Genomic DNA, 276191 nt, shown 5'->3' with positions numbered 1-276191 from the left:
AACTGCGGCCTAACACAGTTAAGAAATTGAATTGAAAAAGTTTAGTGCGGGGCCCTGTAATTGAATATTTTTTGAGAAACTTCTAGCTTCTTGTGGTAAACTCAGGCTTTTCTTTTTCGAGCGACAAAAGAGAGAAGAAAATATAGTGATTGTGAAAATAATATCAAATTCAGATTTCAACGGATTTACATGTTTCATGACGTCTACATACCGAAAATGTGACTTTTCGACACCCGTCCTTCCGGTCCGTCCGTTCGGCACACTTTTATATGCACTCGCCTAGAGGCCATACCGTTCAACTTATCTACACCAAATTTTAAACTTAGGGTTTACTTAGTATTCTTACAGGAGCTTTTCCATTTTTTCCTACCACCTAAAATAAGTGTGGTTTACAAACAGCCGAAAATCGAAAAACGCTATTTTCTCAAAAATGGTTTTAACAATTTTGTTTATTTTTCATTAATCAATATTTAATTAACAACCCTATATTGCAGTATCAGATATTTCTCTTAGAAAAATTTACGAGGGGTAGTTTATTCTTGGAGGTGACTTTTTCTCGACGATTTTCTCAGAAAAGACCCTGGCGAATTTTGTACACACTTCATAAATAAATATTTGACCTTACAACATGGTATAAGTCAATTGACCTGAAAAATATATGAGTAGTAGTTTATTCCTGGACTTGAATTTATTCCCAGTGAGTTTCTCAAACACGACCAGTTGGCAACCCTGTATCTCGACAACGAAGCTGAATTCGAAAACTGCAAGAGGACCATTTGTCTCCTTTTGATGTCACGAATCACCTCCCGAAGTTTGTGGACATCTTACAGGTTCACCCTTAATGAAGCTTCTTTTCGAAAAGTTAACTATTAACTTTAGGCATTGTTTATCTTTTTTTAAATCACAAATGTCGTTATTAATTTTAAGGCAGAGAACTACTTCTGAGAGAATAGATCTTGAAAAATAATTTTAAAACTTAGACTTTTGTTTTCGAGACATTCCAGACAAGACGAGACATTTTACAAGCTATCTCGTGTCCAAAACATTTGCCTCGTATTATCTTGGATGTCACAAAGCGCGTCTTGTCTCTTTCTCGAGACATGTCTTATCTCGTGCGCATTCGTTAACACTTGGGAAGGATTATCTTTCTACTCAAAGCATTGTTTTTATAATGGTTGCATATTTATGATAATTGCTGTCCACATAAATTACAGTCCTTTCAGTTGAATTAATTTTTATTATTATTATTATTATTGAAATTGCAATATCTAGTTTAACGTTGGACGATTATGCACCTACGCTAAGGGAGAATGATGATGAATGAAATGGTGAAATGAAGAAAGTGGGAGGAAAATGGAAAATCTCAAGAAAACACATACCCATGCACACGGTATTTGTCCACCTCAAATTTCACTTGGCACGAAGTGGAATCGAGCCACGGACCCCCTGCACCAAAGTCCCTGCAATGCTTTATTATGATTATTATTATTATTATTATTATTATTATTATTAATAATAATAATAATAATTGAAGCGAGCTTAACGAGTTTCAACCGTACGACTCAACCAACGTTTGGGTGCCTGTTCGTTCGTCTGCTCCTCTCATAAAAGACATTTCATTTTAATGTAACTAGTAAGTGCCTTCTTTTAGCTCTGCGAAGTAACTATTGCTTGGAATATGAATCTGCAAAACAGAAGAGGTAAAATTAACCAAATGGTGCAAGTTTCCACTTATATATACAAAACAATTTTGCAATATCAACTACGTGAATCTTGTCCCATAAAGAAGCCGAAACCCCTACACCGAAGAGCCCTCCGAGATTTGATCATTGTCCACACGGACTGAAATTGTCATTTGAAGCCAAGACTTTAATATGAAGCCAATAATTTCTTTAAAATAGACGGAAAATTCGGAAGTTATAAGCATTTTCATATTTTTGCCTTTTCCCATAAGGGAGCCGTAGCCCCCTATACTGAAGACCCCCCCGGAGATTTGATCATTGTCCACTCGGACTGAGTTTGTCATTTGGAACCAACACTTTAATACGAAGCAAAATATTTCTTTAAAATAGACGAAAACTTCGAAAGTTATAAACATGTTAATAATTTTGCCTTTTCTCATAAGGGGGCCGTATTAGCCTACACTGAAGAGCCCCACGAGATTTGATCATTGACCACTTGGACTGAAATTCTCATTTGAAACCAAAACTTTAATATGAATCCAAAAATTAAACTTTTACATCAATTTAAACTGACTGGGTTCCAGTTCCCCCCACTATTGTTTAGTTTAGTTAACTGGTAATTTGTGACAGCTTCACATCATCAAAAGAATGTTTCACTTCCCCTCCCCTCCCCCAGGAGTTCGTGCTGGATCCACCACTGGAATCAATAGACAATCTTCCTATTCTTTTTGTCATCCTTGATTGTGTAGGGGCTCCCTCGTACAAATAAAGAAGCGGTAATATTACAATCAAGGGGCGCTATATATTAGGTATTTTTTTAGTTACCTACCCCTAACCGCACAGGGCCATCTTTCGTAGAATAAAAAATATTACGTGATATTCCAATCATGAAAGGGGAGAGGATGCTGTAAATATATTTCTTATTCATTTTGTCTGTCCTGCATATCAAAGATTACTTTCTGTTGGAAGGCTACTGAAATGAGAGGGGCAAAATAAAAAGTCGTACCCCCTCCTACATGGTTGCTCAAATAAGTACTAAAGAAAGCATTTTAAACTAAGATATTTCAGATTTAAACTAGGAAACTAAGATATCCTACATTATGTAAGGATGGCATATTCAGGATTATTATTATTATTATTATTATTATTATTATTATTATTATTATTATTTTTTTGAATGTTTTTGGAGCACCGAAATTTTGTGAGACGAACAATGATATGTAGAGGTTTAAGATGGGTGGTCATAGAGGAGGAAAAACCAGGATTTTTCTCTCTCTGACTCTCTAACGTAAAGATTATGTGCTGAAGGTAAGAAGCATCATCATTCTACAATAGGTTGCTTTTACGTAGAATATCAATTACTTGAGTTCTCCTCCTTCGGTCTACTTACCTTATGTAGTAAATTCAAAACAATTTCAATTCAATACAAATACATTGTAAAACTTTTCCGTAATTAAATATCTAGGGAAAATTAAACATTTAATAGGGAAATTTGTTATCAAAATATCCAAACACGTAGATAGAAGACTATCTAGTGAGAAATATTGTGAAACTTTATAAAATTCTCCAAATTAGAATTAACATTTACTGGGAAACATTCGTTATGCGCCAGCGAGCATATGGTGAGCAGTGAGCACAGGGGAAATAATTACGAAACTGTTTGCAAACAAAATTAGGGACGCTAATGCAAGTGCGACAACAGCATTTTTTCTTTTTTTGGTATCGTCATGAGTTTTACACATACGTTACAATTTGATTCTTTCCCAAATAAAAAATAAAAAATAACCGTAGTGTAGTGATAAAAATGATAACGGCACTTCCACGGGATCGAACCCGCTACCTTCAGCATACAGACTCGTTGCTTTAACTAACTGAGCTATTTGTTTTTTTACGTGAACTGAGCCTGTTCCGGTAAAGACGATATTTCATTACGATCGTCCTACCAATTCGTCCTTTTCCATAGATAATTTCCACTATTTGCTCTATCTTTATGTTAATACTTAGCATATATTCATATATTTGGAGTTTGCAGATAATGCATATAATAAGACATACTAGAAATATTCGTTAAAAGTTTAGTTTGTAGATTTAATCCACGTTTCTCTCAATGACATAGATGTCGCTGCTTCGTGTTAAAATGCAGAATTCCCTCGTGTTCTTGAAAATTTCCCACTTTAGCAGAGTTGGTAATTCTCGAGATTTCTGTCGATTTAATGTTTTTTGCTTCTAATTTCTTTATTTTAAGCTAATATCTAACACAAATATTAAAAACTGGTTTGTTATTAACCTGTCCTGCTGGGGAAACCTTCCGAAATTTCGAACATATAAAGAAAACGGAGATATTTTCAAAAAACTTCAAAATAAAGAGACGCGTCATTTATTTTGCTCATGGTAGTACTTCAGTTACCTACAGTTTTAAGTACTTGCTACACCTAATTGATATTTGCAACTATGGACCACAAATGTAGCATTTATATACCTGGCTCAGTTTCGCACTCTAACAGTCATTTGTTTTTATGTCGTCACTTGGAACATATATATGTTGTAACGACATCTTGTATTTTCAGTGTAATGTTAAATATCTTTCCTTATATTTCCGGCCAATGTATGATTTTAAAATGTGCACTTACCAGTTTTAAGAAGAAGAAGAAAATACAAAAAAGAGAATCAAAAATTGATTCTAATAGGATGATTTGTGATGAGTTTTTGTCTTCACGTTATGATAACAATGTTTTTGTAAAATAAACGATATAATTCAAGAACCATCATAAAGGGGATATACGCATAATCATGAAGGTGTGTATTTATTTCAATAAGTGTATGCCACAATAAAGGTCAGGAAGGTTAAATGCAACTTAAACTGTTTTAAGTGACTTCATCAATATAATCTAGATATAATTATGACTGAGGACCTGTGTATAACGAGTTACGTTATATAAAATTTTGGTGGTTCCGCCCAGGATTGAAGACGTCATATAAAATTTTGGTGGTTTGGCGCCAGGAACCTTTAGGTGATTCGTTGAAGTAAAGTAGGCAATCTCCTAAATAATAAATTTCAACAGTACAGATTGACTATAAGGCTGCGAGGTGATTTCACTAAAGAGATAACAAGATGGAGTTTACCGTGTTGAGAAGTGGCACAAAAATTCCAAGGAATGTTAAAATGAGTCCCTCTGGTATGGGAAATACATGTGAAACAGATGGCAACAAGGAAATGAGCTTTTCTGACCTGGCCGATCTCATTAAACAACAGATAGAACAATTAAAGCAAGATTTTGGTGACCGAATGGAACAACGAATGAGCCAACTTGACAGTAAATTGATCAACAGATGGGACAATTAAAGCAGGATTTTCGTGAACAAATGACACAACTCAATAGTAAAATTGACCAGACAAACCTACGAATTGAACAAAGTGACCTTAAAATGGAACAAATTCTAAGTAGGTTCATCAAAGTTCAAAATTCTACAGAAGTTGCGAATCCAAGTAAGGAATTATAGGAAAATTTGTCAAATACTGAAGAAATTTCATCACAGGTTAACATGTGTGCTCCAAATGAACCTCCCATAGAAACAACAGAAACTGCAGATCCTGAGTTTGCATTGGTGAAATTTGCCGAGTGTTCGCAAAAACATACTGCTGTATTGGTTGGATCAGATTATCCTAACTTTTCTCTTCATTCGAATGTTTTTGATTGTCTTATTGATGCTGCGTGTAATGAAGATTTTGATATGTATCAATGTGCGAAAAGTTATGGTCATCTTTGTCTAGTGAATGCTATTGGTTGCTTGTATTCCCAGTATATTCAACATGATATTAATTCTGGCGATGAATTAATTGTAATGAAACCGTTTAATGATATGTACACGACATTGATTCATGTAGCAGGAAGAAAATTGATCCCAGTATTCGTGAAATTCAGAAAGAGAATGTGTGTTCCCACCAATGCTTGTAATGATTGGTCGATTGAGTTAGAGCTATTGAAATGTTCATTCAACGAAAAAACCAAAATGATAGTAGTGAACAATCCGATGGTGCTTTTACCGAACGTAATGCAGTGTATTAACTTCAATCATCTTGATATGATATTGCAAAATTTTAAAAATCCATCAATGGTGCAATACAGTATTAACCTGAACCAAACTAACTTTAATCGAAATCAAATTCGAAAGGTTCATGTGAGATTAAAGTGTGATACCAATGTGAAAAGTAATGTTGAATTCATGTGTACCGGTAATGTAACCGAACCTAATTACAGAAGAAGCAGAGACCATGGTAGGACAGACTGCCGAGGATATCGTGTAAAGGACAAGTACACATCCGTTAGGAGATACATTTCGTCCAGTAAAACGAATGAGAACTGAACCTAATTTTGGCGGTAAGATAACCGAATCTAACCTTATTAGTAACAGTAATAGTAATCGTGTAAACGAACCTAATCTTATTAGCAACAATAATAGTAATCGTACACTTAAGAAACATGTACTCATTAAATCTAATTTCATTCGAATTGGATTTCGTAGAAATTTCATAGATGGTACAAATTCTCAAAATAAGAAACAAAGAACTGTAAATGTAAATAACATGCAAAATTGTATTCCGATTTATGACTTTCAATGCAACTTAAACGAGTTCATTGGTCATGTAACATAAGCTAATGTTGTGGCGTCCGAAAGAATATATTCAATTGATTTTTGTTTTATTCCACTATAAATACCGTTATGATATTATTTATTTGCATTTCATTTGAATTCTATGATCATTCCTTCGTACATTTATGATCTTGATAAGAACTTCTTTTGTTCAAACTGTAACTTTAATTTTTATTATGATGTTAATCATCATGTTTTATCGTGAATACCATTGATATTCTTTTTGAAAATATATGTATTTGATCCTTTTTCGTTCAAAGAACAACCATATAAATATCATAAATACATCTTTTTCAAAACCTTCTTCATTATGCCCAAGTAAATGATTATTAACTTGTAACAACCTTTTAATGGACCCGAAAGGGACTTAAAGTTAAATAACTTGTAAGTCAAATTTCGAACGTGCCTTATCGTCTATGAAATGTGTACTCGTAGATAAATGAAGTAAATGATAAAATTTAAAATAAATATGATAATAATAGTTATAAAATTAAATATTATATATATATATATATATATATATAAGTGTGTTTGTGTTGTAATTTTCATATATACGAGGTGCATTCGAAAACTCGAGTGATTAATATGTATTACCTAACTATCCAGGATTCTTTTCTTTTAATTGTAAACCCAATAAAAGAAAGTCCCATAGTTTGGGCGACATGATGTAACGACAACTTGTGTTTCGATATCTTGTATTTTCAGTGTAATTTTAAGTATTTTTTCTTATATTTCCGGGCAATGTATGATTTTGAAATATGCACTGACCAGTTTGAAGAAGAAGAAGAAAATACAATAAAAAGAGAATCAAAAATTGATTCTAATAGGATGATTTGTGATGAGTTTTTGTCTTTACGTTGTCATAACGTTTTTATAAAATAAACAATATAATTCAGGAACCATCATAAATGGGATAAACGCATAATCATGAAGATGTGTATTTCTTTCAATAAGTATATGCCACAATAAAGGTCAGGAAGGTTAAACGCAACTTAAACTGTTTTAAGTGATTTCATCAATATAATCTAGATATAATTATGACTGAGGACCTGTGTATAACGAGTTACGTTATACTGTCATGTTCTAGGTACGTCCTTTAGGTGCATACTGTTTCAGATACTCTAACAGCACAAGATGTGTTAGGGGTGCGCCAATTAGGTGTTCTAAATTTATCTCCCACATTTGATGCATTTGTTGTTTCTTTTTCTAAGCGACTGTGTACTAGAAGCAACAAACGCATCAACTTTATTAGATGGCGACTGTCGCCGATCATTTGAAAGTGAATATGGAAGAACCATGATATAAAGTAAAGAGACTCTCGTCATTTTGTTATAAAATTACATGGCGAGCAGATTTTATCTGCTCCCAAACGGTTATCGTCGAATATACGCAGTTAAAGGAGCACCCTGATTCGCCAAATTCAAAAAACCTCAACGATTTATCCCTCTACAAACGAGGTTCTCTTTATCGACTCCGTGGCCAAGTAGGTGATTTTCTGTGACTGGTTGTTGCCGGGAGTAGACTTTGACAGTTAAGTTCCGGGAACAGTGATTTTTTTTTTTTTTTACTTTTCTTCGACTTTTATTCTACATATTACTTATAACTTAACAGGATTTTCAAGTTTTGGTAGTGTTTTGTGGCTATAGTGTTAGTGGTACTATGTAAGAATAGTGTAAAATTTGGTTTTGACAAAACCACACGCACGATACGCTCTAGCCCGGCTGAATTACATGCATGGTTATGTGCACATTTTCCCAACATATTTGAGGATACCCAAGCTTTACAGCTCCATAACGAAGAGTATTGCATGTTTGTTCAATTCAAAAATAGTGATAGTTACGAAAAGTTTATGTCTAAGGCTTCAGACAAATTACCTTTTACCCATTTTGATCAATCTGTCAGTGATGTGTATATTATGGACGCACAAGTTATTCTCACGAGAGTTAAAATTACGGACTTGCCATTCAATTTTCCTAATGAACAAGTGTCTAAGGTATTATGTAATTATAGTGAAATTAAAAGTGTTGAGTATGAAGTCTGGAAACTATGTTCCCTACACGCCTTTATAATGGTAACAGGATTTTTTTCGATGACGTTGAAAAAGCATATCCCTACTCGATTACATTTTGACACTATTAAAGGCAATGTCTCCTATCCAGGACAGTTACAAACTTGCCACGTTTGTGGATCACTCAATCACCTAATTTCAACGTGTAAACAGCGGCGACGTCCTGCCCGGTCCATGCAGCTGGAAGGGGTCATTCCTGTAATGACAGATCTGCGTCAAGTTACAAAAACTACACGTCATGGACCCAAACGACCTGTGCCCTTGACATCCTCTGTTAGTGCTATAAATTCTGACGTTACGTCCCAACAAGTGTCAACACCGCTGCCTACTTCAGAAACTGATTTCCCTCAATTGACATCAATTAACTCATCAGCTTCCACATTAACAGCTAAGCAACCCTCAGTTCCCACTGATTCGGATGACGGGGTGCCACGCTCCCCTGAGCCCCCACCCCAGGTACACCACCCTCATCTTTCGCTTCATATGCTACAGTAGTACTTCAGGATCCAGCGACAGGTCTTCCTTCTGCTAAGCATGGCATGACCCAGGATTTAGTGCCTCGTCCAGCTGTACCTCTGCCCGCTGAGGTCTTTAGTGATGATACAAACTGTTTTTCGCTTATATTATCAGTAAGACACGTGAAAAAACGTAAACCGAATATACGAGAAAGTGTGAGTGACCTCCAAAGGCTGACCTTGTGCAATAGCAACTATGGTAGGACTTCACTGGTTTCTTTGCTTCGTCTCGTCATCACCAGCTGTATGCTGTTCTGGTGTTTTGCTTCCTGCTTGTGTTACTTGCGTTATGTGGGAAAGCTATGTCAATTTGGATATTTCCTGCTTGTGTATAGCAACGATATTAATCTATTTTCGAGAAGTTCGTGGTTTTGTGTTTACAATCCAGTGCTTATTTTTTTCTGTGGGGTCAACAATATGTATGGTGTTTTGCAGATTTATTCAGTGTATGTATTGCTCTGCGGACGAGGTACACTTGCAGGTATGTCTTCTGGATATTTTATGGCCTTGTAAAGGTACACATTCATCTTGTGGGTACAATGCTTGTGTTTTACCTAATGAACGCTAGGGTCAACTCCCGTTCGTATTTAACTTCAAACATTAATTCTATAAGCAGCATACCGAATAAACAGCTATTAGCGCACTTCATAGCGCTTCACGATCCTGATATTTATTGTTTGCAGGAGGTAAAGGATCCCGACTTATCCTTTGTGTCTAATTATACTGCCATTGTCAATATTGCGCCCCCATCATTGGGCACTGCTTTACTCGTGAAACGAGGCCTCCACGCCACGCATATCCACCTAACCTCGTCAGGGCGGGCCATTCGATGTGTTATTGACGGTATATGTATTTTGTTTGTCTACGAGCTCTCAGGGACAAATCAGCGTATGGCCCGCGAACGTTTTTATCACGAAGAAGTTGTTGACATGCTACCTACTACACGATATCCGATTTTGTTTCATAGAGACATGAATTCTCACATGTTACCTCAAGATACGAGCGGTGAATATCATCCATCTCCAGCTTTTCATCGTTTTATTACACATTTGGGCATAAAAGACATTTGGCTTCATTTACATAAGAATCATACTTTTACTTTCAAATCAGCCCAAGTGGGCTCACGCTTGGACCGATGCTATCTCCCGGCAAGCCTCCTGAGCAGAGTATTTGATATACAGCAACATGCGGCTTGCTTTACGGACCATACAGGTATTAAGCTGGTATTACGCTTTCCGACGTCACTTCCCAAATTGTACGGTCGTAGTTATTGGAAATTAAACAATCAACTTTTAACCATCGATCACGTCCGTTCTTTATTTCATGCTAGTTGGACACGATGGCTACGAGGTCGTAAGATCTATCGTAATATTAACATGTGGTGGTGTCGCTACATGAAACCCCAAATTTAAACTTTCTTTCAAGGCACGAGGAAATCACATCGTCAAAACTATCGCGAGATGCACGAATTCTTATACAGTGCCCTATGCGAACTGTGGAACTAACCAAGTAGTGTTTCCAATATGGCGGCGATCATGCGTGTTAAGCACCAATTGAAACAGGTGCCACATACCCAGTCTCTGAGCGTTCACATCGACGACGGGACGGCAGATAGACTTGTTTCTGAACCTTTGTCATTGTGCATCATTATGTTAAACGCCTCAATCGCCAACAACATCAGTTTCTCCCGTGTCCACCTAGGATGGGCAACAGCTCACTATTAAAGAAGCCTTGTATGAGCATTTTCAGTAATATTACACGTCATTGTATGCAGTACCTCCCCCTTTCCCTCCCAAGATCCCATCGTGGCTATCCGAAAAAGACCGCACTTCTTTACTTACGCCCATCACTATTTCCGAAATAGAGACAACCATCTCCCAAGTTAAACGGAGTATATCTCCGGCCAGCGATGGGATCGGGTACCTCTTTTACTCAACCTTTTTTACATTAGTCGGCAGTAGAAGAAAATGGATCGATCTGGGAGAGTATTGGCCAGCATTGGCCAACTCAGGAGCCCCTGGGAAATTGAGCACCTTACACCGTGAACCCACGGTCTTTTACGACCTCCATTTTCGGGGTGAATTTGTTCCCTTTTATGAGCACTTTTTAGGGGGTGTACTCGTTCTCCTTTATGAGCACTTTTAGGGGTGAACTCATTCCCTTTTATGAGCATATTTTCCAACCCCTATTTTAACATAGCAGATAACACGAACACATATAAGAGCATAAGACTACGTAACATAGCAAGGGTGTACTCGTTTTCTTTTATGAGCACTTTTTAGGGGGTGTACTCGTTCTCTTTTATGAGCACTTTTTCAACCCCTATTTTAACATAACAGAAATGACATAAGAATATTTGAACATTTTACCACAGCAGAGAATACATGGAGACTACGAACACATAGCAGAGCATAAGAATACGAACACATAGCAGGGATGTATTCATTCCCTTTTATGATCATTTTTAGGGGTGTACTCGTTCTCTTTTAAGACCACTTTTTCCAACCCCTATATGAACATAGCAGAAATTACACTGAGACTATGAACACACAGCAGAGCAGATAATACATAGCAAAGCTAGTAAAAGAGTATGGCTCATTTTTCAACCCCTATTTTAACATAGCAGAGAATACATAATATTCATTCCCTTTTACATCCCTTATTTTACCATAGCAGAGAATACATGGAGACTACGAGCACATAGTATAGCAGATAATCTTTTATGAGTACACCACCCATATTTTAACATAGCAGAAATAGCAGGCAATGAGCAAAGATTACAATCGAACACCCACGGTCTACAGATAGTCATTTTAAGGGTGAATTTGTTCCCTTTTATGGGCACCTTTTAGGGGTGTACTCATTCTCTTTTATGACCACTTTTTCCAACCCTATTTTAACATAGCAGAAATTACATAAGATTCATTCCCTTTTTTGAACCCCTATTTTAACAGACAATGAATACTTATGTAACATAGCAAAGGGGGTGTGAACATACAACTGTATTCATTTTTACCCCTATTTGAACATAGCAGATAATACATAAGACTACGTACTTTTTCCAACCCCTATTTTACCATAACAGAAATCACAGAGAGACTACGAAACATAGCGAAGTCCACCTCTATTTAAACATAGTCCATTTTAGTGGTGGACTTATTCTCTTTTATGAGCATATATTCCAACCCTTATTTTAACATAGTAAAGAATACATAGCAGTTGGCCTATCCACGGACATAGCAGATTACATAGCAAAGAATTCTTTTTACCTGGGTCTTATAGTTTATGACAATTTTAACCGATTTGGATGAAACTCGGCATATGGGGATTTCGGACATGCTGATTACGAATACCATTTCTATTTTTACCTGGGTCTTATAGTTTATGTGGGATACGCCTTCCTATGACACTTAAAACCCAATCACTCGTAAACGAAGCAACATATTGAGATGGTGTTTTCACATTTAGCAATTGGTCACCAGCAACTACATGTTCCAAAAATAATGACCATCGAGGTCAAAGGTCAAAATACTTAAAACCTAATAACTCGAAAACGGAGCCACATTTAGTAATTGGTCATTAGGTACTACATGTCTCAAAATTAGTGGCCATCGAGGTCAAAGGTCAAAATACTTAAAACCCAATAACTCAAAAACGGAGCCAAATATTGAAGTGGTGTTTCCACATTTAGTAATTGGTCATCAACCACTGCAAGTTCCAAAATAATGACCATCGAGGTCAAAGGTCAAAGTACTTAAAACCTAATAACTCGAAAATGGATCCACATATTGAGGTGCTGTTTCCACATTTAGCAAGAGGTCATCAACTAGTACAAGTTCCAAAATAATGACCATCGAAGTCAAAGGTCAAAATACTTAAAACCTAATAACTCGAAAACGGAGCCAAATATTGAGGTGCTGTTTCCAAATCTAGTAATTGATCATCAACTACTACAAGTTTCAAAAATAATGGTCATCGAGGTCAAAGGTCAATCTCGTAAATGAAACCACATATTGAGATAACGTTTCCTCATTTAGTAAATTTGTGTGCTCTATTCAATTTTGTACAAAGCAGAAAAAAGTGAAGAAGGAATAAATTTGAGTGGCTTATTTACTTTTGTATTAATGAGAAAGAAATCAAAGGAACACAATTTTAACTAGCGCAGAATTTCTGTACCTTTTTGGGCTATTCAAATGGATTAACAAGAAAGAAAGCAAAGATATGCCATATTAACTAGCTGAGAATTATATGTCATCTTGTATTATTTAAGCAAAACAAAAGGCTAAATTTGAGAAAGCGAACATGGACCATTTTACTCAAATTTGGATGGAGTATTTATCTTTGTATGAACCAGAAAAAAATGAAGAAGGTCCGCTTTTTAACTAGTTCAATATTTCTATACAATTTTGTACTACCCAAATAAACGAAAATTTATTTTTCTACCAATCACAAGAAAATCAAAGAAGGGTCATTTTATACGTTTTTGTGCTATTCAAATAATAGAGGGAACAAATTTCAGTGATCTATTTTATTTTTGTACCAATCAGAAGAAAAGCAAAGATATGCCATTTTAGCTATTTAAACAAACGAAAAGATAAATTTGAATGACCTATTCAATTTTGTACCAACGAGAAATGCCATTTTTATCTAGCTCACAATTTTATATCATTTTGTACTAATCAAATAAACAAAAAAACGAAGAAGGATCATTTTAACTAACTCAGACTTTTATACCATTTTGTACTACTCCAATAAACGAAGGAATATCAACCAGAAAAAAAGAAGTGAAGATTAGGTGGATTATTTTCTTTTGTACCAACTAGAAAAGAGCTACTTTAACTAGCTCAGAATTTATGTAACTTTTGAACTACTGAAATGTTCTATTTTTGTATCAATCAGAAAAAAACGAAAAAAGACCATTTTAACAAGCTGAGAATTTATATACATTTTGTACTAATCAAATATACGAAAGAATAAATTTAATGAGAAATGTCATTTTAACTGGCTCAGAATTTTACTACTCAAATAAACAATGGAGTATTTAGTTTTGTACCACCGAGAAAAAAAAGAAATTGCACCATTTTGGAGTATTCAAATAAACAAAGGACTTATAATTTGTGTCAACACAAAATCAATTAAACGAAGTAATGCATTTGAGTGAGCTATTTAATTTGAAAAACCGAAGTAGGATCATCTTAACTAGCTGAGTATTTTATACCATTTTGTATTATTTCAACAAACAAAGGAGTAAATTTATATTAACCAGAAAAAGCAAAAAAGGACCATTTTAACTAGCTGCGAATTTTATATCATTTTAAACTAGTCTAATAAACGAAGGCATAAATATGAGTGATCTATTCAGTTTTGTACTAAGCAGAAAAGTTTGCACTAAAAAAAACGAAGAAGGTAAAATTTAAATAGCTCAGTATTTATGTATATTTTGTACTATTAAAATAAACAAAGGAATAAAATTGAATGTTCTAATAGATTTTATACTAATCAGAAAAAAACGGAGAAGGGCCATTTTATTTAATTTTGTAGTACTCAAATATACAAAGGTATAAATCTATGTGACCCATTCAGTTTTGTACTAAGCAGAAAATTTGTTGGCTTTTTTTACAAAGACCATTTTATCTTTTGTATTACTCAAATAAAGAAACCTATTCAGATTTGCCGGCTTCTTTAATTTTGTATTAACACTTAAAAAGCGAATAAATTTCTATGTTCTACTTTTTGCGCTAATCAGAACCATTTTATATCAATTTTTTTTGTGCTCTACAAATAAGCGAAGGAAAAGCAAAGAGAGACCATTTTTAACTAGCTTAGAATTTATGTGCCTTGTATTGGATTCATTCATTAGTATAGTAGTTAAAGATAATTGCTTCCAATCTCGTAATACCCTGTAAACGCTTGTCTGAACAATGAAAAAAATTAATTAGATAGTTACCAAAAATTTGGCAAATAACTTTGTTGTAAATTTTAATGGAAAAATTACCTGTATTCCATCTAAGACAATTTACACCCACGGAATTATTGTTGTTACCAATATTGTTAATAGGCTTGTCCTTCCATTCAGAAATTAAAATACCTGCCAAATCGTGTGTAATTTTCTGTTTTTAGATGTTCTAAAATTTTTCTATTGGTACATCTGCTAGTTCCATACTAGTACTTCTTACTTATATTTCCCAAATACTTTTGCACAATTCGTTGTACACCTCTTCCCCATTTAATTTAGCCTTAAATCTGAGAAATTAGATCGTATAAATGTGTTAAAAGAACTACAAGCTTCCTTCTTAACTCTTTGTCCTTCGCAACATAATCCCCAAGTACATTGTCGCAGAATGGTGGTGTAATTGGTTCGCCACTAGCAAATTGTTATCGGGTAAGTTTTATCTTTACCTAATAACTCTCTCAGAGATCATTATTGCTGGTAGACTAGAATACACCTTTAAAACTCTTGTGCAATGTAACCTATTTAAAAAGTTTTAATGTTCTTGTAAAACCTACTCTCATTCGAAAAATAAACTGCTATTATTATTTTATAAGTACAGTTCAATACCGCTATTAATTGGAAATTCTTACACAATGTATCGTTCTTGTAAAACCTACTATTAATCGGGGAATTATTGTTATCGAAGTATAATGTAATACCACCTAAATTCTCTTAAGTCTGCTCCAAATAAGCATAAGGAGAAAGTAGTGTTTACTGGTGTTTAATATAGCCCTTTTATGTCACTTTTTTGTCATAATGGAATATTCTGTATGTATAGCTTTATTGTGAGAAAAACAATTTGTTATTATTTTTCACCAAGTTTCCAAATACTGCGAGGTCCAACAGATAGGTATCAGGATATACCGCAAAAAGGCCAGTTTTACCACATCGTGTAAAGCAACCAAGTAAATCTGCAATCTGGATACTTTGCCTGAACTCTTACCCATGATTCCAAAACTGTAGTAACTCATCCAAAGTGTCCTGTGTTCCCCCACAACGAAAGAAAGTTGTCACAGTATAACTATTACCCTTAGTTTTCATGGCAAAAAGGTAGCTGATTGGAAAAGAGAACTGTGTGCAGTTAAACGAGTAACCAACGACAAATCTTAATATCTACCTGCGATAAATGCTTAACAAATTCTACCATATACCATTTGTTATAGCGACTATTAAACAAATATCTATCCATCAAATAATTGTCTCCCACATCGTTATAGTGGGCATTGTGCTCAGCAAAACATGGCTGTATACCATTATTCAACCGAAAATATCTAACTGTAGACCTAGAATAAGCGGGGCGACCATTACGTTGTACCACAGGGAAATGAAAAACTTCGGCCATTGTAAAACACATAAGAAAGCAACATAATACCAAACAGTAATGCACACAACCAAGTATGTGTTAAAGTTTTTAGTCGTTAATACAAAAGTAAAGAAGCCAACAAATTTCTGCTTGGTACAAAACTAAATATTCTATCCCAATTTATACCTTCATTTATTTGAATGTTTTTTCTAGATGGTATCAAATCGTACAAAATCGTATAAAATACTCAGTTTGTTACAATGGTACAAAACTAAATTCTTTCACTTTTCCCAGCTGGTACAAAAGAAAATATTCCATCCAAATTTTATTAATTCTTCACTCCTTTTTTGCCCGGTACAAAACTAAACTCCTTCGTTTATTTGAGTAGTGAATTTCCCTACAAAAGTTTATTAAAATGGCATATCCTGTTCGTACATATGCCACTCAAATTCATTTATTCTTCCCTTTGACCTGCAAAATAATGATAATAATGATTTAAAATTTAATTATCCATTTTTTCACACACTCTCTCTTTATTTCTACTTAATTAAAAAACTATAGTTTCTACTACTACTGTATTTACCCTATTCGTTTTCTTTTATACCCCATATGGAACTGTCTTAAATTTATCTATTCGTTTCCTTTTACTAGCTGTAACCTGATAAATTCTAAGATGTGGATAAAGTTAACAGATGCTTATTGGGGTAATTTCCAAGTAAAGTTGCTGGCTAAAACAGAAGATAGAAAGAATCGAATTTCTATCCAACAGAAGTGTTATTTAAAGCAGGGAAATACAAATATTAATCTTGCTGCTCTTGGTCTAAAATGCAAGAATTGGAAGAGCTAAAAATACAACAAATGCATGCCGAAGACCGTAGAAGAAAGAATTTGTTTTCTAATTTCTGGAGTGAGGCTAAGAACCTTGTTTGTTGTATAAAAGGTGATCATAAGAGTATGTTTTTAAAGTTATACTCCAAAATGAATTTTGTTTACTAAAGCATAACAGGTTTACTGCAAACGATAAATCGACGTCCTACTAGTGGGTTTCTAATTGTTGGCCAGAATACGAGTTTAAAATAATGCTTGGTTCTCTTAAGTCTGCTCTAATCCGTATGTATTCGAAAATGAATTATTTAGGCTATTAAGTCGTAATAATGCCATACTGTTTTATTTTTTTAATCTATGTACTAATTGATCTACTCGCAGCAGAATTAGTTAAAATGAACCTCCTTCTGATTGATACACAAATAGACCACTTAAATTTGTTCCTCCGTTACAAAAGGCACATAAATTCTAAGCTAGTTAAAGATGGTCTCTTTGCTTTTCCGTCGTTTATTTGTAGAGCACAAAAAAATTGATATAAAATGGTTCTGATTAGCGCAAAAAGTAGAACATAGAAATTTATTCTCTTTTTAAGTGTTAATACAAAATTAAAGAAGCCGGCAAATCTGAATAGGTTTCTTTATTTGAGTAATACAAAAGATAAAATGGTCTTTGTAAAAAAGCCAACAAATTTTCTGCTTAGTACAAAACTGAATGGGTCACATAGATTTATACCTTTGTATATTTGAGTACTACAAAATTAAATAAAATGGCCCTTCTCCGTTTTTTTTCTGATTAGTATAAAAAGCAGAACATTCAATTTTATTCCTTTGTTTATTTTAATAGTACAAAATATACATAAATACTGAGCTATTTAAATTTTACCTTCTTCGTTTTTTTAGTGCAAACTTTTTCTGCTTAGTACAAAACTGAATAGATCACTCATATTTATGCCTTCGTTTATTAGACTAGTTTAAAATGATATAAAATTCGCAGCTAGTTAAAATGGTCCTTTTCTGCTTTTTCTGGTTAATATAAATATATTCCTTTGTTTGTTGAAATAATACAAAATGGTATAAAATACTCAGCTAGTTAAGATGATTCTACTTCGGATTTTCAAATTAAATAGCTCACTCAAATGCATTACTTCGTTTAATTGATTTTGTGTTGACACAAATTATAAGTCCTTTGTTTATTTGAATACTTCAAAATGGTGCAATTTCTTTTTTTCTCGGTGGTACAAAACTAAATACTCCATTGTTTATTTGAGTAGTAAAATTCTGAGCCAGTTAAATTGACATTTCTCATTAAATTTATTCTTTCGTATATTTGGTTAGTACAAAATGTATATAAATTCTCAGCTTGTTAAAATGATCTTTTTCGCTTTTTTCTGATTGATACAAAAATAGAACATTTCAGTAGTTCAAAAGTTACATAAATTCTGAGCTAGTTAAAGTAGCTCTTTTCTAGTTGGTACAAAAGAAAATAATCCACCTAATCTTCACTTCTTTTTTTTTTCTGGTTGGTATTTCTTCGTTTATTGGAGTAGTACAAAATGGTATAAAAGTCTGAGTTAGTTAAAATGATCCTTCTTCGTTTTTTGTTTATTTGATTAGTACAAAATGATATAAAATTGTGAGCTAGATAAAAATGGCATTTCTCGTTGGTACAAAATTGAATAGGTCATTCAAATTTATCTTTTCGTTTGTTTAAATAGCTAAAATGGCATATCTTTGCTTTTCTTCTGATTGGTACAAAAATAAAATAGATCACTGAAATTTGTTCCCTCTATTATTTGAATAGCACAAAAACGTATAAAATGACCCTTCTTTGATTTTCTTGTAATTGGTACAAAAATAAATTTTCGTTTATTTGGGTAGTACAAAATTGTATAGAAATATTGAACTAGTTAAAAAGCGGACCTTCTTCATTTTTTTCTGGTTCATACAAAGATAAATACTCCATCCAAATTTGAGTAAAATGGTCCATGTTCGCTTTCTCAAATTTAGCCTTTTGTTTTGCTAAAATAATACAAGATGACATATAATTCTCAGCTAGTTAATATGGCATATCTTTGCTTTCTTTCTTGTTAATCCATTTGAATAGCCCAAAAAGGTACAGAAATTCTGCGCTAGTTAAAATTGTGTCCCTTTGATTTCTTTCTCATTAATACAAAAGTAAATAAGCCACTCAAATTTATTCCTTCTTCACTTTTTTCTGCTTTGTACAAAATTGAATAGAGCACACAAATTTACTAAATGAGGAAACGTTATCTCAATATGTGGTTTCATTACGAGATTGACCTTTGACCTCGATGACCATTATTTTTGAAACTTGTAGTAGTTGATGATCAATTACTAGATTTGGAAACAGCACCTCAATATTTGACTCCGTTTTCGAGTTATTAGGTTTTTAAGTATTTTGACCTTTGACCTCGATGTCATTATTTTGGAACTTGTACTAGTTGATGACCTCTTGCTAAATGTGGAAACAGCACCTCAATATGTGGATCCATTTTCGAGTTATTAGGTTTTAAGTACTTTGACCTTTGACCTCGATGGTCATTATTTTGGACCTTGCAGTGGTTGATGACCAATTACTAAATGTGGAAACACCACTTCAATGTTTGGCTCCGTTTTTGAGTTATTGGGTTTTAAGTATTTTGACCTTTGACCTCGATGGCCACTAATTTTGAGACATGTAGTACCTAATGACCAATTACTAAATGTGGCTCCGTTTTCGAGTTATTAGGTTTTAAGTATTTTGACCTTTGACCTCGATGATCATTATTTTTGGAACATGTAGTTGCTGGTGACCAATTGCTAAATGTGAAAACACCACCTCAATATGTTGCTTCGTTTACGAGTGATTGGGTTTTAAGTGTCATAGGAAGGCGTATCCCACATAAACTATAAGACTCAGGTAAAAATAGAAATGGTATTCGTAATCAGCATGTCCGAAATCCCCATATGCCGAGTTTCATCCAAATCGGTTAAAATTGTCATAAACTATAAGACCCAGGTAAAAAGAATTCTTTGCTATGTAATCTGCTATGTCCGTGGATAGGCCAATTGCTATGTATTCTTTACTATGTTAAAATAAGGGTTGGAATATATGCTCATAAAAGAGAATAAGTCCACCACTAAAATGGACTATGTTTAAATAGAGGTGGACTTCGCTATGTTTCGTAGTCTCTCTGTGATTTCTGTTATGGTAAAATAGGGGTTGGAAAAAGTACGTAGTCTTATGTATTATCTGCTATGTTCAAATAGGGGTAAAAACGAATACAGTTGTATGTTCACACCCCCTTTGCTATGTTACATAGGTATTCATTGTCTGTTAAAATAGGGGTTCAAAAAAGGGAATGAATCTTATGTAATTTCTGCTATGTTAAAATAGGGTTGGAAAAAGTGGTCATAAAAGAGAATGAGTACACCCCTAAAAGGTGCTCATAAAAGGGAACAAATTCACCCTTAAAATGACTATCTGTAGACCGTGGGTGTTCGATTGTAATCTTTGCTCATTGCCTGCTATTTCTACTATGTTAAAATAGGGGTGGTGTACTCATAAAAGATTATCTGCTATACTATGTGCTCGTAGTCTCCATGTATTCTCTGCTATGGTAAAATAAGGGATGTAAAAGGGAATGAATATTATGTATTCTCTGCTATGTTAAAATAGGGGTTGAAAAATGAGCCATACTCTTTTACTAGCTTTGCTATGTATTATCTGCTCTGCTGTGTGTTCATAGTCTCAGTGTAATTTCTGCTATGTTCATATAGGGGTTGGAAAAAGTGGTCTTAAAAGAGAACGAGTACACCCCTAAAAATGATCATAAAAGGGAATGAATACATCCCTGCTATGTGTTCGTATTCTTATGCTCTGCTATGTGTTCGTAGTCTCCATGTATTCTCTGCTGTGGTAAAATGTTCAAATATTCTTATGTCATTTCTGTTATGTTAAAATAGGGGTTGAAAAAGTGCTCATAAAAGAGAACGAGTACACCCCCTAAAAGTGCTCATAAAAGAAAACGAGTACACCCTTGCTATGTTACGTAGTCTTATGCTCTTATATGTGTTCGTGTTATCTGCTATGTTAAAATAGGGGTTGGAAAATATGCTCATAAAAGGGAATGAGTTCACCCCTAAAAATATGCTCATAAAAGGGAACGAGTACACCCCCTAAAAAAGTGCTCATAAAAGGGAACAAATTCACCCCGAAAATGGAGGTCGTAAAAGACCGTGGGTTCACGGTGTAATGTGCTCAATTTCCCAGGGGCTCCTGAGTTGGCCAATGCTGGCCAATACTGGCCGAGATCGATCCATTTTCTACTACTGTCGGTCCAATGCTCTCTGAATTATTTAATTTTCTGTTGCAAGATGGACCGATCTATCAACATGCAGGCGTTATCATTCTACTACCCAAAGGCAGCAATGCGACAAGCGTGGCGGACTATCGCCCGACCACACTTCTAAACACAGATTAGAAACTTTTTACTAAGCATTTAGCCACTCGTATTAAGCAAGTTATCCTTACGTACATCTGCCCCGCTCAAACGGCGTTACAGCCCTCCCACAATATACATACCGCACTTGCGACCATTCGCGACTTCCTTAGCTTATGCCCAATTTCAATCTCTGCCCGTAGGAGTTCTTGCATGCGATTTTCAAAAAGCCTTTGACACTCTGAACCAATCTTATTTGTTTGAAGTCTTACAACAGTATCACTTCCCTCCTAAGATACTTACTGTTCTGCACCAGCTTAATCACAATGCTACTTCCCAGTTACAACTTAATGGCCATCTTCTTCCCGTTTTTGGGATTCATAAAGGTGTCAGACAAGGTTGCGCTCTCTCGGGAATATTGTTTTGCTTTGCACTAGATCCTGTCCTTCATCACTTCCAGCACCCCCCTACTTCGGCTCTTCACAGTTTCCATTAATTAACAGCCATTTCGTATATGGATGGTTTAACGTTCCTCTGTGCTACCACTGCTCAACTTGTCTCAGCGTTACGAAAAGTTGAAAGCTTTTCCCTAGCGAGTGGTTTGCAACTTAACATACACAAAACAACTGTTTTGACGGTCAATAACTTTCAGAACTTGCTTCACAGGGACGTAATAGCCTCTCTGACTTGCACGACAGAATAAGTCATTTTAGGTGTCCGATTTCAAGTCATATGCCGCACGTCTTACGACCATATTTGGCAGCCATTAATTCAGGTGCTGCGTATGAACTTAGCAATGTGCCGCTCAAGAACTTTTACTCTAGCTCAACGCATTCACTATCTGAATATTTATATTAGTTCCAAACTCAGGTTCCTAGCGCTTCTTTTTCCACTGCCCAACAAACATGCGCGCCTAATTGATTCATTATTTGGTTGTTTCATCTGGAAAGGCTACATGATCCGCGTGCAACGACGCGTTTTATATCTTCCAACTGCACGTGGCGGTTTAAATCTAATCAGTGTGCGTCACAAATGACGAGCTCTTTACATGCTCACCGCCCTACATCATCTAGAACATGCCTCGTCCCACACTGCGCAATGGTTCAAATGCTGGGTAGATCGCCTTTGGCCAGGGAACAATCCTGCCCACGTTCGTTTTCCTGAATCGTTTCCAACGTACATTTTACAGTTCATCCTGATCTGGTCGATGGTTCCGAGTGAAAATCCTTCCACGTTTTGGACTCCTAAATCTCTCTATATCACGTTGCAATCTGAATTGATAAATGTCACCCCACTATATCAAGTCAGAGAATCGCACCACAATTGGTCTGCTATTTGGCGTACCATTCAAGCGCCGTATCTTACATCCCCAATGCAAGAAGCCTGGTATCGTTTAGTATAACTTGACTGTCACAAAAGCCAGACTGTTACAGATTGGTAGGAGTACGTCCGACATATGTGACTTCTGTCCGCAGGTGGACACTTTAGAACACCAATATACACGATGCACAGCTACGCGACCTGCGTGGCAAACCCTGTGTTCCTTTCTTGGGCTGATTTGTCGCTGTTCAGGGAGATACTTTACCTTTGATCTCCTTCTATTTCCGGAATTTCAGAGGTTCCCGCCTACCAAACAACGAGTAGTTACCTGGCTCATCTGCTCTACTGTTTCATTTATTGACAACTACCGACCCTTCTGTGACCGACATCTATACCTGACTTACTTGAACCGAGTTCGGAAAAAAACAGTTTACTCACCTAGACACGCAAAGATTGTTAGCTCGATTTCTCCAGGTGACTCTCGATGTTTACTCTAAACTATAATGTTGTTCGTAATGTATATTCTCCTATCACATATATTTTAGATGTTCATATTAATCTTTAGATTTAAGCCTATCCATATAAATATGTCTCTATACATGTCTCTCATGCAACTGTAGCACAGAATGTATTCTATATTGCTCTAAATAAATATAATTAAAAAAAGTAGGAAGAGCACACGGCTACTAATCCAAAGGTTGATGGTTCGCGCCCACCCTGGGGTATATATTTTTTACTTGTTTAAAGTGTTTTTTTTTTTTTTTAAGACTCAAACACATTACGTATATAGGCGATTTAATATATTTTGGGGGAGTAATTTTCTGGTTCATTGAAGCTTACGGCATGGGGAAACAAACGTAGAACATACTAAACACGTTCCCCAGGTATATATCAGGCATGTGCCTAGGGGCAGACATAGATTGTGACTATCACTTGCCATTCATGTGATTTCTCTCTCAGAGTTACATAAGGGACATACTAGACACATTCTCATGTACCTGGGGGAACATGATAGGCATATGCCTGCTATGTAATTGTGCTGTTAGGGGTGACATTCTTAGAACCCCTTTAGTCACTGATTGGTCGCCATTAGGCTATTCAATTACCGGTAATCATTAGATTACCAATAAAATTAGCCATGACTCGTTAAATGCTGTTTATGTGGTTAGATCCTCATTTCAGGTCAAAATATTAACTGTGCAACATTTCATGGTACGGGGCATCTGATCTTCACAACAAGCAATATTTATATAAATTGTACTATCCCATTTTAGGGGTGCATACATAAATTTTATTTATTTTTGCATTCCATTCAGCACGAGATTGATCTCTACTGCCTTGAAATACAGGGTGTGGACATATACCATAGAAACTACAGACAAAAAGCATCATCCAACATGTGCTAGGTGGTCACTGAAATCAAGAATTGTATCTAATCAAGTCAGGAGAGAATTAAACTTGTGAGCCGTAGCGAAGATGTATCCGTAGCAAACGGGCACGTTAGAGACTGTGCGTACGCAGGTAAACGATTAAAGTATAAAACACAATCAACCTGTGCTAGATGACTAGTGAAAGCAAGAAGTGTATCTGAATCAGGGTTAATTAACTTCTAGAATATTAACAGGGATGTCAAACGTTAATTTTTACATATAATTTTTGTTGATTTTGTGCTTTTGTGAAATAATATTTCTTCCCTAAATTTTACAAATATATGCGCCGCCGAAGTGGGACAGCACACGAGTAATTGAGGGGGGTGAGCGTAACAGTGGTCTAACCCACATTTTTAAAAATGGAGAAAAATCAAGTTAAACACATGTGGGTTTTGGTACAATATATATATGTACAATGTATGACACATTCAACCACTTATGGTACATTGTACAAAAAGCACGTGTTTAACTTGATTTTTCTCCATTTTTTAAAAAAAATGTAGGTTAGACCACTGTTGCCCTCACCTCCTCAATTGTCAGTTGCGCTGGCAAAGAGGGTAAATATCATAGATTTTTTATTGATAATTGTTCTGTCTTCGTAGAATAGCATTAAACTGAAGTTGTAATTTTACTATAATTAATTAGAAATGTAATTAATATTTCCGTTTGTGGTTTATCTTTATAAATGTATTATAAAACTTCTTATAGAGTGAGCCTATAGGATTATCTTTATCGATTTTTTTTAAGGAATGAGGGAAAATTTTGAAAGCACGAGGGAATTTTTACTTAACTTGGTTGGCATCACTGTTCACACTGTAAAAGCAAAGCAGGAGGCAAGAAAGATTGCAATGAAGTGGAATCAAGAGGAGGAGAATGCCTCAATTTTGAGATGCACTGGTAGTATGGAAGACATTTTTGTGTTATGAGTGTTGTCAATGTGCAGCTAGAGTAATTTATTTTTAACTTTAAGATTTAAAAATGTCTGGCATGGAAGTTCTTGTGCCAAACAAGAGTGTAGCGGGAATCGAAGACCATAATGGCGCAGAATCAGTTGACAAATTGGAGTGTCACGTACGCTCACTTGGTGGCGCAGGTGTAAACACATGTTCAGTGAATGTCGAGAACAGTGATGTGGATGTGAATGTTGACAAGTCGGAAAACCAGCCTGAGAAAAAGAAGAAGTTACGTCGTGCTAAATCAAAGAAACAAAAATACAGACCCTATTTTAAGTTATCATGGCAGGAAAGAAGAAAGAGAGATGATCGTGAAACAATACGAGCAAATAGAGTGCGAGCAGAAATGTTTGCCCATGGTCAACCAGTAGCACCATATAATACAACTCAGTTTCTTATGGAAGATAATAACGATGTGCAAGATCTGGACGTTCAGTTGAAGTCAGTGTCAACCAGTGAACCAATTCCTGTATTTCAAAAACCATCCAGAGCCCGCGATTCGAGTTTCAGTCTTGACTCTGATGAAGATTTCTTTTATTCATCTCCGGAGGATGAAGAAGAATTTTTAACTAAGGAATTTTCAAATACATATGAAGATTTGCATGCTGAACGACTTAGTGGCATGACAAAAGCAGAATTAATTCAAGAGTATTTACAGCTAGAGGAAAAAGTCGATAAGTTAGAGACTAACTTAAAGGAGGCAGATGCGCAGGCTAGAGAACGTGCAGATGAGTCGGATGAAGAAATAGGAAAAGGTGAAATGCATATGGACCCAGAAACTGCGGAAAAAATTCGCATTTTCCAGCAGGAGATAAACAATTTAATAGAAGAAAATGATCATTTAAGAGAAGAAGGTGAACGTTTACAGGACGTGCACAAGTCAGATTCATCATCGTTTGATTCTGATAGTGACAGTACTTCGACAGTATCGTGTAGTTCTAATTGTAACTGTGAAACATCTTGCAGTGGAAGTGATAGTGGCAGTGAGGAGCACAGTGATTCAGATACTAACAATTCGAGTGTGGCAGTAGCTGAAATAGTGAGCAGTACAACTGATATTGTTAATCACGGTGGGAGTAACCAAAGTGCGGAAGTAGAACAAATGCCTGACAGTGTTGATTCAGTGTCTCAGGATAATTTAAGTGTCAAAGATGATAGTGCTGTGATGACTTTATCGAGTAATGATTGTGTTACGGCAAGTTCGAGCGAAATGAAGGAATTAGAGTCAAGTAATGACTAAAAATTCTCGTTTGTATTGCAATGCTGCCCGTAAATCGTGTAAATAATAGTGTTTTAAAATGCTCCTTGTATTCAAGGCTATTTTATATTCCCTTGCCCAGTGTCCAATGTGTCTTTACTCAAAAAATACTGTACAAGACATTTACTTCCGAGTTATATGTTCTATTTGCAACATTCGTCTGGTGTTTAATCGTTGTGTTTAAATGACTCGTAATCCACGTCATTACTAATAGTTTAGGTGTATTACAGTTACGTTAATGCATTGTTTGTTGTGCATTACTTTGGTGAGTGTTAAGTTCCGAAGATGGTCATACAGCGATTTCTTTGGTCAGGTATCTTGAATTAATTTCGAGTATCATTCCGCGAAATTTGGCGTTAAAATTTACCCATGAAACTAATTTCCAACAACATTAAACCAACGTAACTGAATCTTAACTCTGTCAAAACCGTAACATAAGTTTGATTGTAAATATGTAAACTTATCACAGCAAAAGATATATTTAAGAGTCGCATTTAAGTAAAACTATCAAAATTGAAGGGAGAAAATACTTGTATGTGCCATATCTTGGTATATGTTGATTATTAAGTTATTTTTCTGTTTTAACACCAGTTACTTTTAATAAATCAGTGGATTAAAAGAAAAAAAATATATCACTGTCACCATATTACAATTAGTACCTACCAACACATGTGTGTGTACGTAAAAACCGAAGAACAAGTTTGAGCGTACGTTAATATATTCTATATTCGCCACATGGTTAATCAATTTTGGAATTTGTACCGCTTACCAATAATGTATATTATACTGGTACATATTTGGGATGTGATGCATACTTCGTTGTAACGCTGTAGAATCATGATCTAATTTAATTTTTAGGCAGTACATAACATTGTTTAGAGTCTATGCTGCATAACATATATTCCCAAATACTAAGATACCTTACGGTCGCCAGCAGAGGATGTTCTCGTGTTATTTTGTTGGAACGAATCTTCAACAACTTCGTTTGATGTGAAGGAGTCGAAATTTGCTGTAAGTTTTGAAAACATTCCAAATCAGTATATTCCTTTCTAAGCTATTAATAAAATAGCATATACACAAAAGTATATATTTTTGTTTGCGATTATATTCTTTATTGTTATTATTGTTCAATATGTAGATTCATATTAATATAATTAGATCGTAAAGTGAAAACTGCAGGCTTGCGTCTGGTTTTGCTGCTGTAATTTTTGCAATATTCTCAGTTGTTCTCAGTGTTTTTCAAATTTGAGGGTCCAATTGAGTTAAACAAGTTTTTAGTCAAAATAAATGAGACAGAACAAACCTAAAAACACTATGCATAAGCTAGAAAATTACTTACATAAAACTCAGAATTTTAGCTTATATCCCTAACTTCCAGTCGTTTTCCTTACAATAATTCAATCCTCTGTGAAATCACCTTCAAGTACAGGCGTGATGCTAACCGGAGTCTATTTTCTGATTACATTATTATATTACTCCAAAACTGTAAATGGAAAAATCGGCAGTGAGTATCCGCGGTACGTTCCTGTCAATCCTATTCACTAGTGTGTTTTTGTGTGAACAGACCTGTTGCCTTCTGTACTATTTCTTGTGTCCACCGCTGTTAGTTCTTTAGAACTGTTTACGGGCTTGGGAAATTGTGGAATAAGTGTCACCCTTTATGCACTCAGAGCGTTAAAATTGCCAATTGAGTCAATGCCATTTTTTATATTTGAAACCACCTTTGTATAATATTCACACTTGAGCTCTTACTTCTTCGTTTCTAGAATCAACCAGTATCTCTAGTTGATCGACACTATTGTTTTTAACTTTGATTTATTTTAATTTATTAGTTGCACTAGTTGTAGTTCCTTTCCCCTTTTGTTCCAGAACACGGAAGCCATAGTTTGGGAAATCGTTTTCTGGAAGAATAGGGAGTGCATAGAGAGTGACATTTATTGTGCAATTTTGCAAGACCGTAAACAGTTCTAAAGAACTAACGGCGGTGGAGATTAAAGATAATATTTGTTCACACAAAAACAGAAGTGGTGAATAGAATTGCCAGAAGCGTACCGCGGAAGACTCGGTGTTAATTTTTCTATTTACAGGTTTTGGTGTGGTATAATAATGTAACCAAAAAAATACATTCTGGCTATCATCACACCTGTGTCCCTGGCTTACACACGAACGGAAGTTAGGGATACAAGGCAAGATTTTGAGTATTAACTTGTATGCCCGAGAGCACAGTATAGTAACTATCGGATTATGCAGATTTTACTTATTTTCACAAAAGCTTAAGTTTCACTTGGAAACTTCATATTTGAAATGAGTTTTTTTTTTTTTTTTTTTTTTTTTTTTTTTTTTTTTTTTTTTTTTTAAATAACAGGAATACAACATAAATTGTGAGTTCAAAGAATCAAGGAAACTATTTGAATTGAATCCCAAACCATGTACAAAACTCGTAACCATGTTGCAATATTAAAAATACTTTCCTCAAGTATGCTTGATGACGAATTATGTTTCTGTGATCTTCTGTTTCCATAAACGGAACTGTAGTTAATATTTAAACCAGGCGGAATCAAGTTTTGACTGCAGTTGTGTTTCTTTTTTGCAGCAGTAATAGTTAAATTTATTTCAGATTATTAGTGCTTGATATTTTTGAATTATGAGTTACATTGTTAGCAAGTTTGAATGTTATACAATTTAACATGTAAGTAGTAACATGCATGTGGAGATTTTTTTTTGCTTCTACAAAACTTCGAAAGCCTTTATAAAACAAGGCAGTTTCGTAGAGTAACCGGTCATTTTAGAAAATACTGAAAATAGAAAATTAGTAAGTCGAGGAGTAGAGTGTTCCCACGCTCTACTTCCATGTTAAATAGGTCAGATAATATGGATGCACATGTTATCCTGGGAAATTTGGAGCACATGTTACTAAAACTTTAGCTTATTACTGCTCCTTCCCTTTGAAAAGATCATATTATTATTACAGAGTAAATCTGTTTGGTGGTTAATCTACATTTTTCTGTGTAAAGTTTCAAGCTTGAAGAACAAATCATAGTTTGTTCAGTGATTCCAGTATATAGGGCTTTGAACGAATCAGTTGACCGTTGTATGTTATTTTGAAGTAACAAATGGATTTTTCATTTATTGTTGTTTATGTGTTAATACTGATTGGAGATTATGTTGATGCTTCCGTAAATTGAAGTGTTTTCTAATATGTAAAGATAGTACCGCCAACTCTTTCATTCGTCATGATAGTATAGGTAGAGTGGTTCAGTTCAAAAGTAACCCGGTACCACAAACCATTTTGGATTATGTACACTCATGTCCAAAATGATTGTCGCATATCTATAACTTTCTTCATGTAAGAATATAATTTGATAATGATTTTGCAGAGCACTTTTAATACTGATACTATGTGTACAATCGGGAAATGTATATTTGTGGTAAATTTCATAGGAAATGAATTATAAATACGAAAATTAAAGTGAGTAAAACAAAATGTTGCTAAAGGGACAAGAAAGTTTTATTGCTCTTTTGACATGAAATTTGCCACATACATGTCTTTGCCGATTATAAATATATTAACATTATAAGAAATACCGGGCGAATTCGTTATTAAATTATATTCCTACAATAACATATTTATAGACATGCGACAACAATTTTGGACATGAGTGTACATCTGCTACTCCACTATTCATTTCGATTGAAGTCTGGGGTGGCTGAACGTAATTCACAGGATTCTGGAAACGCAAAATTTGTGATAATTCAATACATGATTTAGCTCACAATGTACATTATTATATTATCAAAACTTCAAATTTTGAAGTATCATGTTTCGAGAAAGATATCAGAGAAATTTTAATATTCTGTAGTTACTGTGCGTGGTGTGATTTATTTTACATTTCTTGGAAAAACGTCTATATTAAAACAACTTATTGCAAAGAATTGTTTCGTAAGTGTCTCCTTTTTCATTTTCATTCTTACCCAATATGAAAGCAGTTTCAGGTTGTTAATAAGCCATAGGATAGGTTCACTCAGAACATTTATAATCTTCAGTCATTTTTTTTAACCTTTCAGGACAGTTACTATATTAACCGTTTTAAATAAATCAAATTTTAATTTAACGTTGTGTTATTTATTTTATCGCAGCGATCATATCACTAGCTTAACAGCAAATTCTTCAGGAGTCTTCTCCTGAAGTTTCCTTAAAGCTACTGTTAAGGCAGTGTAAGCACGACGTTAAAAGTATTCAATACAGGTTAATTAATCTGTCAAGATGATGATAAAATATTAGTTGTATACACGATTATCTATAAATAAGAATACAAATTTCATGTGCCTAGAGTATGGTCCTTTGTATTTAAATCCTAATTATTTCCATGCCTATTTCAGCATTCTGGCACCTTCTATTAAAAAGATATGCGCTAGGTATGTGGAATTTATTTTCTTATTTATATCTTTTGTTAGGTAATCCAGTATTTTCAGCAGTATCTTATAATAATAATAATAATCATCATCATCATTATAGAAGTTCAACACTAAACTAAATGTTTGTGAAAACCATTTCAGCGATAAATTCTCTATATCATCAGTGTGTTTATATTATTATGATTATTTCCGTTTTACCTATGTTGCTCCAAAAAAAAAAAAAAAAAAAAAATACACTTTTGACAAATCACCTTTTTTGTAGAAATATTGGTTATGAATTGATAAATCTATTTCCTGACATTTGCTTGTATTTTACATCTTATGTTGTCTTTTCATTTGTAGCACGTAGAGATGAAGTAAATAATCGTCGACATATAATTCACCTGTGAAAAAAAAAATCATTCCGTGCACTTACAAGTAGACCTCACCACTTCGCCGTTGCGTTAGCGAAAGAGAACAACTACTGTCCTAGAGTAGGATTGAATATAAGATATTGACAAAAGTTTAAGCTGCTAATGAGCACTAGAAATATGGGTAAACGAAATAGAAATATGAATGTGGGAAAGCCATCTATAATATAATTTGATAGTTGCAAGACCGATATTTTTTCGAAATAGATGGAGGAACAATAGTTATGACTTAAACTATGTAAATCGAGTTAGGAGGGATGTTTTTATGGCATTCCAGATCATGGCCGCCATATTGGATCGACGTCAATTTTTTTTTCAAATGGGAAGAGGGCCATGTGAGGTATCAAACAACAATGATTTTTTCCGCCCAATCTCATACACTAATTAGTTTGTCCATATCTAGAACGGTTTACGACTTATAGGTTGTTTGTAGCAGATAACATAACTACAGTGGCAATCAACATAGCTCCAGAGACAGCATTCTTACAGAACAAAATTACGGCATTGCAAGAAATGAAAGTCCTCAGCATTCATAAAGTGGTTCTGACCTCGACACTTCGTGTGTTCGTTTGTAGATTCAAACTGAAACTATAAGCAGTTGGGGCAGCACGATGAAGAGAATAGCAATATTGGTTGCCAATGGCATTCCTGGTCGTAGCAGCTACGGTATAAGGTAGAAGCTTACGTGCATCGTATACCATTCTACAGCGACAAACTCTTTGTAAGGAGACAAGTGCAGGAAATATATTATTCTCATTGTGAGTTCTACCCGTGAACTTGGAAGTGTTTGAGAAATAGCTATTTCGTTTATTGCATTAAGCCTGTAATTCTGTGAGGTGCGTGCGTGTGTGTGTGTTAGGGAGAGTGTGTGCAGGCAACAATTCTAGACTAAAAAACGACACCCATGGCGTTAAATAAGGCAAACATTGCTATGTACCTCCTGCAACAGTTACAGACATTACGGTTCAAGCACAATGCAACAAATATATCAGAACAGGAAAGAGTAATCGCAGATGACATAATTAGATTCCTAGCGGATGAAGAATTGGAATTCGAAATGGAATACACTCTGGATATTCTAGAGGAGGCACATCATGAGATAAACAATCAAGAAGCTAGTGTGGAAGCGGAATGATATGTGAATTGCTATTGGTCGAATACAGGGAGCAGGAATTCACTTATGCTGGATACCTGAGAATTATTTAATAATGAAGAGGTGCGAAGTACAATAGCTCCACCTGGGAAATCAGTGGAAGTGAGACAAATTGCAAAAGGTGCCACCGGCATATTTCAACTTTTTTTTTTTTTTTTTTTTAAGGCAATACAAAACATTGGCGTAGTATATGTGATTATGCAATAAAGGACGAACATTTCCATTCAAAACTGCGTGACAGAGATACTATTGTCACTCTGCATTCCGTTGTGTACAATCAATTTCAGTCTCCTCGCTTCACAGGAATGATTCAATAAGTATTTTGTAAATCAGTATATATTGATGAGCCGATCGAATGGTTCGAGGTGCCGAAGAAGCACGCTTTCAATATTTCCGGCATTAACTTTTGTGATATTTGGGACGCTTCATTTTTTATTAGGTGCTCATGGTACTTTGCAAAATTCTGTTTTGACCATTTTATGAATGCTGAGGACTTGCATTTCTTGAATTGCCGTAATTTTGTCCAGTAAGAATGCTATCTCTGGAGCTATATTCATTGTCACTATAGTTATCTGCTACGAAACAACGAATTTTTCAACATTGAAAGAACTGTAAGTTGTAAACCGTTCTAGATATGGGCAAACTAATTAGTGTATGAGATTGGGTGGAAAAAATCATTATTGTTTGATACCTCACATGACTCTATTTCCATTTGAAAAAGTTGACGTCGATTCAAGATGGCGGCCATGATCTAGAATGCCATAAAAACATCCGTCCTAACTCGATTTACATAGTTGAAGTCATACCTATTGTTCCTCCATCTATTTCGAAAAAATATCGGTCTTGCAACTATCAAATTATATTGTAGATGGCTTTCCCACATTCATGTTTCTATTTCGTTTTCCCATATTTCTAGTGCTCATTAGCAGCTAAAATTTTTATCAATATCTTATATTCAACCCTACTCTAGGACAGTAGTTGTTTTCTTTTGCTAACGCAACGGCGAAGTGGTGAGGTCTACTTGTTAGTCTTCAGTGGCTTATATATAATTGTTACTATCGCGTGTGAACTAATAACATTATAGATGTTGGTTATTGTATGTGCAGATGAATAATCTGCTGACGTTTAATTACTTCAGTTGTAGGTAAGAAATGGAAAGTCAAGTTATAAAGCAAGGGAATCTTAGGAAAATTCTTATCAGCTCACAACGATTATTTGTACAGGAAAGATTTGCCAAAACTGTTGTTCGTTTTTTGAATACATAAATAACTAACTAACAAAAAAAAAAAAAAAAAAAAAAAAAAAAGAAAAGAAAACACTGACGATCGTGGGAATTCAACACTGAAACTGTTTACAACTGTTTTTTCACTCGAACGATCTAGGTGAGTATAGGCCTTATATTATTATTAGGGAACTGTATTTTATATACCGAGTGTATCAAAAGCCCGGGGCCTTAGACCAACTCAATTAAGATTAGGGGCCGCTGTGGCTCAGTGATAGAGCGTTCACCTCTGGTGCATGGGGTCCCTGGTTCGATCCCAGCTTGCGCCAAGTGAACTTCGTGGTGGACAAGCACCGTGTGCGTGGATTTCCTCCCACTTCCTTCATTCCACTATTTCATTAATTTCACATCATCACCGTTTCCTTGAGCCTAACCGGCATAAGCGTGGAACGTAAAACTCAAAGATTTCATTTCTTTCCAATTAAGAGTAAAGGTATAGTTTTAGGATAAAGTGGAATTTTTCCAGTCTTACCACTCATTTGAGATGCACTGGGAAGGCACAGTATGTTAGATGAAAAACCATGTTTTCAGTTCAGAAAGCTGTTGAACAAAATGTAAAGGCATGCAAAGATGACTTAAGAAACGTAACAGTGTTATGTAAGAGAGTTTAAAACACCTCGAATTTGTTTCCTACCAATGCTATACTGTTGATATGGTAAGGGTTCAGAGGAGCAGCTTGCTGAACTGGCAACGTTACTTGTTTGTTTAACGTAGGGCGCCTCACCAGTGTGAAGACCAAATAACTGATGCGATTGGGAAAATGTCACCATTTTAGAATGAAAACTCTATTTCCAACAGCTTTACATTTTTCATATCTTTACTCATTACAAAGTTGGCGTATAATCGTGGACTTCCGACGTACCTGGATACAATAGTAATAATTAGAGCCCGGATTTCCATGTAGAATCAAACTCCGAGAAATGCATCAAATATGCACGAAAGATATATATATATATATATATATATATATATATATATATATATATGCATTAACAATTTTAACATATGCACTGAAATATACACTAAGAGAATAAAAATGTCAATTTCTTATAAAAATATCTCATCTTAATCACCTCTCTTGCTTGAATTAGATCCTGTATTGTGTTAGGTTTTCTTCTATAAACCCTCTGCGTTTATCAGTGAGAAACGTTTTGTAGATCGTAAAGTTCTTTATTTCTACATCAAGAGAAATCACTGATGCATGCGAAAAACACCGGACGTCTTTCTGTTTAGGTCATCTTCCAATTCCATGTTTTCACCAATAAGTACATTTGCAATGTCAGTGATTGTTGTGTACCCGGGATTTGTGCTTAATACTCGGTAAAGTTTATCTGACGCTATTTTCGCAACAGCCTGAGTTTCACTGGACAAAGTCTGCGATAATTCACCTAACAAGGAGAGTGAATGTTGCAATACATTGTTACGGGATTCATATGCGTCTCAAACGAAAAGTCCATAGGAAAGAAAAAAAAAAACGCTTTCCATACGTTTCTGTATGTTACTATAAACATGCATTTTGCATATAAATCCGGGTTGTAGTAATATTAATCAAATACAAATACAATATTTATTTATTTATAGTAATAGTAATAATAAAATTCCTAAGTATTATTTTATTTAGTACTATTTTGTTAATTGCCTATAATTTCAGATGCGATTCGAACATTATCCTTCTTGGGCAGGCACGGGAGAGGTTATTGCGACTAGTTGTACTCCCGAATTTTTAATAAGGAAATTAAGGTGTCATTTACTGAAGTAGTACAATGTATAAATTATAGTAGATTTCAGTTAGGAATCAAAACTTGCAAGGATCTTTTCTGCACAAAGGTGTTTCATGCACATGAAGAATTATGAAAGAATATCAGACAAATCAATTTATACACGGTAGCCAGAAACACCTGACGGTTTTGAAAATAAAATAGCACTCCAGAGGGATTTTTTTTTTTAACCAATAAAATCTTATGGAGAATTAATATATATATCGCTGTTTCTTACAATGATATAATAGACTAATCGCTGAGGAAAGCAGACCGATTTTATTTTAAAACTAATAAAATTGTTTATTAGTTTAATTATAGTTATAACAGGCAAAAGTAGCATAATGGAGAATATTACGGTATTTCTTGAAAATAACAGTTCGTAAGTGTCCACCATGCAGTCAAAAACGTACCAATAATGTGTTTGGAGGAAATGACACATCATATTGTCACTTTTACGCTATACATACGACGCTCGATCGGTTCACATGGTTAGAAACGAGAGTTATGTTTGTTTACATGCTCAGACAAGTGGAAATGTGTCTCATGTGACATAGGTTACCTTATACACGACGTCATATTCAACTTACGAAATCGTCACAAAATCAAAGTTACTTTGTTTTGTGTCATTCTGTAAGCTTATGGACAACTTCGTTCTTGTAAAGATTTTTTTTTTTTTTTTTTCAGACGGGACAAGACACAGTAACTTCAGTTTTACAACGAATTCTTGGAGCTTTTTTTGTAAGTTGAACATCACATTGTGTACAGATTACAGATGTCACATGAGGTATATTTCTACTATCTGGGCATATAAACAAACAGAAGTGTCGTTTCTGAGATGCAAATACGTATGCGAATTGATGGAGCAGCGTAAAAAGTAACAGTGTGTCCACCATTTCTTTCAAGCACGTTATCGGTCCGTATTTGTTTGATGGATGGTGGATACTTGTAATGTTACTTACACTAAATGCAGTTTACAAGAAATAGCGATACGTATTAATTCTCCAAGAAAGAAGAATACATCGTTGTGTAGGAGGAGATATTTACATTTTCCCCTGAAGTGCTGTTTTATTTTTCAAAATTTTCGGATGTTTCTGTCTTCCTCTCTACAATCTGAAATATGTATTATCTTTATTCATAAGAGAGAGAGAGAAAAAAAAAACTTGAAAAGAAGAGAAAGAGAGAGAGAATCACCCGGAAAGTTCTGTATTCTCGTTGAGATAAAAAGTAATATCAAACGAACTCGTACTTTTAGTTATAATAATTTGCAGTATGTAAAGAACGCATTATTACTGCATCAACACTGTAGTATTATGTTTTCAATCAAATTTTATACCTGATAATTCGCTTTCCTTTCTGCCGATGGGAAAGCATTTAGCAAGATGATTAGGAAATTTGTGTATCACCTCCTACATAAAGGCTTTTCGCTTTTTTTCTTTTCAAAATGATGAACTATTGATTCTTATGGTTCTAATACTAGTGTCATACCGGAATATTGAAAGTACACGATAAGGTATAAATATCCACCTCCTTAGGTTAGGCCTATCCCATTTATTTATTCTAGCCTTATGTAATTCTTCAAAATTTCCTAATTAAAATTAACACAATATGAGTCAGTTCATAAGTATCTCTAGTCCTTTGAATTTGTTGGTATAAATATTGCAATGTTCTGTCTATGGCTTTAAAGAGGTAAGTACGTAATGGATATTCTTGTGTATAAAAATTTCACATTGCTAGCTGTTTGTTAATGTTGCTAGTTTCTTATCTTGTGTATTTCATCTTAAAGACATTGAGCGAATTTCATATTTGGCAGCGAAAAAATGTAATTTTTTTCCCTTGTAAAACTGAACATTTCTCTGTATTTTTCAAAATCTACAAGTGGTATTCAATAAGATACCTACATGAGTAGATTGGATGTATCTGGCAATGAGACTTTTATTACCCTCTATTTTTCGCCGGCATAACACATATTTATTTATTACCCTCTATTTATTTTTATTTATTTATTTTTTTGGCAGTATTTTGTCTGCTCAGTTGCTTGAAGGTCTTCATCAGCGGAGAAGAATTTACACGGGAATTTTTCAAATTTCGACACGGTCTGACGAAAACAGTAAGCTCCTTGGTCGCAACCTGCGACTAGTGTTAAGTAACTTCAGTAGGGACTGGGTCCGCTTCCTATTGAGTGTATGCTTCGGTTACAGACCTGAATAGTGTTTCGTATCTCGCTGTGAACAATAGGTCGCATCTCGTGTAGCGTCGACGTTAAATTCCAATCAACGAAACCATGGTGGTTTTTCTTTACAGTATCTGCAGTGACTTAGTGCTGTTAGCTTAGTATTAACTCTAATGTGGTGTGGTTATGGCGATGACTTTTAAGACATACATATAAAGATATTAGTAGTAATCTAGGGTTACTACGCTAACATTACAGTTACGTGGGGGTGTGGGAATAATAGCAAGGTATTATTGTTGGGAAAGGTATCGACCATAAGTATCGGTATACGTAATGTTTGTTTAATTACCACGAGACACAAGAAGGCAGTGTGAAGATCGTGTTGTGGACAAGTGGTTAAGTCACTGTGTTCCCCTAAGGATGAATGGCTGAGGAAGAAGAATTAAAAGGAACATTACTAGGTGAGTAATTTGATGATATTACAAGTATTTTTTCGCTTGATTAGTATAATTAATATTAGTAATTCATTTACCATCAAATTGTTTAGCATGAATTTCATAAGCAGAATATATGTGTGACAGACCAACCGTTCTACACCAAAGGTGGGTCGAGAGCTCCTTGTGCATATTTCCATTGCCTCAACCCTTGTTTGAAGTCTGAATCATAATGATAGACTTATGTTTCTTCACCTGTAATTAGTTTTGCGGGTGAGTGGAAGTTTGGCTTTGCTCTAAACAATCGAAAGCTGGGTGCTGACATTATGGCAAAAATAATCTTGTGATCTCAGCATTCGGGGCACACATCGGGAAATCATGGCCGTCATTAAGTGTTCAGGTTAATCAGTGAAATTGTGCCAATTGAAATGCATTTTCATACAGCGAACTTCCGAGAATATATTCTGTAGGTTATTGGCCATATTCTAGTATTGATGGTTCTGATGGGCAGCCCGGAAGAGGGTAATCTTAAACGGCTTTCTTGATTTATATATATATATATATATATATTACTTGGCCAAAATTTTACTTCCTATGTTTCAGTATCACTTCCGTGTACTGCAAGTATTCTTCCATAAATTTACTTTGCTTGTCTTCGTGGGAAATTTAGTAACTGACGAAGGTTTCGTATAAACCTTGCCGAAGTTGCACTAAATAATAGTTTATGTAAGTACTAGAGCGTTGTTCAGGAGGAGGATCCCCCAAAATTACCAATTTCTTTACAGTTGGAAAATTAAAATGGCTAGTTCGCAATATTACTTGGAAGAATGCTGTTAAGTTGAATTGACTGACTTGGCGTAAATTTTGTATAGTTTCCTATCCTGAAGCTGCTTTGCTCCTTGTAAATTGGTCACATTTCACTTTTGTTCATTTGATACTCCTAAAACGTTTTGAGAAAGTGACAGGGTGAACACACACAAATTGCGAAGCATTTTTTTTTTTTTTTTTTTTTTTAATGTAATTGGCGTTTCAAGCGTATGATTTTGCAAGTACTATGTCTGTGGAAAACTTTAATAACGTACAGCAGAAAATGTCAGAAATTGTTCGTGATCGGATTCCTTATATAACATGCTAAGAACATCGCACAAATACTGCAATAGAGCACAGCTGTAATGTAAGCATAAATCTAAAAGATTTCTTCGACAAACAGGAAACACTATGTGTTCTTCTCATCCAGTAAAAAAAAAACAAGCTTCTCCGGGAGAAAATTGAAGAGGTGGAGGATGCTACTCAATTCAGGAATGTCTCAAGACTCGATGGACAGAAAAAACTGAATCCGTAAAAGCTATTAGTATATCGCTTGAGCTTATTTTTAACGGCTTGGAAGAGATTTCTAATTAAGATAAAATTTGATTCAGGAACTGGATCACAAGCGTATTGTCTTCACAAGACAATCAAGACGTTTGACTTCATTTTTAGCTTTTCTTCATGAAGAATATTATGTACAAGTTAAAAATACGAAGTTTCATAAACAGTGCACACTAATGTTTTCTGACACACACGTTACGTTTATTGTTTGGAGAGGGTCTCTTTACAGGCTTTCAATATAATCTCCCTGCGTGGCAGTGACGGAATCCCAACGTCCGGGTAGCTTCTGTATTCCATCAAGGACGTCATCTTTGTGAAGCTGTCGGATGGTTCGAATAACAACTGTAGAAAGTTATTCCAGACATGGAAACCGACTTTTACGCATACGTTGTTTCAACTTTAGGAACAGGTCGTAGTCTGATGGGCTCATGTCCGGACTGTAGGGAGCATGGGAACATTTCCCAACCATATTTGCGAAGCTTTGTACGCAGCTTCTGTTCAACAGTCAAGAAATGGTGGACCCATCGGGCAGAAATTTTTTTCTTTTCTGTAAATCACTTGTCGGAATTCGGTATACTGATGCAGATGGAATCTCTGTGACGTCAGAAAGTTCCTTGTCACACGGCGATCTTGTCCAAGTGTATCTGTCACAAGTTGCACACTTCTATCATCGGTTGATGATTTCGGCTTTCCTGGTCTTGCATAATCCTTTATGCTCACATGACCACTATAGTAGAAACGACTAGCCCAACGAGAAACTGTACTACGGTCCACTGTTGTCTCACCACAAACTTCACGTAAGGTACTGTGAATTTCTGTGGGGTTTTTGTCACGTAAAGTTTCAGTCTTTATGTACAACATCTGATCTTCAATAGACAAGTTTCCCGAGACACCTGCTATCTCCATTTCCAATACTTGTCAGCCACACTGTGTTCACTAGAGAGCGCATAAGCATACGTCTTGCTGCTTCAAAACCTCAGCTTCAACTGACGAAACGTTTACTTCGATTTCATCATCTACTCCAAAGTGTTGCCATAGTGTGCATTATTTATGAAATGACCCTCGTATTAACTGAAACTTTGGAGACCGCCGATCTAAATGTAATTGATTGTAATAAAGTGATAGAATACAATTAACATTCCAGATGTGATCAGTAATTATTCCACAAGCACTATCGTAATTGCTAAATGGTATATCGAAGTAGAAAATGATGATACCCAATTACATAGACGAAGGATTCTGCTCAAGAGGTTAATAAACGTGCTCACACTTACTAACATGAAGTTAAAGCAATTTTTCAGAAAGGAGTTAAAAACTGTACTATATTTCTGTGCTGTAGGCTTCGAGAAAATGTCACTGCAATAAAAGCTACTATCTTATCTCTACACTCAGTTTTTAAGTTCCCTTTGAGAAAGTAAGTTCTGACTGTTCAAGCACCGAAAGAGGTAGCTAACTACAGTAAAACCTGACAACTTGGCCTGGTTCGTCTTGAACCTGCATTTTCCCATAAGACATTCGTTACTTATTTCTCTGTAACTTGGCTACTTGTCTATCTTGGAAGTTGGCCGCATTGAAGCAATGTTTATTCTATGATGATAATAATAAATTTACCTGCGTATCTTGGCCACGCAAAATACATTTTGTTATTTTTCTTAACTCTTTCGTATTTCCATATGAGAGCCAAATATTCTGTATTTGTTACTGGAAACAAAGAAGCATAGATTCCCATGATTTGTTCTTGAAGGTCAATGGCCAGAACACTACCCTGGCCTTTGACAAAGGGGTGGTGAAGGAAGATGTGAATAAGAAAAAGCACGTATAGGAATTCAGGAAATAGTTGTACGTATTTGTTTACCCTGACTGTTTTGGTAAAACCATTAGCTATATCGGCTCCTTTCATCAGTGGGTAGCTTTAGTAATTCCGGAAAATTCTCAAGGTTAAAGCTAACCATCTCAATTGTCATCTATTGGCACCTGACAGCTTGTATGCATTCCCTTAAGATTTTCTCAAAAATCTTTCGTTCCAAGGGAAACACTTTTAGCTCATTAACGAAAGGTAGTTAACTACGAAATTAGAATGTGCATATGTGCAAAAAAAAAAAAAAAAAAAGTGTAGAATGAATCACCATGAGTGAATTTGTTAATAACTGATTTCTACTTTTCAAAAGTTATCTACAGAAAATATTTGTCACTGCCGAAAAAAATATATATATAAATTATTCAATTTATAATTTTGCTTTTCTTGTTTTCAATCTGAATAACTCAATGTGCTAAAATATCAATTTCAATAAACTGCGTACATATGTTTCGATTTTATGGTTGTTTGCGTTATTGTGTTTTCAATCCGAATAATTCAGTGTACCAGACTAGTTTTCAGGAAGAGAAAGGTACACTCATGTCCAAAATTATTGTCGCATGTCTATAAATATGTTGTAGAAATATAATTTGATAACTAATTCGCCCGGTATTTCTTGTAATGTTAGTATTATATAATCGGCAAAGACATGTATGTCGCAAATTTCATGTCAAAAAAGCAGTAAATAAGAATAATAAACAGGGTGTCTACTGGTTATGAAAGTCATGAAAAAGTCATATATTTTGCTTAGTGGTCATGAAAGCCATGAAAAAGTCCTTTATTTACCCAACTGGTCATGAAGATCTGAAATCTCAGAGTATATTTTTATACTTCGTACTTTTATAGCTCATACTGCATGTACTGAAACAGTTGTATCAGGTCAGTAATTGTGAGAATATCCCCCCACCAGTTAGTGCTGGCTAACTGGTACTTTACTGTCTTCGTAGCTGCTCCCCATTTCATCTTCTAGTCTCTGTAATATAGTAACAACTTTTTACTGTCCAACTTTCTGATCTGCTATTTCTTTACTTCTAAGAAATGTAAATTGTGTATTTTTGGGCCTTTAGACTTATGCAAATAATATTATTCGTTTGAGTTTGCAGATTTTAAATTTGATGATCTATTTTTTAAAAACGAATTTCTTTTATAATTTGTTTTGTCTTTGGGCAGTTCTCTGAGTGCTTAATTTCAGACAAATTTCTGCTAGATGAATAATTATACTCACAATTAAAACTTCAAATACAGTATAGAGTGATTCACTGGTAAGAGCAGGCCCGTATTTAGGTAAGTGCTATTCTGTGCTCGAGCACAAGGCGGCAGAATTTTAGATTCTTTCTTTAAGATTCACAATAAGTGAAATTTAAGACTAGCAACCCGCATAGTTCCGATGCACCACTGATGGTAAGGGTTTATTTATTTATTCATTCATTTATTTCTTATTTTAAATGGCGGAGTTAAGGCATAACCTTTTCTTCCACTCAACCATTTACACTTTTCTTTTACAGTCGGAACTCATTTTTTTTATGACGAGAATAAAAATGATATACAGTTAGGTATGTTAAAGAGTTACCGACATACAGAACAATACAGAAAATAAAACATGAAAAATGAAAATGAAACTTATTACATATAAAATAAACACTAAAACAAACAAAAGACAATGCGAAAAACATGTTAAACTATACAAGAAGAAACAAAGATATCAATCTTGATTATATATAACATAAAATACATTCCTATGATTCACTATCTATAGATAAAATGATGCACCTACTTACGTGATTGTGTATAATGTATATATTCATACACATGTATCAGAAGGGAATAGAAAACAAAACAAGAAGAAATGGAAAGGGAGAAAAAAAACAAACGAACGACTGCATGGTAACGCCAGGAATAGTTTCGTATGTAACAATTTTTATTTTTTTTATTTATTTTATTTTATTTTATTTTATTTTATTTTTTTTTTTAACTTACTGAAGACCTTCATTAGAAAGATATTCTTTAAGCCGACGTTTAAAAGTCAATACTGAACCAGAGTTTCTGATACTTTCAGGGGTGTCATTCCAAGCTTTGGTGGCAAATAGTGTGAAGGATTTGGAAAAGAAATTAGATTTATTATTACTAATGGTAAATTTTTATCGCCATGGTCATGAAAATTTGAACAAAAAGGTCATGAAAAGTTATGAAAAAGTCATGAATTTACTTTCTGGTATTCCAGTAGACACCCTGATAAAACTAAAATAAAATTTTCTTGTTCATTTAGCAACATTTTGTTTTACTCATTGTAATTTTCGTATTTATAATTCTTTTCCTATGAAATTTACCACATATACATTTCCCGATTATAAGCATAGTATTAAAAGTACCCTGCAAAATCTTTATCATATTATATTCTTACAAGAAAACAGTTAGAGATATGCGACAAAGCTAGAGATATGCGACAATTATTTTGGACATGAGTGTACATATATTAAATATACTGTAGTGATTTTTTCTAGTACTGGTATTGTTATGATTACTCTATATACATTATTTCCATTGTGCATGCATCCTGAGTGGATAATAATAATATTGCGTTGAGATGAGGAATTACACTCGGAAGTAGAATAATGAATGTTGATATTTGTATCTCAGGCGGGAAATGGAATGGGATGAATACGAAAGTAGGGTTGATAAAAGTGCGACTAAGGTTTTCGAAGCACTTGGCAAGTTCTTATTAAGACAGCAATTTCAAATTTCATCTCCCTCTCCCCCCCCCCCCCCTTCTCCCAAATCTTGTAGTGTGGTTTGCCGATGTGTATATGCACCGACATGAGCGAAGATATTTCTAGGTTTAGATACTTAGTAGATAGTAAACTAGAGAGTGTACTGCATTTTAGATATGATTGTGTGGTGTAGATTATATGTTTTGTCTTGATAATGTTTCATACTCCGGTCGATATAAAGTTTTATAATAAAGTCAGGATCCAATTGAATGCGAAATTATTAAAGTTCTTTTGAGATTTAAGTTAAAATATAGTCATTGACAAGAGTTACCACAGGTTTGTGAGAACCTTTTTCGTCCATTTCTTTGTGACCAACATATAGTTCCCAGTCAGAAGGAGATCTTAATGTTTCCTCAGTTAGTGTTATTTAGCCCCTCACATTCTAATTGAACTTCTGTTAATTTAGAGTAATCAAGTTGATTCCCTTTTTTAGTTCTAAATGTCATATTTTGCATATTGTTATTTACCATATAAAATTCTATATGATAAGAATGAAATACTGTATAGTATGGGACTGAACGACATTTAAAAAGAATCGTAACATTGAGACCACTATACGTTTAAATACAATACTTAAAATATGTATCAGAGATACCCAAATGTGCCCAAGCTCATACTCAATATTTAGACGCAAGTTCGAGTGAGGTTTCCCAGGGTTATAGTATTAGCCCCAAGTCGAATGAAAAGGTTACTTTATGTGAGGGAAGACAGTACAGAAACAGTATGAAATATTTACCACTCAAAACAACTCCTTTCTTTTTGAATCTGGTATATTATCTTTAGCTGTTGGTGTGTGACATAGTACGTAATCAAGATGCCTACATCAAAGCAATTTTCACCCAATATGTATATACTGTATTTATCCTTCCCCGCTGGTCTAGTGACTAGCATGTGCACGAAGTCCCGGGCTCAATTCCGAATGAGAGGATTGAACACACTATCGTGGTTCGGATTCCACCTTAAACTGTAGTTCCACGTTTCATATAGCCTTGGTGCTGAAAAGGGACGCTAAATTTTAATAAGTAAACAAATAAGCATATGTTGGATTTGTTTTAATTTCTATTTCATGTACATATATGGATGATAGATTGGTTGCCTTCTGAGACCATATACAATATCATTTCTTAACATGACCCAAGACTTTGTTAATGAAAAGTTAAATTAGAAATTTTAGTTAAATTTTTAAAAATTCCTGGCCATTATACTGAATGGTATGAATATTTAACAGAGAGGTCTACATTTACGAGTTTAAGTAAAATTCATGAAATATGGATATGTCTGATACACCCTTCTACGAGAGTCTGCTGAAGAGTTCGTAGCACAACCCAGGAGTGCAGGTAGGATTATGAAATTGTACCGTTTTAAAGAACATGTCTGTATGTACACTCCGCAGCAAAAAACCTGCAACATGAGCATGTAAGTTTAATGTGAAACTACGCCTAACAGCGCAGGGAATCAACATAACGTCTAAGTGGCACGAATCACACCAGGAGAAACCTCGGCGTCCTTCCCTCCACACTTATTTTGGAGCAAGACTTCGTCATTTCACAGTAAACTTAAATACTCATATTGCAGTTTTTTTTTTTCTGCGGACTGTACAAATACAAATCTTCATATTATTAACGAAATTCTTATAGAGATCAGAACTGTCATTAAATTTTTGTTCCATCAAGGAAAGTCACCAAAATAGGTATGAGGGATAAGAGTGTATTGGTATACAAGCTTTTCCCTCATATCTATTCCGTCTATCAATACAAAACTTGGTACACACATTTCTTATCACCTATACTATTGTTCGATATACATTTGATTGTGTGCTTTTACTCGAAGCCACTCTAGAGGGGTTCTAAGTTGAGGAAGGGATTTCTGGAGGGAATTTTCCCAACATTCTCCCAATTTTCCCTGTTCAAGTATATTATGGCTCCCAATATATAGCACCTCTGGAAGGTTTGTTTCATGCTGAAGAGAATGAACTATAAATCATGACTTTCTAATGCAATAGCTATTTCACTGCGTCTACGATTTTGTTTATAGTAACAGGGTTAATGGGCCCCAGGGACCTACACCGTTGTCCATGGCACCTAATTTATTGTGCATGAATATACAGTTCACACGAAAAGTATTGACGCGACACAAGTGAAAGCTAGAACCACAAATAAAAAGACGCCGAACACACCACAAAATAAAAGTTAGAATATTTAGTGGATAGTCAGTATTTTCTCTTCTTGCATGCTTTCAGTCGTTCTGGAGTACTCAAAACGAGATTTTAGAGGGTAACAACTGGCAAATTGTCCCAAACCTCCCTAATGGCAGCTTTCAGCAGAGACAATGTAAAGATGTCCATACCCTATAAATGTCTCTCCATGATAGATCATAGGTTTTCTCTGGGGTTTAAGTCTGGACATTGCCCTGGCCAATCTTCAAAAAATGGGACACAAGCATCTTTAAGCCAATATAACACTTTTGGCTGTATGACAAGGAGTTCCATCTTGTATAAAAGAGACACTCTACTTTGTGCAAAGGACGATTCCAATACATTGTTTAATATATCAAAATAGACAAACTAATTCGTTTTCTGGTTTCTAGGGAGAATAACTAACTCTCCTATGCCACCATAACTAAAGGAATCCCAGACCATGATACTGGCAGGGTGTTTTACATATGAACAGATATACTGAAGAAGAGTGGATCACCACAAGGTAGACGGTACATTAGCTGGCAACCAGTGCCACTTAAAAAAAAAAAAAAAAAAAAAAAGCTTCAATTAGTCCATAACACTTTTTTTCCAGTCTCAAACAGCCCAAGTACTTTTATATATATATATATATATATATATATATATATATATATATATATATATATATATATATATATATACAGAAAGCCAATCTTTCCTTACGATGATTCTCTGTAAGAAGGGGTTTCCGGCGAGCTCTGTAACTTGATAGCGCTAAGTCGTCATGAATTTTCTCCTGCACCGTCCGAAGGGACGCATTACCAAGCAATGCAGGAGTTTTCTTTTAATTCTGTAGCTGTTAAAAAGGGTTGCTTCTGCAGCTGTCTTTTCATGATCTTTAGCGTTCTTTGAGACACTTTCCTAGCCCTACCAGACTTTGGTCTTAGACGGGCGATTTTGACTTCTCTTTCGTCCTTAAAGCGTTTCACCAAACGTTGTACTGTTCTCAGCTTCAGACCCGTTTGCCTAGAGATATCTTTGGATTTTTTTTTTCTTTTTTAACTAGCTATAAATAGGGCAATCACCGCCTCAGTTTCACCAGGTTTCAGCACGTAGTAAGGCGTCTTATGACAAAGAAATGAGATCACAACACACGAAGAGCAGCAACAAAATTACACGAAATATCAAGAGCACGTGCAGACGCCGAGTAATTCTGTCGACCCACCAGACCAATTTGAAACTTGTTACTCCACGGAAAGAAACCCAACACGTGGGTGTTTCCTGCACGCGAGCGGCAATACTTTACGCGGTGTCATTAAGGAGATACGTGGAAGGTATTTAAAAGCGCGAAAAATATTGACGCTAAGCCTTAGGCGTCAATACTTTCCGCACGAACTGTATCTTTGTTATGTTTATCGAATGGACTGGATTTGATTCGGATGTCCGGATGACACGTTCATGTCCGTTCCTTGTTAGTACCTTCCGGAGATTTAATTTGTCTTGCAGGGTGCGGCTTGCATTTGTCTGGGATCTGTGTGACCATTACACGTTATGGACGAAGGATGGTTACTTCTTAACAATCATAGATGAGAAAATTCTGTTGGTATATATGATTTATACTACTCGTTCAGACACATAATGGTGAATTAACTAACCAACTGCGTCGCTTCGTGCAGGACATGCTTTGTGTCTGAACGGGTGCGTAACGCCAGTTATACAAATACTTGCTAATAGAACGTAAGGAACATATTGTAATATATTACATTTAGTTTCTCTCTAATCAACTCTAAATCATTTACATATCCGCCGATGGTACTATCATGTACGAAATTACGTCAACATTGGACCATTTTTTCCAGGGGCTTAAATTTGTTAGTGTAATAATAATTCTCACAGTTTATATGTTTCCAACATGACTTTTTCGTCAGTGTTATTTTTACAAGCTTTGTTCTTAGTGAAACCACAGTTCTTAATAGCTATTTTGTGTTTATATGGTATTTACAGTAATTTAATGCTTTCTTGATACAATATTCGCAATGCAGTGTTTGTTAAATAACTATAAGAAACATCGTAATTAAATATACATTCTTGGCTCCTTGCAATTCAGTTATAGATTAACAAAATGTTGCCACTATATTTTTTTTAAGTACTTCCAACAACACCGACAACCCTTCCGACGCGACGGTAGAAAATGTCAATGCTATTGTTAATGAAAGTATAAAAGCTACAGGTAATGTAGAGCGAGACCGGTATTTAGTAGTCAAACATGTAGCTTCTGTAAAGTTTATTAAACCTAAATTGTATACGGTCATTACAAATGGTGTTTTATTCGTAACTTCAAGTCCTCCAGTTTGTAGGGTTCTTATTGGTCAGGAAAGTCAGGGAAAATGGTGCAGGTCAGGGAAGATCAGGGAAAAAAGACTGGAAAGTCAGGGAAATTTTATAAAATACATTTTTTTCTAACATTAATTGTATCAAACCTTGGTATCAAAAGTTGTGCAGCCTGGTGGGGTTGCAGCCAGTAAGTCAAATGTAAATGCTGTACAGTCTGCTGATATTGCAGCCAATCAGTCTGTTGCGAAGATCACAGAATCATCACCGTCTACAAGTGTCCCAAGAACAGGAAGATATGTAAAAGATTTTGCTATGAAAGAAGATGTGACAAGAGCAGAGATACTGTGGTGTCTTCATGTAGTGTCAAAGAGCTTGTCATACAATTCTTATTCAAGTATTTCATCACTGTTTAAATTAATGTTCTCAGACAGTAATATTGCAAGCAGTATGTCAGTGTCAAGTGATGAAATTTCGTATTATACTGTATGTTGTTTGGTTTGACATCTTGATTAGAAAGGCAGTTGCTTAATCGGTTGAAAGTTTGTAATAAATACGTCATTTGCTTCGATGAAGCTGTCAACAAGATAGTTCACAGGATACAAATGGATTTCCTTGTTAGGTTTTGGGACAGTGAAAAAAAATCAGCTTGTTTGTAGTGATTTGGGCAGTGTATTTATAAGACGGTGTACTGCAGAAAAAAATCTTGAATGTTTCCTGAGGAAAATCAGTGCTTTGCAGCTAAAAAAAAAAAAAAAAAAAATGTTTTACAGGTGTCTATGGATGGGCCCAATATTAATTTGAACTTTTTTCAAGAACTACTGGAGAACTTCCTGCCACTAGATACAACTAGTGACAGAGAACTTCTCTACATAGGTACATGTGGGCTTCATGTTGTAGATTGTTCCCTGAGAAATGAGTTAAATGCAGTCAAATGGAATATGTATACAGTGTTACATTTGTATTTCTTGTTTGTTGACTCTCCTGCTCCGCGCCCAGCATTTACTCATATAATAGGTAGTAGAACATTTCCTTTAAAGTTCTGTGCTGTAAGGTAGTTAGAGAATTCCCCTTGTTTGGGAAGGACACTAATTCTTTGGGATAACGTTGTTCTTTCCCTGGAAAGGTCTACATCCCTGAACAGCAAACCAGCCAGAAGTCTCAAGGGAAGCAGCAAAAGATTAGTTTTTAAAAAGTAAATTTGCTTTCCTGAAAACATTGTGCGAAGAATGTCAGTTTCCTGTGCCATTTCCAAACGTCGAAACCAATAGTGATAAGTAAATATATGTGAATATGAGAAGTTAGAATTCCAGCTACAGTGTTGACATTTAATTGTTGCAATGGTGAATAAGTTGAAAGAAAGATCACCCTTAGTTAAAAACTAGTGAAAAGCATGTCTTCTCTAAATCCATCCACCATTCTAAACGCACTATTAGTAGGTGAAAAGCAATTTTTTGACCTACTTCAGATCTTGTACGCATCAATTCAGATTAGTAACACAGTTGCAGAGAATGCAAAGAAACAATATTCTCTGCTTTGTAGCCAAAGCAAGACAGTTCTCAAGGAAAGTTTTAAAAGCTGTGATACATTCGTTCCGGGGGAATGAATTCCTGCTGTAGAATTGACTCTTTTTACAGCAGTTTTTTGTGTGGTAATGCCATGTTCAAGGATCTGTGGGATGTAATTAAGCTTTGCCTAATACTTTCCCATGGTAATGCCAGCGTTGAAAGCGGTTTCTCCGTAAACAAAAGCATTCTAATCGAAAACATAATCTTGAGAAAACAATTATTAAACAACACCAAGTACACGATGATATCATGAAAACTAGTGGTGTTCAAGCAGTGAGAATCAGTACAAAAATGCTGAAATACGTGAGATTCTCATCAGAGGTACAGTCAATATCTACAACAGAAAAATTAAACACTGACGAGAAGAGGAAAAAAGAGAAGCAGCAGCTTCTCCAAAAAGGAAAGAAATTCGAGAATGAGAAAAGGCGTATAATAGTAGAAGCAGACGTAAAGCAAAGGGAGCTTACAGCTCAAATTGATGACATTGAAAACGAAATAAGCAATATTGCACAAGCACAGATCATAATTGAAACAGAATGTGGATATTTTAGTGTAGTCGTGTCACTTTATTAAACAATATATAATATATCTCATATGTAGTATGTTTCAGTGTCGGATGTTCGTAGGCAATATAATAATTCCAATATTGGATAAATAACCTATCTGTTTTGAAACTGGATATGGATATTTTAAAAGAGCCTTATCATTATTAAATGAACTTATAGAAAATATCGTATCTTCAGAGTAATTTATTGTCAGACGTTTGTGGGTTGATATTAATGATCACAGAATGGGACGTCGTTCAGATTTTTACGGAAAGTAAGTGGAATGTACGTATGAGCAATTGATTACTATTTGTCTCTATAGAATAAATGTTTTCATATATAAATATTCACTGTTATTTATTCCTTATTTATATGTCATCGTCATCCGACACCTGTCCCGAAAGTCAGGGAAATAGATTTCTCCAGATCAGTAGGAACCCTGATTTGGGAACCACTCGGCTAGAATAACAAAATGTTTGAGAACAATATTTAATTTTCTTTTTAGTAAATGGGATGGCTACTATAATCACATTCTCTTCCTCATTCTACTAGCTACTTCATCCAATTTCAGTATAATTTGCGCAATGTACTTTGGACTTTAAAAGATGTGCCATTTCACATGAGTGAATTACAGTTGTAGCTATACTAAAATTCAGGTTAGGATCAGAACGGAAATGACGACAGTTAGCAGGGTTTCCAGAACGTCAGGAAGAAAATGATGTTTATTCTAGTGTGTGAGAGCGTGTTCAAATCTTTTGAGCAGGAATAACAAGCTAGGCGTGTGCAGAATTAAAATGTGGCGGATGGCAAAGATTTCATATGCATTTTTTTGTTTGTTTGTTTGTTTGTATAGTAATATGATTTTACGTTAGTTCCACAGAACATCCACTATTTTTTCTTTTTTCAATTTCGTTACAATGATCTTTAGATGTGTCAAATTATGCGCAAATATTTGAAAGAAAAATAAACAAGACATTTGCAACGGTAGTTCTTTTTACTAAGTATTAGGTAAGTAGTGTCAATTTAAGCTTTGAACGATATCAGTGGTTACAAAAAGTAAACATTATTTTATATCTGGAATTATGCTTTGTCGACATATCTACAACTTACGTAAAATTATTTCTTATATTTAATTTACGTACAAGCGGGTCTGCAGTTTTCTCAACCTCATGTCATATTTGCCAAAATGCCGTGCGACTCAGGAGGAACTTGATTCACATACATCTACTATAGAAACAGAGATAATCTCTGCACCAGTTTGATATTCAATCCTTAGGCAATATACGACTTATTACGTTGAAAGGGATTCTTCAAGGCGTAACTGAAAAATAACTATCACACAGAAGAGCTGGTCATGTGATATGCATTCGACCTTTCATTTTGTCCCAGATTAAATGGAATCGGTTTGAATTACAACCGAATTCCTTAGTCCTGAGATAGCAGATCAAGATAAGTTTCCTTCCTCCCAAATATATTAACATGAAGAGTGAATTGCAACTTAAAAATAAATAAATAAGTAAATAAAAAAAAACATGAGAGTTTCAATTTTATGGATATTATTATTATTATTATTATTATTATTATTATTATTACTACTACTACTACTATTATTATTATAGAGCAATGCATTTACGCAGTCTTTGCGGAAATCCGACAACAATGATCGGAGACGTTGCCACGGGTTGTCAATTCACTTTGACATTTTGGTGTCTTTGGAGTTATCGAGCGGTGGTGTACCAATGTTTTTATCTACATTATATATTTTTTCTACGGTGGCTCAGTGGCTCAGTGGTAGAGCGTTCAACTCCGGTGCTTGGGGTCCCGGGTTCGATCCCAGCTCGCGCCGTGTGGACTTTGTGGTGGACAAACACCGTGCTCGTGGGTTTCTCGGGGTTCTCCCGTTTCCTCCCACTTTCTTCATTCCACCATTTCATTCATCTCTCATCATCACCGTCTCCTTGAGCCTAACCGGCATAACCGTGGGACGTAAAACTGAAAGATTTCATTTCATTTCATTTTACATTATTTTTACATTAGTTTGCGTTTTTTTTTTTTTTTTTTTGTTTGTTTGTTTGTTTTGTGGTTGATGTTATTGTTTTGTGTTGTGTTTAGTTGTTATTCTTGATTTTCAATTTGCGAATAAATCGCAATGGCTTCAAATTCTCCTCATTGCTACAAATAGCAGCGGAAACAAGGTAAACCTCCTACTACAGGAGAGAAGATAATGTTAAATGTGTATATATATTTTCGTAATCAGGAGGAAAAGGGGGCATGGAAACTGTTAGAGAGACTTTGAGAAAAACATCTGAAGCCACTTTCATTTCTTCCTCCACTATTATGAACATGAAACGGGGATTTTTGAGTAATAATGGTCAAGTGGACACTCCTAGGAAGAAGAGGCCGAATGATAGGAAAGTGACTCGGCTACAGAAATATATTTTTACACAAGCAGCAATAACATGTCGGAAAAACGCAAAATTCATAACATGTCTAGAAAAAACGAACCGCCTACTTTGGCGTAAATTCAGTGCGTTATACTTTACTTCAGTGACTTACCAAAGTTTTCTATTTCTACTCTTCGAAGATTCATCATCGATATGGGGTTTTAATTTATAAAACGTGGCCACAAATCATTGTTGATTGATAGAGAAGACATAATAGGATGGAGGCATAGGTATTTGAGATAAATGGGAAATTATAGAGCTGACGGCAGAACTATTGTTTATACAGACGAATCGTGGGCAAATGCCAGAATAATCAAATCAAAAGCTTGGAAAGACATAAATTAAAACGGCCGAACAAGTGTGGAAGGAGGGGCTAACTCCAAGTCTTAAACCGCTGTCGGGGAAAGGAGGAAAGGTCATCATAATGCATGCAATGTCCGAAAATGGCCTAATTTCTGGCGCTGCCAAATTTTCCCCAGCAAAAAATCAGGTGACTACCACGGCGAATTCGATGCTGCTGTGTACGAAAAGTACTTCAAAGAAACGTTGCCTAATTTACCCCTAATTCTGTTATTGTAATGGATAATGCACCAACGCATTCCGTAACAAGTTGAAAAAGCTCCTACAAAATCATGTTCAGAAAAAGTAATAGTCCAGTGGTTAGAAAGTAGAGAAATTGCGTGTGATTCAACCTGGAACAAATTTGAAGTAATTGAAGAACTGAATAAGATATTGCAAAACACAGAGGTACCGTATAAAATTAACATCTTAGCAAAGGAAGCTGGTCACGAAGTGCTACGACTGCCGCCGCTCTTTCGATTCATTGCGAACTTTCCGCCATAGAGATGATTTGGAGCAAAATTAAAGGATACATAGTAGGGGAAAATCAAAATCGTGTTAGCTTAAGTGTAGATCGAGACATTATTTAGGGAGGGCATGGAAAGGGTTACAGCTGAAGACTGCAGAAATTACGTAAAACACGTAAAAAATGTTGAAAAGGAAATGTGGGAAGCAGACGGTCTTATCGAAATAATATACGACAAGATATTGATAAAGCTCGAGAGTGCCACGTCTACTAGTTCTGAAGAAGAGGAGGATTGTGACATTTGGGAGGGAGCAATTGATAATGCAGTGGACGAAGGAATGGGAGACGAAGAGGACCTCGGAATTAGTATTCTTCAAGATTGACCTTACATGTTAAGTTCATCGACGAATTTATTTCTCTCATTTCATTTCTATGAATTTGCTTTACTTTCTCACAGTATGCAATTAAACTATGAAATTCATAGCTAGTTCACGTTAGATAACTTACTATGAAACTAATGTTACAGTGTGAAAATAATTAGTATTATTTGACCTCATAATATTTTCTTTATTTAGTATCTGAAAACAAAATAATGAAACTATTTATTTCCTACCTGTTCAGCGCGCGACATTGGAACTGCTTGGTCTGAAGCAGACGACACCATTCCCTCGCGTTAAGCAGCGGCAACGCTGCACTTCCCTTCCCCTCACTTCCGCTTTGTTCCGAACTAAAGGTGGATTTTACTGTAGTATGTCGTCTAATAACGAATACTATTTTCACACACACGTATATGCCTAGGGTAGACCATTTATTTTGGTATACCTTTGTAACTTTGGACTAATGGGAAAAAGGAAAACTACTGAAATTTTGTACAATGCAAATATAAACACTAGGACATTGACATACTCTGTGATACTACAAGATTAACAGTGTTGTTAATATTGTTTTAAATAGCATTACGTATGAACAAAGTTACAAGGGATTGAAAATTGAACTTTTTTTTTCGAGAGCCTTTATTCGAAAAGTACCTCATCCAATTGCATACATGGTTTTTAATACCATGTAAAGATCATAATGCCGATTACAGTCTTGATTTCTCAAACCGTTCTGGAGATGTAATTACTATTGAAGTTTGCAACACTGCTTAAAATTATGTAATCCGAGAACTTATTGTAATTACACCTACCAAAGAGTTCTTGTTATAGAAACAAAGTATATAAAATTTTACCTTTTCTTTCATACCTCCCGAATGGTTAAAGATATCAAATTGCTGCAAACAGCATTATGATCTTTATGTCTATTCAAAACCATCTAAGTAATTTGATGTGATACACACCTAAATACTTTTTCGGAAAGCCCTTTGAAAAAAAAGTGAAATTTTGAATTTCTTATAATTTTCTGTCTACTAAGCGGTTAGCGTACGCGCCTTTGGCGTGGGAGGTCCGGGTTCGATTCCCGGCGGGAGCTCATGTGGTTCGGATTCCACGTTAATCAGTAGGTCCACGTCTCATATAGCCTCGCTGCTGAACGGGACGTTAAACTCAAAATCAACTCAACTCAACTTTCTGTCTACTTGTTCGAAAGAGACAGAACTGTAGTATTCGATATTACGATACTTCGAGTGTGTATTACCTAGTCCGTTTCACTTATTACTGTGCGTTATTACTGTTGTAGAATCGCCAAAATTATGTTGTTCTCAATGTTTGCGGTACTATGGCGTCCTTAGTTTGCAGCACTGCGTAAGAGTGGTATTGTATCTTTTAGTTTAACATGTAGATTTGAAATATGTAGTTCCATTAAAAAGACCTTAAATTGGAAACGCTATTAGTTTTGTAGTATTACTGAGTATGCTAAATACCTCCTGCCGATATCTATATGGTGCAAAATTTCAGTGCTTTCTGTCAGTTAGTTTAAAAGTTACAAGGACGTATCGAGACAAATTGTCCTTCCTGGGTAAATATTAGCGTGTGTGTCTGAAAATTGCATTCGTTAATAGCTACAAGAGTAATTGCGCAAATTATGCTAAAATTGGACAAATGTATTTTTTCATTGTAAATTGGATTAAGTAGCTAGTAGAATGAGGAAGTAGATGTGATTGTAGTATAGCCATTCATTTACTAAAAAGAATATCAAATATTGTCCACAAACATTTTGTTATTCTAGCAGAATGTTTCGCAAATTGAGGGGCTTGAAGTTATAAAATAAATATTTAAGTTTTATAACTTAAATATTATGCGGTATAGGCTAAAGGAGACGACGATGAGAAATGAGTGAAATGAAGAAAGTGGGAAGAAATGGGAGAACCCCGAAAAAACCCATGTATACGATGTTTGTCCACCACAAAGGGCTTGAAGTTACGAATAAAACACCATTTGTAATGACCGTTTACAATTTAGGTTTAACGAACTTTACAGAGGCTACGTGTTTGACTACTAAATTCTGATCTCTCTCTACATTAGCTCTAACTCTTCCCTTTTAAGCTTTCGGTTAACAATAGCATTAACTTTTTTCCCGACATTGTAAGAGAGGAAGTATATTCTTAGTACTGAATCCGCATTACAAATTTGCTTGTCGCCAACTATTTTAGTTTTATCCATTATTCGATCAATGTTGTAATCGAATATATAATAATAATATTCATCACTTCCGGTTTCAACAAGTAAATAAACGCCAAGACAAAACTCATTCTTGGGGCGATGAATCTGTCAAAAACTTTCTTGATAGCCCTTACCGTTTCTGCTTTCTTGAAATTAGTATTGAAACCGGAAGTACTAGTGAATTCTAACCACTTCGGTTTTGGTAGTTTTGGGGATGATGATGGTATATTTTCTTGAGACAATGAGTCGATTGCTGAAATCCCCTTGTCGCTACCTATTGCAGTTTTGTTCTATGTCGATCAACGTTAAAGCCGGAAAGGATTCATATCATTTCCGATTTGAATAGAGGCAGGGCCAGATCTTGAATCCTGCGAACTACGCGTTCGCAGAAGGCGTCGGGTGAAGAGGGCGCCAAACTGGAAAGTGAATTTTATATTTTAAATGTAAATATTTTATAGAAAATATGATGAAAAATTTTCTAAATACCTTCAAATAAACATTGTACAGATTAAGATACAGATAAAATACTTCAAAAGGACAATAAAGTCGAATCTTTATGTGGTTAGCTGTGAAAAACCTGTTTACAATTGAAATGGACTCGTACATCAATTGGAGGCATGCCACACTCACAAGTAATGCTAGTTTGATGAGAATTTCCCGCGGCGCAGGGGGATTTAGGAGATTTTTAAAGAAGGGAAAAAGAGAGACTTTACGAATACGACATAAAATGTAAGGAAATTTAGCTTTTCAATAGACATTATATTAAGCACTACGGCAGTACGATTAAAGACAGCAGCATTCTTTCCACTATCCCACCATATGCACAAAATACAAATGTAACAGATTCCTCATTCCTCTCTCAACAACCCTTCCGCGACCATGCTAGAGAATATCATTGCCAAATATGTCTTTGAAATGGGAATGGATCAATAAACAACAGGAAGTCAACTGTACGTGTTGCTTATGGAATGAGTGGCATTATCACAATAGAAAGAAATGTCTTCAAGGGTGCTTCGCCTTGTCATAAACAGTATAGCCGCGCAGTGCTTCGGTTCAATTATAATCACAGTTAAAGGTTGAGAAAGGTCTGCGAAGTTCAAGCGAGTAGACTTCAGGCTTTTATTGTCCATTGGTCCAGGGAAGGGGGCGAACACTAAGAAAAGACAAGCCGTACAAATGGGATTTTTGATGATTTCTGAGGGAAATTTCAACTTAATTTCCTCATATCAGTGGCTTACAATCGCTGTCCACTGCTTAGTGATCACTTTGTTAATGCCTATTAATCCATTTGTCATTCGTAAACATTTTCTTTTCTATCCTGAATCGTTTCGGCTTTTTTAAAAATATATATAATGATGTGTATTTTCCTTTTCAATAGTACTTTGTTTTTCATGTAATAATAATGGCTTACGATTAAAAAAAAAAAAGTGAGCATTATATCGGAAAAGAAAGCTACGAAACTTCTGAGATGAGAGGCAAGCGAAGGCAAAAAAAAAAAAAAAAAAAAAAAAAAAAAGTTTCTTTCGACTTCTGGACAAAATTTCGGAAGTGATAATCATACAAATATTGAGGTGGTGGACTTGTCAGTACCAGTTATTGTTAACGAAATATTTGCTAGTCGACAAACTGTTGAAACTGACAAGTAAACCTTACGTTTGGGTGAATCGAGTTGCTGACTGAGACACATATGAGAAAGTAGTACTAAATGTGGTCAGTATTTCAGTGAAGTTTTAGGTGCGAAGCTCCAGGGGTTTAGGAGATACAGCTACCAGAACATCACATGGAAGTACAGAATAGTCTTCATACAGTTGGAGGTAAAAACTCTGTAAGACCTCTTGTAACGACAAAAGATGAATAACAAATATATGGGTACATATTATGACTAGGGGGAAGTCATATAGTAAGGGTATACCTGACGGCGGCCATCTTGAAATCCGCCATTTTGAATTAAGGTTAAGTTTTTAAAATAGGAATAGGGTCATGTGATACATGATTTAAGGTGCAAATTTAATCAGAAGAACAATGGTGACGTTAATTTTGATTTACGCGCAATTGGTAAAAAGTTACAGGGAAAATAAATATTGTTGCTGCATATGTATTAGTCCTTTACCCCACCTTGTAAATTTTGTGTTAATGATAATAATTAAATAAAAAGCAGATGGATAAATATTAGGTCAATGGTAAGAGTTGCCTTGATGGCGACCATGTTCAAATCCGCCATTTTGAATCAGACAAAAGTTTTAAACAAAACGCATAACAGTGACACCTTATTAATAGCAATTTTTACCATAAATCCAACGGTATAACCATTTTTGCTTTATCATTAACCAGCACTTGTTATCGCATAAACAAGTTGCTAATTTAAGGAAAAATGACCAAAGTGGAATTGAGTCATAATTGAACTTGGGTCTTTCTTCCAGAAAAGTCCTCAATTAGTACAATCAATATGTAGTTCAGAAAAGAGTGCATGACTTGCACAAATGCTCTGCTCACAGTGAGCACACCTGACAAAGGCAATCCAGTTACACTTAACACATTTGTCGTTAACAATTCCGTCAAAGCAGTAGTCGTAAGGAGAGATCCATTTAATTTTGTGCTGGTTAATGATAAAGCAAAAATGGTTATACCGTTGGAGTTATGGTAAAAGTTGCTATTAATAAGGTGTCACTGTTATGCGTTTTGTTTAAAACTTTTGTCTGATTCAAAATGGCGGATTTGAACATGGCCGCCATCAAGGCAACTCTTACCATAGACCTAATATTTATCCATCTGCTTTTTATTTAATTATTATCATTAACACAAAATTTACAAGGTGGGGTAAAGGACTAATACATATGCAGCAACAATATTTAATTTCCCTGTAACTTTTTACCAATTGCGCGTAAATCAAAATTAACGTCACCATTGTTCTTCTGATTAAATTTGCGCCTTAAATCATGTATCACATGACCCTATTCCTATTTTAAAAACTTAACCTTAATTCAAAATGGCGGATTTCAAGATGGCCGCCGTCAGGTATACCCTTACTATATGACTTCCCCCTAGTCATAATATGTACCCATATATTTGTTATTCATCTTTTGTCGTTACAAGAGGTCTTACAGAGCTTTTAATTCCAACTGTATGAAGACTATTCTGTACTTTCATGTGATGTTCTGGTAGCTGTATCTCCTAAACCCCTGGAGCTTCGCACCTAAAACTTCACTGAAATACTGACCACATTTAGTACTACTTTCTCATATGTGTCTCAGTCAGCAACTCGATTCACCCAAACGTAAGGTTTACTTGTGAGTTTATTTTACTTGATTGCAGTAATTTAAGTGTTAAATTAAAATGGAATGGATACGGTCTCTTGAGTTACGGGTCTGAGTTAAATTTAATGTATTTCAAAATTTGTTTGAATACAACTAGTTTTCACGCAGTATGTATACAACTCGAAAGAGAAACTGTAATCGAAAGGACATTGGGATATAAGTAATACATTTTTTTCTGAACTCCCACTGTCAATCACAGCAGCGTATACATATGGCCGTTGTATTATAACAGTGTAACAATTATTATCAATCGATTCTCTTGTATTAAATTTAGATGGAGCGACATTTCTAAACATTTACCAATAGTTCTAATGCAAAGTAGTTTGATTATTAGTTACTTTTGTTCAGGAATGCACCGACGGAAGTGGTCTGAGAGTCTGGATTCCCAGCACAATTTCAGGACACAAAATTATTTGCATTTTGTACGCTACTTCGAAAAATGTTCGGACCCAAAAGAGAAATCTTGATTGCGCAACTGCTTGTGTTTACATTATGTTCCTCATTGTCTGATTTCGAACGTCTATGTTGGAAAGAGACATGAAAGAACTAAATTGTTTTATAGGCCTTAGGGCTCTGAAAAGAATTTTTGTGGAATACCTGATTTTGAAGTTTCGTCATTGGATCGAAGACAAATTAAATATCGATTTTAAGACACGCACATTTTCATCATTTGTTATGTATGAACAAGTTCACCTAAAATTAATAAAGAATTGTTTGAGATCAATTATATCTCAAGAATGATTAAATGAACTAACTTTGATGGCCATTGAAAATGACATAATATATGACAATGGACACGGACGCAATAATGAGATTTTGCTAAATTTAAAGCCAGAAGTGTCTCTATAACATGGACTTTTCAGTAACAAAGAAAACAAGAAATTAAGCTAACTACCATAATCATATTACTAGAAAATACTACATAAATATGTTTTAATGAAGCATGAGAGCATATTTCTTTGTCAAAATCAAACTTATGTTAATGTTGCACTTGAAGCTCATGACTTTTGTTCTGTTTCGACTTTTATGCTTCAATTGTACTTGTCAAAATACACCTCAGGTATCCTGTGTCTTGCGCTTATTTATTAATTATTAAAATTGGAACATTGTTCAATATTCATCCACATCAGTTAGTTATAATTTCGCCATTTTTCGTTCATATTCACGAGAGAGTATAGATATTGAAGAAATTTGCAATTTGTAACAATTATTTGAAGAATTCTTGTCCATTACAACTTTCTACTCTTTTATTATGATTTAGGTTGGGATGTCTAAGTATTGTTTGATTACACTTAAGAAATGTCTAGAACCGGCCCTGAGTAGAGGGTTAACGGAAGATCTCTTGACTATTCTTGGGACGCGGAATCGACTGCAAAAAATATATTCTTGATACGTTTTATCGTTTCTGATCTATAAGAATCAATATTGGAACCGGAAATACTAGCAAATTTCAACCACTTCCGGTTTCAGTAGTGTTGCAGGTAATGATGGTGTTCTCTTGACACGCTGAACCTATTACACAAAAGAGCTCTTGCCATACGTTAGTCTTCTATAGTGATGAACGTTAAAACCTAAAATAGTTTATTTCTACTACAATTTCCGGTTTGAACAGATTAGCCTAGGTTATGAAATTATTCGTGGAACGCTGAATCGATTCCAAAGAACCGCTCCTCGATATCTTTTACAACTTTTCCTCTATGGAAATCTGTGTTAAAACTGGAAGTTGTAGTAATTGCAACCATTTCCGTTTTAGCAGTGTTTGGGATGGCTGCGATATGCTCCCTTGAGACGCTGAATCCATTGGAAAAAACGTCTGACACTATTTATCACCATTTTTGTTCTACGACGAAAAACGTTGAAATTGGAAATTGATAATTCAAGCACTTCTGGTTCAATAACAGGAGATGGAACCTATTCTTGGGACGCTGAATCGATTGGAGAAAAAAAAATATCTCTTCCCGATTTTGTTTTCTGATACCCGTCCAAAGACGGATAGACATAACCGTTCTATAAGACTTGACACTGATGCATATTATTTGGAAATCTAATATAACTACGTTTGTCCGTAAACTCTTCCTAGATCATTGCACCGATTTTGATGATTTTTGGTGCTTAATTGGACCTTAACCTAATGTAGGTTGCTCTTCTTACTTTGGTTAAATCCTAAGGGGGAGGGGGAAGGGGGGGTTAATGTTTGCGAAAAAAAAAAGTTTAATATCTCAGATCCTGTCCGAAACTTGGTATATAAATTATTCATGTAAAATATGCATCCGAATCCTAGCGTCTTTGAAAATTCTCGTTGTAAGGGGATCATCATTTCTCTCATTGTGTGTGTGTAGCGGCGCCGATTTTGATTAGTTTTGGTATATCTTGCCATAAGGTGTTTTCGGCAAGGGGTATGACACGTAAAAATGTTTGACTTAACTCCACCTAGACTGCTGCATCGATTTTTATGACTTTTGAACATGAGTATACTCTGACCTAACTTAATTTTTTTAGTACATTTTCAGCAAGAGTGAAGACGTGAGGGGGTGACAAGAAAAATTATCGAAAATGACTTATATTAGAGTCGAATTCATAGTTTTGGGTGTTGTTCAGATTTTTAGTAAAATTCTCGACGCCACTAAAGTCCGAAGTTCAGCCCCATCGGTATGGGCTGGGGTGAAAACAGATGACATAAAAACAATAGAAAATGATTGATATTAGTGTCGAATTCATGAGATGAATAGTAACATTACCGATGCGGTGTAAGTCTAAATTGATCCCCCATACGTATCCTAAGGGAAGGAAGGTGTTCAAATACTTTACATAAACTTATTCTCTCCGTGCGAAGAACGAGCATTTCAGCACGTATAAATTACATTTCATTTATTAATTCTAAATACCAGGGTAAGTCGTTTGGTTTTGAATCCATCTGAATGTATCATGTTTTTGTTAAATGGAAGCACCAAATGTAACCGTAAGTTACTATGATATAAAGCACATGTCAATCATAATGTAGATATCAGCTCTTACCACCACAGGCCAGAAAAACTCACGAGCACATTCCGTAACGGTTAGCGTCAACACAACCTAAAATTTGCGATATCGACCTTTGCTTTTTTTTTTTTTTTTTTTTTTTCGTTGCTGTACGCAGAATTTTGAAAAGACTGGTTTGGAATTACCCCCTCAGTCTTCTGCTGTGAATAGGAACGATTATAGTGAGTCCATGATCTTATGTGACAGGAATACCAGCTTCAATCAACAGGAATTATGTACGAAGTTGGCAAGTTGTTAACTTGGAGAGAGAGAGAAAAAAAATGCGGATTATACCAAGGATGTGTCCCTACATTCTGTAAAATGAATTACATCCGATGAAGTAGTTCTGAATTTGATATCATGCTTCAAGTCTTAAGCTTCAAGCAAGAACTTTGTGTAGCTACAGTTCAAAAGCGCTTAGGTGCAACCGCAAATCAGTGCCAAATATCTAGCTCTCACCAGCGATAGACAGAGAATAAAGGGGGACCGAGAAGGTTTACAAGTCGTAGGCAAGGCTTAAAGATGTTTGTTCTAAACCTTAATCTTTCCATGACTGTGGCTTCTTTTTTCATTACTGTTTTCAAGACGCATTTTTTTTTTTTCGTTGGTAAAGAGATAGGCGCATCGAACTAATAATCAAGGTAATTTTTTTTTTTTTGTGTGTGTGTGTGTGTGTGTGTGTGTGTCAAGTCCAGAACAAAACACCGACGGACAACACAATAATTCGCGTGCATACTAAGCACAAGTTGCACCACCGTTTCCGATATGGTAAAGTGAGATCCTTTGGTTCTCGAATTACTGGTCATCAAAAGTTTGAAATTTGAACGTAGTCAATAAATCACTAGACGCGATGAATAACTCCTCTGATTTTGATCAAATTTGGTATGGTGGTAGACCTTTATGAACTTAGTCTATGAAATATTACTGTATACAGATCTTTGGTTCTCGAGCTATTTGCCAACGAGGATGGGGCTCCCAAACCCCTAAGTTGATAACCAATGTCTCAAGCACCAAAGGCCTGTACACCACAATATTTCTCTGTACACTTTAAACTTGTGAAGGTCTATCAACATTTCAAATTTGAGCAAGTGGAGGCCTTTTGCTTCTGTACTACTGACATCAAATTTCGGACTTGGACTTAACCAACGTGTTATGGAGTAAGTACAGTGTTTATTTATAATTAGGATTTGCTAACAATCAATGAGGTTCCCCATCACTACAAGTCGCATTTTATTTTTCAGGGAATTGCGAAGAGAAGTATTCTCGTTTCGATCATTGTTAGCGGTGTATGAGCTTGGGGAAATAAACTAAGTTTGGAATTTATATCAAAGACAATTTCTAGTGGACCTTGTTACCCTCACCAAAGGTTAACATCGAGTCACCTAAAAGTGGACAAAAGCTGTTCGTTTTAATCTTCACATTATTTTCATAGCTCAGGATGCTAGTCCGAAATTCCTGGTTTCAAATAGTCAAGGAGAAAGGGGTACACTCGAACAAATCTTCCCCGTCAGATTAGCATTATTTATCATGATGTAGATTCCAGTAGATCGTTATTTATCATCACTCTCATCGTAAGTTAACAGTTTTTCGGTTATCATGTGAAGGAAATCAATTCACGACACCATAATTTTCTTAGCATACCAATAAAACACTTTTTTTTTTTTTTCAAAACATTTTTATTTGTCAGTGGCACATCACCGAATCTGATCGTGTGTTTCGTGCATACCTTTATTGTGATACGCCAGTTGGTACGTAAATGCTTTCAGTGGATATCATGAGTAACCTGTTTTGAGGTATAATTTATTCCTGACACGCTGAAACTGGTAACTATACAGAAATTTGATTGGATATCTGTCGAACTTACCGAGAGACTCAATATCTGATAACGTATCACAGTGAACAACACAATATGATAAGCAGAAAGATAGGATCAGAGTATATTTTTTCACGTATCTCAGGTAACAGTTTTACTCTACTGTTATTCTTTCTTTCAGTTTATTTTTCAACTTTTCTTTTTTATCTCACTTTAATTCCGCTGATTCAGATCCATTTCTACTGGGAATCGTTTCTTCTTTCTCGTCGAACAGTGAACAGCCCGCTTTTGCCATGGTATTCCAGTTTTCTTCCACAAAAGACGAAGTGTAGCCCTCTAAGTTCCTGTTGATGTGTACAGATGTTTACAATACCTTACCGAAAGGAAATAAAATAATTCCGAGAAAATTTGTACAATGATTGGGTATATCCTAGTCACCATATTTCGATATTTAATTTCCTAATCGAATACCCATTTCGCACTAATTATGTTAGTCTAATTGGAATAACAATGGCTCAGTGGTAGCGGTAAGAGATTACAAGAATCATCACCTACTTAGTAATCTGGCTGTTTGTTACCTTGAAATAAATTACCCCTGCTTTCGCTCTGTCACTCTGCCTTCGACGCAGAGGACCCGCCCGGAATTGCTCTAGAAAGTTCTACAAAATTAGAGGGGGGACTATACGTAAGAAAATATCGAAACTTATTATCGAAAGAAATCTAGAATCTTTCCTACGCTCCCCACCACGTTCTGAATTGCAATAAATAAGTTGAAGCCGATAAAGAATGTTAAAAACTCAAGAAAGTTAATCAGAAATTTGGGTGCGCAGTTTACGAGGTCATATTTGTCTGGCACTTAAATTGCTGTACTATGTAAAAGCTCACAAAATCAAATATTAGGTAATTTTTAAACGGTCCACTTTTCAAAACTTCTATGATTTGTCATTGACTTACTTGATTTGAAATAAAGTGGTGTGCAGTAAAGGTGCTTAATAATTAACTACGAGGGTGGATCAAATATAAACGGGATTTTATTTTTTATTTTAATTAATTTACTGAATACCACGAGGCACTTACAATTTATTTTTCCACATAGTTTCCTCCTTTGGAAATGCACTTGTCCCACCGTAGCTTTTTGATGCACTCATCGTAAAAAGAACAGGGTCGTGTCACCAGCCAGTTGAACACGAACTCTTCCACACACTCGCCATCTTCAAATCGTTGCCCTCTTAAAGCTTCTTTAAGCGATCCGAACAAATGGAAATCGTGGGCGATAAGTCTGGGCTGTAAGGAGGATGTTCAAGTGTAGTCCAGTACATTTCCTGTAACTTCGAGACAGTTCCAGCTGCAGTACGGGGTCGCGCATTGTCGTGCAGGAGGATGATCTCTCGAATTGATTGGTCTCGTCTTTTGCGGCGATATGCAACTCTCGCCTTGTTCAACAGCTCGCAGTGGTATTCAGCATTTATTGTGCGTCGTTCATGTAAAAACTTACTCGTCGATCGTCGTCAATAATGCCTTTAACCGCACGAATGTTTTCGTCAGTAGTGCTGGTCCGAGGACGGCGATCGTGTTGCTGATTTTCCACACGTTCTCGTCCTTCCTTGAACTTTTTATGCCAGGCATACACACGCGTTCTTGACAATGTTTGATCCCCGAACTGTGCAGTCAATCTCTGGCAAATTTCTGTCGCTGTAACTCCTTCACGAGCAAGAAATTTTATAATTATGCGCTGCGCAGTGAAGGGGTGCACCTGTTGCTCCGACATCATGAGCAGTACTGACGAAATGGCGGGAAGTATCTAACAGCACGCTCTCTCCACTCCCAGCGGTCTCGCCTAAACATAGCAGAAGCGCGCGGCCAGTCTTACCAACTGCTGATGTTCAGGAACAAAAATCCCATTTATATTTGATCCCCCTCGTAATACTCACATATGATGTGCCCTGGGAATTCTAGTAATTAACTAACACTCACATATAATGTGTCTTGGGAATTCTAAAAGGGTTATACCACTAGTACTAGGAATAATACAAGATGGAATGTAATAATCCTTTAAGGATTCCCTAGGCACATTATAGGCTAGCATTAGTAATCTTAACGAACTGTGCTTGATCGTATTAAAGCTCTTAAAACGGCATAAATAAATTATCTCTGAGTGGTTTGCATTCGTGTCTTGTACCATTTAAAATTCTCCCATGGTTAAGAAGGTACCGAATATTTCTCTCTTTCTCAGTTTCGATTACTTCCTTTCAAAACCAACTTCATTCACGTGAAATTTACAATGTTCATACGACATGAAGTGAAGATATATTTCAAAATTATGAGCTGATCAGAATTAATAAAAATACTCAATTTTCTGGACACCCACGTTTTCTCATAAGCATCTTATCTTAAACCCATTATTGCATTGGTCCGAAAAATCAGATGTTTTATATCAAATTCCTTAACTATACTTATTAAACATTTCCAGGCTCAAACTTAAAATGAATGAATGAAAAAAAAAAACCTCATAAGTCTCAGGACCTGCCAAAAGGCAGATTATTTAATAGTAATAACTACACAGCCGCAACTTTTCCGGACAGAATATTGTTGCATAATCTTACAACAGTCACGACAGAGTGTTATTGTTTTTGAAAACTTTACTTCCCTGGGTTTACGGGGAAAACGCTTCAAAAAAATATTACCGTTATGAAAAGATAAAAGCGTCTGGAAACCAAAGAAATCAAGTGTTGATTAAGTATGAAAAATAGAACATTTTTAATTATAAAAATACTGGTAAAATAAATTACTCGAAGTGTTTTTGTGCACGTAATCCGATGTTTTGGGCAGCGCCTCCCATTCACTACACTGGAAATTTCAGGTCAAGTGTTGTAAACCCACCCCGAAAATAAACTGTACACAAAAGATACTTCTACGAAACTTCATGCATCAATGTGTTAAATAAAGGAAACAACCTGTTTATTCTCACACTACATCCTCTATAGATAAAAATTTAATAGAATTCAAGGAGTGAAAGATGTTCGACCGGACCGAAAATTGAAGTAGGGTCTCCAGCATATCTTGAAGTTAGAAATCAGCCTTCTAACTACCTAAATAACTATCATACGTGTTCAACAATATAGACACTGGTTTATCCAAGCTCAATAGCTGAGCCCCAACTCAAGAATAAAAGTATTTGACTAGTAACGTAGTGATTAGATTCTCGGTACAGTCGAATATATTTCCCTGTTTGAATTTCATTAATTTTCGTTATGTTAAACAATTAAATTTACATTAATATTTTATAATTGTAATTTATTTCGAAATGCTTTTGCATCTTCAATTTAACATAAGAATTCTTTCTTTACACGCCATTTTAAAAGAAAATGTTTAATTAGAACAAATCACACAACGACACAATTAAGAACTTAAAGTATTTCTGTTTACGTACTTTTTGACGATACTAATTCAGTCAATAATAAATGGAAATATTAAGTTATAACCCTAGACGGAACTACACATTTCTAGATACAGATATTACGATCCACAAGAAAATAGTAAATTTTCTTATGTAACAAATAATATACAACTTTTTTTTCTTTCTTTATGGTACATCAATAATACATAATACAAGATTTCTATAGGTTTAATCACGAAAAGTTCTTTCAATATCCTGACATAAAATGAACTCTTGCACATAGCAATACCTTTTGTACTACAATGAATGGAATTCTTTATTTACTCAAATTGCATTTTAAATATATTTATATATAAAATATCTATTGACACTAAGATACATATTTAAAGAAGCATCCTCTGTGGGACAATAGTCAATGTTATGACACGAAACAATGCCACTTTAGAGTCCAGTATTACTCAACTGCCTTTTCTTCTTTCCAAAGATCTTGGAAAGCCATTTAGTATTTCCTCATCGGGCCTAATTGTTGTTTATAGGCATCAAAACGATCTCCTCCATAGCCTCCACCACTAGACATATTCATTCCTGACATATTAGGAGAAACATTCTGTGGAGCATTGTACATTTGCCCTGGTCCGGACATGCCTGGTCGACCCACCATTCCGACGGGACCTCCACTTCCACTTACCCACCTAGCAACAAGATAGCATTAAAACACTCATTACCCTTAATCTTCGTGCATAAATAACAAAAACAAATAAAATATCAAACACACTTTTTTTCAAACGCATGACTTATAATTCATTGATATTATATAACTTATGTGCCAAAATATACAGTACTGAAACTCGCTTATCTCGAAAGCGAATGAACACTGGTGACATTCTCCGAATACCATAGTGAATGAGTGCACTAATTAGGGTGTAAATTATCTTCCGGAGAAATAACTTCAGAGTTAACAAGATGATATTGTCCTTCGTTTTTTCATTTCAGTATTGTATATTTTGTGTGTAATACACATATATACATACAGCTCTCCTCTGACGACAGACAGCTATAAAGAATACGATTACGTGATTCAGATTCCTGCAAGATTCCTGTTCTCTTTCTTACAATCAACTTGCACCTTAATATTTTTCTTTTGCCTCACTTCACTCCGAAACTACTGTCTCGTCAAAGGACTACAATACATATCGACTAGAATTTAATGAAGATACTAGCGTAAAGGCTTCTTATCCCAGTCACGAAATGATCAATGACCGACACGTAAAACAGTAGCCAACACAAGAATAACCATAAACGTGGTATCTACAACAGATAAAATCTCGATCAAATATAAAATAATAATAAAAAATACTGAAAATTAAATATTAGAAAAGAAGTAAGAAAAGTATTTTTAAGAATAGTAATAATAGTATAACACATCAGTATGAGCTAAAAAGGACTGAGAACATTGGAAATTTCACATTTAAAAATAAAAGCGACTATTCGGGTCACTGAAAGCAGCGTTTTTGAGCAAAATGTGATTAGGATCGCTAGGCAGATCCACACGTTCTCTAGTTTAGTCTGTTTGTTGAAGTTTAGCGTCTATTTTCAGCACCGAAGCTGTTTCAGACGTGGACCTACATTTAAGGTCGGATTCATACCACCATAATGCGCTTAATGCTCTCCAACAGGGAATTAAACCCGAGACCTCGTACACTAAAGGCGCACGCACCAGCCACTAAACCAGCGAGTGGTTCTCAGGTGACGAAGAGCTCAATACAGTCCTCGCAATATAAAGATGGCGTCACGACCCAAATAACAATGTGTGAGACACAAGTGTCTTGAGACTAAATTTATTTGTTATACAAGAGTTGCCAATTCCCTGTTTTTTTACTTTGGGAAACTCAGAGGAAAATCTGGTATGGCTAAACTAACTAATCAGACTTTTTTCCAGACTGAAGATTTTTTTAAAATTTATAATGCATGAGCATGTAAATATCTGAATTCTTACTAATTAATACAGATAGTAACAAGAAATTCTGTTCTTCATCAATATTTTCTTGATCTCCATTTAACAAGATATTTACTATAATAAGACTACCCATAAATCATCATCACTAATACGAAGATGTGTATAAAAAAAAATTTTTCATCAGAACAAAAATTATATGTTAAATACAGATAAGAAAATTTAGACGAAGAATGGTATTCCTGGGTAACTAATGTTATTAGCAGAAATTAATATCCATAATTACACACATGAATAAATATTTCTTCTTGTTATGCACCCCTTTCCTTCCTGTATAGTTAATAGGAAGATTTTGTGTTTTTTAAGTTGCTATGAGCAAAAATATGACAATTTTATCGGTCATTGATTTAATTAATGTCCTAATTTGAGGGTTAGGACCTAAATATCCTAAATTAGCTTCTAGAACCTACAATGCAGGGTTGGCAAAAACCATGGTTTTTATTGAAAACTTTTTTTTCTTTTTTTAAATAATTTGCTCTACGTATTTATATTACATATGGACAGAAATAAGTTTGTTTCGCCTTGCTCTTATTATGCAACAACAGGGTTATGCTGGAAGGGATCTGATAAGCTTAAAGCGGGATACAACCAGCTTCCCGGCTTACATCCGAGAGAAATTGTCCTCCATTTGGACTCGAAACCGGGACTAATTGGCCACAAATGCAATGAATCTGCCGACTCACTCACGAAGGACTCCTGATAAAAATACGTTGTACTGATCTTTATACTTGTTAATATAATTGTCAAGAGTCATTTCAGGACAAAAAGATAAATAGTTGCACAAGAGAAATCATTATACAGAATTACATATAAATCGGAAAACTCCGCGTTAGCCATTGGGAAAATCCTGTTATTACTTTAAATGCAAAGCAAATCCTGTTATTGCTTTGCATGTAAAATCTAAGGTCAACGTATCATAATCAGTACGCTAAAACTAAGGTATTAAATTCCAAATTTAGTATGTAATCATTCAATAAAATTAAAACGAAGTCAATCCAACCTAACGTTGGAAGCAACGTAGGCAGTCGATAAATTTTGCCAACGTCTATCAATACATTTAGGCAACCTTTGCTTCATTATAAAGCAACAAGCATTCAGGCAAGCAAAAACATACAATTTGGCTTCGTTTCGTATGTTTAGGCTTAACATCTTTATGTAATACCGAGGTTATAAAGAAGACTTTCGCATAAAGTGACATCCAAACCGCTACTTGGTTTACACATGAAAGAAGGGTTATGGTTCAACCGAGAATTAAACATGGGACACCTTGATTAAAAGGTGAAAAGGAGATAAAACTAATGCAGATGGTTCGATATGTGGAAACTTCACCATGAAGTTCACACGATTTAAAGCATTTTCTTTTTTTTTTCTTCTTCTTCTTTTTGGTTTAAACTTTTTTTTTCTTTCTTTCTTTCTTTCTTTCTTCGAAAAACCAGCTGGTTTAAACCAGCCAACCCTGCTACAACGTTCTGCTCTCAATAGTTAACTTTTAAAATAAAAATATTCTTTTAACGCACGGAATATGAATCGAATTCTTTCACTTAAATCAGTTTTCAATAATGCAATAACTGAGTAAAGTTCTTCGTGGAGACAATGTTCTGGAAAATTTTCTATTGTACTATCTAGTAACGTGAAAAGTACCGGAAACACAATAACCAAACACATTTTCTTCTTCATCCTGTCAGTGGGATTTTAAAGCGTGAGACGAACTTAATGGCGTGTGGCCTACGTGAATGAAACGAAAGCTGTGACGCCACGTTGCCGTGTGGTAAAGAGTGTGACTAAGTAGACGTACTGCAGCGTGGGCAAGTAGGAGATTGACGTGAATGTATGGAAAGAGGTGGCAACAGCTAACCCAGCGTTTAAAGGAAATTCGAAGGACCACTTTCAAATGTCATGAAGTTTGTCTCACGTCTTAAAAGCGTGAAGTTAAACTTAAGTTTCGACGTGTCCAATAACTAATAAAGTACTAAAAAAAATATAATCAGATGCAAAATATCCTTTCCCGTAATGTAAAACAAAATCCTAAGCAACATTTTTGGAAACCTGTACAATCCTAAAATTCACTTTTCAAAATTCTAATCTGAACTTTCTTGAACCTAAAAATCGAAATTACTGAATAGTTAGTACAGCCACACCAAATTTTCCTCTCAATTGGTTTCCAAAGACTGAAAAAAATTCAAAAGGTAGTTGGCAACTTTATATGACAAAAAAATTTATGGTTCGTCAGTCTTCAATATGATAGCTGTATTATCTTACAACTATAATACCTTTGGGTGTCAGAAGTACTCACACACCAGGAAAACATTAATACATAAGTGAACAAAAACATCAAAGAATGTTTTCATGAAACTCTTCACCACACATCAATGGGAAAAGTACGAAGGAAAGGAATATTACAGAAAATACCCGAAACTGAAGCCCATAGAATGGTCGCCTTTTTCTTTTTATTTAATGCACCCTTCCTTCACCCGTAGATCGGAGCTGAATCGATGGCCTCTGGAAGCATCTTTAAGTAGACCAAACAGATGGTAATCTGAAGAGTGAGCGGTATAGGTGGTGGTATGTAGACATGCATTGTCATGCAACACAAGAACGCCTTCCGACAATTGATCTTTGCATTTATTAAAATTGCAGGCTTCAACTTGTTTACCAGCATATCACTATATCTTTTACTGTTGACTCCTTTTCCAGGTAATGTTCCAGGATTGGCCCTTGTAAGTCCCGAAACACTGTGAGCACCACTTTCCTTGCAGACACTGACTTCTAAATTACTTCATAACGGGAGATCTGGGGTGCTCCCATTCCATGCTCTGGCGTTTGCTCTCTGGTTCAGTGATGAATCTACGTTTCATCCCCAGTGATGATTCGCCTGAGATACGCTTCACCTTCGTTAGCGTCCAGTAGGTGCTGACAGATTCTCACATGAATTCACTTCTGCTCTTCATCGAGTTTTATTTATTTATTATCCCATCTCGCACACTGTGAAAGCTGAGCTTATTATGCACGATGTCATATGCAGAACCATGATTAATCTGCATATGGGTTGCCATTTCAGAATACATATTAGTGACGATATTAATCCACATAGAAAATGATTCTTGAAGAGACGAAAATTGTGTCAGGAAAAAGATTAATTCAACAGTAACTCCTTCATTTTTCACGATGATTATGCTCCTTGCCATCGTACGGGAGTCAGAAAGGGAATATACTGCCCTTACGTCATGTTACATCACTTCCTTACCTAGACTTAAATCAAAATGAAAACTTATGAAGTGTTTCGAAAGATAAGGTTCGTCCAAGAGAACCTCCACCAAGAGTTATGTGTAATTAATAAACGTCTGGCAAAACTGTTTTTCATTACAGGCACTTAGTGAACTCTACGGCAAAACGGTGCAATGAATTATCGAATAGGATGAACATCCAATCAAGTATGAGTGTAAGGCAATGTAATTTTCGTACATACGTAAATTTTACTTCCAGTAACAACGTACATCACATTTTGTTACATATTCATTGTTACAGATATTAACTTCAGTAAATTAATACGCATTCTTCACATTTCCTTTAAACTGATGTGTGTATATGTTATGTTCATGTATATTTACGTAAACTGCATTTGAAACCTTGTAAACGCATGAGGTTAACATGGAGTCGCTATTACTTCTTCCATAGCACATCAGAGTTTCTACTTATTTGGCTAGCATTAATTCCCTGACTTTTCTAGGTCACGATTTACAAATTTCCAGGTCTATGTATAATGTAAGAAATACACTACTTTTTTGCTCACCAGCGGTTCTTCTCTCTCTCTCTGTGTGTGTATATATATAAATGTATGTATGTAAATAGTTAAGTTTTACAATGCATTTTCTTTCTTTTCTAGTTTATTTTATAAATTTTCTCTACGAAAGTTTCTATGGCAAAAAGACACGTGGATTCTGAGAAGTAAAAATCAATATTTTAGTTTCCCTTACTTCCAGTGTTTTTCAGCTTTCCATGAAATTCTCTGACGTTTTCAGGACTTTTTACGATTAAGTTGAGTACTCTGGGTTTTGTAAGTTTTCTAGGTTTGTGGGAATACTGCACATACGTATCACAATTAGCAACAATATTTAATTCCCATCTCACAATATTTCAAACTTACTTTCCTCTGTAAATTGTCCTCAGAAATTGTTTTAAAACTTGCTTACTTTCACTCTGTAGTGAGGAAAAGAAAATTGTAGTTTCGTAATTTATATAGTCTTTCATAGCAGTAAAGTGTAAGAAGCATGTTTTCCTTATTACCAGAAAATTATTTTCTCGTATGTGGTCGGGTTTGATATCCAGTTCTATTCTTATAAACATTACTCACGAAATAATTGTATTACATCACAAGATGAGCCAACTTACCTATCTGAACCACTCCCCCACGTTTGGTTGCTATCGGATTTTCTATCTCCTGCGCCCCCCCAAACTTCACGTGGGGGGGCCCCTACGTTTCCCATCATATTTTGAGATCCAAAAGGCTTATTGGCCATGTTCCCACGATGATCTGCCTGTCCTCCTCCTGCATGCCATGTATCACCACCTCGATCTGAATATCGTCCTTCACCTCCAGGAAAAAGTAAAAATAAAATCTGTTTCAATTTTTAAAATATATTTTCGTAAACTATTACCTAATTTCACAGTAGAATTTAAACACATCGAACGTTTATATTATCTACTGAGAAACTGAAGGCAGATTCTTCACATTTATCATAAAAGAATTAACACAAAATACCACAGAATTTTTCCTAATTTTTAAATGACTTTTTTTTTTTTTTAACCACATTAGTTCACGCATAGTTTTATTATGATGTTCTTAGGCACTGCTTTTCTTAAAAGAAGACACAACCTTAAATTTTCCAGAAAAGACAAGATATAGATTCTCCCATTACAAATATCGGCAAACTGTATTTAATATACCATATTCACAAAGTCAGTTACCTCACGAACAACTGTATTTTAAACTAAAAATAATCATGCTCTTGAATTATGAAGTGAAAGACAAGCTCACACTGTTTCCATATCTTTGATTGTCCCCTTTCGATCACATGGTACTTATCTATCCTAGACCAGATATGCCTATATTCGACTCAGCCGATTAAGAGTGAGTGAAGTGATAGCCGCTGATATTTTATATATATATATATATATATATATATATATATATATATATATATATATATATATATATATATATGATAGATCCTGGAGGTTCTGGGTAGGGGTGACATGACTCATGTAACTCCAGCTGTCAGACAGGTCAAGTCAGATGACCTGGTGGCTTAAGAATGCTCGTCATGTATAGAGAAACTACAGATCAAACAACGCTCCAATTTTCATTTAGGTATGCACGAACACAATGTGGAAATGGGGGGACCGTAACTAAACAATGAATCTCAGATTACCCACAACTGGAACAATAATGATGTTCAAGTAGCTGCTGTTTCATAAAAAGGGATCATACACCTTCCTGTGGTACAAGGCGCACAAAACAGCTGATTACTGGCCAGTCCTGAAAACATTAAGACTGTAGCATGGGATTTCTTTCTCATGTGAATTCATCACGGCGGTTTGCTAATCTCGAAAGGTGAGTAGTCGTCTTGTCGCTGAAAATTAACTGTTGATATAACGAGAAAGAAAAAGTGAAATGGGTTCTGACAAATACAAATCCGTACTTAAAATTCCCTGGTTTTTCAGCTTTTCATAAGATCTTAGGAATTCTTAGGAATAAGCTGAATTCCCTGACTTCGAGTCGGCGAGAATCATGTCAAGGTATTTTTACGTAGGTTTTTTTTTTTTTTTTTTTTTTTTGAATTCGGCAACAAGAAAATTCAAACAATTCAAAATGCTTCCTCCAGCTGTATCAGCACCATTTTCTGCAAGTTTGAAATGAGATAAGGATCCATATTCCAGTAAGGCAGACATTTTTCATTTTATAATTATTCAAGAGCTCGTCTATGTTCTGTACAAATACAGTAATTTGTAATGTTTCACGGACTTGGAAGTGCTGGATTAGTATTCCAACTTTAACGAAGAATCTTAATAGTAGACTTTTGAATAATAAACTACGTAACTAACTTCGTAGATACAGTATTGAAAACTTAATCATCGTGAGAAACTACGTTATAATTTAAACATGTGTATGTTTCGTCATAAAGCAAATCAAACTAAGTAAACGAGTTTATAAGTACTAAATCCAAACTTGCGAACAATATCACTGCTTTGGCGTTGTAAGTACCCATCCTGATAGAATATAAATGTATCACTATATTCATATCTTCTATCAGGATTACTAGACGTGCGAACTTACATTATTAAAGCTATACGAAACACTTACTTTTTAGACATAGTGTAATGGAATAATTTACCTTACAATATAACAATTAGTGTACACATAAAATATAACCATACTCTCATAACTATCTTTAAGTTACAAATTACATATAGACTGTTTTCGTTGGTCAAGATTTATTAAGTGATAGGATCACAACTGGACCTTAAAAACATTCACATATATTAAATTAAATACTGCTTAACATTTTCATAGGGTTCCCACTCAAACTAAATAATCGAATTCACAGTATATACAGTAGGACGTAGATAATCCGAACGTCAAAAATCCGAAAGTGGTCCCTAGAAGCTTTTTACATTTTGTCTTAGCGCTAGGATGAACAAACTCGTTTGAAGTCAGTGTTTTTACAAAAGCTCATTTATATGTAAGTGTTTGCCATACATATTTTTATTTTCCCTTAGGCCTATACAAGTTAAGTTTTAAGTGTGAGTTACAAGAACAGTGTAATTTAGTGTACGAGCATGTTCATCAGAAACATTAAATGTAAATAGTATCGATAAAAGAGCATGTCGTACATTATATATAAGCCTAAATTGTATTTTCTTGGTCATTTTCGAAAATACGAACAATTTGAAAATCCGAACTACCTGTACTCCTAATTAGTTTGGATTATCGACGTCCTACTGTATATATATATATATATATATATATATATATATATATATATATATAAAAACTTTGACCGCACAACTACAATAAAAACCGCTCAGTGCGGCTTCTGGTAAGTTTTTCTATTCATTTTGAAAATTTTTTCGAGTTACAAAATTTAATAACGAAATTCACGACTTATTTCAGGTTTTTTCATGTTATACATAATCATGGTTCAATGGGTACCCTGTTTAAGTACAGTTACATAGTAATCTCTCGCCATAGCATTCCTATATTTTTAGTTTAAACGTGACACTATTATTATTTTATAGTGAGCTAATAACGCAGGAACAAGAACGTGCATGATAGACACAAAAATTCATTTAATGTGTCAATACATAGAAAGCAATTCCACTGAAATAAGTATATTAAAGGAATAGTCTTTCTCAATGATAGTCACTCCTGCTGAAGACGTCAATAATGAAAACCAAGAATGTTCTGGCAATAAAATAAAAAACAGCATTTATGTAAGAGAATTTGTCTTAAAACGTAGGTAGTTGTAAACTGTTAAATAACAACTGAATTCACTCATTCTTGCTTAGCATAAATCAAAGATTATGTGCGTACTAATTATAAAATACGAGATTACCTTTATTTGGATCCGAGTATCTCTCCCGAGACCTTCTTCGATCCAACTCCCTGATTTGTCCTCCTCGACTGTCTCTGTGCTCCCGGTCTCCTGAATGAATGGTTCGCTCCTCTCTGCCTCGTTCTTCTCTTCCTCTATAATTTTCACGAGGTGGGCCTCTCTCGTATCTGCCATTTAAGAAGAACATCATTCGATAAACTTTCAGTTTTCCTTACCAAGTACTTATCTTAAGCCACTGAAATATATTTTTCAGATGGGTATATATACAAACAGTAGTTTTTTTCATGCCATCAAGGTTACTTCACACCTTGGACGACATTGACAATATTAATTGCTATGTATGTACAGTCGAAAGCAAGTATTTTTTTACTCTTAGATTTTAACTTACTAATAAATTCAGATTAAATTCATCAATTTAAGAGTACTTTTCTAATGTAAAAAGAACGTAATATTCGCGTTATTATAAATATATTCAATTAATCGCTTTATTCTGAAGTTACTAGTGAACGAAGAAATAGTGGTAAAGTACTTTTGGTTTCGACTGTATTCCAAGTATTCAAAGAGCATTTTCTCGTTATTTCGACACAAATAGTTCAATCTGAGTAAGACTTTCTCTGACAAAGAATGTGTAATTGCCATTAAGTAACAACATCTTACTCAAATTCTCACATCATTCCATTCGTTTCGAATAATAATAAGTACAATCATGATCAAAAATGAAACCCACCTTTTCACAGAGTTAACACTCGTAGGTAATCTCTTTCCAGCCTTAGAAAAAAGTAGATGTAAACAAACCCATCTGACTACCAATGGGTCGATAACCAGTGATTGGTTGTTGGTCTCACGGCACTAGTATCCTACCGCTATATAATCCCTACTAAAATAATAATTTCAAATAAATATATCTGAATTTAACCTGTATTTTGTGGAAATAAATGCAATATATATAATATTTAACAACAGATGTAGATTTATTTCAACCTCACCCATACTTGGACACACAGTATTTATTGCACATGCGTATGCGTTCGCGCGCCGACCCCGCTCATTTGAAATTATAGAATGCAGGGTTTCATGGCGACGATAAGTGACAATTATCTATCTTCGTCTCGTGTTTAACAAAAACACAAAAGAGGACAACTGGAACAGATGCAATCTCGTTTATATAACGATTTAAGGAAATACATATTTCCAGCATAGCAGTAGTGAGTGTCAGTGCATTAGTTATTTACCAACCAACCGTAGCCTTACACTTTGAAAATTATGCGACCACAGTAAGCTAGCAGACGATCTTGCCGTTCACGTCTCTTGCTGTCGAAGCACGTCTGAGCCGCGGAGTAATACATTTCGCTTTGTTTACGTCTTCTTTGTTCTAAGGCTGGAAATACTTTAGCTTGTTATGATACATAGGCTCGTACATAAATCTTCAGAAGAGGAAAAAAAAACTGTTTATTATAATGCTAACTTCGGATGAGAATATCACGTTCCTGGACGACAGATGGATTTCTTTTCTTCACGACTGCACAATTTTTGTAATATTAGTAAAGCATTACATTTTGTTCTTATGTTTTACATTCACACATGAAACAGTAAAATAATTTGTATTAATTTTCAGACGTCTAAGGGATGGTACTCGCTATTTACCAAAAGGAACTGAAGAAAAGAGAGAAAGGTAGAAGGTTAACTTCTCACAAAACTAAATAAGATGTTTGTGTAACAGACTCAAAAACTCAATTCAATAGTTTTCCCTCATATTACTAACTGATCAACAACGGCCAAAATTGTGCATAAACAATTTTGCAGTCTATATGGATGTGGAACTAATATTGCTTTATATTTGCTTTCTTTAATGATTGTTATATACATACAAGATAGGTGCCGAGAAAAAACATTATCTGGGTTGATAAGTGTAGCTCACGTATAGCTTAAATAGTGTACTTTTCTGAGCAATGGAGGATGATAATACACTACTATATATAACAGTGAGAACTTCATCTTTGCACAGAAGTTCAATGCTTTATTTATTTGATATGGCTACCACGTTATACAACCTTAATATTCACTTTGGGTATATGCTTTCATAATTTTATATATTATTTTACGTAAGATTATTAGAAGTCGCTATTTAACTTACTTTGTGTTAGGCGAACAATGAAATTATACATTATATCCAATTCCTTACATTAAACAATGACTGGGTTGAGTTGCGTGGTAAAGTAAAAATTGTGTTTACTACTTTAAAAATACATTAATTAATACTTTATCTACAATTATCTGAATTTAAAAAAACCAAAGCCGATATAGTAATTATTTCGCTGTATTAGATAATAATAGGATTTGAAATGCGAAACTGAAGCTGAGCGAGCTTACCACAAACACGCAAACAGTATGCAGAGTGCAATTCCGTAAGTCCATCGGAAGTATCACTCGCACAATTTCTACAGTAAACAATAGATCCTTTATATATCTGGGTGTACAGAGTAACTGTTCATGAAATATTACTAGTAAGTTGTGACGATGTTCTGTTATGAAAGGACAAACATTTCATTAATTTACAAAATTCCTGAGTTATTAGCAGTACAACTGATGGAAAATTTGAAGACAAAGTTCCTACAGTAGCACCTTTAAGTTTTTCTAAAGAAGTTTCGGATAGTGGATTGGTAATAGTTTCGGGTAGTATGAAATTTAGTGAGTTCTGAAAATTACTCAAGTGATAACTTCGCACTGGATAGTTTCTTCTGTCTCAGGTTGGTTGTCAGTAGTTTAACGTTAATTAGAAGTAGTCTCAGCTCTGCAGAGATCAGATTTTTCAGTCTCTCGTTCGCTATGAATCAAGTTTTTCAGTTGATCTGCTGTCTTCTTTATAATCATCACCGAGGACTGTCTTGAAATTACTCTGAACATGTACCACATGTAGATATTTGAAATGTTCCTCATTATTGATATTTTCGAAGTTGCGGTTTCCTCAGGTATACGTCAATTAGTTTGGCTTCATACGTTGCACTCAGGGAAATTTTCTTGATTTAACACTGCTTCTTCTATGTTTACTTCAGCGACACTCCCTCATATTTTATGTATTTATTTATTTACTATGCCAAACAGCATTATGCTTGATTGATTCATTTTGTTTAATGAGGACATCAGCTCCGAGGTTATCTGTCCTGATCACGAGCAGAATGTAAGATTTACACAGGATTCGTCTAATCCAGTTTTGTTTACAGACCATAAATTCTGAAGGTCGAATTGATTACGATCGAATAATATATATATATATTCAAAGATTATTATACTGTAAGAATTTTTGTGGGCTAGCGCATATTGTATTATATCACACCCTCTGCACCTCAATCCTTTTACTAACTGCAAATGTATAATAAATGAAGTAATACATTGATTCAGACATTTCATAATGCAAAGCAATTTCCATTAACACAAGGTTTATTATAATTCGCAAATAAATATTATTCCACAAACTATGACTAATTGCATTAGAAGCGAACATGGGATGGAGATTTACATTTATTCAAATGCCAAATGTTGAATTACCAAAAAATGACCGAGATGGCGTTAGTTTTCAGCACTTCGCACATTTGAAAGTGTGTTAAGAAACCGCGCGCGCACATTAACATTATGGTTTCCATGAACAGACTAAATGTCAAACAAAACACGAGGGCTTAACAAAAATTTGAATGATTTCTTAAAAAAGCTTACGCTAAAGGAAAATACTTAAGAATTTTTTTCTCGCTTAGCTTATCCTTTTTCAAGAATATAAAGTACCACATACCTTATTTGATATGATCCAGCAATAACATGCTTACAAACACAGTCCAACATTCGATGACTATCCGATTTTCAGTTGTTAGATGATACTACGACGAACAAGCAGTCGAGTGGTGGCAGCGTAAGAGCTTTGCTTGCTTAGCTTAATAAAATTCTGATTCAAATTTTCTATTTACTATTTATCAAGTATCAGAGTTTAAGGTATGTAGTTCAATATCTATTTTCTTTCACATATACTACATGTATATGAACAAAATCCCTACCGTTACAGCCCAAGAAAGGTTACGGCCTACCTGACGCTTTTAGTTGAGTGATACATTGTCAACACAAGAGTACCATTGTCGATATTTCTGGCATTCTAGACCTATCTCGTAATTTAAATAGCTTTTAAATTGCTGTCCGATCTTAAATCAACTCCGAGAACTTGAAGTTCGTGCTGAAAATCCAACGCGGATACACATGCGACAACTACTGACTGCACCGGAAGACCTCACCTATTGTTGTTTTGTAATTAGATCTTCAAAATTATATTATTAACAATGAAAAAATAAAGGATTATGTACACTCATGTCCAAAATTACTTTCGCATGTCTATAAATATGTTGTTGTAGGAATATAATTTGATAACGAATTCGCCCGGTATTTCTTATAATGTTAGTATGTTTATAATCGGCAAAGACATGTATGTGGCAAATTTCATGTCAAAAGAGCAGTAAATAAAAACAATAAAACGAAAATAAAACTTTTTTGTCCATTTAGCAACATTTTGTTTTACTCATTCTAATTTTCGTATTTATAATTCTCTTCCTATGAAATTTACCACAAATATACATTCCCGATTATAGACATAGTATCAGTATTAAAAGTATCCTGCAAAATCATTAGCAAATTATATTCTTACAATAAGACAATGATAGATATGCGACAATCATTTTGGACATGAGTACATATACGCACAGCTTTATTTCCATGTATAGAGATTTGCGCGGAAATAGAATATTGTATACGCATAATCCCTATCCACATATAAAAATCAGACAAATAAAAACAAGTTCTTTGTTTTGACATCTATGATTTCAAAAATTGTTCCTAACATAATTGCAAACACCACTTCTATAATTTTGTGAATAAAATTCAAGCTAAACATGAAACGCAATATCTCCCATTATAAATCAACTACTAACTCTAAGGCCTATGGAAGCCGGAGGTTCAGTGCCGCGTTCCGATTTATGTCCTCTCCACTGATTTCTGTCCTTAACCAACTGGATCTACTTCGTACTCCTATTTCTGCGAGATCTATCTTAATATTATCCTCCCACCTGTGCCTAGGTCTTCCTAATGGACGTTTTCCGGTTGGAGTTACAGTAAAAACTTTGAAAGTGTTATAAATAAACTACTCTAAATAAAATCAAATAACGTTCATACACAAATTACAAAATTAATGAGGAAAATAATACGTAGTAACTTAAGGTTTTCTCAGATGTAGATTTCTGACAAGATTGTCAATAGTAGTACAGTATCCTCAATTAATTTCAGAGCAAATCGCGTTCTTTTTTCAAATCTAACTGACCTCACGCACAGACTCTTGATTCAGAATGCAAGGTGAAATTAAGATTTGAAATTAAGATTAAGGTGTGTAAGCCTCCTCAAACTCGTATAAAATCACATTAACATTTCATATTTATTACATCTTGAAAGCATTACTATAGGGTTATTTGTCCCAAAGAATAATCACACTTTAATATAAGAAGTCAATTATTGTTAGTGTTTAAAAGTATGGTCAGAAAATTGTCTTTTCATCAATATCTGCACAAGCTTATGTTGATGATATCTGCATCCGACCACTAATCTCTATCCATGAAAAAATGAATAATATAACTTAAAAACTGGGGTAGGGTGGGGATAAAAGTAGAGACCATTGAATGTTTAATTACGTTTTCCTTGTCACCTAGTTTCTAGATTACTAACTGTAGCACTAACACTGAATCCTGGCGATTTTGTTCCTTTGTATAGAGGTTGAAGTGAGCCAACTTAATTTATGCTATTGGAAAGTATTATCGGAAAATGTAGATACGAACTCGAATTCGGAACTAACTGAAACTTTGTGCCACCTTCAATAAGTGATATTTCTCTCACACATTTCACTTAAGACTGTAATGTTTAGTACCCTTGATAGATGTTCTTTCTATTAACTACAGAGATGTATGGCGGTTGCTCTCGTTTATGTTTGAAATACAGAAAATTTTACTTTCCGTCAAGTGTCTTATTTTCTTCACTAAATATTCGTTTCTAGGAAACATCTTTTTACCATATAGGAGCCTTAAAAGGTATCATAAAACGATAAGAAACTACCACCAATGGTATTCTAAAATTATTCACGTCTATTAACCAATTTAGATTCCTCAATATCGTTTTATGCTGCTAATACTTAGAAAATTTTCAAAATAATAACTTGCTAACACTTTATCTCTGAGTAACTGCTTTTCAATATCCCATCATAATTATAACTTTTAACCCTTCTCTCCAAACATTAAACAGTAGGGGGGAAACTGAATGAAGAACCGAACAGAAAAGCACAATATGACAGCGCAGTAACTCCAAATACATTAGTAATAATGACATTAATACAGCTTCCAAAGAGCATCACAGACTTATCCAGTTTTGTTTCGAAATACGACCGCCCTCACTATGAGTACTTGTGAAATATCAAACACTGTTCTGCATATCAATGCTATTCTCTTCGTATTGTGGTAAAATATGAATTTGTGAAACTTAGATTTCCGTTACTGACAAAATGAATAAATAGCTGTAAGTGGTTTTATTTACGTTTTTATATTACGTTATTTTTAATATCGATTTCAACTTCACGGATACGAATCATATGCACATTACGTATATGAAAAGAGCATTCCAGCAATTTCTGAGATCAATCTAGGTACGTAAAGTCAAATATACTACTACAAAATCACTTTTTTAACTATCGAACCTGTCTTTCTCTCCTTTAGAAATAGGACCTGCTCTTTTCTGCCTATGACGACTCTCATGTCCCTCCCTATCTGGGTGAACACTTCGTTCATAATCTCTTACATATTTTCCACTCTGAGTCACATAGTCTCTCCCCTTCTTCATCTCTATCACACTTGACCTGTTACGAAAAAATAGTTTATATCCATTAACACAAAGAAAAACCAATTACTGAATCAATAAAATATTTAAGGATCTTTATGTAATTCGGCAGCGGCACATGTTCCACTTTCACTTTTTTAACAAGAAAAAAGGAAACTACTCGCAGAAACAAGCGTCTTATTGTATATGAGTGGCCTGTAGTAGTATAACGATATTGTATGTAATCTTAAATACAATGTAGTGCGTACAAATCAAATTTCGCGCATTTAATACTACAAAATTCACAGGAATTTCGATAGTACGAACACAACTGATTTAATAAATAGCTTAAGATCAATCTAAAAAAAAAAAAAAAAAAAACATCAAACGCAGGCTCTTGTGTATTCATGCTTATCAAATATTTGTTTGGTCATATGCTTGTTCATCTTTTCAATGCATGCAAGTAAGTGTTGATTCTTTGGTCTCTACACTTCCCACCCTAAAAATCTCTTATAATATGCAAATAACAGAGTGTCAAGTTCAGGATATTGACTGAAAGGGACTTTTTCGTCTTTTATAGCAGCCAGGAAGAGTCTATATAATGTTTTATTAAAGAAATATAAAGCACGAAATAATCGTAGTCTTCTTCACATCCTTACTAGTATCTCATGTGATCTAGGAAGGATCTATAATACTATGATTAACTGGATACATTAACGTCGCATCTCTTTAGTATTCGAGAGATTATATTACTCCTATCATCACTTTCAAATTACTCTCATTGCTATAAAATGAACTTCGACTATCTGTAGTTTAGTAAGTAACCATTATCACTGAAATATCAACACGTAACCTATGAAATCTTACTTTTAAACCAAACTAAACTTGTTAAAGCTGCTCAGTTTATAGTCAACTACAAAATTTAATGAAAATTTTCAATTTTGTAAATTCAAGGGAAAAAAATATACATGGTTGTTGAATATCAATGAAGTTTCTTTTACAGTTAACGTTTTATATGAATTATTTCTTTCTACAGTTTGCAGTCTGCTTTCTATAGAACTACATACCATAAATTTGGCTGAATAATCAGAGGAAATTAACTTTTCCGTGGCAACACATTAGCCTTACTTAAAATGTCGATTTCAACCTACTTACCCTACGTTAAATGTCATATTTTTTTCTGTTAAATTACTAATTTAACTATGTATTGCTACTGAAGTCAGAACTATTCATCTGTAGGTAATGCAACTGAATTACCATTCACAGGCAATTTTCCGTTGTCATGTTGTTTATTGGTACTAGACGATTTTTTTTTTTCGCAGATTATTCTTTCTTTCGTTTCTATATTCCAATAAATATTCCATACTCGTTTCGTTTCCAATAAATAATAAGTTTATGTCCATGAAAATACACTGTTATTAACTGTCGTTGAAAAAAAAATGTTTATGTTGAAAATAAAATTAACAATATTCTTCTAAATACTTGAAACGGAATTTCGTTGTTCTTTTTCCTACTCGTTATATTCTTATTGTTAAAAAATCTATATGCTAAAAGTATAGAAGCTCTATTCTCGATATCTTGTCATAAGTGACCAAAATCGTCACTCAAAAAATACGGTAGTCATAATCACCAGGATTTATCATTTCTTGTAGACAGAAAGCATCTTTCACGTATTGTACTTTCATAATTAAGTGTTGATGATTGCTGGGATTAAATATTTTGATGCACTTCATTTAAAATTCCACTAACGACATACTGTACATTAGATGTCTCCTACAAATATACGTGTTTTCTGGAAGAAATTCACTCGGCCTTATACATAATATACATTTTATCTCTTGGTAATTTACTTTCGCCATGTTAACCAAAGCATTAAGTTAGTGAAAATTCCTGCACGAATTATACCCTATACCGGTTATTTAAAATATCTTCCACACACGCATCCAAACATGAAAAACAGCTATCTCCTTGAGGTTATGGAAGCAGTTAAACTGCAAGCTATATTTTTTAAATTCATATTTCTTTATTCGTATCAATGGAATCTGCTCTACACAAAACAGTCCAACTCCTGACACATCAACCAAATTAGACTTAAATTGTTCCTTCGTATTTTGTTGGAAGTTCACATGAAAAGCTTTATTCTTAGCTTCATTTGCTTTCACCCACTATACTAATTGTTGGTAAGATATCTCTTCCATGAATTGTAACATACACTTTGTAAGATATCTCTTCCATGACTTGTAACATACACTATCTTCTCAAATTCATTGGTCGCATATAATTTCCTTCATTACTATCTTAGACCTCAATTTTTCTTGCAGTTTTTTCTTTTTCTTTTCTTTCTTTTTTTTGTGTGATGAGCTTCGAAGACGGCCTCAGAGTTTCGCAGCAGCTACTCAATGTACGTGAAATGGTTTCACCTCGTCTTCTGGTAATGTGTAACAACTTCACCTTTGAAATCCAAGCACTAATACAGTCTCGTTGTTTGTTGGAAATTTTAAAATACACACATTTGTTTTCACTCCATACTGACAACCTCAAAAATACAAAGAAAGTAAAATTAGTTAATAACTACATGCTAATAAGCAGCATATATTCCATAAGTAAATTACCATGCGCTAAATTCATGACAATTAATACACAATACAGAGCATAAAAATTTTATTGTACATATACCACATACAACTAAGGATGTTACTCACAAATAAAAGAATTTTAAAAAATGTTCACGCGAATCTCGTAGTATTCCTGTGGGAAAACCATTTAAATTATCTTCCAATCAGAGAACAGATGGAGGCTGGGAAAATACTTTAAAAAACATTATGTCAACTGACATCATAACCTCTAACTTGTAAACATATGTATGACTATGCGAAACAATCGTGAGAATTTTATATCGAAAAGCACAAAACACAAACGTTTAGTTTAGCAGTCGAATTATCTGCACATTTCGCATTTTAAGTCCAGATAGCAATTGATTTCATTACTCCACTCCAACGAAATCGATGAACAGCACTGGAAAACACTGCATATCTTAAGCTGTGTATTTTCTTATATTGTATGAATGATTTTCATATAAAAGTAATAGCAGCATTTTTTAAAAATCCAGGTCATAGTCCTCTTCACACACTAAAGGTACTTACTTTTAAAAATGAAACTGCGAAAAATTAATTAACTTGACCAATTAACACATCCTATTCTGAACACAGTTTCCTTCGTGACACGTCCAGAGCCATGCTGTCCGTAGCGCGGAAATACTGACCGTATACGAATGAAATAATTCTGTATGATCCAACCAAGCAAACATTTGCAAGTGGAAATACATGTAATTCTATACAAAATAGCATTCATTATATTCCTTGTACATATTGATAATACAGAAATGGTAGACAAGTAACTTCGGTACATGTTGTCTGATTTTGATGGAATGATTTTATCAAGGAAGACATACGTACTTTTAACACACAAACAGTGGAAGACCTGCTGTAAATTCTGATGAAAAGATCATGATTACGAAAAAATGTATATACTTGCGGTAGTTTGTTGGAAGAACACAAACCTTTAAGAATTTGAACGTAATCTTTAACGATATGAAGTAATTCGTACAATTAAGTGTAAAAACAAACACTAACACCATGATGAAAAAAAAAAAAAAAAGCAACGATATGTATGTCCATAGAATCTCCACATAAACAGGTCACGTTACACCCACAATTTGTAGCCTCACATCATGCCACTACGTTCAGAAAAGAAATATTACTTCACAAGTTCTCCGATCAATACAACTAATTCTAATTTCGTAATTTGGAGTTATGTTGAATGAGTGTCAAATAACCATAGTCTCAGTGACTGAAACTGACAAACTTTTTACAGTATACAACTATTTCTTGAATGTACACCATAGAATTGTGTATCCAACTTCAAAGATTTTTGATTTTATGCGGAATTAAGTAAATCACGTTGACTTATGTTCGGTTATATTTGTGTTTACGAAAAAAAAAATAATAATAATAATAAAAAATAAAATAAAATAAATCCAACAAAGGAAGATAAGGCAATACGATGGAATCCAACCAACAATCGCTGAATGATTTTCAAAGAAAGTTTTCTTCTTTCGTGATATAAATCCACTGTGTACTTACGTTAAAAAACTTTGCTGTAAGAGAGGCTCTAAATTCGTACATAAAAGCTTTGATACGTAAAACTGAGACAAAGAAATACAGAAGATTCTGATTTGAGAATTTGAATAAATTAAGATGAATATCCTAAGTTTTGAACGTGCTGAATAAATCTATACGAGACAACGTGCTGACACCATAAATTTGTTCGTCAACTTCCATTTACTAACATAATTCATTTCAAATACTTTCAAAAGCTGTTAATGAAAGAGAAACGTGTGGAACAATGTAAATCTATTTGCCATTCCTTCCTGTCGTACAGCTGGTACACTGTAAAACATGTAATAAAAGACACAGTAATATGTGCGATAATAGAAGGAATTACATATTACTACATATTCTATATACACAAAGACACGCTTCATATGTAGTCGTACTAGAAACTGTTTCTGAGTGAAAAAATAAAATACTGTAGTTTTACGTCTGAAATGGGAGAACCCACGGACACAATGTTGTACACCACAAACTCACTGGGACTGGGATCAAACCAGGAACTCTTCGCACCAGAGATAGGAGAAGCTGTTCTACCATAGAGTATATTCCTTTTGTACCTAGAATATTGTAGTACATAGTTCTCTTTAACGCGGTACCGTCCGAAGAAGAATCATGCAAACAATTGGAATAACTAATACGTCTAAAAATTTGGAACACAGAAGGTTAGTTTTCTTTCCTATTGGATATAATGTGTTCGATTAGTGATCATTGTAGTATGGTCTGTTTCGGTAAAAAACTACATCGACTCTGTGTTGTCAAATCAAACAGCTGTTTCAATCCCACTGATTCCCATCTAAAATGAATACAGCGTGTAACGGTACGACATATATTTTAATAAGGATTCACCTACAAATAATTTCTATAGATTGGACTGTTGTAATTGAAAATGTTAATACTAATTAAACTATTTTAATCCACGTATTTATATGACTGTTCAACATCAATACAGACTGCAAAAATCTCAAGCACATTATGAAGAGTATTTTCTATATCTTCGTTAGTTTCAATATCATTACTACGTTTCACACATATCCTGAAAGTAGACATATTTATGCGCTCTAAAGTAAAAGATGTATAAAACTTAAGAATAGAGCTATTTTCATCTATTAAAAAATCGTCTATGTATAATAAATTTCCCTAATATGCATGTGAACTCTTCCTCAAAAATAATTCATAAACAAATTACTGATGATATCATTAATATCTTAATCTGAACTGTACTATAATATGTTACTGGCTCATGTACTAAAATGCAACCATTATATGAGGAATTAATGTACTATTAAAAAAACTCTGAAATAAAAATTCTCCAAATGAAAATATTTTGTTAATTTGATTAAACTAATCATAAAATCTAAACAAAGCCGATATGAAATGGTGACAGATCGAGTAGTTCTGTACTTCTACAATAAATCGACAAATATAAATGTAAGGATGTTTACGTTTAGTGTAATCAAATTAACATACTTTGTATATACATTTAGATATAAAATTACTATGCTTTATAAATCTTAATATGGACCATCTACCACGAATTACAGCCTAATACATTTATTTTAAACATCCTAATACTGAACATCACATTACAAGAAGCATTCAACAACAATTACTGGTTTCGAGATTGCCTTCTCTTTCATTTTATCGGTACACTTAAAACATACCAATGTGACAGAACACTAAAAAGTGACGACACTGCCTGAATAGGTGAAGTATATGTAGCAATTGTGGAAAACAAAATGTTCAATGGTAGAAAACAATTCATAGATCCATCTACTGTAGAATCACTGAATATCTGTTAAAACTACTTTAAGGAATTGTTAAGTGATACTGTAACAACAAAAATAGTAGTAGTTTTAAGAGTCTATTGGGATGCTAATCGAGATTGCCAAAATCGACAATGCATTTTGTAGTAGAGAAACGGTACATAAAATATTCTGTTACTGGTTGAGCTTAAACGTTTCAGCACCTAAGGAATGTATAGTACATGGAACCAAACGCACGATAAAAACCAGGAGAGTAAAATATGCTAAATGTAGTGACTGACTCATCTGCAGAGTATTCTCGGAGTCCCTATGTTGTTGTGAAACATACAGGTTAAAAAAGTTCCAGAGGAATTAGTACATTTATAGCTGTAGAGTTTGTAACAGAGGAGGAACAAACTAACAATACCCCCCCCCCCCCAGACTGGAAGATGCTTTCGTACAGGAGAGATGCAATCGCTGATAGAAACGATAGCGTCGGCGTAGGAAAGCTAAAGTGTGTTCTCTGGTACAAGATCCGTTCACCGATTAGTAAAAAATTAAAATCTTTTATTTAAAGTCCCACCTTCAGTCATTTAGGCTAAACACGGTTGATTAAACTAAATAATTATGAAACAAAAAAATGAAAAAAAATGAAATGAAATCTTTAAGTTTTACGTCCCACGGTTATGCCGGTTAGGCTAAAGGAGACGGTGATGATGAGAGATGAGTGAAATGGTGGAATGAAGAAAGTGGGAGGAAACGGGAGAACCCCGAGAAAACCCACGAGCACGGTGTTTGTCCACCACAAAGTTCACTTGGCGGGGGCTGGGATCGAACCCGGGACCCCAAGCACCAGAGGTGAACGCTCTACCACTGAGCCACCGCGCCCCCCCCCAAAAAAAATGAAATGAAATCTTTGAGTTTTACGTCCCACGGTTATGCCGGTTAGGCTAAAGGAGACGGTGATGATGAGGAATGAATGAAATGATGGAATGAAGAAAGTGGGAGGAAACGGGAGAACCCCGAGAAAACCCACGCACACGGTGTTTGTCCACCACGATTATGAAACAATTAGTGGAAAGTGAATGTGGGAAGAAACCGGAGAAAGCCCACGGACATGCTGTCCACCACAAACTCTAAGGCCTGGGATCGAACCAGGAAACCCTTACACAAGACGTGTGCGCTCTACCATTGACCATCGTATCAATCTCGCCAATTTATGTACAGTGCGATTTCAAGAATAAGGAACATGGATTACCTATCTGATTACAAAAGCAACGTGGTGTAGTATCTCAAACATAAGGAGACCGGGAGTGTACTTTCCATTCCGCGGACAAGGCGAGCATCAGTTTGTGAAGAAACAGTGCAGGAAGTTTTCAACAAAGCACGATCCAAGTCTACTTCTCATGCTTCGCTGTATGACGGAATTCCTTGGTCCACACTGTACCGAAGTGCACACAAGCAACTGCACTTGAACACATATAAAGTCCAAGTACTGCAATCTTGGAAAGCAGATCGTTTATCGTATTGCTTCTGCGTCTGTTCGATACGAACAGTGGGTATCTACAGCGTGCGGGCAAAATGCATGGGGCTTCTGTACACATCTCCTAGAAGGTGAATATGGATCATGTACGAGAAAAAGGTTCAGAAAGTCTTCATGTTGTCATGGAACTCAGAAGTCAACAGCTGGTGTGGCTTGCTGCATCACAGTGAAAAGTCCCTTTTCTTAGCAAGTATACACAAACATCCGGGGTTGATTGGATGTATTGGAAAATATCGTAATATCTCAATTGATTTTCCAGCGAAACGGCCGTCTCGCATATTTCGCCCGCATGGTACTATATCTTAATAACACCGTCTACAGCACGGAGTTCAGTCCTAAGCTTGGTGAAACTGGAATGCACAATCAAAAAGGCTCCGATATAAATAATGTGGACACGATCCTACAATATGGAGTGAATGAATCTATCACTACACTTGAAATTACGAAAGTTATTTAAGGTGCCAATTGCGGTTTATTGATTAGGAAAACAGCGTGCACTGATAAGTGCTTTTTCTGCTATTCTGTTTGAAACATTTTTGCATTACTAAATTTATCAGATTAATATCCTGTACTTAGAAACCAGTCAACACAGAAAGTATTCTGCAAAATAGGATACTTGAACAATTTTCATTCATTCAGAAGATCAAGTATCAACGTATAGACATACGTATCGATCTTTTATAGTTAAAAATCTATTTTAAAAATAATATAGTGAAAGTACTGAATTTAAAAAATTAATATATTTTACACAAGGAAAACTAATAAAATGAACGAGATAAAAAGAAAGAAAGAAAAAAATGCATGTAGCTCATGCAGTTTGTTCCTATTATAATACAAGTATGTTTCAAGCAGAAGACAGAGCTATTTCACAAGTTACGTTAAAACTATGACTATTTTATCTTACAATCTCATATATGCGATAAGTAGCATCTTCTCCTGAACATAGATTTGTTCCCTCTCTTTTACTGATTCTTCCTCACGAGACACTTAACCTAACACACTTATCAAATATAGTGGTTTGATTCGAATCGAGTGAAACGGGACAAACCACACTCTCTCTTCAATACATCAGAAGCCATGTACATACGAAACAAAACGTCGCTAACTGAAAACAAATTACTGTCTTTACAGGCTGTTGATTTCCAGTACATCTTTCGGTTGAATTCTAACGTCACTGGTATCACAGATATTAAATGAGATATGAACCTATAGTTTAACGTTGGTTCGAATGCCCTTGTACCTCTATTGAAGAAGAACATACAACAGAAGAACAGAAGAAAATGAGCAAAAACCAGAAATGACAACCACATACTTCTAAAGAGCCACAGAACTATGAAAGTGTTGCATAATACACTACTTTCCTGACACTTTGCAAGGTAAATGCTCCAGGTAATACGTCCAATTAATTAGAAGAAAAAAAATATGGATCATTAGAACTTACAATAGTATATCCACAGGTACAAGACAAAGATATATGCAATTTGCCAGCTCATATGCCACATCCAAACCTTGGAGTATACGAAAGATTTATATAGCAAGAGAATTATCTGTATGTTAGGTGTGTCTAGGTGGGTATGTACATGTCGAATCTTATTTTTACCAATCAATTAACAATTAGGGGAACTTCTGTAAAGTCAACTACCTATTGAATTCTTCTTTCATTATCTTTACTGAAACAAAATATCTTTAATGAACCATAAATTTCTTTCTTAAAAGATGGACAGTGAGCTACTGGACGTGTCCTAAAATTACCTTCATTACTAAGAAAAATTTTATATATCTCCTATCTGTTACATAAATCTACCTATACTTAATACTCCTACTTACACCACATGGAACATGATTTATACTGTCGAATATTTAAATCTCAGCAGAGAATTTATTTTAAACAGTAATTCCTTTAAATACAGTATGCACAACAATATGCTAGACACGCAAAATTAAGAACGATATAATTTAGAAAAAAGACAATTGTGTACTATGAAGTCATAAGACAGTACGAATTTTAAAGAACAATACTCTGATACAGTTCAATGGCTAATTTTTTTAAAGTTTCGAGCACATGTAAAGCATTCTTGTCACACGTAATGCCTCTAATGGAAATAAATCTGTTTCAACGTCATGTCCAAGCAGGTGTTAAGTATCGAACTTAATTATATGAATACATACAACTACGCTTGAAATCCACACACACAAAATATTTTGTGCGAATTACGAAGCCCAATTGTAAGTTTCAAAAGTATCTCCACCGGAATATAATATTTTTAACAATTACCGATTTAAGATTACAGTGCTAAGGTACATATACTCCATAAATAAATGTAGTGACTACTCACCGTTTCATCTGCTGCAGTACATCGAGATTCCAACCTCTTCTTCCGCCACTCACGTACATGATCGAACAAGCATCAACTTACTGGTATTCAATTCGTATACAAGTCTGAACACGGTCCTTGAATCTATCTATCTTCTCTGAAGATCTACGCGACTGGCGCTTAAAACTATTTTCATTAACATTCTGATTTATCGAAACTTCAAGGTTTCTGATTAACAATAAAATTTTAACGTAAATGACAAGGTGTAGCTAAAGATTAACGATAAGTTTTTTTTTCTTCTTTTTTTTAAGTTCGTACACGATAATGCTACATCAACAACTTTTTGAATCACTTACCAAGTTAGATTTTTTATGTATCTGACCGAGTGACAGTGATCCAGAAAACTAAGAGTTTTTTAATTAGTTAAGAAAGCTTAGAGAAATAGATGAGCCATCAATAAAGCCATATTATTATCATTATTACATTCCTCCTTCCTTACAATGATGTAGTACTATGTATCAAATAAATCCTACTCATATAAAAGATATTCAAATAATTTCCTAATATGGTCTCAACATCAATCAACCAAACAATCAAAATAATAATAATTTTGTTATTAGTTACTTTATGTTTGAATTAAATGTACTTTTAAAATAGATGCCTCTATTAATACGACAGATGTGCTACGTTCCTTCATACGTCATTAAAAATTTGAAGTATACATTAATGAAATTTTCAAATGTTTGATGATCTATTTGTATGTCTTGCAAATAATATATAGTTCACATTACATTACAAAAATCTCAACAAAATTTATCGACAGTTCAAAATTCCAATTCAGCTATTAGTAAGACAATGAATATATGGGGACATCAAACTCTAATTTACCGTAATATAAGAAATTATGTACTTAAATAATTCACAGAATCTATCTAATTCCATCCACATCTACTACATAACAGACTTTAATTCAAGCCCAGAAATCAAACCGATTATGAAAGAAACAAAATTAGTCTCACGGACACCGAAAGAAGAAAATCTCAGTTACAAGACATGTATAGTTCATTAAAAAATGTATTGTAAACTTAGCAGATTGTACTCTTCTTGTATTTTTTTTTTTTTTTTTTTTTCAAGACTCACTACGCTTTACTGTAAAACGAAAGACATATTCAGCAACTGCAAACAACATACACATTAACCTTATTAGACGCTATGGTATTACACTATTTAATGTAAAATATACAACTATTAGGACGAAAAATTATAATTTTTCTACAATATGGCCTATATATGCAATTGTATAAATGAATTTTTAGTATTTGGTACGCGACTTTTTTTTTTTTTTTTTTTTTTATGTTAATGTTTTCATCGAAGTAATTGCCATAAATAATCAATCTATTGGATTGGCCATCGAGAAGGTATTCAATGTTACTACTGCAAACTCTCTTCTGAAGTTTAAAGTAGATGTTACATTGCATGTTTGATCAAGTTGTGCTCTAAATCCTAATAAATATTATATTTCTCAATTTTGAAAAAGAAAAAGAAATTTTTAGTCTAACAGTTCTTCCGCAGAGCTTTCCGTCAGGAACTCACTGGTTAGGTAATGTAAGAACTTTTTGATTATCATTGTCCCAGAACCTTGCAAGTATATCCGTTTGCCAGTGCTCAACTTTATAAAGGTCTCATCGAAGCAGACAAACTTGCAAGCTACAAAGTGGTCTAGTAACTGCTCTTGAAAATATGGTCCAACAGTGAATGCTTTAGCAATCTGGCTATCGGGGAACATAATCTAGAACACTGAATTTAAGTTCTTGCACGAACTGAATGACATTCTTTTGCACACAAGCCGAAAAGCCCAAATAATTTCGGCTTTGCACACTTCATCTTTTATAAAAACTAAGGTTTCCTGGATCAGTTTTCTTCACACTCGCCATTTTCTTTACATGTCTCTGCACTAGATGATGACGACTCTAGAGACCCAGGTCCTATTTTATATTATGAGCTTGTAAAAACGGAGACACTTGGTTTGTTTGTAAAAAATGTTGACAGAGTGCTGACTAGTCACCCTCTTGATATTTTTCAAGTGGGATGCTCCTTTGGCGTGAGACTGAAAAGCTTACTTTCTTATACTGCTTCAATGTACATTTTTTTAGACTTTACCAATCGGTATAGTTCCTATCCATGAGGAAAATTTTGGTAAATGATCTGGACTAAGCCACAACTGATTAAAATGTTTTCTTGCACACATCGCTGGTAATTTTTTTTCCGGTTCACTTGATATGTTTCACTTGAGATACAGCAGTTATGACTTTAAATCAATGTACTGCAAGTAGTTAATGGCAAGTTTTACTGTTACTCAAGTATGATAATCCTAAACACAAACGAAGAGAAACTGCAGTACGGAAGAGTTAAGAAAAAGTGCTTGGACAGGAAAGTTAAAAGAGCCCTGCATAAATAAATGAAAATAATACCAGGCTTGCTCAGGTACTCTATGATCATCATTCACGTACTTTCAAGATGTGAGTGCTTGAGGAATTTGATATAGTACATCAATGATTCATAGAGGCAATTTGTGCAAAGAATTTTGAAGTTGCCTTAAGATATTTTTATCAATTTTAAGTGTTCTCCATTTATCAAACCAAATACGTCCAATGAAACTTTTCTTTGTCCAAAGATTGGTTTATTGATCAAAAAGTTGTTACTATGCCGTACCGCGTTTTGTAATTTAATGTACACTCATGACCAAAATTATTCTCGCATGTCTATAAATATGTTGTTGTAGGAATATAATTTGATAAAGAATTCGCCGGTATTTTCTTACTTTGTTAGTATGTGTATAATCGGCAAAGACATGTGTGTGGCAAATTTCATGTCAAAAGAGCAGTCAATAAGAACAATAAAACGAAAATAAAATTTTCTTGTCCATTTAGCAACATTTTATTTTACTCATTCTAATTTTCGTATTTATATTTCTTTTCCTATGAAATTTACCACAAATATACATTTCCTGATTATACACATAGTATCAGTATTAAATGTATCCTGCAAAATCATTATCAAATTATATTCTTACAATACAGTTATAGATATGCAGCAATCATTTTGGACATGAGTGTACCTATGTGTAATGTTAGTACCTACCCGGCGTTTACAAGGAAAGAGAAGCTGTGGGGGAATTTCCTTCAAAATTTCATGAGAACTAGCTTTCTCCTCATACAAGCTCTTGCAACAACCACCACAACATAATAATCACGTAGCTCGAACACCAAAAAACCTTTTACCAATAATGGCGAAAGAGTGCAATTTATTCATCACAGTAAAAAAGAAAACCAAATACTGTTTTCTTGTTTCAAGAAGGAAAAATCTTAAGAACGCCTGTTTTATATTCATAGGTTATCAACAAAGATCAGTTATAAACTAAGCTTTGCTACGCTCACGCTTTCATCAACATAAATTGTGTATAGTCAATCCTAGCACAGTTTTCGAAGAAAAGAGAAGCGGACAACTCAGTTTTTTTTACAGATTATATATATTGCACCCTTACTACAAAAGTGATACAACTCAAAAAAGTTAGTTTTGAGTAAATCGCATTTGAAAGTATTGGTAATACACTCACTTTAATGTTATTCACTAGTAAAACTAGCGCTCTCATGCAGCTTCTAGAAAAGCTAGGGCCATGATTCTTATATTGCAGGCTCACTAATCCGAATACATACATAACTTAAAATTGACAATTTTTGAGTTGTGGCACTTTTGTAGTAAGGGGTGCGATATGTCTTTATGAACAGTATGAACAAACAATCCCTTCGACGCCAAACAAACCTATTTTCTGCTGCGATAATACATACGAAAGCCTGTTTTCATCCAATAATTGTAAATTCTGCTAAAAGGCTTCTTGGAAGACATGCTTTCTTAGTCACTACGAAACATGAACAGCAAAAAAAATTAATGAGGCTGGGATTTATTTATAATTTATCTTGTGTCAAATTGACTTATTGCTTTGCAGTATACAGACCATACGAGAGACAATCTGACTATAGTATTAATATCAGAATACATATTTTTAATAAACGTACAAAACAGTTCAATGATTTATGGCAATATCTTCTAGAAAACTGACGAAACAACGTTTTACCAAACTACATAAAATAATGATCAGTAGTAAGTGATATATTGATTTAAATATTTCTGTACTTGCATTCTACGGAATAGTGATACTGTGAGGCTGAACTTAATTGTAAATATGAGTTGTCTCCCGTGCGTTTAGCCTAGAAAGACAATGGCCAGCCAGACGTCTTCACTTTTGTGATGCAGTGAATCAATCTTTTCCCATCATTTCTGACTCTATAAACCCAAATTTCTTACTTTTTTTTTTTTTTTACTAAGTAGTTCCCCAAATGCCTCTCGATGGGTTGTGAATACTTAAAATTGTGTGTCTGCACAAGACACGCACACTACTGAGTTATATGTCGAAAGCTGGACAAAAATCAATAGACAAAAATGACACACTTCCCATCAAAACCCCGTTTGAGATGATCTAGGTTAATTTATATTTCTACATGTTAAGTGATTATCTTATCTGACGCAATAAATTCTTTACTAAGAAAATGATCAGAATATCTACTGGCTGTAGCAAATCCGCTTACTAGAATAATGGAGTACGTTAGATGAATGAAAGTACCTTTTCAGATTATCATGTCCTCTACCCTACCCGGGTCGTTAAATTCCATTTTCCGACAGCAGTCAGTATAGAGACGCTTATCTAATATCTTTTACATCTGTACAAACCACTATAGTTATCAGCATTGGTATAATTAATCTTCATTTAACTTACGTGCCGAGGAAATATTGAATTTCTCTAAATATGATTTTGTAATGATTGTTCAAATATGAAAAATAGCAGACACAGTAAATAAAATTTTAAAAACAAATAAGATCCCTACTCCATTTATGTAATACTTACTTTTGTAATATCAAGCATTTAGGAAGGCCAGAGAAGTTATTCCCACAATTTACGTCCCTGATATATTACTTTACCTATTCCTTTATATAAGATCAGTTATCTGATTTGTCATAAGTGTGTGCCATCGAAGTGAATATATATATTAAAAAAAACTGATAATGCGTTTCATTTCCACTATCACACTTTTCAAAATATTGCGGAAAACGATAATGATTATTTTTTTCGCGTAATTATTTAGTATATAGTAGAGATGCAAGGGCTCGGAAAAAACCCGGCTTTTTTGAAAAAAAAACTCGGTTTTTTCTGCTTTGCTTTTTTGATTGGGAAATTTTGGGCTTTTTTCAAAATACTGCTTTAAATTGATAAAACAGACTTTGTATCGCTTCTCTATAACACAAAAAATCATTTAATTAGTGGTTGATGCTGATAATAATATAAAACATCGAAAATAAACTATGAATTTCGAAAAAATATTTCAAACAATTTTTCTTCAACATATTTACATTATGAATTCCACAGGATTTACCAATGTATATAATAAGAATTTTTTAACCTCCTATATACAAAAGTAAGCAGAGTTGGCAAGAACCGTGGTTGTTTTTGAAAATGCCGAAAACCCGTTTTTTGGGGGATGTTTTAAACCAGGCTTTTTTGGTTTAAACCAGGCTTTTTTGACTTAGATTTTTTGCTTTATGTATTTATATTACATATTCACAGAAATAAGTTTGTTTCGCCTTGATGTTATTATGCAACAGCGGGGTTATGCCGGAAGAACTCCCATAAGCTTAAAGAAGTGCGGTCAGTAAATTTCTTAAGTTGAGAATCTCCCGCCCTAGCCATTGGGAAAATCCCGTCATTACTTGAAATGTAAGACAATAACGGGAAAATCCTGTTATTGCTTTGCATGTAAAATTTAAAGGTCAACGTACCATAATCAGTACGCTAAAACTGAGGTATTAAATTACAAATTTAGTACCGGTACGTAGATATCATTGAAAGTTCAATCCAAGCTAATGTTGGAAGCTACGTAGGCAATCGATAAATTTTGCCAATTTCTATCAATATACTTAAGCAATATTGGCTTCTTTATAAAACAACACGCATTTAGGCATGCAGAAATATACAATTTGGTTTGTTTTGTATATTTAGGCTTAACATCCTTACGAAATACCGAGGTTATCAAGGAGAAGACTTTCGCTTAAACTGACATCCGAACCGCTACTTGGGTTACGCATGAAAGAAGGGTTGTGGTTCGGCCGAGAATTGAACATAGGACACCTTGATTAAAAGGTGAAAGGGAAATAAAACTATTGCAGGTGGTTTGATATCTGGAAACGTCACCATGAAGTTCACACGATTCGCATTTTTCATTCTTTTTATTTTTGTGGTTTAAACCAGTTATTTAAAAAAAAAAAAAAAAAAAAAAAAAAAAAATGGTGTTAACCAGCCAACCCTAAAAGTAAACACTTCTTTTTAAAGAATACACAAATAACTAGCAAAATAGTATGTAGTATTTTTACTTCAAAATATTCCATACCCTCTTTTTGAAACAAAATAAAATTAAAATAAAACATAAGAGAAATACTTAGATTTATATGATACACTTAAAGGCTGAACATCTAGAGCTTTTGGTTCTGTATATTCTTGAAATTCTACAGTTAAGTTTTATAGAACCACCATCACAGTTTACCCAATCCTCAAGTTTTCTGAATTTTTAACAAGAGGGATTCAACATATCATTACGGAACTCCCCCCCCCCCCAGAAAAAAAAAAGACTACGGAATATATTTTAAGTTAAGCTAAATACAACTGCACAACAAACATGACTGAGTGATTAGCTTTTGAGCTTCTATCGGGAAGTCCGGGATTCAACCAGCATTCGACCATTCTGACAAAGCTTTTCTTCATTCCATCTGTGAATGTAGAAATAGTGCGTGTACTGTGAGTTGGGCGACTTCCTTTTTTATTGTTTTTAAATCGTTATTATTACTAATTACCAGCAGTGACGGTTTTGCGAAGGTTAGGGGGGCGGTCTTTCGGACTGAAACCCGTTCTTCTTACTCATAAACTTTAAGCTGCCGTCAAATAAAAATTACGAATGTTTAAAAAAACTAAACATTAGTAAGAAACCCTTCCCAAAATACTTTTCTAAATCCGCCACTGATTTTCAGTATAAAATGATTTTTAAAGTTGTATCCGGAAGATTAATGCTAAACATATAAACGAAGCGAAATATTAGTTATGCCTGTACTCATAAACTTCAAGCACTTCCCAAATAAAATTAGGACTTTTTAGGAAACGAAACAATCAGAAAAAACCCTCCTAAAGTACTTTTCTAAATCCGCTACTGATTATTTGTATAAATTGGTATTCAAGGTTGTGTCCGGAAAATTAATGCTAAATCACTTCACAGCTACAGTATAACAGAAATGTGGAAGTACGGTTTGACGGATATATTGAAAAACGTACGCTTTGACGGATAAATAGAAAAACGGGAGTACTAAAAGCTCTTAGAAATGAAACACGGATGACAAACTAGAGAAGAAAAAAGATGTCGATAACTCAAAAGTTAAAATAAAGTTAAATAGCCTCTAAAATTACCCTCAAATACTACATTTTTCATGTTAGCTTTAATTCGTAAAACATGTGCTCCATCCATCTTGATGGTGAATTTCAGAGCGAAATATGACATTCAGGTCATGGAATTCTTATCTAACTATAGAATATACTATAAGAAAGCTATTTAGATAGAAAAATCATGAAGTTGAAAAAAGCCAAAATTTCCAAAATTCTCGTTTTTTTCCCAAAAAAGCCGGCTTTTTATGTGAAAAAAAACATCGATTCAAAAAAGCCGGCTTTTTTGCATCTCTAGTATATAGAAAATATAGTTAACCAAATAAGTTTGAACGACGAACTGGCCGAGAATGAACATTATCTCAATAGCGTTGACTAATTTAATCAGTAGTATTTTGTACTTTCTAGGAGATTGTACAGAAAAGTTTGGTACTATTGTCTGGTTATTGCATTAAAAAATAAATAAAAAAAAGATGGGACTGCTTTTTTCCTTTAAGTATTTGTTAGAACACAAACTTTAATTATTTGTTAGAAGACACAACGCAAAATTTATCATACATGCATAGTGTTAATGAATTAGGCCGACATCTGTAAAAGATGATAACTCACATCAAAATAAGAACAAAGAAGTTAATATGGACCTGTAAGAAAATAAGCATAGCTTCAGAACTTAGCGTCGTCCAAAAGTATAGAAAAATACATCGCAAAACGGCTGTTTCAAACACAAGGAACCGTACAGTGACAGTTCAGATCCGTACAATTTCAGCAATATGCAATCGGTGAGCAAGGGATTCCTCACATGGAATAAGGAATACCCCGACATGCTCAAACTTAAAGGTGGAAAGCAGGAAAAAATTAAGCCTTGATGGCAGTAAACATGGAACGTGTCGGCAGCTAGTCGGAACTATTATCGACTACCAACTCCAGAGGTCCTCAAGTTTGAAGTAACGCGTGCAGCGAGGTTTCTTCATCCCTTTGGAAGGAGTTATCTTTGAAACTACACGTTTTTCCCCACATGTTCATATAAACTTCTTATTTTGATATTTGGAATTACCTCTTATAGTTTGTCGGTCTGATTTATTAATATCCTGTATAAAATAATCAACAAAAATTATTATGTTTTCTATTATAAATGTTAATTTTTATTTAAAGATCACGAATTCGAACTTTTTTTCTCCTAACAGTCTAAAATTTTCTGTCTAAATGAATTTGCTTAGGTCTTCCAAAAACCTCTCAATTATTACAAGATTTCTTCACGATATTTAACGGTATACGGTAACACATGGAAAATTCAATACAAAAGTTTTGAGATTTGTACTATCAGCATATTAAAAACCTTGCTTGCTTGTACTATCAGCACCTTGATTAAAATATGATGCGCATTGTAAGAAATGCGTGGTTCCAGTAATAGCTATTTAAACAGTCGGTACTAAGCGTTTTTGTCATGTATACATAGTCTCACATTTTTGTTGATATTAAAAGACTCAACGAAAATTTACTTACAAATTAACGATATTCTTCCCAGATTTGAGTTCAAAATTTTAATGACTCACTTTTTTTTTTTGCTGACAGTCTGGCATAAATTATTATAATTAGATCTTTAACGAATGAACATGAAATAAATTCGACATATCGCCCAACTGGAAACTTTACAGCAACTTCTGTATTTCCTTTTCTCTTTCTACTTCTTCTCACCCAATCAGATGAAGTATTTAGAAGAATTGCCTTTCTTCTTGTTTCCACTGTTTTCTGGTAAGCAATTTCTTTTCCATGCCCGTTTCGGGATCCACGCTCTTTCGTTTATTCTCACTCAATTATTTGAAGTAATTATACTTTGAGCATAAGCGAATTCATGTGGGCCTCCTGTTAAGTTAAAAAATAATATGCTGTTTAGGCATACAATAGAAATTGATCATTATTATTTTCGACTCTTTACCACGTTTGACACGCAGAATCATACAGAGCATGTTAATACATTCAATAAATAACTATTTTGGTTTAAAGTACAATTTGCAGCAGCTTTTATGTGCCTGTTCTTCTCCGATGACAAAATTCAAAGATTATTTCAATGTTTTCTGTCTTACTTTCGACTACTGTCGGAATACCAGTATAGTTTCTAAAGGCCATTATGCATGTAAACGAATTTATGGTTTACTAGTAATGTCATCTTTACTTGAAAGATTTTCACAAGGCGAGCATTGCAAAGAAAGAACTACAAGATACTAACTTGAAACTTCATGGTTCAAAACAATCACACCGTCTCAATTCACGATATAGAAAGTATATTCTTAAAAACGTTTTATTTTCCGCTCTACATTTATTTGATGTCTCCAGCACAACAGAGTTGGTCATATTACTGGAAGTAAGTATGAGTTCTCACTTCATATATTATCATTCTTATATTTTCAATATGTTTTGGACACAACTTCTGTAAAGCACTTTCATATATAAAACAGAAAATGTCTGTTCTTTCTATTATTAGTCTTCAGCTGAACTATTTGTCGCACATCGACTTGCAGTGGGATGCAAGATCATTTTCATTATTCTCTCAGATGAAGGAAACCAAATCAGATCAGAAATTTTCATTCTGGTGTTACATGTTAATTACAGTTTGGCATACTGATATTACTTCATTCCTAATTCTGGGTAGTTATTATCAGTTACCAGCTGAACCTCCAGTTTAACCTGATAAATGCTGGAATGATTGATTATCCTACTTCATTTCAGTATTTTCGCCTCTTCATTTCTTCATAAGCTTCTTGAAATCCTTTATCTCTAATTCAATAGAAATTACTCAACTTTCAAGTATATTATAGTAATAAAAATAACCATTTAAAAATTTAAATTTGTTTACATTTTTTTCTTTTATTTGCAAGGCACATGTCTTCTTCACAAACAAAGCTTATTATTTACAAAAGAATACAAGTGCTACAAGAAATGGAATGATGCACTAACTAATTCGTTCGTAATGCCATGCATTCTTTACCGCATTAAAGTCAGATGACAACAAAACGACACGTAAACACAAAAATATTGTGCCAGACTTGCAGCATAAAATAGAACTTCAAACACACAAAACAGAACTGACGCGAATAAATATTAAAAGTTCCTTTCTTCTTCTTATTTCTTCCACTATGATAAATGCTTTGACTACTATTTATATCTAGGAACAAAACCATACCGTGGAGGTGGCGGTGGGGGCCCTTCGAAGTGGCGTTCTGTAGCAGGTCTCTTTCTGTCATCAAAATAAGGATCTCTCCTCTCCTCCGCTGGTCGTTTTACAGTTCGACGCGCTTCTTCGAACCTACAGAAAGCAAACTCTTCAGAACTATCTATATGAAAGCAATACAAACGTAACTTAAAACACATCTCAACTACGTACACAATTTACAAAATGGCAACCACGAAAAATTTACGAGTAAAAAGAACACTAGGATTATATGATTTCACTCGATTTCATTGATTTGAATTTGATTCTTCATGTGAGTGAAATTCAATATAAAAGCGATATTATGTTTATATTGAGTATTAATTTTACTGTTCGCATAATACAAGGTACAGATAAAATAAAAATGCAATTAAATCTTACAGAGTAACATCTCATGCAGATGCCTATGGGATAATGGAAATTATGATAAACACAGTCAGTGCAAGTGAACGAAAAGTACAAGATTCACATGTTGAGGAAGGAATACGAGACTGAGCACTTAATATGAGAATTACCACCGACAGGGGCTACTTTTTTATTTTTATTTATGTATTTATTTTACGGTTATGCTCCGAGGCTGACAGAAATAACGATGATGCTGAAATGGTAGAATGAAAAAAGTGGGAGGAAACAGAACCCCGACTGTTCATCTCAAAGCTCACTTGGCGCGAGCTGGGATTGAATCTGGGGCCCAACGCATCCGATGTGCATGATGTGTATATAACGTCTATTTGCTTAATATTACTGGGCTCAATTACTCCACATATCAGAGCAGAATTCCAAGTGTTTCATAAAGTGAGCAGAATTAATCCTCAGAATCCCTAGATCGGGTCAAAGTGATCAGAACACTCGCAAATGTTAGTATTTTGTTCATTACTATTATGTCTGAAATTTCAACTATATTTCATGCACCTCACCAAGAATGAGGCACGAAACAGTAAAAACATACCACCACTAAGAAATAGTAAAAATCTAATACCACAACCAAATATACAATATAAGTATTTTCGATATGAAGCTTCATCAGATAAGAAGAGGAAGATGTTTGAAAAAAAATTGAGAAGCATCCAAATGGGGCGCAATAATACAGGGTAATGTAATCACAAGTCAGTGCTGCCACGTTGTATAGATATACGGAGTTAAGTGGAGGAAGACAAGTAATGGGAATAGTGGGTTGTAAGAAGTACAGGTGATCAATAACTAAGAAAACATAACGTACAAGATAGGGGAAAGGACTTAAAAATTAAAATTACTGAACAAAAATAATCAATTAAATATTTAAAAATTAATCGTTAAAAATAAATAAAAAGATAAAGTAGAAAACACATGGGAGGTGTAAATAATAATAATAATAATAATAATAATATAAATAAGAAGTTTGGGGAGCAAAGTGTGATGAGGTATTTAGGTGGAATATCACAGACGGTTAATACCAGGGAAACAGTTTCCTGATAGTATGGTAACATTTCGAAGCTACTTACGCGGAAGGCGTAGTTAAATCCACCATTATAATAAGGTCTGTTCTAGGGCAGGTAGATTAGGAATCTAACAGCTACAGAAGTCTTGGTCAACGAAATGAGAATCAAGACAAGTTTGCTAATGGACAAGAATGGATAGTAATCGCATTTAAGGGTATTCCGTATAAATTAGGTTGGAAAGATTTCTACTAGAATGGTAAGTAGTATAGGTTATCTTTGTGATGGAGTGTTGGAGGGTCAAACTGCTGTTGAATATAAAACAAGATTTCACATCTTGATTTCTGGTACCTCTTCGGTGGTGGGGTGGAGTTTGGGGGATATTCGGTAGATATTTTAGGCTGGATCAGGAACGTCTATATGTAAGGTTTCATGTGACGTGGTGATTATGGAAAGATTCGTTAGTTTCTGTAGGGAACAGAGACTGAATGGTAATTGTTAAAAAAAAAAAAAAAAAAAAGGAGGGAACAGAATATAGATCGGGATCCAAACAGCAGGTAGTCTAAAAAGTGGTGAGTCTTTTGTGCACGAGATGACGTTAGTTTTCTAAATATCAGGGTATATTATTCGCAATCGGTCAAGCCTAACGTCAACTCGACAACTGACAGTTGAATAATAGATGTGCAATAGAATTCTTGTAATAAGATGTAAAGTATTGCGTCCCAGCGAACCTTCTGCAAAACTGCGCTACATTTTATAATTTTATTTCGAGAAAGACGCAAATCTTACGTAGACCCGTGAAGAAAATTGTCATTTAAGGGCAGGATACGTTATTTAAAAATAAAATTAAAAAAAAAAGATTCAGTCGCTTTCACTCTAGAAATTTTGATATCCAAGATGCTTTAATATCCAGTGGGCGACCACTCACAGAAAAAAGTGGATGATAATCTGGCAAAAGCAGTGAGCAATCATAACATCGCCAATGACCTAAACATCCATAAGCAAGTAGTGTTAAACCATACACAGAAAACTGCCTACAAAAAGAAGCGCGTTTGAGAGCCACATGATCTGACTAAAAAAATATTTAATCGATAGAATTTCTCTCTACGAATCTCTACTAAAACGCTAGGAACTCAAGCCGTTTCTGAAGCAATTGTTCATGAGTGATGAAAAGTGTATAACTTACGATTATGATCTCAAAAAAAGATCGTGGTTGAAGCGATAAGAAACTCCAGTCTGTGGTAAGTCCACATAGACGTCCAGGGAGGATATACTGTGCGTTTGGTGAGACTGGAAAGATATCGTGCATCACAGCTGCTGCCGCCAGGCAGAACGATAAACTTGGACTTCACTGTCGACAATTAACGCGAGTGCACTTAGTCAAAAGAAACGGCCGAAACTTGCCAATAGAAAGAGTGCCGTATACTACGCTGACCGCATAAATTTTAACGATCAGTATAAAATTGGGAGAACTTGTCTTTAAAGTATTAATGCATCCACTTATACGCCGGACCTGGCATTGTCACATTATCATTTGTTTCGGATTATGCAGGACTCTCTGAATTGTGTTTTTTACGTCGCGTAAAGCGTATTTTTAACAATTACAAGTGTTTCTTCTGCAGAAAATTTTTGAAGAATTCTTGCAGAAAATTTTTGAAGAATTCGTGCAGAAAATTTTTGATGTACTAAAGCTCGTCACAGAAAGACAAAGAAAGTTCTGTCATCGGGTCTTGAAGATGCAACAGGTGTAACTATTGCTGAAGATACATGGCAATCACTAGGAGAAACACAAACTTCAAATCCGAAGTACTTTTGAAGGTCTTTCATCTCCCCATCCATCCACATCTTTTAATACAACTGTAATACTTTTCTAATATTCCAAAATATAAAACAATACATACGAGTACGTGACAAAACAGATAATATACATGAATATACGTGAAAAGAGTATTTTGTAAGATACAAAAACTTAAAACCATATTCATAAGTAACTTTTACGAACAGGTAAACTGTAATAACAGGATTTTGTAAATTGTTTTCCTCGAAGTTTATCTATTTCTTTAACAAAAGTTTAACTTTTTCAGTTTTTCGCGACTAAAAATTAGTTGGATATGTAAACTAAAGGTAGTGCACTAACTTTCTATAAAATGGGAACATGCGTGAGCAAATATTTTATATATTTATATACAGCAATAGCAACTCCATGTAATCCTATGCATTTACAAGGTTTAATAGGTTTCTACATAAGTCAGCATAAGCATACAATGAAATATAAATCAATTTAAAGGAAGTTTTATGCAGAATGCAAATGAAGTCAGAAATTATCTATATCTGAAACAATGGGCGATACTTTACGAAATGTGACGTAAATGAAATTAGCCTTTCCGATTGTTTATTTCATGACCGACTCGATCTAGCTTATTGTGAGATCCGCGCTCGACTATTTAATCAACCCCTCAATCGTGCAGTACCATTCTTCTCTCCATTCTGATTGCACAGGTGTTCAGGATTACGCAGATGGCGTGTTTAAGTTTTCAAACGGGTTGCGAAACTTATTGTCAGTTCTGAAATTCGAAGTCGAAATCTATGAATATGCGTTTACACAAGGCTATCAAGAAGCCATGCCTTATACAACCACCTAAAATGCGTGTGCAGTGGCCAAGACTCAAGGATTGGACTACTGAAGAACTGAGCAAAGTACGGTTCAGTGGCGAGACAAAAATCAACATTTATGGACATTATTCACCTTCCGTGTACTGTTAAAATCTCGAAGTATTCTACAAGTGTCATGATTTGGGGATGTTTTTCTTCCAATGGGGTGGGTACAATCCATATTTATGATGGTGGTGTTAATGCACGAACATACAAAATAATTCTTCAGACTAAAATATCTTCGAGAGGAGGTTTATTCAACAGTGTATCCTTTACTTTTTAATACGATTCTGTCCCTTGCCACCGTGCCAGTTATAGAAGATTATGTTCCGTTCTTACGGTATGTTACATCATCACTCTGGCCCGGTAATTTGCCGGATTTCTATCCTATTGAAAACTTTGGTGTGATTTGTAGGTTATGGTTCGTGCAAGAACATTACAAGATATCAATTAATTGATGCAATAAACGACAACATTGTATTCAAATAGAGACACTGCAAAACCTAGTTAACTCCATGTCAAAACGGTGCAATGTAGTTATCAAATCGCGTGGATATCCAATTAAGTGTAAGTCGAAGTCACATCTACATTTAACTTCCGTTAACAATGGCTATCATATTTTGTACATACCCCAGTGTTGCAAATATGAGTAACTTCATTTATATTATGCATAAAATTTTCTTTAAATTGATGTATACTTCATTGTATGTTTATATTTACATAGAAATTTCTTATTAAACGTTGTAAACTCATAAAATTACATAGCGTTGCTATAAAATTAGATCAGTCTACGTGGTATAGAATTATACGTAAGCATACACACGGTAGCGGTAGATTATCAGCTGTTGAGAAATTTCACGTTTCAACTCCAAATGCTGTAATTAGATTAGGATAAAATTTGTACGGACCCGCAAGAAAGTATACACTTTGAACTGAAAAAGAGTAATCAAAGTCGGTACATCTCTATTGAAGTTATGCGTGAGCATGCGTATCACGAAGTCGGTTGATTACGATATTAACACCACTCGATGAATCCATGCAAAGTGATCGAGAAAAAAGAAAACTTGCCGCTCCGCCTTTTCAAAAAAATCTATTTTTTTCATAAATGTTTATCCCATATCAGGGTACTTCAAACCCACATTTAATTATTTTTTTACAACATCCCATAGCGACGCAGCGGCTGCCACCATTTTCCGTTTTTTCGATTTTAGGCGTTTACGTTGTTTTGAATATCTCAGCATGTATTTGTCCTAACAAATTCAAAATTGCTGGAAGTCTCCAACTCGTGCAGAGCTAAAATTTTTATCTCAACATTTTTGCCTCAAACCACTTGAAGGGGGTGAAATCAGGGCCTACAGAAGCAACATTTTTGGACGTTGAAAACATATTTGGGAAGAGGAAACAACTAATGTAAAGGTGTGTGTGTATTTAGTCCGGGGTTACAAGTTAATATAAAAAAATTTACAGACCTGTAGCTGCTCCCAAAGGTCTGAGAAAAATCGTAAAGTTGGGGAATTATGCCAATTTAGCATATTTCACTGCCCAATATCTCCAATGGGTCTGGATAAAAAAATCTGATATTTTGGGAGTAGTTAGTCCTTTAGTATACCATAACACGCAACAAAGCGCGTTTTGTGTTTTTGAGCAGAAGGGAGTCAACGAATTAAGTAATGGAAGGGAGTCAACGTCATACTCTAGGAGGTGTTTTGTTCATAAAATCTACTGGAAGTTTGTCAGTGTTTACAGCGAGTAAATATTCACTGACTTGAGAATGTAGGTCAAAAGAAAGGACAACAGTCTCCCGCATGAGTTGACAGTTAAAACAAAAATAAACATGATTGAGTATCATAATTACATGGGCGTATGGGGGGGGGGTATTCAAAATTAGCAAAAAAATTGGCTACTTACCAATGAATCCTTCCTTGAAAAATTTAAACGTTTTGACGTTTCGGAACTCAGCTGGTTCCTTCCTCAGTGGCAAGGTAAAAAGGATTAATACGGAAAGGAGAGAAAAGAAGTAAAACCAGGAATACATTGCACTATATAAAAGTAACGTACAAAAAAGGTCCTGAGATGGATAGAGCAGAATGAAAAAAGAATTAACTGAAAAAAAAAAGAACGTGGTGTCTATGTCAAGAAATATTCTAAATTGTGTAGTAAGCCCTTGTACATATCTGGATTTTGGATATGGTCCTACCTTTTTGTATGAGTATAAAAAAGTATTGATATTGGCGAAGCATTCATTTCTAATAGATTGCGCGGAATGAATATCAGGTGAAAGGTCAACGGCTTTTTCTACTGAACAAATTATTATCTCCAATGGAATGGATAAATTTTAAACCTAACCTAAAAATCTGATGGAATTTCTTAGTTATGTCAATATCGGCAAGGTTAACAAATAATTCTACAGGTGAATCAGACTATTTTTGTTGGTTTGCGTTTATTGAAAACAAGGGTACCACCTAGATGAGTGATTTTCTTTTCTAAGCGTGCAAATTTAATTTTGTATTCCATTCTTAGTCTAGCATGCAGTCTTTTGATTGATTTGATTTTTTTACGTCCCGTTCAGCAGCGAGGCTATATGAGACGTGGACCTACTGATTAACATGGAATGCGAACCACATGAGCTCCCGCTGGCAATCGAACCCGGGTCTCCACGCCAAAGGCGCGTACGCTAACCGCTTAGCCACGAAGCAGCTCTAGCATGCAATCTATTGTGTAGAATATGTGCGTATAGCGTATAGAATATGTGCGTTAAAGACATCCACATTTGATAGCGTGATGACTGCTATCAAATGTGGATGTCTTTAACTTTTGTTCAGTAGAAAAAGCCGTTGACCTTGCACCTGATATTCATTCCGCGCAATCTATTAGAAATGAATGCTTGGCCAATATCAATACTTTTTTATACTCATACAACAAGGTAGGACCATTTCCAAAATCCAGATATGTACAAGGGCTTATTACACAATTTAGAATATTTCTTAATAAACACGATATCTGGTGTTTAACGACTGATAAAGGAAACCAATATGTTGTTATGCCAAAGCAAAGATATGCTTCCGGTATCTTACAAATAGCAGAGAAATGTTATTTTGTTTCATATCCCTGTAATCCCTTGCCACAGGTTATTAAGAAGGTACAGTCGACAATTTATTCCTCACCACTTTTAACTGACATTGAAAAAGATATGATAAAAATGCACCTAGTCTTCCCATTATTTATGGTCTTCCGAAGGTGCACAAGCCTGACATCCCTCCTTCGCCCGATCATATCAGGTTTCTATCATCCAGCTTACTTACTATCAAAATGATTATATAAAAAATTCAGCAGTTACAATAGTGGTTTTAATATGTTGTAACAAAGTCTTGACGTAAAACAACAATAATTATCATTTGTAAATGCCAATACCATTTTACTTGCCTCCATAGACGTTGTTAATATGTATCCGTCCATACCACTGGAACTTATTATCAATAGTACTCGATCCTGGTTATTACAAAATGGCGTTTCTACCTATGAAACTAAATTTTTATTACAATTACTTGAGGTTTGTTTAACAACTAATTCCAATTTGAAGATCATTACTTTTCTCAGAATGATGGCTTACCCATGGGTAACACATTATCCCCAATATTGTCCAATATCGTTTTAAATCAGATTGAAACGTCTATTTTACGGCAGGACACATTTAAATACGTTAGATATTACCGTTATGCTGATGATATTCTACTACTTGTTCGTGACGAAAATACACTTACGCAAATATTTGAACAATTCAACAATCAGCATCCTAGGCTGAAGTTCACCCTTGAACATGAATCTGATAACGGCCTTCCATTTCTAGAACTATTGATTACGCGATCATATAATAAATATATTACAAAAGTATTCCGAAAATCCAATGCAGGCATTACTTACATACATCGACAGTCAGCTTATCCGCCAATGTACAAGGCCAATATTTGGAAGAACTTCTTTCGTAGAGCATTGTGAATTTGTGACCGCCAAAAAGATCTCAACGAAGAAATACAGTTTTTATATAAAATAGAACAAGAAAACGGTTATAAGCTGTGTATTTTACAAAAATGGTTTAATCCAACACGTAGATCGCTGCAAGTCCCCAAAACGGTAACTTCCAAAGAAGCAAACACTTGGATTGGAATTTCTTATTTTCCACAACTTTCAACAAAAATTCAACGTATTCTTGCAAAGCATAACATATCTGCTTCAAGTATTCCCCCCAAAATTTTTCAAAAACATCTCACTGGATTTAAAAGCTATTTTGTCGATCCATTAAATAAGGCAGGTATTTACCGCGTCCATTGCGAATGTGATTCCTCATACATTGGCCAAACTAAACGTAATATTAACACGCGTGTGAAGGAACATGTTAGACAATCAAAAAAGTCACATGAAGAAGGCATGTCGGGTTTAGCGCTTCATCTAAAACAACATTCACATAATATAGAACAGGTTAAGGTAATAGGTTCAGCAAAATAAAATAATAATAATAATAATAATAATAAAACTGGAAATTAAAGAATCGTTCTTTATTCATAAATACAAACCTGCATTGAACCTTGATACTGGCAACATTGATCGAACTTGGGTACCTACCTTTGATGCATGCATTGGATCTGGCAATAGTGGCCTAACATAGACACCACGTTCTTTTTTTATTCAGTTAATTCTTTTTTCATTCTGCTCTATCCATCTCAGGACCTTTTTTGTACGTTACTTTTATATAGTGCAATGTATTCCTGGTTTTACTTCTTTTCTCTCCTTTCCGTATTAATCCTTTTTACCTTGCCACTGAGGAAGGAACCAGCTGAGTTCCGAAACGTCAAAACGTTTAAATTTTTCAAGGGAGGATTCATTGGTAAGTAGCCAATTTTTTGTTAATTTTGAATATTCCTCCATGCGCCCATGTAATTATGATAATCAATCATGTTTATTTTTGTTTTAACTATCAACTCATGCGGGAGACTGTTGTCCTTTCTTTTGACCTACATTCTCAAATCAGTGAATATTTACTCGCTGTAAACACTGACAAACTTCCAGTAGATTTTATGAATAAAGCACCTCCTAGAGTATGACGTCATTACTTAATTCTTTGACTCCCTTCTGCTCAAAAACACAAAACGCGTTTGTTGTGTGTTATTTTATACTAAAGGACTAACTACTCCCAAAATATCAGACCCATTGGAGATATTGGACAGTGAAATATACTAAATTGGCGTAGTTCTCCAACTTTACGATCTTTTTTTTTTTTTTTTTTCTTCTTTCTTCAAGGTCTTTGGGAGCAGCTACAGGCCTGTAAATTTTTGTGTATTAACTTATGACATCGGAATACATGCACTCACAAATTGAGACCTCTACGTAAGTTGTTTCCTCTTCCCAAACATGTTTTCAGTGTCCAAAAAAGATTTTATGAACAAAACACCTCCTAGAATTTGACGTTATTACTTAATACTCTGATCCCCTTCTGCTCAAAAACACAAAACGCGCTTTGTTGTGAGTTATGGTATACTAAAGGACTAACTACTCCCAAAATTTCAGATTTTTCTATCCAGGCCCATTGGAGATATTGGACAGTGAAATATGCTAAACTGGCATAATTCCCCAACTTTACGATTTTTTCAGACCTTTGGGAGCAGCTACAGGTCTGTAAATTTTTGTATATTAACTTGTAGCCCCGGACTAAATGCACACATAAATTCAGACCTCTACGTCAGCTGATTCCTGTTCGCAAACATGTTTTCAATGTTCAAAAATGTTGCTACTACAGACACTGATTTCACCCCCTTCAAGTGGTTTTCGGTAAAAATGTTAAGAGATCAAAGTTCTAGCTCTGTACGAGTTGGAGACGTTCAGCAAATTTCGATTTGTTAGGACAAATACATGCTGAGATATTCAAAACAACGTAAACGCCCAAAATTGAAAAAACGGAAAATGGCGCCAGGCCCTGTGTTGCCATGGGATGTTGTAAAAAATAATTAATTGTGGTTTTGAAGTACCCTGATATGGCATAAACATTCATGAAAAAATTCGATTTTTGGAGATGGTCGAGAGATACATGCTTGATCACAGAATGCATTGACTCCACTATTAACTCTTGAGTTTTATGGTCTAGCCGCGATGACTATCATCAGATTCTAATACGTGGTGCTATCCAAAATATTCGGGACTGATGCTGCCATCTGGTGAAAAATGTACTTTTGGACTAATGACCTCCATCACCCTCGAAGTAGTTCCCTTCCGCACGAAGACACAGGTCCTAGCGATTCTGCCATTGGCGAAACATATCCTGGAAGTCCTGTTCTTCGAGGGTAACACCGCCAGCGAAGCTTCGAATCCTCTCAAGTGTGTCAAACCGACGGCCTTTCAACTGGCTTTTCAGTTTTGGGAAGAGAGCGAAGTCACAAGGTGCCAAATCCGGCGATTACGGTGGGTGGGGTACAACCGCCATGTTTTTTTTTTTGCCAAAAAGTTCCTGGTGAGCAAGGTTGTGTGACAGGGCGCATTGTCGTGATGCAGCAGCCAGTTCCCTTGTCGCCAAAGTTCGAGCCGTCGTCTCCGTACGTTTTCAAGGAGCCGTCGCAAAACGTCACAGTAATACATTGAATTCACGGTTTGATTTGGTGGGGCGTTGTGCACAATCACCTTGATATCAAAGAATACGATGAGCATGCTGTTGTCTTTGCTCTTCACCTGTCTCGCCTTTTCTGGTCGTGGTGAGCTTGGGCTCTTCCACTGGGACGATTTTTGTCTCAGGGTCATAACCGTAAATTCAACTCTCGTCGCCGGTGATAGACCGTGACAAGAAGGTTGGATCATCAGATGCTTTCTGACGAAGCTCCGCGCAAACTGCCACATGCTGTGCCTTCTGATCAGCAGTCAAGATCCTTGACACAAATTTTGCGGCGACACGATACATGCCCCATTTAACAGTCAAAAGTTCGTTGATATGTCCCGTAACCCATTCCCACTTCATCAGCAAGGTCGTGAATGGTTTGAGGTCGATCCTCACGAACCAATTGTTGAAGTTTGGCAACAATGTCGCGTTGTGCGGCTAACGGGCCTTCCAGTGTGGACATTGTCTTCGATGTCTGTATGGCCGGCTTTGAACAGAGCATGCCACTCAAACACACGCGTACGGCTCATGCTGTGTTCCCCAAACACTTGTTGAATCACTGCAAAGATCTCCGTAGCACTTTTCCCGAGATTCGCACAGAATTTGATACACACGCGCTATTCTATTCTCGGATCCATCGTCAAATCACCACGAAAAGCACTGTACACACTCAACGCATCAACCCAGCTGCATGAAACTGTGCATTCTCACTCATCAGATATGCTAGTCTTGCAAACTATCGGTGCAAAGCTTACTACTACTACTACTTTCCAGATGGCAGCACCAGTTCCGAAAATTCTGGATAGCACCACGTAAAAACTATATGAAACTACCGTGAGGACATACTTTTTCAAATAAAAAGTAAATCAACAAAATTGATGCACCTATATCGAAATTACGCGTGATCATACACACAATCATGCTATGAACACTGTCAGCCACTGAGAAGTTTCATTAGTATGTTGAAGAGGATCACTTCCAATTTGTAAGTGTGTGACAATAAAACATACTTTTGGCAGCAGTTCCGTTATTTTTTTGGCTAGACCTCGTATTAACACTAAGTCAAAAGTTCCTTATGGTGGACATATTGTGACTTTTGAGGCAGACTGCTGTACTTCTAGAAACATCTGAGGAATATCGACATAATTTTCAGTGTTGTTTAGTTCAAATAATGAAAAGTCATGAAATGAATCTTCAAAATTAACGGGCTAGTAAACAAAAGAAAGTCAAAAAGGATGAACTGGCCACCGTTGATCGTTCTAGTGTTAAGCTCTGAAAGAAACTTCAGGACTAAATAAATATGTCCAAAATCATCAAAAAAGTGGACTTTTTCCTTGTGCACTGAACGCGTCAGATACCAACTGTTACATCTTATCAAGCTAAACAAAATGATGTGTCGAGTTTGAAATTATCATGAATAGTTTTTGAGGACGAAAACAAATCAACTATTGATAAGACATACAAACTGATGCTGTACGATAATCAGGCCACAAATAAAGATGAAAGATAATGAAGTATTCCCTCTAATGCTTTTACTGACATTAGAAGAACAACAGTATGAAATATGGGTAATGAGATATAGCCTAAAATTATGTTTGACTCTTAATTGCCTAATATAAAAGATATATCAATGGATAGATTACATCGAGAAGAACACAATACTATGGTTGAGGATACATTGACGTGAGTGCTTTTCGAAAAAGTGGAATTTTTACGGTCTTAAGGAGTATGTAATTCGTTGTCAATACTAATTGATAGTTTTTATTCTGCTAGAATAGATTATTTATGTACTGCAAATTATATGACGTAAGTAGATAGAAGACTATAATAGAAGGCAGAAGAGAAAGAGGAAAAGCAAAAAGAAGACAGACAAATTGTGTGACTACGGATTTAGAAATACTCAACTCAGTGTAAGCGGAAAAAGAGTAAGAGACGCTGTAAATGTCAAAAAATGCTGCTAGTCTTCCCTTAACTGTAATACACACACAACTATCAGTGACGCACATGCTGCTTCTGAATATTCAACAATGATATGTACTGTTTCTATTCTGAAAAAAACTTCTTATCCCGATTCCATCATTAGTTTTGGAAATGGATATAAATGTCGATCGGAAATCTTTTTCGCAAGTTATTTTGAAAATTATCGAAATTTACCGAAGTTGCTTTATTCAAAAGGTAGAAAGATATATTGAACTTTAAAAGAATCTTGCCTTGGGAATTTGGTGAAAATTATTAAAATCAGCGTATATACAATATTTTTTTTTTTATCGCAGCTATGCATTTCGCCACGTGTACAGAAATGTCAAATGACTCAAATAAAAGCTTTCCAGTAAAGGAGATATTCTATCTGATGAGAAAGTAAATGGAAATAATTCCTTACCTCATCTGCTGACGTCTTAATTCTTCTCGTTCTCTTTCCAACTTCTCACGCTCGATCCGCTGTCTTTCTCTTTCCATACGTATTAATTCGGCACGGTCACGCTCTAATCGTTCCCGTTCAAGACGAAGTTTCTCTCTTTCCCTAAAAATACAAATTGTATGCATGTATAAGTTATATATAAAGTAAAATGAATCCTTACACTAACTGTAGCAACTTACTATTTTTTTAATCACATCTTTAAGGTCTTAGTTGTTTATCTGTGCAACAGATTTTATTAGTAGTTTTATTTGCTTCTCAGAATTGTTCCAAATATTTCCTGAGAACTCATTATGTTTACGATATAATTCTTCCTTTGGTATGAGAAGTCGGAAGTTAATTTCTAATAAAGGTTTAATTCTCAACATTGCAACCATATTCATAAAAATGTGGGTGTCTTCAGAAAGAGATTTGCCTGATCTTTCTTAACTATACTAAACAAAGAGCTCTACGATACCCTCTCAAATTCCTTTAAAATTCAAAGTCTTACCTTTCTAATCGAAGCGATTCATCCCGCTGCCTTCTTTCAATCTCTCGTAAGCGAATGTTTTCCTCTTGACGACGTCGACTTTCCTCTCTCATTATTCTCTCTCTTTCCCTCAAACGCTGTCTCTCTCTGGCTTCCTGAAATAGAAGACAAAGTTATACGTCAATTAAATGTTCATTAAGCATTCTAACGGGTTATATATATATATATATATAATGTAAATAATTCTGCCTAAGAATACAATTATAATAGACAAAGCTATTGTATAATGTTAGCTGAGAGGCAAGTATGGAGAAAAAAATATCAAAATCAAAAGTTCAAAATATGAAACTATAATGATGATGAATTAACTGTATACAGTGCAGCAATTTGAAATTGAGACTGATTTTTTCTCAACATGTGGCGCAGCTATGCAAATAAAAGAGGTGTTTTATGAGTAACTTTTAACAAAGAATTGATATTGACTGACAGTTACGTGTGTGGGCTTTGTGAATAGACAGGTGTTAAGCTGCGTCGTAAGTCTTTCAGCTTAACGTTCCACAATTATATCCTTTAGGCTAAGGGTGACGGTGATTACGGCAGATGAATGATAATAGAATTGATGGAGTGAGAAGACGAGAATATCCGGGAAAACATACGGACATCATGATGTCCACCATAAACTTGGTTCGGAATCAAACCACAGATCCCACGCACCAGAGGTAACCACTCTAGCATTGACCCATCGCCCCCTTCCCCCCTTTTCCGCTAAGCTGCATCGTGAGTTCAGCACGGAACAAAGAGCGAACATCAAATTTTGTGCGCAGCTAAATAAGACTGCTACAGAAACTTATCAAATGTTGCAACAAGTGTATGGGGCCACTTGTTTATCCCGTGCACGTGTATTTGCTTGGCATAAGCGTTTCAGAGAGGAATGGGACTCAATTGAAGACGACGAACATTCAGATGCACCAAGGACAGTGAAAATACAGAAACTGGTGGAGAAAGTGAGGACAATGAACATGAAAGATCGAAATCCGACGCTGTGAATCCTTGCTGAGGAGCTGCACTTCAATTAACTATGCAGCAAATAATAACACACAATCTCAACTCGTGAAAGATTTGTGTCCGTTTCGTGTTGCATTCCTTATCAAATGACCAACAAAGGGACAGATTGATCACTGTAAAGAACTGATTGCTACCGCCAATAGGGACCCTAACTTCCTACTGAATATCGTTACTGGGGATGAGGCATGAGTCTGTCAATATAACCCGCCCGTCCTCCGGCTCCTAATTCTATGTAAGGCCAAAAACTACGCCAGTCAAAATCCAAAATTAATCTTTTTCTACAACTCTATTTCGATTTCAAACTGCCGCACTGTGTATGTACGTATCACCTTACATTTACGCTATTGTTGATTAACCTTTTCGAAACAGTTGGTATAGGTTTACACTATTATTTTTTAACAATAAAAGCTTACGATTAACAATTGGCGTTTTAAATACATACTATATATTAAAAGATACAATAACATACCAGGGAAAAGAAGCTTGTCCCACTAGGTCCGGACGTGTACATGGTACCTCAACAATTAAAACTTAAGCCAGACTTTCTCGAAATGAGTTAACCTCTGGTGGCCCTATGGAGGGAGGCAACGCTGGTTCCATCGTCCAAATAGGCAACTAACAATTTTTATTACCTCCGGGAGAGTATGCTATTTCAGCACGTAAAGCTAACGTAGGGAGGACTTCACAGAAATCGATTGGACTCTGCCGGATTATGGCCATACCGTGAGACTCGGTACCTCGAAATTCTTCGGCATTAGAAGGGAGAACAAGCTTGTCTTAATGCTCAGGCGCGGACTCCTGCTCGATAAGGGATTGATTTTCACAGCAGGTGTAACTGGGAGATGTACATGGGTTTATTTAACTAATGGGAGTATCCAGTTACCCTTCTTTGGAAGGGTTTTATGTCAAGGCGCCTTTTGAACGAGCAATTACCACACATCTACGGATCTATAGGTATAAGGATTAAGAAGGACACTTGCCCATCCACCACACAAAACAAGATAGACACACTTCTTAAACGCATCATCATCTCAGGTCCTCCACTTCTGAATTAGCGTCTCTCAGCTCCGTCCACCGTGGATGCAGTGGAGTATTTTCTTTTCCGCCAGGGATCGAACACGGGTCTTCCATGCCGAAGGCAGACACGAGGAACTTAAAGTAAACGCATTGGCGGTACAAGTAAATCCTACACTGGCATTGTCTTTCTTTCTCATGTAAACAAATGGAAAGACATCCAGCCGAAGGGGAAAAGAGGTTCGTCCCACTCCTAAAGGATGACTGCACGAGTTACAGGCTCCACTAGTACCTTAGCTCTAATCTGTAGACAGTTCTGAGGCTGTAACCCAACCCTAGTTTTAGCATGGCACTCAGATCATAGAACGAAATTCGCCGGGTTATGACCGTACCTTCTATGGTGGAATTCGGTACGTTGCGATGTCAGGACGATTTCTGGCTTCAAAGGGTGGCTTTTATCTTACAAAGATGTTGGTAAATTCTACATGTTGTGGAAGTTTCCTTCATCAGCATGTCTAACTGAGGAATGAGCTTGAGTTCATTGCTATTGATCTGATGAGGAACCTTACTTTCTACATTAGGGACAGGAAGTGAGCTTAACCCTTTTAAGATTTCCACTTTCTGAGGTAAATTTTAGACTCAAACAGCTACTGCTTTCTTACTAATTATCGTCGGATCATGCTTCATACCTCGTTTTTTTTTCCAGGATAGAGCATACTTTCCAACGGTACCACTTGCTTGTCCGTATTACACACCAAAAAACGGGAAAATCGGGTAAAACCGGGAATTTTTCGAAATTTTTGCAGCCCGGGCCTGGGTCCACGTAGGAATCTGATTTTCAAATAAAGAATACATTGTTATGTACATAATACGTATGCAAAATTTCAATCTTGTATCTTGAAAACAAAGGGCGGGAAAAATTGTTGAAAGGCTGAATTTAGGCTCTATATACATATTATAAAAATTTATTGCGTCATTATTTTTTGGCATAGAGTCATAGTTCAAACATCGTTTTCTTCAGTATAACAAGCCCTTTCCAACGGTACCACTCACATGTCCGTATCATACACCTGAACCAGAAAACTCGGGAAAAACCGGAAATTTTTCTGAAAGCGCCCCCTCAAAACACTTGCGCCTCTCGGGCCCGGCCCCGGTTTCGCGCAGTGATCTCTTGAAAACTAAAGGCGTGAAAAAATTTTTGAAATTTGCCTTACGAAAAAAATAAAAAGTCACGCCTCTCCGCCCCACTTGGCGCCGCCAAGTTGACCATCCGGTTCCAAAATGAATCTGGAGTGTTCTTTGGTCTATTCTTGACTTGACCAATAACAAAATAAACTGGCTTAAATACCTGTTATAGAACCTAAATAAGCAGTCAAAGACGATACTACGTCATGGTAACAAAAGTTACCACAAATCCTATAAGGGTTAACCTTGAAGGCAAATATGTAATCGAGGGTATACGGAAGTATACAGCGTATATTCACCTAACATTTTTATAGTCCAGCGTATGCTCAACGTTAAATATCCACAGCATGTGGGTATACGCTCAAAATTAAATACATAATCTTTTTGTTTTTGTTTGTGAACATGTTGATTTCCTGAAACTAATTTCTTAGCAAAACTACTGATTATAAGTAAGAATTCATCAAAGGAGTTCGTAAAACTTTTACGTATATGGAATTTTACATCTGGAAATTCAACGTGGGAGTATATTACCCTCCAGCAATTCTCGACTTGATCAAAATGGATTCCCTTTTCTAACCTACAGTACAAGCGTCAGGACTGAACTTCACGATTTTAATTTCAATTCAGTAGCAGAATTCTAATCACTAGCTTTTCTCAATCTGACACGCCTATCCCGTTCTTAAAATTTACAGTATGCATATATTTTTAAGCTGGAACCACTGTATTCAGGAATTGTAAGCATTGTAGTAAGCAGTCTGCAAAAGCAAATGAATGCTTCCGACATAAATTTGTAGTTTATAAAATTATACGCATACGGTGTGTAGCCACCCAGATTACCATATGGAAAGATGATTGAGGAAGGGTAAAGGAGCATAAAATATTTTTTTTTTTTTTTTTTTTTTTGAGGGGGGAGTATTGACGTTATATTTTCGTGCGCTGTCGAGAGTATACCTACTGCAAATTTTATCTTTACGTCACTGCTTGAAGGCGATGCAAGTCACTGGGTTAATCAAAGTTAAAAATTCAGTTTAGGCATATGAAACATACAGGATATGAAAAAAATTAAGATTTTTACTGAATATGAAAATTCTCAAAATATTGTGAAATATGATATTTTGAAACACGTCAGTCTGATTCGGCACACAATAAAACATTACCGATAAGACCCTTATTCCTATTGCCCTACGAGCCATAGTTTAAAAATACGAAATTTCGTATTTTGTTTCTCGCTAGTTATAGATCACAAGTAATTGAATTCATGAATGTATATAATAGTGTGCTATTTAGCATAGACATCTCGTTCGTTAGGAAGATGATAGTGGTTTTATTCACGTTGAAAAAATTCAGTTTCATTGAACTAAAGATTCTTGGCTTATTACCGAGGATTTATTCGACTCTCAAACTATGCTATCATATATCTGAAGCCTTATAAAACGAAGCAATAGCGACAAACCGGTTTTCGGAATCAACTCAGTGTCCCAACAATAGGTTTCATGTACTCTGTTAACCCTCTAGTCAAACAGGAAGTGACACAAATTAACCATTTCTGGTTTCAACGCTGATCGCTATAGACCTAAAACGGCACGAGATATCAAAGACAGTCTTATGAAGTAGATTCAGTGCCCAAAGAATAGCTTTCATTCCCTCCGTTAACCTTATATTCAAACCGAAAGTGACACAAATTACTACTTCCCACTTTTAAAGGTAATAATATATTATAATAATTACAGTTAAAAAGTAATAATATATAGCGACAAGAAGCTCTCTCGAATCGATTCAGCATCTGAAGAAAAGATCGTATCTTTATCCGCCTCTACTAAAACTGGAAGTGGACGAAATATACTACTACTTTCGATTTCACTATGGATTTCCATAGAAAGAAAAAGAAAAACCGGTAACAGATAGTGCAAAAGTAGTTTTCTGCAATCAACTAAGTGTCTGAACAATATTGCATCCCAGACCTCACTCATTTAGTTCAACTGAAAGTTCAAATCGAACACTTCCGGTTTGAATAATGATTTTCATATAGCAAAAACGGTAAGAGCTAACAAGAAATGTTTTTTGATATAGCTTCAGCATCCCACGAATAAACTCCATCTCTGACTTCATTACGTATTTTAACTGAATGGTAGACCCATTAAAAGTTCGCAAAATTGGAAGTCTGCTCTAGATTCACAATGTGAAACGATACTTACTTGTTTATATCTTACGTTGGCAGTTCCTCGAATATTGAGTTGTTATATGAAAGACAATAACTATAACAGAAAATGTCTTGAATTTGAAACCCTTTATCAAACTGAAGACGTAACTGACCCAAGAAAGACAAAGCAGCTGGACCAAAAGTCTATGCACGAAAAGTAGCTTCGAAATTAACAGTACACAACAAATTGGCAATTAATATGGCTTTCATCTGTCTATTAAGACTGTTCGTCCACTGAATGTGTGCGTAGTCGGACTATACATGGACGTGAAAAGTAGTCCATAAACATGGGCTACTAATCCTCGAACGAGAACAAGTTTAGCGCTGACTTTTGATATTTGCATTGTGCGGTATTTTGTGCGATAATGATACGCTCCCATCCTATTTAATGTTCTTTCTCGACAATATGATTTCAATTCAACGCTCCCGATTTTTTAAGGGTGTGTGCATGTGTTCCCCTGTGCTTGTCTAGTGTATTCTCCAGACGTTTCAAAAACACCACTACATTAACTATTTACAATTTAATGAATTCATACACTACTGACTCTATGTGGACAGCGTTTCAGTTTCATGATCGTGCGATACGATTTGTTCATATTACAACAATTAGCACAACCTCGGAAGATGAACCTTTATTTCGCAGCATGTTCTATATGTGAAGAAAAGATTTAGAAGCGTGGAAGGAAGATTTCAAATAAGCAAATTAAAAACTTACGGCTGTACAAGAAGATATACATACAGATGTGATAAATGCACAAGTACAAAATACGCTAGTTACCTAATAAAATACCTAATCAAATTCCCACTGGTGACAAGTTCACAATTATGATAACTAAGCTGATGACTGACATAATGTTACACAGCATGACTGAAGTATCGCACGGAATTAAAAACTGACATTACTAAATGAACAGCCAATGAAAGATTATTCTCACCTGTATTTGTGCAAATGTTAATATGTTTGGTTTTCGTCCTGGCGAACGTCGTCCACTTTTACTTCTTGCAGGACTTCGACTACGAGTTCTTGAATAGGAATGTCCACCTGCACTACGTCGCCGACGCCTTTCTCTATCACGCGATACTTCTCTGCTTTTACTTTTATCCTTTGATTTGTCCTTCTCATTCTGTTCCTTCTGTTCTCCTTCCTTTTTCTTCTCGCCCGATTCTTCTGCTTTGCCACCTGCTGCTTCACCTTCTTTTTTCTCTTTGTCACCCGCACTTTCTGATTTTGCTTCTGAAATGAAAAGGAAAATTAATAAAGACAAGTAGTTAATTAATACACTAAATACACAAAGCCTGTTAACTTAACCATCTCCCTAGCTGACCTCTTTCCTACGGAACCCACATTATTCCATAAGCCATACATTACTTATAACTCAATTCGTTGGCCATCTATCTATCTTGAAATTTGGAACAATGCCGAACATTATTTCCACACTGTTAATGTAAAAATCCCCCTTCGTATGTTGTACACCTACATAATCTTAATTTCCTAGAAACCTTTTCAAACATATGCTACTGTTGATGTTCCAAGAGGTTGGTAAACCGAAAAAAACTTCCCTAAAAAAATACAGCAAGTGGTAAATTCTTTATTGCTTTTACGATTATTGTCGGCAAGTGTATCAATCGATTGGTGCTGTGTAATTCAGTCTAGACGTATTAAGGCCAGGGTTGTTGGAATTTTCCACACCCACAAATTACCAGTGGGCTTTTTGGGTAAAACCGACATAAACCAAGGAAACCTACTTCCACCAATATACTTCAAAACTTCGATTGAAATAATAACCTCAACTTACTAACTATGGTCTATGGAACTCGTAGTTCAATGTCGCGTTCACAAAAGCTCTCCACTGACTACTGTTCTTAGGCAACTGGATCCAGTTTCTACTTTCTATTCCTATTTCCACGAGATCCATCCTAATATTGCCCTCCCATCTGTACCTAGGTCTTCCTAATGGTCGTTTTACGATTGGATTTCCAGATATAACTTTGAAAGCGTTCCTACATTCTCCATTCTGGCTATATGACCTGTCCACCTGAGCCTCCTACATTTGATGAACTATGCAGTTCCTCGCTATTAACTTTCCACCATTCCGCATTGGCGTTCCACTTGAGTTCGAATATTCGTCTCACGGATTTTATTCTCAAACAGTAGTTTTTCGTTTCAAAACTAATTTATTTTCGTTAAGCTAGTTACTTTTCAATGAAACCGATGGTGGTCAGCATGGGCAGGACATATCAATAGGACAAAGAGGACTTCAAGTTAATGCACTTATTGTCAGTTTAATAATCGGCAACGACATGTATTATTTTGAACGCAACGGTGAAAAGAAAAATTATATGAAGTACTGTAATACTACAACTTCCTCTATATCTAATCTTCATTCGAGTTCCCTAACTTCTAGATTTCTATGTGTTCTTTAGAATCGTGAGGGGAAAGGACATGTCTCCTACAAAACTGCTCTACAAGCTTAGTGGAACATATTAAGTTAGGTAAATGTTCTAGAACTTGCCTTAGGCAGAATAACGGAAATAATACTCGAACTGTTCTACAAAAATATAATACATTCGGAACAACTAACTCGGATACTTCATGTAGAATTAGAATTACTGTACATGGACTCCCATCGGAAATCGACTCTGAGTCTCCTGAACCAAAGGCGCAAGAATACTAACCATACCTAGGTATAGCCATAAGCACATAGCAATACAGCTCTAGCATAAAATTAAATAATTATTCTTACTAGTGACATAATACAAACAATAAGAAGAGGCATAGAATGTAAATCAGCAATCAGCACCGAAGGTTGTAATACAATATAACTTTCGAAGTTCAAATACCGAGTAAAATAATCTAAAAAAAATATACCTTAAAATACGAAGGAAAAGTTGCACTAATGATTACTAGATAATGCTGTTCCTCGATTCTCACTTTTCTACTAATCTATAGGTAGAGATGTTCATGTATTAAACAATACAACAAATTTCGTTTGATACAAATCCACTTACAGACAAGGCAAGTCCTTCATGCACAAATGGAATCAAAACAAGTACTTAACGGGAAACGCCCCCTACACATAGATGACATACCTTTATCACTTTTATCTCCATCTTTCTCTTTTTCCTTCTCTTTATCCTTTTCTCTTTCTCTTTCCCTATCTTTGTCTTCCTTCCGTTTATCGTCCTTGGCACTACTGCTACTGGTACTGATCTTCCGTTCGTGCCTCCTTTTCTCTTCTGGTTTCTTACTACTTGAAGTAGATTTACTTTCGCTTCTTCTAGGTGGACCAGTTGCATCACCTTTAGCCTAAACATATGATTCATTTAGAAGTTACAAAAACTGATTCACCAGATTATCACACACAGCAAAAATGTTTTAAGTTTAACGCCTCACGATTATACCCTTTAGTCTAAAGGAGACAGATGATCAATGAAGATGAATGAGTGTGAAATTAAATTTTCTGTGCTCCCCTCGGGAATCGAATCCAAGACTCCGTGCACAAACCACTACATCAGCGGGAAGGGCCAAACACAGAGTACCGAACTCTAACTCATTTACATCGTTATTATATACAGTAATGTTAATCATACATGTAGCATTCTTCGGAATTCCAAAGAAAGAAGAGTTTATTGATAGAATCAGTTTAGTTTAACGCTGAATTAGTGTGGCGCAAGTTACTTTTCCCTCACATTTGTAAGTAAAATACTGTACGTTTATCATATATTCAAACCTTTCCCCACCACACATAGCAATCCGCAAAAGCGTCATGTACTTTAATTAACAACCAAATTCTCACCCACCCACCCCTTCGCCAGAAGGGTTACAAGAACTTGTAAAACTGCAGTCTACAGTAATTGGTCTGATAGAGACTTCCTACAAGGACTTGGTTGTGAAGTCATTAACATCAGACACAAATAGATATACACGTCGCCCACTCTTTCATTATATGCTCGAAATTGAAAACTATCTTGAATTACTCTGTGATTTATTTTGAAGCATTCTGTGATCTACAACTTCCTTTAATTACCTGAAAAAGACTAACTATAAGTATCCCCAAAGACAAACAGAACATTTGTATCCCTGAAATATTGCACCTTCCTATATTTATTTCCTTTATCTTACAACTTCCTCCACATTCCAGTTTTCACGTACCCTTTTGAAGCACGAGAGAAGCTGGCCCTTTCCCCTGCTCTATTAACTTAGTGGCTCACTAATGAGTTTTCCAAGCTAGGATACTAATGCAGACTGCATTTAATGCCCCTGCCAGCATCGCAATTTTTTTTTCTCCAATCTAATTTATTTATATATTTGCTCTCGTCATTTATTACTTTAAATTTTGTTACGTATACTATGCACTCAAATATTACGCCACTTTCACTGAAAAAACTACTCTACCGAACTAAAACCGTATACACAAGAAGAAAAACCTTACTCTTTCAACTGAGATCATCCGGCCATGTAATTCTGTTCTGTGTAGATGCTGGATACATTTTGAAGCATCGTCACTTGTTGCCATAGTTACGTAACCGTAACATCGTGCGCCTGGTGTACGTGCATTTGTCACAACTTTAGCTCCAATTACCTACAATTGAAAATCAATAGTATGAGTTAACAATCTACATGAGAAAAAAAACTACACATTATGAATAAACAGTATAGAGACTAACGCCCCTGTCTAACAATGAAAATATTAAAGTGATGTATCATATTAAGAGATTTCGACAATCAACTGAATATTTACTATTAGCACTCATAACAAAACAACTACATTTCTAAATTACTATTAATCTTTCGTGGTATCTAAGTTGCTTTCTTTCTTTTCTTCTTTTTAAATTCTTTGTATTGTTAAGATATTCGATTAAATACATAATGTCAAGGCCGTGTCTAACATTTTCAGCCGAATTTATTTCTGATTGTGACGATAACATTGTGAATATCGTCGCGAATATATATATCTATATATATGTATGTATATATAAATGCAGATATTGACAAATGTATGTGTTTCCTTTCATCTTCGGATAACTGTGCACTAGAGCATAAAGACAGAGGGGATAGGGTGTGGAAGAGGAACGGGTTGAAAGGACGAGACCGGTTGCTATCAAAAATCAGACAATGTTATTTACCTGAAATATCTGCACTTTATAAGCCTTGTCAAAAAGGGTGTGCTTTCTCTATTTAGGTCACTTTTCGATATTCTTTTGAGGTCTATTCTAATCTAGAGCATATCTTGTTTAATGTGTTTGTGCAGACAGCGACAAAAATTCTTTGTTTGATTAAATTAGTTTCATAACTTCAGAATGGAAGGGCAATTTGAGTACAGTTCTCAGTAAATTATTCAGTTATTTTCAGTAAAAGAATGCAATTTTCTGTAAGTTCCAGCCATACCATCGTTATTCCCAAAGTAAACTTTACAAAATGGAAAGAACTTTTGTCGCTGACTGTACATTAATCAGTTGGACTGATTTAAATCACTTTCAGCATAAGTTTAGACCTTCGGCCTGGGCAGGTTTTTATATAATGATTTTTATGCAGTGGAATGGACACACTTGATACTTAATCCTACAACTACGTCACAGTTTTTCTCGTGGCGCGCGGGCAATAACACCTGGGAATATTAGCTCCCAAGAGCATGAGAGCAAATTATTGGTCTAATATATTGGCAGAAAAAATACTTTTATAGTCTTGTCTTGTTGAAATAACGCATTGAATTATATTTTCTCCTCCCTTGTGGATCCTCCATTGGCTCAACACACTTGCGTAAAATTTAATTAACCCTTTATATTTATTATAGGGGTTTAAAATTAGAGGAAATTAATTTTGCTCCGGTGATAAGGGGCAATTTTACTTTTACGAAAAGTTAATAATTAATAATGCTTCGAAGAATGATTATATTTTCAAGAAAATCTGTAATTTTATTCGCCATCTGTAAAGAAAATAAGAAAATAAGGCATATTCCAGTTTACAGTCAAATCAACTAACGCTTGTTTAGCAGTAACTCTGACTGGCAGATAGATTAGATTTGTCAACTCTGCTATGATAAAAGATTCCAGTTCGCGACTAATAGTGATTGATTGTTTCCAGGGACTTCCACATCGCTGATAACCGGCAATACTTCAGCGAGAAGAACACAATGCTGAGAATATTCAAAATGGACCTCAATAACTAAAAATGCGCAACATGGTCCAATGAGGTCCCTTTCATTTTACTGCCACAACAAGCCACGTTTATGTATGATGGACGTCAAATGTATCCTCCCTACAATAGAACATGATGGCGGCTCTATGATGCAGTGTGCCGGAATATCGTGGTTCTGTGATCATATTTGCAGGACATTACTTCCAGTGATTGTATGGACACTTTAGATGATAACATGCATTTTATGGTCCAGATGTTGTTTTCGGCGAATGTGACTTATTGAGGAATGAATTCATTAGCATTGGAATGAATTACACGTCCCATAGCCTGTCCCATGCTCAAACCCAACATTTCTGAATACCGGTCTTTTCTGAAGCTCAGAACCCGGAGAAGAGATTCTTCTCCATTTTCGCCGACAGAACTGGGTACTGCACCGCATCAGGTATGTTACAATCTCCCTCTCAAATGTCCCTCTGAAAACAATTCATGGTTTATAAGCCTCCATTTCATATTGGGCCTTACCTTGAATAGAGAGAAATTTTCCCAAGCGGAAAATAAGTTTTGAACTTATCAACGGCCAAACACATTTCCTTGCCAATGTTTCTTGGGCAAACCTGACTGCATAACTCAGAGATTAATTTCCCCTCTGTTGCCAAACGCACGCCAAATTTTGAATAGCTTTCAAATGGAAAAATAATAATTTTTAATTCGCGCTCTGATATTACTATAATAAGACGCAGAAGTGAACATCAAGTATCAATTATAATATGTCTGGGCATATTTTGGAATGTAAAAAAAAATTAGTTTTCATAATACTTTCGACAGAAATATCCCATGTTATTATGTAGGGAAATTCTATCGCACGCCAGGTGCTGGACACATCCTTAACGACTTTAAAGTAAGTTTCTTCATCGTATTTTCCCCCTTTGCCTTGATATTTATATGCTTAGATATTAGCATACCAAAGTATTAATTATCAGTTATATTTCGGTTTCGTCAAGCTCATCTAACTTTTTAAAAAATTATTTAGATACTATAATTACGTATTTTTTAAGTAACTAAAGTGGCACTTTGTAGCCACGTGGCTAACGTACATGCTTCCTGTGCGCGTGATACCAACGAGGCACTCAGGCGCTTCCATGAAAAAGTCCAGATCTAATTTTAGAAGTTAATTCCGTCTAATGTAATTCCCTATAATGAAAGGGATACTCAACCTAATGGCATTATATTATTTACTCTTAGTTCCCTTTACTCTTAGTAACACTTACGTCGCTCTGTATCATTTTCACGAACCTCAAAAAGCCTTAAATGGTTCTTTGATCTTTTATATTTCAACATACGTATTTTTCCTCCAAACAATGTTTTAAAAAAAATGGACAAATTGACACATTGTATGAAATAAGACAACTGACAATTACTGGAGACTGTGCTATATACAACTGCAAGTTACTAGTTAGCATTTACTGGAGACTGTGCTGAATACAACTGTAAGTTACTGGTCAAGATGGACAATTGATCTTGAAAAGTCCTTGTAACTAATAGATGAAAATCGATGAAATTCTGTAACATGTAAACACTGACAGGGGGACACTGTTAAAGCACCCTGCAATACCACAGCCCAGTATAAAATTGTATTTATTCAAATAGAACCACGTCAGGTTATTACATACCTCAAATCCACACATTAAACGAAAACTTGTAATAACACATTCATCATTGAGTGTTACGAATTAAAGACGCTATAGTTGTCATGAATATCTCAATTTTGAACCCTCTACAAGAATAATAACGCAAATGAGACCGATGGAGCAACTCACATCGCAAGTACCTTAATGTCGAATACTATGATCATGGTATAATGTTATTTCTAGTAATTAGAACAGTCACAAGAGATTGAAAATTTGACTTTTTTGAAAATTTGATTTTTCAAAAAGGTTTCATTTCGAAAAAGTGCTTAGATAAGTATCATATTCAATCACATACATAGTTTACAACAAACGCAGGGATTATAGTTCCGTTTATAGCGATTTGACATCTCAACACGTTACGGAGATGATATGAATATTGATCAAGTTTACAACCTGCATAAAATTATGTGATTGCAAGGACTTGCTGTAATTACAACTGCTAAAAACTATTGCTATAATGTTATGTAAGTAGGCGAAAGCAATATTTTAAATTCCCACAACTAAGTCCTTTTAAGCAGTATAGGAATCTCTACACATATTTCTTGTATCTCCGCAACAGCTTAAGATACCAAGTTGCTGTAAACAGCATTATGATCTTCATGTTTATTAAGAACCACTACATGGACTGCCTTACATATAAAGCAAGGATTGATTTCCGAACAACCTATATACTTCTAAGTTTCCTTAGCCTCAACTGTTTTCTGTAATTATACAAAACTAGATTCACAATACGAATACAAATTAAGTTCTTATACAGTCACAACTGTTATAGTAAAGTCTTAATATTTTACTCTGAATAAATTCACTAAACATTATAAATTATATTTCATAAACTTTAACGTACCTTTCCATATTTTGAAAAGACTTGTTTTAAATCTGTAGCTCTTGTTGACGAAGATAAGCCACTAACCCACAAGTTCCTGCTACTACTACCTGAACTAGATGATGATGACTTTTTCTTGTCCCCTATAGTGAAAAAGAAAAATAATAATACATAAGGAATGAATCGTATAAAATAAAGCGTAAGTACCAACAAAAAACTGCAATATAACAAGATTTATTAACACTATATCTAGATTAAGTCACAAATTTACACTGTTAGGAAACACAACGTATGTTGTGTCCTTCAACTACATGTATGCAATGGTAATTCTGCGAAGTAGTTCACTTGAATGAATGGTCCTCCAACATTATGTTGGTGATACAACCACCTCTTGACGATACTATTTTGCGTCCCCTCGAAGTCTACAAACTAGAAGGCACACCAGGATGTTGTGGTAGGATTACAAACGCATGTTCTCTCAACACAAGGAAAATGTAGATTAATGGATATTGTCACGCTCCATGACACAAGACAGATTGATTATTGCGGTTTTTCCCTCTAGATTGGATATTCGGCATAATTTGATCATAAATACAAGTGCTTTCCTTGAAGAACTTGCGATATTTGTCGAATCATGCGGAAAGTAGCACGTTCTTTTCCCTAACACGTATCATCAACTCTATTTTCAACCAAAGTGCCCTAAATTACGTGACATAGTAGAAATTCCGATTACCATTAATTTCAGTTTACAGTAATCTATGTAATGGCAACTACTAATCTCTAAGACAATTTACCATCTTTACACATTCCCCCCCCCCCCTCCAAAAATATACTATTTTATAATATAACAAATAGATCAAGTAATGCGACCACGTTTTATGAATTGGAAAAGTGCATTTTCTATGTAAGTTTCGTTTTAAGGGTTCACATTGTAGGCTTTTGAACAGAATAATACGAAAACCTACTGCGCTTACAACACTATTCACAAGACATTCGTAACATGAGAAATTTTGACCATCATTGAAGAAGGGCTGAACATGACAAGAAAAGTTTGCAAATATGAGGAAGGAAGGAGAGCTTGTTTGTTATGAGCGAATCACAATGAAACAAATTATAAACAAGAACTACAATAACTTGCAAAAGGATATATGTTCCCATCGTCGAACAATATAAAGCGTTGTTCGTCTCTTCAAGCGACTTCTAACTCTACTGTATATTCGACATAATTTTCACAGCGATATACAGAGTGGTTACAATTAAAGTGCCGCTATTCACAGCGGTCAAGAGCGGGCTGTAATTAACGTATTACATTGAAATTTGGTACATATGCTAATGAAACCATGCGGAAGCAAGTTACGCTGGAAAAAATATTAGTTCCACTTTCTGCCGCCAGGGAAAATGTGGCAATGTACAGGCCGTAACACACTTCATACACAAGATCGCGTGAGGAGCAGCATGGCTATTAATAAAAGAGACTGTGCACTGTTAGTGAAATTGGTCTATCAGAACAAAAGCAATTACAGTGCAGCATTCAGGGAACATCAATGTCGGAAAGGAATGAGAAGAGGACCGCTATCAAAAAATGGCTTAAAGAAGATGGTACTGAAATTCGAGACACCGCACTGTAGGACAGAAATAGGATCTCACTGGAAAACAATAGTTTTTGCAACTATGTCTTATCTACATTAGAACAGCATAGTTGTTTTAAGTGATAACCATTTTTTTTAGCGGTAAAGTCCGCTTCACCAAGATTTTTTGATCCGTATCGGTAAACACGGATAACAGCCCGTAGTGATGGTGGTAGCACTTCGAAGTTCATTAACTGTTTCGTAGCGCGCTGAATGGGAGTAGTATGAACGTAAGTAGGGTTTGTGGTTTAATTATACATGTGGAAAGGCAAGAAACGTTCGCGAAATAAGTTATGAGTAAATGTATGTATATGTACTTGCTGTTTGACTAAAGTTTTGTTTGATTGGTTTACTTCTACAGAAAAGCAGCATAAGTATCTCTAGAGAGTGGAAGTAATTACGTAGTAAAGAACTGTCATTGGAAATTCAAATTGACATTTAAAAATGTATGCCCATGTCTGTAGCGAGATTTTTCGTCAGGGTGTAGTTTGATATATGTACTTCGAAATACAGTTGTGATCTACTGCCCATTCTTGCCCGGTTTTTATATTTATCTTATTTTCAAAGATAGGTGTAGAGAGACGAACATGCTCGTCGTGGCGCGCAAGGACCTGTACTAGGTGTTGCGTTCTAAACCATCAAACGAGGCACTTTATAATTATGTTACAAACAAATATGGAATGGAAACCCTTTCTGTGAATGTTCCTCGTAGTGTGAAAGTGACTAAGTGCCATGAAAGGTAATTCCGAGAAGCGTTAGAAGCTGTGTAACAGAATCTCTGATAGATTTTTATTCAAATATAATGACTGATTGGAAGGACATATTAAGTTCTCTGGTAAAGCTGTTACTGCTTTCAAAACAATCTCTCGAAGCCAAGAGCATAAGCCTTCCACAAGCAAATCAGGCAGACCTAGTAAACCCTTCGAAGATTCGGAAATGAAGAAAACCTTGTACAGCCAAATGTTACAAAACATTCTGAGCAGAGGCTGATGTTGGCTACCCAAAGGTCATTGAGGGTTGCTGGAAAAAGATGCCGCAGTTGTATTAGGAGAAATCACTCAAACGACACCTACGAAAACAACGAAATACAGAAAGGCTTATCATTCTCCAAAACTCTATCCAAACACTTATTCTCCGGATGAAGCCTGGCACTTATTATAGATAACACCTTATCAAAAAGACTGTATACCAATTTGAGACTAGGTGCAAAGACAAAACATTGTGACATATATCCTTCGTATAATGTGGTGCGGGAAGCAAAATTAAAGTGTTATCCCAGAGAATAGCATATTATAGTAACTGACATGTCAGCTGAAGTTTATTTACAAGCAATAATAGCTCAAACAACTAAGCACATCGTGACTTTACAGGAAGATGATGTTAAAGAGTGCATCAGAGATGGAGACACAATCACATTAGTGTGTAAGTGGAACTCTGATTAAAACAGTTGTTATAGTGTACATAAGCATCAAACAGAACATGAATCGAACAGTGCATATAGTGACTCATATGTTTTTGCTATTTCCTCCTTCCCTTACAGTTGTATTCAACATCGGGTGGGGAGGTTGACAAAGCAATTTTGTAGCAAAATCCCAAACCATCGTCGCCTTGATTTTGTCGACTCATTGAACTGTTGTACCCAAAAGAGACAACTGAACTGTTGAGAAAGGAAGTACGTTTAATGGAAATGCAAATATCTAATTTAAAGCCTAGTAATATACTAATTTAGGAGAAGAAAGTAAATGTTATCCCATGAATCTGTATTCACAATAGTGGATGGGAAGATGTGCAGTTCTGCTACAGAAATTTCCCTCAAACGTGCTTTATATGTGCATCTACTCCTAAGAATATGAACAATATTGAATTATGAACAAAAGTAATAGATATTAGCAGATATGGATTTCGAATCTCCCTCTTACATCCTTGGATCCGATTTTTCGAATGCCGAATTCACATTGTTTACCGGTTGGACATTCAAAAACGGCAGGTTATGGATCCCTAAGACGAAGTCAAATTCTATGAAGGAGAAAATTAAAGAGTTCCGAACAAAAATGGGGTTAATTGTAGATCAACCTACACCTGGAGAAGTAGGAAATTCTAATGATGGAAACACTGTGCAGCTTTTTTTAAAATTTATAGATCCATCGCAATCCGCTAAGATTGCAGGAAGTAATGAAGAACTAATTCGGCGATTTGGTATTATATTGCGAACTATATCATGTGGTTTTCTAATTAATATACAAAGATTTGATGCATTCACATTTGAAAGTATTAAACTGTATCTTAGTCTATATCCATGGTACTTCATGCCGATTTGTGTTCATAGAATTTAAGTTTATGGAGAAAGAGTTATTGAGTCAGCTATCTTGCCTATGGGAATGCTCTCCAAGGAAGCTAAAAAAAACATAAGTATATTAGAGCAGACAGGGCAGCTCATGCAAGAAAAACTTCTCGAAAACGGAACATTCGCAATGTATTGCACATGCTCTACTCAGGTCCGATCCTATAATTTAAAATCAATCTCCTTTACGAAACAAAAACAAAGCTATTCCCCCCTGATGTCAGGAAGTTACTTACAGAACCTGCTATTAAATGTGCAGCATCTCAGGAAGGTGAAGCAGGATATGGCCAAGACTGCGATAGTGATAATTGTCATGATGATGGTAACGATATCGTCAATAATAATAATAATAATAATAATAATAATAATAATAATAATAATAACGATGCAAACGGTGACAACGAAGACTACAATTATGAGTTCTATGCCTCTGGAAGAAGATCGGATTATTTATCTCTTCGATCATTGCAGGTAAAGTACATTATTGTTCTATTTGGCTAATTTATTTTTGTCTTATATATATATATATATATATATATATATATATATATATATATATATATATATATATATATATATATGTTAGCTTTCAGTTCATTATTTCTCTCGTACGCATAGATTTTCAGTTGTTTTGCAGTACGTTGTGGTCACTCGCGGCAACAAATAATAATTTTACTGGTATAGTGAACATATATTGCATGTATAGGTGGAGTACTTATTTTTTCCAGTCAGGTTCTGCATGTGGCCCACTGTGCAACGGGCGAGTTGCGTGTGGCTCCAGGAAGAGGAAGATGACCCAATCCAACGGAAGTTGTTGATGAGATTGCTGTGGTTGTTCTGGACCACGAGGCACGTGCTCCATATTCTGCTACCAGTGCTCGGGCGGTGTCACGGGAATTAACTATCCCCTCGTCAAGTTCTTAGGGACATTTTACACTGGTATCCTTACAGGATTCACACAGCACAGCAACTGAAACCCCAAGATCCGCCACAACGCCTTGAATTTGCCCTTCGGTTTTTGGCACAGGTGGAAATGGATAACATGTGGCTGTGGGGTATCCTGTGGACTGATGAGACACATTTTACAACAGAAGGGGTAGTGAACATGCAAAACTGTCGGGTATGGGGCTAGGATAATCCGATCCAGATGTTTTGCAGGAACAGCCATAACAGCCATTACACTCTGCGTACGTGACTGTGTGTTGTGGGTTCACAGGAACGTTCATTATTGGACCGCTTTTCTTTGAGGAGATGACACCCCAAGGAGTTATCAATTGTACCATAACATGGGCACTTTATAGGGTCCTTTTAATGTGATATTTGATTCCTGCGTTACAGGCACGAAACTGTTTGGAAGACCAGGCAATACCACATATCGGTCGCCCGTAAAGATCTGCTTCGTGAAACCTGTATTACTGATCACATCATCTCCCGAGGTTTTCCATATGCGTGGCCAGCAAGATTCCCCGATCTAATTCCGTGTGACTTCTGGCTGTGGGGATATCTGAAAATTCGAGTCTACCACGGAAATGTTCAGTCGCTTGCGAATCTCAAAGAACATAAGGCGTCATGTCATAACAATTCCGCAGGAAATGCTGCGAGCAACTGTTATTCACGCCATTTTACGAATGCAACATGGCATCGATGTGTCTGATGGCCATATGGAGCATGTTATGTAAAATGATCACTGTAACCGCAAATGTTAATCAAGTGATTCCCATTGGACCTTTTGTTACCATTAATTGGAAATAAAACTTCACCTTTTGTTATTCTCATATTGTTCCTAAGCTGGTTTCCCCCTACGCCATTTGTTGCAATCATCTGCCCTTCACCTTGTACGCATTCGCTACTCCTTCACCTTATGTGTACGCTAATCTAACATGTTTGACCTCTTTGATTTAGATAATCGTCTTATCCATATATTCAGGATCATTTCCAAGTGCGTATTACCTGTACAGCGCATTTCCCCTGGTGGCGGAAAGTAAAACTAATATTTTGTCCAATGTAACTCGCTTCCGCATGGTCTCATTAGCATATTTACCAAATTTCAATGTAATTCGTTGATTACAGCTCATGCTGGACCGCCGTGAATAGCGGCACTTTAATTGTAACCACCTTGTATCTGTAAGTGGACATTTTTATGCCACTTACTTGATTTATATTAATAATATTTTTTTTATTTGCACTTTTATATGATAAATATATATATTCAAACGTATAAATATTAGGTTTATTCCCAGGCCTGGGTGTTTAATATATATTAAGTGTAAATATGAAACTAATCATTTATTTCATATATATGTATATTAATCTGAATATTGTATGCAAACTGTATATTTATTTTTTTAAAAGCATTGCAGCTCATATAGATGAAAATGAATCTTTTAGTTTTAAAGATAGATAGAAACACTGGTCCATTAGAAGCTATAGTTTTAGTCCACATGTGTTACAGAGAAACGGAAAAAATATAGGAGGGGAGGTAGTTAGCGTCCTTCCTTTTTTCACAGTTAACGATCTTTTCTTTCTTTTGGCTAGGGAACTTTTCGTATTCAGATTCTGCAACGTGTCTCCCGATTCGTATATACGCGATCCCTGTTCTCTTGGTCAGGGTTGTTCTTTCACAAACCATTGGATCACTTGGCTACATAAGGCCTTCGGTCCTGGGTTAACGTGGATCGACCACTTTTGTTTTTAAGTCAACTACGAGGACTTTTTTCTTTTTGTCAGGGCTATGCAGTGAAAGGCTTGCTGGTTAGGTGGTCTTGCGTAAGGCCAAGTAGGGAGATAGGATACATAGTTTAATAATTTAAAATGTTAACTTTTTCTTAAGATATAGGAATTTTCGATTTTCTAAAGTTTGTTCCCCTGCTAGGAATTATGTTTAAATATTTAGGTGAGATTTTATTAAGGTGATGGTTTGTTAAACCTTTGGTTAGGTCTTATAAAGGATATTCCCGAACTCAAACGGTTTTGGGTTCGATCCATTTTATGGTTGAGAATTTATTTCTCAGTTATTACATGTTGTACAGTTTTCCTGACTTAACCTGTGATAGGGATTGGCCTTTGTAAAAGGGTCAAGTTTTCTGGTCTCATTAGTGAGAGGCCGATGGATAGGGCACGGCCTACTTAAAGGGCCATTTTCTTGTCTCATAATGAGACTGTTTCTTACCTTCTCCTCACCTATATCCTCATAAAGAGTTTAGCTAGACATCCCTAACACAGTTTTTTCTTGTATACGAGGATTCTGTGTAGTTAAGACAAGCTTTTCTTCAAATGAGAGAATTGATTTTAGATTTAAGGCTAAGATGAGCTGCTGCATCAGTGAAGACAGCAAAAAGCTTATGCCACAGGAGCTACTACATTTAAAGGAATTTTAGATGATTAGAGAATTTACATTAAGTATGTACTGGCCTATACAGATAGAAACACTTCAGAGTTTGCAGTGAAGACTTTGGGGGAATAACTCTGCGTGTGCGATTACTAAAACTTCTAATACGTTTATCTATCTTGCAAATAAAAGGCTCATCAAAATAATGGTGTTTTGTCTTTAAAATAAAAAAGTCCCTGAATTCGGGAACAAGAAACTTCAGTTAAAAATACCCCTAGATATTAAACTGAAAAGTACGTATATAGAGAGATATTGGATAATATTATATATGTATTAATGTATTTTTTTTATGTGTACTATATATACAGATGGTGATCAGAAAAATGGAAACACCTGTAGATGGCAACACGTCAGATGTATGGGTTGGCAGTGGTGTCGTGGCGCCCGCAGCGCCGGACCGCTGGTGGCGGTATGTTAGGTCGGTCTCAATACTACGTCAGGCGCAGTGGAACAGCAGTGTCCAGTGGCTGCAGCAGACGGAGGTTGTGTAAAATGAGAGACCTCTCAGATTTTCAAAGAGGGCAAATTGTTGGTGCGCGGTTATGTGGAGTGAGTGTGACGGCAGTGGCTACTGTGTTAGGTGTGTCGCGTGGGACAGTGTCGAAGGTGATGACGGCCTACACAACACACGGGAAAACCACATCGAGGAAGCGGAACAGTGGGCGGGAGAAAATCATGAGTGACAGGTCACGCCGGGTATTAAAGCGCATTGTCACGCAGAACCATCGTGCCACTGCGGAGCAAGTGACGGAGGAACTCAATCAGCACCTCCCCCACCCTGTTTCGACAATCACAGTCCGCCGCGAATTACATGACATGAACTTACGGGGTCGTGTTGCACGGGCCAAACCGCTCATCAGGGACCATAACGCTTTCGCACGCCGCAAATGGTGCCGCGACCATGCAACTTGGACCGTTGAGGACTGGAAACGTGTGATATGGTCGGATGAGTCATCCTTCACCCTATTCCCAACCACGGGCCGTGTTTATGTGTGGAGAACGCCCAAAGAAGCTTATGATCTGCAGTGTCTCCGCCCAACTGTGAAACATGGCGACAGCTCGGTGATACTGGGGGCCGCCATATCATGGTTTTCATTGGGTCCTGTGGTCACACTTAGCGGACGAATCACTGCCAACGATTATGTCGCAATTTTAGGAGACCACTTGCATCCTATGGTCCGGATGTTGTTCCCAGACAATGACGCCATCTTCCAGGATGATAATGCACCCATTCACACAGCTGGCGTTGTTGCAGTGTGGTTTGAGGAACATCGGGATGAAGTTTAACACCTCCCGTGGCCCGCCTAATCCGCAGATCTCAACATAATTGAACATCTGTGGTTCGTCTTGGAAACACGACTCCGGCGACGATTTCCACCTCCATCCTCTCTCACAGAACTGGCCGATGCCCTGCACGAGGAATGGTGTAAAATCCCACTTGCTACCATTCACGACCTCTATGCCTCCATCCCACGTCGCATCAAGGCTGTTCTGAAGGCGAAAGGTGGCCCGACACCATATTAATCTGGTAAGTTGCAATTTCGTTCAGGTGTTTCCATTTTTCTGATCATCATCTGTGTATATATAGAGTGAGTATTGCCTGAAGGAAAGGACCGAATCGATAAGTAGGCCAGGTAGTTTCATATGAAAAGAAGAATTGAAGATTAATTAGATAATTTGCGAAAAGATATACTACATATCTAATTAAACTCACTAGTAAAACTGACGATGAAAGCATCCAGCGTGTTTGAAGCCTAAGTTAAAATAAATAAAACATGAATGGAACACAAAGACTTGAATTCATTAAATAACGCTGTTCGATCGAGGAAACGAATGGAACACAAAGACTTGAATTCATTAAATAACGCTGTTCGATCGAGGAAACTGTATTCTTTTGTAAGTTATTAGAAACAGTGTGAAATTTGTTTCATTACGATTGGCTCATAAACACGTTCTTTCTTTCATCATATAAGCATTTTTTTTCTTGTTATGTTTATCCCTTCTTCCATGCCCAGATACATATGCTGCCAAAGATACTACTTATCATCATCTTTAATACTTCACTATTCTTTAATACTTCCTCATTTTTCGTTTCTCTCTATATTCGTAAAATGTTAGAGACAAACGCAATAATAATGAAAGGAACTGGTCCACAGAAATGCCGGATAGACGAAAGAACACGTGACTAGTTTCCGATTGTTTAATGAGTGAGTATACAATGTAATTAAGGACGGAACACATAAATTATGCTATATAAAATATATAATGTAACTATATCGAGGACTCGGATATTTCGTAAAAGTAATGCTGAAGTACTAACAAGACTGACATGTGGTTATGGAAAGAATAAAGAAAAATAACTTCACAGAATGAAAAAGTAGCAATGCTGATAACAAGGAGAAACTATATTTTTGAGAATTAAAGGAGAGAGAGATGAATTCCCCATATTTTTCACATTTTATAGTTTGACTGGCCACCCACCTCTCTCCCCTGTACTCATACATACAATTGGAATTCAATCAGACTTTCTTCTGGCCAACTGAGATCTTTATTTAGAGCTCAAATATTAAAATTTCCTACGTATGGTAGGTAACCAGAATATGGCCTTCTAAAGCAAGATGGGTTGCCAATATTTCTTTGAATAAGACTGTACCTTCTATAGTTACAGTACTTTCGAAGACTGATACGTGTGGTGGAATATTAAAATATTGTAAGGATTAGCATACGTTAAATAATGTAGTCAAGACGAAGATGTAAATATTTTCGCTTATATTCACATTAGTGCTATTTGAAATGTCTTGGAGTGGCCCACAGATGGCAGTACTAGTTCCAAACTGAGTATATTATGGGCCATCTTCCACTACGAAAATGCTGTCTGTGTTAGTAAACAACAGTTTAAATTATGGGTAACTGTATTGATTTTATGCGTTGATTCGTAGTCACTGGTGAAAAATGAGAATACTACTACAACCCTGAAATTAAATGGAAGCCAAAGTAAAGGATATATTCTGCTTCTTTATAATAATAATAATAATAATAATACACTGCTCCACAAAACTTAAGCAACCCGAGAGAACGTGGGATATGTGACGTGTGGAGTTTATTAAATTACGTATGGTTGTAGGAGGCACGCACATACAAAGAGACGCACAGACGAGGCGAGGTCCGCTATTAGCGCATGCGTAGCTACCGCAGTGAACAGATCTTGCCACGAAGCGTACACGATAGCCCAGTTGTATCCGAGGCTGCAAGCAGTGAGTTCGTGGTTCCTGTGTGGAATATCAAGCGTAGACAACTTGCAATGGTTGGCACATGACATTTGAGTAACGTTGACAGCGGGCGTATAATTGGGCGATTGGAACTAGGCCGATCCCAAGTGAACGTGGTGCAAGAAATCAATGTAAACAAAAGTGTTGTGTCAAGGCTGTGGTCGCTTCCAAAATGAACGTATGTTCAATACGATTCAAGAAGGAGGTCGTCCGAGGAAGATGTCACCCGCCGATGACCGGTTTCTCACAATTGCTGCCAGACGTGACCATCAAGCATCATGCTCTCAACTGGCAAATGATTTTTCAGGCGACGGGACAACGTGTAAGTAGTGAAACTGTTCGTTGGCGGCTCAATACAGCGGGACTGTACACCAGGAGGCCTACGCTGTGTGTGCCATTGGAACGGGAGGTGCGCGTTACACATGGTGTAAGGTATATGTTGCATGGGGGGAACACAGTGGGTGCACATTATGTTTTTCGATGAATCTCGATACAGCCTATCGTCTGATTCTGGTCGGACATTAGTGTGGAGACAGACAGGAACACACTATCACCCAAACTTCATTGCTGAACGCCGTCCTTTGACTGTGGTTACATCATGGTGTGGGGAGGGATCACGCTGGATGGGAAAATGGACCTTTAAATTGTGGAACATGGCACTTTCACAGCACGATGGTATCGGGATTGAAATTCAACACGTGCGTAATTTACGCGGAGCATTTGCTCCAGACTTCCTATTTAGGGATAACAATTCCCGCCCACACCGCGCATATCTGGTGTCCCGAGTATTTGGAGATTGAACATATTACGCGCATTGCATGGCCTGCATACTCGTTGGACTTGAATCCCATCGAGTGTATGTGGGATGCTCTCGGACGGCGAATATCGCAGCGCAATCCATCACCACGCACTATTCCTGAACTGCAAACAGCTCTCTTCGAGGAGTGGGCCATTTGCCGCAACACTCGATCAACACTGATTTACAGCATGGATGCCAGTTGTTGTGCCTGTGTGTCTGTTCGTGGTGATCACACCCCATATTGACTGCCTATGCCCTCGCACAGTCCAGTTTTACATGTCGAGGTATCGTGGTTCTGAACTTTCTGGCCACCCTGTACATTCTAACAGTATTGTTATCCTTTATTTGTGTTGCAATATACATCTGTATAGTCCTTCTATTGATTATACTTGGTGCGGTGATCTTGTTGTTTTATTTTCTGCCACTTCCTTCGAGTTGCTTGTTTTTTGGAGCAGTGTAATAATAGTAAGCGCATGTATGTATGCGTGAAATGTTTCGGAAAGACCATAGTTTTCTTAGTAGTAATAATGAAAGAGTTATCCTTTGCATTGCCCATCTTCCATCTGATAAAATCATTTTCGCTTAACACTAAGCAAGACTTTCTGATCATTCAAAGGAAAAAAAAAGTAACGGAAAAAAATTAAATGAATTTTTTTCGTTTAACATCCCACGTTTTATGGCCTTTAGGCTAAGAGAGACGGAGGCAAGTAAATGATGGAAGAACTGGTGGAATGAGAATGTGCGAGGAAACGGAAATACTTCGAGAAAACAATGGACACCCACAAACTTACTTGGTCGGAGACTGAACCAGGGATTCCACGCACCAGAAGAAGCGCTCCACCACTGAGCCACTATTTCCTCCAAAACAACGAAAGAAAGGCGAAGTTTATCACAGAAGAAACTCAGACCACGACAATGTTCACCCTCACATGCATGTCGTTGCAATGAATAAACTCACAGAGTTGGTGTCTGATTTGCTGTCATATTCACATATTCATCAGATTTAGCTACATTTGAATCTCTTCCCGAAGCAGAAAAAATCCTAATGGATTCTATTTTCCTCAGTAAAGAAGAATATTTAGCATGTCTGAAAGAATGTTTTCGCGACTGCTTTAGAACATCGTTGGACCAAATATATGAGTATGAAGACGGAGACGGATTTATCTAAAGAAGACATTTCAAAAACTTTTCAAATGGCTCTTGTATATACTTTTTTTTTTTTTTTTTTTTGCTAGTTTTATATATTATTCTTTTATGAATATGCAAATAGTAAGCACACTTAACTGTCTTGTGATACGTCAGAAGACTTTTGAAACTCAGTCCTTTCCACAAAACACCTTACAACTCAACTTCGTCGCGAGGCTTAAACAATAGTGTCAGATCTTCCCTGAGATAGCCAGCAAATTTCCGAATTTCCGGGTGCAATAGCTATGTTCTTGATCACTTTCCATTTCATTACGAAGGGCAGAAAGTAACAGGCTGTTAAGAGACGAGATTCGACAATTTTTACTGCCTCGTCAAGAAGTTTTTTTTTTTTCCAGAAAGTATACGACGTACATCTAGTCTAGTTCATTAATTCTAATGAATACGTTGAAGGAATTGCTTGTGTGTTTATTAGTATCTTAAGATCTTCATATATATTTTGCATTATGATTATTATTATTATTTATTTATTTTATTCTCAACTGATTGAAATCTAGGTAATGTACATTACAAAGATCCAAATATAAGCAATATAATAAGATAAAAGTTCAATGAAAAACCGCGGATCACCTTTAAAACTCTAGTGACTACAAGAAGGTCTGCGCACCACGGACTGGAAAACCTTTCTAGATGGCAGTCACATTTTGAAATAATCTTAAGGTTTCACATTGTTCCAGAAGACTTTTTATGATTTGGAAAGTTGCATGTAAAGAAAATCCAGAAGAAAAAAAAAATCACCAGTTCAAACATTTAACTTATAGGTTTTACTCCATCACATTGAGTATATTGATTCGAGAGAGGTTTTCCAGAACCAAAGTGGCATGTTGTTATATTCAGGATACGTAGTACCTTTGGAGATACAACTCCTATAGAATTCTCAGAATTTTTGGAGTTGGTTCTGCAAGCGACATTAACCACAGAAATTAAAACATGAACATTGTTTATAAAATCTGTTAAAACTAAAAAGTGGAAATTCTCCTTTCTAGAGAACGTAATACTGTATGGTTCTGATGAACAGTACATTTATATATACAAAATTTGGAAAACTACTTTTTCTTTAAAATTTCTGTCACTGCATTTACCCGGTTCACCTTCCACACTTTGGTTTCTATTATCCAATATCTGTGTCACATTGTTATTTTTTGTTTCAATTTTAAGAATTATAATTTGACATATCATCTGCAGTACCTGTCACACCTCGATTCAATTGTCTTTTTTTTCTTTTTTAGGCAGGAATTATTCTGATACACAGCAGCGATGTTCTCGTACCAAACTAATATGGACACAGCATATTTATATACTGAAACGTTTGAAGAAAAATTCAGAGGGCTACAGCACAAGAACATGGATGAATCAGTAGTTATTTTTTAAATAAAACGAAAAACGATGAAATATCTTGAACCGTTCCAGAGATAAAGAATTTTATTTGGTCTAGGAATTAATTCGTGCGGTTGGTACGCACACATTGAAGCTGTAGTACAAACACAAAATACATAAATACCTTAAGAAAAATATTGTCCATCGCTAGCCACCACTTTCGCCCATCTGTCAGGCAATGTACGGATTCCGTGGCGAAAGAAGTCCTCATCCTTGGAAGCGATCCAGTCAGAGACCCATGTTTCGATATCTTCTGAAGAAGTAAACCGCTGTCCAATCAAATCGTTGTTCATGCAATCGAACAAGTAGTAGTCCGAAGGAGCAACGTCTGGTGAATACGGCGGGTGGGGTAAAACTTCCCATCCGACATTTTCTAAATAGGTTTTGACCGGTTTTGCGACATGTGGGCGAGCGTTATCATGTTGAACAATAAGTTTATCATGTCTGTTCTCCCATTCTGGTCCTGTTCTGGCCAGAGCTTGCTTCAAACGCATTAATTGTCGTCGATAACGTTCTCCATTCATAGTTTCACCCGGTTGCAGCAGCTCATAGTACACCACACCTTTCATATCCCACCATATGCACAGCATAACCTTTGCACAGTGAATATCTCGTTTTGGTTGTGATGGACCTGGTTCACCTGGTTTCACCCAGGCCTTTTTTCGTTTAGGGTTCTCGTAATGGATCCACTTCTCATCACCCGTAATAATTCGATGCAGAAACCCCTTTCTGCTCTGTCGTTGAAGCAGCAATTCGCAAATGGTTTTTCGTCTTTCAACGTCTCTGTCTTTCAATTCATGTGGAACCCAATGTGACATCTTTTGAATCATTCCCATGGCTTTCAAGCGTTTGGAGACTGTTGTTTGATCAACGCCTAATGCTGCTGCAAGTTGTTCCTGCGTTTGACACGAATCCTGCTCGAGCAATGCTGTCAATTCTTCGTCTTGAAATTTTTTTGGCTGTCCAGCTCGCTCTTGGTCTGCCAAGCCGAAATCACCACTTCTAAACCGTGCAAACCACTTCTGATACGTTCGCTCAGCTAGAGCATGGTCACCATACACTTCCACCAAAATACGATGACTTTCAGTCGCACTTTTCTGCATGTTAAAGTAATGCAGCAGGACACCCCGCAAAAACACTTTATCAGGCACAAATTGCGCCATGTTCACTTAACTACAAACTGGTGTTGTTGACGCTTTAATCCACTGCCCTATACTACGAACGATACGCGATGACAGGGGTTTGCAACACATGTGTGGATACACGGAACTGTGGGACGCTCCGTTCGTTGCGCCATCTCTTGTCCACCCGCACGAATTAATTCCTAGACCAAATAATATTCTGACGGATTTCGCACATGAGAAATGGCGCTCTTTGGCAGAATGTATCTTGGGCCAGGAATTTTTTTTTGAACAAAAAGGTTCCGTATTTTGTCCTGAATTTTAACATCTGTTAATTAAGGTCATTCCTTGTCCGAATTGATGTAGATTATGCTATAATACAATAATATACAGTTCTCCAAAAGTTCTTCCCACATTTTAATTCACTGTAACTTCGTAACGAACACAGATATCTGTGAAATAAAGTTTGTGCTGTACAGCGATCATTAGTTATATATGCAAACAAAAGTCTGTTGTTCTGATCGTTACACCTCCAACTAGGCACATTCACATCGATGCATTCCTGCAATCTCGCCCTGAAACTCAGAATGTTTTTTCGGAGTTGTTTCATCCTTAATGCTCGCATTGATTGCAGATATTTCTGCCTTATCCTGACTCAAGATATCTGATCCAGAAAATTTCTGAGTGTGACACTTGATGTCTCCAGAAACTTGGCATTGCACTTCTTTATGTTTTTACGTCCTCGGCTATTGTAATGATGCACAGGTTGCTAATTTCCGATGTAATATACACTCCCGCCTTCTACATTAAAGAAATCTTTGAACTATCCTATCGCTCAGTCATGCGATTCTCTCATCGCACAGTGTTGCGAGGCAAAACTAAATTTAAAAAACCCTATTATGCAGTTATTTCAATGAAATTTGCTACACAAACATAGTGAATTGAAACGTGGGAAGGTGTGTTTTTTTTTTTTTTTTAAATTCCTACTAGTTATACATTATTTCCACCATCATTCAATGTTCCTACATTGTAAATTTGTCCAGACTAAGTTGTCACCTGGTTTCATTGTCCTGAGGCATCTGACGGAAGACATTCAGTACAAACACCTGCCCTGCAGCGAGAGAACAATCAAACGCTTTATCACGATAATGGCCCCGCTTCGAAATAGCTTCTTGACTAGTAAATCTTAACCATCCTCTCCCAATAGTTCTGCTTCCCAGAACTGCTCTTTGAAACTTCTCCCTCATCCCGAAGATTAAGCACCAGCTGATCGGTAGCAGTTTAGGAAACTCTGCCGTGAAAACACATCATGATTTGCAGAACTAGTTTAATATGTTCGAAAAATACAAGTTCTAAGTAGATGCCGGTGCGAAAATGCGTATTGCTGTATTCAGACTTATTAGCCTACTCAGATAGACAGTGGTCGATTAATTTAAGTGGGTTTTTTTGTTGTTTTTACTAGTAGGCCTAATGACTCTCAAACCTTTTGATACTATTACGTAAATGAGTTTCATTTTTTTTAAATAAGTAATTATACGGCGTCTTTGTAAGTGACATTAAGAAATTTCTTGCGTGCCTTGACCTGCCTACCTCTTGTCTAGTACCGTAAGTATTTAATTTCGAATTATACGTTGAATAGTATAAGGCACAGTCTTTCAGCAGCCAGCGCTTTCACGGCTATTTAGGGGAACCATCTCCTAATTTATAAACGACTGCTTTACAAGATCGAAACACCACAGTAAACATCACCACCATTTTTTATTATGATAATAATTTTACTTCTGAACAACTGACTTTTTTCTCTAAAGAAAACAACAGAACAAGCTTTATTATTATTATTATTATTATTATTATTATTATTATTATTATTATTACGAAGTTTGGGTTATGATAACTTGCCTGTTAATTATCAATTAAATAATTCTCTCTAAATGAAAGATGACTTCCCCTATTTCTCTACAAACGCTATGCATGAACATAAATTCACACACTTACCCTTCTCGTCCTTAGAAGGACTCTTGGCATCTTCATCGCCTTCAGATACACTAAAAAAAATAAGAGCATCTATTAGAAATGAGACAAATGTACTGCACACTGTGAAGCATTCCCGAATCTCCTGCACTTACCTACTTCCATAAAAACTGAATTAAATATACTGGTTAGCCGCTATATTCCTGCTTTCCTGAAGAACAAAAATATTTTAACCCTGATCTTGACAGGAGATTCAAGGATATGTTACATTTAATAATAATAATGAAAAATCCTAGTAGATAAATATGTAACATTCCCTGGCATTTTAAACATGGCGATCTAAAATTTCCTGATGTTAATTATTACCTGATCAAATCACTAAATAATACATGAAAAATTTTAGCGAATGCTAAATCTAACGACTGTAGTCTAATATGTTTAAATTAACGAGAGCACAATTACAATATAATTAAGTCAGGCAATTAGTAATGTAACTATGTGATCAAAATAATTTCCCAATAATCGATAAACAGCTCTTCGGAATTGTTTTAAGTACTCTTTCCCTGTACTTCCCTCTCTTGTTCACACCATAACAGAAGGGAATTCCTTATTCTCTTTGAACTAATACCATATGTGTTTTTAAAACTGTACGTGGCCTAAGAATTTAAATTTTTTTAGTAAATGGAGTGCTCCGTGAAAAAACTGATTTTGCAAATTATATATTTCAATTATGTAAACTGGTAACTTAACATGCTCATCATTGTACATCGAAAAATTTTGAGTATCCTGACTCGAACGGACTAGCAAGAAACACACATTTGAATAGAAAACACTCGTATTCCAAACTTATTCACATTCTTCGATACAGAAAACACATGTAAAGCAAGATGTGAATTATCCGTCCGTTAAACGCAGTCAAAAGCAATGTGTAGAATCCGTTATGCAATCAAAACTGAAAACTCGCTTCACGCAATTATCAGATCAAGTTATCAACTTTACAAAATTTGAATTAAATGACATCTCCACTTCAATGCACTCACGCTCATTACAGAGCATTTAATATGTTAATAAAACGTAAGCCTTCTGACTGCCTTCCCAACAAATAAAAAAATGACTACTTAAAACAATAAAAGATAACGGATCATACATCAATATTGATCTTTAAGCGTTGGTATCGGCCTACATCTGACAAACACTATCAGGATTTTTCTCATTCAACAGCGCAGCACTCCAACTATTACCGCGACCTATATATTGTGTTCAATCATAATTGAATTAATTACTACAATTTCTTCCGGGCAAAATATTTAGTGACAAGTCCAATTATTTAATGACACCCGAATCGATCTTTTTAATTCACATATATATATCAATTGAAAAGAAATAAGAAGTGATTAAATGAATACACCAAAGAATACAATCCACCTACGGAAGTCCTAACATGTCCTAAGAGAACCACTCTCTTAAATCGCCAGTTTCCTCTTGTTTCTAATATATTTACAAATTTACTTACGGAAATATTTCTTACATACCTATTACAAATGAAGTATTAAAAATGCACATTTACGATTTTGGATATGAACCCTATTTGAATTACGAAAAATATTAAATGATCTAGCAAACATTTAATACGATTCTACCATCATCGCCAAGAAACAATTTCAACGATGTATTATTTTTTTTCTAATGAATGTAAATAATTTGCTCTCTTTTTAAGCTAATGTATTTAATTTCAATATCTACTTCAGGCACATTTTATTGCTACAAATACCATATCCTTAGAAATGTAAGTGCATTTATGATATATATCAACTAACATTAATTATGACTTCACTACACACTAATAATCAATCAACAGCTTACTTACTACTTTTAAAAACAAGCAGTAAGATTTAAAATTATGAAATCGACGGATAATGATAAACTTACACAAGAAATTTACCTCTTGAATCCTGTAAGAAAAGTGTGGACTAAATCATAACAACGAGAAAATATGCGGTAACGCTTGAACTCTTCGTCAGGGCATATATGGTTACAAATTTACTCGAATTCTGATACAGATTTACTTCGCACATACCGGATTTTCTTAAAAACAACCGGTTTTCAAGTTCAAAACTTTTACTTACAAAGTACCACTCCAAGAAAGACAGACACGACTTATCACTCAATGTCGAACTTTCCCTACTGTTTTAAAACCTAAGGGTGAATCTTAATTTTTACTTAGTTTCCTTTAATAACCTTAAGATCTTTTCAACGGACATTGATAGATTTGCCTAAGCTTTAAAACATCTTCAAGTCGCTTCTCTACTACAGCGAACAAGAGGGATTGTCAAGATTTAAATTTATGATTTTCACTGATTGCAACACTTGAAACTGCAATACTAATGACGAAATTAAATTATAAACGTCATTTCATTGCACCAAAAGTGATCTACAAAGAAATTCGAACTACTTGCACTCAACTAATAATAGAACATTCGGGACTACTGCTCAAAACCAACAACTGACTATTCTTAAGTCTCACGCAGTGGCGGCTCTAGAGTTCTACAACAGGGAAGTAAGATCGGCAATAGCGGTGAAACTGACTTTGCACCCTCCAGTAGCAAAATTATCTCCCTGACTTTGGGGCCTCCAGTGATGTTTACTTTGAAGGCATTATTTAAAATCCGATATTACGAACAACTGTAGCAGGAAAAATTTACCATTCTATAATTATATATTTAATATATGTGTCTTACATATAGCATTATTTAGGCTAAAGAAGTTGTATGAATTAATGAAACTGAATTATAAAATAACTGATGGAATGAGAATGTGCAACGGGAAAACCAAGAGAAAACCTGTGGATACTACATTGTCTAACATAAACCCAGGTGGATGGGGATCAAACTAGGACCCCTAGCACGAAAAATAAGTGTCCTATTAGTAAGTCACCATGACACCTCTCAATTGATCCTATAAAAATGGTTCGGTTAAATACCCATTTACATACATACTTAAGAGCCTAATTTGAAACGGATACAGAAACTAAATAACAGTAAAAAGTTAACTAGTTTCGTTTCTCGTAAATTCATTTATTTACTTTTAAAACAGATACACAGTATTTCCATGATGCATTGAAATAAGTATGCACTCAATTTTCATTGTTTCTACAGCAACTGAGTAATTCATTCGACCGTTTATTTTCAGCACCAAGATGTAGACCGACTCATTAATGTAGATTCTGATTAACACGTACTCCTGTCGAGAATCGAATTCGAGCATCTCAGGCCGACAGGTTTGCAAACTATATACGCACAAGGAAGCTTCAAAATATACATAAAGTTCCACAAGTCCACCGGGAACTAAATTTACTGATCTCGTAAGTGTTGTTCGCTTTAAACCTACCGTACATAACTTGACAACGGACTATTCTTTACTTGAATTACAAGTGTAACACATACTTGTCTATGGCTTCGCATGTTTGCTTTCCAGTTAACATTTCAGTGGTAAATCAATTTAAAATGTAGTTCAACAATATTAATTCCTTTCCAAATGCTTAAAAAGTTACGTAAACATACATCATGTTTACAAATTCTGAAATTGTGAAGTACACTACAGAGTTCTTTTTTTCCTTGCAATATTTTGAACAGGACCTTCGAAAACAAACAATGATTCAAAGTTCTACTGTAGATTGTTCTAATCTTTGATTTAATATGAGCCATTCTTTTGTACAAAGGTTACTGGAAAAGTTTTGCAATACAGTTTAATTTAATTTTTCAAAATTATTTCCAACACATTCAATACACCTTTCCATCGTCCGAAACCAATCGTTAAACCAGATCTGCCAAGTTACATTAGAAAGTTAAGTCACTCGTTGTTTGAAGTCCTCACAAGATCCTCATCACAGGAAAATCGCATCCATTTTAGCTTCATTTTCACAAACGAACAGTGCAAAGTCACAGAGGACAAGGTATGGACTGTAACGAGGGTGTTTCAATCCTGTACTGGTCAAATATTCGGTGCAGGCTTTCGCGCGGTGAGCTGGAGCATTATCATGAGGGAGAATCCAGGTGTCCATTCTTGAATTTGATCGTAGCTTCTTCATAGATTCGATGACTTTAGGTAGGCATTGTTCCGTGTACCACTTAGTTGTAACTGTCCTTTTTGTGTCCAAAACGGCATGCTCCGCAATTCCACTCGATTCTGACAGCTGCAAGTGTATCCTCATCATCAAAGACCCAAACTTTGTTCTGAGTCTTGGTCGACACTCATAATAGTACAACCAAAACTCACCACTTGTTACGGTGTTTACATATTAAGATTATCCCTCATCAATCATTTGAAGAATCTCCCGGCACCACGTCACACGTCGTGTCATCTGTTCTTCAGTCAGACTACGCGGTACTCCAGAGACACTGAAGTTCCTTTACGTGTAAATGATCATGCAGAATCAAACGAATTGCTGGTGCATTTAGGCCTAAGGTATCTTGAATCTGCTGGTAGGTCATTCGCCTGTCTTCGTCAAGCATTTTCCTAACAGCAGTAAAGTTTTCCTCCGTAACTGACGTTCGTTCCCCCCCCCCCCCAGACAGCGCCCTCTAGAGTAAAATTTCCTCTTGGAATTTTCAGTACCATTTGAATATAGTCATACGATGTGGACGGACACCACCCATCTTGTAAGCACTAGTCTATGTTTAAAACAGACGCGTAGTTATACAGAAAACTGCTCGCATCTCATTTCGTAATCAAGATGCCATAGCAAGCACTTTAGACTATCACCGCTATTGAATAACTTAGCGTTGCAGTCACTGTGCAAATGCGAACATGTCTCAGCATGTACCAAGGAGCAGACTCCTGCGACACACGGTTGCGTCATATTGCAAAACTTTCCTAGTACCCTTTGTATGTATGCAAGAAGCAAAATAAATCCATCTCAATTTGATTGGGTTGAGTGCATCAGCATACCCACCAGCTTAGACTCCGTCTTATTTTTATCTTCTCCCGTGGTCCTGTTTGCCGACCGAAACTTTTTTTTAAAAAAGAAAAATGTGCGATTACATCGTAAGACCAAGCGTTTAAAAGGGTGCTCTATAAGGAAGGCGATTGCTAGAAACAGGTACGTCAGAACACGTGAACAGAGAGTAACGTCAAGCATTGTACTCAAAGAATTTATCTTTCTAATGTAGAAAGACCAAACACGCATCCCACTATGTGGAATCCGACAACTAACTATTTTTCATGAAGACTTAATAGTTCAATAGTTTTTAGTATTCCTTTTAATCATCTAAGCTTCATACGGTACTAAGGAACGTATGTGAAGAATATTTTCACTCTCATTAACCGCTGAGATTTAAATGATTCTGATAAATTAACACCTTTCATTTCTCTTAATTTTAAATCGATACGCCAGTTGAAATTCCTCTGACCTAAAGTTCACTCAAGCACTCGAACGACTATGTTTCCTCTTAAAATAATTCTTCCGCATTATTTTGATATATGTATCTAAGTGCAATAGTTTGGTTTCGCAATATTTCAAAATTTGCATTTCTGTTTACTACATAAAGACAGGTGTCGATGACTATTCAATTGAAAGATATAACACACAACATTCTACTTGTCAAATATCAAACTGCAATTTATCTGCCATATTAAGTTAATTATGTATTTGCATGTAGAAGTTTTGAACTTGCAACAATAATAATAATACAGGGACTGTATATTAATAATCGTAACCTCAAATCTCACTAAGTTATGGTCAATACGACTATTTCATATATATGGCTTACTTTGAGTATGTTCCCAATTTGTCCGCAAATGAAGTATATTCAATTTTGTAACCACAATTTTCTCTAAATGCGTATCATTTCCCAAAAATAATTCACAGAAAAATGTATCAATTGTTCTGACACAGAAATTTTGTTAAGGACTAGCCACGATATCATTTTGCATATCTTTCTTGTATTAAATCTCAAGTTGATTTTATGATGTCTATTCTACGAAGTTTCTGTAGGATACACAAAAGCTCACTGCGATCACATTGCATATTTCATCCAAAATAATGAAAAAAATTACTAAACATATTTAAATAAAATAATAAATACACTGAAAACCTCTAGTTGAACTTCCTACGACTTAAGCAGGTTGAACTTCCATTTCCTCGTTTCATTTATTTGTATTATTTCGCACGCTTTTGTGTTTTATAGATATTTAATCATGCACAAATACTTTTCTTTAAATAATAATAATAATAAAACCTACTTTTCAGCGAGTATATGTGTATGTAGTTGTATTTTGAATTCCTCGGCAGATTATAGTTTTAAATCTGAAACAACTTAGAGCTGTCTAGTTTTACACCTACCTATCTAATACTTATACATATATTCATATACTCGCGCAATCACACCCCCAGACACACACACACATGGCATTACACTACAACACGTATACAATTTCCTATTTTACATAATGTGTTGGTCATACCTTTCACTTTTAGTTTTCGTCGATGATTATTTACAATAAGTGAGAATCACGAGAATAGTTACATTAAATGCAAAGTGTTTTGGTAAATAATGGCTTCCGCAGTACAAACTGCACTGTCATCGAATACAAACGCGTTCTTGAAAAATATGTTCGGCTGTGTTGCCAGTTTCCTTCTAAAATCGAGGTACGCTCTTTGGTTCTCTGAGCCCACTACATAATGATAAACTGTTAGCTCTGGTTACAACAACTTGCCTTATAATATGTGGAACACCAATATTTTGTGATGTTAACATGATCTGCGATTTGCGAGGCTTGATCCTTTCTTTATAAGGCAAATTATGAAACTTCTTACAGCAAACAATGTTTAGTAAGATTAATATTCGTCGACATCAAATTGAAACTGCTGTGCTTTCACTGTGTAGCAAGATTATTGGCGGGGAAATCAAAAACCATCTCCTCTTATGTAGATCATCGAAAGATCTTCATTTTTAATAATATAATTTTGGTCATTCTTAATAGTAAGCAGCAGTAAGTACTTGTGTTTTGGTCACATCTTCCCTCCATACAAAAATCTTATGACGTAAATATTTTAGAGCAAAGTTTACGTGTAATAATTTTGGAAGCAGTTTATATTTCCTCACATTTGCAGCATCATGGTCTCAGCCCTTTCGATACGAATTATGACTTAATATTTTATAAAATTACAACTAGTACTGCTTCGGAAGTGTATAATACATTTATCTTTAATAATAAAATAATATTGGCTGCAACACCTTAACAACACAGTCCCACCCCTGCCAACCGAAAAGGTTAAAATATAAAGTTGGCAAATAACTATCTACTGGATTTATCTTGAACTGATGTATCAATGCGGTATATATTTGGATATCAACGTTCTCCTATTTCTTCAAAGTTACGTAATTGCTAGTCTCGCACTAGTATGGAAGTTGAAGTAATTCCATATCTAAAATAACATTGCATTTCTTTGTGTAACCACCCATACACGAATATTTAAGGGAACTACACGCTAATTTGAGAAATACGAAGAAACCAATCCCTTCCTTGTGCAATACGCCAATTACAACTATGCACACTATAAAACGGCACAACAAAGCAATACTCCTATCAATAAATATTGATTTCCACACTGGACGAAATACCTAGTAACTTCTGCTCGGCTAATTATGATACGAAGTTAGAAAATTCGCGGAAAGAAATTAATCTAAAATTACTGTGCACGTTTCATGATAACGTGTTAACTTCCAACAATTATTGCCACTGAATTGGTATAATATTTTAAATACAAACCCAGATTGAAGAACCAACCTCTTGTTTTTATCTCCTTTTTCATCTTTCTCATCATCTTCTTTCTTCTCTTTATCACCTTGAGCTTCTTTGTCCTCTTCGTCGCCTTCTTGTGTCTTACCCTCTTTCACTTCCCCTTCTGCCCCATCCTCGTCGAGGCTCGCAGGTGGTTTCTCGTCCTCTTCTTCCTCTTCGGCAATCTTGGCATCGCCATCGGCATCTAGATTCAATTCTTGAGCTTCACCCTCATCTACATGGACAATCAAGGAAGCATTATCATCACCAGTAGGCTTGGACACTGTAGACAGGTGAATGGTGTCATTTACTGAGAAAGGTGCAATAACAGGGGCAGTCTCTGGATGTGGAGGAGACCAGCTGATATCCAGTCGATCATCTACTACTGAAAGAGTGGATAATCATTACTCTGCCACCTGAGAGACAGGTTGACGCCCTGAAGTAACTGACTCAATTCTGCTTCACTTACCTGACTCGAGCAATTCTGATAAAGGAGGAGCTACCTTCCTTTAATACAATTATGTTGAAAGTACGTAGAAAAAAAAAGTACAGAGATGCTAGATTTTTTTTTTTTTTAATGGGGCATGAAGGGGATAAAACAGCAAGTAGTCCACTTCTAAGACTGTGGTTCCTGTATCTTCAGAAGTAAAGATTTCAATATATATTTTTTTGTTTAAATCTGAGAATTCTTTGACTTTTCGCAATTACTTTTTCTGGTTAATTAACGAGACAGAAAAAAAGTATTAAGATACTCTAGATGTTTGTCATTATCATAGGAGAAATTTGGAAAATAAAAAATATGTAAACAAACAGTGAATAAAATCAAGAGCCATGATCAAAAAGAAGGCAGGAAATTTAAAATTTCGATGATTTCACACTATCAACTCAGCGCACGTGTCACAAATATTTTATAAAACATACATGTCACTAGCACTCGCAGTCCAATGAAATAATCAAAACCGTACTAGCACGCCAAAATAATGTAAGTAATTTGTAAAAATAAGTTCACAATGGCACTGTAGATTCTCCTTTTTCACATATATACCAGCACTCACTCAATGTCCGCAGTCACTGTATAGCAATATGAAATACGTTGTACTTTGCTCTTTTTCCTTTTTTTTTTAGTAAGAAAAAACGACAGCGAAACTTACTCGGAAACCACCACAAGGCATTAGCTTTAGCAACCATTGACTAAAACATATATAAAAACAAAAATACATCTGCATCGTATACATTCACGAACATCTTGTTTTATATTCACATTTTCCGTAGTTAGTAAGATATTGAATTATCTGTTGAATATGAAAATTATACAAGCTGTCACTTTTCTTTTCCCCGATCATCGCAGTCATAATGAAAAGAAATATTAACAGCAGTACCAACAACATATATGTATGTTTTTAAATCCTGCCCCCAAATTCGACACAATAACTTCAAACCCCTATAAACATGTATCCAACTGATACTGGCTCTTGATTTTATATTTTATCACACAAACGACAAATTCTATTAGATTAAAGATCGATACCTTACCTTTCTTTTCTCGCTCCTGACTACTACTTTCTTCCTGTAAAGAAAAAATAAGGAAAACAATAATTTATCTCAAACTATATTTAGCTCCACTGAAATATACCATGTGATAAATAAATATTGGATAATGGGTATAGATGAAAAAAGCGTGCCAAGAAATGGGAGCACTTTAATCTATCTTACCCAAAGACAAATTGAACCAATAGTTAGAACTCGAGGAGTTTCCATGAACGATTTCAGTCACTTATTCTTTACCTTTCTCAAAAGATACAGGAATCACATGAAGATTCGATCACTTTAACGAAATATCTTGTTCTTCAGCTGCAAGATAATGATTTTTTTTACAAGAGGTCACTTGTTCAATGTTTAGTACCCTTTATATATATATATATATATATTTTAAAATAAAAGTGATTCGAACTTCATATGGTGACTTCACCTGTTGAGAGAAGACAGAATAAGTGATTCAAACAGCAGGAAAATTCATAAAGACGTAATCAACAAGGTAGACCCACAGTACAACTTTTGAATAGTAATTAAAATACTCTTGGTATCATGATGCGTTCATTATTACGTAATTCAGTTATTTGCACAATGAAGTTCGAGCCGTGAAATCAAGTGCTCTCTGCGATTACTATAAACAGATACTAATAAGGTTGCACGGTTTACCTGAGTACTGAGTCAATCTATCTTTTAGCGAAGTTCCACTACCTATTTCTTAAATTTGACTGAAATACTACGAGCATTGTTATTAGACATCTTGAGTTCCAATTATATGGCTAATCGCATTCACTGTTACAACATGTAACAAATAATAGCATATTCTTCGTCAACTTATCTGCTGTTCTATTATTTTCTCCAAAGAGAACTGCACTACTTGATTTTATATTACTGTATACATTTAATGAGATGTTCTCTGGAAATCACTTTGAAATCAAAGGACTAAAAGAATCATTACCATCAAAGTAGTCCATTATTATACTCTGTATGTTCTATTAAATACCTCAGTGAATTGTAGCGAACGTCTCCTTATTAAATATGAAATAAATTTCTTAAAGAAAAATCATTATGCCAATAATCGACTTCAGTTGTACTTTACGTCTTTATTAATATGTTTAACATTCAACTAACACAGTCTCTTATAAACGGTTCTTCTTCAATCGGATTTAGCTGCCAAAACTCTCCTCAAATCCCAAACAACGATAATAACATTGCACATAGAAAACGTGATCAAAATTCAGAGGATTCAATACAATTTCAATTTTTGATCATCGCTTAACATCGTAAGGTTTCCTTCCTAATGATTCGAAACTACAGTTCATAAATTATATCTAATCAAAACCAACTGGGTAAATCAACAATTTGTCGCGTCTCCTTGGGACTAGGAAGCCGAGAGAGATCTATAATGGATTGGATTTTACATTCAGAAAAAGATGTTCTCATAAAATGGAATAAGCTACAATATCATCTGCTATACCAGACCTAAATACATACATCATACAACTAACCTCCTGCACATTATAGCTTTCTGGGATTTGTGTAACATCTTTTAATTAACAAGTTACATTGTGGGTTGTTTCTAATAAATAATTGCACTCAGTATTCTATCAACAATAATATACACATACCTCTCCGGCTAATAATTTTTCATCTTCTTCACCAATTGTTAAATTAATAGAATCTTCGTTATCAGCACCATTGCTCTCCGGAACTCTCTTCTCTTCATTCTTTTCGGTTTCGACTTTCTCCTCCTTTTCAGAAACTGGCTGGGGCTATTCAACGAAAAAAAAAAAAAGAGAAAAAATCTTCATCAGACGTCATAGGCATGATTCAAAATTCCAATATTTTAACAAGTATTCAAACAATAAAGACAAATGTAACACAAAATTACGATATACCACCCATAGTAACACCTTGCTGTTGTCGATTTTCCTTATATTAGAAGAATATTAATTGGTGTATGCTAATTGAATATCTGTATATCCAATGAAGTAATAAGTACTCAGCGCTTTTACATGTAATATCTGAAATTCAGATTTTTAATCCATTCCGTTTTGCATGTATCCTTTCGAAGCTCATAAAAATGACACCATTCTACTGCGTTTCTCCTACGCATGCTCTATTGCCTTAGGCTGCGTCTCCAGTGAAACCATACACGAATGCGAACTCAACAGCTTCCACTAGATCCGAAAATTTGAGAATGCAAACTACATCACTGTCAGGGTGTCAACTAAAATTTCAAAATGAAATTTCATAACCTTTTCTCCTCCAAACTATAAAAATTTAGCAACATTCTCAAGAGCGAATTTGGGTGTGAATTCGGCCGAATTTTCATGCATGCAATAGAAGCGTGCTTTGCTTGCGATTTGGTAGCATCTCAAGCCGACCATAGACATTTTTGGTGGGGAATTTTGACGTTTTATAGAACAAAATTTTCCAGTCCATACTTTTAATTGCGCGGATTAAAAAAAATCGTGACCCAAAAGCTAAATTTCTCGACTTTCAGGACCGTTTTCTGATTTCATGACTTTCGTGACCGATAGACACCCTGCTGTGCGCCTTTAAAAGAATCAATGTAAAATTTTATGCTTGTAAACTGTCACCTTAAGCTCCTGAGAAAGCGATAACATGCAACACTTGTACTCACTTAACTTTCCATTTTGTCATACTGTCTCAATAAATATAATGTTCCTGCACATTACGGAACTTATATTATGTTTATGGTGTATTAAGTTTCTTCTAGACAGCCATGAAGACGCCACTGTCCACTCCATTCATATTTTCATCTTACACAATATACGTCTGGATAATTATGATAATGTAAAACGAAAATATAAATAAAATGTAGACATATGAAGTCAAGGGTTCGATCTTAAGTGGAGGCATATCTTTTTTAGTATGAACAGTTATTGAATTCAGACTCAACTATTTGGATTAAATGCACATGATAAAGTACACAATCCTTTGTAACTTCTAGAACTTTTTATTCGCACTTGATTTTCTCCTATTTTTCCCCAAACGATGCTTTTGAAGAAATTTTCAGCGCGGAGAACTGCATCGCTTCAATTGCAGACGACACACTTTTCGCACGAGTTGAAATGAGCAATTCCAGCATATTGCGATTATTTGGATTCACAACTCTTAGGAAGTTTGGAATTCGCAGACCAGAACTAGTGGAGGCGCTCCCTTAGTGCTCCCCCTCGCTACATTCAGTGAACAAATTAGAATCTACCTTTCGCCGAAGACATAGGTAACTTTCAAGCGACAATAGAAGAGGAGAAAGTAAGGTGATCGCGAAAACTTAATCGAGATTTCAATGATCTGATACTTACCTAGAGACATATTGGAACAGAAGGTAGGTGGATAACTATATGATCTTATTATTCGTGTTTAGAATCCCTCCCCATTCTATTACACGTGTGACGATGTGAGGCCGGTTTAACGAAAGTTAATTTTTCTACAAAGACGGTTTGACTAGAGGATTAAGGGAATAGACAGAACCTCTTCTAGAGACGCTAAATCAATTGCAAAAATCCGCTTTTCGATGTCTCTTACAGTTCCTGCTCTATGAAAATCAGTATTGAAACCAGGTACTAGTAAATTCAACCACTTCCGATTTGGTAGTGTTGTAATATGTTCTCTTAGACCTGAATCGACTGCAAGAAACTTTGTCGGTATCACCATTTTTGTTCTATAGCAATCAACGTTGAAACCGGAAATAAGTTAATTGGAACCACTTCTGGTTTGAAAAGAGGGTTAACGGAAGAGACGGGAATTATTCCTTGCAGGCTGATTCAACTGTAAAAATTTCATGTAGATCTCTCTTCCAGTTTTTGCTCAATGAAAACTAGTATTAAACCGGAAGTAATTGTGTTTGAATCACTTCCAGTTTTGGTAAAGTGTTGCGGACGGTTATGTTGTCTCGAGACGCTGAATCGTTTGCAAAAATGTTTCTCGCTATCTCTTAGTTTTCATTCTATGACAATGAATGTTGAAACAGGAAACAGGTCATCTGAACTACTTCCGGTTTGAACAGAGCTTCAACAGAGATGAAACCTATTCTTGGAATACTGAATCGATACCATTAAGCCGCTTCTTGATATCTTTTACCGTTTTTGCTCTACGAAAATCACTACTGAAACAGGAATAGTAAATCTGAACCGCTTCCGGTTTTGGTAGTGTGTTGTGGCTAGTCTTCTAACGTCTTAAAACGTTTAATCGTTTGTAAAAAGAAAATAGCTTCTCGCTATCTGCTACCGCTTTAGTTTTATGCCGATAAACGTTGGAACTGGAAATGTCTAATTTGAACCATCACTTCTGGTTTGAATAAAGGGTTAACGGAGGATATAGAAGCTATTTTTGGAACATTTCATAGATTGAAAAAAAAATCTCGATCCCTCTTACCGTTTTTGCTGATACCCCTCGATAGATGGACAGGCAAAGCAGTTCTGTAAGACTACCAACAATTATGCACAGCACAGTTTGAAAGTCTAATATATATATATATATATATATATATATATATATATATAAGGCGAAAATCTGTCAGAAAAATACAGAAACTGTTATAACTCGAGAACAACATGACAGATAAAAGAAAACCGAGTGTATTATTTTTAGCCGTTTATTCAATTGTCTTGTCTTTATTTACAAAATTATATTTTTCCAGCAACGAATACTGCCGCTAAAGTAAACAAATTTCTACACCAGAAAGCGCAAAGGGAACAGCTTATTTCTGAGAAAAATAAAATCGTGTCCCGCAACATTATTTACACAGTTAAAAGCCGTCAATTATTGCACATTCGTAGTTTCAAAATTGCTGAAGGGATCTTACGTTATTGACGGACGGACATTAATTGTTCAACAATTACATTTCACATTAAAGCATTAGTTTAATGTCCAGAAACGAGAAAGTAATTACTGAGTTAATGATGTAACGATGAAAAGGACGTGAATAAGGGGGAACCGGAAGAATCCCGAGAAAACCCGCAGTATATTTACAACAAAACCGAAATGGCGCACCCATACTTTGAACACAAGAACTTTAGCCCCAGAAGCGAACACTATCTATCAACTATACAACCGGATTTGTGATTTAATAAGTATCAACATCCACAATATTTCAAACACGGTATCTGAAATATGATTAAGCGCTTGGATCAGTTTTCTTCATTCAGTATCAGTAACCCGTGAGTGAACTGTCAACAAGAAGGAACCTGTTTGCTTCCCTAGTTTCGAAAACTAAGGATTTTGGCGAAAACCAACATGTAGAACCAACAACATATGAACATGATAGAGATCCTATTTACGATTTTAACCCTCAAAGGCACAAACAAGTCAACATTAAAATGGAATTGTACACCATCAAACTTCTTTACTTCCAGAGTGGAAAGTACCAATTCGAAGCTTCAATGCTGTTCATAGGACGCAAGTCTCGAGCTGTTTATTTTCAAAATCTAACGTCATTAAGGACGGTGATGGTGTTACGACCTGCTTTTGGTATAAGTAAATCGTATCATTCGAAATTAATAATGTTTATTGTTAGGTATAAGAGTTCGTTTATTTGTTGTGCGCGTAAGGTTAACTTGCACTTAATACGAGCTGTTTGTTGTGAACGTAATGTTGACCTACACTTAATACAAGTTGTTTATTTGTGGTGCGTGTAATGTTGACCTGCTCTAAATAAAAGTTTACTTGTGTGCCATTAATGTTGACGTGCGTTAAATAGGTACAGAAGTAGGTAATATATAAATTTAGTTAAGAGATTGTACGAGTGCGGTATACATATGACTTGCCGATTATTTTACCAAAAACTATCATAGTAAAATTGAAATGGAGTTACAGATAATTTTCTTTAATAAGAAGGGAGAATTTAAATATCACAACAATTAATGATAAGTTGGGAATTATTACTACCATAATTATACGGTTTGTGTCAATAGATGGCGTAAGTGCAGTTAAAAGAAGATAGTGTAAATAACATTCTCACCGTATAGCCTGCGCCCAGAAATTTAGTGAATTAATAATAAAAATGAAATTTCGGAATGTATTTAAAAAGGAAGTTTCGGATATTAAACAATGTTTGGATAGATATAAAGGCCAGGTGGACTTAGAAGGTAACGTAATTAAAATTGAAAAAAAAAAAAAAAAAAAAAAAAATAGCCAAAAGTAATAAAGATCGCCATCTTACGAATAGTTTTACAGGGCCTGTTTTCTTAAACCTTTAATTTTGTAAAAAGTGAACTGGATCTTCTTAACAAAAAATGTATTTATCAGATGTTTTCTTCTACAAGTTTAATAGGAGTATATGTTATTACTATGACTAATTAAAGTAGATTCGCGGTTGCACGCATCTGATCAGACTATAAGGGAACATGTTAAACATATTTGCTTCTTAAGCGATACGTCTTAATTTCTTGTCACTGAATTATAAGATGCTACGGTATATTATCTAGCGAGACAAAGTCATATATCTATCTATATATATAATCGAGCGAGAAAAGTAACTAAAATGGTACACAAACTGTTACATAATGAAATTATTGCAATAGAATAACGATACTTACCAATTTAGGTTAGGTCGAGTTGAGAGTTCACATTTGCAGGTCGCTTTCGTTGGAGTAGTTTTTCAACTCAAGTATTGGTGATTCATTATTAATCAAGTATGAAATCAAGTTTTAACATTAAACTAAGCAAATATCATATCTTCTTATTTCATCTTTAATGATATGTATATGAGGGTGATTCATACTATCTATGCACTGGTTATCCAACCTAGAGTTAATTGTTAAGGGACGATAAAATTCAATGTGAATATCTATATTAATCAGGTCGAAATTTATTTTATCAGTAATAAATGGATAGTTTAAGTTAGCTAGGTTAGTTAGTTTATGTATAGCATTTTAGATTAAGTAGGCTAGTTATTAATTGTATTATTGTTGTGTTAATTCTATGTACTAAAAAGGATGACGGGACTGAAAGCCCGTGCTACTGAGGTATGATTTGTGATAATAATATGGAAAATAAGCAAAGTTGAGACAGACGGAAATATAATGTTAATAGAAAGTGGATGTGAATATATCGTTTCTGTCGAACGATGCTAATAACATTGTTCAAAAATGAAGTTATCTCATCTAAAATTGGACATTCTTAAGTTCTCCGGCTCTAACTATTTTGAATCTTTTAATTTAAAAAGAGAGGAATATATAAAATGTATTTTGTGTTATGGGCATAAACTGCCAAGGGATGTTCCTGATTCGGACATCAAACTGAATATGGAAAACTAGGCATAGATCCCGGCATATGATACATAAACACATATATAAATTAAATAAATAAGTGTGCGTTGAAAGCAGAAAGTCTTTATTAAACAAATTAAATACATAATAATAGAAAGGAAAAATTATATAAATTATATTGACATGATTCATTATAGATCTGTGTAATGCAGTCTTCAAACCGGATATAAATTATGAATGATTTTGTTATTGATTTACTGATAAAATTTGTCATGAGCTGAATCATGAACCTGAAAACAATAAACACCAACATTGATAGATTTTCGAGACGTTTTATTTTTGTTTAAATGAAGAATAATAAAAGTTAGATAGAATAACGGACGTCTGTATATATGAATTGTTTCCTTAGTATTATAGTACGCGCTGAGGTTTCTTGTTCGGAGTGGCACTGCCACAAGTTCCTGGAATGTTTATTTATACATCTGAATAAATGACCGTTGCGCTTGGAATAAAATTTGTGTATCAAAGTAGATTAAAATTTTAAGCATGTTACAAAAATGGATATCATGGGCAAAATAAATTTATTCAATATAGTACTGGGCAGTTGCGATTTTTTTTTTTTTTAATTTCTTTAAGCCATGATTTGTTTCCATGGAGATAAGACTAAATATTAATATGTGATTATTTATCGGCATTTGTTATAGCGAGAAACGTGAGTCCGCTTTAATGCTATGTTTGGAGTACTAGGTGGTCTATGAATCGAAGCAAGATGGAAAAGCTAGATGAGTGCTAGATTTTATTGTTACAAACGCTCCATGAAACGATTGGCGTACACGGACTACAATGAGTTAGTTTGTAAAAATAGTAGTTATTAGGACAAACTGCGGTACTTATGAGCTCTATGCTGGGCTTTTGAGACTGGACGTGTTTAGAATTCATCAGAAATATCGCGACCATCAACGTGTGGAACACTGGATGTTTAATGAAAATGTATCTATGGAAGCTGGTATGATATTAAATGGTAAAATTCGATGATGGTCCGAACAGCAGATAGTAGATTGTCTCAGACATGATGGGAATGACTACATACCGAGTTGGGCAGTCAACAAAGTGGAAATGAAATGGAATCTTTAAGTTTTACGTCCCACGGTTATGCCGGTTAGGCTAAAGGAGACGGTGATGATGAAAGATGAGTGGAATGAATGAAGTGGGAGAACCCCGAGAAAACCCACGAGCACGGTGTTTGTCCACCACAAAGTTCAAAGTTCAACCCACGGGGGCTGGGATCGAACCCGGGACCCCAAGCACCAGAGGTGAACGCTCTACCACTGAGCCACCGTGTCCCCCTTCAACAAAGTGGAGATACGTTTGCTCCGGCCACCAGGAGTAGAAACAATTATATTTGAAATTTTAAAGTTTGCTGGTCCCCTTGGAGTAAGATAGGTTCTCAGGTGGACTATGAGTGGGTAGGTAAAATTGCATTTACCGAGAAAATCATGAGTTTTCTTCCGAGGTTTTTACTAGGTAATTATAAAGATGAAACGAAGATTCAAACAAGTAATCTGATCAATTCATGAACATTAACGTTGAACCAACTTCTGCGAGACAGGTAAGAAGCACAGATAACTGTGATGGGATATTAGTATTTGGCATATTTTATATATATATTATTCGCTGATAATCTTTCTCCCTCTTGAATTCTTATTGACAAATCTGTCCCGAACAATTAATCTTCCTCTACTGAGCTCTTCCCATTTTCAACCTGCCAAGAGTAGCAAGTGACTAGATTCCAATATAGCGCCTACTGGAAGCTTAGTTTACCTCTTAGTTGACTGATGATGTTTTTACTTTTTTTTTTTTTTTTTTTTTTTTTTTGTTTATGTTTGCCAAAGATTTTATTTATTTATTTTTTTAAAGAGAAATAATCACTTACCTCTTCTGATTCATCCTCAATATGTTCATTATTCATCTCAGATTCTTCTCTGGTTTCGTCTTCATCAAAAGACATCTCGTGATTTTCGTCTGGATTACTATGAGTCTCTGATTCAGTGTCTTGGTCTCCTTTCTCTGAAAAAGTTGTGATATTCAAAATTAACTTTCAGTCATTTAGTATACTATCATATTACTTAATCACTTATTTCTAATGATACTAATAAACTCAGGATTGCTAACTACATTAAATTTATTGAAATATTGTTATGTTCCCAATTAGCATCCACCTGAAATAATCAAAGAATATTTTGTATTCAAACGTTGAGTTGATTTTGAGTTTAACGTCCCTTTCAGCAGCGAGGCTATATGAGACGTGGACCTACTGATTAACGTGGAATCCGAACCACATGAGCTCCCGCCGGGAATCGAACCCGGGCCTCCCACGCCAAAGGCGCGTACGCTAACCGCTTAGCCACGAGGGAGCTCATGTATTCAAACATGTATAAAACACATTCGACTGCATCAGCTCACTTGTCGAAGAACAATGGGCCAACTTCGTTTCGTAGTTGAAATCCTAAACAGAGTCACCACATAGTAAAGATTAATAGTGGGGTACGTTATGCTCCAACGCGCCTGCTTAAGGCAGGGAGAAGTTTTTAACTTGAACAATGTGTATTACCTAGGTACTGGCCCTGCTACATTTGTCCGACTAATTTACAACGCCATATTCCAACATATTCCCTTTTGCTAAAACGTCAGAAACAAGTTATAGCTTGGGCGATAAATTATTTATATAAAAAATGTTAAAGCATACCAAGAAAAATGCTGTATAAACAGTGACTCTCACTAAAGGGAGATTAGGTTGATTTAGGAATTCCTTATATCTAGTAAATTTACGCAATTACTATCGAAGTAAACAATACGTGCTCCTTCTGACAATTCCTTTAATATTATTCTAGAACTATAAATTTTTCGACATATATATATATATATATATATATATATATATAGGGTGTAAAAACTATACCGACAAACTGTAATAGATGATTCCTCACATCAACATAAGAGAAAAAGTTCATTTGGACCTATGGCGAAAAGTGCAGAGTTTCTGAGCTAGGGCTGTGCAAACTCGCGAAAAAATTAAATTTCAACACGCCGTATTTCGAATTCCAGAAACTGTGGATGGTGATTGTTATCAGCCTAAAGGAAGCCACGCATACACAATCCAAAAATTGCGTATTTCATCAATTGTCAATAGGTGTAGAGGGTATTCCTTACAGGGTGTAATTCTCAAATATGTTTTTAGTAGAGTTTTCAGATATACCCTGATTTCAAGTAGGCAGGAGATAAACCTTAACAACAATGGACATCCAATGCTTCAGAGGGAAGGCGGAAGTGTTAGGAACAGGCAGCTCCATGTTTATTTCTGTTCGGAATAACATGTGATATGTTTTTCGTCACGGTATTGACGTTTTCTTCACTTACAAGCGTGAAAGAAAACGTCTCACCATGCGTTTTCCCTAGTACGGGAGACCATGCTACTGTCGATCCTTAACACTTCCGACATCGCGCCAAAGTATTCTGTGTTCACTGCTATCAAGGCTTATCGTTTGCCTACTTTGGAGCAATCATAAAGTCAGAACATATCTCAAAATTCGGTTGATGGCTTGTCTAGTAATTTCACCCTGCAGGGAATAATCTGTACACGCATTGAACATTCATAAAATATCAGGGTGTCTACTAAAATTCCAAAATGAAATTTCGTCTCTTTCGTGACCTTTTCTTTACCAAACTATAAAACTGCGTAGCCTTCTCAAGAGCAAATTTGGGTGCGAATTAGGCCTAATTTTTATGCATGCGATAGAAGTGTGCTTTGCTTGTGATTTGGTAGCGTCTAAAGCCAATCAAAGATATTTTTGGTGATGAATTTTGACGTTTTATAGAACAAAATTTTCCAGTTTGTACTTATATTTGTAGATTTAAAAAAAAAAAAAAGAAAAAAAGAAAAAAAATTGAGACCCAAAAGCTAAATTTCGTGACTTTTTCTTGACTTTCATGACCACTTTCTGATTTCGTGACTTTTTCGTGACCGATAGACACCCTGAATATGCATTTTTGGGTTGCGTATGCGTGACTTCCTTGACGCTGATAAGGATCACTATCCAGTCTCTCGAATTCGAAATAGAGCCTCTTGAAATTTGGCTTTTTCACGATTTTGGACAGCCCTAGCTTTGAAACTATGCACTTTTCGCCATAGGTCTATATAAACTTTTTCTCTTATTTTGATGTGAGGAATCACCTTATAAAGTTTGTCGGTATAGTTCATTAACACCCTGTATTTTATATATATAAAATTATCACAGATATATGGGGAAGACATCATCGAGGCTGTCGAAAAATTTAGTTTTAGAATAATATGGCACTATAGCAGAACTTTACACGAAAATGGACAGAGAACATGCAAATAGGGGTTACGATATTTTTTCAGGCTTTTCGGAGCAGCTACAGTCTGCAAATTTTTGAGTATAAACTTACGACCCCGGACTACATGCACACACAAATTCAGATCTCTACGTCAGTTGCTTCCTCTTCCCAAACATGTCTTCAATGTCCAAAAACACTACTACTGTAGGCCCTGATTTCACCCCTTTCAAGTAGTTTTAGGCAAAAATATTAAGAGAACAAAGTTTCAGCTCTGCACAAGTTGGAAAAGCCTAGTAATTTTCAATTTGCTACGACAAATACATGCTGAGATATTCAAAACAACGTAAACGCCTGAAATCGATAAAACGCAAAATGGCGGCAAAAGCTGCAACGCTAGGAGATGTTTTAAAAATAATTATTGTGGTTTTGAAGTACCCTAATATAGTATAAACATTCATGAAAAAAATAATTTTTTGGAAATGGTCGAGCGGCACATGCTTGATCGCTTAGAATGGATTGACTCTATAGATAAAAGACAAATAGGTTTTGAGAAATAAACAACCGTACTTGAAATTCCCTTACATTTCCAGGTAGGTGGGAATCCTGTTATATATTAACACAATTTTGTGTTGCTACAAAAAGACGTAGTAATGGGGAAAAGATTTGCTTGTTTAAAATTCTTTTAGTTTAACCTCCGACGCTTATGCTCTTTGGTTTCATGGAGACGAATTATTAATGAATGATGGAGAAATATTGTGCTCTTCCATCGGGAATCGAACCCGAGACCACATGCACCAGACATGTGCTAGCCATTACAACAGCGTGATAATAATAATAATAATAATAATAATAATAATAATAATAATAATAATAATAACTGTTTGGTATTTACCGCCCCTCTTCCACACAAACAGAACCTACTATTTTAGATTGTTTTTCGATTTGATTTTTAGTTGAGTGTCCCTTTCAGCAGCGAGGTTATATGGGACGTGGATCTACTGCTTAACGTGGAATCCGAACCAAATGAGCTCCCACCAGGATACGAACCCAGGTTTCCCACGTCAAAGGTGTGTACGCTAAACGATTAGCCACGAGGATCACTTATTTTAGATGAGAAATACTGCTTGAAGTAGATTAGGATTAGAAATTAAGATTTCTGGGCTTTCGTCATTTATGGTCATGTTAATCCGTCACATATATGAGGGATGACGTCCCTCGCGATCATACTCCCCGAGGAATTGGGGAAGGAAAGGAATGGAGAAGGTGGGAAGCGGCCTGGGACTTTATTTTACGTACTATTTCGGAATATGCCTGGTATGAATGAAGAAATCCCAGGGAAAACTTCTTCGGAAAGCCTGGCCTGAAAAAGCTGTTACACCTTTTCGACCGAGTGTCCCTGTTTGAAGTAGAAAAACGTAATGACCTTTCTAGTTTTACGTCCTACGTTTATGCCATTTAGGCTAAAGGGAAAGCATAATGAAAGTTAATGATTGGGTCATTCCATATCAATTCAACACAGTGACTGAAACTCACCATCTCAGATTTTATTGAAATCTAATACATAGATGCCCTCTAGATAAAGAAAAATACCAAATTTCAACTTTATATATCAACCGGTATTGAAGATAGGGCTATGTAAAGTTTGGTAAAAATTTCCAAAATAGCATATTCAAAGTATTTTGAAATTGGAATTGCAACTTTCCTAATTGAGCTAGGGAGCTGGTTGAGGTGTCATTTTACAGCATTTTTCATGTTCTTTCCTGTGGTGTAAAACATCATATAGGCTAATACAGAATTTGTGTTTTTAAAATCAAAATCAAACTTTTACTTTAAGATTTTTCAAAAAGTACACATTTTAAAATTTTGAAATTAATTACATGAATAGCTAGTATTGTTGTAAAGCACCAGGCAAAATATAAGTTTAGGATCATAATGGGCTCATTGTTTTAAAAATTCAAAACTAACACTTGATTTTTCAAGAATACTGTGTACATAGTGTGGATACATACGATTGATATTATTTAGGAATATATTATTTTGGGAAAGGAAGCATCTTAATTATTGAATGTTATGTCAGAATAAAGAAACTAAATGTTGTCATATAATGTAAACACGTGTGTGTGTTTATGTGTTTACATCAATGTTGTGTATATGTGATGAATGTTATGTTTTGCTACGGCTAGACGCTAAGTCGTCAGTTCGTATGCTATTGTGATTTGTAATTTGTAATGTTTTGGTTCAGGAATGTATTGTCATCAAGTTGTAATACTATAACATTGACACACTTTTGACTGTGGCATAATCGTTGAGTTTGCAGAAATTTGTCAGTCTGAGAATTTGATCACGATGTAATTCGGGTGAAACCAATGTTTTACCAATAGCTGAGATATACAGAAAATCAACAACATGAATTCCAGGATGTCTGGAATCCGAGTATAAAAACTCATGGTCCTAAAGGATTGGGATCAGAGGGAAGAGACTACGATTAGACGAGCTATCATTGAGAACCACGGATAATTGTATCACAGTTGTCGTTTAGCTGTGATTCCATTCTACGATTAGATCAGGAGATCTAATAGTTTCCAGTAAACCATTAAAGTGGATTATGGTTTAACAATAGTCAGCCACTACAGACTATTGGCAGCGAGATCTGTATCATCCAGACCTTCGACATCAGTTCCAGGCATCATTTACTCAAAGGTACGTGTATCTCAGCTATGTTCGAGTTATTCGTGGTTAACTTCTTAGATGCTTAAAGATATGTGATCTGGCGTTTATACACAGTAGAGACCTGCACGGGCCGAATTTTTCGGCCCGAGCCCAATCCGGCCCGATCGTACCTAGGCCCGGCCCAGCCCGGGCCCGAAAAGTTTTGGATATTTTCGGCCCGAGCCCGGCCCGGCCCGATAAGTTTTTTAAAATTCTTGGCCCAAGCCCGGCCCGGTCCCGATAAATTATAAAAGTTTTTGGCCCGACCCAGGCCCGATAATTTTTTAAAAAAATTAGCTCGAGCCCCAAACTTTCTCAAAATTTAGTACTAAATTTGACCTAAAACTCAGAAACATTTTCTAAACTCTGGTTCACAACCTGACGCTTGCCTCCCGAATGGTACCATTGCCTCCTAGAACCTTGCCTGTTATCGAGAGAACAAAAACTCCATTCCCTGTAACAAAAATCTAACTTAATTGATTTTTAGCATAAAGTGAAGATGGCAATATTGTTTAGCGACAGGCAAAACATTCCCACCCCTTCTTGTTATATTTTGAGTTCAGTGAAGGTCAATGTCAGAGCTCAATTTACCGCATAATGCCTGCAATCCTGTATAGTGAAAGTGGACCCGCTAAGCAACACAAACTGTAAATAGCTATTGCATCCTTTGTAACATTTTTCACGGACACACTTCTTCAACGTTTGGCTTTATTCCAATTATCGTTTAACGAAAGTCAATAATTATTAAAGAATTGCAATTGATCGGCCCCAGCCCGGCCCGACCTGAAGATAAGTCAGTGTCGGCCAGCCCAAGCCCGGCCCGGCCCAAAGAAATAACAGTGTCGGCCCGCCCGAGCCCGGCCCGGCCCAAAGAAATAGCAGAGTCGGCCCGCCCAAGCCCGGCCCGCGGGCCGGGCCGGGCTTCGGACCTCGGGCCAGCCCCGGCCCGTGCAGGTCTCTAATACACAGTCTACGAACAGTTACAGTAATACACGATATTTATGAAAATACACAGATTTAATTGAAAGTCAATTTAATGTGGTTTCCTTTTGTCATCCTCGACCTACTCATTCTAGATGGTGAGTAGCAGCGATCTTCGACCGTCAATTATCATTTCATCCCCATGCAATCTAGGCACGACGGTGGAAGGTTGTTATGGTGGAGATAGCTGTGGTTCGAATCCCGCGCCGGTACAGTTTTAATGTTAATAGTATTTCCCACCATTGTTATGGTGAGAATAGCTATGGTTCGAATCCCGCAACGGAATAATTTTAGTTTTAAGAATAGGTTTCAATGTGGTTATGGTTTAAGTTCGGTTTAAATATTTATAGTTTAAGTAATTTAGTATGATAAGATTTTGTAGTATTAACGTTCACCAATTCAATACGAGATTTGGTTCGGATCTCGAATGACTAAGGCATTGACTCAAGTAGATTAAGTAATTACGTTAACCCTCACCACCCACCCTCACTTCGTAATCAAAGTTGAATTAAGTATATAGATAAATGAATGAAAATACTGTGTTAACGAGAGCACAGAAAGCGAGTAAGGGAATAAATATTGATGTGCATAATTTATTTGGTGTGAGGACACCGGAACGACGAAATACTTCTTGTAGTCAGGACAAAGTCGCGAGTCCTAAAATTATTTTAAGTAGGGAACCAGTTTTCAATTTCCCAAGTAGTCCGGTAACTAAATCCGTATCAGAAGATTTTCCATCAATCATAAATTTAGATTCAAATTTAGTAAATAGTAACAATAAGGATTTTAAAATGGCGTCTAATATTACATTTTATGCGGATATTAACAAACTACCTAAATTCGATCTGAAGAACGATAATGACATCGTTTCTTTCTTTGATGAGTTCGACGATGCTTGTCAAATGGCAGGTATCGCCGAAAGCAAAAGAAAGGAGTTATTGCCTAACATTTTCAAAGGAGTAGGGAGGCAATGGATTAAATTGTTCCTGAAACGGAAAAATTCGGCAGAAATACAATACAAGGATTTGCAGTCAGAAATTATGGAAGAGTTTACCAAATCTAATGTGACGATATATATCGAGGATAAAATTAAGGAGCGTTTGCAGCATGAAGACGAGGCTGTCATAAACTACGTATATGACATGCTCGTTCTTTGTGAACGGTTAGATTCGAACATGACTGACATTAAGAAAATAGGTATAATAGTTGGAGGATTACATCCATACTATATGGAAAAAGTAGGAACGATAGCCTACTCTAGCCTAGACAAATTCGTTGAAGATTTACAAAAGATAGAAAAGAATAAATGTAAGATTGCAAAACGCGTGAAGAAAGAAACCGGTAAAGTTACGATTAAAGATCTTGTCAAAAAGATTAGGGAGCAAGTAGAAGATGACGAAAGTGGATCTGAGTCAGATCACGTAGTTGTAAGGAAGAATAAGGAAGAGAATAAAATCAAACAAGAGCCGCAGAGTCTTACACAGATCGCGGAGTTAGAGAAAAAGATAGACAAATTGCAGCTTGCATTATCGGCGAAAACACAAGACGAAGAGAAACACGAAAATAACGGACGAAAACAAGGGAAAAATCAGTATTATAGAAATAATAGGCAGTATAGAGGTAATAACCGAAATAATTACCGCGGAAATAAGAATAAGAATTGGTATAATAATAATAACAGAAGTCAAAACAGCAATAGAGGAAATACTGGTTTTTACAACAAACGTGGTAATCGAGGTGGTTATTGGAGAAATAATAGAGGACGTGGTCAACAGGGAAACTGGCAAGGAAATTGTCAGAATTCGTGTTGTCACCAATCCTATAATGTTGATAATCAGAATCAGCAGAGATTTGTGCAAGTGGTACCAGCACAAGTGAATGGTACTACTTACTATCAAACAGCAGGTCCGAGTCATTTAAACGGAACACATCTGTAAATGGGCGAGGCGCATTTACAGGGAACAGAAATGTAAGAACAAGAGAAATAATTGCCTCAGTGAATTTGGAAAACAATATGGTATATTTATCATTAGAGATCGATGATAGACAGATTAAAGCGTTACTCGATAGTGGGTCACAAATTTCGATCATTAATGAGAAATTAGTGCCACCGAGTGCGAAAATAATTCCACGACAAACAAAGATCAAAGGTATCACGCAAAATACTCTTGTAATTAGTAAATTAGCAGTAATCAAGTTTAAAATTTCAAATCAAACTTTTCACCAAGAATTTAGGATAATAAAAGATTTCCCATATCAAATGTTAATCGGGAACGATTTCTTGCAGAGACAGAATTGTCGAATAGATTATGGAACTAGTAAAATCATAGTTCAAAGGTTCGGGAGACCGACTAGACCTTGTAGAAATGATCAGGAAACCAGAACAGTTTCCGATAATATCGCGATGAGTATAAAAACAAGTTTAAAGCCGAAATGGGTCCTTGGACATAGAGTGAAGTTGTTACCAAGAACTAGGACAACTGTTGAAGTTAACCTAGTCAACTCTTGGGCGAACAACGAGTATTTATACCTAGAGCGATATTGTCAAAAGAAAATCGGTGTTTAGAAATAATTAATCCATCAAATAAGACAATCATGTTAACAAGAAATTTGAAAGTTGGAGATGCAGAAGGGTGTATTAGTGAGTCAGAATTAAGACAGGAAGGATTAACAGAGGATGAAATTGAAGAGGTGTTAGATGCAAGGAAGAACTATGATAAAACAAGGTTAAAATTTGGCGAAAACACTAAACCAGAAATTAAAAAGAAATTAGAAAAGTTATGTTATGATTACGCAGATGTTTTTGCGTGGAAAGAGAATGAGTTAGGAAGAGTTAAAGGAGTAGAACATAAGATAGAGTTGGAAACGGAAGTTCCGTTTCGACGGCAACAGTATCCAATACCAATAGCTATGAGAGACAAGGTTAAAGAGCAAATAAGCATCCTGCTCGAACAAAACATCATCGAGGAGAGTAATAGCTCTTACAATTCACCCATGCTATTTGTCAAGAAGCCTAATGGATCAATTAGAGCTTGTTTGGATTGTAGACTGCTGAATAAGCACGTAAAGTTCCATTCCGTGGCGTTGCCACCTATACATCAGATTCTAACATGTATGGGGGGTCATAAATTCTTTAGCGTGCTGGACATTAAAAGTGCTTATCACACTGTATCGATTTCTAAGGAATCAAGAAAGTACACGGCGTTTAACATTCCTGGCGTCGGTGCTTACCAATACTCTAAACTCCCTATGGGATACATCAAATCGCCTGCTATATATACGAAAATCAGGGCTATGACATTAGCTAACGTTCATCCGGAAGCGGTGTCATATTACATGGACGACGTATTCCTATACGTAAACAATCAGGAGAAGATGGTGTCGGTATTACATTCAGTTTTTCAAAGACTAAGAAAATATGGCTTAAAGTTGTCGGTAAAAAAATGTCACTTCATGGAGGAAAAAGTAATGGCATTAGGTCACATTGTGAGCGAAGCCAGTTATGAAATAAGTCCAAAAGTGATTCAGGCAATAAAAGCTTGTAAGCCACCCACAAGCGCAAAAGAACTTCAGTCATTCCTTGGGTTGACTAACTACGTACGAAAGTTTTGTAAAAACTATGCAGAAATGTCAGCTACTTTTCAACAATTGTTGAGGAAAAACCATAAATTCGTATGGACCGAGGAACATCAACTTAGTTTTGAAAAATTAAAAGATGCTTTGATGAATGCACCTTTATTAGCACCATTCCGAGAAAATCTGGAGACGAGAGTGTATACCGATGCGTCGACAATATCAATAGGGGCTGTACTCATGCAAAAGCAAGTAAATGGAGAATGGACACCTATAGCATATTATAGCAGAGTGTTAAGACCTAATGAAACGAGAAGACATATAGTGGAGTTAGAAATTTTGGCCGTGGTGAGTGCCTTTAAAGCATTCAACTATTATTTGTATAATAAAGAATTCGAGTTATACACTGATTGTAGATGTATCAAGTATCTACAAACAACGCCAAAATTATCACCAAAATTGTTAAGGTACAGTTTAGAAATGGCACAATACCAATATACGCCAGTGCATTGTCCAGGTGAGAAGAATCCGAGCGATGTATTATCAAGAAACACGGATATTCAACCAACCGATGAAGATATTGATTTGGATGCGTTACCAGTAAAGACCGAAGATCTCGAAGTCAACATCACGTTCGATGAAGATGTGGACGTAGCTGAATTGCAGCGGAAAGATTCTTTCTTTGGGCCGATTATGAAGGCTATAGAACATCCAGAAGAAGCAGACGAAAAATCGGAGAAACAAGCCCGCTGGTATGAAATTAAGGACGGAAAACTTTTCAGAACTCAAAAGATGGCTAATGGAAAGAAATTTCTATTATGCATTCCTTTTTCTTTAAGGGAACAAGTTTTCAAGAACTTGCATTGTTCGATTTATGGAGGTGGACACTATTCCTATACGAACTGCTATAATCGAGCATTAAAATCTATTTATTTCCCGAATATGAAAAGATTTTTCCAAGAGAAGGTCAGCCAGTGCATCAGTTGTCAAATTCAGAAACGTAAAACTGGTAGGACACCATTGCATCCACAGACATACCCGAGTTATATGCCATTCCAGCATGTAACTATGGATGAGATTGGGCCGTTTAAAAGATCTAAAAATCATAGGAATAAATACGTAATTGTATTCGTAGATAGTGCTACACGTTACGTAATTGCTAGGGCAGTTCCCGCTATAACTTCCGAAATTATAGCAGAAGTAATTTTTGAAGAGTTGATTACAAAGCATGGGATTCCTGAGATTTTAGCCATGGACCGGCATAGTACACATCGAAGCCGAGTAATGGAAGAGATGGCTGAGCGTTTTGGTATGAGGTTAAACTTTGCCAACACAGATGCCCACTATAGTATCGGAACATCGGAAAGAGCTATAGGGTCAAACCAACAGATTATGAAGCACTATATAGACCGTGAATTCACAAATTGGGACGAAATCTTACCTTGCATAGTGTTTACCATGAATACACAGATTCATGACGGAACCAAACACTCGCCATATTATTTGCTTACAGGGCGTGAACCCAGAACGTTCTTGGAACAAGATCTGGACATTCCTTGTGGGTATGTAGAAAACGAAGAGCGAATAAGAACTGTAAAAGAAGCAAGGAAGGTAGCGTACCAGAATTTACAAAAACGGTTTAAGTCTCAAAAGAAGCAGATCGAGAAGAAGTTCTCAACCTAACTTTGACGTAGGTCAAAAAGTTTGGATTCGTGAAATGCCAAGAGCAGGCATTCCAGCTTGTTTTGGGAAAAGATTCAACATTCGTGGAGTTATAGTGCAAAAGATGAATAATAACTCATATAAGGTGAAATATGAGACGAAGAAAGGACAGGAGAAGACTGACACCATTGATATAAGACGTTTAAAACCATTTGTTAGTGAAAAGGATGAAGATTCGGAAAGGCAAGATGAAGATTCGGATTTAGACAGTGATGTCTAAAAAGAAAAAAAAAAACGCGTGTAAAAATCAAGAGGTTGTTGACTCAATGACTACATTGAAAAAAAAAAGTTAAAAGTTTTTGGCAACGATAAAACACGAATAAGTTTTAGTATATAATTTTGTATTTTTTTTTTTTTTTTGATAGGGATCTGTAGACAAAATGTTTTTATCAGTGAAACAGCGAGATGGACCGCTGTTTATCAACAAAAGTCCGTGTCCCGAAATCAAAGTAAATGTTGATTTCCATCTAAAAATACCTTAACTGGTAAAAATATATTGTTTACAGAGTATAAAGTGATTAGGAAATTAGAGAATTTTTTTTAAAAATTAGAGATATGTAGTAAATTTGTTTAAATTGTTGATTAATCCAAGGTACACATACAAATAAATAAAAACATAAGTATTATATAAATAAGAGATTTAGAAATAATTAAAAAAATTTAAATTCAGATAGTAATTTGCCATTATCTTCAAATTTGTTTGTTCATCTTGTACAGGAGAGAGTAAATAAAATAGTAAATAGCATATTAAATAATCAGTTAACATATCATATATTATCTAATGCTGATGTTAAAAGGTTAATTAGTCTTCATGATGTATTGAAGAATACTATTTATAGGTCAGACATTGGGATGTTTTACCAAATGTCTGGTGTATATTTAGTAAAATATCATTACGAAGAAAATAATGTTGATTTAATAATAAAAACTCCGATAATATATGATACTAGTATTTCAATAATGTATGACGTAACATCAATGGGCTACTTAATAAATAATACCAGAATATTTTATGAATTACCGGAAGCAGTTTATTTGGCAGAAGGTAAATTTCATTCATTAGATAAAAGTAAATGCGAATTTACAAGTTTTCTATATTTTTGTGAAAGCATAACTATGGATCGTGAATCAAAATGTCTGAATAATATCATTTTAAATAATTCTTTGGAAGGATGCCAGCAGAATTCTGAGAAATTTTTTGGGAATGTGATATTCAGATATACACACGCTGGTGTGATGTATTCTTCTGTTGAAAAGGAAGCGTACATGACAAAAGTGGGTGTACATCAAGAAGTTACATCAACAAAACTTGATCAAACTAAATCTAAATCAAATTTCATAAACTATGATAAATTTGATAACATAATAATAGGAGAGCTGGTCATTCCAACCAAGCGGATAATTCAAATTCAAAATAAACATATTAAATTGATTGGTAACTGGACTGAGAGAAGTAAATTTTACCTTGCATACGCAAGAGTTAAATAGATTAACCGAAAAATTGTTAAAACTGAAAGTCGATACATCACTCCCAGAACTACATCTAAAAACAGATTATATCATGTATGTAATATTTGGAATCATAATAGCATTAATTTCGACGACGATATTGTTATTAGTACTGTATTGTAAGCTTTATAGAGCAATACGGAAGTATAAAATTCAAAATCAAGAATAATAATAATAATAATAATCATCATCATCAACAACAAGTAATAATGAAGTAAGCATAGTATGTAAATCAACATTGTATGTGCCTTGGGTTATGAAAAAAAAAGTATATGTATGTGTAGTTCATGAGCACAAGAAGTGCTAGACAATTACAAGTAGTTATGTATATAATTCAACAGATGGCAGGAGCCGATACTTTTATGAGGACTCTTGACAAGTATTTTTTTTAAAGAACAACAATGAATGTAAATAAATGAAGTTTTAAAGATATTTTTTTAAATGTGATAAATAGTTAAATGAATATAAAGATATATATACAGGGTGTTGGATAAATATACTCAATTATTTTATAGTCAATTTCTGAAAAGAAATTGAGTCGAGAACGGAGTTCCCTCATTTTGAAGGAGGGGCATGTGGATACATACGATTGATATTATTTAGGAATATATTATTTTGGGAAAGGAAGCATCTTAATTATTGAATGTTATGTCAGAATAAAGAAACTAAATGTTGTCATATAATGTAAACACGTGTGTGTGTTTATGTGTTTACATCAATGTTGTGTATATGTGATGAATGTTATGTTTTGCTACGGCTAGACGCTAAGTCGTCAGTTCGTATGCTATTGTGATTTGTAATTTGTAATGTTTTGGTTCAGGAATGTATTGTCATCAAGTTGTAATACTATAACATTGACACACTTTTGACTGTGGCATAATCGTTGAGTTTGCAGAAATTTGTCAGTCTGAGAATTTGATCACGATGTAATTCGGGTGAAACCAATGTTTTACCAATAGCTGAGATATTCAGAAAATCAACAACATGAATTCCAGGATGTCTGGAATCCGAGTATAAAAACTCATGGTCCTAAAGGATTGGGATCAGAGGGAAGAGACTACGATTAGACGAGCTATCATTGAGAACCACGGATAATTGTATCACAGTTGTCGTTTAGCTGTGATTCCATTCTACGATTAGATCAGGAGATCTAATAGTTTCCAGTAAACCATTAAAGTGGATTATGGTTTAACAATAGTCAGCCACTACAGACTATTGGCAGCGAGATCTGTATCATCCAGACCTTCGACATCAGTTCCAGGCATCATTTACTCAAAGGTACGTGTATCTCAGCTATGTTCGAGTTATTCGTGGTTAACTTCTTAGATGCTTAAAGATATGTGATCTGGCGTTTATACACAGTCTACGAACAGTTACAGTAATACACGATATTTATGAAAATACACAGATTTAATTGAAAGTCAATTTAATGTGGTTTCCTTTTGTCATCCTCGACCTACTCATTCTAGATGGTGAGTAGCAGCGATCTTCGACCGTCAATTATCATTTCATCCCCATGCAATCTAGGCACGACGGTGGAAGGTTGTTAATAGGTAATAGCACAAGAATGCTAAGTTTTACACTTCTGTGAAAATAAAAATGAACACCTACTTGAAGAAAGAGTACAGATGAGCCCTTAGTAAAACTTTTCAATAAGTAAAAGGATATATTTATCATTTGAAGTTTGAAAAAGCCACATTTCTTTCGCTATACATCACTTTCAAGGAGAACATAACTTCTTCCAGTAGGAGTTACAGGATTCATTTTATCAGAACGTCCACTACTAATATCCATAGAACATCAGCATTTCTTGAATATGAGAATGCTGGATAGTCCAGATGGATTAACAAGTTACTTTTACTTCATCAAGTTTATTTTTCTGTAAAACGTAACCTGAGCTACCAATTTCGTTCATAGACAGCGGTCACATAGCTTATGTTTTCTAACTGAAGTTCATTTGGAGATTTTCATACTTTCTTTTCCCAACCCTGCAAACCATCTGAAATTTTTAATATAGTTTGCCTGGCTGAAAAGCTATGGCTCCCCCGAAATAAATTTCTGCGTATGTCCCTGATAACCTGTGCGCTGAAATGGTGTTTATAAAAACAATGAATGCTGAAACTTTTAAAATTAAAAATTTAGTATGGGATATTATTCAAGAAAATTAAAAAGACCAATTGATAAGTTACAGATGTAGTCAATAAAGTTTGCCTACTTTTTTATCAATATATTGAAGCAAAGTTAAAATATTGATAACTATGAAACAGACATTCAGGCAAGCAGATAGACAATATATATATATTTTCGTTAGCGGGCGCGGCTTCAGGATTTTAATTTTGAGTGGGCCTTTTCATTTTTTTAAAGATATAAATGTATACGATATGTTCCTTTGCAGTAAATATGTATTTATTATCTTTTAGACGTTTATATTTTTCAAAATTACCTTTGGATAGGCCCGGGCCTACCCGCTAAAGCTGTTTCAGTTCGTTTAGGCTTAACGTCCTTATGTACGAGCGAGGCTATGAATGATTGGACATTACTTAAAGTGACATCTAAACCACTATTTGGTTTCCAGCTGGGAAAAATTTTGTGGGCTCATCGGGACCCCTTAATTACAAAGCGAAAATTAGATTCAACTAACACAGATGGGCATTTTTTACACAATTTTTTTAAACACCTGGTTTAAACCAGCCAACCCTGATGTTGTACCAATGCTAGATGTACACTTTTTACAAACCACTTTTATTCACAGGAACATTTTTGTGAAACTTATATATTAAAATTATTTCATTAACTTTTGTAAAACTGAAGTTCAAAAGTACCAGCACTTTACTTTAAGTTCGAGCTTTTAGAGCGTGAGCTAATAAGTATTGCCAGCAGATTACAAGCCTGTATGATATATTTTAGACCAATTACTCTGCTCTTCATATTTATTCCCACAAGTAAAACAAAAAACCTTGCATACTTGTATTTTTCAGCTATTCTCTTTCCACCCTTAGAAAAAAGTAAGTGTAACCAAACCCACCAGACTGCCAGTGGGTCGATGACCAGTGATTGGCTGTTGGTCTCACTGCACCAGTATTCTACCGCAATATAATCCCTACTAAAATATAATCTATATTATAAAAGAGAACGCACAAATCCTTTGTTAGCTCATCACGCTAATACGGCTGAACCAATTTCTTTCATTTTTGGGGGGTTATTAGGATTTGGACCCTAGATGGTTTTTATCATATCACTTTAATTTTTAATTACCAGTGTCTTGAGATAATTGACCATTCAAGTGTCCATAACGTACAAATCCTTTGTTAGTTCATCATAGGTATAAAAATAAACGTATTTATATGCAACCCGCATGACCGTGTCACTCGGCGGGTTAACATAAATGACAGGCGCTATAATGTTAACATTTACTGCAATTTGAAAGCGAAAAAGTAAAAATTATCTAAGTAACAAAGTTTATTGCGTTCCGGGGTGACCGCAGCGAAGCGGGGTGAACGCTGCTAGTTTCAAATAAACATATCTGGATCTATCCTGCATTTTGTAATAATAAACGCACTATATGTAATATTTAACAACAGATGTACCTTTATTTCAACCTCACTCGTATTTGGACATATAGTATTTACTGCGCATGCGTATGCGTTCGTGCGCGTACCCCACAAATTTAAAATTATTGTAGAATGCAGAGTTTCATGACAAAGATATGTGACAATAATCCATTTTCGTCTCGTGTTATCAAACACAAAAGAGGACAACAGGAACAGAGGCAATATCGTTTATTTCCAACATAGCAGTAGTTAGTGTCAGTGCGTTAATTATTTACCAAACAACTGTAGCGTAACACTTTGGAAATTATGCGACTACAGTAAGTAAGCAGACGATCTTGCTGTTCACGTCTCTCACTACCGAATCACGTGTGAGCCGGGGAGTAATACATTTTGCTTTGTTTACGTCTACTTTGTTCTAAGGCTAGAAAGACTTTAGTACAGGATATTAATGAAAACTAGTGTTAATTTTAAATTTTTTAACACTGAATCCATTATTATCCCAAATTCATACTTCGCCAGGTGTTTTAAACGATACTATCTATTCATGAAATTAATTTCAAAATTTTAAAATATGTACTTTTTAAAAAATTTTGAAGTAAAATTTTGATTCTGATAAAATGATTCTGTATCAGCCTATATTATGTTGTACACCACAGGAAGGGGCACAAAAATGCTGTAAAATGACACCTCAACCAGCTCTCTAGCTCAATTAAGAAAGTCGCATTTCCAATTTCAAAATACACTGAACATACTATTTTGGGTAAGTTTTTGAAACTTCATATAGCCTTATCTACAATACTGCTTGATATATAAAGATAAAATTTGGTATTTTTCTTAGTCTATATGAACAGTACCCTTGTGCAAAATCTCATGACAATCTGAGATGGTAAGGTAAATTTTGTCTTCAAATTGTGTTGATTTAACCTAGAACGACTCGACTATGAAATAATTGGTTGGATAATAATGTGGGAGGAAATGCAAGAACTCTTAAGAAATCCCACAGACACCATGTTATCCACTACAAACTCGTGTAGCTAAGAATCCAATCAGAAACCCCACGCACCAGCGGTAAGCTTTCTTTCATTGAGCTAGTCTCTCTCTGCTTGAAGTGGAATCCGAACTGCCGTGAGATTTTATCCGAGATTAGTCTTCGAACAGAGCAGGGTTGGCAAAAACCATTTATTGTAAAAAAAAATATTTAAACTTTTTTTTTTTGTCTGAATGATTTACTCTGTGTATTATATTACATATGGACAGAAATAAGTTTGTTTCGTCTTGGTATTATGCAACAATGGGGTTATGCTGGAAGGTGTCACATAAGCTTAAAGAGGAATCCAAACCACTTCCCGGCTTACATCCGAAAGAAATTGTCCTCCTTTTGGACCTGGGACAGCAGAATGGAAGTTCCTCCAACTTCACTCCCACACCAATAGTATATTCGGCAGTGTCTGAAGTGGAAAAAAAAGCAGAGGCGATATGTTTTATTACGATTTTGACTTGACATACCGGCTGTCTAAATATTGAAACACAGTGAGGGTATGTTGCCTAAAGGATCGCGTCTCAATTTACATAATGGCTGAAAATCATTGGAGAGCTTCGTTGTAGTTACGAGGTGAACATGGAGAGATTTTAATCTCCCGCCAACAATTCTTAAAAAAAAAAAAAATGTTGTTTTATAGAGAATTATACACGAAAACCCTCAAAAAACCAGGTTTTAATATTAACAATTTCCTGCGGGAAAACTCTTGGATGCTCACTCGATTGAGGGGTATTCCAAACCCCCGGAAGATCTGCCGCCACAGCAGACAATCCCTAAATCTGTTCATGTTCAAAATACGACAGTTATATGCATTAAGGCAAGAAGACACACACATACATAAGAAAGAAACAATTCAATATGGCACATCAAAATATAAACTAGACGAACTTCTTTGTAGACACCTCATTTTAAAAACAAAAAGTAGGAAAAAGATAAAAATGTCGGAATTGTCAACTTAGAAAATATTTCTACATAAGAAATAAAATCTTATTACGTGCAAAGCTTTTTGTCAATTACTGTATATAAAAATGGCTTTATTAAAGATATTTTATCATCTACTCTCCAGTGACGGTATGCCTTCATCACTGAACAAATCTGAAAAATACTAATGGGTGCAGTAAATGAAAAAATGAAATCTTTAAGTTTTACGTCACACGGTTATGCCGGTTGGGCTAAAGGAGACTGTGATGATGAAAGATGAGTGAAATGGTGGAATGAAGAAAGTGAGAGGAAACAGGAGAACACCGAGAAAACCCACGAGCACGATGTCTGAAAAATGAAAATGAAATTTTTGAGTTATATGTCCCATGGGTATGCCGGTTAGGCTAAAGGAGACGGTGATTATGAGAAATGAATGAAATGGTGCAATGAAGAAAGTGGGAGGAAACGGGAGAACCCCAAGAAAACCCACGCACACGATGTTTGTCCACCACAAAGTTCACACGGCGCGAGCTGGGATCGAACCAGGGACCCCAAGCACCGGAGATGAACGCTCTATCACTGAACCACCGCACCCCCAGAGGCGGTATGGCATACCACCGCATACCGTCTAACTTCGACCAATGATATTCGCTTATTCGAAAACCAGGACTGTCCCGTTTCATTATAAAGTTGAGTGATCCGGTCAGTAAATTTCTTAAATCGTGAAACTTCCGCCTTAGACACCGGGAAAATCCTGTTATTACTTTAAATGCAAAACAATAAAGGGAAAATCCCGTTATTGCTTTGCATGTAAAATTTTACGGTCAACGTATCATAATCATTACGCTAAAACTGGGGTATTAAATTACAAATTTAGTATGTACTACCATGAGCAAAATAAATGACGCGTCTCTTTATTTTGAAGTTTTTTGAAAATATCTCCGTTTTCTTTATATGTTCGAAATTTCGGAAGGTTTCCCCAGCAGGACAGGTTAATAACAAACCCGTTTTTAATATGTGTTAGATATTAGCTTAAAATAAAAAAATTAGAAGCAAAAAACATTAAACAGACAGAAATCTCGAGAATTACCAACTCTGCTAAAGTGGGAAATTTTCAAGAACACGAGGGAATTCTGCATTTCAACACGAAGCAGCGACATCTATGTCATTGAGAGAAATGTGGATTAAATCTACAAACTAAACTTTTAACGAATATTTCTAGTATGTCTTATTATATGCATTACCTGCAAACTCCAAATATATGAATATATGCTAAGTATTAACATAAAGATAGAGCAAATAGTGGAAATTATCTATGGAAATGGACGAATTGGTAGGACGATCGTAATGAAATATCGTCTTTACCGGAACAGGCTCAGTTCACGTAAAAAAACAAATAGCTCAGTTAGTTAAAGCAATGAGTCTGTATGCTGAAGGTAGCGGGTTCGATCCCATGGAAATGCCGTTGTCATTTTTATCTCTACACTACGGTTATTTTATTTATTTTTTTATGTGGGAAAGAATTAAATTGTAACGTATGTGTAAAACTCATGACGATACCAAAAAAAGAAAAAATGCCGTTGTCGCACTTGCATTAGCGTCCCTAATTTTGTTTGCAAACAGTTTCGTAATTATTTCCCCTGTGCTCACTGCTCACCATATGCTCGCTGGCGCATAACGAATGTTTCCCAGTAAATGTTAATTCTAATTTGGAGAATTTTATAAAGTTTCACAATATTTCTCACTAGATACTCTTCTATCTACGTGTTTGGATATTTTGATAACAGATGTCCCTATTAAATGTTTTATTTTCCCTAGATGTTTAATTACGGAAAAGTTTTACAATGTATTTGTATTGAATTGAAATTGTTTTGAATTTACTACATAAGGTAAGTAGACCGAAGGAGGAGAACTCAAGTAATTGATATTCTACGTAAAAGCAACCTATTGTAGAATGATGATGCTTCTTACCTTCAGCACATAATCTTTACGTTAGAGAGTCAGACAGAGAAAAATCCTGTTTTTTCCTCCTCTATGACCACCCATCTTAAACCTCTACATATCATTGTTCGTCTCACAAAATTTCGGTGCTCCAAAAACATTCAAATAATAATAATAATAATAATAATAATAATAATAATAATAATAATAATCCTGAATATACCATCCTTACATAATGTAAGGATATCTTAGTTTCCTAGTTTAAATCTTAAATATCTTAGTTTAAAATGCTTTCTTTACTACTTATTTGAGCAACCATGTAGGAGGGGGTACGACTTTTTATTTTGCCCCTCTCATTTCAGTACCCTTCCAACAGAAAGTAATCTTTGATAAGCAGGACAGACAAAATGAATAAGAAATATATTTACAGCATCCTCTCCCCTTTCATGATTGGAATATCACGTAATATTTTTTATTCTACGAAAGATGGCCCTGTGCGGTTAGGGGTAGGTAACTAAAAAAATACCTAATATATAGCGCCCCTTGATTGTAATATTACCGCTTCTTTATTTGTACGAGGGAGCCCCTACACAATCAAGGGTGACAAAAAGAATAGGAAGAGTGTCTATTGATTCCAGTGGTGGATCCAGCACGAACTCCTGGGGGAGGGGAGGGGAAGTGAAACATTCTTTTGATGATGTGAAGCTGTCACAAATTACCACTTAACTAAACTAAACAATAGTGGGGGGAACCGGAACCCAGTCAGTTTAAATTGATGTAAAAGTTTAATTTTTGGCTTCATATTAAAAGTTGTGGTTTCAAATGAGAATTTCAGTCCAAGTGGTCAATCATCAAATCTCGTGGGGCTCTTCAGTGTAGGCTAATACGGCCCCCTTATGAGAAAAGGCAAAATTATTAACATGTTTATAACTTTCGAATTTTTCGTCTATTTTAAAGAAATATTTTGCTTCGTATTAAAGTGTTGGTTCCAAATGACAAATTCAGTCCGAGTGGACAATGATCAAATCTCCGTGGGGGGGGGGGGGCTCTTCAGTATAGGGGGCTACGGCTCCCTTATAAGAAAAGGCAAAAATATGAAAATGCTTATAACTTCCGAATTTTCCGTCTATTTTAAAGAAATTATTGGCTTCATATTAAAGCCTTGGCTTCAAATGACAATTTCAGTCCGTGTGGACAATGATCAAATCTCGGAGGGCTCTTCGGTGTAGGGGTTTTGGCTTCTTTATGGGACAAGATTCACGTAGTTGATATTGCAAAATTGTTTTGTATATATAAGTGGAAACTTGCACCATTTGGTTAATTTTACCTCTTATGTTTTGCAGATTCATATTCCAAGCAATAGTTACTTCGCAGAGCTAAAAGAAGGCACTTACTAGTTTCATTAAAATGAAATGTCTTTTATGAGGAGTTCTCATGGAGCCGACGAACGAATAGGCACCCAAACGTTGGTTAAGTCGAACGGTTGAAACCCGTTGAGCTCGCTACAATTTTTTATTATTATTATTAATAATAATAATAATAATAATAATAATAATAATAATAATAGAGCATTCACCTTTGGTGCATGGGGTCCGTGGCTCGATTCCACTTCGCGCCAAGTGAAATTTGAGGTGGACAAATACCGTGTGCATGGGTATGTGTTTTCTTGAGATTTTCCATTTTCCTCCCACTTTCTTCATTTCACCATTTCATTCATCATCATTCTCCCTTAGCGTAGGTGCACAATCGACCAACGTTAAACTAGATATTGCAATTTCAATAATAATAATAATAATAATTAATTCAACTGAAAGGACTGTAATTTATGTGGACAGCAATTATCATAAATATGCAACCATTATAAAAATAATGCTTTGAGTAGAAAGATAATCCTTTCCAAGTATTAACGAATGCGCACGAGATAAGACATGTCTCGGGAAAGAGACAAGACGCGCTTTGTGACATCCAAGATAATACGAGGCAAATGTTTTGGACACGAGATAGCTTGTAAAATGTCTCGTCTTGTCTGGAATGTCTCGAAAACAAAAGTCTAAGTTTTAATATTATCTTTCAAGATCTATTCTCTCAGAAGTAGTTCTCTGCCTTAAAATTAATAACGACATTTGTGATTTAAAAAAAGATAAACAATGCCTAAAGTTAATAGTTAACTTTTCGAAAAGAAGCTTCATTAAGGGTGAACCTGAAAGATGTCCACAAACTTCGGGAGGTGATTCGTGACATCAAAAGGAGACAAATGGTCCTCTTGCAGTTTTCGAATTCAGCTTCGTTGTCGAGATACAGGGTTGCCAACTGGTCGTGTTTGAGAAACTCACTGAGAATAAATTCAAGTCCAAGAATAAACTACTACTCATATATTTTTCAGGTCAATTGACTTATACCATGTTGTAAGGTCAAATATTTATTTATGAAGTGTGTACAAAATTCGCCAGGGTCTTTTCTGAGAAAATCGTCGAGAAAAAGTCACCTCCAAGAATAAACTACCCCTTGTAAATTTTTCTAAGAGAAATATCTGATACTGCAATATAGGGTTGTTAATTAAATATTGATTAATGAAAAATAAACAAAATTGTTAAAACCATTTTTGAGAAAATAGCGTTTTTCGATTTTCGGCTGTTTGTAAACCACACTTATTTTAGGTGGTAGGAAAAAATGGAAAAGCTCCTGTAAGAATACTAAGTAAACCCTAAGTTTAAAATTTGGTGTAGATAAGTTGAACGGTATGGCCTCTAGGCGAGTGCATATAAAAGTGTGCCGAACGGACGGACCGGAAGGACGGGTGTCGAAAAGTCACATTTTTGGTATGTAGACGCCATGAAACATGTAAATCCGTTGAAATCTGAATTTGATATTATTTTCACAATCACTATATTTTCTTCTCTCTTTTGTCGCTCGAAAAAGAAAAGCCTAAGTTTACCACAAAAAGCTAGGGAGTTTCTCAAAAAATATTCAATTACAGGGCCACCGCACTAAACTTTTTCAATTCAATTTCTTAACTGTGTTAGGCCGCAGTTGTTACTGAAGTGTGCATTTGGATAATACGAATAAAATTATCGTATTATTCAAATACATCGAATGTCAGATTATCGAATAAAAAACTTCGATTGAAGAAAATCCACACTACAAAACTAACTCACACTTTGAGCACATTTTCATTAGACATATAATAGACCAATTAATGCAATCATTGTTTATGAAATATGAAAAAAATCAAATGAGTCACTTTGGGAAAGTCGTTCAAAAAGAACACGTCAAGAGTAACCTACCTCTTGTGAATTGTTTCGAACAATGAGTTAAGATATACTTTTGGTTATTAATGAAATATTTATTTGCGAAATTTGAACAAAATCGCCTGTCGTTCGAGAAAATTGTCGGGGAAATAACCTTGACCCCAAAAATAAACTATCCGTTGTAATTGTTTTTCATAGAAATGACTTATACTAAAATATAGGGTTATTAATGAAATACTTATTTATGAATTATCAACAAAATTGTCCGAGTAATTTTTGAGAAAATCGTGAGGGAAAAATAACTCCCCGAATAAACTATCTCTTGAGGATTCTTTCAGGGTAAGCGAGTTATTCCATATTACTAGGTTTTTAATGAAATATTTATTTCTGAGTACCAACAAAATTGCTTGACTCATTTTTGAGAAAACCGTGGAGGAAAAACACCCCCAAGAGTAAACTACCCCTCGCATATTTTTTCAGGACAAACGAGTTTTGCCATATTGTTCGGTTATTAACGAAATATTTATTTTTGAAATATGAATAAACTCTTTTGAGTCGTTTTTGAGAAAATCGCCCAGACAACACTCCACCAAGAATAAACTACCCCTCGCATTTTTTTAGGACAAACGAGTTATGCCATATTGATAAGTTATTAATGAAATCTTTATTTATGAAATATGAACGAAAACATTTGAGTCCATTTTGAGAAAATCACTGAGAAAAAACTCACCCCCTTAGTATAAACTACCCCTTGAGATTTTTCTCAGATAAATGCCTTATACCACAAAATAGGGTTGCTAAATAAATATTGATTTATAAAAAAAGAAAGAAAACAAGATCGTTAGAGCCAGTTACGAGAAAATATCTTTTTTCTATTTTCATCGTACAGGAAACTACCCTTGTTTTGGGAGTAGGAGGGAAATAAAAAAACTATAGGAAATACTATGAAAATCTTAAACTAAAATTTGGTGCAGATAAGTTGAACGGTATGGCCTCTAGGCGAGTGCACAGAAAAGTGTAGCGAACGGACGGACGAACAGATAGACATGTATCGAAAAATAACTTTTTCGGTGTTAGGGGCTATAATACGTGTAAATTCGTTGAAATCTCAAATTTGATTTTTTTTTTTTCGAACACCATACTTTCTTCTCTCATTTGTCACTTCAAAGTAAAAGGAACTCAGAACTACAGATAAAAGACACCTACTTTTACACATAGACATTATTTATTGATTTAAAACTGTTTTAGTTTGTGTCATTTCACTTCCAATTGAAAGGTTTTACAATGATTAACGGCATACCAATGACGAGACGGAAGTTTTCAGAAAGTAAATGCATTCAGAAGTCTAGATTGCATTACAGCTATCAGCCTGTTTTTATTTCTGCAATTGTTAACAGCTGTAATTTCGTCCAAACGCTACATGAAATAATTTTTGGTTGACGTCATTGTGTTACTATTTTAGTATTGTTCTCTTCAGACTTGGTTGAAGTTTTGTCTTAACGGTTATACATTTTTTTCTTATTTCATCGTTACACATAAGAATAACATGTTGTGGTGACTGGATAGATTCGAACCTACGAACATTGAGTTTTTATTCTTCAAACAATTTACCAATGGACCAAGCTTTGTCCTCACGTTAACGTACGGTTACAGGGTTTATTGCGATTTAAATAAAATGGCTGGCTGTTAGAGTTTCCTGCCCAAATATTTCGATAAAAAATTTTCATTGCTTCGTACATTGTTTAGATACACATTTTAGGAGAGTGAATTTTGGTGTATATAATAATTTCATGCCAGATAAAAGCTGGATAAGTTTTAATAACATGTTTCATATGTAGTTCTCAATAATAGACTTGTTGTTCGGGATGACGTTCCAAGGTTTAGCATTGACTAGCAGTTTTTGCTATTAATATCCCTTCTAGCAATATTGGCAGTAGACAAAAGTTAGCCCGTGTTAAAGCTTTTTGCTCTAATTTAGTTATTTTACTTTATTATTTAACGAATATATTGAAAATTGTCAGAGACACGTATGCAGTAATTTATTTCGGGAGGGGTCCGACTTCAATATTAGGATAAATTATAATAAAATTTTAAAAGATAATCCCCAAAATTAGGCTAAATTTACAGAAAAGTTGGGGTTTCAGAGGGGGTCCGGACCCCCTAGACCCACCCCTAAATGCGTTCTTGTTTGTCAGTAACATTTCCTCATTTTGAAACCCTCAAAAACTTCGGATAGACTATATAAAGGAAAAAGAGTTATTTTCGATGAAATATCACTTCAAGGAGACGCGTCAGTTTTATTGCACAGTGTGGTATCCCACGTTCACAATGGCAAGAGTTTCTTTCCTCTGATTCTCTGTCATTGTGCTCTATCGAAAGGTTAGGTTTGTAACATATTACTCCTACGAACAAGCATGACTGGCAGATAGGAATACTGAACACAACTCCAGAGAAATGCATGCTGGAACTTACGTTTATAGCTACGCTTTGGTGATTTGCCCTCAAGGTCAATCGAGTGGTAATTCAGTTCCGTCTCTGTTCTTAAGCCATGTTCGTATTACTTCGAACAGTTTTGATAATGAAAAGCATGCCTCTTAATATAACAGACTTCTTTCGCGTAAGAAATCGAAACTCAGTTGGTCAGAGCAACTAGTCTGTAAGAATTAGGTTGTTAGTTAGTTAGGAGCCCAGTACGAGTAAGGGTTTTTATTACTATTGTTTTTATCTTTTTTATGTGAGGAAAAATCAAATTGTGACATCGCGATATCAAATGTATTTGATTAGGTAGCTTTGTCTTACCTAAACTTTAAACATCAGTAACCGTCGAAATTATTTCACTAACCGATCACTTACTGAACATTTCAAACACGTCAAACCAGTGGCATAACATGAAGGTTAACCTCTCCTCCGTAGTCCTTAGTTATGCGTCCGTACTTTCAAGGGCGGACTAAGGGCCGGGCGACTGCCCGGGGTGCCAGAGAAAGAGGGGCACCAAAACGAGCCTCAAAAAGTAAATTTTACAATGTGCTTTCTACTGACGTTTTTGGTTTATATTCTTGTAAAGTAGTGGCAATTATATGATCTTTTTACATTTCACTATGGAAGAAGAGAGTTTCATAGTACTAAGGGGGCTGTATCGAAAAATTGAGAGATGGCATGTAGAATAAAGAGTGCCGGGAATTAAGTATTGTTTGTTTGTTTGCTTGAGTTTAGCGTTCCACGGTTATGCCTTAATGGGCAAGGGAGATGTGGATACTAATTATAGTGGAATCCGAACCACTTTTATCGTTCAACAGTAATCCACCGGGAATTGGACCCAGTACCACAGAGGGCAGGCGTGCTAGCCACTAGACCAGAGGGGGTGGAGTTGGTATTGTTTATAGCGGGCCATATTCTTTGTGAAGTTTTCCTAGGTAATGGATTTCTTTTTGAAAATGGGTTTAAAACAGGGGCGTCATTTAGGGCGTGCAGGGAGGGGCATTTGCCCCCCCTGAGTTTGAGATGTATATAGATTTTATCATTAGAATAGTAGTAAATCAGTGAAAAACGCGAAATTTTACTTATATCAAGAGGTCTTGCCCCCCCCCCCCAAAGCAAAATCTGAAATGACGCTCCTGGTTTAAACTATTGAAAACACTATGATAAAATGTAAAATATAGGCTACTACTAGGGGAAGAGCGCCAAAAAGTCACTTTGCCCGTGTGAAAATTTGGCCTGCTCCGCCCCGGCGTACTTTCTGTATATTTTTTGGCCTTGCAGCTTGTGCGGTCCCCACGCCACATTGTTGCGGGGGCGCTATTTACGCCTACCTTTCGAACGTAATTCAATAACTGTTTAAGAAATTCTACCATCAGCGTGGAAACGGGAATATATTTTTCTAATAGTCCCATAGAACTTTCACTCAGAACGCCAGATGCAATTTTTCAGAGTGGGCTCTGGCTCATATTCAGGAATAATAATAATAATAATAATAATAATAATAATAATAATAATAATAATAATAATAATAATAATAATAATAATAAATATGAATGTCTTTGGAGAGCCGAAATTATGTGACACGAATCATTATAGATAGAGCTTTAAGATGAGTGGTCATAGGGGAGGAAAAACAGGATTTTTCTCTCTCTGACTCTCTAACGTTAAGATTATGTGCTGAAGGTAAGAAGCATCATCATTCTACAATAGGTTGCTTTTACGTAGAATATCTATTACTTGAGCTCTCCTCCTTCGGGCAACTTTGCTTATGTAGTAAATTCAAAACAATTTCAATTTAAGACAAATATTTATAGAGAAAATTAAACATTTAATAGGGAAATCTGTTATCAAAATATCCAAACTTTTTTTTTTTTGGTATCGTCATGAGTTTTACACATATGTTACATTTTGATTCTTTCCCAAATAAAAAATAAATAAAATAACCTTAGTGATAAAAATGACAACAGTACTTCCACGGGATTCGAACCGTCTACCTTCGGTATACAAACTCGTTGCTTTATCTAACTGAGCTATTTGCTTTCTTACGTAAGCTGAACCTGTTCTACAGTAAAGACGATTTTTCATTACGATTGGGCTAACAATTCGTCTTTTTCCATAGGTAATTTCCACTATTTGCACTATCTATACGTTAATACTTAGCATAGATTCATATATTTGGAGTTCGCTGATAATGCATATAATAAGACATACTAGAAATATTTCGTTAAAATTTTCGTTTGTAGATCTAATCCACGCTTCTCTCAATGACATAGATGTCGCTGCTTCGTGTTGAACTGCAGAATTCCCTCGCGTTCTTGAAAATTTCCCACTTTAGCAGAGTTGGTAATTCTCGAGATTTCTGTCGATTTAATGTTTTTTGCTTCTAATTTCTTTATTTTAAGCTAATATCTAACACAAATATTAAAAACGGGTTTGTTATTAACCTGTCCTGCTGGGGAAACCTTCCGAAATTTCGAACATATAAAGAAAACGGAGATATTTTCAAAAAACTTCAAAATAAAGAGACGCGTCATTTATTTTGCTCATAGTAGTACATATCATTCAATAAAATTAAAACAAAGTCCAACCAAAGCTAATATTGGAAGCTACGTAGGCAGCCGATAAATTCTGCCAATTTCTATCTATATACTTAAGCAACCTTGGCTTGTTTATAAAACAGGCATTCAGGCAAGGAGAAATATACAATTTGGTATCGTTTCGTATGTTTAGACTTAACATCCTTACGTAATACCGAGGTTATCAAGAAGAAGACTTTCGGTTGCAGTGACATCCGAACCGCTACTTGGTTTACACTTGAAAGAAGGGTTGTGGTTCGACCGAGAATTGAACATGGGGCGCCTTGATTAAAAGGCGAAAAGGAGATAAAACTAATGCAGATAGTTTGATATGTGGAAACGTAACCATGCAGTTCACACGATTCAAAGCATTTTTCTTTTTTTGGTTTAAACCATTAAAAAAAAAAAAACAGCTGGTTTAAACCACCTTGGCTTAAACCAGCCAACCCTGGAACAGAGCAAACATAAAACTATTTACTGTATTATCGCTCACATCAGAATCAAAATGAAATCTTGCACTTTAAAGTCTCACGATTATACCCTTTAGGATGAGGCGGATGAATAAGGCAAGTAAATGATGGAAGAATTGGCGAATGATATTGTGGTAGGGGCAACCCAAGGACACGATGTTGTACACCACAAACTTACGTGGCCGGGGATAGAACCGGAGACCTCACGCACCAGAGGTGAGCTACCGTGTCTCCCATACTTCAAAACAAAAACAACTGTTGCATTACTTATGCATGAAGTGCTATGGATTGATTCAAAGCCTTTGAGTTGTGTGTGTTGAGAAGAAATAGTTAAGCATATTTAATTCTAGATTTAAGTAGAACACATCAAAAGTTAAGAACCCTGCGTGTTAAGATAACTCAAAGTTTCAAGTTATTTCCCCATTGCATAAACCCAATACTAGAAAACAAAGGGTAGGGTTATATCGTATTGCCTTAATCACACATTTCACATTTTTAATGCTCATTTTACTCAAATTGTTTGTGGTATGTGAATCTACCAACATCGGAGTGCTGTTGACTTCTGATTTAATTCAAATATCAAATACACATAAACAGTACTTCCACTAAACACAGGAACACAATGTTCACAAAGCCAAACTTTCGTATTCTTTCGGATTTTTCACTCTATCTTGCACACAAGACTTAATGTATATGGATTTACAGAGGAAATGTCACGTGTCCTTTCCAAGTCGCACTGTCCTCGATAAACCACGAGATTGTTTTTCTTATTGACGTCGAAATTCATTTCAACTACGATATCATTCTTATAGTACTTACTGCTTTTAATACACAGACATTTCTATCATTAGGTGTGGAATGATGATAAAAATCGAACGTTGCGCAACACCCTCTAATCGAATTTGCTGCTATACAACGAGGTAAACAACTTGCTGTACTACTTTGGTAAACAGACACGTTTATGAACAAAAGAGAAATTGATCGATATGGCAATGTGTGACCTATTTCTTTTTATATTTCAAGGAAAAATCAACCGCTCCGCATGTACAGTTAACCGCTCCGCATTAACTCTCTGTTATTGAAAAACATAAAAACTATAATCTATGTTCACGAAATGTTTAAATGAAATCTCATTCTCAGTGATACACAGCCTACAATCTATAAACCAGGCAAATGAAGTTGACTAAGTGGTTCATCAACTGAATCTTCACGTGGCCAACATCGTATGAGACTTCCTGTACTCTCTAATATTCTTCCAGTTTCGTATTTCACCTCATTCTTTCATATGCGTGTAGTTTCTGTAAAGGGCAAGACTAAAAAACTTACACTTTCATTTGACTCTTTATGCCTCTTTAAATTACACCAATATTGAAGTAATATAAACAAGAAAAGATGTAACTTTGGTTAGTTTAACGTACTGTTTGAATGACTATGACCTGTGCCGAAATCATGTACTCACACCTTTACCTACAATAATATCAACCAAATTAGAAATTCCTTTTATTCTTTAAGAAATATATATTACTAAAACTCTGCATGTGTTACAAACTAGTTAACATTTTGAACCAATACCAGGGTGGAAAAAATCATGATTTTTTAAAAAAGAAATCATTTTTTTTTTATTTATTTAAATCGATTTTTTTTTATTTAAATCAAATCTTTCTTCTCGCGTAATACAAGTCACGAACTGAAGATAAAACATTAGGAATTAATATTAAATGTTAATTATGCCATTTAAGAGAAAGTACTAGGCTTGAACTTTGAATTCATTGTCAGTCAACTTATTTCAATCCCAAATAGAGATGCAAGGGTACGGAAAAAACTTTTTTTTTTTTTGAGGACGACGACTCGATTTTTTTTTCTGCTTCGCTTTTTTGCTTGGGAAATTTTGGGCTTTTTTCCTAATTCTGCTTTAAATTGATAAAGCAGGTTTGGTTTCGCTTCTCTGCAATACAAAATCTCATTTAAGTAGTAGTGGATGCAGATAATAATAAAAAACCCTCGAAAATAAACATGAATTTCGAAAACATATTTCAAACAATTTTAATTCTTAACACATTTTTATTATGAATCCAAAAAATTAATCCATGTATATAATTCGTTGCAGTTAAGTTTTAACTTTCATATGCATTATCAGCAATATTTTTTTATTGTGAATTAAAAATACAAAAACAAGGAAAAACTGTTACATGACATACAGAATTTATTGTACATGTGTGTGAGTTCAAACAAATAACACATTGGAAAGATAATAATATTTTTACTGAACAAATGCACAAAACAAATTTAAGTTTCGACAAAGTAGCTTTCTCAAAAATAACGTTTTTCTCTTTGTTCATTACGTATATCAAGTGGCTCAAGTGGTACAACGTTGGCTTCGCATTCGGGAGGTCATGGGTTCGATTCCTGCTGCCGACCATCCTGACTGGGGTTTTCCAGGGTTTCCCTCAGTCCTACCAGGAAAATGCCGGGATAGTAATACTAAAACAGGCCTTGGCCAATACCTTCCCAAATCCTTTCCATGTTGTTAGATATCCAGTATAAAATAGCCTCTGAGCTGCATCTGGTGATTGTTAAATAAATAAATATTCCCATGTTAATCTGTTATAGCCTATAAGTTTATTATGTCTGACCTCCGAGACTTTCATAAAGATTCGTACTAGAGTAACAATGGAAAATAATCATTGTTTAATTACAATACAACGTATTGCTTTAAAAGACTGAAAAAATGCAATCTTTGTATGGGACGCTCAAAAATCAACTAATTTGTTAATGCACCTCTTGCTTCCGCCTTTGCTACCCCTACAGAAACGTCTTTGAAGTGGAACAGAGATGTTGTAAATGTATTTTCTATTCATTTATTACATACGTAATAATCTGTTACTACCTATCAGGTGCTTCGGACCTGCAAAATCGGTCCCAAATTCTGTAATGCACTGACTGTTCCTTAAGCTTGTTTAGAGTCAGAAAAGTACTGAATTTTCTGTTCATGGATCATATACGTAATACTGTTTATCTGAGCGTTTGGTTTCCAAGACTCTGGAATATATAACCACCATCACGGTTTACCCAGTCCTGAAGGTTTCTGAATTTTTAACAAGAATTCAACATGTCATTACGGAACTTTCCCTTTAAAAAACTACGAAATACATTTAAGTCAAGCACAGCAAACATGAGTGAGTGGTTAGCTTTTCCGCTTCTATTGGGAAATCAGGGATTCAGTCCCGCATTCGACCATTCCGACAAAAGTTCTTAATTCCATCTGTGAATGTAGAGAGAGTGCGTGTACTGTGATTCCTGGCTGATTTTATTTCCTATGTTTTAAATTGTTTTACTAATTACCAGCAATGACGGATTTGCGAAAGGGGTTAGGGTGGGGGTGTCTTTTGGACTGAAGCCTGTTCTCCGAAATTACGGAATTTCTAAACAAACGAAATTTTAGTTATGTCTTTACTCAAACTTCAAGCTCCCCTCAAATGAAAATCAGGCATTTTTAGGAAAAAAACTAACCATTAATAAGAAAAAAACCCTCCCAAAACACTTTTCTAAATCCGTACTGATTATTGGTATAAAATGGTATAAAAGGTTGCATCCGGAAGATTATTGTTACATCATTACACAGCTTCAGTATAACAGAAATGTGGAAGTATGCTCTGACGGATATATTGAAAAACATAAGTTTAACTATGTGCTAGAAACTAGAGTACTAAGCTCTAAGAAATGAAACACGAATAACTAAAAATGAAATGATCTAAAGAAAAAAATGTCGATAACTCAGAAGTTAAAATCAAGTTATATAGCCTCTAAAATTGATCTCAAATACTACGTACTTAATGTTTAATTCATAAAACATGTGGTCCATCCATCATGATGGTGAATTGTAGAGGAAAATATGACATTTAGGTCATGAAATCTTGTTTAACTATAGAGTATACTATAAGAAAGCTATTTAGATAGAAAAATCATGAAAATGAAAAAAGCCAAAATTTCCGTTTTCCCTAAAAAGTAGGCTTTTTATGTATAAAAAAAATTAAAAAAGCAGGCTATTTTGCATCTCTAATCCCAAACAATGTTTCTTAAGCACTAAGGAAAACGTACGGCGACGTTTATCAACATGATACATACTTTCTTCACAAAAGTTACTCATATTTGGCAGGGGCATACCTTTAGAAAAAAATGGAACTAGCTTGCGGCACGAAATACATATAAAATACGCAAATTTCGCCTAAAGATATAAAATCCAAAAAGATTTAAGTTTCGGAGAGGGAATCGGGCCCCTTTATAAGTACGCCCCTATTATCTGGGAACAAACGAACAGACGCGCACACAAAAACAATTTTCGTCTTAAATGTCCATGGTGATTTTCTCGTTGGAATAGTTAACGATTTAAAAACCTTATGTTGCGAAGATAAGAAAGTAGAATTCCTCCGTTATCCGCTCAAAACTGGATTTTCCCTAATCATGCTCTGCATGAAACACTAGTTTTCATACTGTGCTGTACATACATTTGAATCTTATAGTATTATGATTATCATCCATAATTGAAATAACACAACAGAGGCTGGATTTTACTTATTTTCACTTTAAATTAATTTATTTCGGAATTTGATTTAAATCAACTATTTTTATTTTAAAAAATCAAGTGATTTAAATCAATCTACCCTGACCAATACCTAAAGATTTTTAACGGTGATGCACTGAATTTCTACATATACTCATCAATTTAATGGAAATGCTTGGAAAAACTCAAACTTACGCCAGATTAATATCGCACTGGACCATCTTTCACCCTCACAGCAGCTCTGATGCGATGTGGAGGGAAATTACAAGGGTCGTAGGTGATGGCAAGTGGATTGTACCATCTCGCATGAAGTGCGTCAGTCAGTCACTTCCGCGAGAGATTATGAAAGCGAAAATTTGCACCAGATTCGAGTCTCCAAAACGGACTACAAATGTTCAATTATATTCAGAGGCCAGGGATTTGGGGGGCCAGGGGAGGTTTAATTTCATCCCGATGTTCCTCAAACCACGCTGTTAATAGCTCCAGCTGTGTGAATGGGAAAATTATCATTCTGGAATGGGGATACAATACATGCCATAGGATGTACATTGTCCACTGCAATGGCGACGTATCACGGGCAGTGACGCGATTGGTAAGAGTCAACGTCATAGAACCTACTGAAAACTAGGACATTAGGTCTCATACCAAAGTTTCCGCTATGTTTCATGGCTGGGCAGACACACTGCTGATCACACATTTCTTTAAGCTTCCGGCACACAACACGGCCCGTAGTTTGAAATAAGGTGAACGATGACTCATGCAACCAATCACTCATTCAGTTGTCACGGCCCATGTTGCATGTTCGCGGCATCACTGGCATCGTGCTACTCCAGCGTTTTGGTCCCTTATCAGCGGTTTCACCCGTCCTTGGATGTCAATGTCATCTAACTCGTGACGGACTGTGATTGTCTATACGGAATGTAGGTGGTGCTGCTAAATTTCTCAGTTACTTGCATCATCTTCGCTCTAGGTGACAATTCGATTTAATGCTCAGAGGAATCTGTCAATGAAGGGCTCTTCGCTGGTGTGGTTTCGGCGTGAGTTTCGTGGGCCATCATCGCATTAGACACTGTCGCGACACCCCAACACAATTGCCACTCTTGTCATGGCCCGCACAACATAACCAAGCGCCAACAATTTGCCCTCTTTAAAAATCAGAGACGTCGCCCATTTTACACTATCACCGTCTGCTCAGTTCAAGCACACTGTGTCCTACTGATCCTCACGTAGTACGGAGTTCGACCTAACACACCAACAACAACAATTCGTCGCTTCAATCATTCGAAAGGAAAATGTATGCAAAAACGTACGCATGCTTCTACCAATTTCTAAAAATATAATGTGTGTGTGCAACCCTCATTACGTTGTAGTTGTGCGGGCTTACATGACAGGAGTCGGAAACGATGGGTGCTTACAGCTACCAACAAAAAGTTCATGCTTATCCTAAGCAAATTCGTATTCCTCGTCCAAGATGTTATTGACGCAACTGATTGGATGTGTTAGCAATAGAAATGTCTCAAAGGAATAAAACAATTCACTTTATACAGGGTGGCCCCAAAGCAAGTATACAGTCCCGGCCCGTATTTTATGTCATTTCTTATTGTTATCAAACAGGTAGACCTATTTTTTTTTTTTTAATTATTTGTTCTTAACGTCTTTTTACTTGTAACTTAAGCCCGGAACAGTCGAAGAAAATAAATCTATAAACTAGAATGTTATACTTGATCAATGCAGGGGTGTATACATACTTTTGCACACCCTGTATAAATAAACGAAATTATTTACGGCTTTTTAAAAGTAAACGAATGTATCTAAGAGATGCTGCTGTAATAAATATATATCAGTGCGTTAAATGTCACTTGTAAATCGAAATAACCAAAAGTCGCTTCTAAATCAAAGTAACATTAATCTTGGTCCGTAGTATCATCTAAAACCAAAAATACTGTCGATATCTCTTCTGGATGCATTGCATTAAATAAATAAATAAATAAATAAAACTTTTGGTGAAAGTTGAATGTCTTCATAAACAACAATTATTTTTCTTCTTCTCAGGAATTTGTAGAACTGTGCCACTTGTTTGGTCCAAGTAATGTTTAACTTTAGTAAGAATAGATGATTTCTGTAATGAAGGAATTTAGAGTTGCTAATATTTATACATTCAATGAACGTCTTAAAGTACAATGATTTCTATATTTACCCGTAAATGCCCCCCCCCCCCCCGGTTTGGTTATAACAGCATAATTTGTTATATACAGGTCCTCAATCATATTTTAGCTATGTGGCACACAATTATCGAAATAATTACACTTCTTTTAATTATGCATACATACTTTACATGAGGATACGCGAACTATTATATCATATCACTAAAATAACTCCACCTCAAAAGATTACATGCATATCCCCCTTCCTTAAGATGGTTCTGGAATAATAATTTATTGATTATTCGTAGTCATGACAACGTAAGAACACAAAACTCATCAAATTAACATACTAGAATCAGTTTTGATTCTATTTCTTTTTGATCATATCTTATCTTCTTCTAACTAGTTAGTGCATATTTTAAAATAACACATTGCCCAGAAGTATAACAAAAGATATTTATAATTACACTGAAAATACAAAGATAGCGTTACATGGTAATCACTAATGTATTACAGTTACGTTGTTTTAATGTTTCCATACCACTACAAAACTTTCGTATAGGCCTATTCATTGTTGCTTTCGAGTACGGATACGAGAGACGAAATGTGGTCATGGAAAAAAATTAAATCCAGATTTCAACGGATTTACATGTGTGATGCTTATGGATACCGAAAATGTTGTTTTCGAATATCAATCCGTCCGTCCGTTCGTTCGTCCAGATGTTAACACTCTAGAGGCAACAATACAGTTCATCGTAGTCTTCACAATCGCTTTTCACCCACAAAAATAAGGATAGTTCACTGCAGGACGAAAATCAAAAAATTGCTATTTTCTCGAAAACTACTCTAACGATTTGATGTATATTTCGTATTTCAATATTTCATTAATAACTCTAAACTGTGGTATAAATCTCATATCTATGCCAATATTCCAGAAGTAATTGTTTGCTCTCTGGGATGAGTTACTTTCGGATGATTTTGTCGAAAACGATTCAGATGATTTTCATATTTCGTAAATAAATGTTCCCTTAATAACCCGACAGTATTAACTAACTAACTAACTCTATGGCCTATGGAACCCGGAGGTTCAGTGCCGCGTTCACAAAAGCTCTCCACTGACTTCTATCCTTAGCTAATTGCATCCAGTTTCTACTTTGTATTCCTATCTCTGCGAGATCCATCTTAATATTGTCCTCCCATCTGCGCCTAGGTCTTCCTAATGGTCGTTTTCCTATGGGTCTACCAGTCAAGACTTTGAAAGCGTTTCTACTTTCTTCCATTCTAGCTACATGACCTGCCCACCTAAGCCTCCTAGACTTGACGACCCTAACAATGTTGGGTAAACCGTATAAACTATGTAGTTCCTCGTTATGAAGCTTCCGCCATTCCCCATTCTCGTTCCTCTTGGGTCCGAATATTCTTCTCAGGATCCTGAGGACGCGCCATGCCGTGTAACGTGGGTTCCTGTCACCACGGCATGGCGCGTCCTCAGGTTGCGGATCGAAGAGAAGGCCTCTAGATATAGAGGTTAGCTGCGAATATACTGAATAAGCAGTCGCGGACAACGACTAGGAGTGGTCCTCCAGCTTGGGGGTTTGGGTAAGGCTAACACCCTCATCCTGTAAAAAAAGGTACTTGTTCAGAAACATTCACAAACCCGACAGTATGGCGTAATTCATTTATCCCGAAAAAAAAAAAAAAAAAAAAAAAAGAGGTTAACAACTTTTGGGTGTTGAGCAAATAACAGCGTTAAATTGATAGTTGCACTAATTTTCCTTAACCCGACAATATGGATAATGCATTTGTTGCGGGGGGAAGGAACAAAGGATAGGGTGTTAGGGCAGAAATTGCAGTTTTTTTTTTTTTTTTTTTTTTTTTTTTTTTAACTGAATTGTTTATGATTTGCCAGTCAAGTTTGTATGGTAAGAATCTGTAACATGTACTTACGTAATTACACTTGCTGACCATTTAAGGTTAGTTTAAAGAGACAAGTTTTGCCGATAGATGTCACTACAGTCATCGTATCTCTAGTGTATTTTTCATTTTTCTCGAAAATTCACAATTTTTCTTACAAATTTCAACCTACAGACTTCAAATTTTATAGAAGGAACTTCATAACCTATCAACAATCCGTGCCGATTTTTTATTTAGAATTTTCTTTATTGTTGAAATAGCTTCATTGTTGGAATGGATATCCAAACCTTTAACAATGGAACTGTTTCAACAATGAAGAAAATTCTAAATAAAATATCGGCACGGATTGTTGCCTTTGATAGGCTATGAAGTTCCTTCTCTAAAAATTTGAAGTCTGTAGGTTGAAATTTGTAAGAGAAATTGTAAATTTTCGTGAAAGGTAAACAATACATTAGAGAGATACGAAGACTGTAGTGACATCTATCGCCAAAACTTGTCCCTTTAAATCATCCTTAATGATTGGAATATTGGCCTAGTTTAAGGGAAATCACTATTAGACATACATACATCAGGATGGGAAAAAAACATGATTTTGTATTTAAAAAATATTTTTGATGATTTTTTTTTATTTAAATCAAATCTCTCTCCTTGTATAATACAAGTCGCGAACTCAAGAAAACGCATTCCGAATTAGTATTAAATTCCAATTATGCCATTTAAGTGAAAGTATCGGGGTTGAATTTTGAGTTAATCCCCAATCGTTAACCTATATCAATCCCAAACAATGTTTCTTAATTTTAAATTATGGCTTTTTTTGGAAAGGGGGGGGGTAAATTATAGACCTTCAGTCAAGCATCATCCCTATTTATTCTAGGATCATGGTTCCTACCTCATTCTCTTCAAAATAGAACAGCCTTTAAAACAGTAACATTCACATTTCCCCTCTCATGTTCCTGAAGCGAAAAATTTTGAGAGAAGTCGGGATTTTTTATTTATTTATTTATTTTTTTTTTCAAATTTTGATCCCCTCTGGACTCCCCTGTGTTAACGCACAGATCTCAAAATCAACTGGGAAATACTAAGGGTGTACTAAATGTGTGTACAAAATTTCAAGCTTCTATCTTGAATAGTACGGGAGGGAAAAATATTTAACAATGAGCTAAGAATATTCCCACAATACCCCAGATAACCCGGATGTAATATAAACATTTCCCCAAACATCCCTATTTATCCTACAATCATGATTTGTGCATTATTCTTTTCACAATAAAAGAGAGTTTCAAACGGTACCATTCAAATGTCCCCATCGTGTAGGCTATCTGGGGCTGGAAAATCACGAATAAAGGGATTTTCTGCTAAGAAATATCCTCCCCCTTTTTTTTTTTACTTTTTACCCCTCTGTACCGCCTGTTTAAAGGCAAAAATCTGAAACAAATCTGAAAAATACTAATGGGTGCAGTAAATGAAAAAATGAAATCTTTGAGTTTTACGTCCCACGGTTATGCCGGTTAGGCTAAAGGAGACGGTGATGATGAGGGATGAATGAAAATGGTGGAATGAAGAAAGTGGGAGGAAACGGGAGGACCCCGAGAAAACCCACGCACACGGTGTTTGTCCACCACAAAGTTCACTTGGCGGGGGCTGGGATCGAACCCGGTACCCCAAGTACCAGAGGTGAACGCTCTACCACTGAGCCACCGCGGCCCCTGGGTGCAGTAAATGAGTGTCCAAAGTTTCAAACTTCTACATGCAATAATAAGCCCGCGAAAAATAATACCCCAAATACCCCAGATTCCCGTATAAAACAGGATCTCAGGTAACAGTTTCTTGAGACATCCCTATTTATCCTAAGGCCATGGTTCGTACATCATTCTCTTCAAAACAGATCAGCCTTTCAGATGGTACCATTCATATGTCTCCATCTTAGGCGGGAAAATCGCGAAGAAAACTATTTTTTGTTAAAATATCATTTTTTAAAACACATTTTTGCCCCTCTGGACCCCCCTGTTTTACACCCAGAGATTTGAAATCATCTGAAAAATACTAAGGGTGAACTGAACGAGTGTGCAGAATTTCAGTCTTCTGAATACAAAATGTAGGCCCGCCAAAAAGAGTAAAAATAGGCACAACAAAAAATATCTTTTTTTATAATTTATGACGTCCTCACATCCTATGTCTCGACGCAGAGAGGCGTGAAAGCATATGTAACGTGCTCTACAATGCCTTCAGTCCTGAAAACACGAAGTAAAAAGCTTTATTGGTACTTTTTTAATCGAATAATGAAGATTTTTATCCTATCACCTAAAAATAGGTGATATAATTTAAAAGGTTAAGCGTTAAGGAAAAATTCAGCAACGCTTATCAAAGTGACACTTTTTACCACAAAAGTTATTGATATTTGGCAGGGGCATATTTTTAAGGAATTTGTAACTAGCTTGCTGCACGAAATACATAAATTTCGCCTAAAGTTATAAAATCTAAAAAATTGGAGGGGATAGGACACTTCTAAATACGCCCTATTATCTGGGAACAAATATATAGGCGCGTACACAAAAGAATCTTAGTCTTAAATGTCGATGGTGATTTGCCCGTTGGAATAGTTAACGACTTACAATATAAACCCTATGTTACGAAGAGAAGAAAACAGGATTGTCCTGTTACCTGTTCAAAACGGGATTTTCCCTGATCATCCTCTGCATGACACTTGTTTTCATACTATGCTGTGCATGCTGTTCATTTGAGTCTCATTGTATTATGATTATCATCTTCCATAATCGAAATAACAGAACAGAAACGGGACTTTACTTATTTTCACCTTAAATTATTTCGGAATTTGATTTAAATCAACCATTTTTATTTAAAAAATCAAGTGATTTAAATCAGACTGATTTAAATCAATCCACCCTGGTAATTACTAGCAGTGATGAACTTGCGACGGCATTAGGGCGTGAAGGTGTCTTTCGGACTGAAGCCTGTCCCCCGAAATTACGGGTTTTCTAAAACAAACGCAACACTAGTCATGCCTTTGCTCATAAACTTCAAGCTCCCCTCAAATAAAAATTAGGAATTTCTATATATATATATATATATAAAAAACAACTAAACATTAATAAGAAAAACCCCTTCCGAAATACTTTTCTAAATTCGCCACTGATTATCAGTATAAAATGATATCCAAGGTGTATCCCAAAGATTCTTGCAGAATATACAAACGAAATGAAATGTAAACAGGGACATGAAGTTTTCGTTTTAACGATAACATCGAAAACTTGAAAAAGGTGAAGTAAACTGTATACCTGAACATATGATGGAAGGCAGTTTTTGGTGTTTCGCGAAATAAAGCGAAATTTGTACTTTTTTCAAAATAACACCGAAATGCACTGCATAAAGCGATAGATTCGCGAAATCACCATGTTGGCCGGTAATACTAATAAAATAACAAGTTTCCGTTGCAACAAATGTGATTCACAGAAGACAATCAGTCTTGTTAATTTTAGACCGGTTGGTTAGTGAAAGTTTGCCTCTGAGATTTTACTGCCGGTGTCTTCCCGTTTTACCTACGCTCATTCGAGAGGGATATTTATTGTTTGATGGAATCTTTGAGCAAATTTTTCTAGCAGGGCAGTTGGAGGGCATAACAGTTCATCTCTCAGAATCACGGGAGTACAGACCAGCAATATAAAGTTCGAGAAACTGATCTTAAATACCTAGTCACTTGCCTTAAACTGTCCTGTGAGCCCATAACAAATAGAACGTATATCTGTTTTGAAATGGTGGCCTTTGGTACTAGTGGCACGGCACGTACTTGGCTGAAATTACAATCACGTCAGAGCTGTTGCTGACGTTGAAAAATAAACTTATTCATAAATCTTTGTTTAAAAAAAAAAATCCTCAGACATAGGGTTGCCAGATTTTGTACATGAAAAACCTACACACCAATCTCAGAGTATATATAGATCAGGTTTCCTACTCATTTGATTAGGATCACTTAATTCTGTGAGCAGTCTTTTCCAGGTTACTACTCACAATTTTCCAGTTCATTCTGCACATAGTTAACACAAATGAAGCCCTACAAGGGATGTATAAAGAATGTGAAAAGGTAATGTAAGAAGAGCTGTCTGGCGTCCCTTATTCCGAATCCTGATCTGTTTTGTTTAACAGGTCCTAAATATTGCGCCAATTACAACACACCCTCCCATTTGATTGAAGTGATACTTTTTTCTTTGTTGCGTCATCATCTGAGTCAAACACTAGCCTAAACGAAATACAAATTTAGCATTTAGCAAGAAAAAAAATACATTTACGCTAAATTCAGAACGATAAACAAAAACTTTTCTATTGTAAGACTTACGCAGGCTCTGCAAAAGTTCGGTAGAAAGGAAAATTCAGTATCAAAATTAAACTGTGTGCTTAATTGCCACTTCTTGTGCTAGAGTAAGTTGTTACTATTTTAACCTGAAAATTTTTACCAGATAAAGGAAAAATATAATCCAAAATTATTGAATATGTGCACAACATCTTTTATAATATATTGATCCACACATAGGAAAATATATGAAAGAGCTCATTTCTCAGAAGAAATTTTGACTAACAAGACGGCAGATAGAATGAAATAGACAGTTTAAATGTAGTTAAAATGCAGCGACTGAGAGCAGTTGTTGATTCAAGTTACAGTAGTGAAGCAGTTCTGCGCTTCCGAGTGAAGTATAAAATAACTAGTACTTAAAGCCCATCACAGGCAAAAATACATTCTTTTCTATTGAAAGTGATAATTCAAGAAATTATTTACATAACATATCCTCTCTCTTGGATATATTTTAAAATCCTTACTTTTCCTTTTGAAGCTAAACAATCCACAGGACGAAAAAATGAATGTAATTTCAAACTCCCTGTTGTTTGTTTAGTAAAATCAATTGGCTAAGGAAAACCGGGATAAATATGCGTCCCGAAAGCCTTTTTCGGGATAGTTAATTCTTTCATTGAAAACCGGGACGTATGGCAACCCTACTCAAGACACTAAATATCCCTCGTCGAGTGAGTGGAGGGAAAACGGGAATACCCATTTGGTCTACATCTAAGATGAGATTGAGATAATGATATATATTGCTGGAAGGTCTGTAGCGAAACGGGAATGAACCTTGCTGCCTGTGCTCTTGATGCAATATCTTTGCCAGCTTCCAACGCTGATTCTGAAAGATATTTTTCAGAATACAACTCCGTAGATACGGTAAGGAGGCACAATCTTAAAGAAGAGACTGTAAAAATATTGACAATTCTGTCCTTTAAAAAATAAGAAACATTGAAGAAACTATAAATTTGCCATTAAGTGAAAACGTGTGTTGATGATGATATGAACTGCGTTCTAAATGAGCCTATTGTGAATTGATTTTTTTGAAGTGAAAAAAATGTTGAGAAACACTATGCTATGAATTGCGTTTTAGATAAGTATATTGTGAATTGTTTGTTTTTTGTGATTTTTTTTATTTTTGTCGATATATATATAAAATAAATAAGTCCAAGTTTAGAAGGGATATCGTTCCATTTTTTTCTCAGCTGGTAAGTCCAAAGATATAATTTATTCTTTTAAATTTAAGATGTCAAAATTTAAAACTATTCGTTTAATTTTATAATTATTTTAATTAGCTTTCACAGACCACTTTATGTTTACAATATACTTGATTTTCAAAACCATTACAGAATAAGCATATAACCCCTACTTACTTGTATTAAACCGCGTTTTGGGCAAAAAATGACACCGATTTCAGGAATAAAATAAAACGAAAACTTCACATCCCTAAATATTAGTTACATCTGTACTCATAAACTTCAAGTTTCTGCCAAATAAAAATGAGACATTTTCAGAAAACAAACAATAAGAGAAATCCCTCCCAAAATACCTTTATAAATCCGCTATTGATCATTCGGAAGATTATTGCTGAAACATCGCACAGCTACAGTATAACAGAAATGTGGAAGTACGCTCTGACGGATATATCGAAAGACAGAAGTTTAACATATGTGCTAAAAACTAGGGTACTAAGCCCTAAGATATAAAAACACGGATGACTGAAAATGAAATGATCTAGAATTGCCCTCAAATACTAAGTCTTTCATGTTTACTTTAATTCATAAAACATGTGCTACATCACGATGAATTCCAGAGAAATATGGCATTTAGGTCATGAAATCTTATTTAACTATAGAGTATACTATACAGAAAAATCATGAAAATGAAAAAAAAATCCAAAATTTCCGTTTTTCTCCCAAAAAGCCATCTTTAAATGCGAAAAAATAGACTAAAAAAAACTGCTTTTTTTGCATCTCTATACCCAACATAATGTTATTTTCTAAGCGTCTGGCTACCAACTGTGTACAAATTTGTAAGATCCCTGAGAAGTTATCTACATAAATAAGAATGCATTCGACGTTATTTGTTGTATCACTACGGTACAAAACGGCTGAAAGTTTTGGAATGAAACTGAAATTAGTTAGCACTTTGCTTTCTTTTTCTTTTTTTTCTTCTTCTTCTTCGAGAAAACAGCAGAACATAATTAGAACTTGACTCGAGCAAGAATTATATCATTTTACTTTGAAAAACGCAACTAACTGGGGCAGCTTTACAGCTATGAGGTGGCCTGGCTTCTTTGCGAGAGACAATTGCCAAAAACAAATATCAAAAACAAATAGCGTCAGTAGAAACTAGTTTCGCATGCATCCCCATCTGAGCTGGGCAACGCACGAGAACACGCTCGGAGAATGCGCACGAAGAGGTGCGCGGTAGGGAAGCTGAGTATGCACGTAAAGGAATAAAAACTACAAAAAGACACCAACATCTGCTAGGTATTCACAACTAGTTGACTATCACGGATAAAATGGAGAGTACACTACCTAATATTTTTATTATCCATTGTTTACTCTCAAAGTTAAAAAAGAGTGAGCGCATACGGGTATTAGTGTACGCTCTGCCATTGACAACGGTCGAAAGTACACCTACCAAATGGCACAAACACAAATAAGTTGATTAAACCTTACGCTTCGTTTTTGAATTAATATATCTTACCGGAACAATTTCTAAAAACGGGCCGTGGTATTCTTAATCTGTACCTATTAAATACATTAAGCACTGGTAACTTATAATGAACAACAAGCGAGTGACAAAATCTCATAAACATACAGAAGAGGGACATTTGTTGTCAAGTGTTGTTAGTAATTTTAGAATAGATTCCATCAAAAAGATTTAACCTTTTTAAGATAGGGGTTTCTTAGGTGTTTTTGTTGACTTTCAGTCAAGAAGGGACAGCATCATCCCTAATTATCGTAGGACTATGGTTCGTAAGTCGTTTTGTTCAGAATAGAGTAGGCTTTCAGACAGTACCACTTACATGTTCCTATCACGTACCTGAGAGGATTTTTTTGACTTAAAAAACTTCAAAGTTTGGAGCCCCCTGAGGCCCCACCCCCCGGGTCTGCACACAAACCTGAAACAATGTTGAAAAATACTACGTAGTGTACTAATTACTTGTGACAAATTAGAATTTCCTGTCTTCAATAGTAAGGGCGGGAAAATTTTTTACCCATGTTGGGAGAGCATAAAAAAAAAAAAGCCCAAAATTTCCATAAAATGCACCCTACAAAATTTAAAAATTTCCTAACATGTTCCTAATTATCGTAGGATCATGATTCATACACTGTTCTCTTCAGAATAGAGTAGGCTTTCAGCAGTACCACCCACATGTACATCGGACGTCCCTAAGGAGGGAAATAGGGATTTTTTGTGAATCTTTTTTTTTTCTCATTTTTGGGCCCTTGGCGCGGCCCGGGGTAAACATACAGATCTGGAAATCACTTGCAAAAATAGTACTTGTGGTACTAATTACATGTGACAAATGCCAATCAGCTATCTTCAATACTAAGGGCGGGAAAAATATTTTCACATGTGGAAAAAGCGCGCAAAGGGCTCCAAATTACAGTAGTAACAAAAAGGATATTATGTAAAAAAAAAAAAAAAAAAAAAAAAAAAAAATCCGTGACACGTCCCTAATTATCGCAGAATGATGATTAATACGTCGTTTTGTTTAGATTCGAGTAGGTTTTCAGAAAGTACCATTCAGATGTCCCTATCATGTACCCGAGCGGAGCAATAATCGCGAAAGTGGGATTTTTGGTCAAGAAATATCTTTTTTTTTTTCTTTTTTTTACCCTTTAGCCCCTCTGAACTCCCTACAATGTTGACGAAGAGATCCGAAAAAATCAGATAAAAACTAAAGGGTTCACTGATTGTTTGTGTACAACTTCGGATTGTTTGTGTAGAAATTTAGGACTAAAGAGAAGCTCACCAAAAAATGTTAAAAATAGACCTCACTAAAAAAAGGAATTTGTAAAGTGATGACGTCATATCCCCTATGTTCCGACGCTCGGAAGCATATAGACCCCTCCAAGGCTTTATTCAATGCCTACTCTCTTGTAAAATAAAAAAAAAAAATTAAAAAAAAACGGAACTAAATAGCTTTCTTAGTTCTCTTTTAATCGAATTTTGAAGACACTATCATTTCGTAGTAAAAACTACGATATTTCTTAAAAGAGTTAAAACTGTCTTATTAATAATTTAGCTCTCACCGTTCTGGTTTTAGGAAGTTATATTTACAGAGTTCTCGTAAAGTGTTGTGATTACACTGAAATGACAAATAAATAATTATCAGTCTCGGACGGTTTGCACTGATTGCAGAAACATGTATTATTCCTGATATTAATACATTTAACACTTAACGCTTCTAAGGCCAACACAACTTTATGCTTCTAAAACCATTGCCTTTATACCCAGTAAACTGTTCCTGATTTTCGTTGAAAATAAATCACAAATTCGTCTTGTGGTCTTAGCTGAATCTGCGCTCTCTGCACAGCGCATCATTCACATATGAGCATGAATCTCCCTGTCATTTCTCAGATCTGTACATGTCCCTTTACAGACCCAAGTGAAGGACGCCTTGATAAAGATCTGCAAGGGGTATCATAAAGAGACGTTTTCGATTATTTTCGTTTTTCAATATCTCGCACCGTTTGCAAGATTTGAACCTACTTTCGGTTGGAGTTTCTATTTTATGTATGATCAGAGTTTTCTTTCTTGTGTGCAGTATGTAATAAGCACATATATTACACAATTATAATGTTAGTGACATATGGTGTTTATTCAGCAAAACAGTCCAAACAATAAAAATTCATCTTAGACTGGAAAAATGGTTAGCCTTTGTTGTGATATATAGTGTTTATTGGGCAAACCACTCCAAACAATAGATTCATCTCAGAATGGCGAAATGGTTATCATTTATCATTTGGCCATGAAATATACGCCGCTGTGATATACTAACACCATATACAAATGTGTCATGTTTGATTTTATAACTTGTAGGATATAATGCTTTATTTTTTAAAATTTCAATACTTCCAGTGTACCTCTAAAAATGTAATAAAGAAATAAACTTTTTTTAAAAAATATTCAATTAGAACTGCATAATCTACACAAAATTTGCAATCGATCAATGAAAACGGCATCTTTATAGAGCTTGTGGTTTCCGAAATCATTATCATCCAAAGAATTGGCTAAAAACGTATACACCTAGCACTTTAATATATAGACATTTCGCCTTCTCATAACAGGTTGGTGCGAATGAATTACTTTAACATCTGATGGAAAACTCGCCTCAGCAACAAATACAAGGATGGACTAAGGCCGCATGCCCAACGTCACAAACTCAAAACAGGTTACGAAACCCAGTTGGACGTAGAGCGTTGTCAATGTGCGCAATGGAGAAAACAACTGCGATTTTTTTTTTTTTTTTATTTATTTATTTATTTATTTAACGAATTCAAGATAGAAGATTTTGCACAGCAAGCAGGGAAAATCATCAATGACGCATTTGGGCCAGGAACGGCGAATTCGCAGATGGTTTGTCAATTTCGTTCCGGTGATGCAGCAGCGTACAATAAGCCTGTGGACACCAACTAACATTCTGTTCGATTGAGTCCCTCAAAAACACAGTGAAACCGGACCTACAGAAAAGTCCATGCCGCTGCAGACGAATTAAGCATAGACCAAACCACTTATCGTTTGGCGTCTCCTTTGCAATCGGTGAGATAAAAAAGTTGGGCTCACAGGTGCCACCAGATTTGACATCGGCCAATATGGATCGCCGTCCTGGCAACGAATCAGTGATTTTTTTTCAACGGAATATCGTCTCAGATGAAAAATAGGTTTATTTACGAAAATCACTGAGCGTAATAATAATAATAATAACAGTTTGTTGAAGCGATGTTAAATTACCGAAAGTGGTACACAAGTATTATAAATGTATACCTGGTGCTATGATCAGGTGTAATTAATTAATACTATGGAATATTTCTAAAGCAATAATGAGTAAGTTGAAACACCTCCGATAACGAAAACTATGGACGGACGAGGGGAAGGACAAGAAAAGGAAGAAAATACCTAAAAGACAACAGATAAAATCCCTAAGAAATTGTTTGGATGATAACATTATGCCAAAAGGACTGCGGTGTGAAGAAGAGAATAATGCATCAATCAGTGAAATATAAGGAACTTGATTAAGAAAGCAGAGAAACAGCTTATGTAAAGGATAATGTGTCTGATGAAGGCGATGATACATTGCCTAAACTGTTAACAACTATTATTAATATCATCTGGTACTGCGGTCAGTTTTGATTTAGTAATACTGTGGAATATTTCCAAAGTTATATCAAAATTATGAAATTAAAAGTAAAATTACATATAAACTAACACAATTTTCATACTAGCTGCCACATCGTTAATAATGTTGCATACAACTGTTGTACCATATACAGTTTGTATACAAACTTCAAACTGCATAGATTAACCCTCCATAGCACGCGTGGTCAATTGTAACATCAAGTCACGCACGCGGAGTCTCACTCCGCAAATTGCGCATGTATATTTTACAGCACAAACTCTTTTAACAGTTCTAAGAAAACTTTACATTTCTCTATGCGCAGAGTGTGACTCCGCGGCGCGTGCAACGGTGGGTTAAGAATCTAAGTGGATGTTACGACTAAACTTTATAAACAGTCTCCCTTGTGCACTGGTCTCCAAAACTTAGCTACTTACGACTGTCAACTTTAAAACTGCATGCTTATTATACAAGAATTGCTTCCCAATCCACCGGAGACAATGCACGCCTGAGCAAGCGATGCAATAGAATCGAGGTCGATATTTGAAATGGACGTAACTTGATCTAACTCCCCATGCACATTAAAGCTGTGCTCATTAATACCATAATCACTGTATCTATGACACAACAAAACCTAATCACAACATAATATACTCATTTTCAACCGAAACCTATTTCGTGCTTTACCTGTAAGGCATTGTGGTGTAAAAATCAAATACCTGATTCATTCACTTGAGCTCAGCTTCCCTGTTTACCAACATTGCCATGTACGATTTACTGTACGGATTCACAGTGCAAATTTACTGTACGATTCACATATTTATAAAATTTACAGAAGGAATTTGTAATATTTTACAATAGGAGAGTGCAAATAATGAAAATATGTTGTGTTCTTATCTGTGAGATACGTATGTGCATAAAAATACATTAATGCAAATCAACTTGTTACGCATGTATTCACCAATAAGGTAAGTGACGTACGGACAATTTCTAAAACTAAAAGTAAATTAGTAATAATATTGTAATAGACCAGTATGTGAATAATCGAAGTATGTTGTGTTTTTATGTCCGAGACGGATTATGTACAAATACCTAGAAATACATAAATCGAATGTAGTATGTTCGACACGCATTCTCCTTCATGTAGCCAATCACCACAATGTATAATATAAAGGAAAAAGATTCAGGATGCACGAAAGTGAGTAGTTAAGAGAAGCGGAACCATTGAAGTATTTACGTAGTACGCATACACTTAACGAGTAGTTATCGTCAATGCTAGAATTGTGAGTAATGGCGGTAATGTGTGATACTGTACATATATATAAGTGTATATTAAGAAGGAAATTAGAACTTCCAGATACTGGGAAAAGTAAAATGTTAGGGTCTCTGAAATTATACGATAAAGTTAAAAAAAAAAAAAAAAATGTAAATTAATACAGGACAATGTTACGTGCGACGAATGTAACAAGCAAATTAAAAAAAAAAAAACGACATGAGATTGTTTAACATGGAGATGTGGAAAAGTTTCATGTGAAACAAGAAGGAAGTGGATTGTGAAACGAAGGCTAACAATATGTGAAATACTGGTTCTCACATATGAATTGCTTAAAAATACAAATTCGAAAAGGCTACAGGAGGAATATGACATCACTGGGAAAACTATAGTTGACTGGAAGCAATGCATGCAAGAAGTAATAGTCCAACACGTTACACAGAATAGTAGGAAGGTAGGAATATCATAGAACAGTGGCAAAAGGAAATAAAATGTGGGCCGTATTGTGGATGAGCAGTGGGTATTTGGTGGTCAGGAAAAATAAAGTGGAATTCTTTTTTGATACCAGGGCCAGACAGAAAGGAAGAAACCTACTGACATTAATACAACAGTGGATAGAACCGGGAACCACGACCGCAAGTAATGATTGCCGGGCAAGTTATAGAAACCTCTCTGCCAAAGGATACCAGCGTTTGTCGGTGAATCATAGTCTGAATTTTACAGACAGCGTAAGTGGTGCTCATACAAATACTACAGAACGGACATGGAGATCAGTCAAAGAAAGTCTTCCAAGATATAACAGACAGAAGGAATTCATAAACTACCTTGTTCATACATTCATGGAAGACGCTCCGGCACGAGGGGAAGACGTATTTCTGAAGTTCTTACAAATTGTCAGCACGAAAGTTACTTTTAATGAAGGGGCAATCAATCACATATCTATATATCGTGAAAACAGTGGTTTTCCACAATTCTCGTCTAGGCATATACCCACCATTTCTGACACGCCTGCTCCAAAGTAAGCACCCAGGGGCTGCCCCCATCTGTAGCGCTACTGTCTTAACTTGGTTTAGATAGTAATCGTGCCTTATAGTAGCCATCTATCACAAGTTGGTGATTTTGCATAACACCAAAACAACTGAATCTGTATCGGGGAATGTAAGTACACAGTTCAAAAATGACTGCTGAAGATAGAATACGTGAATTCAGAGAGAAAGAAGTATATATCTCATGAATCTATATATGGATCCATACAATCAATCTACACGAAAATTACTGGTTACCTGAGGTAACATCCTGGTTTATAACAGAAGCAGGGGAAACATTTAGCAGAAGGGGTCCAGAATTACGTAAAGATACAAATTGTAGGGGAAAAATGGAATATGCAAGTAATTAGACCTAACATAACCTAACCAAATATAACCTAAACTAACCTGAACTAACACAATACAATTGGAAATAAGCGAAATTCTATCTTTTTTAAAAAAAAAAAAAAAAATTATACTGGACCCCGACACTAATATAATTTAACATAAACTGAGGGTTGCGTGGTGTATCGCTGGACCAATTTTCAATTGGAGAATTTATTTAAGTTTGTGAGAAAGAATCAAAGGTAAGGGGAATAATAAAAGTTAAGAAAGTGGTTGTTTTTGATGTTGTAAGCGACACTGTATATGCAGGCGGACGGACTAGCTATTTTGCGGAGAAGTGCACTTGTTTCAATATATGAATCCATAGATTGTAAAAGGTACAGAAAAATTCGGGCGAGTTTTTAATTTGCACATTTCAAGTCAAGAACAGAACCCAACCAAACCCTGCGGGGCTTCTAACCCGTTCCTACAACTACTCCTACTATTATTTATACTATGGATTCGTATAGTAATACTGCATGCCTAATGTAACGTAATTTAACGTAAATTCATGCAATCGGATCTCGTTCCCATTTTTTTTCGATTTTCAAATTGGTCAAATTGGCAATACAGGACTAACGCCTAAACTAACCTAACCTAATGTGAACAGAAATTACCGGAATTGTAACTTAAAAAAAAAAAAATAGCTGGGCCCCTTTTGCTAAACATTGTCCCAATATTCAATTAACAATCCGAACAAGATAAATTATTTTCACAATTATAATCCGAGTTCAATATCCTCTATTTAGGTGACATGAAATTCAATCCCCCCCCCCCAAAAAAAAAACTTTCGAACGTCTTGATTACCATTACAATTCTCAGGGACTTGTATCCATTTACATCTAACGTATAGTCAACCATCTACTCTCAAATCGTGAGTTTTTAAGTATTTCTGTATCTGCAGGGCACATAAAAGGATATAACATACTAAACTTTAAGATAATACCATTCCATGAGATTAATAATAATTCTGTTATTCTAGCATTAACTCGTTATCAATACTAATACATGTTTTGATTACTTACTTGCATTAGATGACCGCTTCGGAGTTCTCTTTTCTGATGGCTCAAATAAATATTCATCTGGATCATGACCCTCCTCCTTTAAAGCCTGAAACAAAATAAATTTTATTTACCTTAAGCATAAACAACTAATCATTTTTTCAGTTATCGTTCGATACAAACTTTTAACTTAAGCTTGTAAGCCTAATAACTTACCTTCTGCAATCTCTCAATTAAAACAGCCTTTACTCCCGTTTTATCAAGATTACGCTTTTCAAGCTCAGCACGTAGGTCTACAACCCTCATATCAGCGATTTTTCTTCCGACAGTATCATTTTCGGACGCCATTTTCACATCCACAGCTTGGGACTGGGACGAGTCATCCACATCCATGTCACAGTTTACTGTCAACATAAGCATCAAAACAATCGAGCATCATTCCCTTAAAAACTCACAGAGTAGAAATCATTAAATTGCTTAGGGCCCCATACCGGAACGCAATGCTACTAAAAATAACCGTGAAGTTTGCGAATATATGTGTAATTGACTTTTACATATTTTGTGTTGCATTACACGTAGCAATTTTTGCGAGAACTTATATAGAATTAAGTCATATCCCATACAATTGGCTCACGGGCGTCATTTAGGGGGGATGGGAGGGGCATTTGTCCCCCCTGAGTTTGAGGTGTATATAGATTTTATCAATAGAATAGTAGTAAATCAATGAGAAACGCGAAAATTTACTAATATCAAGACGTCTTTCCTCCCAAGCAAAATCTGAAATGACGCTCCTGAATATGCTCATTAAAGATTATTCTCACAACCAATAGTAGCTACCGACGATTTTCTTTTAAAAATGACAAAAACAACATTGTTAATATAAATATTTTATTAATAACCTGATATATGACGTAAATCACTTGTTCTGAAAATTCCACAAGGGATAGTTTATTCTTCAGGGTGAGTTCTTTCGGATGATTTTCTAAAAACTACCTACTCATTTCATAATGCCATTACGTATTTACTGTACAAAAAGATAGTTTACTCTTAGAGTGTTTTTTTTTTTTTTTTTAATATATTCTAAGTTACGACTCATGGGCCTTTATACATAGTCATCCTGACGCCTGATGGTGCCATATTTAAGAGTTCGAGTAACATATATTTGCTGCAGTAATCAAGCTTTAAGTATGATGTTAATCGTACGTCAAAACGACTCTGAGTAAAGCGGATTCTATTTTGTTGATGGGTAAGTGCGGTTTTACTAAATAGATCCATAAATCGTAAAATGTACAGAAAATTTTCTGCAAGTCTTTAATTTGCCCATTTCATGTCGAGAAGAGAACCAAACCAACACCTGCGGGGATTCCTAACTCATTCCCACTACTATTACAACCGCTGTTAATAATCCTCCTCCACTACTACTTATACTATGGATCCGTATAGTAAAACTGCACGGGGTAGTTTATTTTTGGGAGTGGTATTTTGGAGTTTTCCGTAAACACCTCATAGTTCTGCTGTATTTTACTGCACAATGATATGATTTAGTTCAAGAAATTTTAGATTCTTCTTAAAGAAGAAGAAATGAAAAGGAAGAAGAAAGAAAGAGAAAAAATTAAAAGGAAAATAAGGATAATTAGATGACAGAATGTATCCAGCCAAAAAAGTAAACTTTTAATTGGGTCCGTGTGCAGCTGGAAAGTGAAAGTGAAAGCCACACAAGTGTTACTTTTTAATGAAGGGGAGGAGCCTAATTAAAAGTTGATCTCCGAAGAGTATGTAAGTGATTACCAACTCCCAAGCAGCCAGAAGGAGTATAAGTATGATGAAGACACAGTTATCGTGTTGAAACTGTTACGTGATAGTGTTTTTTACATATTATCACATAGCCTTGCTCAGTGTGTTATTGTGTATTAGTACAAAATGGCAACAAGGCCTGATAGAATAGTTATAGGACATTTTCCGGAACTCAGGAGAAAAATTGACAAGTGGAAGAATAGTAGGAGGAAGGACATCAAAAAAGAAGAACAACTTAAATTTCTTAGAATCTGCTTGCAAGAAGAAGTGACCCCCGAAGGATTAAGAGTCAATAAGAAATGGGTAGATTGCAGGACCACTAGATGGAGAAAGGCACTCAAGAAAATGGAGAAGAAATTAATTTGGAACGAGATAAGAAGGAAGAAGAGGGAAATAAACAACATAAAGGAAAGAAATAAGATCAAAAGAGAAGAAATAGAAGAAAGTCTGAGCATTTTTACAAGAAAATTCACAATGAATGACATGAAAGTGTGGGAGAAAAGTTCAGAAGAAAAGAAGAGTGATTAAGAGAGAAAGGTAAAAGAATAGGCTGGAAACAAGAAGAGACAATAGACGAGAAAAGAGTGGTAATCATAGCAGATATTGAGATTACTGAAGAAGAGAAGCAGTTTTTTAAGCCTAGGATATAAATTCAGAGTAGCAAAAGAGGAGGTAGATAAGGAAGAAGCGGTTTATGGAATAGAGGAAGCACTTCAGGAAATAAAAGATGAAGAAAGGAACAGAATTCAGAGGAAACTGGTAAATATAGTAAATAGCAAATCAAGAAGACAAAGAGGCAATCTGACTGACAAAGACAAAGCGGGAATGAAAAGGATAAGAACGAGAAAGGACATAGTAGTGGAACAGGCAGACAAAGGGGGAGGTATAGTTGAGATGAATAAAGTATGGTATGAAGAAAAACTTGGAGATCTGAAAGACGAGACATATGAAGATGTGGCGGATAAAGGACAAGAAGAAGAGATAAAGAAAAAGATTATACAGGACTGCAAAAAGAAAGGGTTCAAGAGGTTAGCGAGAGAAGAAGGAAAGTTACCTAGGATGAAAGGATTTCCAAAAATCCACAAAGAAGTAGAGAAGTTGAGGCCGGTGATTAACGGCAGAAATAATATTTTAGAACTGTTGGAGAAAAAGCTTAAGACGATAGCCGAGGCAGTGAGAGAAGGATAAGAAAGTAGGAGAGTAGAGAATACGCAAGAGATTAAGAAGATGATAGATAAATTAGGAAGAAGAAATGAGAGCACAGTGCCATTTAGTCTGGATGTTAAGAGTATGTTCCCGAGCCTTAAGAGAGAAGAAATATTGAGAGTAATAGAAGAGGAAATGGGTGAAAATAGTAGAAAATTGGGACAATAAGAAGGTAAGAAAAGAATTAGAGGCATTGTGAGAGAATGGATACTGTATAATCAGAGACAGGATTGTTAAAATGAAGGAAGGACTTAATATAGGATCTCGTTTGAGTCCAGTACTATCAGATAAAATAATGAATCGATGGGAGAAGGAGAGAAACTGCTTATTTTTTGTCGTTATGTGGACGACTGTTTAGGAATATGGAAGAGAACGAAAAGGTAGCTGGAGAAATTCATAAGAGACGTGGAAGATGAAAAGAAAGGGATTAGACTAGAAAATGAAATAGAAGTAGACAAGGAGATAAACTAGTTGGATATGAAAATGAAGAAGTCGGAAGGAGGAGAGTTTATTACATCCTGGTACCAAAAAGAGCGTGCAGCGGGAGTGTATTGCCACAAACGAAGTGATGTGGATGAGGGTACAAAGAAAAATTTCATAAAAATCATGGAAGATAGAATAGGAGACCTAAACACAAATGAAGAACACAAGAAAACGGATTTAAAGAAGTTCTGGACACAACTAAGAAGAAATTGATACAACGAAGAGGATAGGGTCACAAGAGACATAGCAAGAGAGAGAAAGAAAGAGGAATAATAAAGAGCAAAAAATAGTTTGGAATACAAAGTCTAGGCAAAGAAACAGAGAAGATAAAGAGAATGCTTCGGAAAGCAGGAATTAAGACTTACAGGAAAGGAGAAAGCAGAATAATTGAACTAGTCAGAAGAACCAAGAGAAAAGCAATAGCGGACAAAGATCAAAGAAGAGTAATATATAGAGTAGAATGCGCAGAGTGTAACCAAATTTACATAGGAGAGACAAAAAAGAAAATGCAAGAAAGGATAAAACAGCACCATGATGATGTAAGATTGAAAAGGGACAACAATGCGATATACAAGCATCAGAAAGAGACAAACCACAGGATAGGGTGGGAAGGAGCAGAGGTCATAGAAGTAGAGAACAGAACTTTGGTGAGAAAATGGAAGGAAGCCAAGGAGATTATGAAGGTAGGAGACAAGGTGATGAATTGGAATGCAGGATTCTCGATAAATAGACTAAAGAGTGGGAGAAGATTCTGCTTAAAGAAGAAGAAATGAAAAGGAAGAAGAAAGAAAGAGAAAAAATAATAAGGATAATTAGAGAACAGAATGTATCCATCGAAAAAGCAAACTTTTAATTGGACACGTGTGCAGCTAAAAAATGAAAGTGAAAGCCACACGTGTTACTTTTTAATGAAGGGGCGGAGCCTAATTGAAAGTTGATCTCCGGAGAGTATATAAGTGATGACCAACTCCCAAGCAGCCAGAAGGAATGGAAGTATGATGAAGACACAGTTGAGTTGATTTTGAGTTTAACGTCCCGTTCAGCAGCGAGGCTGAATAAGACGTGGACCTACTAATTAACGTGGAATCCGAACCACATGAACTCCCGCCGGGAATCGAACCCTGGTCTCCCGCGCTAAAGGCGCGTACGCTAACCGCTTAGCCACGGATTAGCTCGATGAAGACACAGTTATTGTGTTTAAACTGTTACGTGATAGTGATTTTTACATATTATCACATAGCCTTGCTCAGTGTGTTATTGTGTATTAGTACAAAATGGAAACAAGGCCTGATAGAATAGTTACAAAAAAATTTAGTGAGTACTTTTAGTGCGGTGGCCCGTAATTTTCATTTTATGTAAACATGTAAGGATTAATTTCTCTAAATTGTTTGATGTTTCTGAACATCCTATGAACATACATAGTGCAACTTCGGGTCACAAACTTCATACCTATTTCGCTGTGTGTGAATTAAAATTATTTTTCCATTGAAGTTCAAGTTAATACATATAATCAGGATTGTAAGTGTGTGAAATACATAATTGAATTACCTAAACAAATAAAATAATGTAAATATTTCAAAACCAGAATGAACTAATATGATTCATATCTTTATTCACTTCTTATATTTACACGAGAATTAAATTCGGTCACTGAATTTCTGACTCAGTGAACTAACTTGGAGGAATAAATAGTATCTTCTGTACTTTGTAGTGATTTCACTTGTGCAGTTGAGTATTTTTTCATTCTTGTAAAGTGACTCCTAAAATATTCACAAGCATGGGCGGAGTTGTGGGGGAATGGGGGGATTGCCCCCCAACTTTTAGACAAAATATAAAAATGCCACCTATAAGAAGGCCACCTACCAAGATCTCCGAGACCGACCAAAAGGTCTGCCCCAGCAGACAATTCCTAGCTCCGCCTATCTTCACAAGTACACTCATGTCCAAAATTATTGTCGCATGTCTATAAATATGTAGCTGTAAGAATATAATTTGATAACGAATTCGCCTGGTATTTCTTATAATGTTCGCATGTGTATAATCGGCAAAAACATGTACGTTGCAAATTTCATGTCGAAAGAGCAGTAAATAAGAACAATAAAACGAAAATAAAAGTTTCTTGTCCATTAGCAACATTTTGTTTTATACATTCTAATTTTCGTTTTTATAATTATTTTCCTATGAAATTAACCACAAATCTACATTTCCCGATTATACAGATAGTATCAGTATTAAAAGTACCCTACAAAATCATTATCAAATTATATTCTTATAAGAACACAGTTATAGATATGCGGCAATCATTTTGGACATGAGTGTACATCCGAGATCAGTACAACATATTTCTATCAAGTGTCCTCTGTGGATAAGTCTGTAGAACTGTCACTTTTGTAATCAGGTGTCCGGAGTTAGAGCTCAACTAGAGGACAATTTCTCTCGGTTGAAACGGAGTAGAGATTCATATCCCACTTTAAGCTGTAAGTCCCGTCCTTCATAACGCCGCTGTTGCATAAGAATAAGCTAAAAACTTATTTCTATCCATATGTAATCTAAATAATGTAAAAGTGTTGTAGCCATGGCCCCAACTTCTTTCTGAATAACTGCAATTTGATAGTGCTAATTCGACTGAGCTCGGTCTGAATCTCAAGAAGTCACTGCAAAGCGGTCCAACTCGAGGTCACAGTTCAACTAGATTCTTTCCCTCAGAATCAAGATTTTCATTAGTGTGCATGCGCTTACGAATTTTATTGAAGATTATGTAAACTAATTAGTTGTCACAAAATACTGTAACTGAAGGTTTTTTGCTTCCCGCTTTATCCTAACTTAGGCTCTAACCAATGTATCTTAGGGTCATATCTATATCTTAACTGTAACTGTGTGAGCCAAATAGCCTGTCAGATGTTCACGAGTTCTTCTCCCTTATTACAAATCTAAAGTAGGTTTAATTTCATGCAAATAATCTTGTACATCAATTTCACTAACTCACAATCTCTTGTTCAGACGCGCTACTCGGTCTGAAGTCGCTTAGTCAAGCTTGAACAGTGCTGAATCGGTAGACTGGTAAATAATTTGTACTCTAGTGTTGTAAAACTGGTTTATGTATTTTCTATGACCCTGAGTTTGACTGATTTCACTTTAAAAAAAAAATACGGGCCACAGCAACCCCACAAAGTAAAAGAAATTAGAATTTAGCTTTTAGATTTCTGGGCTTTCGGCATCGATGGCCATGTTTGACTATGACGTCCCTCGGCGAGCACACTATCTGGGGGGAAGGAAACGGCCTAGGACCTATATGTTGGGTACCATCCCGGTATTTGCCTGTTGTGAATGAAGAAACTCCAGGAAAACCTCATTTAGGATGGCTGGCCAGGAAAAGCTTCTTACACTTTTTCGACTGAGTAGGCTCACCGAGAATCTAATCCGGAACAGCTCGCACCGGGGCGGGAGCGTTAGAGACTACGCTACGGGGGACCACAAAGTAAAAGAAATATACAAAAAAAAAAAAAAAAAAAAAAATAGCGGCGTGGTTTCTGTGATGCAATATTTTCATAATTAATATTGAAACCGCAAATGGTAGTAGATTTCCACCACTTCCGGTTTTAGTAGAATGATTAGAGGCGAAATGCATTTTTGGGACGCCTAATTAATCGTGGAAAACCGCTTCTTGTTATTTATGAAGTTTTTATTGTATAACCATCAACGATAAAACCGGAAGTGTTGATTTTATATTACTTCCGGTTTGAATTACTTCCGGCTTAAGTCCGAGGAAAGTAGCTATTTTAGAAAGCTGAATAGAATTCAAAATATTGCTTCTTGCTGTCACTATTCCTGTTCTATAGAGATAACGTACGCGCCTTTGGCGTGTGAAATCCGGGTTCGATTCCCGGCGGGAGCTCATGTGGTTCGGATTCCACGTTAATCAGTAGGTCCACGTCTCATATAGCCTCGCTGCTGAAAGGGACGCTAAACTAAAATCAAATCAAACCTATAGAGATAACCATTGAAACCGGAAGTGGTTAATTTCTACAACTTCCGGTTTCAATTTAAGATCAATTGAGGAGATAAAGGATACTCTTGGAGAAAACTGCTTTCATCTATCTTTTACCGTTTTCGCTTTGTGTACATCAATATTTGTTGAATCCAGAAATTATAGATGAATGAACCACTTCCGGTTTTAGTAGAAAGTTAATTATAGATATTAAGTATGTTTTTACGAAACAGAAATCCGGATCTCACTACGTATTACCGTTTTCGATGTATGGTGATTAATGTTCAACCGGGAATGGTTTATTTAAACCACTTTCGGTTTGAGAAGATGGTATTAATAAACTCAATTCCTAACTGTTGAATCTTTATATTTTGACCAAATTTGGTGTATGTTCAACGAAGCAATTCTTTATTTTTTGTCACACACACGAACACATAGGTATGGCAAATATATAAATGAGTTTTGGTAAACCAAACTTTAGTTATTCAAAAAAAAAAAAAAAAAAAAAAAAACAAGGAAACTTGTTTTTTTTCCTTGTATTCAATAAATTCGTTTTAATGAAAGAAACGTCGTATTATGTGTTTTCTGTGATAAAGAATATAAAATTAAAAGAAATCTAATCTTCCAGAAAACAAAAGAAGTAGAGAAATAAGAAACATTTAGACTTTCCTTGTTTGTATAGTTGTGAGTAGTAGAGATAAAAGATGCTACTTCGAAGAAGAATCCGTCCGTTTCAAGTAACAAAAGATGTAGAAAAGCAGTCGGAAACATATTTTCGAAACTGAGGATTCAAAATTCATTATTTTTGTTCTATGAAGTATTTTGTTGGTATGTGAGTCACAACAGGTTCCGCCGAAAAAGCAAAATCAGATAGCTGCGGTCGTGAAGAAGTGCGAATTCAGTAAGGAAGTATGGTTGGGGATGGGGTGGGGAGCTGCTCAAGGAGTACATGATTATGAAAATGTAGGTAGACATGAGTTTCGCTTCTCAAATTTCCATATTGCAGTCCTCCTCAGCATGTGTTTTTAAAAGAATGTCCCTGTAGTAATTAATGAGGTTTGCAAGTGGTCTTTTGGCTGTTTAATTACAGTAGTGATCACCTCAGTACGGAAGTAAGTATTACAATTAATCCAATTGAGTAGGTGCAAAATTGACAGTCGTCTGAATTGTATTGCTCTTTAGGATTCGTGTACAATTGCAAGTTCCTAATTGTAATATTTTGTAAGATATTTATGAATTAAATTTTACATGTTATCTTATGCACATTGTGAAGCCTCTGATGATGGAAGCCACAAAAAGTTTGTTTCTGTGATAAGAGATGGCGTTGCTATCGCCCTATCTTTTCAATGTAAATTAATATTCACAAAAAATGACTAATAACTTTTACAAATACTAAACTATGTTCTTCACTGTCAGTCTGTTTGAAGATAATGACTATACGCAGCAATTGTTCCGTGCAGATTTTCGAATTGTTGACTCGTTCATTGTTGAGTTCAACTAATTGTTGCAGAGGAATTCAGTGCCTCTCCCCTTACCATTTGTTCTAGGACTCTGGAATTCTGGTATTTAGTAAAGCATGATGTAATCTATAGGTTCCAAGGTGACAATTTTTCGACATTTTGTTCTTTCCATTGTTGTAAGCTTTTGATTGTTGAAGGAACTCAATACTTTTCCCGTTATCGTTTATCCTAAGATTCTGAAATTTCGGTATTTGGTATACCGTGATGTAGTGTATGATTCATAAAATAATTATTTTTCAGGTCGGTCAAGATGGAGTTCCACATTGCAATTTACAAAAATAATTTATACCAGGGTTTTGTACTAGTTTTGTACTGTTTTGTACCAACAATAAAAAGTTTTGTACCAGTCCCAAAATGTCCCAAATTTTAGATTTTAGTGTGGAACTCCAACTTGACCTCTGAGTTCTACATTCGCCGATTTGCATCAAAATGCCCTCATTACATAAAGAAAGTTTTGTACTGTTTTGTACCGACAATAAAAAGTTTTGTACCAGTCCCAAAATGTCCCAAATTCAAACTTCTAATTTGAGTAACATAAACAAATCTCAATCCCATTAACACATATATCAATAATAATGGTCCCATTTGCTAAAGAAAGTTTTGTACTGTTTTGTACCAACAATAAAAAGTTTTGTACCTGTCCCAAAATGTCCCAAATTCCACATTCTAATGCTGAACACTAAGGTCAAGTTGGAGTTCCACATAGCCCAATCTCAAAATTGTCTCATTAGATAAAGAAAGTTTTGTACTGTTTTGTACCAACAATAGAAAGTTTTGTACCTGTCCCAAAATGTCCCAAAATCCACATTCTAATGCTCAACACTAAGGAAAAGTTGGAGTTCCACATAGCCCAATTTCTTTCAAAATTGTCTCATTAGATAAAGAAAGTTTTGTACTGTTTTGTACCAATAATAAAAAGTTTCGTACCTGTCCCAAAATGTCCCAAATTCTACATTCTAATGCTGAAAACTAAGGTCAAGTTGGAGTTCCACACAGTTCGATTTCTTTCAAAATCGTCTCATTAGATAAAGAAAGTTTTGTACGGTATTGCACCAACAATAAAAAGTTTTGTACCTGTCCCAAAATGTCCCAAATTTCACATTCTAATGCTGAACACTAAGGTCAAGTTGGAGTTCCACATAGCCCGATTTCTTTCAAAATTGTCTCATTAGATAAAGAAAGTTTTGTACTGTTTTGTACCAACAATAAAAAGTTTTGTACCTCTCCCAAAATGTCCCAAATTCCACATTCTAATGCTGAACACTAAGGTCAAGTTGGAGTTCCACATAGCCCGATTTCTTTCAAAATCGTCTCATTAGATAAAGAAAGTTTTGTACTGTTTTGTACCAACAATAAAAAGTTTTGTACCTGTCCCAAAATGTCCCAAATTCCACATTCTAATGCTGAACACTAAGGTCAAGTTGGAGTTCCACATAGCCCGATTCCTTTCAGAATTCTCTCATTAGATAAAGAAAGTTTTGTACTGTTTTGTACCAACAATAAAAAGTTTTGTACCTGTCCCAAAATGTCCCAAATTCCACATTCTAATGCTGAACACTAAGGTCAAGTTGGAGTTCCACATAGCCTGATTTCTTTCAAAATCGTCTCATTAGATAAAGAAAGTTTTATACTGTTTTGTACCAACAATAAAAAGTTTTGTACCTGTCCCAAAATGTCCCAAAATCCACATTCTAATACTGAACACTAAGGTCAAGTTGGAGTTCCACATAGCCCGATTTCTTTCAAAATCGTCTCATTAGATAAAGAAAGTTTTGTACTGTTTTGTACCAACAATAAAAAGTTTTGTACCTGTCCCAAAATGTCCCAAATTTCACATTCTAATGCTGAACACTAAGGTCAAGTTGGAGTTCCACATAGCCCGATTTCTTTCAAAATTGTCTCATTAGATAAAGAAAGTTTTGTACTGTTTTGTACCAACAATAAAAAGTTTTGTACCTCTCCCAAAATGTCCCAAATTCCACATTCTAATGCTGAACACTAAGGTCAAGTTGGAGTTCCACATAGCCCGATTTCTTTCAAAATCGTCTCATTAGATAAAGAAAGTTTTGTACTGTTTTGTACCAACAATAAAAAGTTTTGTACCAGTCCCAAAAAGTCCCAAATTCCACATTCTAATGCTGAACACTAAGGTCAAGTTGGAGTTCCACATAGCCCGATTTCTTTCAAAATCGTCTCATTAGATAAAGAAAGTTTTGTACTGTTTTGTACCAACAATAAAAAGTTTTGTACCTGTCCCAAAATGTCCCAAATTCCACATTTTAATACTGAACACTAAGGTCAAGTTGTAGTTCCACATAGCCTGATTTCTTTCAAAATCGTCTCATTAGATAAAGAAAGTTTTGTACTGTTTTGTACCAACAATAAAAAGTTTTGTACCTGTACCAAAATGTCCCAAATTCCACATTCTAATGCTGAACACTAACGCCAAGTTGGAGTTCCACATAGCCAGATTTCTTTCAAAATTGTCTCATTAGATAATGAAAGTTTTGTACTGTTTTGTACCAACAATAAAAAGTTTTGTACCTGTACCAAAATGTCCCAAATTCCACATTTTAATACTGAACACTAAGGTCAAGTAGGAGTTCCACATAGCCCGATTTCTTTCAAAATCGTCTCATTAGATAAAGAAAGTTTTGTACTGTTTTGTACCAACAATAAAAAGTATTGTACCTGTCCCAAAATGTCCCAAATTCCACATTCTAATGCTGAACACTAAGGTCAAGTTGGAGTTCCACATAGCCCGATTTCTTTCAAAATAGTCTCATTAGATAAAGAAAGTTTTGTACTGTTTTGTACCAACAATGAAAAGTTTCGTACCTGTCCCAAAATGTCCCAAATTCCACATTCTAATACTGAACACTAAGGTCAAGTTGGAATTCCTCATAGCCCGATTTCTTTCAAAATTGTCTCATTAGATAAAGACAATTTTGTACTGTTTTGTACCAACAATAAAAAGTTTTGTACCAGTCCCAAAATGTCCCAAATTAGAAGTTTGAATTTGTCACACAAACAAATCTCAGTCCCATAATCGTATATATCAATGATAATGGTCTAATTAGATAAAGAAAGTTTTGTACGGTTTCGCACCAACAATAAAACGTTTTGTACCAGTCCCAAAATGTCCAATATTTTACATTCTAATGCGGAAGACTAAGGTCAAGTTATAGTTCCAAATAGCCCAATTTCTTTCAAAATCGTCTCGTTAGATAAAGAGAGTTTTCTACTGTTTTGCACCAACAATAAAAAGTTTGCACCAGTCCCAAAATGTCCCAAATTCAAACTTCTAATTTGGGACACAAAAAAATCCCAGTCCCATAAACACATATCAATGATAATGGTATCATTAGATAAAGAAAATTTTGTATTGTTTTGTAGCAACAATAAAAAGTTTTGTACCTTTCCCCAAATGTCCCAAATTCCATCTTCTAATGCGGAACACTAAGGTCAAAATGGAGTTTTACATACCCCGATTTCCTTCGAAATGGTCTCATTAGATAAAGAAAGCCTGAGTTTGGGACAGTTTGGGACTTGTACAACACTTTTTATTGTTGGTACAAAATATTACAAAACTTTCTTTATCTAATGAGACCATAATCATTGATATATGTGTTTATGGGACTGAGATTTGTTTATGTGTCTCAAATTAGAAGTTTGAAATTGGGATATTTTGTGACTTGTACAAAACTTTTTATTCTTAGTACAAAACAGTACAAAAGTTTCTTTATCTAATGAGACCATTATCATTGATATATGTGTTAATGGGACTAAGATTTCTTATGTGTCTCAAATTAGAAGTCTGAATTTGGGACATTTTCGGACTAGTACAAAACTTTTCATTGTTGGTACAAAACAGTACAAAACCTTCTTTGTCTAATGAGACAATTTTGAAAGAAATCGGGCTATGTGGAACTCCAACTTGACCTTATTGTTCAGCATTAGAATATGGAATTTGAGACATTTAGGACAGGTACAAAACTTTTTATTTCTGGTACAAAACAGTACAAAAAGTTCTTTATCTAATGAGACGATTTTGAAAGAAATGTGGTTATGAGGAACTCCAACTTGATCTTAGTGTTCAGCATTAGAATGTTCAATTTGGGACATTTTGGGACAGGTACAAACTTTATTGCTGATACAAAACAGTACAAAAGTTTCTTTATCTAATGAGAACATTATCATTGATATATGTGTTAATGGGACTGAGATTTGTTTGTGTCCCAAATTCAAACTTCTAATTTGGGACATTTTGGGACAGGTAAAAAACTTTTTATTGTTGGTACAAAATAGTACAAAAATTTTCTTTATCTCATGAGACAATTTTGAAAGAAATTGGTCTATGTGGAGCTCCAACTTGACCTTAATGTTCAGTATTAGAATGTGGAATTTGGGACATTTTGGGGCAGGTACAAAACTTTTTATTGTTGGTACAAAACAGTACAAAACTTTCTTTATCTAATGAGACAATTTTGAAAGAAATCGGGCTATGTGGAACTCCAACTTGACCTTAGTGTTCATCATTAGAATGTGGAATTTGATACATTTTGGGACAGGTACAAAACTTTTTATTGTTTTGTTGGTACAAAACAGTACAAAACTTTGTTTATCTAATGAGACGATTTTGAAAGAAATCGGGCTATGTAGAACTCCAACTTGACCTTAGTGCTACGCATTAGAATGTGGAATTTGGGACAGTTTGGGACAGCTACAAAACGTTTTATTGTAAGTACGAAACAGTACAAAACTTCCTTTATCTAATGAGACCGTTATCATTGATATATATGTTTATGGGACTGAGATTTGTTTGTGTTGCCAATTCAAACTTCTAATTTGAAACATTTTGGGACTGGTACAAAATTGTTATTTTTGGTACAAAACAGTACAAAACTTTCTTTATCTAATGATACAATTTTGAAAAAATCAGGCTATGTGGAACTCCAACTTGACCTTAGTGTTCAGCATTAGAATGTAGAATTTGGGACATTTTGGGACAGGTACCAAACTTTTTAATGTTGGTACAAAACCATACAAAACTTTCTTTATCTAATGAGACGATTTTGAAAGAAATCGGGCTATGTGGAACTCCAACTTGACCTTAGTGTTCAATATTACAATGTGGAATTTGGGACATTTTGGGACAGGTACAAAACTTTTTATTGTTGGTACAAAAGAGTACAAAAATTTCTTTATCTAACGAGACGATTTTGAAAGAAATCGGGCTATGTGGAACTCCACCTTGACCTTAGTGATCAGCATTAGAATGTGGAATTTGGGACATTTTGGGACAGGAACAAAACTTTTTGTTGTTGGTACAATACCGTACAAAACTTTCTTTATCTAATGAGACAATTTTGAAATAAATCGGGCTATGTGGAACTCCAACTTGATCTTAATGTTCAGCATTAGAATTTGGAATTTGGGACATTTTGGAACAGGTACAAAACTTTTATTGTTGGCACAAAACAGTACGAAACTTTCTTTATCTAATGAGACAATTTTGAAAGAAATTGGGCTATGTGGAACTCCAACTTGACCTTAGTGTTCAGCATTAGAATGTGGAATTTGGGACATTTTGGGACAGGTACAAAACAGTAATAAACTTTCTTTATCTAATGAGACGATTTTGAAAGAAATCGGGCTATGTGGAACTCCTACTTGACCTTAGTGTTCAGCATTAGAATGTGGAATTTGGGACATTTTGGGACAGGTACAAAACTTTTTATTGTTGGTACAAAACAGTACAAACTTTCTTTATCTAATGAGACGATTTGAAAGAAATCGGGCTATGTGGAACTCCAACTTGACCTTAGTGTTCAGTATTAGAATGTGGAATTTGGGACATTTTGGGACAGGTACGAAACTTTTTATTGTTTGTACAAAACAGTACAAAACTTTCTTTATCTAATGAGGCTATTTTAAAAAAATTGGGCTATGTGGTACTCCAACTTGACCTTATTCTTCAGCATTAGAATGTGGAATTTGTGACATTTTGGGACAGGTACAAAACTTTTTATTGTTGGTACAAAACCCTACAAAACTTTCTTTATATAATGAGACAATTTTGAAAGAAATCGGGCTATGTGGAACTCCTACTTGACATTAGTGTTCAGCATTAGAATGTGGAATTTGGGACATTTTGGGACAGGTACAAAACTTTTTATTGTTGGTAGAAAACCATACAAAACTTTCTTTATCTAATGAGACGTTTTTGAAAAAAATTGGGCTATGTGGAACTTCAACTTGACCTTAGTGTTCAGCATTAGAATGTGGAATTTGGGACATTTTGGTACAGGTACAAAACTTTTTATTTCTGGTACAAAACAGTACAAAAAGTTCTTTATCTAATGAGACGATTTTGAAAGAAATGTGGTTATGAGGAACTCCAACTTGATCTTAGTGTTCAGCATTAGAATGTTCAATTTGGGACATTTTGGGACAGGTACAAACATTTTATTGCTGATACAAAACAGTACAAAAGTTTCTTTATCTAATGAGAACATTATCGTTGATATATGTGTTAATGGGACTGAGATTTGTTTGTGTCCCAAATTCAAACTTCTAATTTGGGACATTTTGGGACAGGTACAAAACTTTTTATTGTTGGTACAAAACAGTACAAAACTTTCTTTATCTAATGAGACTATTTTGAAAGAAATTGGGCTATCTAGAACTCCAACTTGACCTTAGTGTTCATCATTAGAATGTGGAATTTGATACATTTTGGGACAGGTACAAAACTTTTTATTGTTTTGTTGGTACAAAACAGTACAAAACTTTGTTTATCTAATGAGACGATTTTGAAAGAAATCGGGCTATGTAGAACTCCAACTTGACCTTAGTGCTACGCATTAGAATGTGGAATTTGGGACATTTTGGGACAGCTAGAAAACGTTTTATTGTAAGTACGAAACAGTACAAAACTTCCTTTAACTAATTAGACCGTTATCATTGATATATATGTTTATGGGACTGAGATTTGTTTGTGTTGCCAATTCAAACTTCTAATTTGGAACATTTTGGGACTGGTACAAAATTGTTATTTTTGGTACAAAACAGTACAAAACTTTCTTTATCTAATGATACAATTTTGAAAAAATCAGGCTATGTGGAACTCCAACTTGACCTTAGTGTTCAGCATTAGAATGTAGAATTTGGGAAATTTCGGGACATGTACCAAACTTTTTAATGTTGGTACAAAACCATACAAAACTTTCTTTATCTAATGAGACGATTTTGAAAGAAATCGGGCTATGTGGAACTCCAACTTGACCTTAGTGTTCAGCATTAGAATGTGGAATTTGGGACATTTTGGGACAGGTACAAAACAGTACAAAACTTTCTTTATCTAATGAGACGATTTTGAAAGAAATCGGGCTATGTGGAACTCCTACTTGACCTTAGTGTTCAGCATTAGAATGTGGAATTTGGGACATTTTGGGACAGGTACAAAACTTTTTATTGTTGGTACAAAACAGTACAAAACTTTCTTTATCTAATGAGACGATTTTGAAAGAAATCGGGCTATATAGAACTCCAACTTGACCTTAGTGTTCAGTATTAGAATGTGGAATTTGGGACATTTTGGTACAGGTACAAAACTTTTTATTGTTGGTACAAAAAAGTACAAAACTTTCTTTATCTAATGAGACTATTTTGAAAGAAATCGGGCTATGTGGAATTCCAACTTGACCTTAGTGTTCAGTATTAGAATGTGGAATTTGGGACATTTTGGGAGAGGTACAAAACTTTTTATTGTTGGTACAAAACAGTACAAAACTTTCTTTATCTAATGAGGCTATTTTGAAAAAAATGGGGCTATGTGGTACTCCAACTTGACCTTAATCTTCAGCATTAGAATGTGGACTTTGGGACATTTTGGGACAGGTACAAAACTTTTTATTGTTGGTACAAAACAGTACAAAACTTTCTTTATCTAATGAGGCTATTTTGAAAAAAATCGGGCTATGTGGAACTCCTACTTGACATTAGTGTTCAGCATTAGAATGTGGAATTTGGGACATTTTGGGACAGGTACAAAAATTTTTATTGTTGGTAGAAAACCATACAAAACTTTCTTTATCTAATGAGACGTTTTTGAAAGAAATTGGGCTATGTGGAACTCCAACTTGACCTTAGTGTTCAGCATTAGAATGTGGAATTTGGGACATTTTGGGACAGGTACAAAACTTTTTATTGTTGGTAGAAAACCATACAAAACTTTCTTTATCTAATGAGACGTTTTTGAAAGAAATTGGGCTATGTGGAACTCCAACTTGACCTTAGTGTTCAGCATTAGAATGTGGAATTTGGGACATTTTGGGAGAGGTACAAAACTTTTTATTGTTGGTACAAAACAGTACAAAACTTTCTTTATCTAATGAGGCTATTTTGAAAAAAATCGGGCTATGAGGAACTCCAACTTGACCTTAGTGTTGAGCATTAGAATGTGGAATTTGGGACATTTTGGGACAGGTACAAAACTTTTATTGAAGGTACAAAACCGTTCAAAACTTTCTTTATCTAATGAGACGATTTTGAAAGAAATCGGGCTATGTGGAACTACAACTTGACCTTAGTGTTCAGCATTAGAATGTGGAATTTGGGACATTTTGGAACAGGTACAACACTTTTTATTGTTGGTACAAAACAGTACAAAACTTTCTTTATCTAATGAGACTATTTTGAAAGAAATTGGGCTATCTAGAACTCCAACTTGACCTTAGTGTTCAGCATTAGAATGTGGAATTTAATACATTTTGGGACAGGTACAAAACTTTTTATTGTTTTGTTGGTACAAAACAGTAGAAAACTTTGTTTATCTAATGAGACGATTTTGAAAGAAATCGGGCTATGTAAAACTCCAACTTGACCTTAGTGCTACGCATTAGAATGTGGAATTTGGGACATTTTGGGACAGCTACAAAACGTTTTATTGTAAGTACGAAACAGTACAAAACTTCCTTTATCTAATGAGACCGTTATCATTGATATATATGTTTATGGGACTGAGATTTGTTTGTGTTGCCAATACAAACTTCTAATTTGGAACATTTTGGAACTGGTACAAAATTGTTATTGTTGGTACAAAACAGTACAAAACTTTCTTTATCTAATGATACAATTTTGAAAAAAATCAGGCTATGTGGAACTCCAACTTGACCTTAGTGTTCAGCATTAGAATGTAGAATTTGGGACATTATGGGACAGGTACAAAACTTTTTAATGTTGGTAGAAAACCATACAAAACTTTCTTTATCTAATGAGACGATTTTGAAAGAAATCGGGCTATGTGGAACTCCAACTTGACCTTAGTGTTCAATATTAGAATTTGGAATTTGGGACATTTTGGGACAGGTACAAAACTTTTTATTGTTGGTACAAAACAGTACAAAACTTTCTTTATCTAATGAGACGATTTTGAAAGAAATCGGGCTATGTGGAACTCCTACTTGACCTTAGTGTTCAGCATTAGAATGTGGAATTTGGGACATTTTGGGACAGGTACAAAACTTTTTATTGTTGGTACAAAACAGTACAAAACTTTCTTTATCTAATGAGACGATTTTGAAAGAAATCGGGCTATGTAGAACTCCAACTTGACCTTAGTGTTCAGTATTAGAATGTGGAATTTGGGACATTTTGGGACAGGTACAAAACTTTTTGTTGTTGGTACAAAACAGTACAAAACTTTCTTTATCTAATGAGACTATTTTGAAAGAAATCGGGCTATGTGGAATTCCAACTTGACCTTAGTGTTCAGTATTAGAATGTGGAATTTGGGACATTTTGGGACAGGTACAAAACTTTTTATTGTTGGTACAAAACAGTACAAAACTTTCTTTATCTAATGAGAGAATTCTGAAAGAAATCGGGCTATGTGGAACTCCTACTTGACCTTAGTGTTCAGCATTAGAATGTGGAATTTGGGACATTTTGGGACAGGTACAAAACTTTTTATTGGTTGTACAAAACAGTACAAAACTTTTTTTATCTAATGAGACAATTTTGAAAGAAATTGGGCTATGTGGAACTCCAACTTGACCTTAGTGTTCAGCATTAGAATGTGGAATTTGGGACATTTTGGGAGAGGTACAAAACTTTTTATTGTTGGTACAAAACAGTACAAAACTTTCTTTATCTAATGAGACAATTTTGAAAGAAATCGGGCTATGTGGAACTCCTACTTGACATTAGTGTTCAGCAATTGAATGTGGAATTTGGGACATTTTGGGACAGGTACAAAACTTTTTATTGTTGGTAGAAAACCATACAAAACTTTCTTTATCTAATGAGACGATTTTGAAAGAAATCGGGCTATGTGGAACTGCAACTTGACCTTAGTGTTCAGCATTAGAATGTGGGATTTGGGACATTTTGGGACAGGTACGAAACTTTTTATTGTTGGTACAAAACAGTACAAAGCTTTCTTTATCTAATGAGACAATTTTGAAAGAAATTGGGCTATGCGGAACTCCAACTTGACCTTAGTGTTCAGCATTAGAATGTGGAATTTGGGACATTTTGGGACAGGTACAAAACTTTTTATTGTTTGTACAAAACAGTACAAAACTTTCTTTATCTAATGAGACAATTTTGAAAGAAATCGGGCTATGTGGAACTCCAACTTGACCTTAGTGTTCAGCATTAGAATGTGGAATTTGGGACATTTTGGGACAGGTACGAAATTTTTTGTTGTTGGTACAAAACAGTACAAAACTTTCTTTATCAAATGGGACCATTATCATTGATATATGTGTTAATGGGACTGAGATTTGTTTATGTTTCTCAAATTAGAAGTTTGAATTTGGGACATTTTGGGACTGGTACAAAACTTTTTATTGTTGGTACAAAACAGTACAAAACTTTCTTTATGTAATGAGGGCATTTTGATGCAAATCGGCGAATGTAGAACTCAGAGGTCAAGTTGGAGTTCCACACTAAAATCTAAAATTTGGAACATTTTGGGACTGGTACAAAACTTTTTATTGTTGTTACAAAACAGTACAAAACTAGTACAAAACCCTGGTATAAATTATTTTTGTAAATGGCGATGTGGAACTCCATCTTGACCGACCTTTATTTTTCGATATTTTGTTCTTTCCATTGTTGTAAGCTTTTAATTGTTGTAGAGGAACTGGATGTCTCTCCCGTCATCGCTTGTTCTAGGTCTCTGAAATTCTGTCATTTAGTACAGGACCAAGTGATCTATGAGTTTTTAGATGAAAATTTTACTACAATTTGTTCTTTCCATTGTTGTAAGTTTGTAAACCAACCATTGTTGTGAACCAACTTAATTTATGCAAAATGTTTTGTTTATTCTTGGTATTATATTGCATGAACTTAGCTTACCGAAACCACAGCTCTTCTCCGCTTTCTTTAACATCTGTTTTCTTTCCAAGTCTCCAATGTTCGTTTCTCCCTCCAATTTGTTTCACTGTCCTTGAGGGGAGGGATAACATTTTTCTGAAGACACTGGTCACAACCGTCCTGTGAGTTTCTCTCTAAACACCAAACACACACACACACCTTTCTGTTACACATTCTATGTGGAAACAAATACCAATCACTCAAAGGTTTCTCGGGAACATTTATGAACAATTTAGAATAATTATGTAACTCTGAAACTGAGATATTAGAAAATGTTGGTTTCAAATTTGATAAATACAAACAATACGTTTATCAAGCGAGCAAATGCAGTATGACAACTCGCCGCGTGTTGTTGAGGGAAAACAATATTGTTTCAATGTCTTATTACTGCATTCATAAAACTCATGTAAATGGACTGGATTAGATTGGATAAACCGCTCACCGCTGACAGCATAAACCTTCGAGTTATTTTGTCTTTATATCGCTATACTGATCTTATGAAATTATGAAAAAAATATTAAATAAATAAATAAAACTAAACCAAGGATTGTTTACACTTGCTTGTTACCTTTAATAAAAAAAAAAAAAAGTTATTAATTATATTTCTGAAATTTCCACAAACACGATTATTTGTATTCGAAAGCATTATCAGTTAACTTATTAATCTTCCCAAGATTACTCGCAATTGACAATGAATGAAATGCATTCATTTCTCGAAGTGTACTTAGCCTCATCAACTTTTTTAAAATCGTATTAATCGTCTCTTTTTATCGTAGTCCCTTTGTGCGCTGTATGTGCTCGTTTGAGGACACATGTCAAATTTGTGCACTTACTATCAAAAGACAAACTAAAATAAATGTTTTACTCTTCTCCACTTTTGAATTGCCAAGCCCTTTCTTTGTTCGAGTATTGTTCGTATAAGAATCTGTACACTTTCCCAACTATGAAATTAAAATGAAATGAAATCTTTGAGTTTTACGTCCTACGCCTTTGCCGGTTGGGCTAAAGGAGACGGTGATTATGAGAAATGAATGAAATGGTGGAATGAAGAAAGCGGGAGGAAACGGGAGGAAACGGGAGAACCCCGAGAAAACCCACGAGCACGGTGTTTGTCCACCACATTTTCCAACTATATAGACGCTTAGAGACTGAGATCATAAGATTTTAGTAAGATAAATAATTCCAATTTCAATTCAATCTTTGTCGCTTGGTGGATGATACGATGGGTCACTGGTAGAGCGCTCATCTCTAGTGCGAGGCATCCCTGGCTTGATCCCGCCAACGCAAATTTGTGGTGGACAACACTGTCACCGTAGTTTTTCTCGGGGCTTTTCCATTTCCTAAAACATTCTCATTCCACCAATTCTATCATAATCATTCACTTCCATTACAGTCACCATGTTTTCTTCTCTTATCGTTACTGTAAAGTAAACATTATCCAGAAAGCAACCAAATGTGTTGTTGAATTAAAGCATTACTGAGAAATCGGACTATTTGATTATGCATATAGCAGTGTTGGAATGGTACATGGGTCACTTGGGTACGACTTTTGTCTGAGTCATCCGGGTCTGGGTCTCGCTTCTCAGACTCGGTCTGATTCGGTGACTGAACGAACCACAAGACCCAATCATATCCGGAAAGTCAGATACACCTGGTGACTGAGAAGCAACTGAAATAGGTCTGCAGAATTACTGCAAAATTTTATTTTATACTTGATTATTGATGTTCACTGCTTGAGCTCGAACATTCATTTGCCAGATTCTTGATGTGACATTTCTTAATCAAGATACCACGTTTTGAATATTTCAAATATAATTTTATGTTTATTCGTCTTCAAGCATGCTATTTTTGATCATGGCCTATACAAAAAAGAATTAACAAGAACTTATTAACCTCAGCGGTATTTTTTATGTTCTAAACAAGAAGCTTTACAGGTCGATTAAACATTAACGACCTCTCATAAGAGAAACATGTGACTTATCTTTTCTTTGCGATTTTGAATGTTGGTACCCTTATAAACGCGGTAGTTATCTTTCAGTGCAATACTTGACGCAAAGAAGCAAACAAGCTAAAAATAAAATTATATTTAGTGAAGAGGCGATGAGAGAGGAGAGAATCAGGTTTGTTAGAACTGCATCAGTAGCCTCACACAAACTTCTCATGTATATGACGATGTTCCATGTTTGGGTTCTATCGAATCATCGGGTTACTCCGGGTGATATGTCGTGGTTTCTCAGTAATGGGTCTTTCTAGGTCTGATTGCAGTGTGTCTTCCGAGTCATGTTTCACTAAGTCCATGACCTATTCCATCAGTAGTAGACTATCTATATCGCAACATCAAACATGTTATAAGAAAAACGAAAAACAGAAATATGGAAAGATATAGAAATATCAAAAAATCGAAAACATTGAATATTGAAAATACCAAATACCGAAAACATCGATTTGTATATGTTTCGGTATTGATGTTTAGATATTCGAAAATATCTTATGGATGGATCAATATATCGAAATATCGCACAGCCCTAGTTAGGATGCAGATAAGCATGTAGCGACACGTCTCATATAGACTCGTTCTCGCATTCTCCAAACAAAGAATGCTTAAATACACTGTCTAGTATCAAACTCGTGATTTGGCTTGGTCTTCAAAGTAGAATTTCTACCACAGAATTATTGTGGTTTCTGAACCCGCGATAATCGAATTTGTGTGCTGTCAATAATTAACTTCGTTATTAAATATGGAAAACAAGTGATGTTCTCTACCTGATCTTTGCTTTTTCATCATATACAACTCAAGCTCGCATTGTGATAGACAATACCGTATTGGCCGTAATATAAGCCGAACATTGTAGAAACTGGCCATATTATACAGCATTGTCGAAACTAACTTTCGGTAGTTAACAGAAGTAGTTTGGCAACGGTTGATGACTGACAAAAATCAATAGGCAGTGCAAATTTTATAACACATTAAAATATGTTAAAGCACTCAAAACAATTAGAAATACGTCAGATGCACATGTGTGAAATTGTCCCCCTACTAAATTTCGATTCAAAGCCAAAAATAAATCATTTGTATTCTATTTGTGATTGATTGTTTTGAAGAAATAATAATTTATTTCAAAAACAAAAACGAAATATTTAAAAAATAAAGCTCACACTTCACACTACCCTCGATTTTCAAAATTTGATTCAAAACTAGGGACGCGCACAAGACAAGACGAGTCGAAATTTAAGTTTGTCTCTACTCGTATCAAGAAAATGCTGTCTCGACTCGGGGAATTCAAAAGTCTAAACCCATCGTTTGTTTGAAAAATATAAAAATAAATTTTTAAATAATACATATGTATATAGATAATTTATACACACACACGTTATATATATATATATTAGGGATGGCCAATTCCGGAATTTTTACTTTCCGGAATCCGGAAAGTAAAATCGGAAAATTCCGGAATTCGGAAAAATTCCGGAATTCGGAAAAATTCCGGAATTCGGAAAAATTCCGGAATTCGGAAAAATTCCGGATTTCGGAAAAATTCCGGAATTCGGAAAAATTCCGGAATTCGGAAAAATTCCGGAATTAAGAAAAATTCCGGATTTCGGAAAAATTCCGGAATTCGGAAAAATTCCGGAATTCAGAAAAATTCCGGATTTCGGAAAAATTCCGGATTTCGGAAAAATTCCGGAATTCGGAAAAATTCCGGAATTCAGAAAAATCCGGATTTCGGAAAAATTCCGGAATTCGGAAAAATTCCGGATTTCGGAAAAATTCCGGAATTCAGAAAAATTCCGGAATTCAGAAAAATTCCGGATTTCGGAAAAATTCCGGAATTCAGAAAAATTCCGGATTTTAGAAAAAATCCGGAATTCGGAAAAATTCCGGAATTCGGAAAAAATCCGGATTTCGGAAAAATTCCGGAATTCAGAAAAATTCCGGAATTCGGAAAAATTATTTTTTCTTTTTGTAATCCTAAGAATTTTGTTCAAATGCAAACGAACAAATTTCCTTTTTGTAATTCTAAGAATGTATGATGCAAGTTAAGCTGAAACTTACATCCTAAAGTATACACTACTCAATCTTCCCATGGTTAATGAGATGTAGTCCAAAAGTACGATACACTCCTAATATTTAATTTTTGTTTTACTGTGATATTGTCCTGAGGTAATACATATATCACACTGAGATAAACAACTTGACAGAATGAAGATATCATACGTAGTTTTCCAGAAAATCGTGAGAAACGAATTTTTATGAAGTTAAAATATGCGTCGCTTGTTGCCAGTGTGATGCAATTGATAACTTTTATGCTGGAATAGTCTTATTATTATTATTATTATTATTATTATTATTATTATTATTATTATTATTATTATTATTATTATTATTATTATTATTATTATTATTAATCGTTTGTGTACTGTAAAAGAAAAATATGAACCGTTAAGTAGTAGATTTTATCTGTTGTTTTTTGATATCTTCTAACAGTAATAACAAACTGCTTGTAAATACGCAATGATTATCAAGGACAATGGCATATTAATGTAAGGACTACTCTGCAGACTAGCAATAAACAATAAACAATAACAGATAAACAATAGTTCCAAAAAAAAGTAACTAACTTGGGCACGTCAGAATGTTCGCGAGAATATAGGGACCCATTGAGACTATACGTGGTGTAATTATTACTCAAAGGGCCGTACAATGGAGGCATTAACGTTAATGTTAATGGTACTAATGAGCACTTACTTGCTCTAACGGTTAACCTCATTTTTGAGATGATTCTTAGAAGTGGGCGTGTTGGCATGCAGTTAGAAGACATATCCATTATTTAAAAAGCACACGTTATCTGTGGAGTGCTAACGATTTGCGTCACTATCGAACACTAACATAGCACTAGCGACGTTTAAAGTCGAAATTGGAGTCTGACATAAGTGGCTTGTCAACTTCACGGACATTATATTTCCCTTGAATGCGAGAATTTTGCGCCCAGGAAATTTGCGCCCTACCACAAAAATAGGAAAAAATGCGCTCGCAATATATTTGCACTGGGATGTTTGCGGCCTACCGCAAAAAGAGGGGAAAATGCGCCGGCTATATATTTGCACTGGGATGTTAGCGCCCTACAATTCAACTTATTTTTGTACTGTGTAAAGTAACTTCCACTCACACTTGAACTAGGCTTGCCTCTCATCGTCTCAGCGAGTTACTCCATCCGTTATAATATTCCGAACAAATGAAAAAAAAAAATACAATTTTAGTTCACTGAAGGGCAATCCATACAAATACTATTTTTCATTATACTACAAAATTTACAATAAAAGTATAAATGACTGATATATAATTATTTATTAATATAATCAAAGAGTATAATTTAATCTACAAAAGGCTGTTTGGCTCTACCCAGATATCTCTGTTCACAATCCTTGCGAGTTGTTTGGCTTTTTAGGACACAAAATATAGAAAAGAAAATGTAAAGTGAATTTAAAATCAGTTCAGTAATATTATCAAGAAAACTATGTACAGTGTGTTTACTTGCTGGAATTACACTTTAAACACACAATTGCGTTCAGTCGTTCTTTCAGAAAAAATGTTCCGGGGGGCACACTTAGTATTCCGGAGGGGGTCACTGCTGGTACTATTCTATTTATTATTATATTATAGACGTATTATTTTGGTCTCCTCCGAGGGGGCACTTTGAGAGCTCTGGGGAGGCCAGTGTTCCCCCAAAATCATCTCTGGAAGAAGCAGTGATTGCGTTGATCCGTTGTGTTCTTTTGGCTTATATTGAAGTTTATTCTCCCCTTATATAGCCACAATGAAAATAAATCACAAATGGCATGGTTGTGGGGGGAGGATTGTTTATGCTGTAATGTCAGCCCTTCCGAGCAAATGCGTAAGCTCGAATAGGTTCTTTTATTTCGCAGGGCTCAAACTTCCCGGTGGAGGTACATTGCAGGCGCAATTTTCCTTGTTCTTGAGGTAGGGCGCAAATTTCCCAGACGCAAAATTCTCGACACCGTTCGAATGACCTCGGAAGACTATATCTTTTTAAATACTTTTTTATAATTTTTTACTCGAGATATCTTCATAGCTTCTTATTAAAATACTTACTAATATATCCTCATTTTATTGTCCTAACCAATCAATATGGGTATGTTGTCAGTAAAAATATTTAGATAGATCGAGCCTCTGGTGTGTAACCACAGTATTTCATATCATCCCTCCATTAGAAATCTTGGCTAAACGAACCAATATATGTTGCCAATAAAATAATTTAGAATGATTGAGCCCCTGGTAAATAACCACAGTATTTCGTGACAGACCCCCCCTTCCTATTACCATATTCTAGCTACGTGCCTGACTCAGCTAATTCTCTACATTCTTTACCAAGCACACATTTTCTAAAGCGGAAAATGCTCTCTAAATATTTTCAGCAGATCATTATTTTCAGCAGATGCACAAATTGGGTAACATTCTATCTACATGAATGTTATATATGTCGATTACTGGAAACCGTTTCTCGCTATCTATTACCATATTTACTATATAATGATTAACGTTAAAACCGGAAATGGTTGATTTGTACCGCTTCCGGTTTGAATATTACATTCATCAGGGAACTCGATTCTTAACTATTGACTCTGTACATCGTGGCCAAAATTGATGGTAATCCATCAGATAGTACTTGAGACTGTTTGTTTCACTGACGGACAGAATGAATATATGGCTATAGAGTTTTGATAAACTAAATTCGTTAATGAGTGATGATGGAACAAATATAAGAAAGGGAACCAAGAGTAGGCCTACCACCGGAAAAATTTTCGAACACAAAATCAGCCATCGAAAACCCACATGTCCTGGGTTAGAATACCATAGATGAAAACTTACCACTGAGTCATCAATCACCCGCTTATTAGTTTTATTAATTATTATATTAATATAAATTAATGAATGCCTGCTTATGTTAATTATTGAACAATTACATTGTATACTTCGTAAAGTCAAAAATTATAAATTTGTATTTACTGTACATACAGTGAGCGCAGAAAGTGTTCGTACACCTATGCTATTGAAACGAGAATGTTTGCGAAAAAGAAACAGAAAATTTAAGAAGTGTAGTAACACACACAATATGAATAATGAAAACTAAGCTTTATGAATATACCAATAAAGAACAAAAAGACAAGTTTAATGGTCAGAAAGTAAATAAATTCCGTAGAAAGTGTATAGAGTAGACGCAAAAAGAGATCGTACACCTGACGTACGAATACGAAACAAAGATACCACAACTGGGGTTCACTAGTATTCACCTGATTATACACCTCTGTTTATAGCATGACGAATAACAGAATGAGTTTAGTTGTGGATAGGAGTGAAAAAACTGCACGGTGGGCTGTAAAACTGGGAAGCAACCGAACAGAAACAAATGAGGAGACAAGAAAAGTAATTATTAAATTGCATAAGAAGGGTAAATCTTTGAGAAAGATAGCAAACCTTGCAGACAGACCTCGTTCAACAGTACAAACAATAATTGCGATGTATAATGTTTCTATCACTGTGCGAAAAAAAAAAAAAAAAAAAAACTGGAAGACCAAGAGTGTTGAGTGAACAAGATAAACGTTACATTATTAGGGAAAGAAAAAAGTTTCCGAAAAGTAGTGCTGTGCAATTGGCAACGGATCTGGAAACACGCGGTGTTAAAGTATCTGCCAGTACAGTGCGGAATATTTGTAGGGTATCATGCTCGGATAGCCAGGAAAATGTTATGGGTGAACAAGACAAATCGTATAAAGAGACTAAAGTTTGAAAAAGAGTATAAAGATAAGGGATCAGGCTTCTTTCTGGAATAGGGTCATATTTTCGGACGAAAGTAAATTTAATCTTATCGAATCCAATGGGAGGCGTATGGTATGACGCAAGGTGAATACAGAGATGAATCCTCAAAATCTCGTCCCTAAAGTAAGACACGGAGGAGGGTCCGTGCTCGTCTGGGGTTGTATGAGTGCCTCAGGAGTGGGTCGTCTCCACTTTATCGATGGAGTGATGATCCACAAAGTGTATATTAACATATTAAAGGAAAATCTCCATACTAGTGCGCAGAAAACAATTTATTGTTCAGCAAGGCAACAACTCCAAACATACAGTGGAAAATACTCGATTGTGGCTACTCTATAATACCTTGAAACAGCTTCGCACACCTCCCCAATCCCCAGACATGAACCCCATAGAACATCTATGGTCTGTTCTGGTGACAAGAATCAGAAGGCACAGCTTCTCTACTAAAGAAGGCCTGAGAAAAGCTATTCAAGAAGAATGGGACATAATCAGTCCCGAAGCTACTAACTAACTAACTAACTCTATGGCCTATGGAACCCGGAGGTTCAATGCCGCGTTCACAAAAGCTCTCCACTGACTTCTATAGTCCCGAAGCTACAGAACTACGAACTACTACAGGTGAAATCAATGCCACGAAGACTACAGACAATCATTAACGCACAGGGTAATACCACAAAATAATAAATAACGTAATATACTTTATAAGCATTAATTCAATCATAAGTGTACGGTGACTTTTTGCGTTTACAAAAAAGGAATTCTCTCTTTTCTTCTTAGCAAAACAGTGATTGTCTTTGTTTGGCCTTTCTCTTGTATATAGAAATAAAATGTATGAATGTGTAGTCTTAATTCTGGTTATATATATATATTTTCCACCTCCCGTTCTCATGCTAGCTGTTTTCAATATAAAGTATGCACGGTGTACGAACACTTTCTGCGCTCACTGTAGGTATGTTGACAATAAGCGAATGTTATTAGAATATTTGTTGAGATTTCTTTTCCTTCACTGCCTTTCGCCTGATTAAAAAGTAGTTTGCAGTGCTTTGGAGCAGCTGCAGGTGGGAACGCGATAATGTTTGAGACATACCGGCGACTTTTTTGTGTGTGAAAATAAGACCTTCTCATAAAGCAGTAAATAACTGCAGTAGCAATTGTCTACGTAAGTGATAAAGACATATCCAACTACAAGAAACTAATACAGTATATATATTCATTATTGTGTTTCTCTTTTAACAGCTACTAGCTAGGGATGGCCAATTCCAGAATTTTTACTTTCCGGAATCCGGAAAGTAAAATCGGAAAAATTCCGGATCTCGGAAAAATTCCGATTTTTTCTAAATTCCGGATTTTTTCCGAATGTCGGAATTTTTCTGAATTCCGGAATTTTTCCGAAATCCGGAATTTTTCCGAATTCCGGATTTTTCCTGAATTCCGGAATTTTTCCGAAATCCGGAATTTTTCTGAATTCCGGAATTTTTCCGAATTCCGGATTTTTTCCGAATTCCGGAATTTTTCCGAATTCCGGATTTTTTCCGAATTCCGGAATTTTTTCCGAATTCCGGAATTTTTCCGAAATCCGGAATTTTTCCGAATTCCGGAATTTTTCTGAATTCCGGAATTTTTCCGAATTCCGGAATTTTTCCGAAATCCGGAATTTTTCCGAATTCCGGAAAGTAAATTTTCCGATTCCGGAAAACAAAATTTCCGGAATCCGGATTCCGGAAAATTTTGGCCATCCCTAATATATATATATATATATATATATATATATATATATATATATATATATATATATATATATATATATATATACATAGGCTTGGGCCTTGAATCGAAATTTTGAAAATAAGTGAATATCGTTACACAGTGTGGAACTAAGACTTCCAAACTATGTGAATTCAATACTCAAACATGAAGTAGTGCATCTATAAGTACTTGTTGCAATAGAGTAATAAGATCAAAGATAAAACCTGTTACTCGGACGCTGAATTCATAGCAAAAAGCCATTAGTCGCTGTCACTTATCGTTTTTATTCTATGTCGATAAAGGTTGAAACTAAAAATCGTTTATTTCAACCACTTTCGGATTGAGTAAAGGCCTAAGGACGGAGATCAAACCTATTTTTGGGACACTGAATCAATTGCAAAAACCACATCTTGATATCATTTACAGTTTTCGCTTTACAGAAATCAGTATTGAAACCGGAAATAATAGTATATTTTAGTCAATTTCGGTTTCGGTACAGTTTGTGGATAGTCATATGGCTTAAGACGCTCAATCCATTAAAAAAAAAAAAAAAAAACTTTTGGCTATCTGTTACCGACATAAGTTAATGATCATAAACAATGAAACCGTAAGTAATAGTAAATTTGAACCTTCTTGTTATAGTGTCGTGCATAGTCATATTATGATACGGATAGTCATATTTCTTTAAGACGCTCAATCGTTTTTTAAAAAAAAGCTTTTGGCTATCTGTTACAGACATAAGTTAATGATCATAAACAATGAAACCGGAAGTAATAGTAAATTTGAACCTTCTTTTTATAGTGTTGTGTATAGTCATATTATGATATGGATAGTCATATTATGTTGTCTTGAGACGCTGAATCGTTTGCAAAAACCGTTTCTTTCTATTTGTTACCGTTTTCTTTCTATGGTGAAAAGTTGAAACCTGAACCGGAAATAGCTAATTTGAATCACTTCCAGTACTAAAAAAGAGTTAACGAAGCAAATGAAACTTACTCTTGAAACGATAAATGGTTTTCAAAAAACCACTTTTCGATATATGTTACCGTTTTCGTTCTATGACGATAAACGTTGAAACGGGAAGTATCTAATTTTAACCACTTCCGGTTTGAATAGAGAGTTAACGGAGGAGATGGCAACTATCCTTGGTATTTTGAATCGATTGCAAAAATTCGCATCACGATATCTCTTGCCGTTTTTACTCTGATACTTGTCAAGAGACGGACAGCTCCCCTTATGCACAGCATGGTCTGGAAGTCTAAAAGAGGGATTAGTGTGAAGTTGGGCAACTTCATTTTGTAAATATATATTGAATTGTTTCGAAACGAACTTTTTCAAAACTGTCAATAACAAAGGATTGATTTTGGTTTTGAATCGAAATTTAAAACGTTAGAGGCTCCATACACATATCAAAATACCGATATATTGTTTTTGATGGATTTATTTTTATACAGTCGGGCAACAGTTTTATCATTCTGTGCATACATATATTCAAAATTGCGAGTAAAATGAAAAATTACTCCATTTTACGCAACTAGGTGAATCGTATGATGTATACCGAAGCTTCACTCTTCAGTTGATATGCTCCTATAGAACATTATTTTTGGTTGATTGGTTATAGTAAGGGGCGTTAATCTACGGCTTACGTGGAATCCAAACCATATGAACTCCCACCGGGAATCAAATTCGGGTTTCCTGCTCCGAAGACGCTACGCATATAGGCAATAGCTTATAGACTACCGGTATTGTGTGTTTACAATGCTTAGGCATATAGCATCTAAATTACTACCTTGAAAAAAAAAATGGATACACTGTAACAGCTCTTTTCTCCATAAATACAACACTAACGCCCACCGCTATTGCTTCATTGCATGTATTTACGTTGCATGCTTTCTTAACAACAACAACAACAACAAAAAAAAAAAAAAAAAAAATCGAATTTACACCTTTCATCTTTTTCTGCATCTTATAATGCATAGGAAGGGAGTTCATATATAAAAATATACTCTCTAACATGTAAGAGCACAATTTTATATATATAACAATAAACTTAGCAAGAAATCTCACTATACTTGTTTTCTTCATCCGAAAAAAATAATAAAAGGTATGGGATTGGTTCCCCTTACATTTCCTGGACATGAGATTATGTTGGCTAATGGAATACACTGTGAGGACCGATCTTTCATGTTGATCTATGCACTAGCCAATTACGCAGCACTCAAGCCCCATTTGTAGTTCGGAATTAATAGTTAGTTCCGTCCTTTATAATTTCTAAGTTGCATTGTTGCATACGAACGAAAAACACAAAACTTCAAACCCAAACCGATTTTTAAAATTAAATCAGAACATGCTGTAGTTAATACTGGAATATTACTTACGAAATATGAACAAAATAATAATAGACGTTTTCGGAAAACTACGTCAGAAGAAAACTCACCCTAAAGTGTATACTACTCCTTTCCATGGGAAATAACAAATGTAATATTGTGGGGAATCTAATGAAATATTTATTTACGAAGTGATTTGCTGTAATTTAATATCGAAATTTCGTAAATAAGATGCCACTCTAAAATGAACTAACAATTTAGCCACTTTTTTCATTAATTCCAAATATTTGATAGTAACTATTGTATCTTCGTAAATACAACACTACTCTCTCTTGCTAATCTTGTCGTTAAAACTATTTTCCATTTTTCTCTCTCTTTCTTATATTGTCTTCATTACTAAATAGCGTTATGACTCCACACCGATAGTACATGAAGATTTAAAGGAGTAACGCATTTCAAAACCTATGCTGGATAAAGAATTCAAATTTTTGTACTCCACCCCTTAATATATTGTGCAGATCAATAGCATACGATATCAACTTGGGTGCTCGAACTCCTCTTTATAACGTTGTGTGTACGCCACTGGAGGTTCTTGTGTTCAATTTGAGTTGCCATTTATGACATCTTTGATTAAATCTGTGCTGTGCAGATCAATAGCATACGATATCAACTTGGGTGCTCGAACTCCTCTTTATAACGTTGTGTGTACGCCACTGGAGGTTCTTGTGTTCAATTTGAGTTGCCATTTATGACATCTTTTTTTAAATCTGTGCTGAGCAAATGTATTTAATTGCAATTCCAGTATCACGTGAACAAAGACGAGCAATATACTGCAAATACCGAAACAAAAAAGTGTTCTCAGCAATCGGCATTTTCGGTATTCAGCGTTCTTTACAAGAAATGGAACGATTAGCTTGAAACTCCTCTTCCGTACAAGCTACAGATTACTAGACAGTGGTCAGTGGTGTCAGGTTACTTAGAGGGATGGAAGTATCGAAAAAGAAAATTCCTACGAAGGTCGCAGACAAACTACACCCCACACCCTCTGCCCCATCCTACGCGAGGGGAAAAAATAAAGAAGGGGAGGTGAACTTCTAACTCAAAAAGGTCTTGTCCTTTCTTCCAAATTGGGTTCGACAACACTGCCATCTATTTTTGTAAGTTTTGTAAAAACTGAAAACTATGACCCTGCGAACGTAAAATTGTACTTCTTTCTGACGACACTATTTCATGGTTTTAGACCAACCTTAAGAGCATGACTAACGTGTGATGCTAACTTCCGCATTTAGAAACGTGTTCGTGAACTTGAGAACGATTGATATCGAAGAAAGCCAACTTCGATTTATTCGCAGGGCTATCCAAACAAAATTGGAGAAATCGATATAAGAGACAACAGGACTTTCTCCTACGTTTCTCCCAATGTCCCTGAATAACCCTGTGAAGTAGATGTGGCGGTTTGCTTCGATATAAATTGTTCTTAACTTCATGGATGGGATGGGATGCTGCCCAAGTTTCTAACTACGAAAATTAGCATCACGCATTAGTCAACGCTAGTAGAGTCAGACAAACCGATCTACATCAAAGCAGAAGCCGCCTCTTGTAAACGTGGGTAGACAATGTATAGAAAGTGTTGTAACGTTAGCTGGTACATGAGAAGAAAGTAGGTTTTGATTTCTAAAAAGTCTGACTGTTTCCTGGAAAAGTTGAATGACATTAGATGTGAATGACCCTTGACGTCATTAGGACCATGATTCCAGGTTTGAGAATGGTTCCTGAAGAGTGCCCCTGTGTAGGGATCTCCTATAGCTCACGGCATCTCTGCCAAAGCATTCTCGTTGTTAAAGTGTTACTTGAGTTTCCACGTTCGATCCTAGGTGCCGTATAAAAAACTAGTTGTTAAAACCTGAGGCCTTTAGTCCTGTTCCCCATGGATTTCCTATAGCCCCTGTATTGCTTAGAACCCTCAAAAATGGCCCTTCCAGGACCCCCTGCTAATATGTTGACAATGGGAATCGAACTCGACTCCCACGCCAAAGGCGTGTACGCTAGCAATTTAGCCACGAATGCACAATTTTTAAATTGTGATGTAACAAAATTAAAATGTAGACCCCTGTAGGAGAAGAGGAAGAGAATGGTCCCTGCCCTCCCAGGACCCCTATATGAAAGCTCTGCACAATAAGTGCTTAGCCATGGCGGAGATTGAATATTCTTTCGTGGTATTTATAATAACACTAGTTATAAAATGTCTTGTAGAAATAAAAAGAATGGGAATCGAACCCGGGACACCTACGTGAAAGGCGTGCACAGTAAGTTCTTAACTAAGGCATTAGAAACATTGTTTAGTACGAATACATGATATGGAACGAAGGTAGATTTCTTTATTTATTCGAACACTTTGTGTGATCCAATAAAAATTGTGTGTAAAATCTTTACTCATTTATTTTATTGTTTATATGCTTGACGCTGGTTCATATACTATATACAGAGCATGGTTTTCATACATCCTTCTTGACCGAAGTCTGGAGACTAACTGGAGATTTCGCGGGTTTTGGAACCAGGATGGGTGGATGGACGGAAGGGAAAGTTGGTGATGTAGGGTAATGACCTTACTGCTACGTGACATTACAGAATGCTACCGATGCATTATCAAAGAAGTTTGGGGCCGCGATGGGTAAACATCACAGAATACCGACAACGTAATAGAAAATAACTTTGGCGCCACGGTGGGTACGCATGAGAGAATACCGCCGAGGAATAAAAAGAAGTTTAACATCACAGAATACCGACAACCTAATAGAAAAGAACTTTGGCACCACACTTGGTAGACATTAGAGAATACCAGCGGGGAATAAGAAAAAAGTTTAACATCACAAAATACCGACAACGTAATAGAAAAGAACACTGGCACCATGCTTTGTAGACATCAGAGAATGCCGACAAGTAATAGAAAAGAAGTTTGGCGCTGTGATGAGTAGACAGAGAACAGTGGCGAGGAATAGAACAAACGTTTAACGTCACAAAATACCAACGGAGAATAGAAATGAAATTTGACGCCATGTTGAAGAGACATTAGGGAATACTAACTTGGAATAAAAAATGTGTTTTATATTGTAAATAACTTATTTGTGTTTGAACAACATTAATGTTGGAATAAAATAACAAAGATTTCCTTTTCGAAAATATATAAACCATTTATTTGCAAATGGATGACATCCGAATGATCAGGTGAATAACATTATTGATGAAATGTTGTTGTTGAAAGTAGTTATGTATGAACAGTATATGATATGATTACCTGAATTACATTGATGAAGTAATGTTCTTGTAATAGAATAACATGAATTTCTTTTTGAGTAGATGTGAATGACCAGAACCTGATGCTATGTTGTTGTTTTAAGAGAATTGAATAACATGATGACATGATACATGATTTTCCTTGTACCCTATAGCTATGAAAATTGTGTAGAGAATTCGGAAAGTGAAAGTTGTTTGTTTTTGAAAAACAAACAAATATTTTAAATGTAGTAACTGGGAACCGTTTAAAAAATGTGTTTTTAAAGTATCACGTGCTATGACTTCGTTGGTAAAATTTTCTTTATATATGGGGTTTGAAGAGAAGATGAGCATAGAATTGTTATGGAGTCTTTCAGTCAAACACAACGTGAGACAGCCTTCTGCGCTGAAATCGACTTGCATTCTTCGTTTGACTTTGTTGAATCATCAAAGAAAAAGTTTAAGGCTTCGCGGGATTCTCCAGACCTTTTTATGGAGGACGTTTTTTTCAGCAGCATCACCAGATGTTATTATAGATACCGAAATCATAGACTTAAGAAAAGAAAAAGTATTAATCGCGACATCACCTGTTGGATCAAAAACATCGTCACCAGTACCACGGCCATCTTCAGCAGTCGCAGCAGCAGCAGGAGCAGCAAAATTACAACAAAATTTTCAACTTCCAGCCATAAAGTGGACCCTAGTTAAAGAAAGATCACCTTTCCCCGATTTATTTAATAGTGAAAAAGTGGAAGAAATTTGTAATTTATTCAATGAGCTAAATGATTGCAAACTGAACACCTCATCAGCAAGTGTTTTACCTTCGGATTTTTCGATTTTACCCTAAAAGTTTCCATTGGATTTGTCTGTGCAGTCCAAAGGAAAAAGTGCAAGTGTAAGTGTAAGTGTGACATTGTAGATGAAAAGTGCGTTAGATAGTGTTTTAAACTGGAAAGCAAAGAGTGTTTTACTTTGCCAAGGGTGCATCTTAAATTATTTTAATCAATTCGGGCACAGGTGCCTTTTCTTGAACACTCGAGGCGGAAGCCTGGTGCATTACGACAAGTAAAAGTGTAAGAAATAAAGTGTATGATGTCTATGTGAAATCACATTTTAATAGTGAAATAAAGGAACACTTCTATGATGAACAATATGAAGTGTTATTAAAAAATCCTAAATACATTAAAGATTTGGTAAATTAACTGCTGGAGAAAGACCGAAGTCAAAGTTATAATGTGTATTTTTTCTCTATATAGTATAATAATTTACATGTTTTGTTACTAATTTTATCTTTATATGTATATATACATATAAATATTATGTTGATTATTATTTTCTATACTTGTATATATTATCTTGATTATTATTATTTTGTTTTGTGTACTTGCTTGTTATATGTAAATAAATATATATAGAAATATATATATATATATATATATATATATATTCTGATTTTTATTTAATAATGAACTTTTCCTGAATAAAAGGGAACATTTTTATTTTAAAGGTGAAACTTACCATATATCACTTCATTTCCCATACTCTTGAATTTATGGTACAGGATTTTATTTCTTCCTTTCTACAACTTTTATATTTGATGAGTGTTTTTACTACTACTATGAATTATTTAAAAGTTTGATGGGTTTTGAAAGTTTTTACTACTAGTAGTAGTGGTACTACAATGAATTATTTTAAAGTTAACATTTTCTACCAGTATCCAATAACTACTTTATTTTTTATAATTGAAAATGAATCTTGAAACTAAATAATTTTAGTATTTTCGCAATAACTTTAACTACGAGTTTCTTAAGGAATTATAGTTTCTTCACATTCAATTTTGAGAACGAAGATCTTCCAGAACTGAATCTATAAAATTAAGCAAAAGGTAGCAGAGTTTGTGTAACAATTATTTGATGGATCACATTCAATTTTTATAAGAAGTTCTTCCGGAACTGAATGAATGAATAAAATTAAGAAAAAGTGATCAGATATCAAACATTAAAATATTCTTACATTATAAAATGTAGAAACTCATTTGTCACATACAAACACAAGTTAAAGTTTTGTTGCAAGAAGTAATTCTTCATAGATTTTTCAAGTACTATATTGTATATTGCATTTATACATAAGAAAATTTTTAAAAGTCATGTGAGGAAATAAAACAAGTAATATATAAAGTAATATAAACATTTCACATACAAATTTCAATATCATATTCCTCAGAATATTGTTTAATACAATCAATATTTATAATATGATATGTACAATTACATGTTGGCCAATTTAATGCTGAAAGTCTCTTATCACTTTTTTCGTTAACTTACACACCTTGCTTTCTAATTGATTTACAGAAGAATTTTTATTTTCCATTATTATTATTATTTACAACTTTTAAAATGCCTTTCGTAAGAATAACTCCGCAGTTAATTGAATATTTTCCCTGCTTAACAATATGTTATATAATGCATATGTAAATGTCCAATCATCAATTTCAATATCAGTATGTACTGTTGCAAATTCTTCATATAACTCATCAAAGGTTGGTATATTAACCATAGCATGCCATGCGTTATAGCATAACATATGATAGTCTAAAGTAATGTTCATTCATGTTTATTTAAAATACTACGATTTTCAAAACATCCATAACAAAAGTTTACGCTGTGGCTTTCATCTTGCAATACACAGTAACACGCATTGTTCATCTACAGAAAAGGAAGTGAACTGATATTCGCAATTATCATATGTATTAAGGGAGATACACAGATGCATACTGACGACTATTGAAACACATATTTATCCTGTTCAAGATACGTTTTTCTTAAATCAAAAATATGATAATCATTAAATGTAATCTGTTGATATGTATAGTTAAATTTGGTTATAAAATATCGTATAATATTTACATCGATATATTTTACATTCGTTTTCAGATACTGATTTAATATTTGGTCTCGTGTTGATTTTTAATTAGAAAATTCCACACACTAGTATCTAATCCTTCATCAGTTTCAGTTACACATTTGTGAACACTCGTTTTCACTACGAATGGCACAACTTTCACAAAGTAGAGGTTCAGAAACTTTATACTTTTTAAAAATGGTTTTACACAAAGTTCACTTACTTCATTAGGGGTACATTCACACTTCAGTTCATTGAATATTAGAATATCATTAGAAATTTATTTTGATCTACTACTTCCTCTCCAAAGGGTATTTCATATGAATATCTGAAACTTCGTATATACACACCATCTCGTATTATATCCTGCGTAGGGTAGATAATTTTAAATGCGTTCCCTTTTTCTTCTTCAGGAATATCAGGATCATTTGCATGTACAAGAATGATTTTCTTTTGCTTTTCAAGTTCAAAACGTTTTTCACGTGGTGAAATATATTTAGAGTTTATATGTTAACTTTGCGATAAGGAAAGATTGGTTTGAATCTCAGCATTCCTTTGCTTATTATGAGAATATGTTTTGATATGTCAAGCATTATGTAAGTCTTTATTTATTTTATGCTTTGCATCCGCTGAAACAGCTGACTCTTGACTGTACATCTCAACAGCGTGTCAATCACTATTGCACTAGCACAACCAATGCGCAAATTTTATAATCACAAAACTGCGCAAAAGATTGCGCAGTAAGATATTTAATTTGATCCGTAAGAATGAACTTACTTTTAATTCGGCACGTCAATTTTAAAAGATTACGATAACTTAAGAAATATTTTAACCTTATGGAGATGTAGTGTAAGGAAACATACATTTTATTGATGTAATAAATAACTATTTAGATGTTATGAGTAAAGTCTCACAAAAACAATGGGTATACAGAAACTAAGGAAACTCTTCAGTACTTTAGTGAGATATACATGTAACAGTAGACTTGTATTTGTGTTATAATGTGGAGTAAGAAAGTAATGTCAACAATTACAGACATTGTGATGCCTTAACATACATATATTGTACCCGGAGCTGCACAAAGCACTAAAGGCTGGATATAAAATTCTGCAAATTATTGAGATCTGGGAATTCTAACTCATGGGTCCTGAGAACTATAATTGAATAGTTTTTTATAGAAGAAAGAAAGAAGCTACAGTTTTTCCCACATCATGTCAAACCAAAGGAGACGAAATATAATACATAGCAGATTATTATGTTCAACGAAGGCATATGGCTAAATCAAAACTTTGGCTTAAGGTACTTAGCTAAGCTATTTCTCAACTCATTGCATGAGAAATGGAGACAAAGGATGGATTTATCACAATCGATGGTTGTTGACACACAGGGAAAGTTTTACGGCTACTTATAGGTATTGCAGTGCGAAGTACATAATGTACTAGTCATCGGGGGAAACGTGCTGTAGTCACACACAAAGACATCGAGAATGAGAATAAACCTTGGAAATTTTTCAAATTATAACATTTTTTCACAGCACAACTGTTCAAATTTTATTATTGTTATTTTCAGAGCTCCAAATCTTCTTATGGGAAATTAAAAGGTAAAATCATGGATAAGGCTTAAACTTCATGACTTGTTAACAACTGGAAGCTCTAAAGCCCTATTATACTGTGACACAGATAGTATTGTTTATACAGCGTCCTAAGCTCAACTTTACAACTGGACCTTATTTTGTACTCAATCGTAATATGTAAAATATTACTCAATGGTAGTGAAATTCCGGAAGGGTGGAAGTTTAAGCAAAAATTATAGCTTGTACTGAAAGAAATTAGAGAAGGACAAGTTTGATTATAAGTTTCGGGGTATCACTTGGACGATAGAACTCGAGAAAAAAATAATTTTGAACATTTTGTAATTTAGTAACTGAAAAAATTGAAAGCAAAACGTTAAATATCCCAGGGAGGATTGCACGTAAACATGGGTATTATTATTGTGTCCAGACCATAGACAAAGACACACCGACAGGTTAATAACAAAAGAAGTAGACTTGTGAAAAGTTTAACTACTTGATATCTTCAGTTGAGACAATTGATTTATGCGATGAGGTCGCAGCGAAAGTACAAGGTGAACCTATGAACTTAACATGACCAAGTTTTGAACTTTGTGGAAGTACCTAAGACAATGATTAACACATTAATTTCAAATAGCAGATACAAAATTCTGAGAATATGTATATATTATGTGGACAGTTGAAACCCATATTAACGGGCATTATTTAATTTCATAATGACCCATACATTAAAGGATATTGAAAACACCTATGTTCGTATTACTATCGAGAACATTAACTCAAAGATAAACAAACCAACCTATTTGTTTTGCTGCAAAAAATCAGAATTGATTCCGGAGGTCTTCTTCTTGTGTGAGAGAACAACCACAATTTAAATGAAAAATATTTTTTGGAGGTGATCCATTATGCTAAACTTTGCAAATCAAAAGGTAAGAATCGAACTGAGGACCTTCCTCAGAACAGTATAAAATATGTTTAATAGTAACGAGCACTTCCCTCTTCTTTTTGGGGATCACACTTTAAATCCTTACAATGTGGAAAAGATGAGATCGTACTAATTCTAAGTAAGTACGTTGATCTAACTATTCATCGAAAACAGAGTACCATCCCAACGGAGAAAAATCTATACTGCCTCCCAAAGAACATTATTCTGGGGAATGGGTAAAACAAACCATAATTATAGACAGGTATATTAATTAAAAAATCACCCAGAACGATTATTGAAACAAGCCATAAAAATAAATAACAAAAGTACAGATTTTAACATCTAAGAATAGCAGAAATGTACTAATGAAGATGTGTACTATGGTACTTTGAGTACCAAATAGCCGTATATGAAAGAAACACTTTGAACTGAGAATATTATACTATTTATCTATAAGTAAAAAACAAATCCTTATTCTTTATGAGAAGAGCCATTATGAATTAATTACGTTTATCACAGCTCTGATGGATAAACAAAGATGGAATTTATCATATGTGAAACTTAACTTTTAAACATGTATCATCTCCAAACATACTTGTAATAGGGCTAACAAGATAATCAGAATCTTGTCCTTTGATTTTTATTACATACAGTTAGTATATATATTTATTTATGGTTTTATACGTATTTGAAGACATTATTATTAATAGTATTTATTGAATTTCATCCCATCTCTTTAAAATATATAATCACATATTTCTGGTTCACTATAATAATAATAATAATAATAATAATAATAATAATAATAATAATAATAATAATAATAATAATAATTTTTATTCGTACAAATTTACAGTTTTAGGCTTAATCTTTTTTTGCTTTTTTCGTACATTATATACCCCTCCTCCTCCTTATTATTGTAACCCTCCTCCTCCTTAACAATCCAGTATTATTGCACTATGAACTAACCATCTTAGACAGTTATAACAGCAAGAATCCCTTGTTAACAGTTGAAGTAAAAATAACGAAAATAGTCACTTATACGAAATTTACCCACCACCTCGCATTCTGAAGAATTGTTTAATATTGCTGCACACTAGATATTTTTAAAACTTTTTTAAACAGTTATAAGAGCAAGAATCACTTGCTAACAATTGTAACCATCAGCTATTGAAACATAGTTCTATCAAATGGTGAATTTTTCAATTGTAAATACACTTCGTAGTTTTAATCACATTAATTTCTAATCAGAAACAATGTTCTCAAGTAATTTTTTGGAACATATTTGACATTTTTTACAGACTGATAAACAGCAAATTCTGAACAGTTAGTTATAAAAGAAAATCATCTTTCAATAATTTTGCAGGAGGTAATGTACCTAAAATGGAAGCCACATTTCCTCGCTGAACTGCTATGCTGATACGTTGTATCAGAAAAGTAGTAGCCCGCTTGTCACCAGTAAGGTGTGCTATACGTTGGCCTACTTCTTTGATGAAATTGAGCCCTTCGATGCCCCAAATGCCGCTCGATTCAATGGCTACGGGCACGAACATGTATCTATTGAGCAGATCTTTATATTTTCTCGCATCTCTTTTTATAAGAATATTTTTATCAATTGTTTAATAAATGCACCATTATTAATCGATTGTTCATACATATTGAAAAATTGTTGTAGCTTGTTAAATGTCTTTCCGTGTGTCTTCTGAAATTCTCGGAGAACTTCATCCAGTATTTCAATATCGGTAATAAAACTTATCACAGTTGTTTTGAAACTATCTCTATGAATAATCATACATTCATGGTTGATAAACTCTTTATATCCTTTTGAACATCCATTGCACATTAAGAAACTTCTTTTAGGCTGCCACAAATGGAACGTGTTTTTTAAACATTGAATGTTTATATCATTTTCATTACAATGACAAATGAGTACATTTTGATCCCACATTTTCTTTACTTCTTATTAGCAACGCGTACAAAAAGAAGCAGAAATAGTCCTTTTTCAAAATAAAGTCCTTTTTAATGCTGATTTACATATATATTCACGAAAACGAAGGAGAAATCAGCAACTAGAACTACGGAACTATTCTTCAGTGTCTAGAACACACACTGATTTCTTCCTTTTAACTGCGGTATTTATATACTGTTTAGTGACCTCGCTACAGCATTGAGCAAGTTTCAGTGGTTCCTTTAAATCAAACGCCCACTTAAAAACAGGTTTTTTTCAACAGGTAACAATTTTCTCTGCAACCATTAGATTTGTTTCTTTTTATGCACGGTTTTAAAATGTAATCTTACGTTTTGTTTTATGAATTTACTTTTCTCTAAAATCTGCAGCCCATTTTTTTATCGGAATATTAACAATGTCGCTTTCACAAATACAAAACACACACACAAGCATTCTGCTTATCGCAAAAGTTAAATTACTTTGGCTATTCCCCATTAAAAATGCAATTCAGTTCCTTGATAGTATGCATTGCAGCACTACAATGTCATACCAAATTGCAAACGTCATAGGATAAAATCGTTGGCAAAGTATATAGTTGTTATATAAAGTTCAAGATTGAGTTTTTTAAAGTAAATTATAAGTTACGAGTACGTCAATTTTTTTATAATCTGAGCTTCATTTTCGAAGCGAAATAAATAATTAGCCCGATCACACTTATTAAGTGTTCTGTTAAAAATAATGATCAACCACTTTGTACTTCTCTCTATTTTCTAGTTCTTGTATAGTACACTTTAACTAACTCTATGGCTTATGAAACCCCAATGCCGCGTTCAGAAAAGCTCTCCACTAACTTCTATCCTTAGCCAACTAGATGCAGTTTCTACTTTGTATTCCTGTTTCTGCGAGATCCATCTTAATATTATCCTCCCATCTGCGTCTAGGTCTTCCTAATGATCGTTTTCCTGTCAAGACTTTTAAAGCGTTTCTACTTTTTCCACCCAAGCTACATGACCTGGTTAGGGAAGCCTCCTATAGTTGATGACCCTAACAATGTTTGGTAAACCGTATAAATTATGTAGTTCCTCATTTCCATTCCACCATTTCCTATTCCCGTTCTTCTTGGGTCCGAATATTCGTTTCAGGATATTGTTCTCAAATACTTTCAGTCTATGTACTTCTTCTTTCAGAGTAAGCGCAGCCATGCATAACAACAGGTATAATTGAAGCTCCAATTGTTTTGAAAATTTACAATAAGAGATTTTAAACTGATTAATAACACGACTTCCACGCTTTTAGTCGACACCTAATTTCTTTGTGAACCATTCTTGAGTCTTTCTAACAGTCATTTTCTTACTTTGAGCATAGCCAAATCTTTCCTACTGATCATTTTTCTAGTTTTGGCTATCACACATTTTAAGAAATGTAATAATAATGATAATGTTTAGTGGTCCAGCTTCATGGCGATATCATTCAAAGGTTTACAGCAAGTATTTATACTTTTGCTAAAACCATTTTCACGTTCAATCGTTTACACTTGATAAATGTCCCAATATTGTCTAATCTGTATTCATATCTTATTTACCAATAGATAGTATGAATTCAGCATAGCTAATATGTTCTTAAATGATGCGATCACGGGTTTGATTCCCGGCAGGCCCAGTTTGTTAAAAAAAAGTGTAAAACGCATTTCCAAGCATCCCAAGTAAAATTTTTTCTGGTTTTCGTCTGTTACAGCATGTAATTGCGGATGTGGTACGAACCTATAGATCACAAACATTTCCCTTCCTTCCTCCCTACCCTAATATCCCTTTTCCTTTTCCCAGAATTGTATACTTCCCAAGGCACAACATCATCCCCCATATGTGACGGGTTATAGGTGCTGAAAACCCAGAAATTTAAAACCTAAATATTCTTAGAGGATAAAAAGTTCAAAGAAAAAGTCTAACTCCTGACAATATCTAAGGCTAGTTTTAGACGGAAGCATTTATCGTAGCATTTCTCGTAGCAAAAATCGTATCATCGATATCCTACCGTGTAAAGTAGCAAATGTTATAGCATTTCCCATGCCATGGCATATCCTATGGCATTTCTTGTCGATAGAACCTGCTCTATTTCGTAGCATTTTCCCCAGCATTTCTGCTCCGATTGCAGCGCCGTGGTGTGTTAAAAAGAAGCGATGTGTGGGAAATTGAATTGTAGTAAAGAAAAATGAGTTGGAGTAGAGATACTATTATTATGTTGATTAAATTATATGAGGAACATCCTTATTTGTACAAAGTTAAAAGTGTGCAGTTTCACTATACGGATACACACAGAAATTCATTAAAAAAATTTTCGTTTCATTTATTGGTGTGCTCTTGCATTCTCCGGTGCAGGTTCACTTTAAGAGGTGGTAACGTGTAGTTTTACTATACGGATCCATAGTATAAGTAGTAGTAGTAGGAGGAGGAGGAGGAGAAGTAGTAGTAGGTGTATTCATAGTAGTAGTAGTAGTAGTAGGAATAGAAGTAGGAGTAGGAACGGGTAGTAGTAGTTGGAATAGGAGTAGTAGTGGTAGCAGTAGTAGTAGTAGTAGCAGCAGCAGCAGTAGTGGAAATGGGTTAGAAGCCCCGAAGGGGATGGTTGGGTTCTGTTTTCGATACAAAATGGGGAAATTACAGACTTGCCAAAATTTTATGGCAGCTTATTGAAAATTACGTGCATTTTAGGTTCGACTTTAATTTCTATATTTCCACATAAATACGCATCTCAGATGTAAGTGCACACCATATTTCCATTACTTATACACTACTCTATTAAAACATTAGAAATTTCTTCTGTAAATTTTAAAATCTATGTATATGTATAGTATAACTGCACCGTTAAAAGTCCTTTGTATCATAATAACCATATGCGAAAAAGGACTTTAGAAGAAATAGTGATTGAAATATCTGTTTTAGTTTTGGAGCCATAATTGCGCTCTTCTCCAGTGATTTGTTTGCTACATCACAAAATGCTTATCAAAATGCTACCGTGTAAAAGCATATACTTTTGATGCCATAGAATATTCTACGAGATTTTTGGCAGCACATCTGCTACGAGAAATGCTACGATAAATGCTTTCGTCTAAAACTGGCCTTAGTAAACTTTGTAAATGATAAAGTTTCCAAGTTTACTACTTACCCCTCCTCCATCCTCACTTGTATGAATAATAGTTTCATAAAATTGGAATTTATTTTACAGACAAAATCTGCTTTCTATGCATTTAAAGGACATCTACTTATTAAAATATCTTTATATAAATATATATGTATGTGTATATGTACCTGTAATAGGTTGTACATATCAAATGTGAAGGCCTTTGGATCAATCCCCACACACACTCATATGTTCCTTCATTTCACTTATTTATTCTTTATACTAGCTAAAAAGTCAAAGATTTCAGTTCAAGTATAACTTCTGAGTGCGAGTTTTTTTGAAACCTTTTATCTTACCGACACTCGATAGCTTTAGCCATATTACATACAATATGCAATAATCATAACTTTTGTAGTGCTTACCCAACAACAATATTCTTTTTACCTGCAGCAACGTGTTCAAAACGAACCTTAAAAATGAGAATCTACACAAATTTTGAAATTGTTCGTAACAGTTTTCCAAAGAATTGTTCATAAAATCGTTAGGTATTTTTCTGTATTACTTTAATAAATTTATTTCTTTTTTTACTCGTTCGGAAGCTCATCTAATTTGTACTTTTGTTTCTTGCAGAATCTCTGACCAACTTTGTCGGATCCAATAAAATTATATAGTGTTGAACCATTAAATATTTCGTTTTCACTACAGAAACCTCAGCTTATCTATTAGATCGTATCTTTTTCTTTTAAAATGGATCATTTTCTTTTGTAAATTCATAACAGCCATGCTGTGATCATAATAAATTCCGTAGAACCTCAGCTTATGTATTACGTCGTATGTCAAGGCATACTCCATGTAAAAATATTCGGGAATATTAAAACACAGTGTGAGTTATCAAATTGCTGTTGGGAAAGAATTAAAAGAACTGTGAAGTATGAAGATGTTTGCAGAACCATAGTGCTCACTGAATTCAAACTTTTTTTGCGGAGTGTGATGCTCAGTGGTACTTTTCATGCATCTGTTTTGAATGGTATTAATTTTGTCAGCATTATTCGTCTCTCTCTCTCTCTCTTTCTCTCTCTCTCTCAGCTTAAAAAATATATTCAATGGTACAATCGAAAAAAAGGTGTGTGGTACTACTCTCACATTATCAACGTATACGAATTCAATTCCTACTTTTCTTACAAGACATGTTATCTTAAATGAAGTTTTTCTCAGTTCTATCAAGTAAATGCCAGAATGGTAGTACTAAAACAAGTTCTAGGCAATACGTTCCCAATTATTTTTGTCGTTATTAGATATACATCATGATAAAGAAATAAATAAAATAAGATTTTTTTATTAAGTAATGTTGATGAAAGTGTCCGGGTAGGAATAACAATTGAGAGCTCGGCTTCAAAGCTAAACAAGCCTCTATGTTTCATGGAGACGCAAATGAGAATTGAACCCGGAGGTCCTCTTCTCCGTGATAGAGAACACCCTCAATTCCAATGAGGATTATTTATTGGGAGGTAGTGTGACTTTTAAGGTCCATTGTGTTAACCTTCGCAGAGGAAGAGCTAAGAATCTAAGCCGGACAAGCCAAAAATATCTTCAATTAACAAAGTTTTTGGAAGATAAAGTAGTTTCCATGGAGAAGGATGTGTACTGCCTCCCAAAGAGTGTAATTCTGGGGATGGCAAAGACCACTCAAAATCGTTCGTAATTCTATAAATTGAGATACAATCCATAGCGATTACTAAAAAAAGTTTATATTTTGTGTAATGATTTTGGATTGAGGTTGAAAAAATAACGGATTTACGTTGGAAGATGCGAAAAAGATAAATAAAACACCTCGTACTCAACTATCAAATCATTGTATATGAAAGGAACCTTGAAACGCGTGAATTTCAGGAATTAAAGGTGCTAAGCAAATATTCATCTTGTATGAAGACGCACATTACCGGTTGATTGAAAGCGTGTGCAATCTTTTGAGAGCCGAAGATTGTTGCCATTATTGCTTGAAATGATACAATAACAAATACGTTTATCACAAGTGTCAGCTTAAATGTAGACACGGGGTAAAACAGTAATGGCGCCAGCGGAAAGATCTTATGGACGTCATACACTAAAAGGTTTACCGATCCAGTGTAATTCCAATCTGTCATTCATTCAATTGAAAATGTAATTGCGCCAAGTACACGTAGTCTCATTATGGTACATGAAGTGCACTTAAAAAATAACTCATAAAAGAGGACAATAAGTATATTAGACACAAAAAATTATCAGAAATCTAGTTACTTTTTCGCTACAACACTGCAAAAATTAGTAAAAATCCCTTAAAAAATCAGGAAACTTTACCTATTTAGGGGAAAAACTATCGCTCTAAGTAAACTCACTACAGGCAACACTGCGAGGTGGCGACACTAGGGGGATATATCTACTGAGGAAAAGATGGAATGAAATAATCGGAGCGTGAAATACCCTGGGCAGAGAGAGAGAGAGAAATACCCTGGGCAAAGGATCAGACCTATTTGCAGGGCCCATGACCGTGGCGTCAGCAATACAAGGAAGGAGTGGTAGGAGAGAGAAGGTATACGAGGAAGACAAACAAACGAAAACAAGTCGTGTCGTTTTCTGATAGGTTTACTGTACATGTTAGTAAGAAGAAATGTGGATACCTCACGCACGCACGGCACTTGCTTCCAGACGCAACAGTCCTGGCCACTATGCCAATAGGTGCTCAAATTGGTGTCCCTCCTGCTGGTGGCACAAACGGATACGGCGTTGCACAATACCACGCACACGCCGGAATTCTTGGGGTGTTATTACTCTACACACGTTCCGAATATTCTGCAGCTGTTCCACGATTCTGAGTCTACTCCGATACACAACGGAGTTTAGATACCTCCACAAGTAAAAGTCTAATGGCATCAGGTCAGGTGATCTTGGCGGCCACTCCATGGGACTCCTTCGACCAATCCATCGGCCAGGAAACACCTCGTTGAGCCCCATTGCCACACTGTGCCACCGTAAGATGGCTGTGCTCGATCATGCTGGAAATACACACCGCGATACCAGACATTTCATCCAGATACGACTGTAATGTGGTGTGCAGATGATGTAGATACTGGTCTGATATTAACGTATCGGCCTAATATGATCGGTTAACCTAAAAACACAGCCCCTAATATGACGTTGCCGTGTATTCCACGCCACACATTCACTCGCAGATCAGCTTGATTGTGCGCTTCAACAACTATGTGGGGGTTCTCGCGGGACCAATACATACAGTTGTGTCTGTTGACTGTGTCGTCGAAGTGGAAAGTAGCCTCATCACTGAGTAGAATGTCAGCCTCTAGCATAGGATGTTGTGTTGGTGTTCGATGAAACCACTCAGAGAACTCGGTTTGTCTGTCTGTGTCATCCCCATGTAACGCTTGTACCAAATGTATCTTGTAAGGATGATACCGTTCACGTGATAGAATTCTGGAGACCAACTTCTGAGATATAGATGCCTCTTGTGCAATCTTCCGTGTTGGTCTTTAAGGACTAACTGCCACCTTTGCAAGTACATCAATAGTCATGTTGCAAGATGTTGCAGTTCGTGGTCGTACGTTATGGGGCCTGTCCGCCATGCTATCTATGGCTTTAAAGTGTGCCACGAGTATCGAAATGTGTTGGTGGGTCGGTGCTACCTGATTTGGATGACGCCTGTGATACTCTGCTGCTGCTTCTTGCTGACTCTTTCCAGCTGCATGAAGGAGCACCATTTCAGCTTATTCTTGCATTGAATACATTTCACGTCCTCAAAACACACGTGTCACAGGTGAAATTAATAACCCAGAACTATTCTCAATTCATCCAGAGCGGTCGCATTAGACACTCCACGAACAAATAGCCGCGTGGCACAAGTAGCTCCGATTACTCTGTACTAATTCCACCACTGCACTTTGGTGATAACGATCAAATTCACTCAGACAAATGATCTGTGTACGAACAGGTTGCGACCTTGTCAACTTTGTTCAAGTGTATCACAGACTACCAATTAATTGGATTTGCTGACCCGTTGTTTCTTCTTGAGTAAACAACAATATATACTGATCTGAGAGAGCTTAGTGCGTAGCGTCAATAGCAGCAACGCATAAACCAATGGCTAGACCCGAATCACAATTTACATAATCATACTGATACTACTATTAGTCCTCCTCCTACTACTACTACTACTAATACTATTAATAATAATATAGAAAAGAAATATAAAACAAGCAAACACCAGTGATAGACAATTGCATGGACACAAGAAATGACACGATCCAGTCATCCCGACTGCGGTTTTTCATGGTTTTCCGCAATCCCACCAGACGAATGCCGCGATGCTACCGTCTATACACTGCCCAGGGCTGCTGCCTTCCCCACTCTTCATCTTACCTAACAGGGCCACTGTGACCTTGGCGTTTGCGGTCTGAACCATTCCCCTAGCCCTTTCCTTCCCCACATACCAAAATCAATAAATCAAGGGTAGGACCCGGCCATAGAAACAGGCGACTTCAGTTGGGATATTAGGTTCCGCACGCTTACCTCTCACAGTAAACCTGTCAAAAAAACGACACGACTTATTTCCGTTTATTTATCTTCCTCATATATCTCCTCTCTCCTCCCCTACCCTTGTGGTGCTGACGCCACTGTCGTGTGCCCTGCAAATAGGTCTGCTCCTTTGCCCAGGGTATTTCTCTCTCTCTCTCTCTGCCTAGGGTATTTCACGCTACAGATTATTTCATTCCATCTTTTCCTCCACTGACGTGGCAACGTTGCATTTTTCTTTATTATTGAGTGCTATACCAGCGTCAAGCTTAAACGGTTGGTCCGATTACGAAAATTCCATCATTTTAGATTGACAACCCGCACTCGTCAATCAAAATGCTCTGTTGTCATTTTTTCATATCTTCAATAGTCACCGAGTTGGTCTATGGCAAGAGACTTTTGGCTCGCTCGGTATATATACCTATATAAATGAAAATTCCACTTCTTTCCCTTAAAATCGGAATTACGGAAAAGGTGGGCACGTTTCGTTTGTTCTCAATAAGCAAGTTATATACCAAGTTTCACATCCCTAACATAACCGATTCGTGAGATACTGCAGTTTTGGCATACATTAAAAACCCTATTCCCGTTAGGAAACGTACTTTAATAGTGACATATAAAAAAAAGTCACTTGAAGGCACAAACTGACTTCAAGTGGTTCGGCCCTCTTCCCACAATAATGTAACAGACAACGTGTTTTTAATCTTAGTAACGAAAGTGATCGTCCTTCATATCGGAAGAATATATTTATTGAAAATAATGGAACCCACTTCTCCCTTATGATAGCATTTCAATTAAAGTGTAATAATAAAAACATACGAAACTCTATCCCTCTTAGGGTACCCTCATGCGCAAAAAATGCGCGTATTATGTAACCCACGATTTTTCGCAATTTCGTTACGCTCATGGGTAAAATTCAGTTATTAGTAAGCGGGGACAATAGAAAGCAATCCATCTAAGAAGATATTTCCAAAAAAGATAATAAAATAATAAAGATATAAGCAAAAAACAAAATTATGTTCGGTTTTGTGCATACTTGCAATAATGCTTTCGAGGGATTTTTGAAGTAGCAGAGCAGAATTGCAGAGGGAATAACAAGATTGGTAGGGGAGAGTTGAAGCAAGGAACTGGAAAGTGGCGTAAAATATTGCATTTATTAGTTTAAACCTTGGGTGTAAATTGTCTGCCAAATATAAATTAGCTTCTGTAACCAAGATATACGGAAATATAGAAACAAAGAGGAAAACTGTTTTTTTAAGTTCGGAAGTGGAATGCTCTATAGCCATGAGCATTTATTTGTTAAGAAAAACACAGGCAACAAAAGGTAGTCTGTGTGGTCAAGTAGGTAGAGTAGCGGACTGGTAGTTCTTATGCCGTTTTGACACCAGATCGAATCCCATCCCATCCATCCATTTTTTTTTACAAAACATTATAGAAAGTGTATAATGTTTTATGTTAATAAGAACCGAAACAATATAAGGAAATAACTCTTTATTTCCTCTGATAACGTATATATGCAGAATTAGCGTACTATTAGTAATAGCGATTGTTTTCAGTTTATGGAATGGTATGCCTATTCCTCCCCTCTCCGTTTTTGCACAGCAGATGAAACTTCAACTCACTTCGAGTGAATCTGCGAGTCAGGAACAGAAAAAAAATCCGCGACCTGCAGCCTTACAGTCACAGCGAATCAAGTAGAATAGCTCCTTGTCATGAAAAAAGAAAAAAAGCTGATGTTAAATTATTGTTCTAGTGTTTGTGTGTGTGTGTCTCTTTTTAGAGTATTGACTCTCTCTCTCCTTTTTTCCACATCCACAAGTACAAGAAATGCAATCATAAGTCTGTGTAAGGAATAAAGAATGCCTTCTTTAAACAAAACTAAATTATACAGCTCTATTTGCGACGAACACGAATGCTTCCAAAAGATGTCATGGTTATTAACTATAATCATACGGTTCTTCCGAATTATACAGTAGCGCGAAAAACTGATAATAAAACAATGTAACAGGCATAAGCTTTTTTCTAGTGTGACAACACATTAAACAAATTTATTGAGTTGATTTTGAGTTTAACGTCCCGTTCAGCAGCAAGGCTATATGAGACGTGGATCTACTGATTAACGTGGAATCCGAACCTTCTGAGCTCCCGCCGGGAATTGAACCCGGGTCTCCCACGCTAAAGGCTCGTACGCTAACCGCTTAGCCACAGAGGAGCTCTATAACAAATTAAATTTTTGGTATTACAAATTATCACTACGTGTCTGTGTAGGCCTATTCGTTTTCACATTCGAGCGACGAAAGAAGAAAGTATGGTGATAGTTAGAAAAATCGAATACGAGATTTCAATGAATTCAAGTTACATGGCCCCTATATATCGTAAAAATGATTTTTCGATGTCTGTCCTATTCGTCTGTCGGGTCGTCACGCTTTTATATGCACTCAAATAAAGGCCATACTGTTCAACGTATCTCGACCGAATTGTAGACATAACGTTTTAATAACACTATCGTTTCGAATTTTATATCCTTTGACAACTAAAAGTAAGTGTAGTTTACTGAATGATGAAAATTTAAAAATAATTCAATTTTCTAAGAAAACAGCTATGACGGTTTTATTTATTTTTTATAAACATATATTTTATTAACAACTCTCCACTGTAGTATGATTCATTTTTCTGAAAAAATATATATGATGTAATTTACTGTATGGTATGCGTTCTTTTTGCACAATTTTCTCAACCATATTTCATAAATAAACGTATCATTAATACCTAACAATATGACAACTCGTTCGTCATATAAACATTCAGAAGTAGTAGCTTACTCTTAGGGTGAGCTTTCCCCGGATGATTTTCCCATTAACGCCTCAGGCAATTTTGTTCATATTTCGTAAAGAAATGTTTCATTAACAAACTAACATACAGCATAAATCGTTTAACCCGATTACAGAACGAGTGGTTTTCTCAAGGGTTGAATGTTTTGACAACTTTCTCGGTAATAACCGGGACAAATTTGTTCTAATTTCAGTAAAAATATTTTCTGTAATAATCTTGCAATATGGTATAACTCGCTTGTTCAGAAAAGAAAAAAAAACAAAAGAGATAGTTTACTTTGACAGGGAAATTTTTCCCGACGGTTTGCTTAAAAATTACTCGACATACTTGGTCCTGATTTTATAAATAATTTACAATGTGCCATAAATCGTTTATCCTCAAAATTACAGATAGAATAGTTTACCTTTGGGGGCAAGTTTTTCCCGACGACCTTCCCAAAAACAACTCAGGAGATGTTTGTTGTTCATATTTCATAAATAAATGTTACATAAATAACCTAGTTATATGGTATAATTGCCTCATCCTGAAAATCTAGAAGTGGTATACTTTTGGCAGTAAGTTTTACCCTGCTATTTTCTCAAGAAGGACTCAGGCGATTGAGTTCGTATTTCAAAAATAAATGTTTTATGAAAACACTAACAATATAGCATAGCTCGTTTGTCCAGGAAAGATTCACAAGGGATAATTTATTTTTAAGGGTGACTTGTTTCATGATTTTCTCAGAAATTACTCAGACGCTTTTGCTTATATTTCACATACAATTATTTCCTTAATAATTCTAATATATGGCTTAAGTTATTTCTAACAGAAATATGATCAATGGGTACTTTACTTTTGGCCTAAAGTTTCTTCTAGCAAAGTTTTCCAAAACACATTATTTTATTCGATATTTCCCAAATAAATGTTTCAGTAATAGTTGCGGCCTAACATGAGTCAGTGGAAGAAATTCGAGCGAGAAAGTACAGTGCGTTTGCTCCGTACCCTTTCTTAAATATATTTTTAAATTTTACACCTAATCACAATTATCCGAACAAAATCGAAACTTCTTTTTGAATGTGCCTTGTTGTGGTCACATGGTTCAAGTGCATTGGTTCTGTATTTGATTTCCAGTGATAGCTAGTGTATTTTCGTCCAGGAGATGTGACACGTCGGTGCAAAGAAAAAAATGTTTAAATAAGCCTAACCAAGCCAATCAATAATACAAAAAAATAATAGAATGCTACGAAATTATCGAAGCGTTGTTAATATTAGGTAGGTGCGACTGAAATGTCCAAATGATGATTGTCAATTCCAAAGGTAAAAAAGTGAAAAATATAATGCCAGGTTAATCAGTGGTCTCTAGATAAAGCAATTCTACTAAGAAGTGATTGAGTTACCAAAAAATGTTGTAATCGCTGGAAGGCATGGTAGGAGAATACAGAGGGTGAGAGAGAGAGAGAGTTTAATACTGCAGATCATGGATAGTCAGCACCTTCGTTTGAGGGCGAGTACTGAAGTCCGTAGGCCTACATAGGTTTGCATTGAAATGAACAATACCTGTTTAATATTGATAGGGGCTTGCTGACAGGTTTGCAGTATATTTGACGGAGTTTGATATTATAACGATCCTAGCAAACTCCTGAGTCTTCTCCACTGTACACTGTAAGTTAAATTAGTGCTTAATTAAAACTATAATTGTTTAAATTTAAAGCTGTTGACCGTTATCACCTGTGCATCACGGACAGCAATCCGCCAGTAATTCTTTGTTTTCGCCCGGCGGTAGCTCGTGTGGTTCGGATTCCACATTAATCAGTCGGTCCACGTCTCATATAGCCTCGCTGCTGAAAGGGACGATAAACTCAAAATCACATCACACATCTTTGTTTTCGCCATTTTTTTAGTCCATAAATGTCTTTGTTCATGAACTCCTTCGTGGCTAAGCGGTTAGCGTACGCGCCTTTGGCGTGGGAGACCCGGCGAGAGCTTACATGGTTCGGAGTCCACGTTAATCAGTAGGTCGACGTCTCATATAGCTTCGTTGCTGAACGAGACGTTAAACTCAAACTCAATGTTTTTGTTCATAAATTCCTTTGTGTGTGGTTTTGCATATACGTGGCGTGGGCATTAAATTTTGATTTCTACGCTATATGTATCTAATTACATACACATTTATAGAACGAACACAACAAACTTGGAATATCTATATTGTTTGTGTATGGAAAACCATCACGCGGCGCTGCACGGGAGAGCTGTGTGTGTGGAATTCCATACACATGACAAT

General features: G+C 35.3%; 2 protein-coding genes across 4 annotated transcripts; one reads left to right on the top strand and one right to left on the bottom strand.

Annotated features, from left to right (window-relative positions):
* The first annotated feature begins 25041 nt into the window (after nucleotides 1-25041).
* On the top strand, nucleotides 25042-28771 carry Hexim (Hexamethylene bisacetamide inducible). The gene has a single exon (XM_081736060.1). It carries the CDS (start codon nucleotides 25208-25210, stop codon nucleotides 26420-26422), a length of 1215 nt encoding a protein of 404 aa, XP_081592186.1. The 5' UTR covers nucleotides 25042-25207; the 3' UTR covers nucleotides 26423-28771.
* A 39173-nt stretch (nucleotides 28772-67944) lies between these two features.
* LOC145668323 (uncharacterized) lies at nucleotides 67945-220927 on the bottom strand. 3 transcript variants are annotated; one of them, XM_081736057.1, is made up of 18 exons: nucleotides 220736-220927; nucleotides 220544-220628; nucleotides 168377-168510; nucleotides 160834-160977; nucleotides 159209-159242; nucleotides 157682-157958; nucleotides 149918-149967; nucleotides 132818-132939; nucleotides 128580-128729; nucleotides 127237-127453; nucleotides 125082-125380; nucleotides 118704-118837; nucleotides 118178-118318; nucleotides 105067-105189; nucleotides 84458-84616; nucleotides 77692-77858; nucleotides 74468-74669; nucleotides 67945-68756 (listed from the first exon to the last, which is right to left on the bottom strand). In XM_081736057.1, the coding sequence occupies exons 1-18, from the start codon at nucleotides 220910-220912 to the stop codon at nucleotides 68564-68566; spliced, it is 2808 nt and encodes a 935-aa protein (XP_081592183.1). In that variant the 5' UTR covers nucleotides 220913-220927; the 3' UTR covers nucleotides 67945-68563. The 3 variants fall into 3 exon arrangements, with proteins under 3 accessions (XP_081592183.1, XP_081592184.1, XP_081592185.1); XM_081736058.1 differs by having other exon boundaries at nucleotides 157682-157910; XM_081736059.1 differs by lacking the exon at nucleotides 84458-84616.
* Between the last annotated feature and the right edge of the window lie 55264 nt (nucleotides 220928-276191).

This window comes from Thermobia domestica, chromosome 13 (genome assembly GCF_964235325.1).
Source record: "Thermobia domestica chromosome 13, izTheDome1.hap1.1, whole genome shotgun sequence".
Lineage (NCBI taxonomy): Eukaryota > Metazoa > Arthropoda > Insecta > Zygentoma > Lepismatidae > Thermobia > Thermobia domestica.
This window is presented reverse-complemented; position numbering and strand designations above follow the sequence as displayed.

What these genes read in the sequence shown, in the direction of transcription:
- Hexim (XM_081736060.1), top strand. Translation starts at nt 25,208, where the DNA reads ATGTCTGGCATGGAAGTTCTTGTGCCAAACAAGAGTGTAGCGGGAATC.
- LOC145668323 (XM_081736057.1), bottom strand. Translation starts at nt 220,912, where the DNA reads ATGGATGTGGATGACTCGTCCCAGTCCCAAGCTGTGGATGTGAAAATG. An exon ending in AAAAATTATTAGCCGGAGAG is followed by an intron (nt 159,243 to 160,833) that starts GTATGTGTATAT and finishes TTTTCTTTACAG; the next exon opens with GAAGAAAGTAGTAGTCAGGA. An exon ending in GAATCGCTTCGATTAGAAAG is followed by an intron (nt 118,319 to 118,703) that starts GTAAGACTTTGA and finishes TTGTATTTTTAG; the next exon opens with GGAAAGAGAGAAACTTCGTC.